At 36.3% G+C, this 288358-nt stretch overlaps 1 protein-coding gene and 1 long non-coding RNA gene across 4 annotated transcripts; one reads left to right on the top strand and one right to left on the bottom strand.

Moving 5' to 3' along the window:
- The first annotated feature begins 57873 nt into the window (after nt 1-57873).
- LOC129533522 (uncharacterized) lies at nt 57874-63100 on the top strand. The gene is made up of 3 exons (XR_008679804.2): nt 57874-58291; nt 59384-60244; nt 63057-63100. It is a non-coding gene; the product is annotated as an uncharacterized lncRNA (long non-coding RNA).
- Nucleotides 63101-180064: 116964 nt separating this feature from the next.
- On the bottom strand, nt 180065-274282 carry GABRG2 (gamma-aminobutyric acid type A receptor subunit gamma2). 3 transcript variants are annotated; one of them, XM_055386523.2, is made up of 10 exons: nt 273802-274282; nt 241723-241874; nt 240106-240173; nt 237803-238023; nt 234339-234421; nt 231622-231759; nt 193313-193465; nt 186307-186512; nt 183834-183857; nt 180065-182494 (listed from the first exon to the last, which is right to left on the bottom strand). In XM_055386523.2, the coding sequence occupies exons 3-10, from the start codon at nt 240145-240147 to the stop codon at nt 182219-182221; spliced, it is 1143 nt and encodes a 380-aa protein (XP_055242498.1). In that variant the 5' UTR covers nt 240148-240173; nt 241723-241874; nt 273802-274282; the 3' UTR covers nt 180065-182218. The 3 variants fall into 3 exon arrangements, with proteins under 3 accessions (XP_055242498.1, XP_004042997.1, XP_004042996.1); XM_004042949.5 differs by lacking the exon at nt 273802-274282 and adding an exon at nt 267639-268259; XM_004042948.5 differs by lacking the exons at nt 183834-183857; nt 273802-274282 and adding an exon at nt 267639-268259.
- Nucleotides 274283-288358: the final 14076 nt, after the last annotated feature.

The following is a 288358-nucleotide window of genomic DNA, read 5'->3' as shown; positions in this document are numbered from 1 at the left end:
GCCACCGCGCCCGGCCTAGTTTTTACTTTTTAGATGGCTCAGATTACATTTAGATTGGTTCATTGGGACTTAAGACAAACTTCTCCGTGTACATTAGATTCTGCCATTCTCCTATGTCACTTAAATATGAATAAACTAAAAAGTGAATAAAAGTTGGTTGATTAAAATGTCAAATGAGAATCATTTATTTGTAACACAGTTGAGACTTTTAAACAAATATTAAGAATCTAGTCTGTAGTTGAAATTGGGTTGCATTTACACCTGGCACTTCTTTGATCTCCAACACAATAATAAAATCCATGGTAAGCATTGAATTCATGTCTATTGTATGAATAAATTGATTTTATACAACATGTCCATATTCTGAAGATTATTATGTTCAAAATGAACCAATACATTTTGTAAGTTCCAGAATCTTTAGCAAGATTAGTTCCCAAGTGAAAAGAAGAGACAAATATGTATATATACCATGTCTATAAGTATTGAGTTTGAAATTAGTAAAAGAGAATAAAATAAAAAAAGAAAAACTTCAATGTGTAAGAAGTCAAAATGAATAGAGGAAAATGAAATGGGGACACTTGAAATATTAAATGTTTTGTTTAGATAAGGATAAAACATAATAAACATTTACATCTGCTTTTCTGGTTTTGAAAGTGCTGCACAGTGAAATTCTCTTAATACTTTATTGTGAACAATTCTGTAGTCTTATGCTTATGATATTCTGAACATCATTTTCCACTGAATATAATACTAGGTATAATAGGTAGAGAGAAAGATTCATATAGTTTAGAACACAGAAAAGGATGTTAGGAAAGTTGCACTGTGTTAGTTATGCATATATAGTTTTGTTAGCCATACTATACTCACTTTTAATCTTGTGTTTGACTTTTCTCTAAAAGTAGACTGCCAAAAGATCAATTTTTCTTGTCAAATTTGCAATCTCTTTCATTTTCTGTGACTCAGGTTTTACTGAATATTAATAGCAAATAAGATATTTTTAGAAATCTATTTTTCACTTTATTCAAGTGTACCTCATACATTTATTCTTATAATTCAGGAAGGAGAAAAATAAATCTTTTATTCATTATGCAAAGTCACAAGGCATAATTAATACCATAGTTGGCAATATCAGCATTCAAAAGATTTCAAATATCGCGAAGAAAAATACTGAACATCTTTCTCCACCACTCCCCCCGCACCCGACCACATGCACACAAAGGAATGTTAAACCTACAAACATATATTAGATAGAAGAAATTTGGCTTGACAGAAATCCGTATCAACAAAGGACAAGCTTTCAGATGATGACAAGCTCAGTAAATATCAACAGTGTGAAATGATTCCAAAGACTCCTAATAAAAGATTAGGAAGAATAAACAGAGCAAGGGAGAGGATTATCCCACTGTGCTTTCTACTGAGAAATCTGCCTCCGGGATGCAGTACCTAATTCTCTTAAGGGCTCTTTGAAAAGCATAGTATTCAACCAAATTTCTGAGAAAACTGGAGATATCCTAATGAAGAATAAAATCTTTTTGAGAAAGGGGATATTTAATGGCTGAACACTCTCCTCAAATCAATGATGTGTGTATGAGAAATACAATTATGTATTATAAAACAAAATGATGGGAGATAATAAATTTGGAAAAACTAAGAACTTTATCTTATTTTGTTAGTCTTAGGATGGTATAGTGCACCATACAAATTAAGGAGATCCTTCACTTAAAGCAGACTCACTGTTACAAATGTTTTAGAGGTTATTTTTACACCAAACAACCCCATATCAACCAGAGACCTCAAGGCCGATTCTTGGCCTCCTCCTAAGATTGCTTCTATTATCCATGCTCTGATGAATGTATTCCTGAATGACCTAATTCCTTTGCAATAGTAAACCATTCAATTTATGAGCTCCTGATGTTTTATCTTGTTTTGGTAGATCAATTGGCTGGCTAAAACTGGCACCTAATTAATTGAAAAGACAATATATGGATGCCAGGACTAGATTCTAAAACCAATGGTAGTGCTAATATACTCAACAAAGTAAGTAGATTTTAGATACTAATTACAAGCAGAAGTCATGATATATCCATTCACTTCCTGCCAATTGTCTAAGCCAGCAATTGAAAGAAAAAATTATTTTGCCCAGTCTTCTTAATAAAAGTATGCTGGTGGTCAAATGATCTTTTATTTCATTTAAAACACTACCTCCAATTGCTGTATCCAGCCATTATGAATATTAAATGTTGCTCTACATGTAATTTTTCCCAAAGCTTCTAATTTTCACCATTTCATTATTGTCCATATTAAGTGCCTTATTGTACCTAACAGCAAAGTACAAGGATGGCACTAATCAGAGCATTACTTTACAGGTAGAAACAAGGAAGGAAATGACTATAATATTAGACACAGAATACATTTGGGAACAGAAGGTCATTTCATATTTCTAAGAAATGCTCTTACTTCTGAATTTCTTAATGTAAGTGAACATTCTTTTGAAAGTTGTTGTTACACTGGAAAAAAAAAAAAAGAAGTACTAAAATCAACCTGAATGTTACTCAGGAAACTTATACTTGCCTATGGAAACAGATGGCTCTTCATCTGCACTGTTTTACACGTCAATACAACCACAGCATCCCTGTATATATATTTATAAGCCATCTATATGTCAAAAAAGTATCCCACAAAAATAATACTAAAATAAGTAATTAATTATATTAAAACCAAGACTATAGAGATGTGAAAGTGAGGACTGAAAAGAAAAATATGTTCAGGGAAAATATGGGGACAAGCAGTTCTAAAAACGGAAATCTGGAAATTACTTCCTTTGGGAAAACGACTTAGCACCTTTTGCAAAGTACAAATAATTCTCCAACTTTTTAATCATAAGAATTCTCTCTTTTAGCTGACAAATAAGTGAGGAACACTATTTCCAGTTTCTAACCAAGACAGGGTGAATTTAATGAGTCTCATTCCTATGTTAGTGTGATTCTTTTTTCCTCTGAGATAAATTGAAACTCTAGGTGTTAACAGATCATCAGATCTGCCTAGTAGGGAAGTAGGTACAAGCTTCAGCTATGCAATAAATGGTTACCATATTCAATTAATTCTTAGGAAATAAAAAAGACCTTTCAGATAGAGATGGCCACCTCACATGATGGCAATATCATGCGTATAGGACTATTCGCATGAAAAATGATATTCACAACGTAAGGGAAAGGAAAGGTTTTTCTTCTTACTGCATTGGAGAAAAGTCTGAAATTTCTATCTTTTGTCTGTTATCGGGAAATAAACACTCAGCAGTTTGCTCTTTAACTCCTGTTAACATAAGAATTAAATGGTACGGTAGAAAAAATACAGCCCAAATAGTTTGTGGCTTCTGCAATGAAGAGGTGGAGTCTATTTCCCCACCACTTCAATCCAGGCTGGCCTTGTTATTTGCTTTGACCATTAGTAGGTGGAAAAAATGGCATTGTGTAGGTTCTAGAGCCTCGGCCTGAAGATGCCTTGTGGCTTTCACTCTCACCCTCATGAATTATTGCTCTGAGGCTACCATACAAAGTTGGTCTAGAATATTGGAGGTTGAGAATCATGTAGAGGAGAAAAGTTGCCCTTATTGTCAGCTAGCATTAATGCCAGACAAGTCATCAATACCATCTTGGGTTTTCCAGCCCAGCCAATGCTCCAGTTTATGTAGACTCATGTATGAGCTCAGGCAAAATCAGCAGAGAGGTCGCTAAGATAACAACTATAAAATAATGTAAAGTAATACAGTGTTGTTTTAAGCAACAACGTTGTTATGTAGCAATAGGTAACTGAAACACAAAATTTATTGGATTACATTAGAGGTCATCTATCAGTATTCTTAGAAATGGTATATTAGACAATTTTAACAATATCAATAATAATTTCTTCTTTTTTAGTAAATGTGTATTATATTACAAGCACAAGGCTAGATAGTGTGTTGTTTCCTGAACACACTCAGAATGTACGGGCTTGGTGATGCTAACAAACTAATGACAATAAGAACCACTCTTTTTCATTTATTTGCTTTTATTTTATAAATTATCAATAATTTTATAAGTAAAATTATTATATAAATTATTACAGCAGAGCTGAGTATTTTTTGTTGTGCAATTCCACTCATTTTAATACATTGACAGAGTAATGCAACAACCACCACAATCAGGATACAGCTTCATTACCCCCAAACTGTTCTTTATGCTATCCGTTTATACTAACAACCCCATTCCTATTTCCTGGAAATTACTGATCTGTTTTCAATCACTGTAAATTTGGGTTTTCAAGAATATCATATAAATGTAATTATGCAGTAAGCAATCTTGAAACTTATTTCTTTTACATTCTGCATACTGCCTTTAAATGGCTCTGAGTTTCTATGTGTATCAATAGTCTGTTAGTTGTTGAGGAACATTACATTGTACGTATGGACCACAATTTCTTTATCCTTTCACTTGTTCATGACATTAGGGTTATTCCAATTTTTGATGAGTATGAAACAACAGCTATAAACATTTGTGCATAAGATGTTAAGTGACCATGAGTTTTTATTTCTCTATGATAAATACTCCAAGAGTGAGATCGCTAAGTCACATGGTGTTTACTTAACTTTATAAGTAACTTTCAAATTATTTTCCAAATTAACTGTGCCATTTTACATTCATGCCAGCAATGTATGAGAATTCGCATTGATCCACATCCTTGCCAGGATATGGTACAGTCAATATTATTTTTATATAATGTCCCTCCTTTTAAATGATTTTCAATATTTTCAGAGCAGTTTTAGGTTCACAGAAATATTGACAGAAAGTAAAAAGGATTCCCAAATACTCCCCACCCCACGCATGCATAGCTTCTCCCCTTATCAACATTCCTCACCAGAATGGTGCATTTGCTACAATTAATAAACCTACATTGACAGGTCATTATCACCCAAAGCCCACAGTTTACATTAGTGTTCAATCTAGGTGCTGTACATTCTATGGGTTTGAACAAATGTATAATAGTATGTATCTACCATATTAGCGTCATATACAGTCATCCCTCGGTATCCATGGAGGATTGGTTCCAGCACTCTGGCATATACCAAAATCTGCACACACTTAAGTCCCATAGCCAACAATGTGGAATCCACATATCTGAAAAATCAGCCCTCTGTATAAGCAGGTTGCCCATTCTATGAATATCGTACTTTTTATTCACCTTTGGTCTCTGAAATTTATGTGTACGTGTGGACCTGAACAGTTCAAGTGTCAACTGTAGTTTCACTACTCTAAAAATCCTCTGTACTGTGCCTATTCTCTTTTCCCTCCCCCTAAACCCCTGGCTACCCCTGATCTATTTACTGTCTCCATAGAATTATCTTTTCCAGAATATCATATAGTCAGAATAATACAGTATGTTTCTTTTTCATATTAGCTTTTTTTCACTTAGTAATATGGATTTACGTTTTCTCCATGTCACTCTATGTCTCTTCATGTCTTAACAGCTTATTTCTCTTTACCACTGAATAATATTTCATTGTCTGGATGTGCCACACTTTATCCACATAGATAATGATATCACGGTTGATTCTAAGTTTTGGCAATTAGGAGTAAAGCTAACATAACCATCTGAGTGCAGGTTTTCATGTAAACATAAAATTTCAACTCATCTTTGGTTTTGTAAGAAACTGCCAAACTGTCTTCCAAAGTGTCTGTACCATTTTACATTCTCACTGGCAATGAATGGGAATTCTTCTTGATCCACATGCTCACCAGCATTTGGTGTTGTCAGTTTTCTGCATTTTGGTCCTTTTAATAGATGTATAGTGGTAACTCATCACTTTAATTTACATTTCCCTGATAACTTATAATATAGGGCAACTTTTCCTTTTTTTTTTTTTTTTTTTTACTTTAAGCTCAGAGATACATGTATACATGTGCAGAATGTGGTTTGTTACATAGGTATACGTGTGACATGGTGGCTTGCTGCACCTAACAATCCATCACCTAGGTTTTTTTTGAGACAGAGTCTCGCTCTGTCACCTAGGCTGGAGTGCAGTGGCGCGATCTCTACTCACTGCAACCTCCACCTCCCAGGTTCAAGCATTTCTCCTGCCTCAGCCGACTGGGTAGCTAGGATTACAGGCTAAGTTTTGTATTTTTAGTAGAGATGGGGTTTTGCTATGTTGGCCAGGCTGGTCTCAAACTCCTGACCTGCCTCGGCCTCCCAAAGTGCTGGGATTACAGGTGTGAGCCACTGTGCCTGGTCTTTCACTGAGGTTTTAAGCCCTGCATGCATTAGCTATTTTTTCTGATGCTCTACCTCCCCTCGTACCACCCTCAACAGGCCCCAGTGTGTGCCCTTCTTGAGTCCATGTGTTCTCATTGTTCAACTCCCACTTGTGAGTGAGAACATGTGGGGTCTGGTTTTCTGTTCCTGTGTTATTTTGCTGAAGATGATGGCTTCCAGCTTCATCCATGTCCCTGCAAAGGACATGATCTCATTCCTTTTTGTTGCTGCATAGTATTCCATGATGTATATGTACCACATTTTCTTTATACAGTCTATCTTTGATGGCATTTGGGTTGGTTCCATGTCTTTGGTATTGTGAATAGGGCTGCAATAAGCTATGCGTGCAGGTATCATTATAAAAGAATGATCTATATACCTTTGGGTGTATACCCAGTAATGGGATTGCTGGGTCAAATGATATTTCTGGTTCTAGATCCTTGAGGAATCTCCACACTGTCTTCCACAATGGTTGAACTAATTTACATTCCCACCAACAGTATAAAAGTGTCCCTATTTCTCCACAGCCTTGCCAGCATCTGTTGTTTCTTGACTTTTTAATAATTGCCATTCTGACTGGCATGAGAAGGTATCTCAATGTGGTTTGGATTTGCATTTCTCTAATAATCAGTGATGTTGAGCTTTTCTTCATGTTTGTTGGCCAAATAAATGTCTTCTTTGGAGAAGTGTCTGTAAATACCCTTTGTCCACTTTTTGAGGGGACTGTTTGTTGTTTATTGTAAATTTGTTTAAGTTCCTTACAAATACTGGATATTAGACCCTTGTCAGATGGGTAGATTTCAACCTCCCATTCTGCAGGTTGCCTGTTTGCTCTGATGATAGTTTATTTTGCTGTGCAAAAGCTCTTTAATTTAATTAAATCCCACTTTTCATTTTAACTTTTGTTACAATTGCTTTTGGCGATTTCATCAGAAAATCTTTGCCAGTGCTTATGTCTTGAATGGTATTACCTAGGTTTTCTTCTAGGGTTTTTGTGGTTTTGGGTTTTACATTTAAGTATTTAATCCATCTTGAGTTAATTTTGTATAAGGTGTAAAGGAGGAGTCCAGTTTAAGTTTTCTGCATATGGCTAGCCAGTTAAATCCTTTCCCCATTTCTTGTTTTTGTCAGGTTTGTCAAAGATCAGATGGCTGTATATGTGTGATGTTATTTCTGAGGCCTCCATTCTGTTCCATTGGTCTATGTGTCTGTTTTGGTACCAATACCGTGCTGTTCTGGTTACTGTTCCCTTGTAGTATAGTTTGAAGTCAGGTAGCGTGATGCCTCCAGCTTTGTTCTTTATGTTTAGGATTGTCTTGCCTATGTGGGCCCTTTTTTAGTTCCATATGAATTTTAAAGTAGATTTTTCTAATTCTGTGAAGAATGTCAATGGTAATTTGATGGGAATAGCATTGAATCTATAAATTACTTTGGGCAGTATAGCCATTTTCACAATATAGATTCTTTCTATCCAAGAGGATGGAATGTTTTTCCATTTTTGTGTGTGTCCTCTCTTATTTCTGAAGGAATGGTACCAGCTCCTCTTTTACCTCTGTTAGAATTCAGCTGTTAATCCATCTGATCCTGGGCTTTTTTTGGTTGGTAAGCTATTTATTACTGCCTCAATTTCAGAACTAGTTATTGGTCTATTCAGGGATTTGACTTCTTCCTGGTTTAGTCTTGGGAGAGAGTATGTGTCCAGGAATTTTTCCATTTCTTCTAGATTTTCTAGTTTATTTGCATAGAGGTGTTCATAGTATTCTCTGATGGTAGTTTGTATTTCTGTGGGGTCAGTGGTGATATCCTCTCATCATTTTTTATTGTGTCTATTTGATTCTTCTCTCATTTCTTCTTCATTATTCTAGCTAGCAGTCTATTTTATTAATTTTTCCAGTAAACCAGCTCCTGGATTTTGATTTTTTGAAGGGTTTATTGTGTATGTATCTCCAGTTTTGCTCTGATCTTACTTATTTCTTGTCTTCTGCTAGCTTTTGGATTTGTTTGCTCTTGCTTCTCTAGTTCTTTTAATTGTGATGTTAGGGTGTCAAATTGAGATCTTTCTAGCTGTTTGATGTGGGCATTCAGTGCTATAAATTTCCCTCTTATCATTGCTTTAGCTGCGTCCCAGAGATTCTGGTACATTGTGTCTTTTTTCTCATTGGTTTCAAAGAAGTTCTTGATTTCTGCCTTAATTTCATTATTTACCCAGGAGTCATTCAGGAGCAGGTTGTTCAATTTCCATGTAGTTGTGTGGTTTTGAGTGAGTTTCTTAATCTTCAGTTCTAATTTGATTGTACTATGTTCTAAGAAAGTCTTTGTTATGATTTCAGTTCTTCTGCATTTGCTAAGGAGTATTTTACTTCCAATTATGTGGTCAGTTTTAGAGTGAGTGCCATGTGGCACTGAGAAGAATGTATATTCTGTTGTTTTGAGGTGGAGAGTTCTGTAAATATATATTAGGTTCACCTGATCCGAGAGTTGAGTTCAAGTCCTGAATATCCTTGTTAATTTTCTGTCTCACTGATCTGTCTAATGTTGACAGTGGGGTGTTAAAATCCCCTACTATTGTTGTGTGGGATTCTAAGCCTCTTTATAGGTCTCCAAAGATTTGTTTTATAAACCTCAGTGCTCCTGCATTGAGTGCATATATATTTAGGATAGTTAGCTCTTCTTGTTGAATTGATTCCTTTATCCTTATGTAATGCCCTTCTTTGTCTTTTTTGATCTTTGTTGCCTTAAAGTCTGTTTTGTCAGAGTCTAGGCAACTTCTTTTTTTCTTTCCATTTGCTTGGTAAATTTTTCTCCATCTCTTTATTTTGAGCCTAGTTGTGTCTTTGCACATGAAATGGGTCTCTTGAATAGAGCACACAGACGGTTCTTGACTCTTTATCCAATTTGCCAGTCTGTGTCTTTTAATTTGGGCACTTAGTCCATTTAAATTTAAGGTTAATATTGTTATGTGTGAATTTGATCCTGTTATCAGGATGCTAGCTGGCTATTTTGCACACTAGTTCGTCATAGTTTCATTGGTCTTTATATTTTGCAGTGGCTGGTACCAGTTTTTCCTTTCCATATTTAGTGCTTCCTTGAGGAGCTTTTGCAAGGCAGGCCTGGTGGTGACAAATTCCCTCAGCATCTGCTTGTCTGAAAAGAATTTAATTTCTCCTTCACTTATGAAGCTTACTTTGGCTAGATATGAAACTCTAGGTTGAAAATTCTTTTTTTAAAGAATGTTGAATATTGGTCCACATTCTCTTCTGGCTTGCAGGGTTTCTGCTGAGAGATCCACTGTTAGTCTGTTGGACTTCCCTTTATAGGTGACCTGCCCCTCTCTCTGGCTTCCCTTAACATTGTTTTCCTTCATTTTGACCTTGGAGAATCTAATGATTATGTGTCTTGGGGTTGATCTTCTCTTGGAGTATCTTAACGGTGTTTTATATTTCCTGAATTTGAATGTTGGCTTATCTTGCTAGGTTGGGGAAATTTTCTGGATAATATCCTGGAGTGTGTTTTCCAACTTGATTCCATTCTTCCCGTCTTTTTCAGTTACTCCGATCCATCATAGGTTCAGTCTTTTTACATAGTCCCATGTTTCTAGGAGGTTTTGTTCATTCCTTTTCATTCTTTTTTCTCTAATCTTGTCTGCCTGCCTTATTTCAGCAAGATAGACTTCCATCTCTGATATTCTTTCTTTTGCTTGATCAATTTGGCTACTCATACTTGTATATGCTTCACAAAGTTCTTGCGCTGTGCTTTTCAGCTCCATCAGGTAATTTATGTTCTGCTCTAAACTGGTTATTCTAATTAGAAGCTCCTCTAACGTTTTACGGTTCTTAGCTTCTTTGTATTGGGTTAGAACATGCTCCTTTACCTCAGTGAAGTTTGTTATTACCCACCTTCTGAAGCCTACTTCTGTCAATTTGTTCATCTCATCCTCCGTCCAGTTCTGTGCCCTTGCTGGAGAGGTGCTGCAATCATTTGGAGAAGAAGAGGCACTCTGGCCTTTTGGGTTTTCAGTGTTTTTCCATTGATTCTTTCTCATCTTCATAAGTTTGTCTAGTTTTGATCTTTGAGGTTGCTGACCCTTGGATGAGATTTTTGTGGGAACTTTTTTGTTGATACTGTTTTTGTTGCTTTCCATTTGTTTGTTTTTCTTTAAATAGTCAGGTCCCTCTTCTGTAGGGCTGCTACAGTTTGCTTGGGGTTCACTTCATCCCTATTCATCTGGTTTGCTCCTGCACCTGGAGATGTCACTTGAGGAGCCTGAAGAACAGCAAAGATGGGTGCCTGCTCCTTCCTCTAGGATCTCTGACCTTGAGGGATACCAATCTGATGCCAGTAGGAATGCTCCTGTATAGGATGTCTGACAATCCCTGTTGGGGGGGTCTCATCCAGTTGTGTGGCATGGGAAGCAGGAACCATTTAATGAGGCACTTTGGCTGTCCCTTGGTGGAGGGGGTGTGCCCTTCTGGGGGGAAACCCACTTGTCTGGGCTATCCGGGTTCCTTGGCTGGGGGTGGGGGCTCCCCTGTCCCGTGTGGTTCTCGGGTGGGCCGCCACACTACACTGCTCTTCCTTCCTCTCTGTGATCACACCAGCTGCCTAGTCAGTCCTAATGACAGAACCTGAATACCTCAGTTGCTGGTGCAGGATTCGCACACTGTTTTGGATCTTTTCCATGGGAGCCTCCTCCACTCGCTACTGCTTCTAGTCAGCCATCTTGGCCCCCCAAGGCAACTTTTCATAAGCTTATCTGCCATCTGTACATTTTATTTGGTTAGTTGTCTGTTAATGTCTTTGGTCCATTGATAAATTTGCTTGTTTGTTTTCTTATTGTTGAGTTTTAAGAATATTACATATATTTTGGAAAACTACTTTTTCAGATATGTCTTCTGCAAATATTTCTTCTTAGTCTGTGGCTTGTCTTTTCATTCTCTTGACAGTGTCTTTTGCAAAGGAGAAACTTTTAGTCTTAATGAAGTTGTGCCTATCAATTCTTTCTTTCATGGAGTGTGCTTTTGGTGTCATACCAAAAAAATCATTGCTGTGTCCAAGGTCATCTAGATTTTCACCTATGTTATCTTCTATGAGTCTTATCATTTTGCATTTTACATTTAGGGCTGTTATCCATTTTGAATTAATTTCTGTAAAGGATGTAAGGTTGTGTTTAGATTTATTTATTTATTGCAAGTGGATGTCCAGTTATTGCACCATCATTTGCTAAAAAGCTTATCAGGAAAGATCTATACCAGCAATTTTATTATTAAGGATACAAATCAGGATCAGCCAAATAAAGAGAAACATAGGGTGACATCTGGAAGACTCCCCAGCATACAGCTTCTGCATTCTAGTCCCATGGAATCAAAGGCACATCAATGTGCTTCCCCACCAGGAATCTCCACTGAGCTTCAATGTCTGGAGTTTTTACTGAGGTTTTGTTACAGAGGCTTGATTAAATCATCGGCAATGTGGTTGAACTCAATATTTAAACCTTTCCCCTCCCAGAGTTCAGATTGGCTCATGGACTCAACCCTTTAACCACATGGTTGTCTTTGTGGCATTACGGGTCCAATCTTAGAACTATTCAGGAACCTACCATGATTCTCCTCATTAGTCTAAACTGTCAGGTATTATCCAAAGGAGCTCATGAATGACACAGACACTCCTGCTACTCAGAAAATTATAATGCCAGGAACTCAGCCAAAAAAAAAAAAAAAAAGCAGATAAATACAACAACAATCTTAAATTTTGTTAGTTGACATAACCACCAAATATATTGTACAAATCACAAGAGAAGAAAAATAAGGTAATACAGTTACCCAAATATTTACCATTTTTGTTTCTTTTTCTTTATGTCTGATTTTCCTGGTCCCATTTCACTTGTGTTTAAGACTGTCCTTTAATGATGTGTTACAGCAGTTTCATTGGAAACAAATTATATTGGATTTTATTCTCCTGTGGTATATTTATTTTTACTTTTAATTGTAGAAGATTCTTTTTCTAGATGTAGAATTCTGTATTTATACTTTCTGTCAGCACTTTAAAAAGGCTGTGCCACTTCCTTCTGAACTCTGTGGTTGCTGAAGAGAAATCTGTCCTTCAAATTACTGTTCTCCTATATATAATATGTCTGTTCTCTCTGTCTCTCCTCAAGTATTGCTTTTCATCTTTAGTTATATGTTAACCTGTTTTGAATTCTCTGTGCTTCTTTGAATCTGTAGGCTTATGTCTCTCACTGCTGGAAGGAAGGTTGTTTAATGTTATTTTCAGTACCACACATTTGTCTCTATTTATCCGGAACTTTGATAACACACATTTTACATTTCTTTATTGTCCAGTCAGTCCTCCTTAATTTTTGTTTTTAATTTTAATTTTTTGTCTATTGCCCAGAAAATAATTTAATAACATTGAATAATTGCTATTGCTCTAGCTTCAAGTCCAGTGAATCTTTCCACTGTGGTCTTTGTCTTACTCAGAGCTGGGGTCTGACTCACTGGCAACAAATATTTATAGAATAGAGTTCATGTGATAGACTCTATGCTAAGTAATTTATATAGATTATCTCTTTTTCTCTGATTATAGGCTACTGAGCTTAGTTCAGTTGTACAGATGAAGAAATTGATTATTTGAAAGGCTAAAACTTGCTTATGGTCACACTGCTACCAAGAGGTCTCTGTGCTCAAAGACTTCAGGCCTATTGAGTTGTAGAGCATGAAGCAGTTTCCTGGAATAGCTTGAGCTAGGGGCAATCACCCAAATTGAGAACGAGATTGTGGATATAGAGAAATTTCTGTGAAAGCTCTGAGTAGCAAAACCTGAAGCAAATTACGTAAGTAATGCTGAAGACCAATTTGCATCTTTCATTATTTTATTTGCCTCTGGTCCTGCTGCCAAAGTCTTTCCAAGGTCAGAACTAAGTTTTCCTTGCTGTGAGAAAATGTTCTTGAAAGCTTCTTAAAGCTCTAGGAGTCTAAGAGCAAAAAAACCTTCAACAGGTTTTGAAAATAGAGAAAACAATGTGACGAAAGACAGTAAACAGACTTCCCTGATAACCCTCTGGCTTTGTCCAGTGGCAACTTAGCCTTTTGGAGTAGCTACAAATTTGAGCTTGAAGAAATGCTATTGGCATTTTAGTAGCCAAGAATTTTATTTTAGCACACATACAATGTTTAAAAGTTGATACAAGTTTCTTATTGAATTAATAAAAGCTTATCATCTGAAATTATATTAAATTATCTAAGATTCCCCCCAAGTTTTATCATGTGAATGCCTAAGGGAGACCCCTAAAATTAATGGTTAGCATAAATTAAAAGATAGTTACAAAGTGAATAAACTTTAAGATAATCTGATCTTGATTCAGAACCTGAAACCTGTCATTATTTGACCTCATGAAATAATAAAACTTTGTATAGAATTCTGTGATGTTATTTATTCAGTGCAGTGTTTTTTTTTTCTTTTTAAGGAAAAATTGAAAGTTTTGCCTGCAAAAATATGTAAAACAACATAAAAAGTAAAGCAAAGGGAAGAAATGCCCCAGATTCAGTGACTGTGTGGTAGGAATTTGTTAAAAAGAAACAAGTTTACAACCTAATTCTAACCCATTCTACTAGACTGTACAATTATATATAGTATTTTTGGAGTCCACTTGTTTGCTCTGTTTAATTGGCTGGCTAAACTATGTTGCTGGAAGTAGGATGTAGTCTGTGATAGAGACCATGGGCACACATCAAAAATGAATTATCTCAGGCTGTTTGGAAACAGCTAATCTCCTAAATTAAAGCTTCCCAAAGCAAGCTCTTTTGGCATGGGGGCTGGTGAGGGAGTGGTGTAATGGAAAGATCATCGTAACTCATAAATCATAAATCAACATCCATGCTTTCTAAGTCAGGGATGACTGAATCACTTAATTGCACTCAGCTTTTTTATAACTATTGATACATATTTATAAAAAATTGTGATTGTATTAGTTTGCTAGGATTATCATAACAAAGTTCTATAGACTAAGTAGCTCAAAAAACAGAAATTTATTTTCTCAAAAATCTGAAAGCTAGAAGTCCAAGATCAAAGTATAGACAAGGTTTTCAATTTAACCTTGGCTTGTAGATGGACATCTTCTCGCTCTGTCCTCAAATGGTTTTCCCTCTGTGTCTGTGCCCTCATCTTTTCTTTAAAACACTGGTCATACTGGATTAAGGTTCACTCCAGTGACCTCATTTTAACTGAATTACCTCTGTAAAGACCCTATCTCCAAATTCAGTCATATTCTGAAATACCAGGGTTAGGAGTTCAACCTATGAATTTTTGGGGGACACAATTCAGCCCATAACCATGAAACTTAGATTTTATAATCTATGACGTATACATAGGATAAGCATATGTATGTGTTTATATATTTATGTTTTTAACTAGGAAGAAAAACCATCATACACAATTGTTTCCTTTTAAAATCAGATCTAATTACACTTGACCTGCATTTACAAAAGGGAAAAATTGGTTAGGCATTTTTACTTAGTCGTTAAACTTCTACCCCTAGCTCTAACAAGTTGGTCTCAACCAGCAATGGCATTTAGAAAAGCAGTCAGAGAAGCCAGTGGCTCTGTCGTGCCTAAGGCCATGTGCTTTTGTGTCAGCACAATCCTCACCCAAATCACTTTAGTTGTTTATGTTTCCTGCCTGGCCTAAGGCATTTAAGTTTATAACAAATGTTCCCACCACATACAGACCACGTGAATCATGCCAACTGGCCTGGTTTCAGATATTCTCTTCCTGGAGGGAATGGATGGTGGTTTTGATTTATTATCTAACAGAAGTTTCTGAGAGGCATGGCTTAGTTAAGATTTAAAGCTCAACATCAAGGAAAAGCAATTTAATATTTTTGATGTTTGTTTGTTTTTGCTGTAAGTATACATTCAAATGAGACTGGAGCTGTACGTTTGATGAGCTGTATCAATTACATTGTCAGTTAAATTGTCTGTAAAGAAATTGGAAAAGTTAAGTTTTCAGTCAAACTCTTACAGTTTTGTAATGTATATTATGCTGTATAATTAGTTATTTCATCTTTTAATATATTGACTAAGATTGTGTGTATAAGCTATCTTTTTACAAATAAATGAAAAATAGTAAAAGCAGTTTGTGCGTGTATATGTGCTGTATAAATTTGAAACAGCCATTTAGATGGTTGATTATTTTTTCACTCCTCACTGGCTTCATATCCTGGGATAAACATGACCACAAATACTAATGCAGTGTATGTTCTACACTATATACACAAATACTAATGCAGTGACAACTAGAAATTCGAGAGTTCTATGACCAATTATGAACAGAAACAGATTATCATAAAAAGAAGATGCTTTCCAAATCTAACTCATATCCACTGTCAAGAAAATGACATTAAATAAACCTCATATTATAATCTCACCAAGTATTTATGGTGTGTCTAATTTCATGGAATTCTAGATTTGATCTGCCTTGAATAAGTTTATGAAGAGATTTTATTCTTCAAGTGATTCACATAACAGATACATTATCCTCAGGTTCTTCATGTAGCAAACTACTTATGCCTTTAAACAGTCAAATTGCACATTGTCAAGGTGCCCTCAAAGTTGGTGAAAAGTAAATATGCTAATCCAGATGTTTTTCCTTATCTGCCATATTTCCTTTTCCATTTAAAGCTATTACTATTACTTTATGATCATCTATTTTTGGCAATACTAGATGATGAATCACATGCCTGTTTTCCCTTTCACTTATCAGCTATACACCTGCAAAGTTGCTAATTGAACAAGAGCTGCATTCTGACAGAAAAACCTAGGAGAAAATCAAGTAGGGAGTCTATTTATCCTAAGCTATGACCTGCATTTTACCAGCATCCACCACTACATTTGTTTTAAATTTTTTTCACTCTAGTCTTGCAGATTTGCCTTAGCAAATTATGAGGTATAGCCAAGCCAGGCAGCAAAGCAAAGCCTTTGATCAAGGCTTCCTGCTCACATTGTACCTTGGTCCAGCAGCATCTAAAGGAGATGCTCTAACGATGCTAGCTGAATTCTGCAATGACCCACGCGTTTGTCTTATCTGAGGATTCACATGATTTAAAACTTCATATGATGTTGGGATAACAGGAATGATTACCAGGCCTAGTATACCCCCATCTTATGCCCGCACATCATGGGAACAGTAAAGAGTCAATGCAGCGTTTTCTGTATTGTGTCACTGAACAGGAAGCTGCCAGCTTGATCATGCAACAATGACTGATAGAAGCTGAGGGCAAGCCAATTTTGTGGAAGATGACAGTGGGAGACGGAGCAAAGAGTAAGAAACAACTCTTGGATGACAGAGAGATCTTCTTCTTGTTCCTGACATGGGCTCAGAGGCTCTGGTAGAAAACACATGTGTGACCTTCAGGATTTGCTAAGCAGGCTGGCACCTGTATTGACCTACTCTGGAGAAATGCCCTGGAGAGGTGCGAAATCTGAACTCCCTTCACAGGACTAGCTGGAAATGGAAGCCTTTGTAAATGACTTTCTGCTAGGTGGTCACCCCATTTTATTTTTGCTGATTAATTAACATTCAACTTAATTGCCAACTCGCTGAACCTAAATATGCTTACTGCCTAATATTGTTTGATTTCTCTTCCAATCCTCCAGAGTTTTAACCTCCCACCAGTTTCTACTCAGCTGACAGTTGTTTTTCTCCCTAATTCTTGCATTTTTTGTGAAGCTGTTGGTTTGAAATGCAAGGTGATCTTGCAGGAAAAAAAAAAAGACAAACTTCTTTATAGTCTCAGCAGCACCTCCAGTCAGCTCTTCAGTTCTGATTCAAGGTGACTGCTTTTTGTGTTACATTTCTTATCTTAACATTCTGTTTCAGGAGCTGCCAGAACATTCATTTCATTTTTTTAAATGAATGCAAAAATCCACAAAGCCTCCACAGGACCATTGAGGTTTACTAATTAGATTCGTTAAACAGCAATCAAAAGCAAAGAGAATTTGTCTCTTATTCTGTTTATTTCTTTTTTTCTTCAAGACTCCCTCTGCACACTGCTTTATTAAATAATATTCTGTGTGCCATAATTATGGTCACTCTTGCTAAAACATTGGGTCACAAAGTGTTAGTTCATTAGACTTTTTGTCAGTGCAACATAGTGTCAGTTTTCCCCTCCTATGACTGACTGTATCTGGTGTTCTGGTATTCAGGGTGTTATGAAGTAGTAAAAAAACTATGATTGGCATGATGTCTAATTTTGGAGCTATAAATATGCTAGAGAAAATGCATAGAAAACCTTCTGAGTATACATTTTTTACTTTAAATAAAAAAGGTTTTATTACAACATAAACTTTAAACATTTACAAAAAGTATTTCTTTAATTGCACATTTCTGAGTTTTAAAACATCTACAGATTTATGTAACAACCAGCACAATTGGAATGCATAATAATTATAACACCCCAAAGAACTCTCTTGTGCTGCCACTTGGTGGCCAAACCCCCCTCCCACCCCATCCCTGGCAACCAATAACCTGCTCTCCATTCAAATTGTTTTGTTGTTTTCCAATATATTTATTTTTAAAATAATTTAGAAGGTACCTTTGAGACTGGCTATTTTCACTTGTCATACTGTCTTTAGAATTCATTCATGTTTTTGTATATACTAGTTGCTCATTTATTTTATTGTTGAGAAGTATTACATTGTACATTTGTACCAGAATTTATCCATTTCCTTACTAAAAGTAATTTGGGTTGTTTCCAGTTTTTGGTGATTGCACATTGATTGCTGTAAATCTTCATATGTAGGCTTTGTGGGATGGATGGGTCATATGGTAAGGGCAAATTTAACATTAAACAAAACAACTGGACTTCCAGTTTCCAGTCCAGCATATAAGAAACTTAGAAGTAGCCACTCTGTTCTAACAATAAGTAAAAAGATGAACAAACTGAAAAATCAACAACTTCTCTGATATCTATCGGAGAAATGAGGCCACAGAGAAAACCACTGCCCCCACAAATTGGAGAGACAGGTAGATAAGTGCAGAGAATCACAGTTTACCAGGGCAGAAAACCCTGAGAAGGAACCAGTACTAGGGTAAGAAAATCCTAAACTATAACTGATGAATTGCTAGAGGCTCAACGTGGACAAGTGTGAGAGTTACAAACTTCAGGGGTACCCAGTCATAGGCGGACCCTCACATTTTTGTTAGTTTTACTTCTAGGAACTCTGACCGGTTCTCACAGAAAATATCACAGAGATGGCTGGGCACAGTGGCTCACGCCTATAATCCTAGCCTTTTGGAAGGCCAAGGAGGGAGAATAACTTGAACTAGGAGTTCAAGACCAGCCTGGCCAACATGGCTGCATTAATCCATTTTCATGCTGCTGATAAAGACATAACCAGGACTAGGAAATTTACAAAAGAAAGAGGTTTAATGGACTTACAGTTCCATGTGGCTGGGGAGGCCTCAGAATCATTGCAGAAGTGAAAAGCATGTCTCACGTGGCAGCAGATAAAAGAAGAGAGAACTTGTGGAGGGGAACTCCTCTTATAAAACCATGAGATCTCATGAGACCTATTTATTATCAAGGGAACAGCATGGGATAGACTTGCCCCCATGATTCAATTACCTCTCACCTGGTCCCTCACACAACAGGTGGGAATTCAAGATGAGATTCGGGTGGAGACACAGCCAAACTATGTCATGCTATGGCCCCTCCCAAATCTCATGTCCTCATATTTCAAAACCAATCATGCCTTCCCAACAGTCCCCCAAAGTCTTAACTCATTTAAGCATTAACTCAGAAGTCCACAGTCAAAAGTCTCATTTGAGACAAGGCAAGTCTCTTCTGCCTATTAGCCTATAAAATCAAAAGCAAGTTAGCTACTTCTAGATACAATGGGGGTACAGGCATTGGGTAAATACAACCATTCCAAATGGCAGAAATTGGCCAAAACAAAGTGGCTATAGGCCCCATGCAATTCTGAAATCCAGCAGGGCAGTCAAATCTTAAAGCTCCAAAATGATCCTTTGACTCCATGTCTCATATCCATGTCATGCTGGTGCAAGGGGTGGGTTCCCTTGGTCTTGGACAGCTCTGCCCCTATGGCTTTGCAGGGTACAGCCTCCATCCTGGCTGCTTTTGTGGGGTGGCATTGAGTGAGTGGCTTTTCCAGGTGCATGGTGCAAACTGTCAGTGTATCTACCAGTCCAGGGTCTGGAGAATGGTGGACTTCTCACAGCTCCACTAGACAGTGCCCCAGTAGAGACTCTGTGTGTGGGCTTTAACTTTGCATATCCCTTCCACACTGCCCTAGCAGAAGTTCTCCTTGAGGGCTTTGCCCTGCAGCAAACTCCTGCCTGGATATCCATACATTTTCATATAACCTCTGAAATCTAGGCAGAGGTTCCCAAACCTCAATTCTTGACTTCTGTCCACCTGCAGACTCAACACCATGTGGAAGCTGCCAATGCTTGGGCTTCCATTCTCTGAAGCCACAGCCTGAGTTGTACCTTGGCCCTTTTCAGCTATGGCTGGAGTGCCTAGGATGCAGGACACTAAGTCCCTAGGCTTCACGCAGCAAGGGAGTCCTAGACCCAGCCCAGGAAATCATTATTTCCTCCCAGGCTTCTGAGCCTGGGCCTGTGATGGAAGGGTTGCTATGAAGTCCTCTGACATGCCCTGGAGACATTGGCCCCATTGTCTTGGTGATTAACATTCAGCTCCTCGTTACTCATACAAATTTCTGCAACCACCTTGAATTTTTCCTCAGAAAATGAAATTTTCTTTTCTATTGCATTGTCAGGCTGCAAACTTTCCAAACCTTTATGCTTATGCTCTGCTTCCCTTATAAAACTGGATGCCTTTAACAGCACCCAAGTCACCTCTTGAATGCTTTGCTGCTTAGAAATTTCTTCCACCAGATACCCTAAATCATCTCTCTCAAGTTCAAAGTTCCACAAATCTCTAGGACAGGGGCAAAATGCCACCAGTCTTGTTGCTGAAATATACCAAGAATCACCTTTACTCCAGTTCCCAACAAGCTCCTTACCTCCATCTGAGACCACTTCAGCCTAGATTTCATTGTCCATAACACTATCAGCATTTTGTTCAAAACCATTCAACAAGTCTTTGGGAATTCCAAAGTTTCCCACATTTTCCTGTCTTCTTCTGAGCCCTCCAAACTATTTCAACCTCTGCCTGTTACCCAGTTCCAAAGTCGATTCAACATTTTTAGGTATCTTTTCAGCAGCACCCCACTCCCAATACCAATTTATTGTATTAGTCCATCTTCACACTCCTGATAAAGACATACCTGAGGCTGAGCAATTTACAAAAGAAAGAGGTTTAATGAACTTACAGTTCCATGTGGCTGGGGAGGCCTCACAATCATGGTGAAGGTGAAAGGCATGTCTTACATGGTGGCAGACAAAAGAACAGAAAACTTGTGCAGGGGAACTCCTTTTATAAAACCATCAGATCTCATGAGACTCATTCACTATCACGAGAACAGCACCATGGGAAAGATCTGCCTCCACAATTCAATTACCTTGCACCGGGTCCCTCCCACAACACATGGAAATTCAAGATGAGATTTGGATGGGGACACAGTCAAACAATATCAGTGGCAAAACCTGTCTCTACCAAAAATACGAAAAATTATCTGGGTGTGGTGGTGCATGCCTGTAGTCCCAGCTACTCAGGAGGCTGAGGTGGGAGGATCGTTTGAGCCCAGGAGGCAGACGTTGCAGTGAGCTGAGATTGCACCACTGCACGCCAGCCTGGGTAACCAATTGAGATTCCATCTCAAAAAAGAATATAAATATATATAAATATATATATATATCTCACAGAGAAAATCTCTTTATCTGCCAAGCAGAGAGAGGGGAAAAGGAATCATTTTGACACATGCTAGAGCCATCTGTTCCTGACAAGTTCTGTCCTCTGGAGAAACCAGTTAACCAGAATCTAACTTGCTGGAGTATGAGCTTAACTGACCTGTTAGAAAGGTAATGCCTAACTCCATTCTCCTCTAGCTGTCCTGTTTGATTTAAGGGAGATGGGAGACCTAGAAACAATGGTGAAATTCACAGTCCAGGGCTACTAAAAGATTAAAACCTAATCGCAGGATGATAGAATGCTTTCCCTCCTTCCACACCTTACAACTACATTTACTTCAGTTAACTTTTAACCTGTACAACATGCCCACTTTTCAGCACAACATTACAAGGCATACTAAATTAAAAAAGCAAAAAAATGCAGTTCCAAGAGACTGTATTTTTGCTTTTTTTTTTGTCTCTTAACTAGCATCAGAACTACATACAGCAGGAATGTTGGAATTATAAGAATTTTTTTCAACTATGATTAATATACTAAAAGCTTTAATGGAAAAAGCAAACAACATGCAAAAACAGATGAATAATGTAGAGAGATTAAAATTCTAAGAAATAATTTTAAAAATTGGTAGTCACCAAAAACCCCGAACAGAAATAAAGAATGAATTTGATAAACTCATTAGTAGATGGGACACAGCTGAATAAAGAATCTGCAATTGAGGATACAACAACAGAAAACATTGAAATTGAATAGCAAAGAGAGAAATGACTAAAGATAAAAAAAGAACAAAATATTCAACAATGTTAGGCAACTACAAAAGGTATAAACACACAATGGGAAAACAAGGAGAAGAGAGAGAGAGAGACAGAGAGACAGAGAGAGAGAGAGAGAGAGAGAGAGACAGAAGTAATATTTGAAACAGTAATGACTGAGAATTTTTTGAAATCAATGTCAAACATCAAACCAGTGACCCAGAAAGATCAAAGAACACAACGCATGATAAATACAGACACAATCACATCCAGGTATACCATTTTCAAACTTCAAAAAATCAAAGATGAAGAAAAAAATCTTGTAAGAAGACAGAAAAATCACCAGACCTATAGAGAAGCAAAGACAGCAATTAAAATTGTCCCCATATTCATTCAAAGGAGGATTGTTTACAGGAACCCTCGCAGATACTAAAATCTGAGAATGCTCAATTTCCTTCTATAAAATCGCATATCATTTACATATAAACTGCATACATCTTCTGCATACTTGAAATCAACTCTAGATTACTTTTAATAGCTAATAAAATGCAAATGTTATGTAAATAGTTGTTATGCTGTATTGCTGTTCATTTGCATTTTTATATTGTTATTTATTTTTTTTCCTAAAGAGGTTTGACCTACGACACTTGAATCCCCATATGCAGATCCCGCAAATATGGAGAGCTGAATATATCCAAGTTCTCAGAAACCATGCAAGCAAGAAGAGAGTGGAGTGAAATATTTAGCATTGAGAGAAATGAGCAAACTATTTTCTTGAGTGGCTGTACCATTTTGCAGTCCCACCTGTAATCAATATCCAGTTGTTCCATGTAGTAGTCAGAATTTGGTATTATCAGTGTTTTTCATTATAGTCATTCTAATAAGTGTATATTAGTATAGCCTAGCATTTTGGTTTCAATTTGCATTTCAATAATGACTAATAAGGTTGAGCAGCTTTTCATATGCTTAGTTGCCATCCATATGACTTCTGTGTTACAGTAAATATTCAATTTTTTTGCCCATATTTTGATTAAATTGTTTGTTTTCTTACTCTTGATTTAAGACTTAGTTATATATTCTGTATATCAAGTTCTTTGCTGGATATGTGACTTGAAATATGTTTTAGAAGTCTTTGGATAACTCAAGGAGACATAGATCTTTCCCTAAGTTTTCCTCTAAAAATTTTAGAGTTTGGCATTTTACAATTTACTGTATAATCCATTTTGAGTACATTTTCTATAAGGCAAATCTTCTGGTACCTTTTTTCATTGGTAAGTGAATGTCCAAATGTTTAATCACCCATTGTTAGAAAGATCATCCTTACTCCATCAACTAGACTTTCTCATTTTCTTAAAAATCCATGCATTATAATTATGTTTTTATTGTTCTCTGTTTCATTGAGCTATGTATCTCTCTTTGTCAATGACATACTGTCTTATCTGTAATAGTTTCATAACAATTATGTTGATTATGTCTTTTAATATAAAGATTATAATTAATTTGTATATTTCTATTAAAAATCCTACAGAAGTTTTATTGGGATTGGTATCTTAATTATATTGGCTCTTCCTTTCAATGAACACCAGATATTTCTTCATGTACTGTGTCTTACTTGATATCTTTCATTAGTATTTTGTAGATTCAACATTTACTAAGCATTTGTTGGTAACTTTATGCCTAACTAATTCATTATTTGAAACTCCTGTAAATGGTGCTTTGTCTATGTTCACATGTTGATTAATAGTATATAAAAGCAATATTGACATTAGTATCTTCATATCATATTCTGCAACCTCAATAAACTCAATTATAAGTCCTAGGAGCTCTTCTGTACATTATTTGAAACTTTCTATATGGAAAATCTTATCTCCTAGATTAGGGACACTTTCATTTCTTCCTTTTCAATTTCAATATGTGTTGTTTCCTTTCCTTGCATCATTGAAATTGTAAAGATTTTTGCACAATATTAAATAGGGCTGGTGAGACTGAACATCTTTGCCTTGGTCATGATCTTAATGAGAAGTATTCTGTTTTTCAATATTAAACATGACGTTAGATGTGGGTTTTATGTAGCCGCCATTTATCACATAAAAGACTTTTTTTTATTTATAAGTTTGCGGAAGTATTTTTTTTAAATCATGAATGGTGGTTGTCTTTGCTAACTGCTTTTGTTATCTACTCATATGATCATGGGTTTTTTATTTGTATGCCTGTTGATATGATGGAGTATGTTGATTGATTTTCTGATATTGGTTTTTAATATTTCATTTCCTGAGACTAACTTTATTTGATGATGGTTTATTCTTTGTATTTATTGGTAGATTCAATGTGCTAATACTTTGTTGAGGATTTTGGCATCTATATTTGTGATTGCTCTTTCTTTGGTTTTCTTTTCCTGTACTGTCTTTATCTGGGTTTGGTATTAGGACAATCCTGGCATAACAAAATAAATTGATAAATATTCCCTTTTCTTCCACTTTTAGGAAGAGATTTTTATAATATTTGTGTTATTTCTTCTTTAAACATACAGTAGAATTTACCAGTGAAACCATTCAGGTTTGACAATTCTTTAAAAAGGGTTTAACTATGAATTCAATTTTATTATTAGATTCATGACTACTTAGATTATCTGTCTTCTTAAGAAAGTTTTCTTAGTTCATCTTTTTCAAGAAAATGTTTTACTTCCTTCAAGTACAAGTTATGTTGATAGTGTTTGATTATTTTTCATTGATATATAATAGTGATACATATTTTGGGGGTACATGTGATATTTTGATACCTGTATACAATGTATAATGACCAAATCAGGATAACTGGTCTATCCTTCACCTCTGACGTGTACTTTTATTTCTATTGGGAATATTCTAATTCTTTTTTTCTAGCTATTTCAAAATATATACTAAATTATTTTTAACTGTAGTCTTCCTACTGCATTATCAATTACTATCACTTATTTATTCTATCTAACTGTAATTTTGTACCCATTAAAGAAGTTCTCTTCATTTTTCCCCTCCCCATAGTGTTTTTTTTGCAGGATTCCTTTATTACATTTTTAGCGCCTATGGAGTTTATAAAGCCATTTCCTCTTTCATTCTTGACACAAGAACCCTGTCTTTACTCATTTCCTAGTCAAATTGGCTACCATTTAATCGATTTTATTGATGTTTACAAATAACCACCTTTTTATTTTTTTCAATTGTTTCTGTTTTAATCTGTTTTTGCTATCAGCTTGTATTTTTAGTTCCTTTTTCTGTATTATTTAGGTTTAAATTTCTCTTCTTTTTCTAGATCCTTCAGGTGGAAGTGTGAAGTAGTAATTTTAGAACTTTACTTTTAATAAATGTATTTAATGCTATAAATGTTTTTAATTTGTATTTTTGATGTATTCCACAAATATTGATATAATTTTGTTTTCATTCAGTTCAAAATATTTCTGAATTTATCTTGAGACTTCCTCTTTGACCTAGTGATTATCTAAAAATGTGTAGCTTAATTTTTATGTATATAGGGATTTTCCAGGTAGCTTTCTGTTATTTATTTCTATTCAGATCTCATTGTAGTGACAAGATAACATCTACAAAATTTAATTTTTTGGTTAAACTGTCAATATATTTTTCTGTGATGCAGAATATGCTCAGTTGTGGCAATTGTTTCATATGCATATAAAAATGTATTCACAGGCTTTTGGGTGAAGGGTTCTATATATGTCAACTATGTCAAGGTATTTGTGGGTATTATTCAAGTTTTTTATTTTCTTATTGATTTTCTGTCTACTTCTATCAATCACATTGAGGGAGTGTTTATGTCTCTAACTCTCTTAGTTCATTTGGGTTGCTACAAAAAATATCATAAACTGGGTAGCTTATAAGCAATAAAAATTTATTTCTCACAGGTATGGAGGCTGAGAAGTCTAAGATCTGAAAGTCTTAGAATTTCTCTAAAAAGAAGAGAAAGTCTGAAAATCTCTGAAAGTCTCAACCTTCTAATAATATTAGTGATTATGTTTTAACATACAAATTTAGGGGGAACACAAACATTCATGATGATGCATGTGTACACACACACACATGAACACATATTTCAAAGTTATTTTGTTAAGTGCATGTAACTTATGATTATTATATGTTCTGATGAAATGTTTTTTATCAGTATATAATGTTCTTTTTATCCCTGAAAGTTTTCTTTGTTTTTTATTAGTATAACTTTTGTCCACTTTATAAATGCTTAATTTATAGATATTCAAACTGAGTTCTCATAAACAGCATGTATTTGGGTGTCTTTGTAACTCAATCTCTTTACCTTTGTCTTTAAATCGGTTGTCTTAGATTATTTACATTCAATGTTTTATTAATATGTTTGGATTTAGGCTACTCTTTTATTACATGTTTTCATTTTGTTTCTTCTGTTCTGTCTTCCTCTTTTCTCTGCTCCCTGTTTGATAATATGAATAATTTTTAAAATTGCATTTTAATTTATCTATTAATTTTACTACATCTTTTAAAATGTTTATTTTAGTGGTTTGTATTGAACTTATGATATGTACATATGACTTTTCAACTTCACATCAAGTTGATATTTTATCTTTTCAAGTGATATATGGGGCCCTTACAACCTTTAAAGTTCCTTTATCTCCCCTCCTTATTCAGTAATTGCAACATTATGTATTATATATGGAAAAATTGAAAACCCACCAGTCAATTTTAAATATGTGCTTTTAACTGTCACACACATTTTAAATACCGTACGAGGAGCAAAATAATCTATTATATTTACCCATGTATTTACCATTTCTGTTGCTATTTTGTTATTCCTGATTTTTCAACTTTTCTTCTGACATTTTTTTTTGCCTAAAATATAATCTTATTTCTTTTGAAGCAGTGCTTCTATAGTCAAATTATCTTAGTTTTACTTTGTTAGAAAATACTTTTATTTCACCATGATTCCTGGAGAACATGTTTGCTTGAAGTAGAATTCCTGGTTGACAATTGTGTGCTTTCAGTATTTAAAAAAATGTATCCAACTTTGCTCACCCTCATGGTTTATGATGAGAAAGCCACAATGATTAGAACTGCTGTTTCCATATTGTTGCATGTCATTTGTCTGACTGTTTTCAAGTTTTGTTTCATTTTTCCTTTTTCTTTGTAAGCAGTTTAATTAGGATATGTACAGATGTGTTTTTCTATGAGCTTATACTCTTTGTTGTTTATAGAGTTTCCTAAATCTGCACACTTTTTTTCTTTCACCAAATTTGGGGAGTTTTCAGATATTATTTCTTCATTTTAAAGGAATGAGGGAACACAAACTTTTTGCTATCTTCACGAGACTACAATGACACAAATATTAGAACTTTTGGTATTATTTTTCATAGGTTTCTGAGGTTTTTTTTATTTTTAATATTTTCTCTTCTTATTCTGATTGTTTCTGTTAATTTACATTAAAGGCTTATACCTGTAATCCCAGCATGTTGGGAGATGGGAAGATAGCTTGGGCACAGGAGTTTGAGGTTGCAGTGAGTTATGATCATGCCACTGTACTTCAGCCTAGGTGACTGAGAACCTGCCTCTAAATACACATACACACACACACACACACACACACACACGGAAACACACACATATATATATATATTCAATTTCACTAAATCTTTCCCTCTATAATTTTCAATCAGCTTTTGAGCCATTCAGGCAGTTTTTAGGGTTTTTGATGTATTTCAGTTTTAAAATATCTACCTTTCAAATAATTTATTTTTTTCTTCTGAAATTTTTAATCTTTCAATTTGTTTCAAGAGTTCTCACACTTAGTTTATAGAGCTAGGTTATAACTGATTGAAAATTTGTGTCTGGTCATTGTGTGTCTGGCAACTGTTTTCTTCTTCTTGAAAGTTGTTGAAAATTTTCTGTTTCTTTATATGTTGCATAATTTTCTATTGTGTCCCGGGTATTCAAACTACTATGTTATCAGTCTCAGGTTCCTGTTAAAATCTTCTGGATAATATTGACTCTTTCCTTTCTTTGTTTGTTTAAACAAATAATCAACCTTCTTTGGTTTCGGCTTCAAGTCCTCTTCTGTTTAATGCGACCTGTGGTTCTGGTGTTAGTTCAGCTTTTAAAGCTTCTGCTTTGTTATTTGGATCTAACTGCTTATATGCCACCCAGGGAACTATCTGAGACATAGAGGTTGATATGCCTATTGGTCAGTTCTCCAAGTGGTTGGCTTTTGCATCATTTTCACACATGCACAGCTAGGACCTCACACACAGTTCTTCTTCTTGATCCTCTTAACAATTCTCTCCTCTTCATAATCTCCCAACTTTACTTTGTCTCAGAGCATATTCTTCCTTTTCCCTGGCCAGAAAGCCAGGATTTTAAAGTTCTGACACTGTTGCATATCTCCTGTAAGTGTATTTTCCTCTAGGGCAAATTAGTAAACCTGACAACTGCTACCTATTCAACACCATAGGATTTGAAGCTTGAGGACCTCCAGGGCAGGTAGAGTTGGGAGTGAAAAAGAAACAGAAATGTCTACCACCCTTTCTGTTTCCAAGGTTCCCTTTATTACTCCTCCGACCAGAGAAAGAGGGTTTTCCATGGCAACACATTTTGTGCAGTTGCAAATTTAGACTTCTCTGAGGCTAAGAAGGACGTGCAGTTGGGAGTGAGTGACAGAGAGGAAGATAACTACTGTGTTAGTCTTTCATCAAGTTTTTCGTCCCAAATCTATCTGCTATATTTACATTTTAGTCCTTGAATAATGTTTTATGTACATTACATAGAATTTTTAGTTGTAATGAATGGAAGAGGCTAGAAGTGTATTTCATCTTAACCATACCAGAATCGTGATGCACTGGCTATATATATATATATATATATATATATATATATATAGATATAGATATATATATAGATATATAGATATATATATATGAATTTCAAATTTGAATTTGAAAATGAATTCTAAACTACAGAAATAAGCAGAAACAGAGAATTCTTACCTCTTTTACCACATTTATGAAGATAAGCTGAATTTATTGATATCTGACCTTTTAGCTCTCACATTGCATTTCAGATTATTGCTAAATGAGATAAAGAATCACGGAATAATTTCCAGACAAAACTAACTAAAGTGCCACTACCTGGATTTCAAAGATGGTCTTTTACCACCATCACAGCCTGGCCTCCTCAAACAGAGTACCTTTCCAATAAAGTGGGAAAAAATTCAAACTGGATACTTCCGTGTCAAATTCTGAAAAAGAACATCCAGTTTCATTATTTTGCAAGCATAAATGCTTATCTTCATAGCAGCAAAACCAATAGATTCTGGTTTTTACCATTTCCTGCATCTTTCAGATGAGACTGCGTGGTACATTGCCAGTTCCCAACCTAGATTACATCCTTTGATGGTTTAACATTTGAGGGAGCTACAGGAGGCCACCATCAATCTAGTGTTTTATTAAGAAGACAACATATGTGAATTGCTATGTAGCAGATGCTGGTATATATGAGGTTCAAATTGTAGAACATTTCTACACTTTTGTTAAACGGGTAAAAAATGAATAAGATAAAGCACAAAAAGTCTAACAATTGTTAAACTGAGCTCTAAAAGTAGCAACCCAGTTTATTCTTCAAAAGCTTCCAGATGCCTTTAATTGGAAAATATCACCGAAAAATCTTATCCAGACAGCTTTTCCCCTTGTAGTGTAATATCTATCCTAATCATGTGAATAAAAAAAATTCTTGTTATTAATCTATATAAATGATACATTTTCAGTTACAGACCTCAAATGACTTCCCACAAAATTGCGGGAAGTATGATCCAAAAGACTTTGTTTTAGAGCTGAAAGCAACCTTAACACTGTCTCATATGTCATGTTATATATTTCCTCTTTCTGATACTCACAGAATGGCATGACTTGACATTCAGATTATTAGCATATTGATGTTATCATTCCAGTTAATAGTAGCATTCATGGAGCATTTACTACATGTGGGAAGTGACCTAAACCCTTTGCATACATTATTTCATTTAATTGTCACATTAACGAGATGCAGTAGGTACTATCATTCTTCCAACTTTTGAGATAAATTAAGCTTGTGTAAGTTCAGTACATTGCCCTAAAACTCTCAGATAAAAAGTAGCAAAACTAGGATGTCCCTATGCTATCTGTAGGTCTCCAATGCGCATACTCTTAACCACTAAAGCATACTGCCTTTGAATTATTGCAAAGACATTATGGGCTAATAATAAATGTAACTATTGTCCCACTAATAAAATGTATGAACTTAAACCAAACTATCAGTGGTGAGCCCTAGAAGGCCTGGTCAATCAGTAGAATTTCAAGCAGGTTGGTACATGATATAAATTGAGTTAGGATATCTTTTGATACCCTTTGCACCATAAATATCTGGCAGTTACAAATTACACATAAAGACAGATGCCATCTTGGCACAAGTATTATGTCAAAACTCAAAAACTGTGTGACATTGTAAAAGGAATCTGCCTCAAATCAGCATTGTTTTCTTTTCTATGAAGAAAAATCAGACATACTTGTGTGATTGGCATGATACACATTTAGTTCGGTATTTATCAAAGAAGTGTGAATTATGACTTACCAATGTGTTCAATAAATACAGTTTAGCTGATGATGTCAACATTAAGTAGGAAAAGAAAGAGAAATAAAATAATAATAGAATAAAAATTATCAATGTTCATCATCAGAGAGTTATTTCATAAAATATTTTGTGTTGAATATACTGGTGTTCGGTCAGTACACACTAAAATGGGCTGAACCAGTTGCTACAATAATGAAGTATTTGTTTAACAGTAAAAAGTCAGGGATTCCCTGGCGCCCAATGGCTTCTCTCCCCTGAACACAGCAACTCCCTTGAGTCCTATAACAAGACCTATCCAGAGCCTACCAGCTAAGGAAGATTTCCTGGTGCAGCAGAGGCCTCTAGCTCTACCACCAGTGACTATTTCGATTGATCAAATGATCAGGCCAAAATAATTGTTAAATATTTTTATATATCCTCATTTACATATATATATTTGGATCCTAAATTGGATATCTTACTAAGGAACATGGAACAACAGCAATAAAAACAGCATTTAAATCTCTCAAATTTGTCAATATAGTCTACTTCAGAGATTCTCAACCAGGAATAGTTTGCCCCTTTGGGGAATATTTGACATATCTGGAGACATTTTTAGTTATCACAGTTGGGATGGGAGAGTGGAAGAAGGGGTGTTACTGGCATCCAGTGGTTAAAGGGTAATGGATGCTGCTCAATATCCTACAATGCAACAGGCAGCATCCTCATTACAAAGAATTCTCTGACCCAAAATGTCAATAGTGCCAAGATTGGGAGACCCTGGTTTATACATAGCAGCAAGCATCCATTTTTTTTCAATTACATATGTTTAAGGTGTAGAATGTAATGTTTAGATATGTATGCTGATTTACACATCCATCACCTCACAGTTACTTTTTTTTGCATGTATAGTGAGAACACTTATAATGTAGTCTCTCTTTGTGTGTGTGTGTGTGTGTGTGTGTGTGTTTATTATCTTTAAGTTCTGGGATACATGTGCAGAACGTGCAGGTTTGTTCCATAGGTATACATGTGCCATGGTGGTTTGCTGTACCCAACAACCCATCATCTACATTAGGTATTTCTAATAATGCTATCCTTCCCCTAGACCCCCCACCCCCCAGTAGGCCTTAGTGTGTGATGTTCCCCTCCCTGTGTCCATGTGTTCTCATTGTTCAACTCCCACTTATGGGTGAGAACATGCGGTGTTTGCTTTTCTGTTCCTGTGTTAGTTTGCTGAGAATGATGGTTTCCAGATTCATCCATGTCCCTCAAAAGGACAAGAACTCATCTTTTTTATGGCTGCATAGTATTCCATTGTGTATATGTGCCACATTTTCTTTATCTAGTCTATCATTGATGGGCATTTGGGTTGGTTCCAAGTCTTTGCTATTGTGAATAGTGCTGCAATAAACATACATGTGTGTTTACTGCTATTGTGAATAGTGCTGCAATAAACATAGATTTGTGTTTATATAGTATGTGCAATAAACATACTATAAAGCCACATGTGTGCATGTGCACTTACAGTAGAATGATTTATAATCCTTTGGGTAGATATCTAGTAATGGGATTGCTGGGTCAAATGGTATTTCTTGTTCTAGATCCTTGAGGAATCACCACACTATCTTCCACAATGGTTGAACTAATTCATACTCCCACCAACAAGATAAAAGCATTCCTATTTCTCTACATTTTCTCTAGCATCTGTTGTTTCTTGACTTTTCAGTGATCACCATTCTAATGAGTATGAGATGGTATCTCATTGTGGTTTTGATTTGCATTTCTCTAATGATCAGTGATAATAAGCTTTTTTTCATACGTTTGTTGGCTGCATAAATGTCTTCTTTTGAGAAGTTTCTGTTCATATCCTTTGCCCAATTTTGATGGGTTATTTTTTTCTTGTAAATTTATTTAAGTTCCTTGTAGATTCTGGATATTAGCCTTTTGTCAGATGGATAGATTGCAAAAATTTTCTCCCATTTTGTAGGTTGTCTGTTCACTCTCATGATAGTTTCTTTTGCATTGCAGAAACTCTTCAGTTTAATTAGATCCCATTTGTCAATTCTGGCTTTTATTGCAATTGCTTTTGGTGTGTTAGTCATGAAGTTTTTGCCCATGCCTGTGTCCTAAATGGTGTTGCCTAGGTTTTCTAGGGTTTTTATGGTTTTAGGTCTCACATTTAAGTCTTTAATCCATCTTGATTTGATTTTTGTATAAGGTGTATGGAAGGGGTCCAGTTTTATATTTCTGCATATGGCTAGCTGGTTTTCCCAACACTACTTATTTAATAGGGAATCCTTTCCCCATTGCTGTTTTTGCCAGGTTTGTCAAAGATCAGAGAGTGTAGGTTTGTGATGTTATCTCTGAGGCCTCTGTTCTCTTCCATTGGTCTATATATCTGTTTTGGCACCAGTACCATGCTGTTTTGGTTACTGTAGCCTTGTAGTATAGCTTGAAGTCAGGTAGCATGATGCCTCTAGCTTTGTTCTTTTTCATTAGGATTGTTTTGGCTATACAGGCTCTTTTTTGGTTCCATAAGAAATTTTAAGTATTTTTTCTAATTCAGTGAAGAAAGTCAATGGTAACTTGATGGGAATAGCATTGAATCTGTAAATTACTTTGGGCAGTGTGCCATTTTCATGATATTGATTATTCTTATCCATGAGCATGGAATGATTTTTCATTTCTTTGTGTCCTCTCTTATTTCCTTGAGCAGTGGTTTGTAGTTCTCCTTGAAGACGTCCTTCCCATCCCTTGTAAGTTGTATTCCTAGGTATTTTATTCTATTTGTATGAATGGGAGTTCACTCATGATTTGGCTGTTTGTCTATTATTGGTGTACAGGAATGCTTGTGATTTTTGCACATTGATTTTGTATCCTGAGACTTTACTGAAGTTGCTTACCAGCTTAAAAAGATTTTGGGCTGAGACGATGGGGATTTCTAAATATACAATTATGCATCTGCAAACAGAGACAATTTGACTTCCTCTCTTCCTATTTGAATATGCTTTATTTCTTTCTCTTGCCTGATTGCCCTGGCCAGAACTTTCCATACTATGTTGAATAGGAGTGGTGAGAGAATGCATCCTTGTCTTGTGTCAGTTTTCAAAGGGAATGCTTCCAGTTTTGCCCATTTGGTGTGATATTGGCTTTGGGTTTGTCATAAATAGATCTTACTATTTTGAGATACATTCCATCAATACCTGGTTTATTGAGAGGTTTTACCATGAAGAGGTATTGAATTTTATCGAAGGCCTTTTCTGCTTTGATTGAGATAATCATGTGGTTTTTGTCATTGGTTCTGTTTATTGATTTGCATATGTTGAACCAGCCTTGCATCCCACGGATGAAGCCAACTTGATCATGCTGGATAAGCTTTTTGATGTGCTGCTGGATTCAGTTTGCCAGTATTTTATTGAGAATTTTCACATCGATGTTCGTCAGGGGTATTGGCCTGAAATTTTCTTTTTTGGTTGTGTCTCTGCCAGGTTTTGGTATCAGGATGATGCTGGCTTCATAAAATGAATTAGGGAGGAGTCCCTCTTTTTCTATTGTTGGGAATTGTTTCAGCAGGAATGGTACCAGCTCCTCTTTGTCCCTCTAGTAGAAATCAGCCGTGAATCCATCTGGTCCTGGGCTTTTTTTTGGTTGGTAGGTTACTGCCTCAATTTCAGAATTTGTTATTGGTCTAGTCAAGGATTCGACTTCTTCCTGGTTTAGTCTTGAGAGGGTGTATGTGTCCAGGAATTTATCCATTTTTTTCTAGATTTTCTAATTTATCTGCATAGAGGTGTTTATAGTATTCTCTGATGGTAGTTTGTATTTCTGTAGGATCAGTGGTGACATCCCCTTTATCATTTTTTAGTGTGTCAGTTTGACTCTTCTCTCTTTTCTTCTTTATTAATATAGCTAGTGGTCTATTCTGTTAATCTTTTCAAAAAACCAGCTCCTCGATTCACTGATTTTTTTTTTTGGAAGGGCTTTTTTGTGTCTCTATCTCCTTCACTTCTGCTCTGATCTTAGTTATTTCTTGTCTTCTGCTAGCTTTTGAATTTGTTTGTTCTTGCTTCTCTAGTTCTTTTAATTGTGATGTTATGGTTTCGATTTTAGATCTTTCCCACTTTCTCCTGTGGGCATTTAGTGCTATAAATTTCCCTCTAAACACCATTTTTTTATATATAACATCCTAGGATTATGATTCTAAACCCATCATCACAAATGGATTTTTAAATTTTCTACATGTTCTAAATTATTTCACTTGATCAAGCTGTTTACTCAATGTAGACAATTCTGTTTTGCAGCTCTGGTTTTTAATTTTATTTTTCTGATCGTGAAAGGCCTTTCTTCTTGTTTCACTTTTGATAAGCAGGATAGTTCCCACAATATTATAGTTATCATAATATCATTGATTTCAAAGGAATGTTCATCATCACCTGGATGAGGATTGAATTTGTTTTCTTGATAAGAACAGTGAATAACCATGTCAAGATCAACCTTCTACATGCTGCTGTGTTTACAGGCTATGAATTATTGGGCGAACATTAGAAAATTGCCAGTAGATAACTCCTTTATGTCATATACATAGTGATATTAATTTTAACATAAACACTGCAAGGCTGTTTTATTGAATTGTACAATATCCATTTAAATGTGTTTTGTAATATATTTCTTCTGCAAAGAATTGAGATGAGCAGCAAATTTCAAAAGGTATATTAGTTTCTCGTATTTGACAGCTCTGTTGTTTTTGACTTTGTTCTTGTTATCAATGTTTCTTTTGACTTAAAAAAAATATATACCACAAATGTGTGTGGTGAAAATATAAAATACTTTTTAAAAGTTGAAGAATTTCATTTTCTTTACAAAAATAGGCTTATACTATTAAAATGCATTTTGAATCTTACTTTTTGACTTAATAAATTCTGGAGATTTTTTGAAATCAGCATGTATACTTCTATCTTACTTTCAAAAGTGACTATGTTATAATTTAGCCATGAGCTAACCACCGTATCACTGTACTATAATTTTTCATAATTTAATAATCCATATATTTTACTGATGGATATTTGGCTCTCTTAATATCTGTCTCCCCTATTGTAAACAATGCTTCATTGAACATAATTTTAGATTTATGTTTCTATATTTTTTCTGGATACCTATAAATTTCTAATAATAAAATCAATATGCCAAATTGCATGTGCACTTTAAATTTTGATAGAAATTGGCAAATATGATTTTTGACATCAACTTTCATCAAAATTAATAATACTAGAGAAAGAACATGTTTTTGGGGTCAAGTTAAAGAAAAGATTAAGAATAGGTTGCTTTCCCCAGGGGCTTTCATTATGGTTTGAATGTATCTCTCAAAATGCATGTGTTGCAAATAATCTCCAATGCAAGCCTGAGGCTCAGTTCATACTCTTTCTTGCCCCTCTTACCCTTCTGCCTTCTGCCATTAAAGACTAATACCAGATGCTAGCACCATGCTCTCAGATTTCCCAGCCTCCAGAACCAGGAAACAAATAAATTTTGATTTACTGTAAATTAACCAATCTCAGCTTTTTTGCTATAGTAGCACCAAACAGACTAAGACAGCCTAGAAAAAAAGCTTAAGAATAGGTGGGGTAAATTATAATAGTCAAAGAAGATAAAAATTATCCTTGGGAACTTCTTAATGGATATAAATTTTATAATTTTATGATCTGGTGTATCTGTTTTCTACTTTGTTTGCACTTCTTTACATACTGAGATGAACTATACCTTCTTTTTAAATAGGACATATTTTTGTTCATTATTTTGTTATTAATAAATAGCATTAAACAGAAGGACCATTTACTATAATCACATGCTACAAGGTAAGATTCACTTATTTGAGTATGATTTCCATTTATAATATAAACCATTAAACCATAACCTGGACACCAATATTCTCTATTTGGCAGCTTAACCAAACTACACCAATAATATGCAGGAAGAAATGAACAGGCTCAAATATGCCAGCCTATTAAGTGATAACAAACAGTAATCAGTAATTAAATATTTTCTTTTCAAACTTCAGTGATAACCTAACAATTCACTTTTAATTTTATTAAATATCGATTATTATAAGGTTTGTTTTTATAAAAATAGTTTTTTTCAGTTTGGCATGTAAGAGACATGTGTATTGGAAACTACAAGAAGAAGAAAATAAGAGTGCTGTTTTTTTCCCCTCTTCTTTGACTCAGTTGACAATGTTTTGGTGACTATGTTTAATCCTAATTTGTTACAATACTATAAATCTCTTGACAAAGTTAGCAGTCCAAATCAAATATAGCAAGACAATTACGGACCAAGGTCTGAGAGTTACATCTTTTCTAAACATTAATGAAAGCTACAAATATATTGAGACTTAAGGAGAGAACATTTTTCTATCAAAAGCAACGGGACTACAGAATGACTCCCTGAGTGATGTTGATGAAGATATATTTTATTTTTTTTATTTGATGTCGCAGAACCAATTTGTTTTTGCAACATTTATGAATAAGGCTTGTATTGTCCTTGAATTGTTCTATTTCTTTCTTAAACCTGTTTTCTTCTTCTCTTGCATTCTAATTTAAGCACTGTGTTTTCAGGGTTTGATTGTTGTTCCTTAGCAGCTCTTTAAAACTGTATATATTTGTTGCAGCAGTCCAGAGTTAGTCCTCACTGTCTTCTAATACTTTTTTAATGACGTATTTTCTACTGAAATCTTTCAGATGGCAGCAGCTTTGTTACTCTAAATTTTATGCTCTGTGTCTAGTCTTGTATCTTTTGCCAGGTGGCAACTTACCAACTATAGCTCCACTGAGCATTACAAACTGTTCACATTTCTAGACTATAAGAACAAATTATGAGGTATGACTTATAAAATTTTTGTTGTAAGTTGGCATCTTGATGATTCTGAAAATAGAGATCAAGTTAAAATCATATTAAATGTCATTTTTTTTTAGGATAGTGTAATTTTGTTAAGGTTAAAATTACAAGTTGAATTATAATAATGTTATATGCCATTAAAATAATAACTGTTACAAATATCTTAGACTGTGCAATTTTGGTTAAAGAAGAAAGCTTTTCTATAAAGTGGAAAAGGAATGGAATAAGATATATTAGAAATATAAATTAAAATTAAGATGTTTGCTAGAAGATGCAATTACTTTTGTTCTTTTTTTGCTAGTATTATTGAAATATTCTTAATAAAAATATATGTTCTGTAATAAAACAGTACTGTTTAATATGAACTGGGAAATTTGTAACATTTTAGCAAACATGGAGTCAATTTATAATAAAAAACAGATTGATAACTGAGGGTAAAAGGTGCTTTTATGTGAGAATTTACAAATAGAATGTTCCTGAAATTTGTCAAAGGTGAGTGAATAAATATGAGAAAAAGAAATATGTATAATATAACATACTTAATGTTTGGGGCACACTGTTTTTATTTTGACAAAAAGTGTCTTTTAAGAATTATACAAAGTATTTGGAGCCAAGATGGCCAAAAATATGCATCCAGGAAGAACGTCTCCCACTGAGAGAGAAGCACATCAGGAAGTTTGGTATATTCCAAGAAGATCCTTGCAGGAAGCCATTGAGAGTAGATAGGGGGAGGATTTAGATACTGGGCTGAAGTGGGAGGAAGCTGCGGGCCCTGCACATGGCTACCATGCACAGGGACTTGTTCCTAGCCCCCCAGTGGCTCCTGGGGTAGGGGTAAGTTCAACAGGCAAGAAGTGGCCTGCTTTCAACACAGACCTCCAGAATCCTAGCTGCAGGAAACCCCACAATCCATACAGACACTTGGGGTGGCAGAGAGAGCAGCTTGGAGAGTAGCAGGGGCAGGACTCTAACTTGTGAGAGACCAGAGGGTTTGGTGTGGGAAAGGCTACAGTTGAGACTGACCTTGAACGTTCATCCCTCAAAGTTTACCACAGTCCTCTAGACATGTTTGTCTTTTGTTGACTATCAGTCCTGGACAAAGCAGGGTGGCCTTCCCCATGACACAGGAGCAGTTCAATCTTAGTGCCCCCCTGCCTGCTGAGCACTCCTCGGGCCCCATTCTGGCTGCACTTGCTTGCAGCACAGCCTTGGAAGCCCAACCATGGTGCTTCCTGAGGACCATTATCATAGCTCCTTTGCCAGGAGGACATGCCTAACTATTGGAGAGCTCCAGCAGATCAACATCTGTTGATGTGTGCCCACCCATCCACAGCCTCCCCCACCGCAGAGTCCCCACACTGCTTTGGCAGCACTCACTTACCCATGGCCTCCCTGCTACAGCTTTGCTGGCATGCACACATGAGTGGGCTTTGCCTCCTCTCTCCTTCTGGTATGCACAAGTGTGCACCCCACCACCCCACCACCATTGGTGTGAGGGCATGAACAGACACTGCTGCCCTGACTCTGTTGGCACCCCAACCCCACTAACATGCAGGGACCCCAACAAATAGCTGTTGCTGCTGGCACATGCAATTGAGCACATATCCTGCTGCCACAAACCCACTGAAGTGCTTTGGCTGGCACCCCCCATCAGAGTGTTGTTACCAGCAGACTAGAAACACTTTGGCCCCTCAAGGTTCCTAACCTTGAGGATCCAGAGAACAATACCAGAGGCCCGATACCAGACCCCAGGGCTGGAACACATAACCCAGGAGTGCTGAGTTGAGGCTTGGCTCCTCAAAAAATTCCAGAAAGCAAGCCCATTTACTGAACACATCTTATGCCACAATCAAACTCAAGGGCATCAAAGAACATAAAAGCAAAAAACTACATCCAAAGGACAGAAACTTCAAAGATTAGAGGAACATCAGCCCACACAGGTGAGAAAAAACCAGTGCAATAACTCTGGCAACTTGAAAAGCCACAGTGTCTTCTTACCTCCAAATGATCACACTAGTTCTCCAGCAATGATCCTTAACCAGGATGAAATGGCTGAAATGATAGGTGTAGAATTCAGAATCTAGATAAGATCAAAGATAATTGAAAGGAGAAAGTTGAAAATCAATCCACGGAATCTAAGGAATCCAGTAAAATGATACAGGAGCTGAAAGATGAAATAACCATTTTAAGAAAGAACCAAAATGATCTCATAGAGCTGAAAAGCTCACTACAAGAATTTCAGAATAAAGTCATAAGTATTAACAACAGAATAGACCAAGCTGACGAAAGAATCTCAGAACCTGAAGACCAGTTCTTCAAATCAACTCAGTCAGACAAAAACAGAGAAAATGTAATAAGAAAAAATAAACAAAACCTTTGAGAAATATGGGATTACATAAAGAGACCATATGTATGACTTGCTGGTGTCCTTGAAAAAGAGAGAGAGAAAGCAAGTGACTTGGAAAACATATTTGAGGATGCAGTCCATGAAAATTTCTCCAACCTCACTAGAGAGTCAACACTTAAATTCAGGAAATGAAGAGAACCTCTGAGAACCCATAGCATGACCATTCCCAAGAAACATAGTCATCAGATTCTCCAAGGTCAATTTTAAGTCAGCTAGAGAGAAGGAGCAGGTCACCTAAAAAGGAAACCCCAGATCTTTCAGCTGGAAACTCTATAAGCCAGAAGAAACTTGAATCCTATACTAAGCATTCTTAAAGAAAAGAAATTTCAACCAAGAATTTCATATCCAGCTAAACTAAGTTTCATAAGTGAAGGAGAAATAAGATCCTTTTCAGACAAGTAAATGCTAAGGGAATTTATTACCACCAAACTTGCTTTATAAAAGGTACTTAAGGAGTGCTAAATATGGAAACAAAAGAGTTATTGGCCACCACAAAAACACACTTAAGTGCATAAACCAATGACGCTATAAAACAACTATACAATCAAGCTAACAACATAAGGATAGGATCAAATCCACACATATCAATGTTAATGTTGAATGCAAACGGGCTATATGCCCCAATTAAAAGGCGCAGAGCGGCAAGCTGGATAAAAAACCAAGACTGAACTGTACACTGTCTTCAAGAGACCCATCTCACATGCAATGACACCTGTAGGTGAAAAGTAAAGGGATGGAGAAAAATCTAAGCAAATGAAAAACAAAAAAGCAAAGGTTACTATTCTAATTCCAGACAAAACTGATTGAAAACCAACAATGACTTTTTAAAAGACAAAACAGGGCATTATCTGATGGACAAGGGTTCCATTCAGCAAGAGGACTTAACTATTCTAAGTATACATGCACCCAACACAGGAGCACCCAGATTCATAAAACAAGCTCTTAGAGACCTATGAAGAGACTTAGATAACCACACAATAATAGTGGGAGAACCTTTACTTACACCATAAATAAAAATCAACACAAGATGGATTAAGACTTAAATGTAACATCTAAAACTATAAAAACCATGGAACATAATCTAGAAAACAGAATTCTGATCATAGGACCTGGCAAAGATTTCAGGATAAAAATGCCAAAAGCAATTGCAACAGAAAGAACAATTGACAAACAGGACCTAATTTACCTAAACAGCTTCTGCACAGCAAAATGAACTGTCAATAAACAGACAACCTACAGAACGGGAGAAAATATTTTGAAATTATACATCCAAGAAAGGTCTAATACCCAGAATCTGTAAGAAACTTAAAAAATTTGCAAGCAAAAGTCAAACAACCTCATTAAAAAGTGGGCAAAGTACATGAACAGACACTTTTCAAAGGAGGACATACACACAGCCAACTTGTATAGAAAGAAAATGCTCAACATCACTAATAATTAGAGAAATGCAAATCAAAACTATAATGAGATACTATCTCACACCGTCAGAATGACTATCATTAAAAAGTCAGAAAATAAAAGATGCTGGTGAGATCGTCAGGAAAAAGAAACACTTAGTCACAGCTGGTAGAAATGTAAATTTGTTCATCCATTGTGGAAAACGGTATGGCAATTTCTCAAATAAGTTAAAACAGAATTACCACGTGACCCAGCAATCCCATTTTTGGGTATATACCCAAAGGAATATAAATAATTTTACCCTAAAGACACATGCAAGCATATGTTCATCACAGCACTATCCGCAAAAGCAAATACATGGAATCAACCTAAATATCTATCAACAGTAGACTGGGTTAAAAAAGTGGTACATACACACTACAGAATACTATGCAGCCATAAAAAAGAATAAGATCATGTCCTTTGCAGCAACATGGATGGAGCTAGAGCCCATTATGCTAAGCAAAGTCACACAGGAACAGAGAACCAAATACTACATGTTCTCACTTATAAGTGGGAGGTAAAGTTTGAGTACATATGAACACCAAGAAGGGAACAACAAACTGGAGCCTACTTGAGGGTGAGGATCAAAAACAAATTGGGTACTATGCTTATTACCTGCATGAGAAAATAATCTATACACCAAACCCCATGACATGCAACTTATCTATATAACAAATGTGTACAGGTGCCCCTGAACCTAAAATGATAGCTAAATAAATAAAAATTTAAAAATAATGTGAAGCAAATGATAAAAATAATAAAATGTGAATAAAATGATAAAACAAATGTAGATAATGATCCTCCTGGCCCCTGGGGTGAAGCAATCAGTGAAGGTGCCCAGGGTGTTCATTCTGTAGTATTTGAACTTACAACCTTTGTTTTGTATATATTTGCCTATTATAGATTTACTGTACCTTTCTAAATGTTTGAAACCTAACATATTTGACATGAAGAAATCTCTTATCTCTAACGGGCTTTAAAAATATAAAAAGAAAAAAATGTGTTCCATATACACCAAGAAATACTCTGCAGGTATAAAAAAAAGAATAAGATCATGTCCTTTGCAGCAACACGGATGGAACTGGAGACCTTACCCTAAGTGAACTAATGCAGGAACAGAAAATGAAATACTGGATGTTCTCAGAAGTGGGAGATAAACATTGAGCACACATGGACACGAAGAAGAGAACAATAGATACTAGGGCTTATTGAGTGTGGAGGGTGGGAGGAGAGTAAGGATCAAAAAACTACCTATTGGGTGCTATGCTTACTACCTGGGTGATGAAATAATTTGACATCAAGCTCCCGTGACATGAAATTTACCTATATATCAAACCTGCCCATGTACCCATGAACCTAAACTAAAACAAAAGTGTCTTGCAAATTATAAAATAAATCTATATAATAAATAAAAAGAAGCCAAATTAAATAGAGCAACCAAGAGTAGTGAATATCAGTTTTATGGCCAGCTACCTGGAACCTAGAATTGCTAAAAGTTAGATAGGAGATTGAAGGAATGAATAAGCAGAGCAGGAAGAACAACAATAAACACTCATACCTAGATTTTAGGTTCCCCTGCTATTCCAAGAGCATTTTGCCTATAAGCAGATACTGAGCTGATTCAGGCAATAACCCTAGAAATAAGGCATTTCTTTTAAGTTTTATAATTAATCAACCTACCAGTCTGTCATTCTGTATCAGAACAAACAAATACCAAGACCTGTGTGTGTCATGGGTCTGCTACTTACCTGTAACCTAAACTCTTTAACTTCCAATTTACTCATCTACAAAATGGGAGTCCTGATAATAGGTTAACTACTTGAAGTTTTATGAAAATTAAATGACATGATATCTGCAAAGACTTTATTTAGCTTTTTATTTAACAGTTAAGAAGCACTTAGTAAATATGAGCTAATACTTGCAGTCTACTATATGCTGAACCATGACCCAGGTTCTTAGTGCTATGAGCAGGAGGAAGGCAGTAAATGCAAAATGAATTTATTAATTTATGAATCAATTAACTTTACTTTCTGACTAACTTCATACTCTATTCTGGTCTGAGTATACAAGGCTAGTAAGAATGAAACACTACTCCAGCCCCTAAATATCTTAATGAAGGTAGGTTTCCACTTTTATTCATTCCCCTTTGAACTATATCTTTCTGTAATCATAACAGTTAAGACTTTTAAAATAGCTACCTTCTCTGCTGCTAACATCTAATACCAGGTTATGAACTGTCTTAGTGTCTTTGCCACCAGGAACAGGAGCTTAATATTAGACTTTATTAGAATGAACTCCTGTAAGCTCTAGGACGTTTATAACCATGTGCCGTGGAATCAATTATTCAGCCTCCAAAGAACTGTGCTTGATATCATTGACCTGATACTTTATTGTTAGCAAGATTCGTGATAAGGGATCTTCCTGTCTTCAAACTGAGACCTTTCTTCTCAAGTAGATAGCTTCAAAGACTGCCCCTTCTCAAGGAACATCTTGGTTTAGATGCTTAATACAGTTATCCCTTATTTACTTTCTCTGAGTGTCATAATCATTGGCACCCTCTAACTTTAATTCCTTCAGTTTCTTACTGGTAAGTATATAACATAATTACAAAACAAATCTTGAGTTCAAAATATGCCTTCAGTAAGTACGGTTACAAACTCACTCAATGTATCATTCTACAAATGTACTCAATTCATGGTTCTTACTCACAAAATCCTAGGCTAATTTTGTGTTTCTTGTAGTGTCTTTCTGTGCTTAGCTTTTTTAGCCCCTGCATTTAGTTAAAAACTCATCATGCTTCTAGAACAGTCATGTTACTGATTCCAACCAGGAAAAGACAAAGTTGGTCCTGCATAATATTTACCTAGGAATAATGTAATATCCTTGTCTCTGAAACCTAAAACTGTTGGTGAATGGTGGCATATCAGATGAGTTAATTTGCAGTGGCTTGTGAACTATAATAGTAATAGTGCCAATGATGCTCCCAAAAGATAAGGGACAGACAAGGGTTTCGAGGATGCAGAGTGTTCAAAGGAGGGAAAAACTTCTCATTTAATGAAATAAGAAATTTCAGCTGTAATTTGTATTTTTAATCAAAATATAAATATCATGTGAGAAAAAGGTGCTTTGGGGAAGTAAACAAGAGCATGCCAAGATGATGAAGATCCAAATTAAATATTAAGTGTGATGGTTTGATTTGAGTCCCTCCTTCCCTCCATCCCTTCCTTCCTTCCTCCATTCCTCCTTCCTTCTGTGCTCTGGAGATGTGTGACATTTCAAGTGCTGTATAGAAAGACGGGGGAAAATAAAATCTTAAAAAAATTTTCTACCAGATGTGGCTCATGCCTGAAATCCCAGCACTTTGGGAGGCCAAGGTGGGCATATCACCTGAGGTCAACGGTTCAAGTTCAGCCTGGCCAACATGGTGAAACCCCATCTCTACTAAAAATGCAAAAAAATTAGCCAAGTGTGGTGGCATGTGCCTGTAATCCCAGCTACTCAGGAGGCTGAGGCACGAGAATATCACTTGAAACCAGCAGGCTGAGGTTGCAGTGAGCCAAGATCGTGCCACTGCACTCTAGTCTGGACGACAGAGTGAGACTCTGTCCCCCCTCCCAAAAAAAAAAAAAATATTTACACTTGGGGGAAAATAACCCTGAGGATCTTAAGAAGTTATTTATGGTAAAATTATTATGTGCAATTTCTCATTATTGCCAATGTACCTGATGGTTATGTTTCTTTAGAAATACCAACTACATTTGGTACAGGGCAGGAAACCCCAAAGTAGGGCTTAGCCTTTGAGGGTTGTTGGCCTTACCTAGGAATTTCAAATTCAAGGGTGAGCTGGTGGTAGGACAGAAGAAAACAGCTTTGTTGAAGCAGCAGTGTTACAGTACCTGTAGTTTTACAGCTTCGTGACTGCTTCTGCAGAGCAGGGCTACTCCATGAGCAGTGCGCTGGGAGTAGCAGCTCAGGGCAGTTTTAGCCATATTTCTACCTACTTTTAATTACATGTAGATTAATGGGCGGTTTATGTGGAAATTTTTAGGAGAAGGGTAGTAACATGTGGATCCTAGGGTCATCACCATGGGAAGGGGTGGTAACACCTAGGTGTTGCCATGGCAATGGTAAACTGACATGGCCCACTGGTGGGTGGGTTTTATGGGAAGTAACTTCTGCTCCATGCTCCACTCTTATTTTAGCTAGTCCTCAATTCGGTCCTATCCTAGCCCTGCCTCTGCAGTTGGGTCCCACCTCCTACCTGACATTTATCATTTCAGGAACTAAACTTTTCCCTCTTTCAACTCATACATTGTAAACAATTTAATTTGTTTTCCTAACCAAATATGCCTGAACTTCTAATTTGTATTTTTAGTATCTGGAGGCAAATCTACAAATATCTGAGATATATGTTTGCTGAGAATAATTATTAGTTTACTTTTTATTAGTAGGGAATGGATAAGAAATCAACAAGTATAGGAAAATTATCCAAAATTGAAAATAAATAACATGTTGATTTTTGTGACTTCAATATTTTGCTAGATTATTTTTTAATAAGCACACCTGAGAGATATTTGAGGGTCGCACAAAATGTAACTTCTTTCACACTACATTTCTAAAATCCTTTCCAAAACATCATTTGCATGTTGCTTATTCTCTCATTAATGACTCTAATAAGGCTGGTTCAATATACGCAAATCAATAAATGTAATCCAGCATATAAACAGAACCAAAGACAAAAACCACATGATTATCTCAATAGATGCAGAAAAGGCTTTTGACAAAATTCAACAACCCTTCATGATAAAAACTCTCAATAAATTTGGTATTGATGGGACGTATCTCAAAATAATAAGAGCTATCTATGACAAACCCACAGCCAATATCATACTGAATGGGCAAAAACTGGAAGCATTCCCTTTGAAAACTGGCACAAGACAGGGATGCCCTCTCTCACCACTCCTATTCAACATAGTGTTGGAAGTTCTGGCCAGGGCAATTAGGCAGGAGAAGGAAATAAAGGGTATTCAATTAGGAAAAGAGGAAGTCAAATTGTCCCTGTTTGCAGACGACATGATTGTATATCTGGAAAACCCCATGGTCTCAGACCAAAATCTCCTTAAGCTGATAAGCAACTTCGGCAAAGTCTCAGGATACAAAATCAATGTACAAAAATCACAAGCGTCCGGGCGCGGTGGCTCACGCCTGTAATCCCAGCACTTTGGGAGGCCAAGGTGGGCGGATCACGAGGTCAGGAGATCGAGACCACGGTGAAACCCCATCTCTACTAAAAATACAAAAAAATTAGCCGGGCGCAGTGGCAGGCACCTGTAGTCCCAGCTACTCGGGAGGCTGAGGCAGGAGAATGGCGTGAACCCGGGAGGCGGAGCTTGCAGTGAGCCGAGATTGCACCACTGCACTCCAGCCTGGGCGACAGAGCGAGACTCCGTCTCAAAAAAAAAAAAAAAAAAAAAAAAAAAAATCACAAGCATTCTTATACACCAATAACACACAAACAGAGAGCCAAATCATGAGTGAACTCCCATTCACAATTGCTTCAAAGAGAATAAAATACCTAGGAATCCAACTTACAAGGGACGTGAAGGACCTCTTCAAGGAGAACTACAAATCACTGCTCAATGAAATAAAAGAGGATACAAACAAATGGAAGAACATTCTATGCTCATGGGTAGGAAGAATCAATATCGTGAAAATGGCCACACTGCCCAAGGTAATTTATAGATTCAATGCCATCCCCATCAAGCTACCAATGACTTTCTTCACAGAATTGGAAAATACTACTTTAAAGTTCATATGGAATCAAAAAAGAGCCCGCATCGCCAAGTCAACCCTAAGCCAAAAGAACAAAGCTGGAGGCATCACACTACCTGACTTCAAACTATACTACAAGGCTAGAGTAACCAAAACAGCATGGTACTGGTACCAAAACAGAGATATAGATCAATGGAACAGAACAGAGCCCTCAGAAATAACGCCACATATCTACAAATATCTGATCTTTGACAAACCTGACAAAAACAAGAAATGGGGAAAGGATTCCCTATTTAATAAATGGTGCTGGGAAAACTGGCTAGCCATATATAGAAAGCTGAAACTGGATCCCTTCCTTACACCTTATACAAAAATCAATTCAAGATGGATTAAAGACTTAAACGTTAGACCTAAAACCATAAAAACCCTAGAAGAAAACCTAGGCATTACCATCCAGGACATAGGCATGGGCAAGGACTTCATGTCTAAAACACCAAAAGCAATGGCAACAAAAGCCAAAATTGACAAATGGGATCTAATTAAACTAAAGAGCTTCTGCACAGCAAAAGAAACTACCATCGGAGTGAACAGGCAACCCACAAAATGGGAGAAAATTTTTGCAACCTACTCATCTGACAAAGGGCTAATATCCAGATTCTACAATGAACTCAAACAAATTTACAAGAAAAAAACAAACAACCCCATCAAAAAGCAGGCAAAGGACATGAACAGACACTTCTCAAAAGAAGACATTTATGCAGCCAAAAAACACATGAAAAAATGCTCACCATCACTGGCTATCAGAGAAATGCAAATCAAAACCACAATGAGATACCATCTCACACCAGTTAGAATGGCAATCATTAAAAAGTCAGGAAACAACAGGTGCTGGAGAGGATGTGGAGAAATAGGAACACTTTTACACTGTTGGTGGGACTGTAAACTAGTTCAACCATTGTGGAAGTCAGTGTGGCGATTCCTCAGGGATCTAGAACTAGAAATACCATTTGACCCAGCCATCCCATTACTGGGTATATACCCAAAGGACTATAAATCATGCTGCTATAAAGACACACGCACACGTATGTTTATTGCGGCACTATTCACAATAGCAAAGACTTGGAACCAACCCAAATGTCCAACAATGATAGACTGGATTAAGAAAATGTGGCACATATACACCATGGAATACTATGCAGCCATAAAAAATGATGAGTTCATGTCCTTTGTAGGGACATGGATGAAATTGGAAATCATCATTCTCAGTAAACTATTGCGAGAACAGAAAACCAAACACCGCATATTCTCACTCATAGGTGGGAACTGAACAATGAGAACACATGGACACAGGAAGGGGAACATCACACTCTGCGGACTGTTGTGGGGTGGAGGGAGGCGGGAGGGATAGCATTAGGAGATACACCTAATGCTAGTGACGAGTTAGTGGGTGCAGCGCACCAGCATGTCACATGTATACATATGTAACTAACCTGCACATTGTGCACATGTACCCTAAAACTTAAAGTAGAATAAAAAAAAAAAAAAAGAACCAATAAAAAACAAACAAACAAACTTTGGCACATATTTATTTTCTATTTGCGTAACACTTATGTGTTTAACAATTTGAAAATTGTCCTTTCCTGTCTTAAATATTTAAATGTTCTGGGTGAGTACACAAAGTTTTTAGAGAAAATAGCTGGTTCACATAAACAACAAAATCTGCATTTTCATAATTTCACATTCATTTGGAGAAACAGAGGAGTTAAGCTATGATTTTTTTAAAGTGTTTTTGAATATGAATTTAGTATATTGGGATCTATTTTTTCAAATCTTTGGTCTTATTTAGGTAATCGAGATTAAAATTCTCCTGCTTCTAGATCACTTTGGATCGCACAGCAGCATATAATGACACACACACATCTAACACCCGTTGGCATCTATCTGGTACATAGCAGATATATTGCAAATATTAGGTTTAAAAATTATTAGATAGAGGTAAAAATAACTAAAGATTAAAACATTATTAAATAGTGGTAAAAATAATTAGGAATTTTTATTCCACCACCTTTTATAGGGAACTTGGTTGAGGAATGTTGGTTGAGAGAAGCAGTTCCTCCAGTTTCCTCCCACGGTAAAATCTGCCATGTATTGTTAATTACTCAATGCCTCCCTAATTTGAAGAACATGTAAGTCTCAGTCCTGAGAGACTGGCTGAGTCAAAGGTGTTGGGCAACCACAAATCACCACAGTGTTGGACTCCCTACAACCACAGGGGCCACCCTAAGTCAATTCTGAATTATGGGAAAATGAGTTCATTAATCATGATTACACTTTCTGTGGAAAGAATCTGTGGATAAGGAACATTCCTGCCTGAGCTAACTCAATCGTCATTATAAATATAGGGTCCCTGACTGCAGCAACTATATCTTGGGACAGGGGAATCAACTAAAGAAACACAAAAGGCGAAGCCGTGATAGCATAGCCAGGAAGAGGAAAATTATGAAATCAAGTGGCCAGTGAAGAGAGGAATATTGTCACTTACCTCCAGTCAATTTCACAGTTATTTGAGAAGTTGAGGGCTTTAACCTCTATCCCTTTGCTTACATGCATTTTAATGTTTTCTTTACTGCATTTAATTAGCAGTGTTTCAATGTCAAGTTACAGTAATTTACTTCAAAACACTTTGAAACAAAAAGGGAGTTTGTGTGCCCGTTTCACAGACTATCAAAGGAAAGCTCATCAAACACACTTGAATTCATGAGTTTGAACGGTGTTAACTTGTCTTTCTTTCCATAGACAAGAGACTGTTTACAGACACAAGAGACTCAGTCTCTCGTGACTGAGAGACAGGAGGGCAGGAGAAGCTCAGACAGAAACATTTGCTTCTAAGGCTGCTTCAATTTAGGGTATGTTTTGCTGAGCCCCAACACTGTCACACATCACTACTAGAAAAGTAGTACTGTCCATGGCTCCCTGAGGAGAGAACAACTGGAAGATCTCTCTGCATTTGGGACTTTCTTGGATTCTGCCCTATGTTACTTTTCTCTTAGCTGATTTTAATCTGTGCCGTTTAGCTGTGATAACCCTTTAGTGTGAATGAACAGCTTTCAGTGAGTTCAGTAAGGCTTTCTTGCTAATTATTGAACTTATGAGTGGTTTGAGGGAACTCCAAACTTGCAAATAATGTCAGAAATGACAACAGTCTTGTAAACTGTGCTCCAACTTCTCAGGTTTTTACTTAGAAAATGGCACCACAGTGAATTACATTTTGTTTGCTCCAATTCTTCTCCTTCTCATCTCCTATCACTCCCCTTGCTCTAAACTTTACACATATACAAACCTATATATCATTCCCCTATATATCATACCCCTATATATCATTCCCCTTGCTCTAAACTTTACATATATACAAACCTATATATGTTTCTTATGAGTTAGCTTAATGCTAGTTTTTGTTATAAATAAACCCCAAAACTGAATAATGGTTCAAACACGGTAGGAGTTTGCTTCTTGTTTTTACAAATGTTCCAGATGAGATAATTGACATGAGTTGTTTCCGTCTTCAACTTGTGGTTTTCAAGAGCCATGTGCCCATTTATCCAGTCAGGAGAAAGCACAAAGGACAGCACATGGGAAACGTTGAGTGGTGTGGGCCTGAAAGGGGCTTCATCTCTTCTGATTGCATTGCATTGCATTGCATTGAGTAGAGCTTAGGTCTGTGCCTACACCTAACAGGAAGTGAGTCTGGGGCATTTGTGCCCAGGAAGAAAAGGAAGTGGATATGGGAAACAGCTAGCCACTGTCTGCCATACACATTCATATTTTGTCTTTTCTAATTCCCTCAGGTCCCTTAAGCTATCAGTAGCTAATATGATAAATGGATTAATGATTGTGTGTTAATGGGTGATTATGTCTTAATCCTATATTATACATTTGTAATTTCATAATGTCTTAACTCATTCAAATGAATAGCTTTAGAAAAGCAGTTACTATCACGGAGAACTTTGGAGGCTTCAACATCCAATTCTCCCGCACTATTGACTGATGTCTCCAAGATCAGTGTTTGACCTCCCAAATTCTGTAATCACTCTGTCTTCAAGTTAGGAACAACCCCTTCACTCTGCTCATAAGAATGAAGGCTTAAATGTAAATAGACTAGTAATAACAAATTTATTGATTGCCTGCTATGGGAAAAACACTGTTTGAAATGCTTTGCACATATTATTTTATTAATATTACAATACTTTTCAATAGGAAGGAAGTGCTGGTGCTGGAATGCCAATCTATGTAGTTTGGCTCAAGAACCTAACCACTATGCTGTCCTATTTCTAATTCTGTTAAGCGACCTATGGGAACTTGGCAACTCTAACTTATACCCAATTACAGAAGTTCTGTATTTTTGTTAAAAAAATGTGTTAGGTATTGTATCCAGCTGCCTCCTTAGCTTCCATTTTTCTGTTGTTGTTTTTCTTTCTCGCATATCCTACATCCTTTCAATTCCCCTGCTTCAAGTGCCACCTGCTCTCCTGCAAAAGAGATGTTGCATTTACCATTTATATTGCTGTGCTCAGCAGTGTTCTGGAAAATACATAAACATATAAATGACAGCTCCACTCTATACTTTATCTCTGGGTTTCACACATTTGTTTTCCTTTGCAAATATGAGGAAAATTCAGAATTTTAGTGAGAAAAATTATTGATGGAAAATATTGCTTCCATTTTTGGGCCTTTAGAAGAATCCTAAAGTACCTATTTTTCAAACAATAATGAGAGAATTCCAAATGCAAACTAAAGCAACCATGCAGGCCTCTAGAGAGAAAGGGGAATATTATTATGTATAGTCTATCATCATTATCATCACCAAATAGTCTTTGTTAAAGTCTTCAGGATCACAAGGCAGTGGAGTGGTTAAATTGGCATTTCTTTCTCTTCCCAAGAGCTTGTAGTTTAAATAGAAACAGAGCAGCAAAGACAAACACATACAAGGTCAGGCTGACACCAACACTAAACACTAACATACTAATTAAAATAGAATACATCTCATTACAGTTCAATAAGAATGGGAGGCAGGAAGATGTAACATAAAAAAGTGCTAAATTAGAGAGTCAAAAGACTTTGCAGCATGCTGGGTGTACTGCTTTGAGCAAGTCACTCCTAAGGTTAAAACACTTGGTAAGACTTGGAGGAGGTAGTATGGAATAGTGAACCAAAGACAGAATCTGGAATCAGGAAACCACTCAACTTCTGTAACCATGGTGAGGTGATATAAGATCTCTGGATCAATTATTCCTCCTTTGTAAAATAAAAGGCTTGAAAGTTCCTTCAAGAATCGAAATTCTAGTAATTCTGTAAAAATGTCTTTAAATGTGTACAGCATGTAGTTTAAAATGTCCTCACATATACATTTTATCCATTTTAATTTTAATCCTTCTAGATAGTATCTTCTGGTAATAATAGATAGTCCTCTCTGTTTCTAAAAATAAAGAAACTGAGGTTTAGGAAAGGCAAGTGCTAGCTCATCCATTATTTGATTGGAAGACGGGGAACACCAGACAAAATTAAGAGCAGAGAGAAATATTAATGAATGGAATTACAAGAAGTTGACCTCAGGGAAATCGGAAGGTAAGCAGACTCCTCTTCCTATGTCTTTATTCCTCAGGCTATATGATCTTTTGGCTCATGCATTTTTAACAGATTTAACAAACATTTACTGAGAGCCTACTATATGTTGAGCACAGTTATGTGTCCTGGAGATCCCATACTGTACATGAGCAATAATGTTTCTCTTTTCATGGAGATGCTATTCTAGGAGACAAGGAGAAACAGTAAAACAAGTGAACAAACAAGAAAATTTCTTAGCTAAAAGAGTGTCAATGAGATTATTAAATCAGGATTAGGTTATAATGGGTTACTAGACAATTCCCTCTATTTGAGAGTCAAGAACCTCCTCTTTCAGAATTTGATATTTATGTTAAGAGTTAAATAGAGGAGAGAGAAGCCGAAGATACAGAAGAAATACAAGTGAGTCAGAAATACAATCCCTGAGATGAGGAGATAGAACTTCTTCTAATCAATAATCTCCTGAATGTCTCTTAGTCTCTATCCCAGTGCACTAGGGCACCTGATTAGGTCATCTTTAAGGTCACTTAAAAAAAAAAAGGGAAGGAAGGAAGGAAGAAAGGAAGGAAGAAAGGAAGGAAGGAAGGAAGGAAAGAAGAAAGAAAAAAGAAAGAAAGAGAAAGAGAGGATCTGGTTAGTCCATGTTAGCTCAAATATACCAGGGTTTTCACACTAACGTAAATGTGCAAAGGACAAAGAACATGTGGCTTCTTACTGTCCCTCTGTAACTCACTGGTACTGCATCTCAAGCACCCACCTCTTTGTGAGGGGCAGAGAACAACCAGAAGACAGCAATGTTCACATGACCAGTATCCTCTGCCTGGTAAAATATTTGGTACACAGTATTTTAAAGAAAACAGGGCTGGGCGCAGTGGCTCAAGCCTGTAATCCCAGCACTTTGGGAGGCTAAGGCGGGTGGATCACAAGGTCAGGAGATCGAGACCATCCTGGCTAACATGGTGAAACCCTGTCTCTACAAAAAAAAAAAAATACAAAAATTAGCCAGGTGTGGTGGCAGGTGCCTGTAATCCCAGCTACTCAGGAGGCTAAGGCAGGAGAATGGCACGAACTGGGAGGCAGAGCTTGCAGTGAGCCGAGATGGTGCCACTGCACTCCAGCCTGTGCAACAGAGCGAGACTCCTTCTTAAAAAAAAAAAAGAAAACAAGGATCAGTCTTGGAACAAGGCCCAATTCAGGTAAGACACTGGCCAGAATAATTACAAAATACATTCGTCATTAATTTGTAAATTTCCCTTTTCCTGACTCCCTGAACAAATAATATAACTAATATAAATATGCGCAAATAAAATGGATTTTTTGTGATTTTGTTCAGCTCTTAAACATGTTGAAATGTTCTGAAGTTATGAATTTTCAGTTATTTCACTTGCTCCTCAATCCCATGAGGTCCTACCTGTGCTATTCAAAAGCCATCCCTCCATGGCAATCACTACCAATGCTTTTACATTCTCAGCTCACTGTGAAGATCAACATGGTCTTTTTAAGATAACTATGGCCTATAATCAGAAACACTGTCTCTAAGAAACAGTAGACCCAAGACTTCATTTGTCTTCTCTCATTCCAAAAACATCTGGTCCTCCAGGATGATGTAGTAATACCAGGACAGGTATTAATAATGACCAGTCCTCTCATAGCAAGATTTTGTGAGAAGAAGACTCAGATTCTCTTCCCTTCCTCCAGTTTTAACACCCAGAGCCTCCATGACCCAATCACCTCTTAAAGGTCCAATCTGTCTATGCTGCCACACTGGGGAGTAAATGTCAATGTGAGTTTTGGCAGGGGACAAAGAGTAAACCACAGCATTGGGTAATTTATAAAAAAACAAGAATGTATTTCTTATAGTTCTAAATCTGGGAAGTCCAAGATCAAGGTATTGGCATTCGGTGTCTGGGGAAAACAGAAAGGGACCTTGCTAGTTTCCTCCAGCCCTTTTATAAGGTTACTAATCCTATTCATGACAGCAGAACTCTCGTGGCCTGATCACTTTCTTAAAGTCCCACCTCTTAATATTTTTGCATCGGGGATCAAGTTTCAATATGAATTTTGGAGCAGACAAAAACGTTCAAACCATAGCAATAAGGAAACCCATGATACCTAAAACCCAGTGTCTCCAGATGAGACCTCTTGGGTTTCTCCTTTATGGTAGCCACTATTGGAGGCCTGCCTAATGTCCTAACTCCTCCTCTCTTTTCTCAAAACAACCTTAATATTTTGGAGAGCAGAGAGCACCTGGGGAAGGAGCAAACAAACAAGCCCCTAAATTTTCCAGCTGTCTTGCAGTCTCTTTTGGGTTTAAATCAGCTCCTCTGACCCTGCTCATGCTGCATTTGAAATAATGGTTGCCTGGAATTGCTAAATTCTGCAGTGTGCCATATAGAGTCCCAAACTGGATGAAAGTAAACGCTTCCTAGACTTATTTCTCTGTGCTTATCCAATATACATTCTCTTCACACACTAAAGCCTGTTGCCTAGAGATTAGAACCCATGAGTCTTTTTTCTCTCACTCTTGCCTAGCAATGTTTACTCTCCCTGTCATCCTACTGCCCAGAAGGGATAGGCTTCAAGAATTTCTCTCCTTCGTATTCTTCTCCTACCTTTCAATAGCAACACAATCCAGTAATCATAGACAAAAGAGTATCTTCATTCTACTAAGAAATAAACTCTTATTGGATATCTACTCATTCTTTGATATGCTCAAACGAACTAGAAAATTATCTTCTTACTCAGAATCCAAGCTTTTGGTTTTGCTGCGAAATCATATTTTAGTGTCAGAAGAAAAACATTAACTATTTCTCTTTTTACTATTGTGAATATTAATATGACAATTTAATTCCCAAACCTCAACTCAACCCTACTCTGGGCTCACCAGGGAGGGTATCATGTCCATGGAAAGAAATGTGAAAGCAAAATTCACAACGATGTATTTTAAAATATCACCCTGACTACATAGAAGATTCTTCCTGCTTCCATCAAGAATGTCCTGAGAGACCAGGTGCGGTGGCTCATGCCTATAATCTCAACACACTTTGGGAGACCAAGGCGGGTAGATTACTTGAGGTCAGGGGTTCGAGACCAGTCTGGCCAACATGGTGGAACCACATCTCTATTAAAAATTAAAAAAAAAAAAAATTAGCCAGGCGTGGTGGCAAGCCCCTGTAATCCCAGCTACTCTAGAGGCTGAGGCAGGAGAATTACTTGAACCCAGGAGGCAGAGATTGCAGTGAGCCGAGATCAGGCTGCTGCAGTCCAACCTGGGCGACAGAGTGAGACTCTGTCTCAAAAAAAGAATGTCCTGAGAATAGGAGAATTTATTATGTAAAGTTACTCTTTCCAGGCAGTATATAGGCAGATCTTTAAAAAGGAGATACAGGTGGGGAGAATATGATGGGCATATGAAGTTTACTATGTATGTTTTTAATGTGACCTAAAGTAGACAAGGGAGTAGAGAATCCATAAACCCAGAAGTGTTCACATTGTGTGCAAGATTTTTGTGGTTATGATTTGAATTCTCACCAGAGCATGTCAAACTATGAGAAGCCTGGAATTTATTCATATATATACATGTATATACATCTATTTGAGAGTTGGTAATTAATCAAGGGGTCTCTAGGGCAAGGTCAGTGTAGAGGTGAGAGATTGTATTGGAAGGGGTCAGGATATCCCTGAGGAGGACTGAAGCAGAACAGCTGACATTCAGGCAGTTAAAAGACTTTGCTTACTTCGCAATAGGAAACTGAGCCAACTCCGCACCAAACTCTGGGATTCTGTGCAGTAACCTTCCTTGTGGGGTGAGAATGTTATCAGCATCAAGATTCTTTCCCCAAAGAAATTGGAGCCAAGGGACAATCTGATAAGAAATGAAGAATGCAAGCCCCTTGGGATGGCAGGAGCAGAAAATTAGCATCTAATTTTCTACCAGAGCTAATTAAGCCCTCTCACTTGCTGCATTTCTCTTCAGCGCCCTTCTTTCTCAGAACTATGGTGCCTGTTGAGCCTGAAGCTTGAAGGTTGTGCATCTTTATAGAGGAGTCCCTTTCCCCCTTGAAGTTAATGGAGTAAGTTAGGTTCCAATAGTACTAGGAATTTGTATGTGAGAGATTCCATTTCCAAGGGTGAAGCTTCTCTCCAAGATACAGCTATTTTAAGGAGTATGTGGCAAGAATACATATTAAAGGCAAATTTTATGCATAACTAAGGTTTATTGAATGCTTATTAAATATATGCTATTTCATGCATAAAATGGGAATAAAACTTAAAATGTATACGTAATAAACACTGTACTAAGAGTTTCACAATCATTATTTTATTTAACCCTCATGACCATCCCATGATATAGGAATTTTCACTGCTTAACATTGTAGGAACAAGTTCGGTTAGGAATTTGCATCTTGAATTCAAACCCAAATCAGGGTGAGCTCAGAGGCAGTGCTGTATCCACTACACTATTTATTCTTGGAATAATTTTATGTTAAACTCCCTTTCTCTGTGTTCTCTTTAATCTTAGATGGAGTGTCTGCTTCTCCCTTTCATTTTCCAGCTTATGATAAATAGGGGTACAGGAATTAGTAAATCTACTCTATCAAGCCCCATTGAAATATATGCATATGTATATTACATATATAATATATAACACAATAGTTATATATAATAGTTATATATATGTATATACATATAACGATTACAATTTTAGGAGCAAGAAGTGAGAAAAATCACAGCTACAACAACAAACACTATTTTATTTCTTCAGTATGATCCAACTCATTCATTATCGTGATGCTAAGGCCTTCCCAGATATTTAATCATCAATGATTATATTAGATTCCTCAGAACTTAAGTATGATAAGACAATTATGATTGTCAATCATAATTATTGGAAGATTTTTATAATTATCTCTTTAATATCCATATAATCTAATTATCATACTCCATTTCTAAACCATACCAGAAAATTAAAGTCTTACTGTATATGATTTGAACAATATGCTTAAAAGTCTTTCCTGTTTCTTCAACTAAAATAGCTATGTAGTACACGGAAACAAGTACATGTGTGGAGATATAGATATGTATGTGTGTGTGTGTGTGTGTGTGTGTGTAATAATGATCAATTCCAGCTATAGAGTCCTTCATATCTGTCAGGCCTCTGAGCCCAAGCTAAGCCATCATATCCCCTGTGACCTGCAGGTACACATCCAGATGGCCGGTTCCTGCCTTAACTGATGACATTCCACCACAAAAGAAGTGAAAATGGCCTGTTCCTGCCTTAACTGATGACATTGTCTTGTGAAATTCCTTCTCCTGGCTCATCCTGGCTCAAAAGCTCCCCTGCTGAGCACCTTGTGACCCCCACTCCAGCCCGCCAGAGAACAACCCCCTTTGACAGTAATTTTCCTTTATCCACCCAAATCCTATAAAATGGCGCCACCCCTATCTCCTTTCACTGACTCTCTTTTCGGACTCAGCCCGCCTGCACCCAGGTGAAATAAACAGCCATGTTGCTCACACAAAGCCTGTTTGGTGGTCTCTTCACACAGACGTGCATGAAATTTGGTGCAGTGACTCGGATCAGGGGACCTCCCTTGGGAGATCAATCCCCTGTCCTCCTGCTCTTTGCTCGGTGAGAAAGATCCACCTACGACCTCAGGCCCCCAGACTGACCAGCCCAAGAAACATCTCACCAATTTCAAATCCGGTAAGCGGCCTCTTTTTACTCTCTTCTCCAACCTCCCTCACTATCCCTCAATCTCTTTCTCCTTTCAATCTTGGCACCACACTTCAATCTCTTCCTTCTTTTAATTTCAATTCCTTTCATTTTCTGGTAGAGATAAAGGAGACACGTTTTATCTGTGGACCCAAAACTCCGGTGCCGGTCACGGACTAGGGAAGGCAGCCTTCCCTTGGTGTTTAATCATTACAGGGACGCCTCTCTGATTCTTCACCCAGGTTTCAGAGGTGTCAGAGCACGCAGGGATGCCTGCCTTGGTCCTTCACCCTTAGTGGCAAGTCCTGCTTTTCTGGGGAAGGGGCAAGTACCCCAACCGCTTCTCTCCATGTCTCTACCCCTTTTCCACCTTTCTGGGGGGCAAGAAACCCCCAATCACTTCTCCTTCACCCTTAGTGGCAAGTCCCGCTTTTCTGGGGGAGGGGTAAGTACCCCAACCTCGTATCTCTGTGCCCCAATCCCTTATTTCCGTGCCCCAACCTCTTATATCTCTGCGCCCCAATCCCTTATTTCCGTGCCCCAACCTCTATCTCTGCACCCCGATCCCTTATTTCTGTGCCCCAACCTCGTATCTCTGCACCCCAACCCCTTCTCTGTTTTTCTGGAGGGCAAGAACCCCTCACCCCTTCTCCGTGTCTCTACTCTTTTCTCTGGGTTTGCCTCCTTCACTATGGACAAGCTTCCACCTTCCATTCCTCCTCCTTCTCCCTTAGCCTGTGTTCTTAAGAACTTAAAACCTCTTCAACTCTCACCTGACCTAAAATCTAAGCATCTTATTTTCTTCTGCAATGCCACTTGACCCCGATACAAACTTGACAGTAGTTCCAAATAGCCGGAAAATGGCACTTTCAATTTTTCCATGCTACAAGATCTAAATAATTCTTGTCGTAAAATGGGCAAATGGTCTGAGACGCCTGACGTCCAGGCATTCTTTTACACATCAGTCCCTCTCTAGTCTCTGTTCCCAATGCAACTCATCCCAAATCTTTCTTTCCCTCCCTCCTGTCCCCTCAGTCCCAAACCCAAGCGTTGCTGAGTCTTTCTAATCTTCCTTTTCTACAGACGCATCTGACCTCTCCCCTCCTCCCCGGGCTGCTCCTCGCCAGGCTGAGCTAGGTCCCAATTCTTCCTCAGCCTCTGCTACTCCACCCTATAATCTTTTTATCGCCTCCCCTCCTCACACCTGGTCCGGCTTACAGTTTCGTTCCATGACTAGCCCTCCCACACCTGCCCAGCAATTTACTCTTAAAAAGGTGGCTGGAGCTAAAGGCATAGTCAAGGTTAACACTCCTTTTTCTTTATCCCAAATCAGATAGCGTTTAGGCTCTTTTTCATCAAATATAAAAATCCAGCCCAGTTCATGACTCATTTGGCAGCAACACTGAGACACTTTACAGCCCTAGACCCTAAAAGGTCAAAAGGCCGTCTTATTCTCAAAATACATTTTATTACCAATCTGCTCCCTACATTAAATAAAACTACAAAAATTAAATTCCGGCCCTCAAACCCCACAACAGGATTTAATTAACCTCGCCTTCAAGGTGTACAATAATAGAAAAAAGTTGCAATTCCTTGCCTCCACTGTGAGACAAACCCCAGCCACATCTCCAGCACATAAGAACTTCCAAATGCCTGAACCGCAGGGGCCAGGCGTTCCTCCAGAACCTCCTCCCCCAGAAGCTTGCTACAAGTGCCAGAAATCTGACCACCAGGCCAAGGAATGCCTGCAGCCCAGGATTCCCCCATCTGTGCGGGACCCCACTGGAAATCGGACTGTTCAACTCACCTGGCAGCCACTCTCAGAGCCCCTGGAACTCTGGCCCAAGCCTCTCTCACTGACTCCTTCTCAGCTTAGCGGCTGAAGACTGACGCTGCCCGATCGCCTCGGAAGCCCCGTAGACCATCACGAACGCCGAGCTTCAGGTAACTCTCACAGTGGAGGGTAAGTCCGTCCCCTTCTTAATACGGAGGCTACCCACTCCACATTACCTTCTTTTCAAGGGCCTGTTTCCCTTGCCTCCATAACTGTTGTGGGTATTGACGGCCAGGCTTCTAAACCTCTTAAAACTCCCCAACTCTGGTGCCAACTTAGACAATACTCTTTTAAGCACTCCTTTTTAGTTATCCCCACCTGCCCAGTTCCCTTATTAGGCCGAGACACTTTAACTAAATTATCTGCTTCCCTGACTATTCCTGGGCTACAGCTGCATCTCATTGCTGCCCTTCTTCCCAATCCAAAGCCTCCTTTGTGTCCTCCTCTTGTATCCCCCCACCTTAACCCACAAATATAAGATACCTCTACTCCCTCCTTGGCAACCAATCACGCACCCCTTACCATCTCATTAAAACCTAATCACCCTTACCCCACTCAATGCCAATATCCCATCCTACAGCATGCTTTGAAAGGATTAAAGCCTGTTATCACTCGCCTGCTACAGCATGGCCTTTTAAAGCCTATAAACTCTCCTTACAATTCCCCCATTTTACCTGTCCTAAAACCAGACAAGCCTTACAAGTTAGTTCAGGATCTATGCCTTATCAACCAAATTGTTTTGCCTATCCACCCCATGGTGTCAAACCCATATACTCTCCTATCCTCAATACCTCCCTCCACAATCCATTATTCTGTTCTGGATCTCAAACATGCTTTACTATTCCTTTGCACCCCTCATCCCAGCCTCTCTTCGCTTTCACTTGGACTGACCCTGACACCCATCAGGCTCAGCAAATTACCTGGGCTGTACTGCCCCAAAGCTTCACAGACAGCCCCCATTACTTCAGTCAAGCCCAAATTTCTTCCTTAACTGTTACCTATCTCAGCATAATTCTCATAAAAACACACGTGCTCTCCCTGCTGATCGTGTCCGATTAATCTCCCAAACCTCAATCCCTTACAAACCAACAACTCCTTTCCTTCCTAGGCATCGTTAGTGTGGTCAGAATTCTTACACAAGAGCCAGGACCGCACCCTGTAGGCTTTCTGTTCAAACAACTTGACCTTACTGTTTTAGCCTAGCCATCATGTCTCTGTGCAGTGGCTGCTGCCGCCCTAATACTTTTAGAGGCCCTCAAAATCACAAACTATGCTCAACTCACTCTCTACATTTCTCATAACTTCCAAAATCTATTTTCTTCCTCCCACCTGACGCATATACTTTCTGCTCCCCGGCTCCTTCAGCTGTACTCACTCTTTGTTAAGTCCCACAATTACCATTGTTCCCGGCCCGGACTTCAATCTGGCCTCCCACATTATTCCTGATACCACACCTGACCCCCATGACTGTATCTCTCTGATCCACCTGACATTCACCCCATTTCCCCATATTTCCTTCTTTCCTGTTCCTCACCCTGATCACGCTTGATTTATTGATGGCAGCTCCACCAGGCCTAATCGCCACACACCAGCAAAGGCAGGCTATGCCATAGTACAAGCCACTAGCCCGCCTCTTAGAACCTCTCATTTTCTTTCCATCGTGGAAATCTATCCTCAAGGAAATAACTTCTCAGTGTTCCATCTGCTATTCTACTACTCCTCAGGGATTATTCAGGCCCCCTCCCTTCCCTACACATTAAGCTCGAGGATTTGCCCCCACCCAGGACTGGCAAATTAGCTTTACTCAACATGCCCCGAGTCAGATAACTAAAATACCTCTTAGTCTAGGTAGACACTTTCACTGGATAGGTACAGGCCTTTCCTACAGGGTCTGAGAAGGCCACTGAAGTCATTTCTTCCCTTCTGTCAGACATAATTCCTCAGTTTAGCCTTCCCACCTCTATACAGTCTGATAACAGAGCAGCCTTTATTAGTCAAATCAGCCAAGCACTTTTTCAGGCTCTTAGTATTCAGTGAAACCTTTATATCCCTTATGGTCCTCCATCTTCGGGAAAAGTAGAACAGACTAAAGGTCCTTTAAAAACACACCTCACCAAGCTCAGCCACCAACTTAACAAGGACTGGACAATACTTTTACCACTTTCCCTTCTCAGAAGTCAGACCTGTCCTCAGAATGCTACAGGGTACAGCCCATTTGAGCTCCTGTATAGATGCTCCTTTTTATTAGGCCCCAGTCTCATTCCAGACACCAGACCAACTTAGACTGTACCCCCAAAAAACTTGTCATCCCTACTATCTTCTGTCTAGTCATACTCCTATTCACCGTTCTCAACTACTCATACATGCCCTGCTTTTGTTTACACTGCCGGTTTACACTGTTTCTCCAAGCCATCACAGCTGATATCTCCTGGTGCTATCCCCAAACTGCCACTCTTAACTCTCAAAGTAAATAAATAATCTTTGCTGGCAGGACTATGCTGAATCTCCTTAGGCACTCTCTAATCAGATGTCCTGGGTCCTCCCAGTTCTTAGACCTTTAATACCTGTTTTTCTCCTTCTCGTATTCCGTTTAGTTTTTCAATTCATACAAAACCATATCCAGGCCATCACCAATAATTCTAAATGACAAATGTTTCTTCTAACAGTCCCACAATATCACCCCTTACCACAAAATCTTCCTTCAGCTTAATCTCTCCCACTCTAGGTTCCCACGCTGCCCCTAATCCCCCTCGAAGCAGCCCTGGGAAACATCGCCCATTATCTCTCCATGCCACCCCCCAAAATTTTCACCATCTCAACACTTTACCACTATTTCATTTTATTTTTCTTATTAATATAAGAAGACAGGAATGTCAGGCCTCTGAGCCCAAGCTAAGCCATCATATCCCCTGTGACCTGCAGGTACACATCCAGATGGCTGGTTCCTGCCTTAACTGATGACATTCCACCACAAAAGAAGTGAAAATGGCCTGTTCCTGCCTTAACTGATGACATTGTCTTGTGAAATTCCTTCTGGCTCATCCTGGCTCGAAAGCTCCCCTGCTGAGCACCTTGTGACCCCCACTCCAGCCCACCAGAGAACAACCCCCTTTGACAGTAATTTTCCTTTATTCACCCAAATCCTATAAAATGGCCCCACCCTTATCTCCCTTGGCTGACTCTCTTTTCGGACTCAGCCCGCCTGCACCCAGGTGAAATAAACAGCCATGTTGCTCACACAAAGCCTGTTTGGTGGTCTCTTCACATGGATGTGAGTGAAAATATCTCAGCATAAATTTCACATCTACTACTCACTTGCTGTGTAAACTTTAAAAAATTACTTACTCTCTAAGCCTCACTTTCCTAACGCTGTCAGAGTTGCCAGAAAAATCAAATAAAATAACTGCATGAAAAGCACTAATCATAATGCCCAAGTCATGATAAGCAAACCCTGAATAGTTGCTGTTATTAATTATGATTATGTCCCTGGATTCACAGTTTGCTCAACTTATCCATCTTATTCCCATTATAAGAAGCTAGAAAGAAGTACGAACAATTCTGAACTTTTTGTTTGTTCACGGTTGGTCGTATATCCCCTCATTTCCTTTATTCATGATTACTTTTGGTACTGAGGGTTTAAAAAATTAAGTATGAGTGTATTCACCTTGTTATTTATTTTCTGTATTTTGACCTTTTGACATTTGGGGCCTTTCTATTCCAGCCCCTCCTGTAGTTTCTCTAGTTCCTAATTCCTAAAGAGAGTAAACAACACCACCAAGAGTGAGCTTTTCAAATGCAAACCAACCAATCCAGAGTTCACACTTCAACAAATTCCCTTACTGGGCTCTCACACTCTGGGCCACTATCCCACTCTCTGCTTGGCTAATCACTCCAGGGCCAGGTGCCAGACAATTAGGGATAGCTCCTCTGGGCCCCAGAGCCCATGGCAATTAAATCTACTTACCAGCCTTCCCAGGGTCCTTCTTCTGGGAATCACTGTTAAGGCTCTTGCCCACACTTTCTACCCTCATCCCCACCCCCTGATAGACCCCAGTGCTGCCATGTGTGACCACTCTCAGTGTGAGTCTATTTCTTGGGATCTGTGAATAAAACCTGTGAGCCTATTTCTTGGAATCTGTGAATAAAACTAACTACCATTTCAACGGCAATTGCCTCTTAATCTGTTGGCCTTGCCGTACCTGACTAATAATAAAATCTATATTTTGAAACACAAGTAATTCCAGAATAAATATAACTATAGCTCTATAACTATCTCCTCCATTTGTAGAGTTCTTGAGAACAGATTTGTCTGCACTAACCAATTGATTCTAAGTAAATATTTTTGAATGAATGAATTTATTGCATATCTAAAATGCACAGACATAACTTTATTTGGGAGAAATATCTGCAGTTTTAAAAGTTAATGAATATATACTCATGAATGTCTAATCAGACTGTTCATATATATTTAAACAACCAAGCAAATTCCTATTAGGGAACATACAATATGACTCTTCATTTTCTTGTGAGAACTCCCATGTAGATGGGAAATTTCTCCTCTGCCTTCTTAGGGTCTCCAGCTGGGCCTAAGACTTAAACTGAAATAATTCAGACGAATATGAGAAAAGTATGCAAGTTTTATTAGGATAGTGCATGTATATGGGAGTCACAAGAAAATGAAGACCCAGAGAAGTGACAAGAGCAGAAAGTTTATATACCTTTTAGAAAAATAATTGATAAATTTGTGAAGAAATGGCTTGAAGAAGGGGTTTGGGCTAGGGGCAAAAAAAAAATGTAGGTGAGTCACTAAGAGATAGGTGCAGAAAACTAATGGAAAATATGGCTTTCTCACGAAATTTGTACAGATTCATTTCGGCATTCATTTTAATCTCTGATGATAAGGATGTTTCTCTCTCCCTGGTACTAGGAAGGCACTTTTCTCACGGGATGTGTTATGGCCTGTTTTTAAGTAGAAAGGGGAGGTCAAAAGGCCCTTCCTGCATTTGCTGTTTCTCATGTGCCTTCAGCTCAACATAATCAATATAGCAAAGTGGCATATTTTGGGATGGCATGTCCTAAACTTCCACACCAGCGGAGAAACCGTTTCCCAGAGGGCACAGTACTGGAACTCTGCAACACTGACAATGTAGGATAAAGAAAGGGCTCCAGGTTAGGTGTCCTGAAAGTTTTGATGGAGGACAGAAGACACATTATATTCTGTCAGCCCCCTAAGGCTGCTGGGAAGCTTTGTGAGTCTTGTTTCATACTAATGTGTGATTTTTAAAAAGTTTTTGGCTCAAACAATTTCCTTGTTATTAGAGAGCCTCTTTAACAAGAGAGAAGTATTTCAAATGAGTGCTTGGCTCATGAGTACCAAGGAATTAGGCAGAGGATGGATGTTACCTACCTTGTTGGAGTGTTAAGCAGTATGAAATAGCCTTCAGACCTACTTTTAGAGATTACTGAAACAGGGAACCCTTTAAAATACTAGAGAATAAATCCAATAGATCTTTCTGCTGTAACTAGCATCTGCTCTGGCAGGCTAAGAAATAATATAAAATAAACTTATTTTGCCCAGGTTAATTCTGTTTCTGCTCAGAAGTGCATTATTTACAACCTATACTCAATAAATGTATGTTTAGCACATTAATCAATGTTTAGATGCAATTCTTCCAGCAAAGTCACCTAGACAATACTTGATTCATTAAGCTTTTCTTCCTATGAAATCAAAATGCTTTTGAAGAAGCCAAACCTACATTAGATACATTATTTTTTTAAAAGCTCCCATATACATTAGAATGTTTTCATAATACTATAAAGTTCAATTAAAACAAGACTCTAGTATAGGAAAAAAATGTGAAGGGCTTTAAAATGGACCAAAAAGATTACTGAGTGTTCTGTCTAGTACTGTCTCCAGGTTATGCTTGCTTTTCAGTGTTTTTGAACTATTTTATAACCCTATAAATTATAGAAAACTAATAATTATATAAAAAGTCAATTTTATAACAATGAAAATAGTGTGCAATTGATTACTGCTCTGTGGAGACTGACCAGTTTTGCCAGTTTCGCATCTATTTAGCAAATTACTTCAGCATTCCTGAGGTAGCATTCCTACAGTCACCTTCCCTTTAGTCTTCCTTTGAGAATCTAAGGAAACATCTTACTGGTTTTCTTCTTGACTGAGTTGAATACAACTTTTGACATGTGGTCATTTTGTATCTATATGATTATACCCTCTTTTTTAAAAAAAATAAAAGTTTTTTTTTTTAACACTATTACTATAATAAACAAAGCAACCCAAAATCTCTTGAGAAACTTAGATAAATTAGAGAGCCAAATCCTACAGTACTCTTGCTTATCTAAATGGCTAATTTGTTGGAGGCATGATCTCTCCAAGAACTAACTCAGGAGTGTTTTCTACTAGTAAATAATGAAGGTTTTCTTTTTTTTTTCTTTTTCTTTTAATTCTTCCAAGAGAAGTTAATTGTTTCCTCAATAGTTTGTTTCTAAATGACTCTGAAAGTGAGTTCCTACAGCATCCCTCCCAGGCTGCTAGTAGCTTCTTTAGTGCTGCTTGAATCACTTCCTTCCAACCATTTGAACAATTTCTGCATTTACCTTGCAGTTATTTTAGAGAATCCAACTTAAAAAAAATACACTGCATGACATTGTTGTGTGCAGTATGGCCTTTTCTACTTAAAAACAGGCCATAACATATCCCAAGAAAAAGGTTCCCTCCTAGTACCAAGGAGAGAGAAACCCATCTTTATCATCAGAGATGGGAATGGATGCTAAAATGAATCTGTACACATTTCCTGAGATAGCCATATTTTCCGTTAGTTTTCTGCATCCATCTCTTAGTGACGCACCCACAATTTTTTTGCCCCTAGCCCAAACCCCTTCTTCATGCCATTTCTTCACATATTTATCAATTATTTTTCTAAAAGGCATATAAGCTTTCTGCTGTGGTCACTTCTCTGAGTCTTCATTTTCTTGTGAGGACTCCCATGTATATGCACTATCCTAATAAAACTTGTATACTTTTCTCATGTTCATCCGAATTATTTTCAGTTTAAGTCTTAGGCCCAGCTGGAGACCCTAAGAGGGTAGAGGAGAAACTTCCCATCTACATGGGAGTTCTCACAAGAAAATGAAGAGTCATATTGTATGTCCCCTAGATTGTTCCCTAATAGGAATTTGCTTGGTTGTTTAAATATATCTAAAGCTTTACAGGTAAGACAAGAATTGCTAAATCAATTCCTTCAGTATGTTAGCTTTAGAGATGAAACATAGTTGTTTTTGTTTCTGCTTTTTATGGAGTTTTAAAATTGCTATTGTATTCCACTCAATTGTGCTTGTTCAGAGTGACTATGATGATCATTAATGCTTTATTAAGTGGTACATTATTTGTTCAATGAAATTCCAAATCTCTTCCAAACAACTTCAAATCAGAGGTGCCTGACTATCTGGAACACTAACAAATATCCCTGCCCTTGGCTAGTTAAATGTGTAATGAATGAGACTGCCACCTCTTGGCAGAATACACTACATTTTCCTAAAATAAGATGAGTTTTTGCCTTAAATAGGCTCAAGTAATTGAAGATTTAAAACTGACAAGATTAAATGGGAGAAATAACAATGACTGCTGAAATGATACCCTAAAATAATGTAACTTATTTATTAGGTTGGTGTGAAAGTAACTGAGGCTTTTGCCACCACTTTAACGGCAAAACCGCAATTACTCTTGCACCAACCTAATATTATATTTTGGTTGAGAGGTAGTAGACTTTGGCATCAGATAACCTTATACACCCTCCACGTATCACCTCTATTGGTACAGACAAGTTTCCTAACAACTTTAAACATCAGATTCTTCATGTGTAAAATTAAGATTACAATATTAAATTAATGATGTTTTATGAGGTTTAATTTATAAGCCCTGAAACTACTTTTTTGATATAGTAATTAAAAATTCAGAGTTTGAAGTCTCTTATTAGCTGTCTTATTTATTCCATTGATTTCCAGTACCCAGTTTAATGTCTTGTTCATAGTAGACAATGAATAGTATTTCTTGGCTGAATGATCTATTTTATTCCTGAAATTTTGTAAGAGGGCTAAGCACAATGTCATAATGACTGTGACATTGAAAGAGAGAAGAGTGCAAATAAGACAAAGTACATGTGAGAGAAGCAAACCAATAGGTGGAAATGGGGGGTTAATTTTCCTCAGTTACCATCACGGTAATTTTATGCATCAGGAGGAGTATTTTCAGAGAGCAGATATCAACAAGGGTAAGAAGTAGGTGAAAGAGAAAGGAGGGAATGAAACACAAAGCATTTCTATTTTCTGGGTGAAATATTGAAATAGGCAGAAAACAAGTAATTAATAAATGCTTATAGACTGCAAGTGGAACAACCTTTGTGATGTCTAAATACATTCATTGGGTAAATCAGCCATACTCATTAGAGCTGACAGAGTTAACAACTACCTGAAAAGCCTTCTCCTGGGTTGGTCTCATAGTCATAAACTGACCAGAACACAGGTAGGATTTTAAATAAAGTGTTAACAAATTAAAAGACAAAAAATGAAAAGGACTTAGAACATGGGAATAAAAACTATGTGTTTTAAGAGAAAGTTGATTAAATGACAGATATTTAGCTTGAAAAAGAAAAGACCTGGGAAGATACAAGATAGATATCTCTAAATGCTTGAAGTTCTTGATGAATAAAAATTGAATATACTTATTCAATGAAACTCTTGAGGGTTAATTGTGAATCATGGATTCAAATTACAAACAGGTGAATTTTTAAGAAAAAACATTATCCGACACTGTAATAAACCACCTCAGGGCTCAGTGAGTTTCTTCTCATCAGAATGACTTAAAGCAGAGACTGGACAATCATATTTTAGGGATATCAGAGAGCTGGAATGAATACATTTCAAATTCATTTCCAATTCCAAGTTTTCATGTTCTATTATTCCTTAGTTCCAGCCAGTGTTGTAATTTGGCAAATTTTCAGAGCTCCAGGATGGTTCTGCATGCATCAGAAACCTCTGAGACACACTTATTAGGTCAGAATTTCCTCTACTTATTTCATGAAACAACAGAATTAAGTGGCCCCAAACTATATGGCTCCCACTTGCTTCGCTCTTTGTGGCAAAAATCAAATTGTGTGTTAACAATGCTGCCTGGATCCTCACTAAGATCCTACTGTCATCGTTTCAAAATAGATAAAGTCTTACCTTAACATGAAAAAGTAAGTTTTCCTTTCTCAGTCCACCCAGACCACAACCATTTTGTTTCTGTAGTTATTATTGGTTCTCCCAGAATCACTCAGCACATGGCTTAACTGCTTCTTGCCTGTTCCATATATATGATATTGTGTCCAGAGTTTCTTCCTTCCGGTGGGTTCGCGGTCGTGCTGACTTCAGGAATGAAACCGGTGATCTTCACTGTGAGTGTTACAGCTCTTAAGGATGGTGTGTCCGGAGTTTCTTCTTTCCGGTGGTTTTGTGGTCTCTCTCACTTCAAGAAGGAAGTTGCAGACCTTCGCAGTGAGCGTTACAGCTCTTAAAGGTGTTGTGGACCCAAAGAGTGAGCAGCAGCAAGATTTATTGTTAAGAGCAAAAGAACAAAAGCGTGGAAGGAGACCCACAGGTTGCCCCTGCTGGCTGGGGTGTCCAGCTTTTATTCGCTTATTTGACCCTGCCCACATCCTGCTGATTGGTCCATTTTACAGAGTGCTGATTGGTCCATTTTACACAGCACTGATTTGTCCATTTTACAAACCTCTAACTAGCCACAGAGCGCTGATTGGTGCGTTTTACAATCCTAGCTACAGAGTGCTGACTGGTGCATTTTACAACCCTCTTGTAAGACGGAAAACTTCTCCAAGTCCCCACTGGACCCAGGAAGTCCAGCTGGCTTCACCTCCCAATATTTTTCAATTTTTACATTTAAACACAGACCAGGCTACATCATAAAAGTTTCTGAGGTCCAGTAACAATGAAACATTACCAGATATTAACTGCTGGTGAATAATATGAAACAAATTTGTGGCAGTTGATAATATTTGTAATGACAGGTGCAAGAGAGAACTCTGACCCTAGATATTTGAAGAAACTTAGGGTCAGACATTTCAATTTTCTAAACCTTAGCTTGTTTCTCTGTACTTCGGTATTGTCCCGGCTTTGCTTTTCATCGTGGGTAATTTTGATGTTTAAATGAGCCAGTGTATTTGAAATCTTCCTTTAAAGTATCAATTATTGCCAAAACATGAAGGATGTGGAAGATGATGATCTGGAATAGCAAGAAAGTTTACAAATGCATTTTGTAAAGTGTATATACAATTTAACTCAACAATATGTATACGTTTAATATTATTGTTGCTTCTTTTGAGTTGGGCTTGTTGACGGGTTTACATTAGGAGAATTACACGCCAATCCTAGGCCAACATCACAAATTCACTTTTCTTAGATTTCTCGCCTGTATCAAGGAGAAATTTGACGTTACCTTACACAATTTTTATAAAAGTTAAGAAAGTCAATGTGAAAGCATATAAGAAGCACCCAGAAAATGATTGTAAAACTTGAATCTGAAGATTTAGCAGCAATAGATATTATTTGCAGCGGTAGTTGCGTTAAGTTCTTTAAAAACCCAAAGGTTTTTCACTTGATTGGAGGCAAGATAAATTCATGTTACCTTAACTATTCTTCTCTGACATCACTAGGATCCTAAGGTTTCTGCTACTGATGTTTCATTTAGCTGGATAAATGACGAGATGACTTCTTAGAAGCACAATTAGCTTACTAGGTAGTTTATTGTGTCAGCAGCTTTCAGAAGACAAAGAAACTGTGTCTTACACATAGCCTCTTGTAGACACAATACTATAACTCGTAACGTAAATCACTCTGCTCCTTCTCTCCCACTTCTACCTTTCAATGCACATTGATTTCAGAGAAGTCTCTGTCAAGCATCAGGCTTCAGAAAGAAAAGGTAAAAGGCCATGTTAACAATGAAAATATTGGCAGGATGTAAGACTACACCCTATTGTACAGGTAGAGAGGGTGGCTGACCTCTTGCTCCCTCTGCTTTACTTCTGTAAAGACTACCACAGGTTGGCATGGGGAGAACTTTCAGTGCTAATAATAACTTAAGTATTATTCCCTGAAATGTGTAGGTCCCTTGGATTTCTTCTTTTCTATGGGACAGGTCGCCTAGTTGGGTCTCCATTATATTTCCATTGCGTGTGTCTGGGCCCTAGTAGGAATGTAATTTTTATCGAATAAGTGAATGAATGAATGAAATGACAGTGTTTTGTTTCAAAACAGATACTGCAAGAAGAAGAAAACCTGTTCCAAATGGGCTCCAATAGCCACTGTCTACCATCAAATCAATGTTATTGAGTGGAGCTCTCTGTCAAATTAAAGTACAAAGGAAAAGCATAGGACCTAAGCAAAATATGTATTACAGCCCACAAAAAGAGAAATATCCCAAATAATCAGATAAAACTTTGTACCTGAAAAATAGTTTGTGTAAGAACAAAAGGGGATGATACATGTCTGATTTATGAAATTGAAGTAAGCAGATGTGAAGTGCATGAAATCTATAATTGAAAAATACATTTGATGAATAACATAATTACTAAATTAAAAATCAAGAAGAGAAATCCAAGTAAATATAGAAGACAAAATTGATATATTCACTGAGATCTCAGAAGATAAAAGTAAAGTGTTATAATACAGTAGTTGGAAGACATTAATAGATACCGGAATTCTAGTTTCTCTGTATGAAGAATTGCCTGGTTTGATGGGGGGCTGGGGGGAAGAATAGTTACTGAAATCACAGAGCACACTTAAAATTTTCCTGATAGGAAGATTTAAATATGCAGATCAAAAAGGCTCACACAGGTAAAAAAATAATCAAAGCTAGGTATGTTGTTTTAATTTTATTTTAAATTCAAGAATAAGGAAAATTTAACAGGATTTTGAGAAATAAAAACAGTTATCTATGTAGAAGAAAAAGCTCTCTTAGCCTTTTCCTATACAGCATGAAACACCAGAAGGCAAGGCAATGATATTGACAGTCTTGAGAAAAAAGAACTATAAATAACCCAAGAAGTCTATATTGATATAAATTGTCAACTATACGCAAATGTGCATGTGTGTGTGTTTTCAGAAATCCTGGGGGAAAACAAACCAGAAAAAAACAGTATCTTTAACAAATACTTTGTGATGGAAATGCACACACACATGGAAACACGCACACGCAGAAATGTCTAAAAATGAATTTAAAAATTCAAGATTAGGAAAGCAATGGTATAAAACAATTGATAATCCTCAATTAAGCCAATTAATCAAAATGCAGTGATACACAACTAAATCTTGAGAAGTAACTGTTTAAAATTCAGGAGGTGAATGGAGAAGGAAGTCTCATTTCAACTTCAAGCTTAAACCATCTTCATCACCATTATCAGAAGCCCTGCAATGAGTGAGACAGACAGTACTCGTCCAGATTAATAAAGTAACTCTATTTTACATTTGGATTTTCGTCCTTAATTATATGTTCACCTAACTTTACAATCCCACAGAGCAGGAGGATTGAGTGGTGGCTCCCTTAGCCAATTAAAATGGGACTGTTTTCTTGGAAACATAAATACACTGTCATTATTGAGACAAACTCTTCTCTATTTCATTCCAGTGTTAATAGAAAAGCATCAATATTTTTTTCTAAAACAGAGTTTTAAACAATGTGTTTTCAAAATGTAGCCCTCTCAGCCTCCCTGAACCTAGGAGTCTTGCTGAGAGAAGGGTAATTTTGAAGGGTTGGAGACATTGAAAATACTACATTGGTCCTGCCCTCAGAAGAGCTGGTTCACTAGAGGTTATAAAACTTAGCCCATCAACTTTTCCAAATGTTTTGCATTCACGGCAACACCTTTCTAGGCTATAGATTGTGAGATTTGAATCTTCTTTGGTTGTGTTAAGAAATCTCTTATTGTTTTCAAACAGCTAAATAAATAGGGAGAGATACACTAATTTCAGAATCCCAAGAAAGCAATTACTGCAAGGCTTCTGGCTTTTAACAGAATTGTTTTTTGTGTGGAAAAGAGAGATGGAGGCAGGGGAGAGAGAGAGAGGTGCTGGGTAAAGAATGACAAGTCTTATTGGTAAAAGTGTGTATATATACATATATATGTATATATTTTTAATTTACTATTAGACTATGCTCAGCAACAGTCCAAAATAAATATTTTATTAAAATCTTTTTCCAAAGGTAACCTTATGTTTTATTTTTAAATTCGTTTTATTTTTAATATTTAATTTTTATGGGTATGTAAGTATATATATTTATGGGGTACAGTGGATATTTTGATACAGGCATTAATGTGTAACGATTATATTAGGGTAAACAGGGTATCCATCACCTCAAGCATTTACTCTTTCTGTTACATTCCAATTATATTGTTTGTTATTATATTTTTAAATGCACTGTATATATTAAATTTAAATGTATTTAAATTATTGTTGGCTACAATCACCCTATTATGCTATCAAATACTAGATCTTATTCATTCTGTTTTTGTACCTATTAACCGTCCTCACTCTCCCACCCCATTACCCTTCCCAGCCTCTGGTAACCATCATTCTACTATCTCCATGAGTACAATCATTTTAACTTTTATCTCCCACAAATGAATGAGAACATATGAAGTTTATCTTTCTGTGTCTGGCTTATTTCACTTAACATAATGTCCTCCAGTTCAATCCATGTTGTTGCAAAGACAGGATCTCATTTTTTTTTATGGCTGAATACTACGACATTGTGTGTATACAAATGTGTTTTTTTCCATTAATCTATTGATGAAAATTTAAATTGCTTCCAAATCTTGGTAGTCGGGAGTAGTGCTGCAATAAACATGGGAGTGCAGATATCTCTTTAATATTCTGATTTATTTGGGGCACATACATAGCAGTGGGATTGCTGGATCTATTGCTGTAATTCTACTTTTAGTTTCTTGAGGAACCTCCACATTGTTCTCCATAGTGGCTAGAATAATGTACATTTCCAACAAAAGTGTATGAGTATTTCCTTTTCTCCACATCCTTACCAGCACCTGTTATTGCCTGTCTTTTGGATAAAAGCCATTTAACTGGGATGAAATGATATCTCTTTGTAGTTTTGATTTGCATTTCTCTGATGATCTATCATGTTGAGCATCTTTTCATATATCTGTTCAATATTTGTATGTCTTCTTTTGAGAAATATCTCCTCAGATCTTTTGCCCATTTCTAATCAGACTACTAGATTTTTTGGAGTTGTTTAAGCTCCTTATATATTCAAATTAGTAGTCCCTTGTTAGATATATAGTTTGCAAAATATTCTCCCATTCCATGAGCTATCTTTTTACTTTGTTGATTGTTACCCTGCAGTGCAGAAGCTTTTTAACTTGATGTGATCCCATTTGTCCATTTTTGCTTTGGTTGCTTGTGCTTATGAGGATTATTCAAGAACTCTTTTCCCAGATCAATGTCCTTGAGGGTTTCTCTAAAATTTTCTTTTATTAATTTCATAGTTTCAGGTCTTAAACCTAAGTCTTTAATCCATTTTGTGTCAACTTTTATGTATGGTGAGAGATATGGTCTAGTTTGGTTCTTCTGCATATGAATATCTAGTTTTCCCAGCATCATTTATTAAAGAGACTGTCCTTTCCCAATGTATGTTCTTGACATCTTTGTGGAAAACAAGTTCACTGTAAATGTATGGATTTGCTTCTGGGTTCTCTATTCTGTTTCATTGGTCTATGTGTCTATTTTTATGCCAATGTCATGCTGATTTGATTACTATAGCTCTGTAATGTAATTTGAAGTTAGGTAATGTGATTCCTCCAGTTTTATTCTTTTTGCTCAGGATGTGTTGGCTCTTCCAGGTCTTTCGTGCTCTGTATACATTTTAAGATTTTTTGTTTTCATTTCTGTGAAGAATGTCATTGGGATTTTAAGTGGTATTGCATTGAATCTGTAGATTGCTTTGGGTAGTATGGACATTTTAACAACATTTATTCTTTGAATCCATGTACATGGAATACGTTTCCATTTTTTGTGTGTCCTCTTCAATTTCTTGCACCAATATTTTATAGTTTTCATTGTAGAGATTTTTCACTTTGATTAAGTTTATTCCTAGGTATTTTATTTTATTTGTAACTATCATAAATATGATTGCTTTGTTGATTTCTTCTTTAGATTGTTCATTGTTGTCATATAGAAATGCTACTGATTTTTGCATGTTTATTTTAATATCCTGCCATTTTACTGAATTTATCAGTTCTATTAGTTTTTTGGCAGGGTTTTTAGGATTTTTCAAATATAAGATTATATCATCTGCAAACAAAGATAATTTGACTTTTTCTTTTCCAATTTGTATGCCCTTTATTTATTTTTCTTGTCAGTTTGCTCTGTCTAGGACTTCCAGTACTATGTTGAGTAACAGTGGTAAAAGTAGGTATTCTTGACTTGTTCCAAATCTTAGAGAAAAAGCTTTACGTTTTTCTCCATTCACTATGACATTAGCTGTAGTTTTGTCCTATATCACTATTGTGTTGAGATATGTACCATCTACATCCAGGTTTTTTGAGGGTTTTTATCATGAAGAGATGTAGATTTTTATCAAATGATTTTTGTGCATCAATTTAAATGATCATATGGGTTTTTTTCTTCATTCTGTTGATATGATGCATTACATTAATTAATTTGCATATTTTGAACTATCCTTGCATCCCTGGGATAAATCCACTTGATCATAATGAATGATCTTTGTAATGTGTTGTCGAACTCAGTTTGCTAGTATTTTGTTGAGAATTTTTGCTTCAATGTTCATCAGGGATATTGGCCTATAGTTTTCTATTTTTGGTGTGGCTTTTTCTGGTTTTGGTCTATCTCCCTGCTGAGCTACCTGGAGCTGGGGGAGAAGTGACACAAGAACCCATATGGCCACTGTGCTGGGTCAGACTTGAAGTCAGCACAGCTCTGGGTCTTGCTGAAGGCCCGTGGTGGCCACTGCCTGACTACTGCTGATGTTCACTCAAGGCCCAAAGGCTCTACATCCAGCAAGTGGCAAATCCAGCCAGGCTTTGTCCTTCCCATCAGGGTAACAAGCTCCTCACTCCGTCCCCCTAGACCAGAGCATGTCCATAAATGTCTGACAGTTGAATTCTTTCCACCATGCGTTTCTTTCTGCTGGGACAGGCAGCACTGAGTTCCAATTCAAAGCCCCAGTCACCACGTTCACCCTCCCTGAAGCACGCAGATTCTCTCTTTGCATCAGAGTGCCACTGCCATGGGATGAGGGAGGGGTGGTGTTGACAATATAAGAATGTCTTTCCTTACCCTCTTCAATTCCTCTTTTCCTGCGAGAGTGTTAAAACCTTGTGCTATGATTACTTACTTGATTTTTAGTTAGTTCTTAAGAGTGTGCTTTCTTTGGTGGATAGTTATTAAATTTGGTGGATAGTTATTAAATTTGGTATTGGGTGAGGGTAGGGGGGACAATTGTTACAGGGTTCTATTTGGACATCTTGCTCTGCCTCCTCTTCCACAAACTTGTCTATGGTTTGTTTTTGTTGCTGTTCTTCAGTAGAAGCTTGAATTCATTTTTGATACTCACATTTAAGTCAAAGATCCACTTTTAAATTTATTTTTAAATTGACAACTAAAATCTATATGTATTTGTTTTGTGTAATGTTCTCTTTAAAAATATGTACACATTGTGGAAAGGCTAAATTAAGCTAGCTAACATATGTGTCACCTCACATACATATCAATTTTTTTGTACTGAGAAAACTTAAAATCTACTCTATTAGCTGTTTTCAAGTATACAATATATTGTCATTAACTATACTCACCATGTTGTACAATAGATCCTTTGAACTTATTCCTGCTGTCTAACTGAAATGTTGTACCTTTTGACCAACATCTCTTCAATCCCCAATTTAGTCCCTAGTAGGAACCAGTGTACTCTCTGGTTCTGAGTTTGACTTTATTTAGGTTCCACATATAAATGAGTTCATATGGTGTTTGTCTTTCTGTGTCTGGCTTATTTTACTCAACATAATGTCCTCCAGGTTCATCTATGTTATTCCAAATGGTAAGATTTCCCAAAATTTTAAAGGCCGAATAATATTTTATTGTTTATATATACTTCATTTTCTTTATACATTGATCTATTATGGACACTTAGATTGATTTCATAGTTTGGCTATTGTAAATAATGCTGCAATGAACACGATAATATAGATATCTCTTTGACTTACTGATTTTATTTCCTTTGGATATGTACCCAGTAGTGGGATTGCTGTATTATATAGTAGTTCTATTTTAATTTTTGGAGAAACCTCCATACTGTTTTCCATAAAGCTGGGTTTCATTTAACACTATGGCAACCAAAATTTACTTAAGAGAATACACTTGTACGTGTGCATCCACGCGTGTGCGCGCGCACACACACACACAAACCTGAATGAAGAATAATTACACTGCATTTCATGTACTTAATCCTGTTAGTTTTAAATGTGGACTTTGAAAATTTTTTATAAGTCTTCTCGTAAACTAGAAGGCTACAGCCATTCAATTCTGTCTGTTAGCATCTGCTAGATTTAGTATAGCCAAGAAATGCTGAGCTCCATGGCAAATGATATTGAAATTCCTCAACCTTTGAGACAACTGGCAGAAGAGCTCAACTTCTTTAATGTGATGAGGGCTTATCACCATACTCTGAGAGAGGAGACCATTCTTCCTTCCATAAGCTCAAACTAGATCTGTCTTTTAAGGTCCATATCATGTGCATCTTCCTTATGAAGCTCTCTCCTGCTCCTCCATCACACATGGATTTCTGCATTCTTTTATCACTTAGTTGCAGGTATTATTAGACTGATATACTTTAACAAGCAACTGAACTCCCATTAACTCACAAGGGTTAGCCTGGTACCCTAGATTTGAATTTAATTTCTCCCATTTTTTATTTGTGATCTTGGGCAAACAACTAAGGATTTCTTTCTTTTCTTTTCCTTTTTTTTTCTTATTTCAGTGTTCTTCTTAGAAATATATATGTATTTATATGTATAAATTGCATTGAGCCCAGTGTCTGCTCAAGAGAGTGCAGGCTCCCATCTCCTTTTTCTATTCTTCTTTATCTTTCCTTTATCCTCAATAAAATGATAATAATTTATATATTTTAGTGCTGGGTGAATTGGGTTATTGATAGATATTTAAAATATATTTGCAGATTAAAATCTGAATGAATAAAAGATAAATGGCATTTTTAGAACAGTGAATCTTTCAAAAAAGGAACTAAGAAAGAATAATTGCAGTATTTTCACAATAGTTTTTGTAAAATAGAAAAAAGAATAGAAAAATGAATGGTTTTTTCTGAAGTAGTATTGTAACAATTGTGCCAAGAAGGAAATATAGAAAACTGTAGCTTCTTTTCTCACTCTGCCAAGCTAATGCCATGTATTAAATGCATGACTACAATCTAATTTAAACTTGTGGTCAAGGGAAATCAATAGAGCTAAGAGTACACTTTGCAATTTTAAAGAATTAAGGTACCTCTAGAGCTTTTTAGTACGATTTCTCCCTTTTATAAATTGCCATGTTTATATAAAACCTGAAATGGAGACTTCTCTTAGAACTAGAATCCTATCTCCCCCTATAGAGCACCTTGTTTTTGGTTTCTTTTGTTTGTTTGTTTGTTTGTTTTTGAGACAGAGTCTCTTTCTGTCATCCAGTCTGGAGTGCAGTGTCCCTATCACAGCTCACTGTAATCTCTGCCTTCTGGGTTCTAGTAATTTCCCCACCTCAGGCTCCCAAGTAGCTGGGATGACAGATGCACACCACCACGCCCAGCTAATTTTGTGTGTGTGTGTGTGTTTGGAGACAGGGTTTTGCCACGTTGACCAGGCTGGTTTCGAACTCCTGACCTCAGGTAATTCACCTGCCTCAGCCTCCCAAAGTTCTGGGGTTCCAGGCATAAGCTACCATGTCTGGCCAGAGTACCCTGCTTTTAGGGAACAAATAATTTGCTAAATGTTTCTAGTGAGAGGAGAGACCCCGAAGGAGTTTGCTCAAATAATGATGGATGGTTACTGAACTGCCTGTTTAAGGAGGTGACTGGTTAACTATAGGGCTTTAGCCTTGCTGAGCTGGGTATGCCATCAGCGACCAGAGCAGACTTGCTTGAAGCAATAAAGGAAGTTTATTGGCTATATGGGAGAAGAGCCAGCATGGAAAGTAAACAATTGTGGCTGTGGACAAAAATATTATAGAGTGAACACACATATCAGATCTGTATTTTTAGTAGGTGGTCAGAAACATAACATATGAGTCTCTTAGGTACCTCTATATTAACAAAGCTTGGTTTGGCCTCTGTTGGGCAGTCAGTCATGAAGGGTTTTGATACTTATATCCAAAGTTGTCCCCTGATATAGGAGAATTATGACCGTTGCAGTCTCCTTTATGTCTCTGTTTTTCAGGGATATGACAAAATGCTACTACCTCAAGGTCAGTGCAGGCAAAAGCAGAAGCTGGCAACGAGAGGATACCCAATGCTAACAACAATGTGTCCAGGTCCACAGAAAAAATATAACACAGAAAACTCTATATAGAGTATCTTCTAATGATAATCCTCCTGATACTCTTAGCTGCTTTTCTGTCTTTTTTTCCTTGTAGGAGATATATCTTCCTTATATTATTACACTACAACTAAGGAAGCTATTGATGATTATTACAATTGCTGTTATAAAACTATTACTTACCGTTTTCTGGATACTGTTCTAAATATTCTCCATGTGTTCGGATGGTTAATCCCTACCATTCTTTATGCCATTCAGAGCATCCTCACATGGGGTTTGGTGTTACACTAGGACGTTTTCTTTACTCCTTCCCTTACCAGAAAATCTATGGAACAAAAACAAGAGTAACCCAGGAATACATTTCCTAAAGATAGAGTTATTCACTCAGGAGTAATAACCCACAGAAGGGTTCAGCAGAAACATCTGAGTGAGGCTTCGCATCTCAGGTCCTGCAGACTTAGCTGTTGAGATGGTAAGCAGACTTCCTTAACACTACTGAGGAAATTTATAACCAGAAACTTAGTGTTTCCAATGGAAATGTTAGACAACAGAAAATAAACTATAAAACCAAGCCTTTGTTTTATATTTATAGCTGTGGCATAACTATAATTCTACAAAGAGACAGCAAGTAAAATTATAAAAAACAAATGTAACACACGAATGAGAACATTCTCGACTTCAAAATTTGGTCCATAATTTTTCCATGTTCGAGGCTTCTTAATTATTCCTTCTTTGAGTATTTTCTAAAACTTTTCAATACACTCAAAACAAAATAGTTGAAAGTGTTCTAGGGGAAAGGGGTAGCCAAATAGAATCTGACTCTGTTTGAATTTCCTGAAAGATGTAGTGGTTTTAAACAAAATGAAAAGAACATCTCTGCCCTAGGATAAGCTTTACTTAATTTGTCCTGGTAGAAAGAAGCAAGACATTGTAAAGATGTAAGAACACAGGATGAAAAGGATATATATAGAGAAGGAATAATTTAAAACTAGCTATGTAATAACAATAAATATTATTTGTTTTGTATTTATTACATGACAGGGACAATACACTGAATCAGCTTATGGTCTGAATGGAAACAAATTCCTCAGTGTAGGCCATAGGAAACATTGTTCATCTCCTATAAGTCAGAAGAGCCCTTCAAAGTTAATTCATGTGGTTAGTATTTTCCAGACTCAAAGGGAGAGCATCTGACCTATTTTTGGAAATATATCATTGGTCATCTAATATAAAACTGGCAATATCCACCTTAAAATTCTACTAAAAACCAATGGATAAGAATCACATTTAGGAACTCATGATTATTCAATAGAAAATTGTCTCTGCCTCCAGTTCTAGTATTTTTGTTGGCATCGATTATCCTTCAATCATTGAGTGTCATCATTTAAAAGAGCCTGGTTTCCTTGCTCAAACATATTGTGAATATATAATATCTAGAGGTAATACTAACTTTACTAGGTCAGTTTTATAGAGCTATACGATATCTCCTGATGGTTAATTTTATTGCTTGGTGAGGTCTATGGTTTACTCTAACATGATAATCCTACAGAAAATGTTATTAAAATTGACCCAGCTCATCCAATGATATTCTTGGTGACGATAAATAGGTCAGCTAAGATGCCTGCAATACAGTTCAGGAGATTTAAGAAGGCATAATAGAATCACCCCACCACTACCATACACACATACACACACACACATAAGAAGCAGTCTTCAATAATTGCATTTTTTTCCATAAGACTATTTTGTAAATAATTTTAAAATTTTTAAAGTGCAGTTTTAAAGGATGGGAAACAATTAAGTACATTCATATGAATTGGTCCCCTTTTTGATTCATGAATTAAACTGTTAGATAGCTTTTTTATGCCCTCCAGATCATCTTTTCTTATTAAATAGACTTCTCTCGGTCTCCAAAAGCCTGACCTTTATGGATCCCTTGCTTCTTTCACTGGGTTGACAACTGGAAAGAGAGAAAGAGAGAGAGGATGTTCAAGGTATTTATTCTCCCAGCTCTGGTTTCTCCTTGGCCTGGCTGCATTCCTCAACAAAAGGTCAAATCTCCTCTCCGGGTGGCAGTCTCCATATGACTGTCTTAAGGAATTTTTATAATTGCTGTGTCTCCTCTCCAGGTGGCAGTCTCCATATGACTGTCTTAAGGAATTTTTATAATTGCTGTGTCCACTCACCCCTTCAGGAGTGCAAACAGTCCTGGAGATCACCCTTCCACATCTTTGCCGAGTCCCTTTATTTAACTCCCTTGAGTTATCCTAATTGGAAAGTGCCATCTGTTTCCTGCTGACATCCTGACTAACATGCACATGATCAGATCTCAAAAATGAGTAGCACCATGTCACTCCTGATGATCGAATAGCTTGGTTTGAACAGTTCAGAAATTAATTGCAAGAGGCTCCTGCTATTGACAAGTCACAGCCAGTGCAGCAAAGCTCTTCTAGGGTGGATTGATCTTCCAGTTTGATACTATCACCATGTTTCCTTTATTCTGGTTTTCTAAAAGAAGCCAGTCAGCTTCCATTTGAGATAATCATTGCAGCTAAAAAGTAGAACAAACTGTGCTTCTTTTAGATATTCAATAATTAGAGATTGTGTGAGGCAAAGATGACCAGATAGGACAAGGGAAAAATTGAAGAAAAAGCTTCAGCAGCAGCTTCGGTCCATAGAAAAGTACTAAACAGCTGGTCAACCAATCTAACTAAAAATATCAGGATGTGTCCTACTTTAATTGATATCCTTCCTTTAAAACAAAAAGAATTGGGAAGCTCTACTTCATGCCTTCTTAGAACATCCGCCGGCCTAAAACATGAACACTCACAATTTAACTTAGCTTCTTTCTTCAGGATTCAGTTTTTATGTCTCTATTTTTGAAAAACTAAGGCAGACTGTCACAATATTGGGACATGTGCTATTTTCTGTGTTGCTTTAATATCTTGCTTTTATTCCAATGTATCATGCATTTAAAATTCTCTAAATATTTCCAATGTAAACAAAAGTTAGAAAATTTTTGTAATTTTTTAGTGTTCTCTAAGACAGAAGATTTTATAATAATGCTACATTAGAATTTACATTTAGTTAGTATGAAGGCCTTTTATAGGTACCCCACAGAGAAAAAAATACAGTTTTATCATTAAAGTAGAATAATTGTATCTGAAATGACAACATCTTAATAAATACTAGCTCATTGAATGATTAAAATATAAATAAATATCATTATTAAACTAAACTTTACCAATCACATCTATAGGCCTAACTTTATACATATGTTTGTTTCATTTGACTTATAGAACTTTTCAAAATAAGCATTATTATTTCAGTTTTGCTGATTAGGAATTTAATATTAACAAGGTTAATAATTCTATTCAAGGCACAATATTGGCAGTCATAGTACCAAGGTTTGAAACTATTGTCTACCTAAGTTCAGAACCTGTGCTCTTCCTGCTATTCACACTGCCCTTAGAGCACTAGAAATGGGTCATAAACTGGAGAGGTCCTGGTATCTAACATAAACAATAGATGCAAGTAAATGTTTTCCAAAGGACAGATTTCTTACTACTTAATAATCTGGTGAATTAAGAGGTCAGGACTCAGAGGTATAGAAACAAGAATAATAATAAAAAACAGCTAACTGCCTCTCATCACCTTACCATTTCAATAGGCTCTTTTTTGGAATTCAGCTTGGTCACAGGTAGAAAAAAATTAATAGAACTAATGGCAATGATCAATTCTACCTATATTCTTTTAGTTGAGTATAGTGTAGAAGACTGAGGTCTAAAGAAAAAAAGTTGGATTAATCTTAATGTGTCTTCACTCACCTGAGCAGAAACATCTTTTTTCCATAATCCAGAGTATGGAAGAAGCCATCCATTTGGGTGATGTTCTAGTGCAATTGGAGTTATTTCATAAGATGGGAAATGAGTGACAGCAAGAAAGGGTTTCTGCAAGGCCCTAAGCTGACACTATTCAGCTGGAAAATCTGCAGAAGAGGTTGTGTTAAATTTGTTTCTGAAAGCAGTTAAACAGGTTATAAGACAGAATACTGCAATCACCTTTGAAGTAAATGAGCCCAAACTTTCTAAATATCCATGATGTCTGAGTTGGTCCTAGATACAGCTGGTTAGAAAATGTCTTAGTAATCTTCAGTTGGTTGCCCAGAAGGAGTTAAGGAACTAGAAATTATTGCTGAAGTAGAACAGCATTTGTGTATCTGCTGAAAAAATATAGCACTAAGAAGAACCAGCAATAGAAGCTAAATTTATTTTAGAGGTATACCTTCCGGCTGAGACTAACTCTTGCAATAGACAGAGATCAAAAGACGATGCAATAAAAGATGTGGCAAAGAAACTGTAGACAGAAAAATTGATTAAACAGTGTGGCTTATATAACTTGAAGATGATAGCAAATATAAATGCTGATTTTATTTTATTAGAAATTGTCTTTTCAAGTGACAGATGCATGTCAATTTTATGCTAGGTAAACCTTTTTTGCCATTACATTTGTCTTTTGAAAAGGCTTTAAGGTCAGCAATTACTGGATTTGAAGATGCCCTCGTGTTTCTTGAAAATATAACACAGTGCATGATTTGCAGGGATTTTGTATTACTTATTTATTCAAGATAGTTAATTTAATAAATTTCCTGGAAACCATCACACTCTGTGAGCTCTGCAAGGTAAAGAATCATGTATCACTAGCCTCTCCTCAAAGCTTGACACAATGTTGAACATGTAGAAAGTTTGCTTAACTATAGAACACAGGATTAAAATGCCTAATATATCGCAGAAACAGGGTGTGTTGATTATTTCTTTTTTGACTTTTAGCTAGTCCCAGGGCTAAAGTTCTTAAGGACCCATTCATCAGCAATGTCAAAAGACATGGAGGAAAATACATTACTTCTCTTAAACTTCATTTGTTTCTGTACAACCTTCATTTTTTTTTGTACAGGTCATCAATACTGCAACTAGTCAACACTAGTTGACTTAAAATGCAGTGCTTACAATATTCTAGTCACTGTTTTGAGTGTTTATTTATATTATGAAATTTAATCCTCCTATAATCCTGTGGGTAAATATCATGTTTATCTGGTCTATATAGTGGAGTTAAGAAGTTAAGAAACTTGTTTAAGTGGTAGAGTCAGAATTTATACTGGATTCTTACTAGAGTTTAAGATCTTAAATATTACATAATACTACTTCTCAATGTTGTCAAATTTTATATTTTTCTTAAACTCACTATGCACATATTTTTTTCCAGAAAAACTTCATTCACTATGCTTATATATATACTAGTTACACATTTTCTTATTATTTCTTAAAGTAAAATAGTTATTAAAGCACATTTTAATATATATACTAGTTACACATTTTCTTATTATTTCTTAAAGTAAAATAGTTATTAAAGCACATTTTAATATATATACTAGTTACACATTTTCTTATTCTTAAAGTAAAATATTTATTAAAGCACATTTTAAAAATTCTGTCTAAAAATAAACTCACATAGAACTAATGAAACATGTACCATATTTTAGAGTCATTTGCTTGGTAGAAAACATGGATTTCTGAATCACAAGAGCTTTTTATTCTAGACCAGGGATCACAAGCCCAGGGACATGCATCAGAGAGCGGGTTGCTCATTCCTTAAAATGCCATTGGCAGACACCAAGCAATCCTCTATAGTTCTCCTTCCCACTGAACACAGGTGAGGCTGCAGATTATTTCTTAATTCATAATTCTGGGAAATTATCACACACACAAGAAAATTCATATGAAAGGTGAAACAAAATTATCCGTATTTTAGATCCAGTTCTGTTATAAGTCATTATGTTACTTGAAGCTAGATTTTCAATTCTAATATGCGTCAGTTTCTCCTGCTGTATAACTAGAGGTTTGGTTAGGTTTATGATCAATTCGAGTTGTAGAAATTTGTTCTGTGACATTTTAGTTAATGCTCAGTCAAGTGCGGCCATAAGAGTAAACAAAGAAGAGACTCAGAAAAATAAAGTTTATTATGTAACCACAGGTCCTAGAGAGACAGAGTCACTACACACCAAGAAAAAGCCATAAGAGGAACACCTATGGAGTTGGTTCAACTAAGCAAGTAGAGAGCCTAAAGAGATAGAGGACCTGTGAGCAGTTGCCATTATTAGGGGTCAGTGTGGAGGACATATGAAAAGGCATGAGACTTCATTGGGCTTTTGAACATTACTAGATCATAACCACTGAAGGGCAGGAAGGGAAACTTGTGGCAGGAACCACCATTATCACAGTGGGGAAGGGTGTTCCCAGCCTGTTTGTGTAGATGTTGAGGCTATAGAAAAGAAAAATGAATATGAACTTCAAAAAAATTTATAATATAAATCCATAATGTTATCACTTTATTTCTCTGCCCCTTCTGTGTACTTATTTCCAATTTTCACCACAAATTCTTTATTTTTATTTTTATTTTTATTTTACTTTAAGTTCTGGGATACATGTGCAGAACATGCAGGTTTGTTACATAGGTATACCTGTGCCACGGTGGTTTGTTGCACCTATCAACACATCATCTAGGTTTTAAGCCCCGCATGCATTAGGTATTTGTCCTAATGCTCTCCCTCTCCTTTTCCCCCATCCCCAACAGGCCCCGGTGTGTGATGTTCCCCTCCCTGTGTCCATGTATGCTTATTGTTCAGCTCCCACTTATGAGTAAGAACGTGGTTTCACCGCAAATTCTTAAAAGAAGTTGGATGTCATAAACAAACGGACCTAACAGACATAAATTGAACACCCCAACCAGTGACAGCAGAATACACATTTTTCTCGAGTGTACATGGAACATTCTTCAGGAGACATCACATATTATGTCATAAAATAAGTCCTGATAGATTTTAAAAGATGGAAAATTATACAAAGTATCTTTTCTGTTTGCAAAAGAATGAAACTAGAGATCAATAACAGAGAAAAAATTTTAAAATACAGAAATATGTGAAAATGAAAAAACACACTTTTAAAGAACCATTGCGTCAAAGAAGAGATCACAAGGGAAATTAGAAGATATCTTCAGACAAATGAAAATGAAAACATCATTTTCTAAAATTTATGAGATGCAGCAAATTTATAGCTATAAAATCTTACATTAAAAAAGGAAATATTTCATATCTACTTTAAGAAACTACAAAATGTTTACAGCTTAAGGAACTAGAAAAGAACAAACTGCACCCAGAGACAGTAGAAAGACAGAAATAAGGATGAGAGCAGAGATAAACAAAATAGAGAAAAAACCAAACAGAGAAAATCGATGAAACCAAGAGTCAGTTCTTTGGGTGGCTAAACAAAATTGACAAAACTTTTATCTAGGTTAACTTAAAAATTTAAAAAGAGAGAGAGAGAGAAAAGATTAACATAACTAAAGTCTGAAAGAAAAAGGGGAGATAACTATAGATTTTACAGGCAAACTTGGGTTTTACGACCCAACTTTGTCTATTTGCAATTGGTGGTGCTTCCTTTCTCAGCATTCTAGAAAGGAATGTCATCCATTTAAAAAATTTCTGAGAAAGCAGTAACTTTCCCAAAATAGTTACCTATGAATGTCCTGAAGAATCACTTTATCTTGTTTATGTAAATATTATAAAAATTATCTGGGGTTTTAGGCTGAACACCTGTTCCATTCAAGAGAAAAAATAATCTGATATCTCCAGACATGTGTCAGTCATAGCCCTTGACACTGTTTCTCCTGTTTAGAAACTTTAAATTAAACAAACAAAACAAAACAAAGTCATAAGTATAATTCGATAGATCATACTGTATGATGCATTCATGATGCATACAGTATGCATCATGACGACACATACTGAGCTACCTATAGCTGAGTTAATGTGGTTGATGGAGTTTTGACTAACACGTTAGAAAGTTTCATTTATCATCCTGCTATAAACTGTGAAATAGTTTTCAGAATTTGGTGAATCCAGCTTTATGGTTTATAATTTATTACCATAATATTGGGGGGGGGACACTACATTAAGCCATTTGAGTCCCTAGAAAATGTCCCTTAAGCAAAACAAAACAAAAACAAAAACAAAAAGAACAAAACAAAACAAAAAAAAGAACCCGATGATTTCAGTGACTGTAATTTGCATAGGCCAAAAATATGTCTGTTTAAAACTCAGAAACGAAGGAATTATTGAACACTTTCATGTCTACATTTTGTTACCTTTACATTTTGACCATTTGTGCATTAAAATGTTCCTTAATCAGTGGTGTTCATATCTATAGAAGGAGACGAAAGGGGAAAATGTATTTGCACTTGCAGTTTGCAGCCCCACAGTTAAAATAAGCTATCTATTAGAATTACTTCTTTGACAGCTGAGAATAATTACAATTGCATGAGTTTTTATCTATGAAATATTTGCTAGTGAAACATTGTATAATATTTACAATGCATAAATTTTCTTACAGTTAATACTTGTTTTGGTTAACATTGCCTAATGCCAGCACCAGGGAAGAGCAATTAGCAAACTTCCTTTAGGGTTCAGTTTTCCTTTCTGGTGAAAAATAAGTTTTTAAATATATTACATCTATTTATTGATCAGTTATGATGGTTTGTACCTGTAGTATTATTTTAGTAGTAAAGATCCAGATTCAGGCTGTGTTTCTCATGCTGATGCCTACAATGCAGGGTAGGGCTTGGCTTATTATATTCACTCTTCATACAGGGAGAAAATCAGATAGTGCTAGATTTGAATTCTCACTCAGGTACTTAATAACTGTACAATCTTGGTCCAGTCACTTAAACTGTCTGTCTTCATCCATAAGATGAGAATAATAAAGCCCACTTTATAAGATTGTTATAAAGACTAAATAACAACATATGTATAATGTTTATAGCATAGTGTCTGACACATTACTAGTGTTCACTAAAATATGACTGCTACTATCATTGTCATTTTTTTAACCACAGAGGCATAAATAACTTAATAGATAAAGTCACTAATAGTCACAATTTTGGATATCACCTACAGAATGAATATTATATCCCTCTGTTGATGAATTCTATAAAGAACGTCACTGGAAAGAAAACATAATAGAAGATTTCTGAGCCTCAGATTCTTCAATATGCTGCTCTGATTTGAATAGCAGTAGGCATTGGTTCCTCACAGCATGTCACATTGTATCATTATATGCTCATGAAAAAAACGATATACTTCATAAAGTCCACTTTGAAGAAGGAAAAAATTAAGAAATCAAATGGCTCTTTGCTGTCCCTACAATTTTAATGTGACAAAAGAAAGATGCTACTGAGGAACATGACTAACTTCAAAAATACAAATTAGCGTACAACTAATCTTATTGCTTTAATTATTAATTCCTTTTGAAATAAATGCTTTTGTTACATATTTTTAAGTTTTATTACATCTTTTATGTTGGGTTACTTTATGTTGTATTTTTAGTTGGCATAATGAAACATCCTGTCATAATACAGCATAAGGAAAAGTGACATTTTTGTGGGTGTTTCAGAAGTAAATCATAAATGATTGAAGTGAACATCTTGGTAGTTCACTATATCAATCAATGGAGGTATCCAAAATTATCTTATATTTTCTTTATTTGAAAACATATGAATGTAAACAGTTTTGTCAAGAACTATTTATGAATGTCAATAAATACAAAAACTCTGTCCAAAGATCTTCATTCACCTTAAGACTTAAGAAATTATTTCAGATATTTTTGACTGAAAAAGAAATGAAAAATGAAAGTATGGATTTTGAGAAATTTTTTTGATATTTCTTTTTTTCTTTGGAAAAAAATGTTATCATTAACAGCATGTTCTATCAACTCTTTCTAAAAGCTCCTTGGAAATATTGTAGCTTGGGAATTATAAATATGAGGCCTCACTACTCACATAAAGTAAAATTGTTTTTTATTAATACTAACAGTTTTATTTACTTGGAAAGACTTGTAGAAATTTTACAGAAGAGAAAATTAGAGAAAAATATGGGTAGCTAAGAAGTATATTTAAAAATGTATAATGAACTACTTAAAAATGAGACTTTATGTCAGAAAATACATGATTTTCTTTAGAATAAATTAGCTTTTCTTAGAGGTATGACTCGGAGGTGTAAGAAAAATAATAAAAATACGAGCTTAATAGTAAATATCTACTTTTCACTGGGATGTACAAAGCTGTAAGAGACTATCGGCTCCACTTTAATATAAAGAGCAAGCTAAAGAAGCTACAAAGTCAACATTAAAACAAACAAAGAAAGCAAATAAAACAAAACATCAGAGAGCTGAAGATGAAAACAAAACAACATCAAAAGTGTATGAACTCCACTTCAGAAAGTGATGGACCCTTTCAAAGGCAGAAGAGCCTCCCAGCTGCTTTGATTTCTGGTGAAGAGAGAGGAGGATAAGACATCTTCCTGAGAAAGGCAGAAGGAGGAATCAGCTGAACATTTAATACAGTTTTAATGGACATTTGTGGGCTGGTTTGATAGATTAGAATACTGAGGAAACCCAGTCACAAATTCAGTTGCATTCTTCTACTAATATTTTTTCTACTAGTCTTTCCTTAATCAAAAGCTGAGATAGGACAGGAGAATTAAGGGGAATCCCATCCCTGAGGTGCTGTCCCCATTGCAAGGCAGTGGCTTACTTTAGCTGAGCAGGGCAGGAGAGCCAGAGAACAACTACCTGAGACACAACGGGTCGTTGTCAAATGCAGGTAACCGCTGTCAGCGATGGTGAGAAGGACAGGAAAGCTGAGATAAATCCTCCTAAGCCACTCTTCACCGTCTCTGTGTGTATTGCGGAAACCCTCCAAAGGCCGCACCGGTGAGGTAGGAACTCTGAGAAAGAGAAATCCTTCTCGGGCACCCCTGGTGTTCACTGAAAGCATTGCAGCTCTGTTTCAAAGGGTCGAATGGAGACCAGCTGAGGGAGGGAGATTCCCAGAAACCTTCCCAAGGGTTAACCTAGACATGAGAGAGGATTTCTCAGTGGCCCAAAGGCCTGGTGCCGAGCTTAAATTAGAAAGTGACTTCCCACAGCTTGAAAGCTGGCATCCGGAAAGGCACACGAAAATTATTGACATTTTGCTGATGTTCAAGTCCCAAGCTTGGATGAAGAAAATGTCGTTCTTTTCACCAAATAGTGGAAGCCAATGGTGAACCAAAGGAATAAAGCTGCAACGAAGTCCAGACCCAGGTAAAATATGGCTATACTCAGCCTCAATAGTAGAGACCTTACAGAAATAAGGGTGTACCATTTTCTAGGCTAAATATTGTTTTGCAAATGTACTAGATACTTTTATATTCAATATCTGATGTACGGTAAAAATTACTAAACATGTAGAAACAAGAAACTGTGGTCCATAGTCAAGGCAGGAAACAGGCTGGGCGTTGTGTCTCACGCCTGTAATCCCAACACGTTGGGAGGCCTCCCAACACGTTGGGATGCCTCCCAACACGTTGTTAGGCCGGGGCGGGTGGATCACCTGAAGTCAGGAGTTTGAGACCAGTCTGGCCAACATGGTGAAACTGTGTCTCTACTAAAAGCACGAAAAATTAGCTGGGCGTGGTGGCGTGTGCCTGTAGTCCCAGCTATTTGAGAGGCTGAGGCAGGAGAATTGCTTGAACTTGGGAGGCAGAGGTTGCAGTGAGTTGACATTGCAACATTGCACTCCAGCCTGTGCGACACAGTGAGACTCCATCACACACAAAAAAGAGAGGAAACAGAAAATTCAAACAGATACAGAGATAGCCTAGATTTGAAAAATGTATGCATGGATTTAGTTGAAAAAAATTGTGTAACATTTAATAATAAACGGGATATTTCATCACAGGGATAAAAACTATAAAAATAAACCAAATGAATTCAATTGACAGATTTAGCAGCATGCTAGCAACTAAAAAGGAAAGTGTCAGTGAACTTGAAGTCAATTCTATAGGAATTATCAAATTGAAACACAAAGTATAAAAAACTTTTAATAAAAAAATAGTTAGAAAAACTGGTTATTTGAATGGAAAAAATAATCTCAACCCCTTTCTCTGTAAGTATACGAAGAAGATATAAAAGCTAAAAAAAAGTGATCCTCAAGTAAAATATGGAGAAGTTAAAGGATGCATAGAAAGATTCAGAAGCAGAAATTTCACTAACTATGTGTGCTGGCTCTATTCAATTTTTGTTCTGTCAGTAAAATTGATAATTGCACACTTTGAAAAAGTCCTTTATTCACTTGCATTGTGTTATTATATTAGTATAGTACTTTGTACTGAATGAGCCCTAAGAATGAGGATACTAGTTGTCCAATATTGTTGACAAAATTTTATATTGTAATATTTCTATTAGCTATTCCAGCATTTATGGAATTATATCTTTTTGTAGCTTTAATTTGTATTTCCCTAATGACTAATAATTTGAGTACTTTTACATGCTTATTGATCATTAATTTATCTTTCTTTAGATGTATCCAAGTCTTTTATCCATTTTTAATTGGGTTGCTTGCCTATAGAAGTTTGTTATATAAGTTTTCTGTGTATTATAAATTTGAGCTTTTGCCAAACGTATGTATTACAAATAGTTCTTTTCTCAGAGTGTGGCTTGTCAACTTATTTTCTTACTAATGTCTTTGATGGGCAGATGTTTTTAATCTTGATGAATATGACATCATTTTTTCTTGTATAGTTAGTATATTTTGGTCAAATCTAAGAAATACATGTGTACTCCAAGATTATGAAGATATTTGCTCAAATTTTCATTTAAAGTCTTTACTCTGACATTTATATTTATGTCTACGATAAATATAAAGATAAATGAATGATCAAAAAAGGTACTAAAAATCATTAGTTATTAGGAGAATAAAAATTAAAGCTACAAAATGATATAATTCCACAAAAAATGCTGGAATAGCTAATAGAAATACTACAATATAAAATTTTGGCAAGAATGTTGGACAAGTAGTATCTTCATTCTTACTCAGGGTTCATTCAGTACAAAGCACTATATTAACAAAGTAATACAATACAAATGAATAAGGGGTTTTTCCGAAGTGTACAATAAGCAATTTAAATGATAGAATAAAAATGAAATTCAGCCAGCACACATAGTGACTGAAATTTCTGCCTCTGAATCTTTCTATGCACCCTTTAAATTCTCCATATTTTACTTGAGGATGAGATTTTCTTTTGTTTTCTTTTTCTTTTTTCTTTTTTTTTTTTTTTGGTTTCATGTCTTCTTTGTACCTCTAAAAGTGCTATTTATTCTTGGCATTATTCTGAACAAGGAACAGATTCTGGCCTGTATCGTTCACTATGTTTTTGTTTAAGCTCATATCATCATTTAATTTTCCTGGTCTTCTCATGTCCAATTTGAAACACTCAGAATCTCTTCTCTGCTCAATTGTGGCCACAGGGATAAAATATATATTAAACACAGCACCTAGCCTCATATCCTCATCTGGCAAATGGCAATTTCAAAGATGGGAGCATGAGCTACGCAAGAAACCCTGAATGTATTTATTACAAAATTTAACCTCATAAGGTTTCCATGTAGAATCAATGAGAAAATGCATATAAAACACAAAGTAGAGTACCTTGCACACAGTAAGAAAATAATAGATCTTTTACTATTATCAAAACAAATCTTATAACAAAAAATTATAATTACATGCATCTTATGAATATATTATTATAGATCTTTTATTATTATTATTTGAAAATGTACCAGGACACATAGCATGCTGTGAACACTTTAGTAAGTACTTAAGACTTTTTTTTTTTCAGTAAAGGGATATGCAACGCAAAGGAAATTAAATTTACTAATCACTATATCTTTATGTCAACTTGACCTTTATATTTTTGTAACACCATTTAAATGGTGAAAAATTTCAAAGTAGAGTTATGTCATTTATTCTAAATATTCTTAGTCATGTCAAATATATTGTTTATATAATAGAGCAATTAATCTAGAATAAACTGAAAGTGCTTGAATCTCCAAAAATATATAGTTCTGGTCTGTGTTATCATCATGAGATTGATTTACATAAAATTTATTCCAGGATTTATAAAATAGCATTAATGAATAGCAAATTCATATCTGTGCAGAAGATGGTTTCTAGCTGAGCTACAGAAAATATTTTGATTATTAGATAACAATTTTCTTGAGGGCTGGAAATACACTTGATCATAACTTTATCTCACTATTTATCAAAGTGCCTAGTATAGAGTAGGTATCACTAACTATATCATCGTCACATAATCTTCAGATAGTGCATTTTCTTTTGGTGTACTTCACCTGTTCTATGTGTTCGGTATTTTAGTGATACCTCATAATACAGAAAATATGATTTTGAGAAACATGAGATGACTTAACCCCTATTTTCTTGTACATATACAAATAATTTAATGTATTTTATTCAATGTTAATCTACTAGTAAATGGAAAACCTGAGATTAGAAACAGATCTGACTGCATACTAAATTTGCATTCCAAAGTGATATATATATATATATATATATAGAAGCATGAACATCAATTAAAATAGTTCAGTTTTTTCTAAAAAGAAATGTCTCCATTTAAATTTAACTAACTTCCCAAGATACCCCATAAAGTTACATTAATTTTAAGGAAACATGCTGAAATAGAAATTCTTAATTTGAAAACTCCCTTATTAATATTAAGTGTGCTCACCAAAGGACTCAGTCACAGCATGTAGCACTTTAGAATAGCCAGATTAAATTTACTGAGCTGTAGGTTTATTGCTTTGATAAGTACAGTGTATATTTACTATTTCTGTCATATATTTTCTGTAATTAGTGCAACTGTTATCTCATTTGACAAATAGCAGACAAAATGTTCTTCAAAAAAGGGTTTTCACTGAATCCCTTTTTTTTTCTCAGAAGCGTTCAGTAATACACTGTGCTTAAAAGCCTAGCTGCTTAGCAAATCAAATCATCTCATGTTTTATGCCCAGCATTCGATGTCTTTCTTCAGTTACCCTCTAATTCTCAACCTGTCTATTCTCGCTTTGTAAAACCTCCTTTATCAAGTCAAACCTTCTCTACTTTTGACTATATTTTGTACATGTTTTATTCTTCCTCTACTCCATTTCATGCACACTATTTTGACGCTCAGATGAAAAGTTACCCAATTTGAGATTAATTTCCTTATTATTTCCATAGCTTTGAATTTTCTTACCTTCTTCGAAAAATCCATATTCTGATTGCCAATATGGCAAGAACTGAGCTCCTTCCTACTCTTGATCCACATATTTCTAGGGAATCTGGTGACATTGGATGAGGCAATCTAGAAGAAATCCTGGAAGAGGAAATATTTGGTCTGAGACCTGAATGATGAGAAGGACTAGTTCTATGGAAATCTGAGGAGAGCATTCCATGCAGAGAAAAGAGAAGGGCAAGAGTTGGGGGTAGAAACCGACTTTGCTTTTTTATCAACTGAAAGAAGACATAGTAGCTAAAGTATAATGAACAATGGGGACAGGAGTAAGAGAAGAGATTGAAGGAGTTTCCAGGATGAGATCCTAATAGGGCCTTATATGCATAGAAAGAGTTTGGATTTTATGTTAAATATGCAGAAAGCTATTGGAATATTTTAACAAGAAAGCTCATATGTTCTGACACATATTTAAAAAAAATCATTTTGTCTATTAAGGGGAAAATGAACTAAGGGTGTTACAGAGTAAGTCTCCTCTGTGGCCATGGGAAAATCCGATATGGACTTCTTCAGCTGTCAAATGGGGATAATAGCTTCACAGAATGATGACAAAGTATGCTTCTTCATGAGAAAAATTTAGACAGAGGTATGATGAAAATAAAGATATTAGAAAATATCTTCAAAAAGGAACATAGTCTATTCGAGAAATCAGAAAAGTGGAGAATAACAGCAATAAGTTACGCAAGTAACTAAAGGAGAAAAAGAAAATGTAGTCTCCACCGAGCCACCTTCCTGACTCATTGGTTTTATTGTCCTTGTTTTTTTCATTTGCTGACTTCACTGGTTAGCTTAGGCCCTCTTCTACTCTCAATGTAACTTTCATTATTTATTAAATATGTTGGGAGACAAGTATAGTGAAAGTGAGGAGTCGAATACAAAAGAAGAGGGCTCAAAACAAGTGCAATGATGAAGAAAATACTTGTAGCAGCTGTTTCCAAGCTGCTTGAGACATTCATCTAGCTATTTCATGAAATCTGTCTAATTTTCCGTTTTCTACTCACGTCCAGGAATAGTCAATGGAATGTGCAGGGCAAAGAACAAAGAATGATGCTGCTGAATTGTTCCACGTATCCACAACTGTGTCTGTGAATTAACATTGAGATCTTAATCCAGGCTTTCTTTAACACTAGAAACAAGTGATGCACAAATTATTTTAATAATTGATACTAACTTTGCTTATTTTCTCTACTGTTGGAGTCACTATGTGTGACAGTATTAGAGCATTCACATCAGAAGGAACAATAAACACATCACTTATCTTAACACATCCCTTATCCAAACACATCCCTTATATCCTATCTCTGTGTCTGAGGAAGCAAAGGCTTTGTTTATCTACTTAAGGGAGCATTCTTGTTTCTTCATGATCATTAATATGGGAAACTTGTGAACTTTTCTGTTTGTTATTTTGGCAAGTTATTTTCAATCCACCTTAACATGCAAAATGTGCAGTGTTGCATAATGCTAGTTTGGATGCAAAAATAAAGTCATTTCTTTGACTTCAGGTAATTCATTGCTCATCCAAAAAAGTTCCATTTTGTATTAATATTTTATTGTGCAAACAATAGATAGATACAGTCTCTTTATAGGAATTTTAACTTGCTTATAAGGCTGCAGTCCACTTTCCTCATTGCCCAGAAATATTAGGCACCTCTCTTTTCATTGTGAGGTAACTACCCTTCAATTTGTGAAAACTTCCATCCATCTTTACTTATATTTACATTCATGCAGTATATTCATGGATACAAAAATAAAATCACAAAATATCTAATATTTTTCAAATAAATGTTATCAATCCTACATGTTTTCCTGAACTTTTTAAAAAATTTAACACGGTGTCTTGAAAATAATCCCGTATTTCTATAGATTATTTTTAGCCATTGTGTAGTATATTGTTAATTTTTTTTTGTAAATGAGAAGAACCTAAATGCTATGACTAGGAAAAAAATTAATATTTTCTATCCATTTTTAAATCAATACTGAGGCATCTCTCTTCTTTTTATGTGGAATCTCTGGCAATAGCTCAAGTTTCTAGAAATAACAAAAAAATCAAATGTAATGATTTACTTTCCAGTGATGTATGCCCAGTGATAATGGAATAATACTGGGCTCTAATTTAGTGTTTTAAAAATGTATCACCAATAATCTAGTCATGAGAGTTACAAAAGAAATTCAGTGAATTTTGCAGAAACTTTGTCTCCTCATCTGTAGAATGAACGGTTGTGCTATAGGATCTGCTGCCTTTGGTACAGGAGAGGGGGCAGGGAAGTGATGGGTAGAGAAAGGCAGGGTCCCTGGCGAGGGCTCCACCTTTGCACCTGTGCCCACGGACCTAGGTGAGGACAGGAACTCCTGTTTTCATGCCTAAATATTGCATTTTTCAAGGCCACCCTGGCCCTCCACACCCTCCATCCGATGCCTATAAAAACCCTGAGACCCTAGGGGGCACACACACATGCCTCTGTACATTGAGAGAAACACACCAGCAGAAGAACACACAGGTAGCTGGACGTTGAGAGGAGCAGAGAAGCAGAAGAGCACACTGACAGGCACCAGCAGATGCCAGTAGGCTATCAAAATGAGACCACGTGGAATTCGGTGTGAGGCAGGGGTTGGAGGAGATTCTGGCCACTGGATGGCCTGATTCTGGGGAAGCCCACCTTCCCACTCCATCCGGCTTCTGGCTCCCCATTCATCTATTGAGAGCTACTTCAACCATTCAATAAAACCTTACACTCATTCTCCAAGCCCACGTGTGATCCAATTTTGCTGGTGCACCAAGGCAAGAACACTGGAGTACAGAAAGCCATCTGTCCTTGCAGTAAAGCAGAGGATCTAATTGAGCCGATTAACACAAGCCACCTACAGATGGCAAAACTAAAAGAGTGCACTGTAACCCCTGCCCACTGGGGCTTCAGGAGCTGTAAGTATTCACCTCTAGACACTGCTGTGGGGTCAGAGCCCTACAACCTGCCCATCTGCATGCTCCCCTAGAGGTATGAGCAGCAGGGCACCAAAGAAGCAAGCCACACTCTCATCACAAGCCCTGTGAGGGAGATAAGGAAACTTTCCCATTTCACTTTCATGGCAGTATTGTGAAGATGACTTGGAGTAAGTAATAGATGTGAAATCATTTGGGTGCTTTCTAGGGATTTATTAAAATGGCTAGCAGACGTACATCGTTTGCTTCTTATTCTCTATCAATTGATATTATGTTATTGCTACATAACAAACAACCTCCAAACTCAGTGGCTTAAAATACATTTATTATTTCTATGCATTTGCAATTTGCTTGGGTTTAGGCAGAGCTATGATGGACTCTGCTGAGGTGACTCTCTCCTATGTGTCTCTCAATCTCCTTAGACTATCAAGCTAGTTAATATGTGTTCTTCTCATGTTGATGCAAAGGTGCAAAGGAAACAAGTGGAAACATTCAAGGCCTCTTAAGTTCTAGATTCAGCACCAGCACACTGTCACTTCTCATCTTCTATTAGACAAATAAATTACATTACCAAAATGACTTCAAGGGTCAGAGAAATGTTCATCACCCATTTAGGGAAAGAATTTGCAAAATCACATGGAAAGAGTGTACATACAGGGAAAGCTGAATAATAGGGGCTATAGGTGCAACCCACAACATCAAATTGGTTTTTCTTTCCAACTTAGTGATTCCAAATTCCAATCACATCTTAATACCCTTATGAGTGTCTCCATATCTCTATAGGTAGCTATGCCATTACATAATTAATAGTTTAATCTATTTTGAACAAAACTTCAAATAACTATTGCAAAAATAACCATAAAATAAATATATACTTATAAACATTTAAAATGTTATTACAAACAACACCTGTTATCATTTTGCATAGCAGCAGCAGTGTACTACACCGTGAGAAACCCCTAGTATATCCAAACATCATAAAGAGTGGTCAATCTTCATGTTAAGTGCTGTATTTGCTGCATTACTTTCATAACTAATTCTTGGCCACAATTCAACATCATCATGCTGGGCTACAGCTTAGATGATCTTGCTGTAGAAGAAATAATTAATTCAGTTATTATACTATCTGTCTCAAATGCTAGATTGTCATTAATTCATTGTTGAATTATTTGAGGACTCCAGAACTTCTCTTCAAATAAATTGTATCTCTAGATGGAAAAAAAATATTCCTGTCAGCAAAGTTTCCTTGTGAAAAGACCAACAAATGAAGAACATGGTAAAAAAAAACCTTGGTTTAAAATGTGTCTCCTTGAGTGACAGCAGGATAGGGGACTGTTTTCAGATAGCAAAATGATTACAATAGTCTCTCTCCCTCTCCCTCTTTCTCTGTCTCCCTCTCTCTTTTTCTCTCAAAACACGTTATAATTAAAAGGGCTGAAAATATTTTCCTTTTTATAAGAATAAGAAGATAAAACAAGGAACTTTTATAGTATCCTTTTCAACAGATTTCTCTACTACCTTTCTGTGTTTAGGTAAAATACACTGATATCTAACATGCTACGTGTTCATGATCATGATTCTTAGAAATAACCCACGGAATATGACTGTTCTGTTCAGAAGCTTGAGACTGAAACATTCTGTTTCCAGATTACGCTTAGCATTTGGTCCCACTGGACACATTCTGGGCATGGGGCTGTGAGCCTTTCAAAGAAAACCTGTGTGAGTCAGGAAAGGTTTCAGGAGTGGTTTCCCTAGGACCTGAACCAATTTTCTTAGTGGCGGGAATACTGGTGCCCTGGTGACCTTATAGCTTATAGGCCACACAGTCAAGGCTCATGTGATGTAAGCCTTACCAGAATGCCTTGTGGTCCTCCAGGAACAGGAAGGTGGGCAGTCTTTGAGGAACTGCTGCAAGGCAATGTCTCACCTACTGCCTTACCTTGAGAGAGACTTTCACAGGCAGCTCCTCATCTGCCTCTCTAATTCCCAGAGGGGTGTTTTCTGCCTTGTTTCCTCTTAGGGTACAGCTGCAGACTATAAAACTGCTTAGCTGCTGTGTGGAATTGGCTCCACAGAACATAGTGCCTCGTAACTTATTTGCATGTCATTTTGCCCCTTTTGTTTGAGTGTCAACCTGTGGGACAAGGAACATGGGACGTGGAGCACTGCCATCATTGTTGACCTTGTTTGGCTGACAATGTAAGTGAAAAACTATGACTTTATCTGGGTTCATATTTTATTTACCAACTGAATCATTCAGCCTTCTTGACAAATTTGGCTCCCAACTTTGGGCTATTGAGATCACAATGCTTTTTTGGAAGAATGACAACAGGAGTCTGGTGGGCTGGGTGGTCAGATAAAGTACAGCTTGTTGGTGAGTGGAAGCAAACTTGGTTGCTAAAGTGTTCGGTAACAATAGAGGTAACTGTTTCTGGGCCATGATGTCTAAGATGATTGATGAGTTACCTTGGTGGTTAGAATTAGAGGTAGAACCTACGAAACCAAGAAAGTATACTGTGGTTGTTACTCACCATTTGGCGCCACTGGGAAGGTGAGCCCACTTTCCTCGGACCTGGTTCCTGACAATCAACAGTAAATAGTTACCCATAAAAATACTGAGGTTTTCCCTTACAATAACCCCAAACAAGAAAAATTGGATATCAATTTGGGCAAAAGCCTTATGGTATTATAAACATGTGACTCATCTGATTCGCAGATTAGGGCACTACGCAAGTGTTGCTAGATAAAAAGAAATGGAATTATTTTAGTCACTTAATAATTGGCCCTGTGCTCCAAGACAGTCTGGCCACAGCCACCTTATGCAATGCCATGGGCAAGGAAGAAGAACACCTAAAGACAGACTGAGACTTACTGCAATTGTCCAGTGATATAGTTATGCTTGGTGTCCCCACCCAAACCTCATCTTGAATTGTAATCCTCACAATCCCCATAGTCCCCACATGTGAACAGAGAGACCAGATGGAGGTAAATCAATTGTGAGGGTGATTTCTGCCATGCTGTTCTTGTAATAATGAGTGACTTCTTATGAGATCTGATAATTTTATAAGGGCCTCTTTCCCCTTTGCTCAGCACTTCTCCTTCCTGCTGCCTCATGAAGAAGGTGCCTTGCCTCCCCTTTGCCTTCCATCATGATTGTAAGTTTCCTGAGGCCTCCCCAGCCATGTTGAACTGTGAGTCAATTAAACCTCTTTTCTTTATAAATGACCCCGTCTTGGATATTTTCTTATAGAAGTATGAAAATAGACTAATATAATAAATTTGTACCACAGAGGGTGGGGTGTGGCTATAAAGTTACCTGACGATATGGAAGTGTCTTTGGAACTGGGTAGCAAGCAGAAGTCAAAGGACTCAGAAGAAAACAGAAAGATGTGGGAATGTTTGTAACTTCCTAGAGACTTGTTAAATGGTTTTGACCAAAATGCCAATAGTGATGTGGAGAATGAAGTCCACGCTGAGGTGGTCTCAGGTGCAGATGAGGAACTCGTTCAGAATTGGAGTAAATGTTACTTGGTATGCAAAGAGACTGGCAACATTTTGCCCCTGCCCTAGAGATATGTGGAACTTTGAACTTGAAAGAGTTGATTTAGGGTATCTAGCAGAAGAAATTTCTAAGCAGCAAAGCATTCAAGAAGTGACTTGGGTTTTGTTAAAAGCACTCAGTTTTATGCATTTACAAAGAGATGTTTTGGAATTGGAGCTTATGCTTAAAAGGGAATAGAGCATAAAAGTTTAGAAAATTTGCAGCCTGACAATGTGATAGAAAGAAATACCCATTTTCTGAGGAGAAATTCAATCCAGCTGCAGAAATCTGCATAAATAACAAGAAGTCCAATGTTAATCACCAAGACAATGAGGAAAATGTCTCTGGGGCATACCAGAGGTCTTCATAGCAGCCCCTCCCATCACAGAACTGGAGGCCTAGGAGGAAAATATGGTTTTGTGGGCCAGGCCCAGGGCCTTGCTGCTTTGTGCAGTCTCAGAACTTGGTTCTATGTGTCTCAGCTGTGGGTAAAAGGGGCCAAGGCACAGCTCAGGCTGTTATGGGTACACAGAAGTCAAGAATCTAGGTTGGGGAACCCCTTCCTAGATTTCAGAGGATGTATAGAAATGCCTGGATGTCCAGGCAGAAGTTTGCTGCAGGGGTGGAGTCCTCATGGAGAACCTCTGCTAGGGCAGTGTGGAAGGAAAATGTGGGGTCAGAGCCCCCACAGAGTTTCCACTGGGCACTGCCTAGTGGAGCTGTGGGAAGAGGGCCACCATCCTCCAGACGCTAGAATGGTAGATCTACTGACAGCTGGCACCATGTGCCTAGAAAAGCAGTAGACAATGACAGCCCATAAAAGCAGCCAGAAGGGTGACTGTGCCCTGCAAAGCCACAGGGGCAGAGCAGCCCAAGACCATGGGGGCCCACATCTTGCATTAGCATGACCTAGATGCGAGGTATGGTGTCAAATGAGATCATTTTGGAGTTTTAAGATTTAACAGCCCCACTGGACTTTGGATTTGCATAAGGCCTGTAACCTGTTTGTTTTGGCCAATTTATTCCATTTCAAATGGGTGTATTTATCCAATGCCTGTACCCCCATTGTGTCTAGGAAGTAACTAACTTGCTTTTGATGTTACAGGCTCATAGGCAAAACGGATTTTCCTTGTCTCAGATGAGACTTTGGATTTGGACTTTTGGGTTAATGCTGAAATGAATTAAGACTTTGTGAGGCTGTTGGGAAGGCATGATTGGTTTTAAAATGTAAAAGGGACATGATTTGGGAGGGGCCAGGGGTGGAATGATATGGTTAGGCTCTTTGTCCCTACCCAACTCTCATCTTGAATTGTAATCCCCATAATCCCCACATGTCAAGGGAGAGACCAGGTGGAAGTAATTGAATTATGGGAGTGGTTTCCACCATGCTGTTCTCATGATAGTGAGTGAGTTCTCACAATATGATGGTTTTATAAGGGGCTCTTCCCCCTTTGCTTGGAAATTCTCCTTCCTGCCACCTTGTGAAGAAGGTGCCTTACTTCCCCTTTGCCTTACCCTATGATTGTAAGTTTTCTGGGGCCTCCTCAGCTATGCTTAACTCTGAGTCAATTAAACCTCTTTCCCTTATAAATTACCCAGTCTTGGGTATCTCCTTATAGCAGTGTGAAAATAAACTAATACACTCAGAATGAGTTTCCATCCTCTGATAAGCACCCAAGGAAGTCTGTTGGAGAAGTTCTAACTTCCCTTAGAACTTCTTTAACCCCCACCCTGGATTGAAAAGGATATCATGAGCACCCAGATAATGAAATAGTCACCTGGGTCTGATTTACTGATTTGTTCAATCAGCACCACTACCCTATTGGGATACCGTGGGATAAGCTCTACTGGAAACAAACTACTTGGGAAAGTTTTGGCAAATGTCAGGGAAAGTGACCTTAGACCTACAGTGTAAGGAAGGATAAATAAAACCAATTAAAATGCAAACACTAGAACCATGTGGATCTGGCTATTATATCAGGAAGTCCCCAAGGAGATTAGTGGTTTCCCCTCAGAAGATATTATCCCTCATTATCAAACCTTTAAAGGGACACAAACTTTGAAGATCTGGACAGTAGCAGAGGAAATCCCCCACTACCTTTACCTTTAGTATGACCAACAGGAGGCAAGGAAGGAGGATCTCAGCACCCTTGCTGAGGTTTGTGCTGTTTGGACTTGTGTTGATTCAACACCTTGGATACCACTTCTCTGTCCTTATTTTGCCCTCTTCAAGAACAAACAGACAAGAGTAGAGACTAAAGTTGCCTAAAGGGGACTGGAGACCTTATTTACTCATAAAGGTGTACAGAGGATTTTACAGAAACCAGGTTGGCCAAACCTTTTCAGCCCTGTGGTGCTGGAAAGCACCTAAGAGTGGGGCCAAAAAAAATTTTAACTGGATTTGCAAAAATTCTCAAATTAGACAATAAACTGATCGACTTGTGAGTAGGTCCTTTTGGAGCAGTGCACAACAGTATTGATAATGCTGAATACATTGTGGGGTTAGAAGTGTTGAGTGTGTAATCCACTCTTGATTCTAAGGAATGTTCTCAAAGGGGAGATACCCTGATTAGAACAGTGGTAGTAGGAAGATTACATAACTGGAGCGCATTAGCCTTACTTTGCCTAATCACGTAACTACTATGAAGCAGTATAAGATACTGGAGGGGCAACGGTAGGAAGAAATCATGACATTGTTCAAGGTGATAGTGGAGGCAGAGTTACTTCATGTTATCCCCTTGTGATAGCATTATGTGGCCAGTGAAGAAGTCCCACAGTACTTGACACGTCTCTGTGGACTATTTCCGGGTCAACGTTGCAGTAGCTCCCTTTGCCCTTGCAGTTCCAGATAACAGAATCTATTGCATAGACTGAAGGTGCTTGGTACATAGGGGTGGGCATTACTAATGCTTCTCAAGCACTCCATTGCATCCAGATGATCAAAATCAATTTGTATTTTCATGTCTGTATCACAATATATTTTTACTTTTCTGTCTAAAGGCTGTCTAAACTTCCCCATGATTTGTCTCTAGCAATTAAGCAGAGACCTGGAAAAGACTAAGATCCTACCATAGGTGACATGGTACCATTATATTGATGAATTATTCTTATTGGAGGGGCAAAAAAACAGAGTACAGGCTGACTTAGGAGAAAATGTCTCAATATCTGAGTAGCCAGGACCAGAATTAACCCTGAGAAGTTAGAGGGGCTAGTCACCTGTATTAGTCCATTTTTGTGCTCCTGATAAGGACATACCGAAGACTAGACAATTTACAAAAGAAAGATCTTTAATGGACTTACAGTTACACGTGGCTGGGGAGGCCTCACAAACATGGTGGAAAACAAGGAGGAGCAAATTACATCTTACATGGATGGTGGCAGGAAAAAAAAGAGCATGTGCAGGGAAACTCCCATTTTTAAAATCATCAGATCTCATGACTGATTCACTATCATGAGCATAATTCAGTGACCTCTCACCTGGTTCCGCCCGTGACACATGGCAATTGTGAGAGTTACAATTCAAGATGAGATTTGAGTAGGAACACAGCCAAACCATATCATCACCCAAGCAAAAATCTGAACACTATGTAAAATCATGTCCCAAGGATAAACTATGAATCTACTAAAGAAGAATGGGTAGCCTTAAAAATTCCAGGCTGGGCATGGTGGTTCATGCCTGTAATCCCAGAACTTTGGGAGGCCAAAGCAGGTGGATCATGAGGTTAGGAGTTCAAGACCAGCCTGGCCAAGATGGTGAAACCCTGTTTCTACTAAAAATACAAAAAAAAAAATTAGCTGGGTGTGGTTGCAGGTGCCTGTAATCTTAGCTAATCAGGAGGTTGAGGCAGACAATTGCTTGAACCCGGGAGGCAGAGGTTGCAGTGAGCCGAGATTGTGCCACTGCATTCCAGCATGGGCGACAGAAGCAAGACTTTGTCTAAAAAAAAAAAAAAAAAAAAAATCTGGCAAACAAAAAGAAGGCAAGCATCTGATTGGCCTGATTAGGTATTGTAGTTAGTTCATATGTTGTATAAGGATTCTACGTAGAGGTTTATATAAGAACACTGAAAAGACAGCAACTTTTCAGTGAATCTGTGGGAAAAAAAAAAAAAAAAAGCCATAGAATCCACTCACTAAGGTGTATAGACTAATAATTTTTTGAGCTGCAAACACCAGTGACTGATAATAATGTAAACTGGAGCCAATGGTAAAAAGATATCACAACTAAAGCAATAATATACCCCGGGGTTTTTGGACACGCTGCTTTGGACATAGGCCTTACTTCCCTCCCTGGTAATACCTCATTTGGTGGCTATTACTATTTTGTTATTGGTTGTTGATGGATACTGTGAGACTAACTACAACGGCAACAGCATATTCATCCGCTATATCCCAAGCTGGGATGAGTAAAAATGAAAGCATTAACAAAATGAGTACTGACCAAGAGGCATCTGTTATCAAAGAAAATGATATATCCTCGGAAAGAAGTAAACTGATGATTAAGGGAGTTTTGCAGCTACACAAGAAAGTAGTTAGTTACTCCCTAGATGTGAATATCTCAAATTTGGGTTCTGTAGAGTACCTAGGACTCTTGAGGGGATCTAGAATACCAACATTCCTGGACATTTGCCCTGAGGCTGCATCAGTGCCAAAGTCTCTTTAGTCATGTGGACCAGGCCTATCTGTTGTTCAGTGAGCCAATCTTGAAAGTGGAACTGCAGTTGTTTTTAAATCTCCTCCCTGACAGCAAATTCTCTGGGAACTTCAGAAACTATTACGTAGGACTAGGGGGCCAGGCTGACCTGGGGAAGATTGAGAGCTGAAGGACTAAGGGCTTCCTGAGATTTGTGGACCACGGAAGTAAGTAACACATTTTTCAGTTGTTTCTGCCATAATTTCTGGGTCAGGCAGGGAAGTTCAGATTCCAGTTATTTTTAATTTTTTTTTATTTTTTTGAGATGGAGTCTTGCTCTGTCACCCAGGCTGGAGTGCAGTGGCACTATCTCGGCTCACTGCAACCTCTGCCTCCCGGGTTCAAGCAATTCCTTGCCTCAGCCTCCTGAGTAGCTGGGATTACAGGTGCTCGCCACCACGCTCGGCTAATTTTTGTATTTTTAGTAGGACGGGGTTTCACCATCTTGGCCAGGCTGGTCTTAAACTCCTGACCTTGTAATCCACCCACCTTGGCCTCCCAAAGTGCTGGGATTACAGGCGTGAGCCACCGCTTCTGGCCAAGATTTCAATTATTTTGGAGAGATTGTCACTTTCTGGGCCCAGATAACTAGGCAGCGAGCATGCATGCCCTGGCTTATATCTCCAGGCTTGCATCATGAAACCTTGGGCTTGTTTCCTTTATATACTGTTTATTGCCTTTGTCTACTACCTGAAAGATGCCCTCTGCCTCTCTCATGCAATCTACTGAGATAGCAAAGATTCTGTCTTTTACTAGAATAATTTCCTATGCTTTATGTTGATTTTATCATGTTCTTGATTATTTAAGAAAACAAAGTTTTCTCGCTTAGGAAAGAACCAAGATTATTTACAATCATGTTATCTTATATATTTACTTTTAAATATTTATTCTCATTTTATATAGAAAAACTAAGAATTGTTTTTCAGGCAACCATGACCATAATCCTATCTTATCTGTTCAAATACCATGGCAATTTTTGAATTTTGCTTTAACATCAGATTTTAAATATAAAAATAAATTTAAAATGTTAGGACATCTTTAACATATAAAAATATGTTTGATATTTGACAAAGGGCTCCTGGAAAATCACAGAGTTTTGTTTCTTCACCTTATAAAAAAGTATTAGAAGGAAGAGGACAGAGTCTGACATGTTTTCATCAAACACAGCTGGAGGAAGCACCAAGTTTACCTTGCCCAAGAGGGCAACATCATGTTGAACAATATCCATGCAGATATTATCAAAGATACATCCCATGTGCTCTTCCACAGAGAGGCCACCAATGTGGTCTGTAGCCACAAGCCCTGAGCAGTCACAAGAAGGTGAGACTTGGGTTTGCTGTGTATGTATTAGAGAAAAATATGTGAGCATCATGTTTAGGAGTACTGGGGTCTTCCCATTCCTTCATATCAAATGGTTAATCTTTCCTTTTTCATCCTTTTTTTTTCCTGTGTCCCTATGCAGTCTACCACCAAGTCAACCTGTTCCCCACTCCCTGTCCCATTTTAAACTAGGAATTGTGTGGTTGCACAGGTTATCTGCTCCCTGTGCCTTGCAATGAAGTCATCAAGTTAGCAACCTCACAGAGACTCTCCATGCGGAGGGCCTTTCCTTCCATGAGGCTCCAAGCCAATGGGGAGCTGGCATTTCCAAGTTCATGTTTGTTCCAGATAGATTAATACCAGAGACTTTGACAATTCTTAAGCTGCATCTCTGCTGTTTCTATGCTACCCCACCATCCCGTTGCTTACTACAGCAATATTTCCCAAACATATACCACCCACTGCAACCCAACATCTACCCAGTTCTGTGTCTTCTGGACACTGGTTAATTTTTCAAAAATGCAGCAGTCTCTGCAAGCTGAGTTATCTCGTGGAAAGTATGGAAAGCTGGCATTGGTCAGAGCTTAATTTTCATGTCTCTGTATGTGAAATCATTTCATATGCTTTGCCTGGAGCATGGCCTGAAATCTATTTGAACATATTTTAGGAAAAAAATAGCTGTGCTTCTGCTGAAAACTGTATTTTTTCTATAGCACACCTTTCAGAGTTTTCAGAATTTGATTCTATGGCATCTAGAATCACTGTAAAACACTGTAAAACACTGTAAAAGTTGTAGATAATTGACAGCAATGCAAAGTAATTACTGTCAATAAATACTGACAGAAAAAATTATCCTTGAACTCAAAAGACCTTTTTTCTATTGTACATATAGGTAGGACCACAGAAGAAAAGGTTGAAGAACCAAAGATTAACCAGTTGGTATGAAGAAATGGGAAGTTCCCAGCCTCCCTAATCATGATGCTAGCACCTTTTCCCCTGATACATACACAGCAAACCCAGGTCTCATCTTCTAATAATTTCTCAGGGCTTATGGCTTTAGAGCACATTGGTGGCCTTTCTGTGGAAGAACACATGAGATTTATCTTTGACAGTATCTGATAATATCTGCATGGATATTACTCAACCTGGCGTTGCCCTCTTGGGCAAGGTGAAGTTGGTGTTTCCTCCAGCTGTGCTTGATGACAACATGTAATTCTCCTTTTAAATTCTGCTCGTATCTCACTATGAGTATGTTGAAAGCTTTAACATAGATATTATACCTATATTAGAATCATACTTTTACCCTCCCTTTTTTGATAATTGCTTGTAACAATGTGAAGATATTTCTTGCACAGGCTGCTAAATAATGTATCCTTCTCAACCTCCAAGCTTTTCTGACATTTTCCTCAGCCCTCCCTTTTCCTAGGCTTCCTATTTGATATGGTTAGGCTTTGTGTCCCCACCCAAATCTCATATTGAATTGTAAACCCCAGGTGTTGAGGGAGGAACCTGGTGGTAGGTGATTGAATCATAGGGGCGGTTTTCCCCATGCTGTTCTGGTGGTAGTGAGTGAGTTCTCATGAGATCTGATGGTTTTATAAGTATCTGGCATTTCACTTGCTTGCTCTTCTCTCTCTTATCCCCATGTGAAATAGGTCCTTTTCCCCTTTACCTTCTGCTATGATTTTATGTTCCTGAGGCCACCCTAGCCATGTGGGACTGTGAGTCAATTAAATCCCTTTCCTTTATAAGTTACCCAGTATCTGGTATTTCTTTATAGTAGTGTGAGAACGAACTAATGCGCTATTGTTTGGTGGGGAGAGCAGATACACAAACAATAATTTGACTTACTATATTCAGCACCCAGGATCCCAAATGTCCTGCTGTCAACAGCTAAAAATCTCCAAACACAAGCTGTTAGCGCCCTCTCTGGGGATAAGCTAGGGAAGGCAAGTAAGAGAGTGACATATCTCCTTTCAGGTAGAGCAGTACAAAATTCCTGCTCATGTGCACACACAGCAATTCCCTGCCCAGGAATACTCTATAGCTTAGGTATAAGAAGAGAAAGAGATGGACTTCTTTGCATCTTCATTAAGACTAAGCTAAGAGTTTGGGGTGGCAGTGCTCACTTCCCAACTCTTTTTTGTTTTGTTTTGTTTCGTTTTTTGTTTTTGTTTTGAAACATATTCTCCCTCTGTTACCAGGCTGGAGTGCAGTGGCGTGACCTTGGCTCACTGCAACCTCTGCCTCCTGGATTCAAGCGATTCTCCTGCCTCAGCTTCCTAAGTAGCTGGGACTACAGGTGTGCACCACCGCGCCCAGCTAATTTTTGGGTGAAAACCCAACAGAGTTTCACCATGTTGGCCAGGATGGTCTCCATCTCTTGACCCCGTGATCCACCCACCTTGGCCTCCCAAAATGCTGGGATTACAGGCGTAAGCCACTGAGCCCATCCCCCAACTCTTTACTGGGGAAAAAACAAAGGGTCATAGTGCAAATTGCAGCTATTTCCAGCAAAAGAATCAGAGATAGAGATTTCCCCCAACTTCAGAGCTCAGGGCTTAGCCAACCGTCAGACTTCCAATTTTCCCATGTGTGATAGAGGAAGTTACTAGTCTCTTATCTCCCTGTAAAGACTGTCAGAGAATGGCATCTCTTCTTAGGGCAGTTTATTCACATCTACCCCATAGTAGCAGAGTTCACAGACTTCAGGACAGTGGGGGCAGGCATAAATGCTTGAGCCAGAACCTGAAATTGGGCCTGCAGTACACTTTTTAAAAGTAGATTTCAAAAGACCCTGAAGGGTTTTATAGTATTTTTTTCTAGTGTACATATTTTTTCCTTATGACAATATTATGAAAATACTATGTGTTTTAAAAACGGGATATCTGGCCAGGTGTAGTAGCTCACATTTCAGTAATCCCAGCACTTTGGGAGGTTGAGGCAGGAGGATTGCTTGAGCCCAGGAGTTCAAGAGTAGCCTGGGTAACACAGAGAGACCCTGATCCCACAAGAAAAAAAATAATAAAAGCCAGGCGAGGTAGCTTGTGCCTGTAGTCCCAACTGCTTGTGTGGCTGAGGCAGGAGCATCACCTGAACCCAGGAGGTAAAGGCTACAGTAAGCCAAGATTGCACCACTGCATTTCAGCCTGGGAAACAAAGTGAGACTGTCTCATAAATAAATAAATAAATAAATAAATAAATAAATAAATAAAATAAATGGCAATAGGATATCTGAGGAGGTGCAAATAAAATAAGCCAAGGATGGTAGTAGTGTCAACACCACTGCCATCCTCCATCCATGAACAAGGTCTTCTTTAGAAGCTGAAGCAGTCACTCAATAAGAGCTGAGTTTAACTCCTTGGTTCCTTTCAGCCCAAATACTCTAATTTAGCTACTGAAATACACTAAAGTTTGGCAGAAGGCATGGCAGAGAAGGATGACATCACACTCGTATTAGAAGAAACAAATATAATTGGAAAAGAAAAACGAACTTTTTAAAAGTCATTTAAGAATGATTCTAATAGAGGTATAATATCCATGTTAAAACTTTCAACATACTCATAGTGAGGTATGAGTGGAATTTAAAAGGAGAATTACATGTTGTCATCAAGCACATGTGAAAACACAGTAAAAACAGACACCACTATTTACAGAATTTCCCAATGTAACATCTTTTATTTTTATGACTGAATTTTTTTTTTGAAATATATTTTCACTTTTAAAAGAGATGGAGGAGGACTTTCAGGCAGGTTAGAAGTGACAAAGAGCAAAAGTCACAGCCAGGGCAATGGCACACGCCATCCGATCAACCTGGCATCCTGGACACTGCGTGGTCCTGCCTGGGACACAGGCTAACTGGGAGGCATGGAATGAGGATGCCTAGGACACAATTGTTTTTGTTTGCTTATTTGTTTTTAACAGACTTTATTTTCTATAGTATTTTTACATTTATAGAAAAATTGTAAAGACAGTAGAAGATATTACATAGTTCCTATATACCCTGAACACAGTTTCCCCTCTTATTAGAAGCTTACAAGGCTGGGAGCGGTGGCTCACTCCTGTAATCCCAGCACTTTGGAAGGCCATGGCGGGCGGATCATGAGGTCAGGAGACCGTGACCATCCTGCCTAACACGGTGAAATCCCGTCTCTACTAAAAATAAAAAAAAAATTAGCCGGGCATGGTGGCGGGCACCTCTAGTCCCAGCTACTGAGGAGTCTGAGGCAGGAAAATGGTGTGAACCCAGGAGGCAGAGGTTGCAGTGAGCCGAGATTGCAACACTGCACTCCAGCCTCGGTGACAGAGCGAGACTCCGTCTCCAAAAAAAAAAAAAAAAAAGAAGAAGCAAAGAAGCTTACATTAGAATAGTATATTTGACAATTAAAGAACCAACATTTTAAAATTATTCGATATAATTAATTTAAATCCGCAATTAGCTTTTACCTATTGTCCTCGTTTTATTCCGGGATCTCACCCAGTATACCCCATTACAGTTGTCAAAATGTCTTCATAGGCTCCTTTGGATGTGACAGTTTGACTCTCCTAGTTTTTGATGATCTTGACAGTTTTGGGGAGTATTGGTCAAGTATTTTGTAGAATGTCCCTCAGCTGGTGTTTGTCTGATGTTTTCTTATGATTAGACTTGAGTTATGAGCCGTTGTCACAAAATCCATAGTGGTAAAGTGCCATTTCCATCACATTATATCAACCTTTCATACCGTCAACATGACTTATCGCTGTTGATATTGACCTCAGTCAGCAGGCTCAAGTAAGGCTTGTCAGGTTTCTCCACTGTAAAGTTACTTTTTTCTTCCCTGCTTTTCATACTTCCCATTCCTTCTTTGAAAGGATGACACTGTTCAGCCCACGCCTTATGAATGGGCAGTAAGGCACCACCTCTTGAGAGAGGAATATCTGCAAAAATTATCTGAAATTCTTCTACATTGGAGAGTTGTTTCTTCTTTCATTTATTGATTTATGTATCCAATCACTTATTTATATCAGCATAGACTCATACACAATAACTCTATGGTTCTAATCTAATTCTACTTTTGTTATTCAAATTGGTATAGTCTTGGCCATAGGAGCTCTTTTGATTGCCTTCTGCTTCCCTTGACATACCCTCATTCCTGTGGGTAGTGGTTTTTGATTTTTATTAGTTTTGAGTACTTTTTACTTTCTGGAACTACAAGATGACTCATTTTTTATATTTTCTGCCCCAGCCATTTCTCTAAATGGCTCCTTTTATAAGACAATGGTATTAGAAATCAAGGTCTAGGAGCTAGATGTGTTCATTCCTGCAGGACTGTTTTTATTTATATGCCCTCTCAGCTGACAGAGCAAGGACATATGTGTGCAGAAGAACATATATATATGCACATATTTTTAAATGTTTCCATATCTAAACATCTGTATTTATATTAAGCTAAATATGAGTTCACACACAGTCTTCAACTCCAGTCTATTATCACATGAATTATTCTGGTATCCTGCCATTATTTGTAAAATCCCATTCCAATGATGAGAAAACTGACTCCATCATCTACCATTTGTTTTCTTAATTGTTCAAGTCCAGTGTAGAGTCACACATTGCATAACAATGTTTCAGCCAACAATATGCTGTATATACAATGTAGATCCCGTAAGATTAGGATACCATATTTTAATTGCACCTTTTCTATGTTTAGATGTGTTTAAATACACAAGTACTTACCATTATGTTACAGCACAGAATTCAATACAGTAACATGCTATCCAGGTTTGTAGCCTAGGGGCAATAGGCTATAACATATAGCCTAGGTGCGTGTAGGCTATACTATCTAGGCTGGCGTAAGCACTCTATGATGTTTACATAATGATGAAATTGACTAATGAAGCAGTTCTCAACATGTATCTCTGTTGTTAAGCAACAAATGACTATATATATGAAACATCAGAATTTTTAACTTGTATCTCCATGGGAAATAACTTTATCAACCAAAGTATAGTGCTATGTACAGTTTCTTTCGCTTCAGTTTTAAAGGGTCCATAGGTTTCCAGTTACTTAGGTCAGCACCTTTTTATCATTCTTTCAATGAGGTTGTTTTAGATATTTGTAATAGAGTTAGCCTTTTTTGTCACATACTATGTCTCATGCTGGAATACCCCAATCTCCTAAATGGTAGATATTTTAATTTACATACTTTAAGACTCTCTCTTTGCACTGTACATTTCTGATTTTGGGCAATTATATAGTGTCATGTATTAATAATTACAATATCATATAAAATAGTTTCAATACCTTAAAAACTCCCCCATGTTTACCTATTCATCCCTTTCTTCTTCCATCCCCCAATTTTCCAGAAACCATTTCAATAATTTTGCCTTTTCCAAAATGTTATTGAAGAGAAATCACAGTGTAGAGCCATTTCACACTAACTCCTTTTACTTAGCAATATGCATATAAAAATTTTTTGTATGGCAAAAGTATTTTTAAAATTTTCAAATTTTAAATTCCAACTGCTAATTGCTGGTATGTAGGAAATCAGTTAACTTTTTTATATTAAACTGGTATCTGAATCTTTCTATATTTGCTTAGTTTCAGGAGATTTTTGGTTGACTTTTTCTGATTTTCTAAATACATTAACAATCATGTTATCTGTGAAAAAAGACAATTATACTCCTTTCTTTTTAACATATATATGTTTATTTCCTTTTCTTTGTTATATTGCATTAGCTAGTCCTTCTAATAAGATGTTGTGTCTGAGTGATTAAACTGGGCGTATCTTTTTACTGATATAATTTCTCACCATTAAATACGATAGATATTTGCTGTAGGGTTTCTGTGCATGTTCTTTAAGTTTAGAAAGTCTTCTGTATTTCTAGTCTGCTGAAAGTTTTTATTATGACTAGGTGTTGGATTTTGTAAAATGCTCTTTCTGTATCTAATAATATGATCATATGGTTTATCTTCTTTAGCTTGTTGATGTGATGGTTACATTAGATTTTCAAATACTGAATTAGCTTTGCATATCTGAAATAAATCCCATTTGCTCATGGTGTATAATTTTCTTTGCCAACTCTTTTCCTGTAGAGCAAATACACATTTTGATTGCTTCAAACAAGTCTGCTCTGCCCCCTCATGGCACACCCTGCTCAGCAAAGCTGAAGCCCTGTAGTTAAACAGTCACCCCCTTAAACAGACAGTTCAGTGACAATCCATTATTAGTTGAGCAAAACCCTTCAGGGCCTTTCCTCTCACTACAAGCATTTTAGCAAATTCTTTGTCCCCTAAAAGCAGATTGCTCTATGAAAGAGATACGAGAAGGGGATTCTAGTGCCAAGAGGAAAAGAGTCTATATTTCAGATTTTACATAAATGTGACAATGTATTCAAGGAAACAGTAATATTTGAATAGTCTAGAAGTACTTTAATTCTTTAAAACTCCAAAGTGTATTTTTAGCTAAATTGATTTCCCTTGACCACAGGTTTAAATTAGGCTGTTGCGGTGTGCTTAGTATATGGACTTAGCTTGGCAGAATGAGAAAAAAAAATAAGCCAAAGTTTTAAAAATATACCTTTTTGACACAACAGTTATAATACTAATTCAAGATAACCATTAATTTTTCTGTATTTTTCCACATTAATAGAAACTATGGTGAAAACAGAATAATTCATTTTTTCAATTTCCTGTTTTTTAAGTCAATGGTTCTAGAGAAAACACCATTTCTTATTTTCATTCAGCTTTTAATCTGAAAATATATCGTGTTTGTCAATAACTCAATGCACCTGTTATTGAAATAAATGAACTAGCATCTTCTTCAATTGAGGGCAAAGAAAAAAACAAATGGGAACTAGCATTTTTTTAACAGGAACTAGGCTTAATGCGATATATAAATATAAATGCATATGTGTTTTAAAACAGAACAGTGAGATAAGAAATAATAGAAAAGGCAATGAAGGATCATTTAGATTAAGTAGTTTTCCCAAAGCCATGAAACTGGAGAGTGGTAGAGATTCAAGTTCAAGTCAAGGTACAGATAACCCTCATAAATTAGTATAGCTGAAACCACATGCCTCCAGCGCTGCTTTTTGGAAGTAATTTCATAATATCCAGAATTTTTTTCTGATCTACATGATTCCCCTCATTAAATTCAGGTCTTCAGAACATGCTTGAATCCTGCAGGTTTAGCCTTTATTTCTCTGCTTTGCACAAGGAAGAAGGCAGCCCAGTAATTACAGACATGTTTAGTTAGCTATGTGATCTGTAAAGTACCTCTCTGAGTTGACTGTCTTCCCTGCATGAAGTCCATGCCTTAGACCCAGTGCACGCTGTGGGATCAGGTCCATGACTGACATTGATCTTGACTTTCAATATCTTCAGTATCCCCAGATCGGTTTGGTTGGAATAGGCCTGAACTCTGCTCAGATAGTGACATTGATGTATTTTGTTTCAGGGGAGCTTACTGACTTTTTCATTTTTTTCCTGGGGCTAATTCACCCTAGTTAATGATGTGTTCTTTATCTGACTTTACTTTTTTGAGGAGCCCAATCCTTTTAGGAAAGGAACTGAGGACATTTTGCTCAACAGAATGAATATCTGTTTGACTTCCTGTCCCTGGCCAAGTTGCTTGTCTTTCCTCTGGTGTGTAAAGTTCCCCAACCTTGGATCCCTTTCTATAATATATCCTTCCTGAATAGATTGTCTCTCAAGGCCTTTTTCTTTTTGGAGGGTCTAAATTAATGCACTGTCTTTTTTTTTTGGACATGAAAGCAAAAGGATGCTTGTTCCCGCTGACCCAGTGTGCACCCCCTGTCCTCCAGCTCTCTAGTTCAGTCTCGTTGTGCCTGGTTTTGTCTTTGATGTGGGGCATGAGGGGTTGGTCCCTGGAAATTAATGTTTGATATCAAAGTGGGACCATCTCAAGTCTTTCTTGTCTTCCTCATCTATAGGGGAAAGTTCAAATAAAACATTGTCAAGAGTAGATAAGAACATTTTTTGTGGCCAGGCGCAGTGGCTCATGCTTGTAATCCCAGCACGTTGGGAGGCCGAGGTAGGCAGATCACAAGGTCAGGAGTTCGAGACCAGCCTGACCAACATGGTGAAACCCCATCTCTACTAAAAATACAAACATTATCTGGGCATGGTGGCGTGCCTATAATCCCAGCTACTCAGGAGGCTGAGGCAGGAGAATCACTTGAACCCGGGAGGTGGAGGTTGCAGTGAGCCGAGACTGTGCCACTACACTCCAGCCTGGGTGACAGAGCGAGACTCCATCTCAAAAAAAAAAAAAAAAAAAAAAAAAGCAATTTTTTTTGTAATCACCTGTTCTCCGTGAAATGCTTGACATTTTCCTATTAGAAGCTGAGAAACCATGGCTATGGAGTCTGCCCCTAAACCAAGCATGTCCAGTATGCCCTTCCCCAAGAAATAGACCAGGTTTGGGCTTTTCTCACCTGATACAGTTTTCTGGATTCAAGGACCTTGAGAGTTAGGCCTCACCTCTGCCAACCACAAAATTATATCAAGTAGGTTTCTAGCACCTGTTGAGTCCTGAGATCAAGGAATGAAAGCTCCAAGAGGTATTGAGATGATGTTATTGACCCAATAAAATAGCACATTTTTGATTCCACATGTATATGAGACTTCTTATGAAGGGAGAAGATAGAGAGGGATGCTATCCATGAAGAATGTATACCCTCATTGACATGCTCTGTCTTTCTGACCAAGGTTATGTTCTGGATGTTTTCTGGATGATTTCCTCTGGTTCTCCCTTAAATCATGAAAATAAGTCATTCATTGAGTGAGTCACTAAGTCACTTTTTACCTCCTTCTCAGCATTAGCTCCCTGACTCTTTATTAGGTATATTTCCAAGAGCCTTGAGAGGTTATACTTTGGACTTCTTAGGATATATGCCAGGTCCTTAAGTCATTCTTTAGGCAGGTGTTTCTGGGCCTTCTCCCCTAGAAGCTTCTTGGATGCATCAACCCAGTCCTTCGAATCTTACTGCTTTGGCCTTAAACACAGAGGGCCATGAGAGGCCACGTTTCCTTTTTGATTTAGAGATCTCTGGTCATTTGCTATAAGGCTGCATGAATGCCAGATTTTCTGCAATTGTGCAGGCCAGGCCTATTTTGAATGTGATGCTAGGATTGTTACCATATATTCTTGCTGACAGCAAGATTTTAAGGAATGCTAGACCCCATCACATAGAACAGAGAGGCCAGGCCATCCTGGGGAAGGCTGTGAGCTGGAAGACTAAGGCTTCCTGAGATCTCTGGACCTCCTAGGATAAACTCCTGAACTTTTCCAGTTGCTTCCACCATAAGCACCATTTTTCTTTTCCAATAGTAATCATCATAAGAGACTGTGCTTCTTTCTGGATTCTAGCGAGCAATACTCCACAGACTCTAACATGTTGGAGAGGATGTTAGTAGAATTGGGAGATAGGTTTGAAGTGGGCCTGTGGCTATAACAGAGACAAATGTCTGGGCTGTAACTGAGATGAAGAGGAGGCCACAGCTGGAGAAGCAGTGGGGATTCTTGATACATGTGAGGCCCAGGGTTGGGCCTGGATATTACTCTGAATAAGACAAAGGTAGCCGTGAGAGGAAAACAGCTACCAGAGATCAACACAGTGGCCACCAGCGACTTGCTTTGTCTGAAGAGGAATTTTTAGAAGAACAGAATCCATTTCTGTTGCAAATTTTCTCTAGAGCTTTTCAGATTTGGTAGACAGTAGGAACTATGCAGCTACTCTAATTACCCCGCAGTAGTTCAGGAGTGTTGGGGTAGGTGTATTTCTGCACCTCAAGTTATGCTAAGATATTAAGAGTATTCAGTTTATAGCTTGGTCTCAATTGTTTTAGAAATTAGACCTTTTGTTTTCCTCCAACCCTATCTGGAAGTTCACCTTCTTCAGGACTCAAATCTTTAGGTTATCATGGATATTGTGTCTACACAGCGAGAGGCTTCCATCTTCTATATTGCTGGTTGCAGAATTTTCACAGAGTCAAGTCTTGATATATGGAGAGAAAGATGGCCTTGTAAAGAACACAGTGCGGAAATGTTGAAAAGGACAAGTCTTTTGCACATATCTGCCACAAGAATGCTGAAATGGGCAGTTGTGAGTAGTCTGTGGTTGATAATATCAGAATAGCGGAGGCCAACAAATCTAGACATTCTGGAGATAAGCTCTTTAAGACATTGTTCAATAGAACAAGAATCATATAACTTTGGGTCAGACTTCATATGGTATATGGTAGTTGTGGTAGGCATAGTAATGAACCCCAAAGATGTCCGTTTCTTAATTCCTGGAACCAGTGAATATGTTATCTTCCACGGAAAAAGAACTAAAGGTATAAGATGGAATTAGGTTTGCTAATCAACTGACCTTAAAATATAGAGATCAACCTCAATTATTTAGTTGGGACCAATGTAGTCACAGGGCTCTTAAATGGGGAAGATGGAGGCAGAAGAGTCAGGATTAGAAATATGTGATTTTAGAAAGACTCAAATGTCCATTGCTGGCTTTGAAGATGGAAAGGGACAACAAACCAAGAATGCAGGAAGCTTCTAGAAGCTGGGAAGGGCAAGAAAGCAAACTGTCCCTTAGGACCTCCAAAAATGAGGCTGCCCTGCTGATACATAAATTGTAGCCTATTGAGAACCATTTCATCTTTCTGTAAGATACCAAATCTGTGTCATTTTGTGCCATTATGTTTGTGGTAATTTGTTACAGCAGCCATAGAAACACAGTATTAGTGAAAGAGAGAGGGTTGGTGGTGGAGGAAGACAGGCAAGTGAATCAGCTGGATTCTTGGGGTGGTTGAGACTATGATAAATTAATATCCTTAGAGAATGTGGGATCAGCTGAGGACTTTCTATCTTGCTTCTGTGTGAAACAAGAAGGCAACAAAAGTGGAACCAAACTGTCACTCTTCTCTCCCTAGGCAAGCTACAGAGCTTTATTACCTATGAATTATATGACTTTCTACATTGGGTTCATGGACTCTGTGTTTCTTTTCTGTTATTTATTTGTAAAGGTAGTAAACACACTTTATATTGCACTTTCTTTGTAAAACTCAAATAAAGAAGTGCTTTATGCACATGGTTCTCTATTGAGATTCCAGTCAGAAGCCCTCTGCTGAGGACAGCTGCAGAATCAATGACCTGCATAGGTGTGTGTGTGCTCTGTCAGGTAGGATTCTGCTCCCTGAGGTCAGAGTTCAGTATTTAGCATCTGATCGGAGGCTTTCAGACACTCAGTCTTTATCTCCACGTCATCACAAAGACAGAGGCCAGGTCCAGAGGTGCCTCACGTAGAAAACAGAGTGCTGAACAATTGTATGATTCTGCTTCCCCACAAGTATGCTGCACTCTCTTAACAATCCACTCCACAGACACTGTATCACAGTGTTTCAACCTCATCTTGGAATTTTTTACAACACCAAGATAGAATTGCCCGTGAGCTTTTAGATAGAAGATTTGGTAATCACTTTAATCACTGTCTTGTCCAGCCTGTTCTCCTAGTAGAAAATATTTCCTATTTATACTGAGATGTTCCATCTCACATGTCTGTTGATTTAGTAGAACTGGAAGAAAAACATGAAAATAAAAGCAAGAACAATAAAATACAGCCAACCTTCATTGGTGGGCAAATCCAGAATTTTTAAAAAATCTTATTTCTGTCCCCTTTTTCTAAAAATTGATTCATCTGGAGGGAGTACATAAAACAGAAAAGAGTCTCACACTCCACAAAAAGAAAAAAGAAACAGGAAATGTCCTAGGAGGTTGAGTTTGAACTCATCCATGGGTACTACAGCTGTTCGAGACATGAAAGTTTTCTCTATTTTATACAGCACACTGCTATCTCAGGCCACTGGGCCCTGAGCATGTGCTCTATGGCCTACAGAGCTATGAGGGCCTTGAGTGTAAAGAGGGTGAAGAGGGGAGAAAAAGAAGGTGCATCCCCAATCCCATCCACACCATTCAACCAAGCAGATCCAGCCACTTATCCTGGGCTACCATATTTCTCCATCCTTCTCTTGGCCTTGCTAATTTCCAACCCTAACCATTTAGAAATGTCATGTATACTTCAGTACATTTTTTATATTTTTGTCAAATAAAACCAGATATTAACTTGGTCTAACTTTACTCCTTTGAGTTCTCAGCTTTGAAATGACCAATTTCACAACCTTGAAAGCCTGGAGTTTTCCCAGAAATGTTTGCTTATTCTCTGATCATTATACTTTTAGGATCTTCCCTATTATTAACTCCAGCTTCACAATATAAATGGGTCCTGCCTTTGATCAACCCTGACACAGAACTAAGAAACTTTTCAAGTTTACCTAGAACAATCTGCTTAAACCAAAAAGCATGAGTGAGCAATATAGCCTCTATTAAATATCTTGCAAGAGTGCAAAATTATTGATAAAAATGTTAGCATACTCTATGGCAAATAATTTGATCACCTCTCTTAATCATTAGTCATCTTTGTCTCTTGTAGGCTACTATGCCTCTGAGGTCTATCGTGTCTCTTCTTGAAGGTAAACTTCCCAACCTGCTGGTCCTTCACTTTCAGGTCTCCTAACATTTTAATTTTTCCCCTGTTCTCACACTGAGCAATTCAATTCTCACATATAGAATTGGCATCACATCCCTATGCCAAGCTGCATACCTAAACCCATCTTGATGTAGAGAGTGGGTGAGAACCTCTCCTTAGCAAAATTCAGTCTCTAATGGGTGCACGTGAAGTTACATAGAGCAGGATGTATGGTAGTGTTGAATCACATCAAAGTTTATTCCTCTGTGAATGGTTTCACTATTTTTCTCTTCTATTCTCTAAACTTTTAGTTTAACTCAAACCACTATTGGTGGTTTTAAAAATATCTAATATTTTAAAACATAATTAATGAGGAGATTTACTTGATGGTATATATTGATATAGATGTAGGCAGGTAGGTGAGTAAGCATATTCCCATGAGTATTTCTCCCTGTGTGATGTATGCCTATGACAGTTATAATAGGGACAGCTTCATCACTGAGATTAGAAATTGCTGAAGTCAAGCACTACATGATTTACTTGCTTTGATTTCTTCAATTCTCTTCTGATTCTAAAGGAACAGTCTTCGCCCAGAAAATCAAACCTTTCTCATTCATATTACAGAGATTTAGCAGACTTGGCAGCTTTTTTCTTTTCCTAGCTTCTTCTGTAACAACAACTTCTCCTTTGTCAGGTAACCCCTAAAAACCTGGAATTTAAGTCATGCCCCCTTCCGTTATTCACTCTGCCTTCAATGCAGAGAGTCCTTCTGTGTGGAAAATTTTCTCTGAACATCCTGGCATGTCTTGTATTGCCATATCTTTAATGTCATTTATGATTCTGGCCCTGGCTGGCTCTAAAGGCCTCAGCACTTCTATATGTAAAAATACTCTTTACAGTTTGAACAAAGGTATGCTTCAAACACACACTATCAAGGTGATATAAGGGGCTATAAAAGTAGTCCACCAACTTTATTCTTCAAAAATGTCAATATCGTAAAAGGCAAAGAAAGCCTGGGGAACCTTTACAAATTAAAGGAGTCTAGAGGCATATGATAGCTAAATATATTATGTGACCATAGACCAGAATCTATGACTATAGACTATAATTCATAGCCAATAAAATATGTAGTAGAAGAAATTCAATGCTGTAAAGGATACTCCAGGATGAATTGAAATGTGACTGGCAGATTTGATAAAATTCTGTACAAATATTCAATATAAAAAACTTGATAATTGTACTATGGGTACAAGTCTGTATTTTAGAAAACATCCTCTAAAATATTTAATGGTGAAGGGCGATGATGTACTCAACTTACTCTCAAATGTTCAGGAAAATCTATAACGTATATTATATAAAGAGAGCAGAGAACAAAAATATTATAATTAGGTAAATCTGGGTAAAGGTATAGAGGACAATCCTAACTATTCTTGTAACTTTCTGTAAGTTCGAAATAACTTATAATTTTAAAAATTTGTATATTTGATTTTGCCTCTATTTTGAGATTCTTTTAGTTTATCACGAAGTCTCCAGTGCCGACAATTCCCAGAATTGTGCTATTCCAACTTTAAATCAGTTGTATCAGATCCTGTCCCAGGAAAAAATTGTATATATTTATGAAAACTGAGGTTTTAACATTTCAACTAGGTTATTCAAAAATACTAAAAAAGAGCAAAAATCAATACATACAACTTACAAGAATACAAAATAAATAGAAACGTAAAAAGAATCATGTTTCTAGCCTATAGGGTTCAAATCCAAAGATTCTAAGTGTAGATTTGGTGTCCAACACAACTAAGTCCAAATCTTTGTTTTGATATTTACAAGCCTTGCGACTTGAACATTTTAGTTCTTTAATATTTGGTTTCCTTATCTGTAATGCAATGATAAAAGTCCCTAGTATATGAAAAAAATATATATGCAGGCAGATGATGAAGAGTTATGATAAAAAGAAAATAAGGAGGAAAAACCAGCATTATCAGAAAAGAAAACGTAATATCCAGCCACCATGGTTAAAGCAACGTGGTACCAATACAGCACTAAACCAAAAAATAAATAGAAACAGAATAGAGTTCCCAAATTCATCCCGATAACCAGATAATTTTATCTTTGATACAGGAAGCCATTTACATAATTAGGAAAGAGATTGATTCAACACATTCTATTGAGATAAATGAATAGCTGAGGAGAAATGAATTTTCAGAATGATGGAAAACTAGTTGCTGAGATGCTGACCAGAAGCACCAGGGTACTGACCTGAACTTTCCCCCATAGGGAACTGGATGCTTCTGTCATTTCCGTACATTTGTCTGAATGAATGACAAAAACAGCAAGTATAAAATATGAAACAACTCAGTTTCCATATCCAGGAGATGAGGTCATCATTCAAGACTGAACATCAAGTGAATAACCTGTGAGAAGCTTTTTGTCTCCTTATGAACCGAGTGGCCACCTCTTTTGAAAATATTGTTTTTGTGTTTCTGTTTATGTGCTGTTTCTTCTCCTTAATCTGTAGGCCACTCAAGAACCTGTAGAAGACATGAAAATATCAGTCAACTCAAAGATTTAAATGTGGACAAGGAATGCCATAAAAAAGCCACCAGGGAATATTTTACTATATTTCCTTTCCCTCCCTCCCTCCCTCCCTCCCTTCCTTCCTTCCTTCCTCTCCCTCCCTTTTTCTTTTCTTTTCTTCTTTTAAAGATACAGGGTTTCTCTCTGTCACCCAGGTTGCAGTCAGTTGGCGTGATCACAGCTCACTTTAGCCTCAATCTCCTGGGTTTAAGCAATCCTCCCACATCATCCTGAGTAGCTGGGACCACAGGTGCCCACCACCACACTTGGCTAAGAGTTTTGTTTTTTTAAGTAGTAGACACAGGGTCTTGCTTTGTTGCCCAGGCTGATCTGAAACTCCTGGCTTCAAGTGATCCTACTGCTTTGCCCTCCCAAAATGTTGGAATTACGGATGTTGAGCCATTGACCCTAGGCTTCTTTTTCCTTAATAACCTCAGAATGGGAAAGTCTGTCCAAGTATTTTCCCAAAGCTATTATTGAAGTGACTGATAAATGCAGGAAAAAACACACCCATTTCTCCCATCTCTGACCCCTGGCCACCCAGTCCCTCTACTCAAAGACCACCAACTGTCCTGATGTTTGAATACAATTCGAAGTTGTCTATGCATGTAGAATAACAGAGGGACATGGAGCACTTAACATTTAACATAAATGTTAACAGATTACAAATTGTTCTTCTTCTTACTTTTTTTAAAAAAAAGATATTCAAAGTTCTATATCAATAAAATAAAATTACCTAGTTCTTTATATATCATAGTTTTCCGTTGTATTACTCTGCATAACTTACTTAACCAGGAATGATTGATGTGTATTTTTCTTCTTTTCAGTGTTTTGCTATCACTAAGATGCTTTGATGACATTCTTCAATTCATATCAGTGAGTATATATTTTGAGTAAATCTTTAGAAACTTTGTAAACATTCTAGTTTTTAAAATTACTGAAAAATTTATCTTAAGGACATTGAAATCATGTATCCTCCACACCAATCAAAGGTGAGTGTTCCTGCTTCCCCAATACCCCGAGGAAGCTGTAGATTTACTGAACGACTTTTTTATCTTTACCAATCAGGCAGTTGAAATGGCAGTTTGTGGCTTTAAATGGTATTTTAAAAAATATTTTAAGTCAGATTGAATATTTTTTCAAAAATTTTAAAATTACTTTCCTTTTAACTATGTTTGGTTGTTACTCATATTTATTCTACCTGAATTTTAATATTTTTTGTCTTAGAACAGCCATTTGTATATTAAAAATATAAGCCATTTGTCTATAGTGTTAGATAGAAAATACTTTTTCCTAACCTAATTTCTTTACCATCTTCAGTCATATTTATTGGGTTTATGGGTGTGTGCACATATGTGCACATGCTTGTAAGCATAAGTGTATTTATCGCTCTCCTTAAAAGTTTTTTTTTTTTTTTTGAGGTGCTGCTTCTTTTTTTTTTTTTTTAATTTGAGACGAAGTCTCACTCTGTTGCCCAGGTTGGAGTGCAGTGATGCAGTCTTGGCTGGCTGCAACCTCCGCCTCCTGGGTTGAAGCAATTCTTCTGTCTCAGCCTCCCAAGTAGCTGAGATTACAGTCATGTGCCTCCATGTTCTGCTAATTTTGTATTTTTACTAGAGATGGGGTTTCACCGTATTGGCCAGGCTGGTTTCAAACTCCTGACCTCAAGCGATCCATCCACCTCGGTCTCCCAAAGTGCTGGGATTACAGGTGTGAGATACCATGCCTGGCTAAGGTGCTACTTCTTAAATTGTTTAATTAATGACAAATCAGAAAATCCGACCGTTCAAAACAATTCTCTTTGCTTTGCTTTGCTTTGCTTTTACTTTTTAGCTGCAGGGTTTTGCTCTGTTGCTTAGGCTGGAGTGCACTGGTGCCATAATAGCTAACCATAGCCTGGAACTCAAGGGCTCAAAAGCCCTTCTCAGCCTTTCAAATAGCTAAGACTACAGGTGAGTGTCACCTCACCCAGCTAATTTAATTAATTAATTAATTAATTTTTTGTATTGGCAGGATCTCCCCATGTTAATTAGGATGGTCTCAAACTCCTGGCCTCAAACGATTCTACCGACTTGGCTTCCCAAAGGGCTGGGGTTAAAGGCACGAGCCACCATCTTTAGTCCAGAACAGTTTTCAAGTTCACATGGAACAAAACTTCAGTTTTCTTTGTTTTTTTTTTTTTGGTAAATAAAAGGATAACCAAAGCAAAACTATATTTTATTTTATTTATTTATTTATTTTGGAGACAGGGTCTCCCTCGCTGCCCAGGCTGGAATGCAGCAGAGCGATCATAGCTCACTGTAGACTTTAAGTCCTGGGCTCGAGCAATCCTTCTGCCTCAGCCTCCCAAGTAGCTAGGACAACAGGCGTGCACCACCACCCCAGGGTAATTTTAAATTTTTTTGTAGAGACAGGGTCTCACCATGTTGCTTACTCTAGTTTTGAACTTTTGACCTTAAGCAATCCTCTCTACTCAGCCTCCCAAAGTGCTGGGAATACAGACATGAGTCACAGTGCCCAGCCTATATTCTCTTTCATACTGAACATACTGTACTGATGTTTTGTTAAGATTTGTTTTTCATTAGGAAAATGCTTAGATTCTATCAATGCTGTTAACTTCTGAATCGTGTTTCCACCCAAGGAAGGAAAGATTAATTGGAGTTTTATATTCTATAATTTCCACCATTTGTATTAGAAAAAGGTACAAAGAACAAATGTAACTTAATCAGAAATATTCAAAACTGTCTACTTATTTTAATATTTTATTTAATATTTTAATTCGCTCACTTTGTAAAAATATTGGCTACTTCAGACACAAAATATTCTTGTAGGGATGTAATTAAATTTTAGTGCTGCTCATTTTTATTCATTAGCAAAGAGGACTTCATTTGAATTTTTATTGGTGAGTTAACTGAGTTAGTCTATGGCATATCCAGCAGCCAGACCAACATCATCATTTAAACATGCCTGTATATATGTTTATTTACAGTGCAGGTTCTGTTACTTGAAGTATATTCAAAGACAGAATTATTGTTTGAAGAAAGTGTTAAGGACACTGATTTATTTAGTAACCAGCTCTATACCAAAAGCTTTGCAAATGCTCTCTCCTTCTGTACATCTCTCTGACACTCTCTCCTCTTTTATCTTTTGCTTTCTCTGTATATTCTCTTTTCTGTGGGAGGAATTACAAGAGAATTAAACAGAATTTACTATTGGAAGAAGGTGAGAAAATATAAATTTAGTTTTTATTTTTTATACTATCATGCTATTTACATTTTTCTTCATAAATATATATTCTTTTCATTTATTTCTAGAAAATATGTTAACAGTGGGTTTCCCAGCAAGGAGATTATCCATCCCCTCCTTGATTTTTATTCTATAGTAGGGAGAACACAACAACAGAAAATATGTATTCTTGCAAAAATATTTAAAATCCTGGATCCTATGCCATCATGGTCCGTATGGACATTTGCAGACACGGAGACAAGGTTCAAGGAAAGTGGTTTATTTGGGAGGTGATCCCAGAGGCACTGGCAGAGGAGCAGGGGAGTGAGACAGAGAAGGAAAGTGCATTGTTTCTCCAATTCACTGGATTTTCATCCCCACTAGGATGAAGCTGTAAGTCAGTGTGGCACATGTGCCTCAGAGTCATCCCATAGGAGGGTACACTGGAGAGGGGTGTGGGGCAGGGAGCTGCTCCCAAGGAGTGTTAACTCTCTGGCCCTTCAAACCTGCCAGAGGTTTGGGGAGAGCAGGCTCTGGCAGCCAGAGAGAATCCTCAGGGAGCAGAAAGCCAGTTGTGCGTGACAGTCATAATGCCCTAGTGGGTACAGGCAGGAAGCTTCAAATCAGCCTCGCATTTTCTGACATGTACCCAGAGCAATGAACGCTCCATCATAGCTTCCTGTGGTCTGAGGTTTTCAGTGAGTCTTCTCTCTCTACTGCCCTCATCTGGCCACTACTGACGGTTAGGGGCTGCTCAGGACTTACAGACAGATCCTCCGGAAAAGAGTAACTCCTCTGATGCCAGCTTGCAGGGCAGATGAACCTCACTTCACCTATGTAGCATTCATTTGTGTTTGCCTACACAGAGGAGTCCGGCTTCTAAAAAACCCCTCAGTTTTCACTGGGAGATGTTCCTCCCTCATGCAAACAGTCTCAGTTTTTATGTGAATCAGGATGGACACATGCAGATTTAAATCAGTACAGTTTAAATAACGGCAGGTAAGTTCTAAGGTCTTTGTTAAGAATACCAGAAAAGGGGTCCACGTCTTTGTTCTTGAGCTGAAGTTGGAAAGATTTTGCCTTTGGTGTCTCTGTTTGCCATTGGGTGACCACAGGGAGAGACTCTCTGAGTGTGGGTTAGCACAGTAAAAGAGAGCTGAGTTCGAGAGAGAGGTAAGGTCCTGAGCCATCATTTGGGGGGTGTCATCTTTATTCCAGGATTGCTTAAATGCCACACCTACCCCTGGGTTTCTTTAACCTCAGTAGATAAATCAGTTTAAGTAATGCATTTTGTTCATTTGTGTAGATGAGTTTCTAAAATGCAGCATTAGGTGATCAGATCATTTCTGAATAAGGGTAATGAGATATGGGAAAGACTGAAAACAGTATCAACACAATAATGACTGTGTTGAGAAACAGCACTCCTGGATTTGCCAAGGAATTAGAGACGGGACAAGTCAAGTCCTCATTTCTGAAAGATCTGGAAAACACAAGAGGGGACCAAGGAATGCAGGGTTTCTGCTTCAGGAAATAAGCCTGTCGGTTACTTACAACACAGGGCCCTCAAGAGAAGAAATCCTACAAAAACTGAGCTACTAAAACCAAGGATGTTGGCAACATAGATCTTCCTTTCTATTGAGCCTCTCTTTCCGGTTTTCTTGTCATCCTTCTCCCCTTTTCTGTTCTCCAGAACATTATTTGTACCAGGCTATGGGGATGGGCAGAATGCACGTAGTTCATCAATATTATTCTTGAATTCTGTATTTATGAATTCATCTACTCTCCAAAATTGATATGTAATCCCCAAATTGATACAGCACTTTTACAGTCACTGGAGATGTGAAAAGTGCAGTGAAAAATTTGTTACCAGAAGTTCATATTCCCAAATGAGATTGAAATCTTCTATTCTGTTTCAGCTCTCATTCTGTAAACAAGTTTTCTTTTAGTGGTCAATTTAGGGCCACATTTTTCCCATTTTTGACTTTCTGTTGATGATTTTGTCATTTAAAATGGCCCCCAATCAGAGTGCTAAAGTGCTGTGTAGTGTTCCTAAGAGTAAGAAGGCTGTGATGTGTCTTAGGGGGAAAATGTGTGTATGATAAGGGAGAAAATGTGTGTATAGATGCAAGCTATAGTGCTATTGGCCATAAGCTCAGTGTTAATGCATCAATGGTGTATTACATGAGTTTTCTGTAAATAGAAGCATGTAAAACAAGGTTATATATTTATCAGTTGAAAATGTCGGCCAGGCATGGTGGCTCACACCTGTAATCCCAGCACTTTGGGAGGCCAAGGCAGGTGAATCACCTGAGGTCAGGAGTTCGAGACCATCCTGGCCAACATGGCGGAACCCCATCTCTACTAAAAATACAAAAATTAGCCAGGCCTGGTGGCATGTGCCTGTAATCCCAGCTACTGGGGAGGCTGAGGCAGGAGAATCACTTGAACCAAGGAGGTAAATGTTGCAGTGAGCTGAGATTGTGCCATTGCACTCCATCCTGGGCAACAAGAGTGAAACACTGCCCCCCACCCCCCACCCCCCCCAAAAAAAAGAAAAAGAAAATGTTGTGACCAGAGGTTTGTAGAAATTTCACCCTCCATTTCCCCCAGAAGCAATGGTTCAGTCCTTGCTAATTACATTTTTTAGAATGACTTTATATAGCATAACTACCACAAATAAGGAGAATCAATGGTGTCTTTGCTCCTTTATTGATTTAACCTAAGTGTCATTGTTCAAAGTGCACTTGTCTGGATTTAGGCCAACCTGCATCCTCGTATGCATCTGCTCATATGTTACTCTATGCACCTCAGTTTCCTACAAATATGAATAATGATACCAACCTGATAGATTTGTTTCGGAGATTAATGTTAGTTAACATAAAGTGCTTATTTCAGTGCCTTGCAATATAAAAAATGCTCAATAACATTATTTTCAGGTGATGCCTTTTTAATTCTAGCACACAAGTGTAAGTGCTCATTATATTTTTGCTTAAACAGATTTCAGGTAGATCAACCTAGAAGTGGTGCCCCAAGGCGGCTGCTGTTCCTCATATCTCTTTCGGTTTCTTAAAGGGAAGCTATTTTTTTAATGGAGAAGTTGGGTTCCCTTCTCCTGCATCATGACTATTTTATACCTTTATCAGGTTTCTCAACTTCTTCTGACAGATTTAACTTGACACCGCTCCCCTTACCTCCCTGCTCAGAGCTGTGGGCTATCACGACTGTCATCACTTGGCAGCTTAGCTTGCTGTCCTGGACTGTTCTTTAAGGAATAGTTCAATGAGACTGCAGTGAACTTTTCAGTTTTAGAAAAATCATTAAGTTTTCTTACATGGCAAAAGTAATTTTTTTAAATAAAATGTTTAGTAGTCACCTAACAAATCCTAAACAAAATCAGGGTGGCATAAACATCTGCCTATTTATTTTGTTTGGAAACTGCTTCAGGAAGTTTTCAGTCTCTCAGACTTTAATTTTAAAGAGGCCTCTGGCCATATCTCAGGCTGTCTGTGGGTAGAACATTCTCTTTAACCAACAATACCGAGTGTCAAATTATTATGCTTCTCTCATCCCCCCTTAGAGGCAGGGCCTCTAAGATGGGCAAAAACTTGAGGTTTTGTGACCCCTTTGCGTGTTAATGCCTATTTTGCTTTTTATTTGAAGGAGGACAAAGACAAACGGGCTTGGATTTTGCATCCCATGTGTTTTCTGAAAACAGCTTGATTGGAAGTGAGGTGAAGTTTGTCTTGGGGGAGAAATCATTTTTTCTTCTCTATGCGTTCCTCCTCCATTTCTGTGGCTCCTCTCCTGTATCCCTCCCTGCTGAGAAATTTGGAAGCATCCTTGTCTCAGGTTTACCTGTAGGTCAGTGTCTTTCCCTGACACTCCTATCACCCCTACTGAAGAGAAGCTGTCTCCTCTGTTCTATGACCTTAGGGTCCTGTTTCCCATCCCCCCATTTTTCATAATCTTTTTGTTCAGCTTTATTGAGATATAACTGAAGACAATAAAAATTGCATGTATTTAAAGTATACAAGGTGATGTCTTGATATATGTATACATTGTGAAATGATTGCCATAATCAAGCTAATTAACATAACCATCACTTTGTATAGATGCCATTTGTGTGTGCCTGTGTGTGGGTGTGTGTGTGTGTGTGTGTGTGTGTGTGTGGTAAGAACACTTAAGATCTACTCTCTTAGCAAATTTCAAGTATACAATACATTTTACCAGCTATGGTCACCATGCTGTACGTTAGATCTCTAAAACTTATTCATCCTGTATAACTAATAGTTTCTTTTCTTTGATCACCATGTTGGATCTCCGCAATCCCCCACCCTACCCTGGCAGCCACTATTTTACTCTTGCTTCTATGAATTTGACTTACCACATATAAATGATACAATGCAGTATTTAACTTTCTGTGCCTGGCTTATTTCATTTAATATAAGGAACTCAAGTTTGGTCCATTTTGGTGAAAGTAACAGGATTTCTTTCTTTCTTGAGGTTGAATAATATTTCATTGTGTGGGTAAGGGTGTGTGTGTGTCTGTGTGTGTGTACATATGCATGTATATACATGTACATGTATATACATATGTACATGTATATACATGTACACATCGACATTTACATGAATATATATATTTACATATACACACACAAAATATATACATGTGTCTAATAAATATTATCTATATATCAGTCCATGAACATTTATGTTGTTTTCATACCTTGGCTACTGTGAAAAATGCTATAATGAACATGGAAGTGCAGGTATCTCTTCCACACACTGATTTCATTTCTTTTGGATATATACTCAGGAGTGGGATTGCTAGTAGTTCATTTTTAATTTTGTGAGGAATTTTTCATAATGACTATACTAATTTACATTCCAACCTACAATGCACAAGGGATCCCTTTCCTCCACATCCCTAATAACATTGGTTTTCTTTTGACTTTTTGGTAATAGCCACCCTAACTTGTATGTGATGATATCTCACTGTGGTTTCAGTTTGCATTTTTAGGGTCCTGCTCTTGCTGCCTAATGAGTCCACTTAATTCATGCCAGTTTTCATGGTAATGGGCATGAACAGGTTTAATATGTTATCCCATCTGTCAACTTTGCATCTCATTAGGGCCTTTAAGGCTAAACTAATGTGATTAACTAAGTGGTAAATTTTAGAACTATTTACAAAATAGTAAAGGAAATGTTTTTGCCCTGTCTGGAGAAGGGTGGTTCCCTCCCCATCCCATACCAGGTTTCTGGTACACAACAAAATGTATAGTAACAATGATATGGTTTTGCTGTGTCCCCACCCAAATCTCATCTTGAATTGTAGCTCCCATAATTCTCATGTGTCATGGGAGAGATGTGGTGGGAAGTAATTGAATCATGGGGGGTGGGTCTTTCCTGTGCTGTTCTCATGATAGTGAATAAGTCGCATGAGAGCTGATGATCTTATAAAGGGCAGTTCCCCTACCCACGCTCTCTTGCCTGCCACCATGTAAGATGCTCCTCATTCTCCTTCAGCCGTGATCGTTATGCCTCCCTAACCATGTGGAACTGTGAGTCAATTAAACCTCTTTCTTTTATAAATTACCCAGTCTCAGGTATGAATTTATTAGCAGAGTGAGAACAGAGTAATATAAGCAGAATGAGAAGGCCATCGAGTTCATGATCCCCAGCCTGGAAACTCTGGAGCAGAATGCAATTCCTTCTCTCCAAATTTTATTCAGAAGGGAAAGAAGAATATGATTTGAAAAGGCAGATTCAATAAAATAATTGCTTTGATTTGCTTTTAGAAATAGTATTTATGTATTCAATAATATATATTTTTTATTATTCTAAAAAAGCCGGGGGAGGGGGTGATGGCATGTGTTGCAAAATAAAAACAACAAACAAAGCAAAATAAACAAACAAAAACCCGAAGATAGTCTTGACTAGCCAGGGCAACTGTGAGAAGAATTGCCACTGCACCATAGTCATGGGGCTAAATTTTTTGATTAGGGAGCCCTGCAGCCTCCCAGACCCATCTCTTCTCTCTCACACTAGCAAGCATAAGACCCTCAGAAATAACTAAGAAAGAAAGAACTGAAGAATAAAGGGTACAAATGCCTTGTGAACAGTGCAATTTAAAACAAGTAGTAGACTCAGCCAGGAAAGCAGAGCTAGATCTCTGGTCAGCCCTTATTAGATCTTCAGATACTGTTTACAACATTTGCACCTCAAGGAGTCCTTCTATGACTACAACTCTAGGACAGACCCTGTCTGTTACCATCTCATACCAGCTTTCATTTTCCTTCATAAGGCTTCCATTATTTGTATTCAGATATATAATTGTCTGTCTTCCTCAGTTGAGTGTAGGCTCTTTGAAGATAGGAACCAAGTTTTGTAGACCTAGCAAAATGCCGGAAAATACAGTCAGTATTTATTCAATAAATAGATGTTAAATGATGTAATGGAAGCCAGGTCACCAGATTTCTGCCCTCATTGGTGCTACTTGGAATAAAGAGAAGATCATTTAGATTATTGGTGGGGTCTTTTCATCATTTGCTACTTAACACGTAAATCAGTGGTAGCCAACTTGGAGCAATTTTGCCCCTTTCCATGGGGAACTTTCTGGAATATCTGAAAAATCTTTGGCTGTCACGATTCAGAGGGTTGGAGAGTCTTATTAAAGATGTGTGAAATGCACAGGAGGGCCCCTCACAGCAAAGAATTATCCAGCCCCAAATATCAGGGCCAGTGTTAACAAACCTTGACCTAAAAGTGCTGTCTGCTTTTTCTCTTGAGTTCTTGTTCTCCAATTCCATTCATTACTCTCCCTGTAAACTCTCCCAGGTGAGTTTTAATTATGTTATTGAGAAGTACTCAGGGCCATACCTACAGCTCTTAGAATGCATTCATACAAAAAGGGCCAGATTTGAGAATTGGTTTTCTTAAACCCAGATAGAGATAATAAATTGTTCACGTCTTTAAAAAATCTGTCAGGAAGCATGTAAAAGGATGAGACAGTTATGGGGCCAGACCTTTATTTAGAGTCCCAAGCCATTTGAAACTGTCAATGAGGTTAAAAAAAAGTGGAAGCCTAGAAATTACATAAAAAAGGAAGCTTAGCTTCTGCCAATGATTAAGAAATTTATAGCCTCTTTGTAAGCTTGATCTTAACACTGCCAAGCAGTATAAATGTCTCCACCTCACAGATTGGGGTTTCTATTAACCAACAGTAAATCTAACATGTCTTCCTCTTAGAAAGAATATCACATATTTTTACAGGCAGTTCTCAAGGAAATTTGAATAACTTCCAGCCCATCTCATTAGCTCACATGCAAAGAAATGAAGCTAAATATGAAAGCTTGTGTGTATGGCTTCACTACACTGAGAGTTGCTCAACATCTGACATCATCATGTATACATGTATGCATGCACACATACACACACTGCAATTCACAGTGAATATGTATAATAGTCCAAAATGTAGAATGGGGAAAAATCATACCACAGTTGACCCTTGAACAACATGAGTGTAAGCCATGCTGGTCCACTTATATATGGATTTTTTTCAATAAACCTAGAAAAATTTTTGGAGATTGTGACAATTTAAATAAACTTGCAGACAAACTGTGTAGCCTAGAAATATTGAAAAAAATCAGAAAAACTTAGAGATGTCATGAATATATAAGATATATGCATAAGACACTAGTCTATTTTGTCATTTACTGTCATTAAATATACACAAATCTATTATATAAAGTTAAAATTTATCAAACTTATACACACACAAACCATTCATGGCACCATTCTCCATCAAGAAAAAATGTAAACAAACTTAAAAGTGCAATATTAAATCATCACTGTATAAAATTAACTGTAGTACATACTGTACTATTAGAACAATTTCTCTTTTTGTTGCTATTGCAGTGAGCTCAGAGTTGTGAGTATACACTTAAAACGCCATATGATGCTAATCATCTCTGTGTGAGCAACCCTTCTCTCTAGTAAATTGAGCATTTCAGTAAAAGGTGATCTCTCATGGTTCTCGCATTTTTTTTATTGTGTTTAGTACACTATCATAAACGTTGAATAACACCGTGGGACTCATACAAAATGCCACTAGTGATGATGGAAGTGCTCCCAAGAAGCAGAGAAAAGTCATGACATTACACGAACAAGCTGAATTGCTTGCTATTCACCACAGATTGAGGTCTGCAGCTGTGGTTGCCCACCATGTCAGACAGATGATTTATCTTGTAAACAGATGACTTAAACTTATGGTATCAATAAACACAGTACAGTACTATAAATGTATTTTCTCTTCCTTATGGGTTTCTTAATAACAAATTATTTTCTCTAGTTTACTATATTGTAAAATAAACTACATAATACTATAACATACAAAGTATGTTAATCAGTTTATGTTATTGGTAAGGCTTCTAGTCAATTGTAGGCTGTTAGTAGTTAAGTTTTGGGGGGATCTAAAGTTACATGTGGATTTTTTACTGTGTGGAAGGAGGGGGGTTGTCACCCTTAACCCTGGAGTTGTCCAAGGATCAAGTGCACTCATCTGTAAGACTCATAGTGAGTATTACATAAACGCAGTCTAAAGAACTGCACAGTTGCATACCCACCATATCATTCCAGCGATTGGCATCACGTGGACAAAGCCTCCTAATGAGAGCAGGCCTTAATTATGCTTCAAGATGAAGCATTTATCACTATTTACCAAGTAGAAGGTTACTATGTACATTCTATGAAAGCTGTTTAGTTACCGGATTTACCATAGTAATTTTAGTAGCTATAGATCAAACAGTAGTATGATTATCACAATGTCTAAGGGAGCCACTGGATGAAACTTTACCTGAAGAAAAGGTAGTCACTAACAGCAACTCATCTTATTGAATATTTATTGTGTGTGTCACAAGTTGAGTTCCCAGGAAGCAACAACTCTGAGAAAAAGATTAGTATGCAAGACATCAACTAGGATCAATACTTATGAAAAGAAAGGAGTTTTGATCAGAGGAAGAAGTTGAGCTGTGATGCAGTCTCAGTAGATGCCTCAGCCGACCCCAAGAAGCTGCTCTAGAGCTGGGATGGCCCTTTGGAGTCTTCACAAGTTAGAGCAAGGGAATGAGCCTATATATCCTGTGATCAGTCACTGATGCAGGTTGTCCTTGGAAGAAGGCATGATTTTGGGAGAGGAAGTTGGCCTCCTCTTAGGAGGCCATCTCCTAAGAGAGACAAAATAATTGTTAGCGCTCTTCAGCCAGCAGCCGAGGGAATATATCCATGGTTTCTTCTTGAAGATGCTCCTCAGAGAATCTACCATTATGTTCCAGGAACTGGGATGAAAAAAAAGCGTGTGTGTGTGTGTGTGTGTGTGTGTGTGTGTGTATGCATATATGTGTGTATATATAAGCGTATGTGTGTGTATATATATATATATTTATATTTCTATAAAACCTAACTCAATTATTAATTATGTAAATAATCATTTGGAATAAAATGTATGTAGAGGATTGAGTCGAATCAAATTAGTGCTTTCAGGGCTTGGATATATATTCTTGTTTATTAAGACAATCCCCGTGTAGTAGTTATTACTAGTATTGCCTTCACTTTCAAAAGTGTCCCAGTTTAGATAATAAAATGAAAAACTACCCTCGATAGGGCCAGCGTTGAGGCTGGCCACTGTCAGTGCACACAAGCTGAATATCAAGTTGGGAAAGCCAAGGCCAGAGGAGGACTCAAGAAGCATAGAAACAAACAGAACAATCTAGGGGTTCTCAAAGTCAGATCTCCAGAGAAGCAATGCCAGCACCATCTGGAAATTTGTTAAAAAATGCAAATTATTGGGCCCCACTGAAGAGCTGTTGAATCCAACAGTTTTTGGGGAAGGGGGTCAGGATTCTGTGTTTTAAAGAATCTTCAGATAATTTCAATACTTTCTCAAGTTTGAGAATCACTGGGATAATTCATAGACTGACTTGGAGAACATGTTTCTAACTAATTTGTTTGTCCTTGGCTATGCTTTTGACTGTAGTCAAGAAGGACTGGTTTCCCAGCAAATGGAGGAGAAATTCCAGGGTGAAATGCAGGTTTTAAGGCTCAAAATTTTCCACAGTACTGTGACTCATCATACCTAAAAAGTCTTCACAGTTTTCTCCTTCTTGTTTGTATTAACTTGGAGAGTCAGCTGTGCCACCTCAAAATCCTATTTTCTGATATGGGTTCTGTCAGAGGCCTGCTGTGTGATGATACTTGTTATTAACCTCAGTCTTCTATATTCTTCTCTCTCTTTCTCTCTCTCTCTTTCCCTTCCCCTCCCCCATCTCTCCACTAATTTATTCTAAACCATATTTAAGGTGGAAGTTATATGACTTTATCCAAGATACCAAACATCTGTATGTCTCTATTTATATGTACAATGGAGGGATTAAACCTATCCCAAAGATTTTTCATGAAGATTAAATAAAATAGCATATGAAGAGTTATTTATAAACTGTGCAGTCCTGTGCAATCATAAGATGAGAATGTAATAGTATAATTATTACTAGTTTTTTTAGCTTCCAGGAAACACAGTTTTTGCTTGATTAATTTATGTGTCATTTTTATAAAGCGACCTTATTAAAATAATAGCTTCTGTGAATGTTTGGGGTCAGGGAAGAGAAAGAAGAGTGAGAACAGCATAGTGCTTCAAAAAGGCATTGCTTTTCATGTTTGATAAATATAGTTTTCCCTCTGTCTGTGAGAAGGGGAGGTAAAACTTTAACAAATATTTAACCTGAAAAGATGTCTTCTGGTTTTTGTTTCCCTGTGGAATTTAAGAAGAAAACCAGTCTGGACAGGCAAGGATAGACCAATAAAGGACTGAAAAACAATTTCATCATGTTTTTGGAATTGCATGAGTGTTAGTGAAACCATCCAAGAAAATGAAACTGATCTCTGTGGACTCCTAAATCGATCTCAGTACTCACCAGCGCATCCACTGAGGCTTACATAGCAGCTTCACAGCATTAACTGAGTACAAATACAACAGATTCTGTCCCAGTGATGGAATAGGTAAGGGACAGTTCCTTACTGCTGGAAGCCAGAACTATAATCCCAACTTTCCCCCCATATTGAGCCATCTGTGAAGATTTTACAAATATGTCTACTAGGGCACCATGGCTGATGCCTACAATCCCAGCATTTTATAGGCTGATGCCGGGGAATCACTTAAGCCTAGGAATTTGAGAGCAGACTGGGCAACATAGTGAGACCCAGTCTCTATCAAAAATAAAAAGAAATAAAACAAATTTTTTTTAATGTCAGCAAATTCTTTGAAACTCCTTTCTTGAACAGGGCTAGACCTATTGTTTTATTTCTAACAAAATGGGATTAATGATGTGTGACTGAGACAGGGCATAGAAATGTTGAGACGTCAGTGTGCTCTCTCTCTCTCAATACTGTCTCTGGGTGAAGTAGCTGCCATGTGGGAAGCAGGCCTGTGGAAAGGCACATGTGGCAGGGAACTGAAGCTTCTGGCCAACAACTGGTCTAACCTTGAGATGACTGCAGCCCCTGCCCAGTTTTGACGGCAACCATGAACCAGAACCATCCACGTAAGCTGCTGGATTTCTGACTCTCCAAAACTGTGTGAGATTTTTAAGTTTGTTGCTTTAAGCTATTAAGTTTTGTGGAAATGTGTTATATGGAAACAGAAAGCTAGCACAAGGTATCTTGTCACAACGAATGATTATTTATGTTAAAGTCCGTTGTCTTCAACTGAGCCGTAGAAGACCAGAGGGGTATTACACGAAGACAATAGAGATGGGCACTTGTTTGTACCCAGTTTAAAGTTTTGTGTCTATCCAAAGTGTGGCTATTTGGCTATTTGAATCTTTAAAGCTAGCTTTTTTACTAACTGAGACCTGAAAAAAAAAAAAAGATTCTTCTAAGTCACGTGTCACAGCCAAAACTTGGGCCTGAAGTTCATGGTTGCATTGCTTCAGCCAAGGTTTTAATTTTCTCTTTATATCCTATTATATGGGGGGCATGGTGCTGGGCACTCAGGATCAGGCTGTGAACAAAACAGCTTCTCTCAGCCATTCTATGTAGGCCATGATGTCTGATTTTCTACTTACTCACTGAATTCTTAGAAATTCTAAAATTATTTGACATAGAATCTGTATCACATGTCACCCCCATTTTCTCTAACCCTACCTTCTAAGAAAATAGTCTGCAAGAGAAGAGAGAGGCCATATTTGTGTTAGCTAGAGAAAATGAAAGTCAGATGATAATGGAAAATGCAAGATTGGATTCAAGTAAAATGTCTTTTTACTGAATAGAGATGAAATAACTTTTACTTGCTTATTTTGTTACAAAAGCAATGTATATTCATCTTAAAAACATAAATTCAAAATAAAATGTCACATGTAATCACACCGAAAATGGTAATAATTACAAGCTTTATTCTTATTAGTCTCTCTCTCTTTCTGTATCTTCCTCCCTCTCTCACTGTGTATTTCTGTATAGTATATGACACACACATTGAGAAGAAGAGGAAGATACAGACAGACGGATAAATAGGTGAGAATTATTTATTATACACACACACCTATTTACTTTAGATAAAATATTCTGGTGAATCTTTGTATTCATATAATGCTTTATATTTTCAATTGCTCAATAAACAGATGAACTATTAAACCTTTAGAGACAGTGACCACATCTTATAAGTTTAAATGTTTACCACAGTAACCAACATGTAGCATGGATCTAATAAATGCGGAGAGCATTCTTTCTATTTTATATGGAGTAAAATAATTCAAAGAGAAAGAAAAAGGCTTATTCAAGTCATGCAGTTGGTTCTCAATAGGTTTGGAATTGAAATCTGCTGTAATCCTAGTATGGCTTCCTCTTCTCTAAGAAGGCACATCACTCTTATCTAAGAAGACACCTCACCGTCCTCTGAGAAGGCAAACTGCCATCTAGGAAAATGGATTGGTGAAGAGAACGACCACTCTGAAGATCAGGGTGTAGTTACCTTTGAGCTCAGCTTTCTCTTGCAGTATTGAAAACCACCCGACTGTTTTACCCACAGACGGTCAAAGACCAAGTCCAGTCATAAGTTAAAGGTGGTAGGAGAGAGACCACACCAGTGGAGTCTGCAAAATGTGTGGCTTCTGGAAACTGTGGTGGTTTTCTTTACCAAGGTGTTGTCTGCAGATGGTATACAGCAGAAAAACTTTGACTCTTTAATGTTTCCTTGACAAAAAAGCAATTTCAGAAATCATCTCAGACATTCATCCACACCAGGCAGAAATTCTGTCAGAACTTGTCACTTTTATTTGAGCAAGGCCCTGACATTGAGCAGCTTTATTCTAATCATGCTCACATTTGATTTGACAGTTTCAGAATATTTTGTGTGTCCATTGTACATGCTCAGATAGATAATTTATCACCAAGCATTTCTCTTTTGGCAACTGTGATAGATTCTCACCTTCTTTTAGCCCAATTTCTGGGAAGCAAAAAAGCCTATATTAGAAATATCACAGTTTTTTAGTTCTCTGAAGATAGTGTGAGAAAACATATTACAGAAACAAACACAATTTATTATTAGGAGGGAGAAAAGTCAATGAAAAATATCATAAAAAGATGAAGAGCCCACAGAGAATTGAATCCTGGACTTTTAAATTTTCTCTTTAAATCTTATTTTCCCAAATAGATTATATTAACTCAGCTGGTTTTCTTGTAGTTTACACAAACATCCTAACATGTAAATTTAAAATTATATTAATAATGATCTGCAAACTGAACCTTTTAAACACATCAAGTGTATCTTAAAAAGACTAAAATTTATAGAACATTACTGAATAATCTGTTTTAATTGGTGATGCACAAAAACATTGCAATAATATTACCGCAACTATTTTTCTATTTCTTTAACATGTATTATGGCTCAAACATTCTACTTGCTTTATGTACGTTATTTCATATAATACTTTCATCTACTATGTGAGGCATTGTTATCTCTATTTTGCAGCAAAGGAGAATGAACCTCAGAGCAGTCAAGCTTCTCATTTAAAGTTATTGTAAAGAAAGTTCATCTCAGAAAGATGGCCAACTATGAATTTTCAATGTAGATAATTAGGTAACTCTACAGCTATTTTTGGAGGTGGAGAGGCACAAATGTGTGTCTCCTTATGGCCTGGAAGACTGACCAGGACAAATGATACAACTGGACTTTAACCAGAAGCCTTCTCACAAGTTCCAACCAGCAACACACTTCAATAGATAAGGAAAGCTACAAATGGGCAGTGCCTCAGCTATGGCAACACCCACTTTGCACAGGTTGTTGAAATTAGAGTCCTCTGGCTTTTACATATATCTCTGGAATCTCTGGAGAGATTAAGTGTATTCAGTCATATACCTGTCTAAAAAAATATGAGGAAGAGGTCATTTATTCTCACAAAATATCCATGTCCTCCTCTCTGTTCATATTCTCCTTTGCAGTTGATTAGCATTGTGTAATGTGTTCTGGTCAATGACTCTGCGAAGTGCTTTGTTTCACTTCCAGGCTAAGGCAGTCAGAGAAAAAAGACATTAGTGAACAAATAGACAAAATTCTAATAAGACCTGTAGTTTAGTTAGTCATTTTTTACCAGTGTAATTTATTGGTTTTAATAATTGTACTATAGGAGATGTTACCATTAAGGGAAGCTGTACAGAACCCTCTGTACTATTTTTATAGGGAACCCTCTGTACTATTTTTATAACTTCGTTGTAAGTCTGAAATTGGTTCAAAACGAAAAGGTTAAAAACAAGTAGTGTGTTTTCTCTGTCTTTTTCTTCTCCTGTTTTTAAGCTCCTGAAATTACAAGATGGAGAAAAATCCCACTGCCCATGTGAGAATTTAAGTGAAGAATAAATAGCACTTTTATGATGCTAAGTCTCTGAGATTTGGGAGTTTGCTGTGGCAACAAATGATAATTAGATACTAGAGATGATACTATTGGTTCCTTACCCCAGTGCCCTTCCTAAAAGGACCACAACTGTGTTCAGGTTTCCATTCCCAATGTCTATGTGACTGATGGGTTCCGTCATGTATATGTGATCCAATCCTTAAGCATGAGGAAAGACTCATGCAGAACTTCTGGGAATAAAGTTGCTGTCTTCTCTTCCTTTTCCTCTTTCTCTGGGAATAAAGGTGGTTCTCAACTGATGGCAATTTTGACCCGTCTTCCCACCAAAGGCCATTTATCACTGTCTAGAGACATTTTGGGCTTCATAACCAGGGGATAATTTGGAAAGGGGCTAATGAATTCTACTGATAGACATCAGGGATGCTGCTACATATACTACCATGTACAGGACAGGCCCCATGACAAAGAATTATGCAGAATATTGATAGTTCTCAGGTTGAGAAACCTTGCTCTTAATGTTGATGCACCAGGATAGGAAATACAGATCTTCTGCTTCCTATGACAAACAGTTCAAGAATAAAACCAAGATTAAGAATGGCAGAGAGATAAGATAGAGGTCTTGGCTCTTGAAGGCAAAACCAAGTAGTTGAATGAACCAGGCTAGAAATCTGTTCTACCTTTAGCTATCCTGATGTTTGCAGTAATCAATTTCCTTATTGTTTAAACCTGTGTTTAAACAATAGAGTTTTTCATATTTGCAGCAGAATGTGTCTTAATAAAATAATATAATCAGGTAAATCAGTATTTATTTAACTAAATATGTATGTCTCATGACTTTTATCACAGACCTCAATTTTTAGCTCTTATAGTTGGTGATATAATCACAAAACTAGTAGATAGAAAGGTTGAAACCCAATGTTTACTTACTCTATAGCCTTCACAAATAACCATCACACTTAATTTTATTTCAAATTTAAAATGCAGCATGCCTGATAGTATTAGAATAATAGCAGTAATTAGTATTGATGGTATTGGCAGCAGCAACATCAGAATTTACTGTTTCAGACACTGCCAAGCATGACCCAAAAATTCTATTTTTAAATTCTAGCTTTAATCTTTTGAGGAAATGTAACTTTTAACAAGCAAGAAATTGCTTCTTAATTGTTCATGGTATAGAAACATTCTCAGTGGACCTACTTGGTTCTCTAAAAAAGATCACCACCAGATTTGGCTGGCACTGATATTCTTGGAGTTCATATAAACAATGCAATTATAGCATTGTACCTCTTTTTTGATTTCTGGAACTTGCTGGTTTGGATAAGACTCATCTTTCTCATTTGTGAAATGAGGGAGTTAGATAATATGTACAGTTCCCTTCAGAACTGGGTTATGTAAGAGTAATATTATACTGACCCGTAAGTAATGATTGCTTTTCCTCTGTGTGTTCATGAGTATAAATGAGAGCTAGACTGATGGGCACAATCCCTTCCATATTAGGGGTTTACAACTACAAACCTAGACAGTGGCAGTCGGTCAAGATTTCATATGCGAGTTCGCAAAAATAATGACACAGAATAATAATACATACTCTGCCATGTTAGAATGGACCCAAGGAAGCTGAAGTTCTATGAAGACTTTGATGATTTCCTGATCATACTGAAGTGAAAATCAAAAACGTTGATAAAATCAGTTTCTTGGCCGGGCATGGTGACTCACGCCTGTAATCTCAACACTTTGGGAGGCCGAGGCAGGTGGATCATTGAGGTCAGGAGTTCGAGACTAATCTGGCTAACATGGTGAAACTTCGTCTCTAATAAAAATACAAAAATTAGCTTGGTGTGGTGGCGTGAGGCTGTAATCCCAGATACTTCAGAGGCTGATGCACAAGAATCATTTGAACCTGGGGTCGGAGTCTGCAGTGGGCTGAGATTGCACCACTGCACTCCAGCCTGGGCAACAGACCAAGCCTCTGTCTCAAAAAAAAAAAAAAAAAAAAAAAGAAAAAAAAGAAAGGTTTCTTGACTAAGAATTATATCTTATATCTTGCTTCATAGTCCTACATTCAGCAACATGTGACTCCTCTGAATTTATGGGGCCTGGGAGTAAGGACTCAGGAAGAGATAGGAAGGGAATTCTGAACATCCACAGCCTGAGATAACATATATGTGAACGCCATTTTCTGTGGTCTATTTATTCTTATTTTTAGGCCTTTTGACCTTAGGATTAACCCTTACCTATTGAGCAGAGTGTCATGGAACAAACCTTGTAGATTGTGCTCTGCCAAATGTATAGAATTCCTTGTGGAATGAAGAGTCTTAGGCCATTTTTTATGTTGATTGTTGACAGCCTTTAAGTCTCACCATTCCGCTTCCTTTCTGTGCAATGCCTGAGAAAGCTCATAAGAAAGGCTGGGTATTTTCTTCTTTGACACCATCAGAATGTTCAAGCCGTGGAATCTCTAGACTGTGCATTGGAAAACATGACCCAACCTAAGCAACTAACCACCTTTAAAACCAAGCATTTCGCTACTCTTTCAAGCCATTTCTGGACCAGCTGGAGAGCTAACCCCCCTCCTAGAATGTCTTATTATGCAGGTAATAGCCATTTTCATGCCCTCTTGGTGTATGTGTAGGTAGAATTATCAGTCTCAACATCCAAATCAAATTTCAGGTGAGGGATTCATCCCATCTCTATGGGGTAACCAAAACATCATCTATGTTTTCTCTTATAAAATAGGGGTAATAACTTCATCTTTGAAAGTTTGTTAAGAAGGTAAACAGTAATTTAGAAGAAGCTAATGCATTTGCTGTAAGTTACATTTCTTACTGCAAAGGGACATAGGCATATTCAAGATCCCTGGGCTTCTAGATAATACTCTCCTAAAAATAAATTATAAGTAAATTTAAAAAGGACATTGAATATTTAGAAAAAGATTGGCAGGAGGAGATGAACAGCACATAGTAGGAGTCAACAATTAGAGACTTTTTATTTCATTTAAAACCATAGAATAGAAGAATAGTAAGAATAATAGGCAAGCTTCCAAATTATGTCTGCATATTGGCCTTTGATGAAGTCTTTAACATAAAATTAATTTTCCAAATCCAGTGGTTGATTTTTACTTTCCATTACACGTTAAATACATATGTAACATCGTGTTTTTCCATTAATTTTGTTATAAGTCTACACAAAACTCTCTTCCTAAGAAAAGCACTAGAATGAACCAAAGGAAAAACAGCAAAACCTGATTCCACACAGCTGGAAAGCTCAAACCTCTTTCTTAACACCCTTGGGAAAATTATTATAAGGAACTAATTACACAATGACTTTTCACAATTATCTTTTTGGAAATATTGTATTAGTGGTGCAAAATATGTTATCGTTAAATAAGTGAGGAAATTTACAACAATCTACTTGAAAAGTGGGCAGTGTGTATTGCAATTCTACAAGGAACCGTTTGGAATTCTTCAAAATTTCACCCAATGGATCACGCTGTTATTGCATAATTTATGATGCTAAGTAATGTCATGCTTTGTAGCTCTAAAAAGCTAGGAAAATAGCCAAATAAGCAGGGAAACTATTATAAGAAATGCAATATTCTTAAGCTTATTTATCTAATTCAATTAATATACTCTGGTTTATGTGTAACAAAGATAAACAAAATGATTGAATATATGGTTAAACTAAAAAACAAGAACATTGACTGTGATCCAATCAATCAAAATGTAGGTACTATGTTTTCTCTAACTCCTATCTGAAATTACTTTTCTCAATAGAATTACATTTAATCAACCAATTTGAGGAATTTTACTCTCTAGTGTGGCATTACTTGTGAAGAAATGAATGCAATTGTCTTCTAAAAACATAACCTTTGGTACTATACTTCTAAAAATAAAGCATAGTCCTCTAAAGTAGATGTTTTCATGCAGGTGGTATGCAAAATTTTAAAGTAACCATGGCGGGACTAGATTGCAACTCTTACTCAGACAGACAGAGCAGTGTGTGGAGGCTCTCTCCATGAATTATTATTCCAGAACAACTACAGGAATAAATGAAGAAACCTGAGAGGACCCACAGGCCCCTTTAAGAAAGCGGATTGATCCTGCAGGACCCAGGAGACACCCCAAATACTGTGAGTGTCCAAACCGTGGAAGTGGGAAACATCCACCCCTGAACATCCGCCACCCTCACTGAGGAAACTGAAGGCCTAGATTATGACAGAAGATTTTGAACTTACCTAGAGCTGAGTCAATTTAAAGAGCAAAGCAAAATACAGGGGTAGAGGAAGCAGTGGGAAAAGCCCTAGGATCTTGTAGGGTCCACTATCAAGCTGTTTTTGCCCGGCCATACAGGAGTTCTTTAGGAGGGTGGCCAGTGGTGCTGGGAAAAGGCCACAGGGAGAGGGAAATCTCCAGCTGAACTTTATATCAATTTGAACTGTTTGAGAAGTCTCCTGGTCAGAACTCGGGGAAAGACATGAATCCGGTGTCCAGACTTCACAGGCGGGGAAAGAAGGAAAGCCATATATGCTTTTGCTGCTGGTAGGCAGGTAGTCTGGGGTAAGTTCTCAGCCCTGCTTGCCCACTGCCTGGAAACAGACTCGGTGCTGTTTCAGGAGGTGTGGTGGGAGTAAGACTGGTGCCTTGGATTGAGTGGGAACTGGGTGAGGCCTGTGACTACCGACTTTCCCCCACTTCCCTGACAACCTAAATGACACAGTAGAAACAGTCATAATCCTCCTAGGTACCCAGTTCCATTGACCTGGGAATCTCATCCCTATCCCCCACAGCAGCTGCAGCGAAACCCACCCAATGAGTCAGCTCAGACACGCCTAGCCCTGCCACAACCCAATGGTCCTTCCCTACCAACCCTGGTAACTGAAGACAAAGGGCATATACTCTTGGGAGTTCTAGGGCTCTGCCCACCACTTGTTCCTCCACACACTACTGATGCTCTCTGGAAAGCACCACCTCCTGGTAGGAGGCCAACCAGCACAAAAATAGCACATTAAACCACCAAAGCTAAGAGCCCTCACAGAGTCCATTTCACCCACCTGCCACCTTCACCAGAAAAGGTGCTGATATCTATGGCTGAGAGAACCACAGAGAGTTCACATTACAGGACTCTGGGCAGACTACCCCCAGTACCACCCCGGAGCCTGGTAGAATTGCAGAGTGGCTAGATCCAGAAGAGAGATAACAATCGTTACAGCTCGGCTCTCAGGAAGCCACATCCATAGGAAAAGGGGTAGAGTACTACATTAAGGGAACACCCTGTGGGACAAAAGAATCTGAACAACAGCTTTCAGCCCTAGACCTTCCCTCCGACAGAACCTACCCAAATGAGAAGGAATGAGAAAACCAGCTCTGGTAATATGACAAAACAGGGTTCTTTAACGCCCCCAATAAATCACACTAGCTCACAAGCAATAGACCCAAACCAAGAAGAAATCCCTGATTTACCTGAAAAAGAATTCAAGAAGTTAGTTATTAAGCTAATCAGGGAGGCACCAGAGAAAGGCAAAGCCCAATGTAAGGAAATCCAAAATATGATACAAGAAGTGAGGGGATAAATATTCAAGGAAATAGATAGCATAAATAAAAAACAATCAAAACTTCAGGAAACATTGGACACACTAATAGAAATGCAAATTGCTCTGAAAAGTCTCAGCAATAGAATTAAACAAGTAGAAGAAAGAAATTCAGAGCTTGAAGACAAGGTCTTCGAATTAACCCAATCTAACAAAGACAAAGAAAAAAGAATAAAGAAATATGAACAAAGCCTCCAAGATGTCAGGATTATGTTAAATGACCAAACCTAAGAATAATTGGTGTTCCTGAGGAAGAAAAGCAATATAAAAGTCTGGAAAATATATTTGTGGGAATAATTGAGGAAAACTTCTCTGGCCTTGCTAGAGACCCAGACCTCCAAATAGAAGAAGCACAAAGAACACCTGGGAAATTCATCGCAAAAAGATATCGCCTAGGCACATTGTCATCAGGTTATCTACAGTTAAGACGAACAAAAGAATCTTAAGAGCTGTGACAAAAGCACCAGGTAACCTGTAAAGGAAAACCTATCAGATTAACAGAAGATTTCTCAGCAGAAACCCTACAGGCTAGAAGGGATTGGGGCCCTATCTTCAGCCACCTCAAGCAAAACAATTGTTAGCCAAGAATTTTGTATCCACCGAAACTAAGCTTCATATATGAATGAAAGATAGTTTTCTTCAGAAAAACAAATGCTGAAAGAATTCACCATTACCAAGCCACCACTACAAGAACTGCTAACAGGAGCTCTAAATATTGAAACAAATCCTGGAAACACATCAAAACAGAACCTCTTTAAAGCATGAATTTCACAGGACCTATAAAACAAAAATACAATAAAAAAAAAACTAAAACAAAGAACAAAAAGCCAAGGCATACAGGCAACAAAGAGCATGATTAATGGAATGGTACCTCACATCTCAACATTAACAATGAATGTAAATGGCCTAAATGCTCCACTTAAAAGATACAGAATTGCTGAATGAATATGAATTTACGAACGAACTATCTACTGCCTTCAAGAGACTCACCTAACACATAGGGACTCACATAAACTTAAGGTAAAGGGGTGGAAAAAGGCATTTCATGTAAATGGACACCAAAAACGAGCAGGAGTAGCTATTCTTATATTAGATAAAATGAACTTTAAAGCAACAGCAATTAACAAAAAAGACAAAGAGGGACATTATATAATAATAAAAGGCCTTGTCCAACAGGAAACTATCACAATCCTAAACATATGCTCCTAACACTGGAGTTCCCAAATTTATAAAATAATTACTAATATACCTAAAAAATGAGACAGACCATGGCATAATAATAGTGGGGGACTTCAATACTCCACTGACAGCACTAGACAGGTTATCAAGACAGAAATTCAGCAAAAAAAAAACAATGGATTTAAACTATACCCTAAAAACAAATGGACTTAACAGATACAAACAGAACTATACCCTGGAACAAATGGACTTAACAGATACAAACAGAACATTCCATCAAACAACTGCAGAATATACATTCTATTCAACAGCACATGGAACTTTCTCCAAGATAGATTATATGTTAGGCCACAAAATGACCCTCATAAATTTAAGAAAATTGAAATTATATTAGGTACTCTCTCAGACCACAGTGGAATAAAACTGGAAATCAACTCCAAAAGGAATCTTCAAGGCCATGCAAATACATGAAAATCAAATAACCCGCTCCTGAAGGAGCATTGGGTTAAAAATGAAATCAAGATGCAAATTACAAAAATTTTTGAACTGAATAACAACAGTGTCACAACCTATCAAAACCTCTGGGACACAGCAAAGGTGGTGATAAGAGGAGTGTTCATAGCCCTAAACACCTACATCAAAAAGTCTGACACAGCATAGATAATCTAAGGTCCCACCTGAAGGAACTAGAGAGACAGGAACAAACCAAAACCAAACCCAGCAGAAGAAAGGAAATAACCAAGATCAGAACAGAACTAAATGAAATTGAAACAAAAAAAAACTCACAAAAGAGAAATGAAACAAAAAGCTGATTCTTTGAAAATATAAATAAAATTGACGGACCATTAGCAAGAAGAGAAAAAATCCAAATAAGCTCAATAAGAAATGAACTGAAAGATATTACAACTAACACCATAGAAATACAAAAGATAATTCAAGGCTACTATGAACACCTTTATGTGCATGAACAAGAAAACCTAGAAGAGATGGATAAATTCCTGGAGAAATACAACCCTGCTAGCTTAAGTCAGGAAGAATTAGATACCTTGAACAGTCCAATAATAACCAATGAGATTAAAATGGTAATTAAAAAATTACCAACAAAAAAAAGTCCAGGACCAGACAGATTCACAGCAGATTTTTAGCAGACATTCAAAGAAGAATTGGTACCAATCCGGTTGACACTATTCCACAATATAGAGAAAGAAGGAACCCTCCCTAAATCATTCTATGAAGCTAGTATTATCCTAATATCAAAACCAGGAAAGGACATAAGCAAAAAAGAAAACTATAGTCCAATATCCCTGATGAATATAGATGCTAAAATCCTAAACAAAATACTAGCTAACTGAATCCAACAACATATCAAAAACGTAATCCACCATGATCAAGAGGGTTTCATACCAAGGATGCAGGGGTGGTTTAATATACATGTCAATGAATGTGATACACCACATACACAGAATTAAAAACAAAAATCACATGATCATCTCAATAGATGCAGAAAAAGCATTTGATAAAATCCAGCATTCCTTTATGATTAAAACTCTCAGAAAATTTTGCATAAAGGGATATACCTCAAGAAAATAAAAGCCTTCTATGAGAAAACCACTGCCAACATAATACTGAAAAGGGGAAAAGTTGAAAGCATTCTTTCTGAGAACTGGAACAAGAAAAGAAGTCCCACTCTCACCACTCCTATTCAACATAGTACTGGAAGTCCTAGCCAGAGCAGAGAAGAGAAAGAAAGGGCAACCAAATCGGTAAAGAGTAAGTCAAACTGTTGCTGTTTGCTGATAATATAATTGTTTACCTAGAAAACCCTAAAGACTCCTCCAGAAAGCTCATATAACTGATAAAAGAATTCAGCAAGGTCTCTGGATAAAAAATTAATGTACACAATGTAGCACTTCCTTACACCAACAGCGACAAAGCTGAGAATCAAATCAAGAACCCAACCCTTTTTACAATAGCTGAAAAAAAAAAAAAACTTAGGAATATACCTAACCAAGGATGTAAAAGACCTCTACAAGGAAAACTACAAAACACTGCTGAAAGGAATAATACATGACACAAACAGATGGAAACACATCCCATGCCCATAGATGGGTAGAATCAATGTTTTGAAAATGACCACATTACAATCTAAAAATTGAATGCAATTTTCATAAAAATACCACCATCATTCTTCACAGAATTAGAAAAAAAAATTGTAAAATTCATATGGAACCAAAAAAGAGCCCACATAGCCAAAGCAAGACTAAGTAAAAAACAAACAAACAAACAAACAAAAACAAAAACAAAAAACAAATCTGGAGGCATCACATTGCCTGATTTCAAAATACACTATAAGATATAGTCACCAAAACAGCATGGTATTGGTATAAAAATAGGCACACAGACCAATGGAACAGAATAGATAACTCAGAAATAAAGTCAAATACTTACAGACAGCTGATCTTTGACAAAGCAAACAAAAACATAAAGTGGGGAAAGGACACCCTGTTCAACAAATAGTGCTTGGATAATTGGCAAGCCACATGTAGGAGAATGAAACTGGATCCTCAGCTCTTGCCTTGCACAAAAATCAACTCAAGATGGATTAAGGACTTAAATCTAAGACCTGAAACTTTAACATTATAGAAGACAACATTGGAAAAACCCTTCAAGACATTGGCTTGGGGGAGAAGAACCCAAAACAGATGCAAGAAAAACAAAGATAAATTGCTGGGACTTAAACTAAAGAGGGTTTGTACGTTAAAAGTAACAATCAGTGTAGTAAACAGACAACCCACAGAGTGGGAGAAAAACCTCACAATCTACACATCTGATGAAGGACTAATATCCAGAATCTATAATGAACTCAAACAAATCAACAAGAATAAAGCAAACTATCCTATCAAAAAGTGGGCTAAGGACATGAATAGACAATTCTCAAAAGAAGATATACAAATGGCCAACAACCATATAAAAAAAAGTCTCATCGTTCCTAATGATCAGTGTAATTCAAATCAAAACCACAATGTGATAATACCTTACTCCTGCAAGAATGGCCATAATCAAAAAATCAAAAAATAGTAGATGTTCGTGTGGACACAGTGAACAGGGAACACTTCTACACTGCTAGTGGGAAGGTAAGCTAGTACAACCACTATGGAAAACAGTGTGGAGATTCCCTAAAAAACTAAAAGTAGAACTATCATTTGATCTAGCAATCCCACTACTGGGTATCTACCCAGAGGAAAAGAAGTCATTATACGAAAATGATACTTCCACAGGCATGTTTAGAGCAGCACAATTTGCAATGGCAAAAATATGGAACCAGCCGAAATGCCCATCAATCAACTAGTGGATAAAGAAACTGTGATTGACATACACACACACACACACACACACACACACACACGCACATATATATATGATGGAATACTACCCAGCCATAAAAGTGAATGAATTGATGACAATCAAAGTGATGTGGATGAGATTGGAGACCATTTTTCTAAGTGAAGTAACTCAGGAATGAAAAACCAAGCATAGTATGTTTTCACTCATAAATGGGAGCTAAGTTATGAGGCCGCAAAGGCATACGAATTACACAACGGACTTTGGGGACTCACTGGGAAAGGGCAGGAAGGGGGTGAGGGATAAAAGATTACAAATAGGGTACAGTATATACTGCTCAGGTGATGGGTACACCAAAATCTCACAAATCACCACTAAAGAACTTATTCATGTAACCAAACACCACCTGTTCCCCAAAAAACTATGGAAATTAAAAAAAAATTTAAAGCCAATAAATCTGAAGGAAAAAGTAGAGAAATTAAAATCAGCTGGATATTTTAACATTTTTTCTATTATCAGTTGATAGCACCCCCCCCAAAAAAAAAACCCTGAATTCAGTAGGCTACAGAAGTGAACAATACTATTAATCAATTTGCTCTAAGTGACATGTACAGAACACTATACTCAACAGTAGAATGTACATTTTTATAAGTGCACAAGGAATATTGACCAAGATAGATCACACCTTGGGTTATAAAATAAATTTCTGTACAACTCTAAAGAATAAATCTTACAGAATATGTAATCTGACCACAAAGGAGTTAAACTAAAAGTAAAACACAGCTAGAAAAAAAAAATCATGCCATATTTCCCTGTTTCAATTTCACTTAAGTCGTTTTAGAAAAATAGGTAAATAAGTAAATAAGCCAAACACCCACGAGAAGGACTAAAATCTTGAAAAATGACAACTAATATTTAATGGATGTAAAGCAACTGTAACTATCATATATTTTTGATGAGACTGTAAAATATTGCAATGTATTTAGAAAAAGTTCTGGTGGTTTCTTATAAAATTAAACCTATATCTACCCTATGAAGCAGCAATTCCGTTATTAGTTTTTTACCCAAGATACATGAAACCATATGCTTAAAGGGATTTGAAAGTGGTGTTGTGCACCTGAAGTCTCACCTACTCACGAGGATGAGGCAAGAAGATCCCTTGAAACCAGAAGTTAGAGTTCAGCCTGGTAAACATAGCGAGCCCTCATCTCTTAAAAAATTGGAAAAATAATATTCCCAGTGGCTTTATTTATAATAGTCTTAAAATAGATAAAAATTCATTTTCCATGAAAGAAGCATGGTTAAAATAAAACTCTGATATATTTATATGATAGTATATGACTCAGAGAAGAACAACTACTCATAATGTGCAATAATGTGGAAAAAGTCTCAAAAACATCATCCTGTGTGAAAGAATCCATACACCAAAGAATACATATGGTTTGTTTCCATTTGTATAACATATAGAACAGGTAAAACCCACCTATAGTGAAAAAAATAAACAACAACAATGATTGCCTTTTGGGAGTTGACAGTAGGAATCTCCTGGGAAGGGGTAGAAGAAAATTCTCTGGGGATAATGGTAATGTTATATCTTGAAATTTATTTGCATTACACAGGTGTATGCATTTGTCAACAGTCAGATAATGGTACATTTGGGATTTGTGCATTTCACTCTATAGACATTTTACTCTTAAAAATGAAAATGAATTAAAAGAATGATGGATAGGTTAATAAATATGTGATAAAACACATACAGCAAAATTAAAAATGTACCTAACTTATGACTGTATTGGTCCATTTTCATACCACTATAAGGAAATACCTGAGACTGGGTAATTTATAAAGAAAAGAGATCTAATGGACTCACAGATCCACATGGCTGGGGATGTCTCACAATCATGGCAGAAGGCAAAGAAGGAGCAAAGGCACGTCTGACATGGCAGCATGCAAGGGAGTGTGTGCAGGGGAATTGCCCTTTATGAAATCATCAGATCACGTGAGACTTGTTCACTTTCATGACAACAGCAAGGGAAAAACCTGCCCCATGATTTAATTACCTTCCACTGGGTCCCTCCTATGACATATGGGGATTATGGGAGCTAAAATTAAAGATATAATCTGGGTGTGGACACAGTCAAATTATATCAATTATATATTAATGAAGAAAATGACAAATGGTTTTTAACATGGAATTAAGTAGAGTTATTACTAAAAATTGTCTTTTGTGATTTTAGTATCATTTTTCAAATTAAAATTAAAGCCTAGTAATTTATAGTTATATTCTTTATTGAAAGCATAGGCCTGTGTTTGAAATGAGGATTTTGAACCACTAACTTCATTTTATTTAGATATATTTTTAAGAGATGGGAGTCTCACTATGTTGTTCAAAATGGACTCAAACTCCTGGGCTCAAGTGATCCTCCTGCCTCAGCCTCCTGAGTATCTTAGATTAAAGGCATGCTGCGCATCTCCTGGCTTGAAAGTTTAGCTTTAAACCAGCTCTAAGTAAATAAATGAATAAATAAATAAATAAATTAGAATAAAATTCTGATATTTCTAAAGATTTTGATGAGATTCACCCTCATAAAGAAAAGTTGAGAACAAAGGATACTGTAATAGCATTACATCAATCATGGCAAGATAATTTGTCTTTGTTTTAATAGCACCAGTTTGAAAAAAAAAGAAAGTAAAAGAAGACCTTGCATTTAAATGCTTATTTAAAACTGAAAATGAGCCTACATTTTCATGTATCTTGTACATGAGAACATACCATTCATCAATTGTACAAGCTCATTTAACTTCTGATTCTGACACAGTTCTAGCTACAAACATCTTGAAATTCTGAATAACACAAATTAAAATTATCCTGTGGACAAACTTAGGCTTACAAAAGAAAGGAAATCCACAGGTGCTAGAAATAAAGATTAAACAACATCCAAGCAGCAAGAGGGGAGTGTAAAAATATCCACCATTTTAATCTAGCAGTTAAGGTTTTAACAATGACCCAAGAATAAGAGACAAATGTTACTGTATATAGGAATTAAGCTTCCTGCTTAAAGCCATGTCACACAATGAATTATTTTATTGGCTGCTTGGAAATCTATATGTAAATTGTGTTAGTCCCTGCGTGATCTCAGGCATCTTATCTTTCTCATCTAATTCTTGCCTTGCTTATTTACAAAATGGAAATTATAGCTACCAACTCTTGGATAGTTTTTTACCAAAAGAAAAATCTATTATATTGGAGAATGGAAATACACCGGGTTTTTTTCTTTATTATACTTTAAGTTCTAGGGTACATGTGCACAATGTGCAGGTTTGTTACACATGTATACATGTGCCATGTTGGTGTGCTGCACCCGTTAACTCCTTATTTACATTAGGTATATCTCCTAATGCTATCCCTCCCCCCTCCCCCTACCCCACAACAGGCCCCGGTGTGTGATGTTCCCCATCCTGTGTCCAAGTGTTCTTGTTGTTCAATTCCCACCTATGAGTGAGAACGTGTGGGAAATACACCAGGTTTAATGGGAAGATATAGAATGACAAATCAGTAAATTTGAGATATATATGTATATATATATATATAAATATACACACATACATATATATGTTTATATTCACATAATTACTTTAATATATATTTAAATATATATTTTAAATGTGTATGTGTATATATATTTTAGCATATACATTGTATTTAAGCTTATGCTTTATATATAAATATTATAGCCATACTTTAAATATATGTATTTGAGCGTATGTATATTTCAGCCTATCTCCATGCTTAAATGAACACCATTACTTTAGCTGTTGGATATAGAGCACTGCATAGATTAGCCATACTTATAATAATCAATCCCTTCTTAATGTCTGTTCTGAACTTTACATTATTAACAAAATCGTAGCAATGCATTTTTTTTTTTACCTTTCCTTCAAGAACTTATGTGGACATTGTGTTATACTGAAGTAGACCAATAAATCAATGAATTTGAACGGAAATTTTGGAAAGATACTTTTAGATGTATGCAAAATCATTAAATGAGGGAGGTTGCATACACTTTAAAGGGGAAAATGATTAATGAATAATTTTTGCTGGATTAAACAATTGTACATATGGAATAAGTTAAATTAGGTCCTACTTATAAAAATATAAAAATACGTACATAAGTCAGTAGCTCTGCTACACACGAACAATGACCAAGCTGAGAATCAAATCAGGAACTCAACCCTCTTCACAATAGCTGCCAAAAAATAAAAATAAATAAAAAACATAAACAAAAATAAATAAAATAAAAACTTAGGAATATACCTAACCAAGGACATGAAAAACCTCTATAAGGAAAACTACAAAACACTGCTGAAAGAAATAATAAATGACATAAACAGATGGAAACACTTCCCGTGCTCATGGATGGGAAGAACCAATGTTATGAAAATGACCATACTGCCAAAAGCAATTTATAAATTCAATGCAATTTTCATCAAAATACCACCATCATTCTTCACAGAATTAGAAAAAAAGAATCCTAAAATTCACATGGAACCAAAAAGAACCCACATAGCCAAAGCAAGGCTAAGCAAAAAGAACAAATCTGGAGGCATCACGTTACCCAACTTTATACTACAAGGCCATAGTCACCAAAACAGCATGGTACTGGTATAAAAATAGGCACATAGACCAATGGAACAGAATAGAGAACCCAGAAATAAAGCCAAATACTTACAGTCAACTGATTTTCAACAAAGCAAATAAAAACATAAAGTGAGGAAAGGACACCCTATTCAACAAATGGTGCTGAAATAATTAGCAAGCCATATGTAGAAGAATGAAACTGGATCCTCAGTTCTTGCCTTATACTAAAATAAGCTCAAGGTGGATCAAAGATTTAAGTCTAAGACCTGATACTTTAAAATTCTAGAAGATAACATTGGAAAAACCTTCTAGACATTGGTTTAGGTGAAAGAACCCAAAAGTAAATGCAACTAAAACAAAGATAAATAGATGGGACTTAATTAGACTAAAAAGCTTCTGCACAGCAAAAGAAATAATCAGCAGAGTTAACAGACAACCCACAGAGTTTGAGAAAATCACAATCTACATCTGACAATGGGCTAATATTCAGAATCTACAAGAAACCCAAACAAATCAACAACAACAACAAAACAATCCCATCAAAAAGTGGGCTAACACTTTTGATGACTTAGACTATTCTCAAAAGAAGATATACAAATGGCCAACAAGCACATGGAAAAATGCTCAACATCACTAATGATCGTGGAAGTGTAAATCAAAACAACAATGCGATACCACCTCACTCCTACAAAGATGATCATAATCAAAAAATCAAAAAATAATTCATGCTTGTTTGGATGCCATGATATGGGTACACCTTTTACACTGTTCATGGGAATGTAAACTAGTACAGGCACTATGGAAAACAGTGTGTAGATTCCTTAAGGAACTAAAAGTAGATCTACCATTTGATCCAGCAATCCCACTACTAGGTATCTACCCAGAGGAAAAGAAGTCGTTACATAAAAAAGATACTTGTATGCACATATTTATAACAGCACAAATTGCAATTGCAAAAATATGGAACCAGCCCCAATGCCCATCAATCAACAAGTGGATAAAGAAAATGTTTTTTACATATATATACACACATATATATACACACATATATATACATATATACATATATACGTGTATATATATATACACACGTATGTATATATATAACATTTTCTATGGTATTATATGGTGTATATATATACCATAGAATACTTCTCAGCTGTAAAAAGGATGAAATAATGGCATTTGCAGTGACCTGGATGGAATTGGAGACTATTATTGTAAATGAAGTAACTCAGGAATGGAAACCCAAACATCATATGTTCTCACTCACATGTGGGAGCTAAACTATGAGGACACAACGGCATAAGAATGATACATTAGACTTTGGGAACTTAGGGGAAAGGATGGGGTGTGGTATGAGAATAAAGTCCACACATTGGGTACAGCGTACGCTGCTTGGGAGATGGATGCATCCAAATCTCAGAAATCACCATTAAAGAACTTACTCATGTAACCAAACACCACCTGTTCCACAAACCTATTGAAATAAAAAAATCAATAACTTGTAAGAATGCAAAAAATATATATACAAATTAATTATATCTGGAATAATTACCTTAATATTAAAATGATGAAAACTACAAAAGTGTTACAATAAAATACATAAATAGAGTTTTATGTGTGGGGAAGACTTTCTGAAGGAAAAGCATGTAAGTTCAACTACAATGAATTAAAAAATTCTGTATGCCATAGAAATCATAAAGTTTAAAAAACAACTGGGTAGACTAAGAGAAGATATTTAAAACATCTATATATCTCCAATACAAGTAAAATATGCAAAACATAAAACAAACACTATCAGTGAATAGGACAAAAAAAAAAGAAGAAAGAAATAAAAAACAACCAATGGTATGGACAATCAATTCAAAGAAATCTGAATGATCACAAACATAAGAAAGGATTTTGAATCTCATAAATTTGTAAAAATGCAACTTAAAACAAAGCAGCATAATTCAAATCCTATGAATCAGAAAGAACATTAAAAAGTTTTAAATAGTATTCATCAGCAGGAGTATGAGAAACATTATTCCCTTATATTTTTTTTGGTGGGATTCTAAACTGATGCGACTACTTTGTAGAGAAATGTCAGTGGATAGGAAAACTGATGAAGGCGACCACTCAGCATGTCTTTCAAACTATACAGACTGTGGGTTCTCCTTTGATCTGAGTTGAAAACATAATGCACATAAATTCAGAGGATTACAGAATCCCTGAAACCTATCCATGAGTATTCTAGAGTGTCCATTAACTTCTGCACCAGCGATCCTTTGTGTATAATTATGTTGTTTGTAAACTAAATCATATAATACATATCTAATGACTAGTAGAGATCTCATAGGAGCTGAGAACAACTTAGACATCTCAAAACTACCTGTAGAGCAAGGAATGGACCTTTCCCTGTTATAAATTTTTCCCTTGGTAGAATTCAGGCTGAGAGGCAAATCAATGACAATAATATTAATAGTTTTGGTATTGATTTGACTTAGTAAATTTATAGATTGAGAGCTGTCTAAAATGTCAATTAAGAAAATAAAACCTAATTCCAGGAAATTTTATATTTTGTGTGTGTGTGTGTATATATAAAATTATATATTATTATTAATAATTATAACATATTATAATAATATATAATATAGTATGATAATTATATATAATTATATTAACTATTATATATTATAAAATATAGTATGTTATATTATTATCATGAATAATTAATATATATGATAATAATGTGTAGTATATATTATACATTAATTATTATTAATAATTATTACATGTTATATAAATATATTATACAATATATTATATATTATATAATATGTAGTAATATGCCATATATTATATGTGATATATAATATATATACAACACACAATATACAATTTCCTTGAATTAGGTTTTATTTCCTTAATTGACATTTTATATATATATTACAAATATATATGTAAATTATATAGAATAAGTTATTTATTAAGCCAACCAGGATGGCATACAAAAGGCATGTGCTGCATTAGGCATATGTAATACCAAGCCCACATCCTTGACTCCCTGTCATTTCCCATGCAATGCCAATCTCTCGGGTCACTTTATTAATTCAACTATCTCTCTATCCCTACTGTTCAAAACGCATTAACCCGCCCCATAATCACTGCAGCAACTTCCTAACTGGTGTCTCTGTTCCAGTTCATGACCCTTCCAAACCATTTTTCACAGTGCATCCTGAGTGATTTTCTCAAGTTAAATCTGGTCATGTCCCTTTCTTGCTTACTTAAAGCCTGTCAATGTCATTCCACTGCCTTCAGGATAAGATTCAAACTCCTTAGTAAGGCATGCAAGGTCATTCATGACCCAGCATTTGCCTAAATCTGTGGCTTCTTCTATCCGAACTACTCATTTCATTCTAAGTTCCAACCATTGGACACTATTTGTAGATCTCCAAGCAGGCTGCACTTTATTTCACCTTTAAAATTTACAAAAAGGTTCTTTTCTACTGCCTAACAACGTGACCTTCTCTCTCATTCAGTAGGCTAACTGCACATCATCCTTCGTGATTCAGCTTAGATGTTAACTTCCTCTTGTAAGCCTTCTCTCCCTCCCCAAGGTCTCCATATGATCTCCCAGAGGATATAATCATTACCCTGATCATAGAATTTATCTATATTATAGATATGTATTATATATAGATTATAATATATATTATAATATATATAGATTATAATATATATATGTTTTTAATCATATGTACAGGTATATATATCCCCTTTCCACAGTGTCCTCTGTTATCTCATGCATGGGTGCTGTGGACAGCAAACACACTATTTAATCATTCTCCTAATCACTCCTAATCAATCCACATTAGGAGACAGGAATGTTGCAACTTTCTTTCATCAGCCTCACAGCAGAATAGCTGTGACTAATTGGAGGAGGGCCACCATGACCCAGTTTTGGAGCCCTGGCACTTCTGCAACGTTTAAAATATCACTGTGGGATGGTGGAACATATTGACCAATGCCACCTGACCTCCTCCAATAATGGAAATGTAGAGACAACTCCAGTCTCTAGAGCTATTTCTCTCTTGCTTCTCATGAGCACTTTCTGTATTTTTCAGGAAAAAAAAAAAAAAGGAACTAAAAGCGGAGGTGTGGGTGTGGGAGGGGCTGAGCCTTCAAATAGCTCCCTGAAATGCCATCTGAAACAGGAAGGGTTTGGAGGAAAGGACAAAGGGAATGTGTTTAAACAACAACGGAAAGTAAATGCACTCAACTTCTGGTTTTTAGAACATTTGACATTTTAAAAAAATTTTATTTTTTTTTTTGTTGAATTGTATACGTAGCACTGCGGCCTACTTTGCTGGTAGTGACTTTTTTGTATAATTTTTTTCTTTATTTTTTTTTATTATACTTTAAGTTCTAGGGTACATGTGCACAACGTGCAGGTTTGTTTTTTGTATAATTTTTGATTTGCTGAGAACAATCTTTCCCACACTGACCACATATATTTTTAAAAATCCAGATTTTTATCATAGTCATTTTATAATTTAAGAATATATCCATTTTCTGCTTATAAAATTAATTCGTGTGCACAATTAAAGATTTTAGAAAACTCGGAGGGATATTTTTAAAAATAAAAATCACCAATGGTCTCTAATGTTCCAAACAGCATAAATATTATTAGTATCTTTTTTTCTGTCAATCTGGCTATCTATCATCTCTCTATCTAATCTATCCACAAAATTTGATTTTCTGATTGAAAATATGCTATGTGGTGTACTCAAAATTTACTTCGGGGACCCACAGTTAGGTTCCCAGAGAAGTTGCAAATAATGATTTGTTTTGAACACGAGTGATTTTTTTGTAGTTCATTCTCGGATGGTAAAGGCTTGATGTTTTCCTTGCAGAACTCTCTTTGGGAGTTGACCTTCAAAATAGCTAAGATCTAGGCACAGTTTAGCAAGCTATATGACTCTGGTCAGGAAAGACAGGCTTACCATTCATAAAACAGCGATTTCAGGTCATCTGTCACAAATATAACCAGTTTTTATGTGCCTAATTCTTGATTGGCCAGTGAATATTACACAGATGAGTGTAAATAGCATGAAAGATTTTCTCATTTGGTAAGAGTTAATGATTCTCCATGGATATACATATAGGCATAATTTTCACAGCATTTGAATTATTCTGTTCATACAACTTTTCCAACTACTGAAATGATAATGCAATTTATTTGACTTCTAGTTATATTGTTAAAACATGTGGTCAACTTATAACATGCATTTTGTAAAGTGAACGAGCATAAATCTAAATAAACATAACAATGATCTACTGATACTCTAGAAACTGCGTTCATTATCTTTACCCTCTTTCAAAGGCAGTATCAATACCTGGGAGATTGATATGAAATTTCACATATAGCTTATGGAATATAAGGAACAAAAGTTAAAATTGGAGTTAATATAGTTCAAGCCCCTCATGAGAAAACTCTGGATATGCTATACTTTTTCCTGAGGTCACAATGCTTTTTTGTTGAAAAACCAATATTTAAAATAAAACTAATCTGATTTTCTTTAAGATCCCTTATATTATGCCTCATGGCTTCACAACTAAGGTATGTACTTTAATTTATTATAGATGTATATTGTTTGTTGATAGATATAAAGAAATATATAATATGTATATATGCAAACATACACCTTTATGCATTTTTTTTCAGGCAGAATCTCACTCTGTTGCCCAGGCTGCAGTGCAGTGGTGTGATCTCAGCTCACTGCAACCTCTGCCTCCCAGGTTCAAATGATTCTTCTGCTTCAGCCTCCCGAGTAGTTGGGATTACAAGTCCCTCCCACCACACCTGGCTAACTTTTGTATTTTTTTTTTTTTTTGTTACTGGAGATGGGATTTCACCATGTTGGCTAGGCTGGTCTCAAACTCCTGACGTCAGGTGATGCACCCTCCTCGCTCTCCCAAAATTCTGGGATTACAGGAGTGAGCCACCGTGCCCAGCCACCTTTATGTATTTTTGAAGTTTCTATTGAAATATGTATATGTATTGATTTTTTGTTCTTGCAATAGTTTACTGAGAATTATGATTTCCAGCTTCATCCATGTCCCTACAAAGGACATGAACTCATCATTTTTTATGGCTGCATAGTATTGCATGGTGTATATGTGCCACATTTTCTTAATCCAGTCTATCATTGTTGGACCTTTGGGTTGAAAAGGGTACTTATCATATATTTTTCACAAAATAGGTGCAACCTATCCACCTATGCAGAACCCAGATCAAGAAAGAGTTTAATGGTGTTATCAACATCCCAAAGTCCTTCTCATGCTCAGCCCTTCCCTCCCTGCTCTCCTCCACAACACACACACACAAGAATTCTCCTCACATCTACAGGTCTTTCTCTGTCACCTGATCTGGAGCAGTGACATGATCATAGCTCACTGGAGCCTCCTGGGCTCAAATGGTTCTCTTCCCTTTGCCTCCTGAGTAGCTGGGAATATAGGCACACACCTCCAAGACTTTGCTAATTTTTTTTTTTTTTTTTTTTTTAAGTAGAGACAGGGCCTCACAATTTTGCCCAGGTGGTCTTAAACTCCTTGCCTCAAGTGATCCTCCTACTTCAGCCTCCCAAAGTGCTGAGATTACAGGCGTGAGCCACCATGCCTGGCTCTTTCTCAGTTTTATATGAATGGAATCTTAGTGTCTTAGATCAGGTTGTTATAACAAAATATAGCCTGGGTGATAATGATAGGAATACATTTCTAATAGTTCTGAAGAATGGAATTCTGAGATCTCGGCACTAGGATAGTCAGGTTCTGATGAACACCCTCTCTGGATTGCAGATTGCCAATTTCTCATTGTATCCTATGTGAAAGAAGGAGAACAACCTGGCTTTCTAGCCTTATAAAAGCACTAATCCCATTCATGAAAGCTTCACCCTCATTACTTACTTCCCAAAGGCCCCAACTCCTAATATTATCACATTGAGATTAAGGTTTCGACTTATGAATTTTGGGGGCACACAAATATTTAGTGTAGTGCAAATACGATGTTCATTTTGCTCTACATTACAGATGTGAGATTCACGCATATTTTAGCTGCTTGCTGTACATTCTATAGTACAGAATGTTATTATAAGAATACGCCACAGCTTTTTTATCCACTCTGTATTTGATAGGCATTTTAGTGTTTTTGGTATTTGAGTAATTACAAAAAAAGTATTCCTTGTCTTGAATGTACAAGCTGATAAAAATTGTGCTCTGATGAATATTTTTGTGACCATATTTTCGGTGAATATGTTTATGCTTTCATTAGGGGAATTTCTAGGTCATTGGATATGAATAGTTTAGTCAATTTTTCCAACACTCTTCAAAAATATTGTGCAATTTACATTTCCACAAGTAGAGTTTGAGGATTTATATTACTTCACGTGTTTGCAACACTTGAAATTTTTTCTTTTTCAAACTGGTTTCAGTAGTTGTACATTGATTTGGCATTACAGTTTTAATATGCATTCATGATAGTTAAATAGATTAGTTGGTATCTCATGTGTAAAGAACTCACTTAATATTTGCCTATTTTTTATTGGGTTTTATTATTATTATTTATTTGTAGGAGTTCATCATACAATTTTAGTGAGACCTTTTCCTACATATGTATCAAAAATAACTCCTAGATCCTCTGTGTGTTGCTTTCTTTAATGTGTCTTTTGAAGAAAATAAATAATCCAATTTATCACTTGTTAACATTATGTTTAGCATTTTTTGTGGTATGTCTTGAGTAAGAACTCTTTTCTCCTTCAAGTACTTCTTACATTTTTTAAGTTTTTATAAGTTATATAACAACATAGCTTTGAAAGAAAAAAATGTGTTGGGAGAAAAATTGAATAATCTTGAAATATGGCAAATATCTAAAATATCAATGTCCACAAAATAAAATTTATTGGAAAAATGTGTATAAACATATAGAGAAACATCTTTTCTTTTTTATTTTCAACTTTTAAGTTTAGGAGTACATGTGTGGGATGTGCAGGTTTGTTACATAGGTAAACGTGTGCTATGGTTGTTTGCTGCACAGGTTATCCCAACATGCAGGTATTAAGCCCAGAATCCACTAGCTGTTCTTCTTCATCCTCTCCCTCCTCCCATCCCCACCCTTTGATAGGCCTCAGTATGTGTTGTTACCTTCCCTGAGTCCATGTATTCTCATTGTTCAGCTCCCACTTATGAGCAAGAACATATGGTGTTTGGTTTTCTGTTTCTGAGCTAGTTTGCTAAGTAAGGATAATGGCCTCCAGCTCCATTCATGCCCCTGCAAAGAACATGATCTCATTCCTTTTTATGGCTATGTAGTATTCCGTGGTGTGTATGTACCACATTTTCTTTATCCAGCCCATCACTGATGGGCATTTAGGTTGATTCCATGTTTTGGCTATTGTGAAAAGTGCTGCAATGAACATACATGTGAACATGTGCATTTTTGTCATAAAATGATTTCTATTCCTTTAGGTATATATCCAGTAATGAGATCGCTGGGTCACATGATAAGTTTGCCTCTAGGTCTTTGAGGAATCACCACACTGTCTTACACAATGGTTGAACTAATTTACACTTCAACCAACAGTGTAAAAGTGTTCCTTTTGCTGCACAACCTCACCAGCATCTGTTATTTTTTCACTTTCTGATAATAGCCATTCTGACTGGTGTGAGATGGTATCTAATTGTGGTTTTGCGTTTCTCTTATGATCAGTGATGTTGAGCTTTTTTACATGTTTGTTGACCTCATGTACGTCTTCTTTTGAGAAGTGACTGTTCATGTACTTTGCTCACTTTTTAATAAGGTTGTTTTTTTTCTTGTAAATTTGTTTAAGTTCCTTATAGATGCTGGATATTAGACCTTTGTCAGATGCATAGTTTGCAAAAATTTTCTTCCATTCTGTAGGTTGTCTATGTATTCTGTTGATCGTTTCTTTTGCTGTGCAAAAGCTCTTTAGTTTAATTAGATCTCATTTGTCAATTTTTGCTTTTGTTGCAATTGCTTTTGGCATCTTCATCATGAAATCTTTGCCCATGCCTGTGTCCTGAATGGTATTGCCTAAGTTTTCTTCTATGGTTTTTATAGTTTGGGGTTTTACCTTTATGTCTTTAATCCATCTTGAGTTGATTTTTGTATATTATGTAAGGAAGGGGTCCAGTTTTAATTTTTGGCATATGGCTAGCTGGTTCTCCCAGAACCATTTATTAAATAGGAAATCCTTTCCCTATTGCTTGTTTTTGTTACCTTTATTGAAAATCAGATGGTTGTAGTTGTGCAGCTTTATTTCTGGGCTCTTTATTCTGTTCCATTGGTCTATGTGTCTGTTTTAGTACCAGTACAGTGGTGTTTTGGTTACTATAGCCCTGTAGTACAGTTTGAAGTCAGGTAGCGTGATGCCTCTAGCTTTATTATTTTTGCTTAGGATTGCCTTGGCTAGTTGGCTCTTTGTTGATTCTTGTACCAGTACAGTGGTGATGGGGTTACTGTAGCCCTATAGTACAGTTTAAAGTCAGGTCGCACGATGTCTCCAGCTTTGTTCTTTGTGCTTAGGATTGTATTGGCTATTTGGGCTCTTTTTTGATTCCATATGAATTGTAACTTTTTTCTAATTCTGTGAAGAATGTCGATGATAGTTTAATGGGAATAGCATTGAATCTTTAAGTTGATTTGGGTAGTATGGCCATTTTTCATATTGATTCTTCCTATCTGTGAGCATGGAATGTTTTTCCGTTTGTTTGTATCATCTCTAAATTTCTTTCAGCCATGGTTTGTAGTTCTTGAAAAGGTCTTTAACTTCCCTTCTTAGCTGTCTTCCTAGGTGTTTTATACTTTTTGTGGCAACTGTAAATGGGAGTTCATTCCTGATTTGGTTCTTGGCTTGCCTTTTGGTGGATATGCTAGTGATTTTTTCATATTGATTTTGTATCCTGAGATTTTGTTGGAGTTGCTTATCAGCATAAGAAGCTTTTAGGTTTAGTTAATAGGGTTTTCTAGATACAGGGTTATGTCATCTTCAAACAAAGATAGTTTGACTTCCTCTCTTCCTATTTGAATGCGCTTCGTTTTTTTATCTTGCCTGGTTGCCTTTGCCAGAACTTCCAATACTATACTGAATAAGAGTGATGAGAGAGGGCATCCTTGTCTTGTGCTGCTTTTCAAGGGAAATGCTTCCAGCTTTTGCCCATTCAGTTTGATCCTGGCTGTGGGTTTGTCATAAATGGTTCTTATTTTGAGTTACTTTCCTTCAATATCTAGTTTATTGAGAGCTTTTAACATAAAGTGATGTTGAATTTATCAAAGGCCTTTTTTGAATCTATTGAGATAATAATGTGCTTTTTGTCGTTTGTTTTCTTTATGTAATGAATCACGTTTATTGATTTGCAGCTGTTGAACAAACCTTTCATTCTGGGGATGATGCCTACTTGATTGTGGTGGATGAGCTTTTTGATGTTTTGCTGGATTTGATTTGCCTATATTTTGCTGAGGGTTTTTGCATTGATGTTCATCAAGAATATTGACCTGAAGATTTCTTTTATTGTTGTATCTCTGCCAGGTTTTGGTGTCAGGATGATGCTTCCCTCATAGAATGAGTTAGGGAGGAGTCCTTCCTTTTCCATTGTTGGGAATAGTTTCAGTAGGAATAGTACCAACTCTTCTTTGTAACTCTGGTAGAATTCACCGGTGAATTTTCTGGTCCTGTGCTTTTTTTTTTTTTTTTTTCAGTTTGAAGGCTATTTATTCCTGCCTCAAATTCCAAACTTGTTGTTGGTCTATTCAGGGATTCAATATTTTTCTGGTTCAGTCTTAGTAGGGTGTTTGTGTCCAGGAATTTGTCCATTTATTCTAGATTTTTTTCTAGTTTATGTGCATAGAGGTGTTTATAATATTCTTTGATGATTGTTTCTATTTCTGTGAGGTCAGTAGTAATATTGCCCTTATCATTTCTGATTATGTTTATTTGAATCTTCTCTCTTCTTTATTAACCTAGTTAGCAGTCTATCTATTTTATTAATTTTTTTCGAAAAATCAGCTCCGTGAGTTATTGATCTTTTGAAGGGTTGTTTTGTGTCTCTATCTCCTTCAGTTCAACCATGACCTTGGTTATTTCTGGTCTTTTGCTAACTTTAGGGATTGTTTGCTCTTGTTTCTCTAGTTCTTTTAGTTGTGATATTAGGTTGTTGACTTGAGAAGTTTTTAGCTTTTCGATATGGGAATTTAGTGTTATAAATGTGTCCCTCTTTTTTTTTTTTTTTTTTTGAGACAGAGTCTCACTTTGTTGCCAGGCTGGAGTGCAGCGGCATGATCTCCGCTCACTGCAACCTCCACCTCCCTGGTTCAAGCGGTTCTCCTGTCTCAGCCTCCCGAGTAGCTGGGACTACAGGCATGTGCCAGCACACCCAGCTAATTTTTGTATTTTTAGTAGAGACGGGTTTCACCATGTTGGCAAGGATGGTCTCAATCTCTTGACCTCATAAGATGCCCACCTCAGCCTCCCAAAGTGCTGGGATTACAGGCATGAGCCACTGCTCCTGGCCTAAATTTCTCTCTTAACACTGCTTTAGCTGCATCCCAGAGATTGTGGTACATTATCTTTTTGTTCTCATTAGTTTCAAAGAACTTCTTGATATCTTCCTTAATTTTATCATTTACCTAAAAGTCATTCAGGAGCAGGTTGTTCAATTTCTATGTAGTTGTATGGTTTTGAGTGAATTTCTCAATCTTGAATTTAATTTGATTTTTCTGTGGTCTGAGAGACTGTTTGTTATGATTTCAGTTATTTTGCATTTGCTGCAGAGTGTTTTACTTTCAATTATGTGATAAATTTTAGAATAAGTGATGTGGTGATGAGAAGAATGTATATTCTGTTGTTTTAGGGGAGAGAGTTCTATAGATATCTATCTGCTGTGTTTGATTCAGAGCTGAGTTCAGATTCTGAATATCTTTGTTAATTTTCTGTCCTGATGATCTGTCTAATATTGTCAGTGGGGTGTTAAAGTCTCCCACTATTACTGTGTGGGAGTCTAAGTCTCTTTGAAGGTCTTTAAGAACTTGCTTTCTGAATCTGGATGGTCCTGTATTGGGTGCATATATATTTAGGATAATTATCCCCTCTTGTTGAATTGAACACTTTACCATTATGTAATACCATTCTTTGTCTTTATTGATCTTTGTTGGTTTAAAGTTTGTTTTGTCAGAAACTCGGACTGCAACCCCTGCTTTTTTCTGTTTTCCTTTTGCTTGGCAAATTTTCTCCATCCCTTTATTTTGAACCTATGTATGTCTTCACATGTGAGATGGGTCTCTTGAAGACAGCATACCAATGGGTCTTGGTTATTTATCCAGCTTGCCACTTTATGCCTGCTAATTGGGGCATTTAGCCCATTTACTCAGAAATTCTTCCCTCCAATTTGTCCATTCTGCTATTAATACTTATGAATGCATTGTGAAATTCTTGTAGTGTGTTTTTAGCTCTATCAAATCAGTTATGTTCCTCTCTACACTGGATATTTTGGCTGTCAGCTCCTGCATTGTTTTATCATGGTTCTTAGCTTCCTTGCATTTGGTTACAAAGTGCTCCTTGAGCTCAATGATGCTTGCTTTTAGACACATTCTAAAGCCCACTTCTGTCATTTCAGCCATCTCAGCCACAGCTCAGTTATGAACCTTTGCTGGAGATGTGTTGTGTTCATTTGAAAGAAAGGGGGCACTCTGGCTCTTTGAGTTTATAGAATTTTTGTAATAATTCTTTCTCATCTTTGTGGGCTTATCTGCCTTCTATCTTTGAGGTTGCTGACCTTCAGATGGGGTTTGTGTGTGTGTGTTTTTTTTGTTGTTGTTGTTGTCATTGTTGTTTTGTTTGTTTTTCTTTTAAGAGTCTGGCCACTGTTCTGTAAGGCTGCTATGGTTTGCTGGGGGTTTGCTCCAGACCTGAGTTGTCTTGGTTCTTCCAGTATCTGGAGGTATCACCAGTGAAGGCTGTGAAACAGCAAAGATGGTAGTCTGCCCCTTCATCTTGGAACTTCACCCCAGGAAGGGACTGATCCGTTGTTGGCTTGAACACACCTATAGGAGGTGGCTGGAGACCCCAGGTTGGAGGTCTCCCCAGTCAGGAGGAATGGGATCAGGGACCTGCTTAAAGAAGTAGTCTGGCTACATTTTGGTAGAGCAGCTGTGCTGTGTAGGAAATCTCTTCAGCCCCTGATCAGTCTGGGCTCTCCAAGGCCCAAAGGCTGGACAGGCTGATATGCCCAAACAGCAAAGGTGGTGGCCCACTTTAGGCCCTCTGTCCCAGAGAGAAATTAGAACTCTGCTTGCCATAGAACACAGGCAGGGATTGCCAGAGGCCCCAGGTAGGAGGACCTGCCCAGTGAGGAGGAATGGATCAGGGTCTCATTTAAAAAAGTAGTCTGGCCATGCCTTGACAAAACAGCCATGCCATGCTGGGGAACAGCCTCTGACAAAGTCAGCTTGGACTCTCCAAAGCCTGCAGAATGGAATGATGGAGTCGTCCAAACAGCAAAGTCACAGCCTGCCCCTTCCCCAGGGTACTCTATCCCAAGTAGAGATCAGAGCTCTGTCCATAGAATACAGGAGAGGGGGAGGGTGCGGCTGGAGGCCCCAGCGGGGAGGTCCCACCCAGAGGAGGGAAGAATTGGGATCCCACTTAAAGTAGCAGTCTAGCCATGTTTTGGTAAAGCAGCTGTGCTGTGCAGAGGTGGCCAGGGGGTCCCTTCCTTGTCTAAACTGTTTGGACTCACCAAAGCCCAGAGACTGGAACGACTGAGTCACCCAAACAACAAAGCTGGTGGCCTGCCTCTCCTCTGGCTCTCCATCCCAGGGAGAGTTCAGAGCTCTGTCTGTAGAATACAGGCAGGCAGGGTTGGCTGGAGGCCCTGTCTAGGAGGTGCATCACAGTGAGGAATGGATCAGGGTCCTGCTTAAAGGAGCAGTCTGTCGACATTTTGGTAAAGAGGCTGTGCTACACTGGGGAGTTCCTTCCTTGTCAGGATCGTTTGGACTCTCCAAAGCTTGCAGACTGGAATGGCTGAGTCGTGCAAACAGCAAAGACGGTGGCCCACCCCTCCCCTTGGGGGCTCTGTCCCATCTCAGGTCTCAGGCAGGTTCTACCCTGTTGCCAGTGGCTGACTGGAATTTCAAGATAATGGGTCTTATCTTGTGTGGTGCCATGGAAATGGGGCCTGCAGACCAATCCTGCCCAGGCCCTGGATTCAGCCCCCTTCCTAGGAGTACGTACAGATGACACAAGACCTAGAAATGATTTAGGCAGATAGCAAGGGTAAGAGAGTCCTCAGCAAGGTTTCTTTTTAATAAAAACAGCCCCCAAATCATTTCTTTTCTAACAAGAAGCCGCCTGAAAAATCAGGCTGCAAGCATGGATAAGCAAGCCAAAATCTTGCATAGGTAAATGCTAGCAGCTGTGGCAATAGAAAAGGGATACCTGGAAGCCAGGTATATTCAATATGGAGGTTTTCTCTTCTGTTTTCTTTGTTGCTGTGTGTGCAGTAAAAAAGCAGGCAACATGACACCAGCCAGGTAGAGACCCCCTCTGCATAATAAAACATTGGGGTAAAATGGACAGCTTCTTCACGTGTGATGCAAATGGTACACCTGGTCTGACCAATTTCTTGTACCCTATGTAAATCAGACACTGCCTCTTCAAGCTCAACTATAAAACCCTCTGCATTTCACCACGGAGCCAGAAGACCCACTCGAAATCTCCTCTCTGTCTGCAGGAGCGAGAGCTTTTCTCTTTTTCTTTCGCCTATGAAACTTCTGCTCTTATACTCACTCCCTGTGTTTTTCTACATCCTTCATTTCCTTGGCATGAGGGAAGTAACCTCGAGTATTACCCCAAACAAATGACTCCGCTTCACACACCTCCTGCCTTGCCTGAGTTGCAGTCACCTTTGTCGGAACCCTAGGGCCAGAGTATGTGCATGCCTGATTAGCTGCTCTGCTGAGACTCCTCCCAGCTTTGTGTGTCGGACCCAAGGCCCTGGTGGAATGGCACATGAGGTGATCTCCTGATCTGAGGGTTGCAAAGATCCATGAGAGAAGTGTGGTTTTCCAGGGTTGCACATTCACTCACCGCTTCTCTTGACAGGAGGTAGGGGTTCACTTGACTCCATGTTGCTCCCAGGTAGGCCATTATCCTGCCCTGCTTTTCATCATTCTCCATGGGTTGAGTTGTTTACCCTATCAGTCCCAATAAGAGTACCTGGATATTTCAGTTGAAGGTGCTGTATTTTCTTGGCCCTTTCTTTCCCCTCCATGAGAGCCATGCACTGTAGCTGCTTCTAATCAGTCATCTTGGTCCCCCCGCCACATCTTTCTTAGCATATAATTTTGCCATTATTGTAATTAAAGCAGATATTTATTGAGTACCAGTGATGAGCAGCATGTTGTGATTAAACTTTGTCATAAACAACAGAACATTTGGAAAATTATAAATAGTATTTTCTATTCAATATACAAATATAAATATAAGTGCTCAAAGTGTTACTAGTGATAATATGAAGACTAATGTAACTTTTGCAAATAAGAATGTCATATCCCAATATGAAGAAATTATTACATTTGGAATTGTAGTTAAATTATTTCTAATAGTAATGAATTAATGGTCAGAGAAGTGTAAATTCCTATATCCTTTCCCCACTGTGTTATTTATTCCTCATTATCTCATCTTGCTCTTGGCCTGGGTCTTGCTCTTACTCTCACCCACTCTAAACATGTAAAGATGACCTATTTCTTTCATTTTATATAATGTATATAAAACCATCAAAATAAGTTTTTGAAGGATGTAGACATTAAACAGAATAACCAGAAAATTATCATCCTTTTATTTTTCTACCTTGGATTAAGTATTAAGACATTATGCAAAAAATTACAATAAACTTTCCAAATTGGGTTCAGTGAGGGCTTAAAGAAGTTAAGACAATTACGAATAATTGCTAACTTGTTGTATTAGTCCATTTTGTGTTGCTATAAAGGAATACCTGAGGCTGGGTAATATATGAAGGAAAAGAGTTTAATTGGCTCATGGTTCTGCAGGCTATACAGGAAGCATGGTGCTGATATCTGCTTGGCTTCTGGTGAGGCCTCAGGGAGCTTTCACTCACAGAAGAAGGTGAAGCAGGAGCAGCACGCCACATGATGAGACAGGGAGCAAGATACAGAAGGAGGAAGTCCCAGAATCTTTACAACAACCAGATATTTTGTGAAGTAGCTGAGCGAGAACTCACTCACCATTAGGAGGATGGTGCTAAAGCATTCATGAGACATTTGCCTTATGATCCAATAGTCTCCCACCAGGCCCCATATCCAACACTGGGGTTCACATTTCCACATGAGATTTGTAGAGAACAAACATCCAAACCATATTATTTATCAAGAAAGAAAGTAATTTTAGTCTTGACCCTTGTTAGAATTTTACCTGGCAAAATCTCATTTAAGGAAATGTGTTTCTTGTTTCTCCCCAAAACTAATTGAGTTGATTGGTTACCATTGATAGTTAATTGCTAAATAACAAATCTCAGTAAGTTGTCTTAAATTTCATGGGGATTTTCAGTAGATACTGCCTTTGATGATACTCTCACATTAACATCTGAGGATTACTTTTGATTATGTTCATCAAGTTAATGGTACTCTTCTGGGGGAAGATTTGTGAAAGGATGCTTTAGAATGTTGTGATTATGCACACACACACACATATATATACACACACACATATATGTATATATATTTATATATATATATTCCTCCTTAAAAATAAAAAAAATAGAATGGGTATTTTAAATAAAAACTTTACAAATAATAGTCCAGCAGCATCCGTTTGACAAACTGTATTTTAAAAACTTCATCTCTCAAGTGGCTATTATGGGTCAGGCACTGTGTTAGGCAATAAAGATTTAGAAGTGTAAACTTTGGCCCTCACTTTGAGAAGCTATAGCTTTACAAGAAATGTTGCATCAAGTATATATATTGCAAATGTATGGATAATGGATATGCATTACACACACACACATATATATATACATATATGTGTATATATAATATATATATTCCTCCTTAAAAATAAAAAAAAGAACGGGTATTTTGAATAAAAACTTCACAAATAATAGTCCAGTAGCATCTGTTTGACAGACTGTATTTTAAAAACTTCATTTCTCAAGTGGCTGTTATGGGTCAGGCACTGTGTTAGGCAATAAAGATTTAGAAGTGTACACCTTGGCCCTCACTTTGAGAAGCTATAGCTTTACAAGAAATGTTGCATCAAGTATGTATATTGCAAATGCATGTCTATGCATGGTGCATGTATATTAGCTTAAAATGTACAATTATTGCTTATCATAGATCAATACAAGTTTGAAAGCCCCAACTTTCATGGTAGCAGCAAGAATTTATTACTTTAATAATTGGTACTAATTCCACAATGCCAAACTAGGGAAGTCAACTATTTAATATAAAACACCATTGAGAGCACTTTAAGATTCTCTATCGTTTAGTCCCTTGGTAAAAGATCACTATGCCTGAAAACCATTGTGTTTTCAAAAGAAATACATGTTGCCTGTGTAATTTCATATACATACCTGAAAAGACATTTATAATGAAAAAAAACCTGATTCAATCCTCTAGCAGATACTAGCAATTTTTAAAAATGAAAAAAGTATTATCCTAAAGAAACCCCACGATCCACTACTTTATAGGTTTATTTTCTATATCTAAGAAATAAATCTATTAATATTAATTGAAGAATACCAGCTTAAGCCTACCCCATACATTTATATATACAGAATTTGGGGAAGGGTGAGGCTTTTGTGATCAGATGTTTACCTCTGCATTAATAATACTAACCACCCACTGAATTTCACATTTCTCACCTCTTTTTGCATTATATTGTAAATTCTGTAAGGATAGGGCCTGAGCCAATAATTTTTACCAAGATATCTCCAATGCATAGGGCAGTTCTTGGCATATGGTAGGCACTCAACATAGTTATTGAATTGAATCACATCTTCATTGCCTCACAATGACATCAAGTCTTTTTGAAGAAAAAAAAAGAGATTGAAAGAATGAAAGGGGAGATACAGAATCAATGGAGGTTTAGAAGAGAATAGCTAAATTTAAGTGCCATGTAAAATTGTCCTTCTTTTTTGTTCAACGGGGTTCACAATCTAGCCCTAATAAGGACTCAGTTTCCCCCATGACTTTAAGAGGATGGGAAGGCTGTCATTGAGAAAGTCATAGTCTTGTACACTATAAGAGGCTATGTTCAGAGTGTCAGTACTAAGCTAGTCTGTTTTCCAAATGGTTTGCTTTAGTCACTTTAGTTTAAGTTGTCCAAATTAAGTTGTAATTGTCCTTACAGTCATTGTGTTTACAGAAATAGATCTGTGGTTTTGCAATTTTCAGCCTTGAACCCAGTATAGAATTGTACCCTTGGGCTCTCAGTGACTCAGAAGCCCTGTCCCTTTTTAACTTCTGCAATAACAGATGAGAAATATTGGCTCAGAAGGTCCACCCTTTGTGAAAATAGCTTGAGGGTGCTGTGGCCTGCAAATCACTGACTGAATTGGCACCCTTGCCACAGGACTCACCAGAAGGGCATGTCTATTAACCCACATTAACTCCCAGAAAGTGTTGTATAAAGGCATTTGCTTTATAGTTTTAAAGCCTATTGAAAAGTTGTTCAGGTTGAACAGATTACCCAATATAAAATATATGGATCTGCAATATTCCAGTGTAATAACTTTTAAAGACTACTTTTTCCATGGCATAGAAATCTATCTGAAAACCCTAAATTTCTTCTTTATTTCAGAAATTTATGTTAAGTAGGGTACAAGTAAAGAAGCTTTCTTTTGTACCACTTATGCTGATTTTTGGAGAGGTTTTCTGGATAATTTCCAGTCATTTCTCTGGATCCATTCTTCAGAGTTCTTCACCACATGGTGTGCCCCATAAGGCTGACCTCTGGCCCACCCTATCTGCATTTCCCTGTCCACTAGTTTCCATTTGCTTTGACCAATTAGATATACTTTAGGTAGGAGAAGAGAGAATTCTGATTATTTATTCCTACTCTCCCTCCTTGACTGGCCGCTGTTGGGCAGTGGTTGTATTAAAGTCACGGCTCCTGTTCTATAGCTCTTTCTAGGTCCTGTAACTGTCCCTTCCTTTTGTGCTTTAATGACTAGGGTAGTGTGGTAGGCAAAATAATAGGTCCCCAAAAATGTCCTTGTTCGAATCCCTGCAAACTGTACATATGATATCTTACGTGGTAAAAGGGAGTTTGCAGGCATGGTTAAGGATCTGAAGACAAGATCATCTTGGATTATTTGGGTGGGTCCAATGTAATCTCAAGGGTCTTTGTAAGTAGGAGGCTTGAGGTCAGAGCCAGAGGAAAGATGAAGGAAAGGGACTGAGTGATGCAGTTGCTTGCTTTAAAGGTGAAGATGAGCCACAAGCCAAGGAATTCAAGAGGCCTCTAGAACATGGAAAAGTCAAGAAATTAATTCTCCCCTAGATCCTTCAGAAGGAATGCAGCCTTGCTCACATCTTGACTTCAGCCACTGAAATTTCTCACCTTCTGAAATTAATTATGATAATGAATTTGTGTTGTTCTAAGTCACTGAGTTCATTGAAATTTGTACAACGGATACAGGTAACTAGTTCAGTTGATAACTGCTAGACCTGTTGTACTAAACCATCCTATAATTGGTAGACTTTAACCTTGCCTAATCTTTGTAAGTAACCCTTCATTAATTTTTCTTCAATTACTCCTTGGAGTATACCATTTGTTTTCTGCCAGGACTCTAATTGTTAAATGCTTATACATTTTAATTCAGCAAAGCTCATGTTTTAGGGATATATTCTATGAAAATAGAGGAATATATATATATATATGCCTGTGACAAAAATATTTTGGTAATATTATAGCAACAAAAACAGTTTGGTAATATTACTTACAGCAACAAAAATAAGAAATAATGCAAATTTTCAGAAATAAAGGATTGACTAAATAAATTATGACACAGTCCTGTGATATAATAATAGAAAGCCAGACAATGTTATGTTAAATATACTCACACACACATATATAATAGTGTGGAAAAATCAGACTTCAAAACAGATGTATGTCCATATCTATACTTCCATTCATCTGTCTAATCCGTGTGTTTAAATATATGTGGGGAAAAAACCCTCAGCTGTAAATACATATGGAGGAAAACACAAATAGAAAGATAAATACTATTTTAGCGATTAACTCTTGCTAATGGATTAAGAACAATATTGTTATGTACATGTACATAGTTTTCAAATAGTCTATAGGATTTTTATTAGTAATTATAGAAAGGGGGATTTTGAGCAGTGATGGGACCTCCTTACATGTAGAGGAATGCTTTTAATACAGGAAAACCATTTTCTGACTTCACTCACAGTTAGAATATGACTTATTCTATCTACAACTACTTGTGCGCAGCTCCATTAGAGTTATTTGTATTCTTTTCTGACTCCTCTATCATATTATGGACATTTCAGGGCAAAGCATACCGGAAATTTACCTCTTCCTGCACTCACAGGGCCCTATATTAGGCCCATGGCATGAATTTACTGAAAACTTTATATTAAGCTGAATGTATAGATGCTTAATTAAAACCTATTTGATGAGGAACTTAATTCCACACCCATAAAACACACAAGTCTCAGAAAAAAAAAACTGTGAGGCAAATTTATAGAGCATGGAGATAGAAGATAAACAACCTGATTTAAGATGCCAACTGATAGTGAATTATTTATAATATATTCTTGTCACAGCATTGTACCTTTAATGTTTGTTTACAAAGAGGATTGGATGAATGTAAGTGTTTAGCTAAGATAAACATTAGGATTCGGCCATTCAAAAGTCACATCAAGAACTGGAAGAGATAAAAGAAAATAGCATATTGAACTTTAGTGAAACTGGGAAGATCTTACAGACCAGGTAGAGTCTTTAATTAGAGACTGTTGAATCTGTTGAGCAGAGGACGACATTCTAGGAAAATTGTGCTTTTTAAGAGAAGTCTCAGGGTGGAAATAAGATAAATGAGCCAAGATACCTGTATGGAGATAAGACAGAGTTTAATAGAGTCAGAATGTTAGATGGTAATCAATCACATCAGGCCATAGCAAATAGCAGAGAAGTGATTGAATAAAAGTCTGCTGGAGAAAAAGGGGCCAAATTCCCTTGTTTACATAAGAAACTGAATATCATCAAGATAGGAATATTTGGAAATCCCCAGATGTTAAATGAAATTTCTATCCCTGGTCCAGTGACTTTTTTTTTTATGAGAAAAGAGAGTCCTCACAAATGATGATCAATATTTTTAAGCAAAGTAGATATGGTTCTTGTACCCTGTATTTTCTGAAACTTTATATCCTTACTGAGGAAAATTACTAGCACCCAGTAATTCTTTGGTATCAACTAAGTTTCTCCTTATAATAAAGTCTGAGATACACGCCAGTATTATCTCCATTTTTCAGGTGAGAAAACTAAGGCAGACAAAAGTTGACAGGGCTGATATTTGAACCTAGTTAATCTGGAGCAAGAGCCTCTGCTTTTCCAATTAGTTACACAAACCATAATTAGAGGGAACTATTTCTTTATTATCCAAAATGTGGCAAAAGAAAGTTACAACTGGATTTTGCAATTGGCTTATAATCTGTAACCTTAGAAAGAATCATAATAGTTAGGTCATTCCCCACCACTTTGCTTAAATAGTAGAAAGAATGAGCCTGCAGATCCTAGCCATGGAAACTTTTTGGTTGTCTACTGCCACATACCCCAGAGGACAAAGGCTAACTCTAGGTCTGGAGTTGTTTAGATGTTTCTTTGAAACAGCGTTCTGAAAGCAGTATGAGTAATATTAAATATCAATTGGTCATTTTACATGAGAAGGAATAAAATAAATACAAAACCCATTGACTTCCCTCTGTTACTAGGTATTCTCAAATTCCTGTCTCATTGCAATAAAATGAATTAAAGTGAAGCTTAGATCAAAGAAGGAAAGCATCCTGCAGTTTGGCAGATCCTAAAATATTAACAGAAAGATAAAGTATTCCAGAATTTTACTTCTAAATTCTGAAATACTGTGAGACACAGTGGAAAGAGCAATGCTTAGATGACCCCCTGATCTGTCATTAACTAGCTGTGTGACCTTTGGCAGTTCACTGAGCACTGGAAAACATAGCCGAGCTCTTGGTCTACGTCATTCCCCCATATTCTACACCTTTGACAAAGATTCATAGTGACAAAGCATAGAGATAGCAATTTTTGACATAATCCCTGAAGACCACATCATTTGGTTAACTTAATTTGACCTTCATTGCTGACAAAAATTTTTGCTACTAGTCAGAATAATATTGAGACTTAATGCAAGGAATGAAGGCCATATAAAGATATGAACTCAGCTAAAGTTCAGGGCATTGAGTTAGACAGCAGACAACATCTAAGTGAAAACTATATTTTTATAGGTTTGGAAGGTGAGAAATAGATGATTAAATTAGATGCAGGAAGATATGAGGGGCCAAGAGAATGGGGCCGAGGATGGTTAGGGCAGCTGTGTTGTGAAGATAATATTATATTCCTGGGAGAATTTCAAAAGAGTTCAAGAAAACATGACATTGTCTCTGGAGTAGGGCTAATCAACTTCGTATGTTTGTAAATTTTGAGGATACAAATAGCAGTTCTTTGGCCTTAAAAATAACTAATGTAATCTGTAAGTTTTTTTCCAATGAGACAGAAATTTCCCACATATAGTTTAAAAGACTTGCAATGCAAATATTTCCTAAAAATAAAAATAGAGCGATGTAGAGTCACTTAAAGGCTTATATGCCTAATGCTGGATTCTATTAGGGAAGCTAGTTTGATAGGATGAAGGGAGCATGACAGCAGTGCATGGAAGGCGTCGGAAGTGAGGGAGAGAGCTTTTGACCATTTGTTGAGTGTCACTACATAGGTTAGCATTGGTATATCTAATTTATAGCTGCTAAAATGGAGACTTCTAGCTGGGCATGGTGGCATGCATCTGTAGTTCCAGCTATTCAGGAGGCTGAGGCAGGAGGAATGCTTTAGCTCAGAAGTTTGAGGCTTCAGTGAGCTATGACTGTGCCACTATACTTCAGACTGAGTGACAGAGGGAGACCCCATCTCTAAACAAATAAACAAATACATAAATTATTTTTAATGGAGGATTCTAAAGTCTGAATTGACAATTGTCTAACAACTGGTAAATAGTAAAGCTGGGATCCCAACTTTGTCTGGCACTGGAATTAATGTTAACCACACCGAAATTCTTGAGGTAGAGAAGACTTGAATTTTTACTTACTTTATTACATGTCTGCCTTTCTTCTTCACTCTACAACCCACATGCCTCTCTTAATTTTTTTGAGGTGAAGAGTACCACCATGCAAAACACAGTCACACAGCTCACAGATAAAGCTCACTGAGAGGGGATTTGGGGAAATGAGACAGGAAAGAGAGGTCACAATCTCTAAGACAAACAGTTCCACCAGACTACTGAGATGCCACCATGGATTAGAATGCAGCATTTTTATTGTAAAAGTCCACATGTTAGGCAATTCCCTTTGTGAAAAGGTTTCCAAATACATAGACAGGGAGCAGCTTATAATAAGTATTAGATTATATATAATATATATTCATATTGCCAATACTATGCACACATTGGAAAGCTAGCTTTTTGTAGTGTCCCCATTACAGAACACATTTCAAGTTGACAATAATGTTTCTCACCATTGAAACTTGCCAACAACTCTCCCAAAGAGTCAACATTTAATATATTGACAATTCAAAACAAGAAAATAATTCATTCTATTTACATTTGCTTGAGGTTATATACTGGAGCACTGATATATTAAAGGTTTGTAAAACTGGCAGCTAAATGTGTTTCAAGATTCATCCAGATGACTTGATGATGACTTTACATGGTTTTATATCGACAAAGCCGCTCTCTCTTCTTTTCTATTCTTTTTAGGTTATCTGTAAAGTTATACTAGCTATGATTTAATTATGACAGAGTAATAATTTCCATAAAAATAATTAACAAAGGGTGCTATTTTAGAAAAATAAGGATTCAGGATGAGTACATGAAGATAGAGCTCAACTCATCATGTTTTAAGTCTGGAGAAATTGCTTTGTTTAACTACAATGTAATCTAATGAGGCCACAGTCATTGGCTCAACCTCTATGTGAGTCATTCATTTTTTTTTCAGTTTTTAACAGCTAATCTTCAATACTTTTTCGCAGAATGCTACATTCTGAACACTAGTCAGGTATGAATTTTGCTTATTCCTGTTATAAGTTCACAAACAAAATTGTGGATGGGCAAGGACTGACTCATCCCCAAACCTGGAAAAATAATACACAAACTCTAATTATGCCCTAGTAGAGTCATTTCTATACACAAACATAGGACATAAATATTATTTTAAAAGGAGTATGGACTTTGCCTAAAATAATTTTTTGAAGATGAACATAAATAGCTAAAGTTCTTTGGATCCTACTGGTTATTTTTACAAAATCAAATATCACTTGACAACACCTATGTGAGAAGATGAATCACTGGTTTCAGGCCAGCACAGAGATTTGCCAGAAGCATGTGAGGGCAATTCACTTCAAACCATATTTATTGAGCACCAACTATGTGCCAGGCACTATGCAAGGTGCTACGGACCCAAAGAGGAAATGACAAGGATTCTGCCCACAAGGCACTCACAATCACTAGAAGCAGATCTTGAGATGGAGAATAAGTTCTGTTATGATCTATCATCCTAAAAGGAAGAAAAAAATAGCGGCAAGCACATACAATTACTTTATACTCTAGTTATGAAATTGGGCATATTTAGAGGTGGCAAATGTTGATTATCCAGTCTATATTTTACTTAAAGTGTTGTAATATGTCATACAAGGAAAAAATAAGCTGTTCGAATCTTCATGCATGAGGGAGAAGGCAATGAAAATTCCTCCCTCCATTTCCAAACCCAAATCCTTATAATTACATTCAGGATTCTTTTGTAGCCCAAGGACACAAAATAAAAGACAATAGGATGATAACTTCAATCCATTTATTTTGGATCTAAAGAGATGCATGCACTAAACTTGAAGCATTCTAAGTTATTGAAATATTTACATCATTGTACATGAATGTGGAGGAAATTTTCTTCCTATCTTGAGATAAAGGTGTAATAGATTTCTGGACTAGGCTTTCATATTTAAAGTGAGTTATGATTTTTCTTAAATGAGGGAGGTATTCTATTGGGATCAAATTTATCACAACTTGACCCGGAGTGAACATAGGGTACAGTTTTGGACCTTTTCTATCTAATTGCATTATGAATCTAGTAAGGATACCACTACTGTAAATAGTCAGGGCTTTCACTGTTTCATTTGCTGTAGCTGAAAAATATCTTATTTGGTTTGAATGTTCTTGCTCTAATTTTACTTTGCCTTGCAGGTTTGAAACACAGCAAACATCGAAGTTCAAAGTACACTAACCAAAGGAGGGCTGGGCACAAACAATATGACATTATAAAATTTACCAGGTTTGGACATAGAAACAGATTCAGATCATTATCAACCACATAGAGGATTATTTAAGTGGACTTAGAACAGACATCTCTCCATGAGACTCAGTGAATAAGACCCATATCAGTAAAACCCATACCTCCTCACAGGTAGAGGTAGGAGACCCAATAGACCAGATTAAACAGGCAGAAGGCAGTGGGGAAGAAGATCCGAGCATAGGAGTCCATTTTGGCAATGCGGATATGTATCCTCCCATGTCTCCAAGCTCCTGTTCGACAATCTTCAAAACAGCAGAAAAAACTGGCACAGTCCTTGCCGTCCAGACACTCATAGCCGTACTCTTCATCTCTCTCTTGAAGGTGTGTAGCATTATTCATTTGAATGGTTGCTGATCTTGGGCGGATATCAATGGTAGGGGCCTGGGACGAGGGTAGGGAAGGAGAGGGATCAGTTAGTTGTTCTCGAGAGATCCTAGGCTGTTTTTCCACAATGTCACCAATGTGATGATGAATCTGAAAATGGGTACTCAGGAAATTGCTATGACATCATGATCTACAATGGTAAAATTGAACTTAGAAAGATAGCACATTTGCAGATTTCAAATTTTGAGCTTAAGCAGTGCAGCTGAAAATAACATCATCAAGCTAATAGCTATAGCAAGGAGATTGAACACCAAAAGAACTCAAAGTTAAATATTTAAATCAAATTACATGGAATCTTATTCTAGTAAGTATTAGATGTGACGTTGGTTACATGAAGGCATTTGATGGTGCTGCATGTGAGTGGAACAGAGAAATAAAAATGCATCAATTCTGAAATCAAATATTGTGTCATGCTTAGTTATAGGCAAATAGAAAACCCATTACACTGAGCAAATGTATTAAATGTTAATAGAAAATGTTAAAATATATATAAATACAGAATTTTCCTGATTGTATACCACAATGGTATGGCTTATGTTTTAAAGGACTATGATTCTTTTTCTAATATTCACCATCTATAAGCTTAAGAATGTCAACAATGTTTACCTACATGTGAATGGAAATTGAGAAAAGAAGGTTACTACTTGTCAAATTTCCTGCTAGACCAGTTGGTAAATTTCTATACAACTAAATGATATATTTAATGTTAATTTGGATGATTTCATTTTAGGATAATCTAAACAGAAATTCTAACGTCTCAGAATCAGCTATTATATTTGAATAGAAATCTCATTGCAACACATTATAGTAGAGCCAACAGGCTCAGGGATCACTCTGGAAATAAGGAATGGATATTTTAACTCAAAGCCTTTCAAAAAGAATATTGTTCTTACAGAACTTACAGGTAGTGTTCAGAAAAACAGAAATCATTAAGTTTACAAACAATAATGAACCAATACATTTTGAATTAAGATTTACAGAGTTAAATTTTAGTTTTAAAAGAGTACAGACTTGGTAGGCATAATCAGTAAGACTCAATCCAATTTTCATCTGAAAAGAGGAAGCTCATTTTGGCTTTGATGGATAAAGCAGCCTTCTTTACCTATGACATCTCACAGGTATTATAGCTTTTGAGCTTGGTGTAAGATTAAAACCTATGTGAATTAGTGTATAGTTGCTGAATCAACTCTAGAAGTCTGTAGAACTTTCTCCAACACATTATCTCTAGTAGAATGCTTAAATGTCTACTCATAAAACAAAATAAAACACCATGTAAGCATTAATAGTTAAATTCAGCAGTTGCATGCAGTGAATTTCCATTCCAAAAACATTATACCTTGAAGGAAAACATCCGAAGAAGCTTTGGGTTTGTAGACAGAAAAGAGAATTGCATTTGTTTTTAATAAAAAGGAGAAAAAAGAAAAGAAAAAAAAAGAGAGACAAGATAAATTAAAAATATATTTTGAAAACACAGTAAGTGAAATGAACTGAAATTATAAACACAGAAGGAGAGTTCTGAGCTTGGGATAAAGTATTTGCTTAAAGTTAAGTGTAATTTTGTAATTACTAGTGAAATTTTTAATAAATTAATCTACAATTATTTGACTGAAGAAGCCAGAGTTGTTCAATTGCGAGGAAGTTTTCTATTGCCTGGTTCCCCTATTTAAAAATACCATGATTCTATTTTCTAATTATCATCAAGAATAACTTAATAGGTGAGTCTTGACACAATTATCCAAAAGGCATATTAAACAGGAAAATAAACTTTCAGCTTCTCATTCCTAGTTTATTTTCTTGCTAGTTCTGATAAATCATCTAATTGCCTAAAAAGAAGTGCATGAAATTCTCAGGTAATTTCATTTTCTCAAATTTTTATCCTGTTCTCTGCCTCTTCTTCTTCTGCCATTTCCATGACCCTGAATAAGGGAATCTGCCTCTATGTTTGCAACAAAATCTACTCTGCAATGGCGTAGCTGACAGAGAGGGCCAAGGGGCTTTTTCCAAAGGACTCATCAGAACTTGTTTGAAAGCCAGTCCTCATGTCCTTGTTATAGCTGGCAGATAATATGCCAACTCTCAATAGAACCACCTTCTTGAGGGAGAGTGAAATGGAAAGTGAACAAGAGGGAGCAAAGAAAAACAACACAACAAGGAAAATAAAACAAGGATAGAGAAAACGGAAAGTCAGAGAGAGGCAAAACAGACAGGGAAGGGAAGGACTGCATAAAGCATTGTAAATATTTGAGCAATTAAAGAAAGCATTTTTTAAAATCAAGAATAATGATGTTTCTTTCTTTCCATGTTCCAAAGTCTTACATTCAAATAAACACATTACTCTTGTAGTATTTCACTTGGGTTTCTGCAGCTGCATCAGAATACAACCTACAATCAGCTAAATTCCTTCCTTACAATTCAACCTCCAAAGTCTCTGGGTTGGATAGGTAGAGCATATTATGGCTCTCAAAGCAGAAGGCCATGATCCAGGATTGTCAGGTGATTCTCTTTGCCCATATCTTGGAAGGGAATGGACCTTAACTTTCATGGGGATTTCTATGAGCCAGCCACTTTGTTCAGGTGTGTAAATAGGTAACTATGTGCTCTCCTCAACACTCACAATAAAAAACAGTTGCTTTAGGCATTTGTGTTTATACCTCATCCTCACTATTTAAAGTTTGTTTGCAAGTAGAAGTCATCCTCCCTGTTTTCAAATTGTGGCACTGAAGTCAATCCAGGCTGGAAACTGTATAAATCATCAAAATCAACTATCATCACCAACTACTAATGTTAAGTACATTCATGTGTAGAGTACTATGTAATATTTTGGGATTTTTTGTTTTGCCCTTCATTGCCACATTTATTTCTCATAGGAGCCCCATAAGACAAGTGTTTTTAAATAATACACTATATATATATATATATATATATATACACACACACATATATATATGTATATATATAACACAAGGAGGCTAACTAACTTGCCCATATAATAGTAAATCATTTGTTTTAAAAACAAAAAGATACATTTCGAGAATGAAATCAATAGAAATTATCTGGTGACAATACCCACACTCCACCTCCATACACACACTAAATCATTTGCAAAAATGTAGTCAGCCTTGAAACTTCAAGGACCTTATAGCTTCCTAGTGGAATGCCTTAGATGGAAGTTTTAATTTAAAACATCAGTGATTTAATAATATTATCATGACCAGGCGCAGTGGCTCACGCATCTAATCCCAGCACTTTGGGAGGCCGAGACAGGTGGATCACCTGAGGTCAGGAGTTCGAGACCAGCCTGACCAATATGGTGAAACCCCGTCTGTACTAAAAATACAAAAATTAACCAGGCATGGTGGTGTGTGCCTATAGTCCCAGCTACTCAGGGGACTGAGGCAGGAGAATTGCTTGAACCCAGGAGGCGGAGGTTGCAGTAAGCCGAGATCCCGCCACTGCACTCCAGCCTGAGCAACAGAGTGACACTCCATCTCAAAAAATCAGTGAAACCTGGAATAATAGCAACAAGAAGAAGGTCGCATTTCTCAAAAATGGCTTTAGTCTCCACAAAATAAAGAGAGCAAGTAATTATATTTGCATAAGAACTCTGACACAGAAAATAGAAACAGACTTGAGTCTCTCTCAAGTAACTAATGACCGTAAATGAATCGTTATGGCCTGGCTAAACTCATACATGCTGTTTTCATCTTGGAGCCCAAACTGCTGAGCCTTAGCCTGCAGATAGGCTAATGGAAACAAACTAAACCAAAATCATAAAAATTTCAATGGTGCCAATGGAAAATGATACATACAGGGTTTTTCTTCTTTTTATCTTTGTCCTTGCTTGGTTTCCGGTTGCTGACAAAATAATGCAAGGTGCCATACTCCACCAGAGCAGAGAAGACAAAGATGAAACAAACAGATACAAAGAGATCCATCGCTGTGACATAGGAGACCTTGGGGAGCGATTTCCGGGCAATGGTGCTGAGGGTGGTCATTGTCAGGACAGTGGTGATACCTGAAGAGAGGTGTAATAATACAGGTCATGTGATTGCATAAGCAAGTTGGGTAACTGAGTCACTCGTGAGACTACATTGTTTCATGACTTCTGATGGGCAGTTTCAGCAATGGGAAAGGAGGTATAAGTGGATTCAATTCACTCTATTTACAAATATTTATTGCCTGTCTACTACGTATCAGTTGAAATGACAAACACTGATGAATAGATTTGGTCTGGCCTTTGTGTACCTTATATTTTAGTGAGAGAGATATACTGTGAATCATGTCAGCAGAGAAAAGTATAATGTTACATTATGGTATGTGCCATGGAGAATACAGGGATGGTGAGAAGCTAGTTAGATGGAATGCTCAGAGAAGACCTTTTTGAGGAGTTGATGTTTAAAGTAAAGCTTAAAATGTAAGAAGAAACTAACCTTTTGATCATTATTAAATTAAGGGAGGGTTCTGAGAAAGAGAAATCTTGTCTGTTATTTAAATTTTTAGAAGACCTGGCACCTGGGAAGGGACAAGGGGATTAAAATTATTTTGATATAAAGGAAGTTATAAAATGTGGCACATGCAGTTTACATTTTATTCCAATTGCAGGGAGAAATTATTCAAAGATGCTAAATAGAGGAGGTGGGTTATGTGTAAGTGACATGCTCTGATTGATGGATTCTTTTTAGATTATTATAGGATTAAAATAAGTATCTCAGAAGTAACATAATAGGTAATATTTACTGAAAACTTCCTTCTGCCAAGGGCAATGATAAGCGCTTCATATACATTGTTTCTTTGAATCTTCACAGCAGGTATTTTCATTCTGAATTTATAGATCAGAAGAACAAGGCTAAAGGACCAGTACCACATCCAATAGTTGGTAAGTAGCAGACAGAATTGAACACAGAAATTACATGAGTGATTTCAAAGCTCATACTTTACTAATTATACAAAAGCACCTATCCAAACCTGCCTCTCCAGTGGTTGTTTAGTGACAGGGAACAATGTCAAGACAACCTATATATATCAACCAGAGAAGGATGAGGAGCTCTCTTATGTAAAAGTTGTGTAATTTATACTAAAGGCAAAATGGATTCAGTATTCAAATAGGTTCTAGCTCTTGCTATAGGAACTTAAGTTATTTTAACACTCTAGGCCTCAGTTTTCTCATCTGTGGGACTAACTCTTTGAAGGTCCACCTATCTTACCATTCTACGATTCTAGTTTGGCATTTCTAATCCTGAGTGGAGGCATCTTTCTGTACTCTAAAAGCAATAATCCCAACTTTTACCAGGTTTTGTTATTTATATTTCTTACGGGGGACAGAAAAGAAAAATAAAGTTTGCATCATTTAATGATGTGCAATTCTGACTATTACTGCTAACCAAGAGACTTCTAGGGGACAGCCAGATTCTCCTCTGTCAAAAGGAAGGGCTAGGGAAACTTCGAAACAGGTCGGGCCAGGCATGGTGGCTCACACCTGAAATCCCAGTACTTTGGGAGGCCGAGGTGGGTGGATCAGGAGGTCAGGAATTTGAGACCAGCCTGACCAACATGGTGAAACCTTGTCTCTACTAAAAATACAAAAAATTAGCTGGGCTTGGTGGTGGGTGCCTGTAATCCCAGCTACTCGAGGGGCTGAGGCAGGAGAATCACTTGAACCCGGGAGGCGGGGGTTGCAATGAGCTGAAATCGTGGCATTGCACTCCAGCCTGGGTGACAAGAGTAAAAATTCTATCAAAAAGAAAGACAGACAGACAGAAAGAGAGAGAGAGGAAGGAAGGAGGGAAGGAAAGGAAGGAAGGAAGGAAGGAAAAAGAAAGAAAGAAAGGAGAAAGAAAAAGAAAAAAGAAAGAATGAAAGAAATAAAGAGAAAGAAAGAAGAAAGAAAGAGAAAGAAAGAAGGAAGAAAGAAAGAGAAAGAGAGGTAGAGAGACTTGGAGGGCAAGAGAAGAGGAAGATACTGAGAAAAGCACCAGTGTCATACAGGAAAAGATGTAAAGCTCTTATTCTTTCATAAGTAGGTAACTGGTAGAACATGCTTAGAAGAAAATTGAGAAAAGCAAAAACACTCTTGAATAAAGGATAAGTAAGAGGAAATAAAATTACTGTTATCTTCCTAATCAGTTCAAGTCTTTGTCTGAGCCATTTTTGAAGAGTTCAGCTACATTTCCAAGAACCATGTGGTTCTCTTGGGTCATTTAGTTGTAGCTTAGTATGAAAGTTTCCTAAATACATACTTGTTATGAAATTTCAGACAGTGGAAAGACTGGTGTTGGTTTAAATAGCTATAGAGGAAGGGTAGCCTTTAATACAGGAAAGAGATGATCAAGGGAACTATGTTTATAAATACCATCGGCCCTTTCCTATACTATTCCTGATTATGTAATAACCAATCTCCCTTTCTAGTCTATATACTCTATGAAAACAGAATCTGTCTAAAAGACTACTATAACCCCACAGTGGAGCATCATGCTGGGACTCAATAAATGTTTGTTCAATGAATGTGTGAAACAATGAGTCAATGCATAGTATATACACGAAAGATCAAAGATGCTCAATCTACATTTGAGAATAGGAATCCATAATTATGACTTTTGGGAGATATTTTTAATTGCAAATAAAGTAGTTAAGATTTATTGATCTTTTTCTTTGACCCGATACTGTGCCAAGCACTTTCTATTATCTCACAAGATCCTCATAATGCTTCTATAATGTAAGTATTATTATTACTATTATTATTATTTTTACAGGTGACAAACACTGAGCATTGGAGGAATAAAAACTTGTTCAAGATAGTAAGTGGTAGAGATGAGATACAAACCTAGGCAGCCCGACTTCAAATGCTGTGCTCTGAACCACAGTATTTTAGCTCCATAAATACATGAAAAATACATGGCATGAAGTGCCAGACAGATGGGACCTATTGTAGATTCCTGACTGGGGAGGTGATATGGGTCTGGCATCTTCCATATTATCATGGTAGAACCTCAGGAAGGTTTGAGATCCTCATCTACAAACTGGGAGTGGTGGTGGTAATGATGGGGAACCTTATAAGTCTCCAGTGAAGATTAAATTGAAAAATGTGCATAGGGTACCAATACCTAGTAAAATCCTAATAAATATTAGGTATTGATAGTTTTTATTTTAGAAAAGAAAGTTCTATTTCTTAACTAAAAAACATTTTATTAGGTTGTCTATGCATTAATTCACGTAAGTTTCTCATTGTACCTAATCACAACTGATATTTTTGCAGAGGACTGCAAAACTAAATTGGCACTGTGGCCTTCATTTTACAATCAGGCCTGAGGCTGTACTTGACCCTCGACAAGTGAAAATGTCAGTATTTATGGTAGGTACTGTAGATGAGTTAATTTTTTAAAAATGTGGCATGCGATAATTTGGGAGAAACAAATTTTGACATGCAAGTTAAATACTGTTCCAGCAAATTGGGAAAATGTTATTTAGGCTACATAGGCATTCACCAAAGCCATGTAGAAGTAGATTCTTGAAGAATTGCCTCATGATATTTTCAGGGCTCTGCCTGGAGCCACAGGAAAGAGACTGCAATGACATCCATAGTGAGAGGCAGAGTAGGGATGGTTTATATTGTCTCCTCAACCAACAATAAGACAGCTTCCATTTTGATAAGTAAATAAGTTAGACTTATCTTACCTGGGTAGATGAAATATATCCATAGCTTTTACCAGTTCCTCCAGTCTTGGCATGAAGTAAGCTCTTCAGGGATGTTACCTCACCTCAAAGCAGTTAGGTGAAAAGTACCAAATGGTATTTTCATTTCATTCATTGTCACTACACCAGAAATAAGCCTCACCAACTACCAACTAGGCACCAAACTACATTCACTTTTATATGCTCCAAGATGGTGGCTGCCCATACTCTAGGACTCTGTGCTCAGAAAACAGCCAGTATCTCTGAGTCAACGTGGATAAATTTATCTTGCTCATCAAACAACATGGCCTAACTGTTCTGTGGAAAGAAGCTTAAGGTCTGCGTGTGCTTAAGGTCCTCTCATTTAACTCTGGATTGTAAACATTGGGAAAAGTAATGGGACTCAATGAAGTCTAGAGCAGGGTTCTAAAAGGTGACTGCACATTTGAATCACCTGTGGATTTTTTGTTTGTTTGTTTTTCAATCCTAACACCTAAGTCACGTTCTAGACACATTAGATAAGCCTTTCTTGGGGTTGAACTAAGGAATCTGCACTTCAAAACGTCCTCTAGTGACTTAAATGTTCAATTAAATTTAAGGAGCACTGATCTAGAAAAGTGAGACAGCAAAGTTAAAATAGAGAAACTGGCTCAGCTCCGCTTCTCACCTGTACCTACAATTGGTCTTCACCAAGGCCTCCTATCCAGAGCAAACCTATGTCTCATCAGCTGAGGTGCAGATCTACTACCTCCTTATGCTGTGACTTTGTATATGTCATCTAACCTTGCAGCACCTCTACTTCCTTAGCTCAGCTCTAAAAATTGTGATAATAATGATCATTACAGCAACTTCTACATGCAGGTGTTGTGAAGAATAGAAAAGACATAGAGACCATATTGAGCATTCCTGACTTACAAATTACAAACAAGTAGAAGCACCTATCTGCTATTTGCTCAAGGGCCTCTTGCTCATTCCAAAACTCACTCACTTTGATCCCTTCTTCCTTTGCCACTTTGATTCCTTTGCCAGTGAATACTTATTTACTGAGTGGGTTAAATGAGTTACCCAAGAAGTCATGAGAGAGATTTTGGCCAGCAAGAATTCAGGCTTCAAGAGGAGAGACTGATTGGAAATCTCTTCCTTAAAATGTTTTTGGGAAGAGGGTGGATTAGAATACATCAGTGTATTTGCTCCAGCCATACGTAAGTGTATACATCAGTTGAACAATTATTTGAGGTACCAGCCATGTTCCAGGCACTGTACTAGAGATGTACAAGACTGACATTCTGATGACAGACATAGAAGCTTGTAATGCAGTATGTATCTGTTCATAGTGACAAGTAATAGTCCTAAAGTAATAGGCTCAACATAGTTGGGGTTTGTTTCAGCGTGTAGCATTAGACAAGATATTTTAATTTTTGAGAAGGACTTGTAACACAAAGTACCACATATAACAGGAAAAATCAAAATAACTTTCTTTTGAAACAGATGGGAAACTAAATTAGGTTTGGAAGAGGACAGATATGCAAATGATGTCTTTTCCCCCAGTAATCACTTCTGCCCTCAGCTTAATAACTTAGTACAGACCATTTTGTCAGAAAATGACTATAGTAGCCAACGTCTCTGAGGCTTTACTATTTATGTGCAATTTGCATCGAATACTTTATTTAACCCTGGTAGAACCCAATAAGTTAGGTACAGGAAATTATACATGTTTTATATATGAGGAAACTGTGAATTAGAGATTAAACAACATTCTAATGTTATCCTAAATGTGTGATGTCAAACCCATATTTGTGGGACTCCAAAACCCAATTTCCTAGCTATTACACCCTACTGACTCTTTAGACAGTTAGCAAGGGATGTGGTTCTAGGTTTTACATAGCTGATGAAAGGGTGTTGAATTTTGTTCACGTCTCACTAGCTTTATTTTTAGTTAAGGTTTTAAACAGTTTCATGTGTTGGGCTTTGTTTTAGTCTGTGTGAGTCTTCTTCCCCATGTGAAGAAACAGATGTGAAAATTCAAGACAAAGATCACCATATATATTAGATTGAGCAAATTGCAAATAATCTTAAGAGTCGCTTTTCCCCAAAAAATTTCACAGGTAAATATGTTTTCTCAAAAATAATTTTTTCCATGGCTGTTCTGTAAAGAGCCGATTACTTCAAATGTTATCCCAATAATTACTCATGTGGGGAATAGCCAACAGCCAATGGCGTGCTGGTGAATGTGTAACAATTAACTCTAGAAAAAAGAAGGCCCTGACTTTTGTTTCCACGTTGTTAATATTTCCTCCTTGGGTGATTTCACATTAACAATGTGGCATCACTGAATACCAAGTTGGGAAGAGATAAACACAATCAACTTTCACAAGCTGGTGCAAGCAGCTTCAGCATATTACCCAGAGAACTAAACAAACACATCTGTTAATATTAAAACGGTTTTTAAAAAATAGTTAACTAAAATTTCTTAAGAAAAGTTACTCAAGAAAACCTATCAAGGTAACTAAGGAGAACCCAACTATAGAAGTAAAAAAATCTTTTTTTTTTTTTTTTTTTTTTTTACTATGCTTTAAGTTTTAGGGTATATGTGCACAACGTGCAGGTTTGTTACATATGTATACATGTACCATGTTGGTGTGCTGCACCCATTAACTCGTCATTTAACATTAGGTATATCTCCTAATGCTTTTCCTCCCCACTCCCTCCACCCCACAACAGGCCCCAGTGTGTGATGTTCCCCTTCCTATGTGCATGTGTTCTCATTGTTCAATTCCCACCTATGAGTGAGAACATGCAGTGTTTGGTTTTTTGTCCTTGCGATAGTTTGCTGAGAATGATGGTTTCCAGCTTCATCCATGTCCCTACAAAGGACATGAACTCATCATTTTTTATGGCTGCATAGTATTCCATGGTGTATATGTGCCACATTTTCTTAATCCAGTCTATCATTGATGGGCATTTGGGTTGGTTCCAAGTCTTTGCTATTGTGAATTAAAAATGCCAATTCTCTTGAATATGAAACAAATGGTATTTCTATGCAATTGCAGGCTAAATTTAAAGCAGATCAACATAGAAATGGACATAAAAATTACTTGTATTTGGTACTTATCTTGAGAAACTGCAACATAAACAAAGGTGTCTCACCTAAAGATGTTCTGGCTGGAACAGCATCCTTATTGATCCAGAAAGACACCCAGGATAGGACGACAATGAGTGTGCAGGGGATATAGGTCTGGATGGTAAAGTATCCCATTCTTCTGCTCAGATCAAAGTAGACAGACATGACCACATAATCTCCTGGAACAGAGCAAAGATAACACCATACAACCCTTTATCAATCACTGGAAAGCATTAAAACTAAGCATGTATTTAATGGTCATGCACACACATTTAAATTAAGAGTTTTCTACAAGTGGTATGTTGAAAACTATTTTTGCCCGCTTGGGTTAAAAAACAAAAATGAAACACAACCTGAACTGAATCCCAACTCTTTTAGAAGCAATTTGTCTGCTAGATGGAAGGAAACATTTTTAGCACACTGATCATATTTTCTTCTTTCTGTGCTTTCTGACGTCCTCTCTTCCTACTTCACAAACATTATAAAAATGTTTGGTGAGGAGGGTAGGGAACAGTATTTCTACATTGTGCGTATCTTGTCTGCAATTCATTCTAGGTTTTGTAACAATTTCCTCTCATTTCTTAGGAATAAATCTTTATCTATAAAAAACATACAAGGATATCCTGGTGCTTGACACTAATAAATGAATATTTTACTCAGAATTTATAACTAAATTCCTATGATGAGACACTTTTTCACATGTTCATTGAATCACATGGTTTTCCTTTATGGCAGTTACTTTAAATTTTAAGTGTATATTCATTTGTGTGGTGATTTTTGCAGTATCTTTCCCCCTACTGGACTTTATCTGCATGAGTCTACAAACAGTTCCCATTTAAGCTCACCATTGCAAACTAGTACTTAGCATTCTGCATGACTCCAAACAGGCATTCAGTAACATTTGTCAAGTAATTGTGCAAATGAATTAATGCCTTTATAAATCGTACACATAAAATTCTCTAAAAATCAAGAAGATATATATTATGGAACATTTGAATTAAAAAGCAAAATTTGGCTGGGCGCGGTGGCTTATGCCTGTAATCCCAGCACTTTGGGAGGCCGAGGCGGGCGGATCATGAGGTCAGGAAATCGAGACCATCCTGGCTAACACGGTGAAACCCCGTCTCTACTAAAAAATACAAAAAATTAGCCTGGTGGTGTGGCGGGCGCCTGTAGTCCCAGCTACTCGGGAGGCTGAGGCAGGAGAATGGCGTGAACCCGGGAGGCGGAGCTTGCAGTGAGCCGAGATGGCGCCACTGCACTACAGCCTGGGAAACACAGCGAGACTCCTTCTAAAAAAAGAAAAGAAACAAACAAAAAAAAGAAGCAAAATTTATGTAAATAATCCAGAGAATATATTAAGAAAAACTACTAAAAGAATAAAGGAATAACCATGTAGCGATGCATGAGAACAATTTATTGTGACACAATTTGAAGTCTCTTTTTAAAGTCATGATGCATAAGTTGCTCTTAAAATTTCACGTCATTCATTTTGAATCATCCCAAGTAAAATTTTAAAGCATTTTAGTTTTTAAAATCAGAAAATATATTACAGAAACACATTCCAGTTACTACATCTTTTTAAAATATTCTTAGAGAATATCAGTTTCAAATACTGTATCTGCACTCACAATGTGAGATGAATAAATGAGATAGCTTTTCAAATGTTGCTTCTTTTTTCTTTGCTAAATTATATTTTGCTCTAAAATACATAGATAATTAAATTCAAATCATATCTTTTAGCTTGATTAGTTGGCTTTGTGCCTACGTTTCCCTACTTACTTGGCTGATTTAATCTGATTTGAAAATAAGGTGCCCTAGAAGCCTCATGCAGAGAAGATTGAATTAGCAGGGTGAGTTATTACTACTCAGTCTAGTTTTTCTTTCCCACTCTCAAGCTTCACTCCATACCCCTCAAAGCTGCTGAAATAGAAAGGCCTTTATTGGCTGCTCTTTGAGGGAGTAGACTGTCCCCTAACCTTGCAATATTTCCTAAGTGGGGTTTTGAATGCCTCTTAACACTGCCTTTTGTTAGATTGGCATACAGTTACTTGTTTAAGTCAGACCTGGCTGAGGTAGTGATCATGACCTAGCACTGATCAGGGAATTAGGCTTCCAATGGGACATCAGTTTCCTCCCAGAGATCAATAAGTAGCAATTATCTAGCAACTGTGCCTAAAGACTTGAAGGTAGAAATTTTTTATCAATGATAATAGATTTTACCTAATTCCCACAGCATATGCTTCTCTGTGTTAATTTATTGAACATAAGCTATTTAAAGCCATAGCATTTCATAAATTAGTTTGGTCCCTGCTTTTGTCCTAATTTAGAATATAACAGGCACAGGCTATGACTGAAGAGTAAAAAGATTTAATTTGAGATGACCTCTATTAACATCCATCTTTTTCTTTCTTATTTCTTTGATCAGAATACTAAAGGCAAATGCATCCTCTCTTATTCCAGATAGGAAAAGCAAAGTAATAAAGGAAGGTTTTTCATTTAAATAATAATATTCAGGGGTACCTTTTCTCCTATTTTCCCAGTCCTTGAGCTTTCTGCACATTTTAAATGTGTTTAAATAAAAAACATTACGAATTATCATGTTTTAAATAAAGCTAGACAATTTTAGTAACTTCTTTTTACCTTATCATGTAAGTGAATGAAGATCTGCACTTTGGTATTAATGATCTGGCACTTTTAAAGGTGAACTTTAATTTTGTCCAAAGTTAACAAGATAATTACCTCAATTCAATTCTCCACTTCCCTTTAGGTCAGAGTCTAAATTTCCATGGTCCACTTATCTACCAATTTCTATTATAAGGTAATGGCTTCTGAGCATCTCTCATCTTTGCCAGCAAGTCTACAGCTTTTCTACCAGTGGATTATGGATTCAAATTTGAGAACAAGCCATTAAAAGCAAAGCAGCTTCACAGTGACAGCCTGATGCCTGTCATATCTCCAAGGCCACGTCGCTTTTTGTATTCCTGAAAACTCTTGGGCTAAAGAGCCTATAAAATCAAATCCCCTTAAAGTGCCACATCAGTGGATTTCCCAAGCCCAAAAGGTTTAAATGCCAAGCAAGTCAAAGGTGGTTACTTCTGCCACTTCAGATTTATTCCTCCTATTGATTTATCCTAACATATGACATTAAAGTTACAGTATTTTATGTATGAGTTTCATTCCTGCTTTGGTCTTAATTTAGAGTTTATAGATGAAGGCTATGATTGAAGAGCGGAGACATATAATTTGAAACAACATCCATTAATGTTTATCTTTTTTGTGTGTGAGATTCTTATGTCTAGTTTTAGGAAAAGACCATCAATGGCAGGTTTTTTTTTTTAAGTTGTAGTGGTAAATAACCATACGATAGTTTTAAAATTTAATATTTAGTGGTGCGTTTAGGTTCTCATTTTCCACATGAAACTATCTCATCTTAAAAACTTGAAGATTCCATGGTAAAGAAGTCTTTCCCTCTATTGAACCCCTGAAATAATAGAAAATAATTTTCAAGTTACCAGTCATGAAGGCCTACTATGTGTAGACACTGGGCTGAATGGTTTGCATATATTATCTGTAAATATCCTAAATGCTTTATCAGGATGGTGAAAAAATGAAGTATCAAATATATCTTCACTTTGTGCCTCTCTCGTCACTCTTATTCAACTAAAAGATAGTTGAATAAAGTGTATCTTATTCTACTAGGTTAACTTTGAAGGCATAAATAGTGTTGTACTCTTCTTTACATTCCTTTTTCTAGATCCTTTTTTAAGTCCACAGATATTTTGAATCACTGCTATGCATAGAGCAGTGTATTAGGTAATGCGGAGATTAAGACATAGGGGGCCTCATAACTGATTCTAAATTAAATGTGTTAAAAGGACATAAGATTATTCTTTTTCTACAACCCAGATAGACAGAGAGATGTTCTGGGACAACGCATTCTATCTAGCTTTTGCATCCCTCATTAAACACTTGAATTGGGGACATAATTCCATGAGGCTGATTTTGAACAAAGGCTTGCAGGACAGTTGATTGAGTTTTCATTTGGGAAAATTGTTTTCTGAAATTAGATCTGTACCTCACTCTAATACACAAAATAAATTTAAGATGGAACAAAGATCCAAATTTATGAGCGAATATAAATACTACAGAATGAAAACTATAGAATATCTATATAATCTTAGTGTGGAAAAAGCTTTGTCAAGTATAACATAAAATTTAAAAGGCATAAAGGAAAAAAGTTATGGGGTTGACTGTGTAAAATGTAAGACTTCTGTGTTATCAAGACTGCAGTGAGGGCACGGTGGCTAGCACTTGTAATCCCCTCACTTGGGGAGCACAAGGCACATGGATTGCTTGAGTCCAGGAGTTCAACACCAGCCTGGGCAACATAGTGAAAATCTATCACTACAAAAAAAAAAAAATACCAAAAATTAGCCGGGCGTGGTGGCATGTACCTGTAGTCCCAGCTACTCCAGGGACTGAGGTGGGAGGATCCCTTGAGCCTGGGACGTGGAGGTTGCAGGTTGCAGTGGGTGGGTGGAGATCTTTCTACTTCACCTCAGACTCCTGCACTCCAGTGTGGGTGACAGAGTGAGACTTTGTTTCAAAAAAAAGAAAGAAAGAAAAGAAAAGAAAAAGAAAGAGTGCTCTAACTAGTTTTAAAGGGCAAAACACCACATTTGAGTGTGGTGAGATATTTCCAAAATAAATAAGAATTCAAAGGCTAATATCACCAGTACATAAAGAATTCCCATTTGTCATTGAGAAAAAAAACCCTAAGTTTTTAACTAAGCTAAAAAAAGGAATGAAGAACTTATAAATACAAAATATTTGAAAAATCAACTTCAGAAGGGATCAGTGAAATCCAAAGTCAAATAATAGTATTTCATTTTTAGCCTGGCAGATTGAGGAAAAAATAAATTCCTTGGTAATGTTTGGTCCCGAAAAGATGTGGACAGGGATCAGAGGTACACACTGTTGGTGGGGATACACAATGATGTGAACCTTTAGGAAGATAATCTGAAAGTATATAAAAAGCATATTTTATTTTAAAATTTCTTGGATAAACACTACAGAAACAAAAAGTTTTCAAATATTTCCATGCAATTGGCACCAAAATTTTCTCATGGTTTGTTATGTGCCTAGAAGTCTAGGTAGAATACTCAGTCTTTCGGCAGAATCCCAATCCCTGAGCTTAAGGGATCCAGAACATTTTTGTGGATAAAAGATTTCCAAATTAATCATTTGCAAACTTCTATAAAGGCTACTCTCAAGCAGTTTCTGCATTCATCACCTGCCCACCATTCTCGGGGTTGTTTATTCTCTCATTAACTCTTCTGGAGTACATTCAATATCTCCTGCCAACCAGGTCCTGTGAGGTCAAGAGAGGGAAAAAATATATAGCTAAGCTCTAGCTTTTGCCATCAAGGAGTTGTCAGGCCAAGAAAGTCACTGCTGCGTAATGGCACAAGAGTTCTCATATAACAGATACATGCTAATTTATCTTACACACCACAATTAAACTTTCTGACAGGCACATTTTTGAAAATTCTGAGTAAAGAAACCTATGTTCACTAAACTTAAATAGGTCCACGCTCCTCTTCAGAGAAAGCCCAGGCTTCTAAACCTGGCATCAAGGCTATGGGTAATCTAAATTTAACCTAGGTCTTTCTCTCTTATTATTCTATTTGTGTCCTCTGAGCCCTAGACAAATAAATTAAATGTTTTTATTTCTTGCCTCTATGATTTTTCCATCTTTATTCTTCCTGCCATCATCTCTCTCCTAGATTGCTGAATAATCTCTTTACCCCTTTTCTTCATTCCAACTTTCTGACCACCTATGCCACCACCACCACCACCACCACCCCACACACATATATTCCACAATGCGACTACACCTGTCCTATCTAAAATGGTAGCCATATTAAACATACTTTAAAAAATTAAATTTACTTTCTTAGTTACACAAACCACATTTCAAGTGCGCGAGAGCTACATGTAGCTAGTGACTAGTGTATTGGACGGTACAGATTATAGAGCAGTTCCTTCATCATGGAACATTCAATTGGACAGTGCTAAACCAAGCTTTTCTTTCTAGAGTACATATTTGTTCAGGTCATTCCCCTTGAGCACCTCAGTATAAAATTTGCACTGCTTAACATGTGATTCTGGCCCAGTTTGCTTGATCCATCCTGAACCATCCCAGCTTTATAATCTCCCCACTTTTAGCTCAGCCATATGATTTATTTTCTGCTTTTCCAAGGGGGAAACTTCTCATTATTTTGGCCTTGTTTGCAATATGTTGCTCTCAACTTCTGAAATGTTCTCTACCCTCTGATCATGCCTATACATATAAATACCTCCAGACTCTTCAATAATTGCCCATTGATATCAGGACACACTAAAATTCTTTAACTTGTTCTCTAGGGCTTCATATGTTGTTTTGTTTTGTTTTGTTTTTCCCTCACTATATTCCCGGACTCATATTAAATAGTGATTCTTCACTGATTGGGGTTCTTGTAGTTCTTTACATGCCTTCTTCACCCTGCTTCCTCTTCCCACAGGGTTCTTTCACCTGCTGCCTCCTCTGGCCTCAACTCCAATATCCCATCTTTCTTTACTCACTTAACTCCATTTATTTTTCAAACGTCAATTAATGTATCTCATCATGAAAGAAGCTCTTATTACATCAAATGTCCTCAGTAAGACATCATAGTAAGAGCTCCGTAAGATCACAATAAAAATATATCACAGTGAATACTGGATTGTACTCTAGATTATAATTATTTTATGAGCTCTATAAGGGATGTAGCTCTAGCTATTTTGCTCACTATTTTATTCTGAGCATCTAGCACAGTGCCTGGGACATAGAGGGAATTCCACAATTATTTGTTACATAAATAAATGCTTTAGCTCTGTATGACATGAAGAAAATTCTAGATGAGCTATACACCAAAAGTCTTTAAGACCAAAGTGGAGATCAACATTGGCTTTTAAGATATTAAACTTTTACATTACAAATTATTGCTTCTGGAAAAATTTTTGCTGAGCTTAATGTCAATGGATCTAAGGTCACAGTGAGCTGTTAGCAATCCTAACTGCTTGCCAAGAAAAAAAAAAAGAGAGAAGGGAAATCAGCTTTATCAGAGTGGCTGCATTATGTTTAGTAAAGTATTATTTAGTGAGTTGAGATTCTCAGCCGGATCCAATTAGTGAAAGAAGAGAACGAATGGGTTTGGCTGCTGAAACACAAGCACCACAGTGTGCCAAGTCTACTAGGTGTGTTTTTGTTTAAAAACTTTGCCGTTCTGATTTCATCTATTAAGTTCGTGAAGAACAAAACAGCAATTGAGGGAAATATAATTTTAAAAAGTGCATTCACATAATTTTTCTGGTTTAAATTTATCCTTTAAAGACTCCATCTGAATATCCACCGAGGGCAGGAGTGGAGAACTATACTGAAGAATGGGAACTGGTTTGAATCATTTTCCCTAGAAGGAGAGCAGTAATTTGTCCCCTGCAGGCTGCTGAGGAGGGATGGTCTTAGTCTCTTAGCTGAGATGGCTTTATTTTGGCCAATGGTATTTCTCTAGAAAAAGTGGCAAGTAGTGACCTGTCAGCAGCCAACCCCTAAGCATCTGAGAGATGGGGGTGTGAGTTCAAGGAAGGTGATAGGGTGGCAGGGGCATCAACAGTGTCCACTGCAAGGGCAAATATCAGATTAACCGGGTTCAAAATTCGAATCCTGTCACTAACTGGTTGTGTGATTTCAGGCAACTTTTCTATGTCTCTGAGTCTCAACTTCTTTATCTGTAAAGTAAGAATAATAATAGAATCCACTTCACAGTGATATTGTGAACATAAAAAGAGTTAATATACATACCATTCTTGGTACAATTCCTGGCACATAGGATGGTACGTTAATGTCAGTTATGTCAAAGCAGAGTAATCTATGAAATATGATTAAACACTGTTCTGACCCATAATAAACATAGGAGAAACTTACTAAATATCCAAAAAAGAGAGTTAGAAAATGTCTTAGAATAAATCTATACCAACCAATTCTATCCTCTTAAAGATTTAAGCAGTTGACGTTCATCAAAAAAGAATGCTTTATCCAAAGAGACAGAGCTACCTACTGGCAGGCCCAAGAATCCTGCCTTATAAACCCATACTCCTTCTGTAGAAAATAGCCTCTGCGTTCTAAATCAGTGGTTAGGACTATGACGATAAATCCAAAAAAACAAACAAAAACAATGTGGAAAGCTGACTAATTGTTGAATGTCAAGAATGTGGTTAATATAGAAAGCTGGTTTGGATAACTGGGGCCCTCAATGACAAACAGAGCCTTCATTTACTCTTGAACATTATATAATGCACATATTAGCTTTAGGAAGCTGAAAACTCATTTGTCTGGAATACCAGCCTGCCTCTGACTCAACAAAAGCAGACATTTTCTCTTGGCGGATAGCTTTAGATGAAAGAAAGCTCAGTATTTGCAAAGCCTCCAAATGTAGTGGTTTTCTCTAGGTTCACGGAGCTAGGTCTTCGCTAATATCCCAGTTTTCTGCCTTCCGTTACTAGAAAATTCTCTTTATGCAAGAGGTTCCCTTTCTCACCCTCCAAAAAAGCTACCACAGATGCCTAGCCCAATGTGGAATTTTGTAATGCTATTCATTTGTCTGAGTCCATAATCAAGTTCAAAAAAATGCAGCAAATATGTTCACCTTGGGATATACATAAATAAAACAACTCCAGCTCAGAAATCTAAAACTACAGCTACAAATGAATACATTTGCTACTTTGATCCATCAAAAGAGACAGCAATTTCCCCGGTATAATTAACTGTAACTCCTGCAAACATCTAACTAGATATTAAAACATGTTTTACATAAACGCAGGGCAATTCACAGTAGCAGATCTAGTCCCAGGATTAAAGCACATGCAGTCATGATAATAAGGTACAGAAATGCGAGTAAGTTGTTTAAATTCTCCCACTAAAGTAGGAATAAACAAACTTATTGCTAAGGCTATTGTGAGAAACACATTTGCTAATAGTAGGGAAAGTGTTTTGTCATCTTTCGAACACAGAGTATAGAAAAAGTGGTACATAGAGCTTTTTGAGGACAGTCGATTTGCAGAATAACTTCTGTGACATTGGTAGGTAATATTCCTGTTGAGTGATTTTTTATTTCCTTTGTTAAAAGGCTACCTTCAGCCTTCAGGAGTAATAGTAAAGTAGCCAATCTTATGCTTGTTTCCACTAATATTAATGCATCCATGAAAGCCAGTAATACACTATTAGAGTCACACACTGTTAGAGCCAGTAATACATTATTAGAGCTCACATATTTGCATTAGTAAAATTATGCTGTTTTGTTCAACTCAGATTCTGAGGAACAGACTAATTACATACCAACAGGTTTTGTCAGAAGGTAACAAAATATTCTTTTATATGTAGTTAATGTTTGTATAGAGTATGGTTGTGACACTAACAGATCTAATTTACCTTTTGCCGAAGTCCCATTTCAGGAGAAATTTTAAAATGTGAATTCATATTCCATTCTTAGCTCTCATGGTTCAATGGAAATAGTTTCAGCACTTCAGAAGAGAGGTGCCAATAAGAAGCAGATATAATAGTCTAGTTGCATCTATTAACTTTGATGAGAAAATTAGCTTTAATAGAGAAAATGGGATCTACAGAGGTGTCAGTGAAGACCTGATAAATTCTGAGAAATGTTGCAGTCATTTACTTCTACTCAACCATATATAGTTAGGTAAGTGCTAGATATGCTCCTTTGAGTAAGAGATTATAATTGATTTGTCAGAGTTGTAATCCCAGAGCCACAGAGTTGGGGTTGATATGTTACATTTTGCCCTTCTGACAAAGAAATGATGAGACTGCATTTCACAGAGAAAATGAGTAGAAATTCTATTTGTGATGTGTTGAGAGAACAAAGAATTCTCAACAGAAAAATGCCTGGTCCACAGGTCTGTCCTGAAAAACAGATGCCTTATCCACGGGGAACAACTTTTTCCATCTACTCTGGAGATAGAATCTTGTTCTCCTTAAAAATTGCTTGGTATCCATCAATTTATAAAAACAGGACAGTATATTTAGTAAGAACCAAGTTCATGTCCCAAATTGGTCAAAAACTAATTTGTGATATTAAGAGGTTATTTTAAGTAACCAATCTGAGACTCAGTTTCCTATTTTGTAAAATAGAGATGACAAAATTCTCCATAGCAACCTGACAGAGTTCTTGCAATACCTGTTGCAATAACTGGTTGTAATTAATCAATACTTGTTGTAATTACCACCATTTTTTATTTTCTCCTAGGTGCTGAAGGCTCTACTAGTAACTCTGAATGCCACCCAAAACCTAAGTTTTACTATTAGAAATATTTCACTGACTAGTATACACAGATTCAAATTTGTGGTAACTTCCTTATAGCTACTAATATTGGAGTAGGTGTCTCACCACATTTTGACCCTAAATCCAAGGCTTACCAATTATTTTTCAATAATTCTAACAAGTTAACAGCTGCAAAGTTTGGAAGGGCATTACGAACACTGTGGGACATTTGAATCATGGCACGTGGATTCAGATTATATTTAGATGGATGCTATCTTGTGGATTGATAGTATGCATGTTAAAAGTCTTTATAAATATTTATTCTATATAAGTTTAGTCTTTATAAATAATTTGTATTCTTTAATAATTATAAATCTTGCAAATTTTTGTTCTTTCAGCTCATAGCTTATTTCATTCCTTGTTTAATATTCCTACCAAAGTTTGAGAACCACCAGAATTTAAAATATTACAAAAAAGAAAGAAGAGAATACAGTGGAGGAGAAAGAAGAAGAGTATAGTTGGGAATACTCTTAAAGTGATGTTTCTAAGAAATATTTTTTATTGAACATTGGTTTCATAATATGCTAAAAATAATGACTTCTTCAATCAGGAACATTTGATTTTTGTGGAACAGCGTGCGATACCACTGGAGGTTCACCATGCACATTAGCACATATGTGCTTCTGCACTAGAAGATGTTTGCCTTTAACTTAGCATTTTCCAAAGATATATTATCACGAAACTCGGCTTTTAGGAAACATTTACTATAGTCTATAGTACACATATTCAGCTGGACTTGCTGTGGGGGACACTCCTCTTTAGGAGTCATAATGTCCTTTGTCTTCCCTCATTTTTTCCTGACCTGTGAACAGAAATATACACACTTTTAGAAGTATTGGAAAGAAAAGATTCCACTGCTTCTTCTCTCACTTTACTCATTTTGGTTATCTAATTGGTGAAATTAAGACACTTCATCACTTAGGTGTTTTCTTATTGAATGGATCTCATAATTCCTTGCTCTTGTCCTTCATTTGATAAGCTCTCTTGAATCAAGGCATGGATTACTGTTTAGATGATGACCTCATGGTCTCTCTCCATGCCTTCTATGGGGACTCAGTGGGTGTCAGCCAGCTATTCCAAGCAAGCTGGAATGTGGTAGGATGCCCTACCACATCCACATCTCTCTTGAGCTGGTTAATACCAAATACTAGCCTTGGAGGAGAAAAAGTAAGAATCCCAGCTGTAAATAAAAACGAATCCTACAAACCAAGGTTACCTGCAATCAAGATGATATTTGAATACTATCTCTTCAATTTACAATTCTATCTCACAAATGGGTCAAAATCAAGAGATAAAGAGAGAAATGTCATTAATAAATATAACCCCAAACCCAGAAACCTATTTTGGAGAAATAAGCGTATTAGTAGAAGCGCTTTATTTTTCTTGTCATTTTCACCCTTCTGATGAGCCTGGGTAACTTTGCATTTGAAGCCGGACCTGATTAATCTAACCCAGGCACTGACATTTTCTTAAACAAAAGGCTCCACAGAGGCAGAGAAACCTAATGTTATCAGAATACCAAGCTTTCTAAAACGGCTTTGAAAGCAGCTAGAAAAAAAATAATTGTTCAAATTCAGGCAACTGCAGGCAGTGGTTGCAAAAGGTCAAATCACAAAATGTTCCCCAAGATGTCATATCACTCCTGGGAATATTCTGCAAAATTATAGGTTTAAAAACGTGACCTTACTTGCTCTTTATTCTCAAGCACTCGATTTTAAACTATCACACCCCTGCCCCCATGGAATTCTTTCACCCAGGAAGTTTTTCATTTTGTGAAATTCAAGGATATTTTTAAGATATCTGTTAAAAATCATTGCCAATATATATTTTAAAACCTCTGTACATTTTACCATACTATATAGAGTTGGTTCGAAAAAGCTCAACTTCTCTGAAAAAGGAAACTTTCTGTGTTGGTGGGCAAACTACTAGATTCAAAGTCAGCAGACCTAGCTTCCAATTCCTGCCTATATGTGACTTTGTGTGATCTTGGGTGAATCCGATCTCTTCTCTAATTCTCTTTCTCTTCCCTATAAATTATAACAAATTCAATTAAATAATAGATCTCTGAAAACCCTATGTAAACATTAAATATAATTTTAATATTTAAAAATTCATAGTGTTGTTATTTAAATTTACATATGTAATATATGTGTCAAATTTTAACAGTGGAAGCTCTAAAATTTATTTTTGAAATTTAAGGAATACAACATTTGATGAAAAATTTAAAAAAAACCTGTTATTTCTCAGTTTGACCTTTATTTGCTTTATAATGTTGAGCAAGAAATGTTACTTTACTTGTCCGGTCTGTTTTTTTCGCAGATGAAAATGGAAAAAATTATCATCTGTACCTCATAGATTTGTTGAATGGATTAAATAAATGATTCCTATGGTGTTTTAGCACAAGGACTCAGACCGGGTGCTTAACAAATGTTATTGAATGTTACTATCATTTTTTTTTCACTTTTTAAATGTTTTCACATAACTCATAGGGTCTTATAATCTTGAGAATCTAGTTGTGTATTACAGTTCTTTGTTTGGGTTTGCATTTTAATCTTTTTCACGTTAGGAAAGATACCCTTAGTGATGTTTTAAGAACAAGGAGAAAAACAAACTCTCCCTTTTCTTGTTTGCCATGTATCAACTTTTGCGGAAAATCTGTAACCTTACCCAATGTCAAATTCACCAAGATTTCATGTAGCTTATCTTCTGTAGAAAGGCAAAGAAAATTCTGGTGACATAAACATTGATCACAAACTTTCTTGCTTTCCTATGCCAGTTTGGCTATTGTTCTTGTTAAGAAAATACACCGATCAACAACTAATAAAATTTGAAAAGGCTTCCTGTGTTTTTAGTTCTAAAATTATTTCTCTAAAATATTATCACTTTAAAGTAAATAAAAGATATGCCAACTGGAAAAAAGAAAGTATATAATAGACTATTTGCAGTTAGAAAGAATATCAAGGATCACCTAATCCAGCTGTAACTGCGACTCAGAGAGTTGAAATTACATACCCAGGGTCACATAATTAGTACCAGATCTAGACATAGAATTTTAGTTGCTTGATTCTTAATTTAAAAATTTCTCACAATGGCATTCCATTAAAAGACTTGCACAGAGATTTCGGTCCATGATACTGAAATAATAACAGGATAACCATGACCACAGAATTATGCACATTTAGATACCAACTTCTTCAATTCTTCCATCTTAGAAATGATGAAACTGAAGCCCCTTGCTTTTCATCCTGCCTCCTCAAAAAGTCGAAGTACAGTATCAGAGCTTCACTGTCATAGATAACCATATGATAGAAGAGGGAGAGGAGAGGAGAGGAAGGAGCTCAGCATGGAGGAATATTTATTATCTGCCTGCTGAAAGCTGAGTTTGGAGCAACAGCATTTTGCAAATGCTCATGTTTCCCTCCTACATGTCAGGAGAAGGGAAGCCAGGGGCATTTCCAGCATTGTTCCTTGAAGAGCTGTGGCATGCTGTTATGTAAAACAAACCCAGACAAGGGAAGGGATGCCAGCAAACAGTCTTACCACACTTAGTCAACTGTCCTCCAGGGAGAGACTGACAGTGTCTCTCTGCCTCCAGCAGTGAAAGAATGCCACTTGCTGAATGCGGGTTGAATGACCCAGATGAGAATCTGAGCTGAAATCAATACACCTCCTCACTGTATCTCAGCCAGAAAAGAGGACTGGGGACAACTTAAGCAGAAGAGATGTCTGGCTTGGCGTGCAGCCACCTTCTGTGATCTCCAGGAAAGGGAGGGTATTCAGGAAATTGGGCCAGCAGGTAAAAGAAAAGAGGAGATTCCCTTCTTCTGAATAATTTGAAATAAAAGCATGATAAATACTGAATTTATATATCACACATGCTTTCCATTTCTCTGGGAAATGGTCTCTTGATACTCTCTGTCCCATGTGACCACAGGCTTGCTTTCCACCTCCTGCATAACTTCACACAGGGCACCTGCCAGACCATTTACCCTGAGCAGCACTCTGTGCTCTCACTACGTCCATGTGGTTTTCAGAACAAATCTGGATTCACACCCTGACTCTGGTTCTTACTAAGTGTATGACTTTAAGTTACTGAAATCCTTGGATCGTCAGTTTCCTCAAGTCTATGCTCAAATCTTTTTGTGTTGCATTCCCTCCCTTTGATTGATCTGATAGAAAGCATAATATACTAGCTGTCTAATGATTACCTTTCTTGGGCATTTGCGTTGTGGAGGGAATTCCTGAAGACAAAATACTGTGAATTCAGGAGACAACATATTTAATAATGGGGTTTTGGTATCATGGTGCATAGGAGGATAGGATCATATCCAGAGCCCTCAAATTCATTGTCATTCATTCATTCATTGACAAAACAGAATCTCTAATCTGCCCTAAATACCCTATCTCAATGTTGCTCACATATGGACATATGAGCTTCCAGTGATGGTTGAACTATGATACAAATATAGATACCCCAAATTTTATAATCTTACATAAATCTTAGATTTAGTCATATACTAGAGCATACCATATAGGCGATTAGATGAAGAAAACAAACTAGAACAACCCAATATAAACCTAGAATGATCTTAGTTTTTTTCTAGCATACTTTTAATTTTGGGGAAAGGCCATTAGCCACAAATATCTAAAGTACAGGCATTAGTGAAAAGATGATTTTCATGAAAAAAACTACATTTATATTCAAAACACATAGGTTTTCCACTGTGCAGAGATTTGATAACTTTGCTTTAAAAATTCTTAACAAGAGTTATGAGCTTCCGGCAATCCTGCTATCTTAATCTCCATTATTTACGTGTCTGTACTTAAGACTTTTATTATCTTTCTTTTCATCCTTAAGAGTGCCACGGTTGAATTCTAATGATGGTAGGTTTGCAGAGGTAATGGTGCCTGGAAATTACATCTGGGATTTTCTAATTGTAAATTTAAAAATGTTCAGGATGATTAATTACTATGGGAAATTAAATGAACTTATAACAACCAGAGTTTGTTGATCACCTGCTATAAGCCACTCCCAGTGGTAGGAAATGTAGATACAGGATAAATAAGAGAGTTCCAGATTGCAAAGTGCCTTGTGTGTACAATGAGAGACTTCAAGGACAAACAGGAGTTTTCAAGTGAAGAAAGTTTCAGGGAGAGGAAACAAGTGAAAAGCCCCTCGGGCATGTGGAAGCCTGAGTTATTTGAAAAACTACAAACAGTTCATGTGGCTATAATGTTGACTGCCTGAATTAGGTGAAGGGGAAGGTGGAGAAAGATGGGCTCAGAGAATTGAGTGTGAAGTGTCATGTATGTCATGCTAAGGTATTTGGAATTACTCCTGGGGACGATGTGAAGCATTTCTTAGGCCATCTACCACCTTTGGTGTGCAGAGGGAAACCTCATGCTGGGATAACATCTGCCTTTCCCAAAGTTTTAACTCTATCTAAAGATGTCAAGTGGAGTCTCACACTTAATATAATTCCATCCCCCCACAATAGAGGTCAAAAGTGAGTTCACACACTACTCTAGGACAGTGATTTCCATAGGCTTTTCCATTTATCAGGGACCCACTGGTGGGTGGAGCACTGGATTGCACACTGTGATAAACATCCGATCCTCTAGAATGCCTTTCCTCATCTGTAGGGGTGAAGACGAAATCACAAGTATGACTTCTTCAGTCATACTCGCAATAGCTGCACCAACACTAGCTGACTTGAATCTACCATGTCTAATCTTAATATGAAATGTCATTACCCCCTCATTTCTTGAAGATTTTAACTATTGGCTCACTATCACATACTCCACATCTTTCATATTAATTCTTGAGGTTTCAAAAATATGACCCACAAATCTCTGTCTTCTAAGTTTCTTAAATTTCTCTAGATGGATGGTGTATGAAGTTGACCTCGATACTATTTCATTCACCCTCTTCAATGGCATACTCAAGACATTACTATTTTTAAATTAATGACTGTAACCTTTCCATAATGTCTATTTCATGAATCTTACTATGGAACAACATCTCTTATTTGTTTCCAGTTAAGCCCCTCTTATACTCTTATACTCTAGCATTCCAAATCTTTTTACTTTATGGAGACCTTTGTCTATTGATTCTATGACCTTATAACCTTCCCTCATCCCCTCAGTGGTCTCTCCTTCCTTACTCTGTGTAAGTTTTTTGGTTGGTCATTACAACCACTCCCTCAATTCTCTTGCCTTTCATTACGTTCATCTGACAAACCACCACTTTGATTAAACCAAAATTTTCTTCTGCTTGATGCCTACTCTCAACCAACCTGAACTTCTTGCTGTTCTTTGGACAACTGACGTGTCTTCTTGCCTTAATAACTTTTCAGCAATTAACAAGTAGTGTTTAAAAACTGGGAATCCTAACTATCAAAAATGGCACAAGACCTCAAACCTTATGCATCATGCCTTAAAGTGAAGCTGCTATCTACATTTGCGTTGAGACCTCAATGATTATATCATCCAAAATCTTGGTGGGAAATGACTTAGCCACTAGAATCCAGACACTCTTTGATTATATTTCATGATAAAATTTTAAAACGTATATTAAAATCAGACACTACAGAAAGGATAGATGAGCAAGCAACAGGGTAAAAATGAATATCCAGAAGATTAAAAAGAACACTCGCACCAAATAGAGTTTGCTCAATGATTCAACTGGAAATAAATATATATTAATGTTGGAAATTAAGAGAAAAAAATAGGCAATAGATTTATCTAGTTGTTTCTCTACCAGAAAGTGAAAGTTTCTGTTTTCTCAGAATATAGCATATTTGTCCCAGGGTTTTATTTTTTCCGACATAATTATATGAACTATTGAAGACAGTTGAGGTATGGTCAAAGAGACAACATCTAAGCTGAGAAACCTTTCATTCTATTCTGTTTTTGATATGCTTAGTTGCAAATACACACACACACACACACACACACAATCTCTTTATACCAGAAAGAACAGCAAAAACTGCATCTTATTTATTTTGAGACTGCTCTTATGTGTAGGTAATGCCCTTTCTTGGTGACTTATGAGATTCCTTGCATCATTTTGCAGAAGCGTATTTCAATTCTTCTATTTATTAGCTATTAGGAATATTTAGAAAGAGCTAGGTATAAAGGACTGGATCTCTAGCACTGTGTGTCATGCGGCGCATTAAGAAATAGTGCTTTTTTGAGATTCTAAATGCAGATTTTCAAGTCTGGCCTAGGTGGAGGGATGCTTTTTCTTCACTCCTCATGTTTCCTTCCCTGTGAAGGAACTTCATTAGAATAACACTACCAGCCTCTCTCTGTCCTTTAACTCCACCCTGGAGGAAAACAAACAAACAAACAAACAAAATCAAAAAAACAAAACAAAACAAAACAAAACAAAAGTGAATGTGCATTGCCGCATTCCTTCCTATTCCTTTTTCTCGGGAGGACCTCTCTAAAGGGCATACCTATTCTATGCTGTTTTTCTAGGGGTGAGTAACTCTGATTCTGCTAGATAGGTAATTCTAGTTCTGGAGTTTAATATTATAAGGCAATTTCTCTCATAGGTATATGCAAAATGTTTCAATATCAGGAATATCAGTAAAAAAGATGATGCTTTGGTCACTTTCTACTCACTTTATTTGTTGTATTTTTCTATTGTTTTAGAACATGGGAGGCAAGAAGATGGTGTTGCCAATTGGACTCTTAAACAAAAACATTCACAATCACTTGAAAACACTTGGTCATTCCACCATATAGCCTTTATTTATACTACTATCCTGGCCTAAATGCCCCTTTTTTCTCTTTAGCTATTTGAAATCTCATGATAAGACCCAGCTCAAACACTTTCTCTCTGGGGAAGCTTCTTCATTTCCTCATGCCTCTCAGGCCCTCTACTGAGCATTGCTTTAACCCTAGTTATTCCTCACCTTGATTCATCATTCATTGCTGCATTTTGCTTATATGGATAAAAGAGAATCACTTTTCTTCCAGATTTCCTGATGACCAGTCATTTGAAGATGTTGCTTCTATAGTTATAATTATTTTAAATGCTTCACACACCAACAAAAACATTAACACAGTGGTTGTGGACACATTCTTTGGAGGTAGACAGGCCCATTTACAAGTCTTGGCTTTGCTACACACTATGTGACCCACTGGTACATTTCTTAACTTCTCTAAATCTGCTTCTCTCCTATAGAATAATAATAACACAAGTCCTCATAGCTACTACAATGATCAATAGAGTAATGCCATAAAACACTTAGCTCAGATCCTGACACATAGTAAATACCCAATGAAAAGAAGCTACTGTCAGTCTTTATAAATATACATGTGATTATATGTAAACAGACACACACTTACACAAGTATGTTACTTTTTTCTTTTTGCTGTAACTCCCAAGACAGGTTGAGCTCAACTAAATTTTTTTATTTGTTTTGAGAATGCATAATTATTTTTTATTGGTTAATGCTTATCAAGTTCCGTATGAAAATTTGTTTAAATATAGATGTGTGGTATGACAATACCATCATCATGCAAAAATAATTAGATAAATAATAATCATTAGATAAATAAAGGTTTCATATGCCTAGAACATTATTAGAGTCCAATAAAGATGATCATATCTTATCCATGACTAATTCCAAACAAATGCATCTTTGACTTTTAATGTTTGAAGTGTGAAGAAACAGAAATTAGAAAAAAATAATATCAGGAGGATGATTTTCAGATTTTATTGATAGAAAACAAATAATATATATCCCTTCTTTTTTCTCAGATATGATTAGTTAACTCTTTATAGAATATTAAAACATTCAGTCATCTTTTAATTATCATTAAACACTTTGTTTTCAAATATACAATGATTTTCATGTTGAATATATTCTAAGCTGTTTTCATATTGGTACTTTCTTGACTGTGCCAGAAGCTACTCCCAGATATATAGTGCAAGATATTATAGCATTTATTCTTAAATGTCTAAATTTTAGAGATATTAAAATGAAAAATAAGCATAAACTTAAGAATCAACAAAATAAGGTAATTTTAATGTTTTCTTTTCTTTCTTTTCCTTCCTTTTTTTTAATTTTCTTATTTGCTTTACAAAGTCTTTGACTATTATGTTAGGTTTTAATGGGCTCAAAATTCATGCTCTATCTTTTCCATTCTCAAGTAGTTTGTATAAGAATAATATTTTTCTTTAATGTTTAAATATATTTACTGATGAAGCCATTTATCTAGAGATATCTTTGTGAAAGTCTTTCTTTTTTGCTTTATTTGATCTTTCATCTTTTCTCTCTTTTTAAAATTATATTTCAAGACAATTGAAATATAATGGGTGGTCTGTCATGAAGATAAAAAACATTAAATAATCTGAAGTATAAGACAGACTATTCCTGAATGTCTCAATACTAGTGATGGAACCCTTCAATAATATGTGTAACAAATGGTTTATATAGATTATCTATTCTTTTAATATACTCAGTGGAAGTAAATTCTATAATCATTTAATTTTTTAAATGTATTCAGTTATTTTCGTCTGTTTTAAAATTTGTGTATGTGTGTTTTCATTTGTCCAGTTTGTTTATTTTTGGCTTGTTTTGATTTGCTTTTAATAGGTGCAACACCGCAGCAGAGGCCTAACTCATAGTTTTTAGGATATAGGTTCTATGAATTGCGTTTAAGTATTCAACTTCCTCCGTAAGTTTAGCCAATGCAACCTTTATTTTGGTTCTAAATAATTTAAAATTAGTTCAAGTTACATAAATATATATCTTGTCAAATTTTAAAGTAAGCATTTATTTTTATGTGTTTGTGTGTATTCTAGAGGAATTAAGAAATATATATCTGAAACTCTTCCAATTTCACAAATTTTCTTATGCTTCTTATGTAATTTAAAGTTAAGAATGTTTTTAAACCTGACTTTTGCCTTCAGTGACACTAAGACATTGGAAAGTTAATGACAGCACTGATTTATTTATGCATGCATAGTTTCTATATGACCCTTTGACTGCTAGCTATTCTACATTTTATAGATATAGAAATTCAAATGCCTTCAATTACATTAAATGATAATCCCTTGATCTTAAGAGGACACATTGATGCTCTTTCTGTTCTGTCCACAACACTATCAAACCCAATTTCTCCCTATTTGCAAGATTCATTTCAAATGCTTCCACTTCATGATCTTTCTTCTAGTTACCTCCTTCAACTCCAGCATGTCTTTAAAAAGCACCTACTATGTGCCAGGCACTAAGCTAGTTGCTAAGGAGATAAACATAAAATTGGATGTTCATGGCATTATATCTACAGTCAGTCTTATAAAGGAGAAACCTTCTTATCAAATACAAAAAGAGCTTGTATTAGGTCAGTTGGTGAAAAGGAGTCTTTTATAAGTTATTAATGAATATAATTTATACAATGTTTCAAAATGCATTTTAACTAAAAATCTACAAAATGCACACTTTGTCCACCATTTAAAAAAAATAGATCCAAAGCTCCTTTGCTTTGAACTAGAGTCTGACAACTGGTTATCCAAGTGTCATCATTCATATACAAATCACACTCAAATTCATAAATTTTAAAAAGATCAAGTGTAAACATTCTTTCTAATATGCACTGTTTTATAAGCATTTACAAGTAATTAGCTCACACCTAATTATATGGCCTTATGTAATATTTAAATTGTATCATTGAAATAATAGTTCAACATTCATTAACAGGTTTGGACAGAAACACAACTGACTCTAGATGAATATTAAACTCAGCAGAAGTATGTGGACATGCAATGGAATGACTCACGAGCATCTACTGTTCAAATTGCCACAGACATTGGTCCATACTTTTGACAGAGGGAGGTTTCAGTAAAAAGCGTAGAGCTTCTACAGTTTATAATGATTCCCATGAATAAGTAAGAATTTAAGCTTATTAACACTGGAATCCTTGCCTTGTTTAACTTTGAACCTGATATCCCTTGATACAGTCTTTTATATACAATATGTGCTCAGCAAATACTAAACAAATAATGAACAAACTATCTAATTGAATAATATCTTGGTTAAAGAAAGCAATGCTGGCTTTTACTACCAGGTTTTAATGGGAATTCTTAATCTAAACTGGCTAGTTCTCTTCTTGTATAATGCAGTTTAAATGGTCCTGTAAAGTTATATAGTGCTTTGCAATTGCAGAGCCATTTTCATATACTTTAATCTCATTTAATAATTGCAAGGATCCTATATGGTCAGAGAAATTGAATACTTATTTTCTATTTATAGGCATGTAAACTGTGGCTAAGGTAGATTAGAAACTGCCTGAGTTCATGCAGCTTGCAGAGGTGGCATGAGAGCTCACATGCCATCTCTATTATCTGATGCTGCATCCAGAATCCTCCCAAGTCTACATCTTATGTTGAAAGATGAATAGTCAAGAAAAAGCTATAGTTCTTGAGTCCTAACTGCAACTCTCTAATATCTCCATTGTACAGAGAATTCAAGTAGGCATAACCTCAGGTTTAGACATGAAACTTCAATGCTAGAGTAATAATCTCAAAAAGAGCTTAATATTCCCTTTGAGTGTGATCTATTACATTATATTCTCCTAGGCCTCAGAAAGAACCCCTGAGAGAATGAGGGAAGATGGAATTGTTGGACACAACATCAAATGACTATCATATCTAGAATTACAGACAGATGACAGATGTATGGGTGCAAAGGTTGTGCCTGGTACTTCCATGGGCCAAAAATTGAATGTAAAAGACAGGGAAAGGCAAGTATAAAACATATAACACCTGATTTAATGTTAAGTTGGCACAGCTATGGAAACACCACCTTTACCACTGTCTGAGGTTTCAGCAAAGGCTGCTCAAGTAAACCCCAGTTATTTCAGCATGGAGCTGGCAGATGGATGCTGCAGATACATTTCTCCCACCAGCCTCTGTCTGAGAGGCACTAGGCATGGCAAGCATGGGGGCGATCATTCCAAATGCCAGGAAGAGGAGTGGGTGGAAGTAGGCAACTTGCTAAAGTAAGCCCCTGAAACCGTCACAATTAAGAACTACAATAGCTCTTAAACAGCATTATGACTGTACCAATACCTTCAAATTATATTCCAAACATATCCTAAGGTATTTTGAGAAGTTAAGGTATATTTAGGACAATGATTTCTTCATTGAGAAAAAAATAAAAATGGGAATGACATGCTATTGAAGCACGTAGGCATTGATGTGCTCCGTTGTAGTAAAAAGCATAGACTTTGGTGTAAGGTAGGTGCTTCATCAGTCTCAGCACATAGAGATTCATATAAAATTATTTAAAGTTCAGTTACATCTCGATCATTGTCATTTCATTGGACTGTGGGCTGCTCAAGGAAAATTTACCTTCTTGAACCCTGTTTGGGAACATGGGAGGCCCAGAATAAATAATCAAGAAACTTATCTCTAAAAGGAGGGTAGTGATCATATATCTACTTCAAAGTTCTTAAGAGAATTATGATATACTGTAAATGAATTGCTATGGGTAGTTTGCTGCACACAGTAGTTTTCAACAAATAAAATATGTTAATAATTATTACAACATTGGGTAACTATGAACTCTTGAAGTAAACAGAAATTATCTGGAGAGAAATTTGGAAAGTTGAAAATAGGTTATCAGTTTTCAGGAGGAAATAAGCATTTGTTTCTCTCAGCCCCAGACAGAATAGAGACTAGAGGTAATGCAGAGTTTTGTAATTCTCCTTGCATCCCTACATACAGACAAGAGAATGCACTGAATGTTTTAATATGAAAGGATAATTCTCTTAAATATTTCTCTATATCTCTGTGTGGAGTCTAATTTCAAATTGTATTTCATCCTATATTTCTTATCTGAAAGTTTAATTTTCAATTCCCAAATGACTTAAAGGACTGCATTTAACTGGGTCCAGCATTCTCAAATGCCCCTGGGGACTTCAAAACGGTCCAACGCTACAAGTCCCTTTTTCACTTTACGTTACAATGCATTAATCCTAGGGGCCATCCCAATACCACCTTCCTCTGTCTTCCTCTGAGTATAGCATTCTTTATCCTTTCCTTTCCACATTTAGCCTTCATCTTTTAGTAGCAATTTTCCACCAAAGTTGCAGAAAAGTCAGAATTTTGCCTTTTGTGTCGCTTTAATAATACCCTAGATTGTTATCAGCTTGTCATCCTTCTTAAGTCCCGATGACAAAATCTGATCACAGGAACCCAGGAGTGAGAAGTAGGAACTTGAGTCACAATCTCAGCCTTGTTCCTTGTGGAGTTGGGAGAAATGATTCATTTATTTCATGTGTCAATTTGCTTACTGGCATAGATATAGATATAGATATAGATATAGATATAGATATAGATATAGATATATAGAAAAAGTTTTGCTCAAATATATTCACATGTTTATAAGTTTACCTGGGACTTAAAGCCAGATCTTTTTGCTTCTAGCCTAGTTTTGCTATTACAGCACCTATGTAATTATACCCAGAGTTTTCCTTTGAGACAGAGATAATATGTCCAGTTATGGGAAGGATTTTAAATGTCCTTGATCAAGATACACCTGTTACCGCCTCATTCTTGTTTCTATAAAAAGAAAACTAGACATATTAGGTTACAGTTAATTATCAAAACTCTTGCCATTAACTGCAATCAATAAAACCTATCAGGCTGTTACAGTATATAATTGGCATGAGTACCTTGAAAATATGTGTTTTTATTATGTTTATTACAGACACACACACACACACACACACACCCCATCAGAACCTCTATGAACATCAATAGTTTGGGTTTTTTTTCCTTGATAAAACTACTATGGATGACAGAAAAAGAGTTGAGGAGAAAAAATAAACAAAACTGCTATACCAAATCACCACTACCTACAAATAAGACTCAACAAAAATTCTGGGGCTGAGTCTAAAACCAAATACTGGCTCAGGATTTGAATCCATAATTCAAAAACCTGCAAAAATTTGTCACAAGTTTACAGTTCTAGTGAAGCGCGTAACACGGTGTCTTTCATATGTGAAATGCTCAGCAAAGTTGGCTTTAGCATCTGCATCATCATCATCATCATTATCATCACCATATCATTACCAACACTACTTATCTGTGCATATATTAACAGTGGCAGATTTTTAGGACCAAAATATCTATTAGTACTCAATTATTCAATGTCAACCAATGAAATGGCAATTCTGTTTTGTACTAATTCAGTCTTGGGTAGAGGAGAGAACAGTTGCTTGGGGTCCCCTACACTTGTTAATTAGCTTTAATTCTACTCATAACTAGCCATATGGCAATGTTTTAAATTATTGTTAGCACTATGCTTCATGTACTTTATCTATAAAACAGAGGAACAAAATTAAGAATGCTTCATTAAAGAAAAGGTTAAATCATAGCTCAATTGTTAAGATTAAATACAGGAAAAGATTTTAAAAGTTGCTTGAAACTACTCTTTTTGACAATATCTTCCTCTTACACAGGACTGTTGGAGACATTAAGGATTTTTTTTTCCATGCAAAGAATAATAACAATCAAGACAATCTGACCTTTACATTATTTTGTAGCCATTCTTTATTAAATCATTTTCAATTACTTCCTCCTACTGACAAGCAGATGATTCTGGTTTATTGCTTCTTAGAAGTTAACACCGACTAATAACTGTAAAATTGAATTTAGTACAGGACCAATATTTTGGACTTGTAGTTAATAAAGCTGTCCCAGCAGTACAACAAAGAAAATTTTGCTTATGTTTATAAAATGTGACAGTTCCCATCACCCTACAATCATTTTCATGTTAGTGTCATGTGTTCTCACCTGCTCTTCTGAAACCAATTTTACATAAATTAGAAATCATGCTATAGGTCACTGACAGAGTGAGACAGTCTTGACCCAAAACAATCTCTTTTTGAGAGGATAATTCTCAGACAGACATTTTCGTGCTTGGGCAATATTTTCTCTGAGAGTATGGTATTCCTTTCTCTTTTTAAAAGTAACTTATCCTGGCACATGATCTTGGGATCTGAAAACCAACAGAAACTAAAACTGGCAAGTCACAAGCCTGGGACTCTATTCCCCATTCACGTGATTAGGAATTCCTTTCAACCTCCCTAAGAAGATGGGATCTTTGTCAAAGTTATGGTCCCATACTGCAGAATTAAATGTCACAGAGTATTGCCTGCCCCACTACTTCTAGAGAAGAGTCCATGAGATCTGGTGACTGGGCCCCTCCGACATGGCCAGGTAGGTGAGTCATGTATAGTATAAAGGATTATACTATTGTTAATTGTTGGTGACAGTTTTGTAATCCAGATATTTGCTTCCCCTGCCTATAAAGTCCATCCCTATAGAGGCCTTCCCTGGTGCCCCTTTGTGTGAAAGCATTGTGCATCTTATTCCATGGACATCAGGCTTGTTCTTGGAATTTGCTTTGGTCAGTAGAATGTGAGTCAAAATTACTTAAGACCCGCAAAGCAGAGGTTTTAAGGACAATTTTACTCTTCTATTATTTCCCCTTTTGGCTATGAGAATGATATACCACAGAATAAAGAAACACTGGAGGTAGAACAATTGAGATTGTTCTTACTTTAATCCACTGAGATTTTGAGGGTTATTTGTTACCATAGCATTGTCTAGATTAAGCTGACCAATACAGACTGATTCTACCATACTTATATGCAATCAGCTTAAGATAAATAGATAAAGGATAGATTAGATAGATAGATAGATTGGTAGATGGATAGATGCCAAAACAATAACAGGAACATAAATTACACACTAGATAAAGAAATAGGGCCAAGAGTAAGCCTTTCTGGAAACACACACACACACACACACACACACACACACACACACGCACGCACGCACACCCCTTGGTGTTTAATTCATAATTGGAATCAGACTGTCAGTCAGGAAAGATGAGTGTCTATTCAGTAACTTACACCATGATATTGCACAAGGTTCTTACCCTCTCTGTCAACTTTTCTACAAGGTTGTTTGTACCTGGAAATTTCATCTGGAAAATGAGCATCATATTATGGAATGGCTGTGAAAAATGAATGAGCTGATGTATAGAAAGTGCTTCACAATGTTAGCACATATTGTTATTATTATCATTATTATTATTATTTTAGAGGTAGTGGTGTCATTATTATTTTGACTGCCGACTCACAGGACTATACAAGTTCAGCCAATTTATACAATTAAGATATTAAAAACAAAATAATAGGCTAATAAATTAAGGTCCTTTTATGCACTCTTGATTGCAAATCTTCTTCCTGTTTGAAGACCTGAGTATCTTTTCCTTCCTCTCTGAAAGCCATGTCACAGCCACTGTCCTACCTTCACCCCATCCCCAATTTCTCATTCACAGTAAATTCAGTTAGCATCCACCCTTGCTCCTCCCACTCGTGGCAGGTCTATGTTTTCATGCTGAATTCATTTTATCAGACCTTAGCTAACTTATCAACCATCTCTATGGCAACACCCTGGTCCCCTTCCCTCACCTAAGATCTCCACACGGGACAGACAAAGTAAATCTGTTAATTTCTGAATGTGACATAATAAGAAAACATGATAAAAGTTTTGTTAGGAATTCTAGGGGACATAGAGAACGCAAATACCCACCATATGTTTGCTTCATAACAGAGATGTTAAATACCAGGAAATATGACACAGTGTTTTAGGGTTGAAGTAAACCTTCAAAATCAGTCTAGTCTGATTTTTATTTGTTTTGAGATGAAGAAATTGCAGGTTCAAAGAGAAAATGACTTCCTTAAGGTCATTCAGCTACATGATACCACAACCAAAATGGGAACCTTTAAATAGGAATCATAGGGTATGCAGAGCTCTATACACAGCTGCCTCATTTTATCAAAGTAAGTAAAGAATAGGATTTTACTGCAGAACATTAACTATGTAGATCTTCAGAAAACTACAAAGGGACAAAGTATCAGTTTGATTGACAATGCAAGACTGCTAATGTGCAAGAAAATGGCAACAAAGCAAAATGACAACAAAGCAAAACGACAACAAAGCAAAATGGCAACAAACCAAAAAGGGCAACAAAGCTTTTAGCTGCTTACATGTGAGTTGGAAAAGAAACTAAAAGACAGTGAAGACTGCAGGCACAGATGTCCATATATAGAACTTTGCAATTTTATTTTTATTCAAAATCCATCTTCCATGAAAGTGGACAGTAGAGATAAACTGAATGAACTTAACATTGCTTATGTTAGATATTTATGATACATAAGCCCAGTTGCAGAATGTCAAAAGGTGAGATCTAGATTGACAAAATTCTGGCACTTCTTTGCAATTCACCTAATCTTTATTTTCAGGCAAACTTTGGTCGAGTCATGGTTTTAGCATTCATTTTTTAGAGTGTCATTTTGTGATAGGAAAATCCTCTTTGCCCTTTTTTTATCTTATTTATTTATTTATTTTTGAGACGGAATTTCGCTCTTGTTGCCTAGGCTGGGGTACAAATGGCGCTATCTCGGCTCACCACAACCTCTGCCTCCTGGGTTCAAGTCATTCTCCTGCCTCAGCCTCCCGTTATCTTTTATTTTAAAAGATAAAATAATATTTTTCATCTCTACGGCTACATATGCTATCTCATATTAATTATCTCTAATTTTCCCCATTTTTATGGCGATACACCTACACATTGCTTTCCAAAATATGAAAACAGTAACTCAAGAAAACATAACTCCAAAAATAGGAAATAGGACAGGGAGTAGTAGAGACTTTGGTAAACTGGAGATTGTATTACCCACATGTTGAGACAGGTGATAATTCAGCTCTACATAAATATTTTTACATGGGAATGAGGGCTTTCTCAGATGTTTAGGATATAAGAATCTTTTAAATTTCCCATGAAAATTATCAGTTGTTTAATATTAGTTGAGAAATAAAATGAAATTTAACTCTGTCCATCCTAAAGACCCTGCTATAGGCAGGAGTCGAATAATGGGCTGTCAATTCAGAAGCTCTGACTTTACCTCTTTGGAGTAATTTCCCTGTAAGTGAAATTACAACTGGGCTTGGTCTTTAAGATTTAGCCCTAAAATTTTATTTTTATACCAATCCTACTTCACTCTTAGTCACTAATACTGGTAACAGGAAACCACCCATAAGGAAATGTGATCAGTAGGCGATTACAATTGGTGTCCATGATTGCATTACCTCTTTAACAAGGAACCGTTACACAGTTTGTGAATTACACATTGTCTTTGATACTACATAGCTCTTCACCACTTAGCAATGAACAATAGATGTAATGATGAAAGTACATCATTGGTACACGGTGCTATTGGTCATGTGAGTATAGGCAGATTACAAATTATGTTTGGAAACTAATCCAGTAAACTCACTTGTCTAAACTGAAGCTTTCATCTTTGAGTCTTGTTGGCAATGTAATTTATTTATTGTACTCCAGTGTTTCTAAAGAAAGATATCATCTTATAAAGCTGCTAGTGAAGTGCTTATGGGCAAAACAATTAGGTTTGTAGTGGGCATGGAAGAAGAACTAATTTTAAGAGAATAGAACTTTTTAGTATATCTTCTTGTCATCATTGTGGAACATGGTGTACTGCAAAGAGTAGTTAATTTTGGAGTGGATAAATTGGAAAACAGAGAAATGTGAAAAATTAGACATCTATGATGTGTTTTTCTATGTTAACTGTAAAGCACTGTCAATTTCTTGAACAGCAGAGATACCCTTATACAAAAACAAACCAGGCTGGGCATGGTGGCTCATGTCTGTAACCCCAGAACTTTGGGAGGCCTAGGCAGATGGATCACCTGAGGTCGGGAGCTTGAGACCAAACTGGCCAACATGGTGAAACCCTGTCTCTATTAAAAATACAAAAATTAGCCGGGCATAGTGGCGTGCGCGTGCAATCCCAGCTACTTGGGAGGCTGAGGCACGAACTGGGAGGTGGAGGTTGCATGAGTCGAGATCTCACCACTGCACTCCGGCCTGGGTAACAGAGCGAGACTCTGTCTCAAAATAATAATAATAATAAAATAAAATAAAAAACAAAAGCAAACAAAAAAGTGACATTGTAAACCATGTTCAACATATTGGTCAATCCTTTTTCCTTAGGGTTTTACTATCTGTTTCTGTTTTGCTGGATGTACTACTAAAATTAGATGTTCTTGATCTCTTAAATGAAATATATTACATGAATGGCAGGTGAAAATGGTAAATAAACTCTAGTCAGCCCCTAATCTGTATGCCCAGCAAATTCTTTTCTAGAATGTTGTGCAACACAATGTTGTGGCCTTCATAAAAATCTCCTTTTAAAGAAAAGAAGGTAAAATATTTTAAAAAGAATACATTTTCCTCATTGCTATTTGCTGCCCATTTCCAGTCTGTGATATGCTTAAAAGTGCGTATCTGCAATGCTGAATAGCATTATTTTCTGAAACTGCAAGAATAAGATGAAGGAATCATTCGCTTACATCAAATAGGGTAAAAGTAATCTTCAATTAGTTTATGTGTAGAGTATCATCTCTGAAGGCTCAGTCTTCATTCTCTCACATTTTTGCATTTTCAAAAAAAAAATGTCTTTCAAATTTATTTTGGGGCAGTAGCTGTTTAGTAGAGATCTATTAGTTGTATCAGTCACACTGATGTAAATGTCTCTTAAATGTAGCAAAATAGGATTTCCAGCTAGGTTAGAAAATACCAACAACTTGGATTAAAAAAAATAATGCTTTTTTGATCTGGTTGGTTTTGATAGACTGCCAAAAATATTAATCTTAAAATTTATCGTAAATAGTAGTCATGCAAACCTTTCATTATATATTCTCTCAAATTGATTTTTTTCAAAGAACAAGTTTTCACAAATACACTGGATTCAGCAATTTTTGAATTACAGTCAGATTTGAATGGTCATGTGCAGATCCACTTAACTTGTGAGTAGTAATGACCACTTAACTAGTAAATAATACTATCTCATAAGCAGTAAATAACTTTTATGAAAAATGAAACGATATAATTGCTAAATTAAGTTTCTCACTTTATACTTTTGCTGTATCTAAATATAATTGGTATTCCTACAGGTTAACATATTGTTGATTCATATATATGGCTACCATATTAAGTGCTAATACTTCATTGTTGCATGTCTCTGTAAAAATAGCTATAATCAAGCTTAGGAATAGTTTTTATTTTAATTCATTTCTTTATGGAGTAAAAATTGTGGATCCGAATAAATAACTCTACCCATTGAATATCCTTGAACAAATAACTTAGCCCATCTAAACTTTAGTTTCCTCATCTATCAAATGGAAAAAGAATATCTTTCTCAGAAGCTTCTTGTGAGAAATAAAATACCATTGTGTATATTGCATAGATGCTAGAAAGTCATAAAATCCATTGTCCTTTCCTAACTCAAAATTGAGCTACATTTCCCAACCTCAGTTCATCTCTATGGGAATATGCAACTAGTTCTCGCCAATGGAACGTAAGCAGAAATGACATGCGTCACCTTGAAACCAGACAATTTTCCTTTGATTTCACAGAACTTCTCTATGCCATCTCCTTCCGCCCCTTAAAAACTATCTCCCTGCTAGATAGTGTGAACACAACCTTGGAATTTAAAATCCAAATGTGTGATTTTTAACACAGCATACGAATGTTCCAGAATCACAATGGAAAGAAAATAGGTTATCATTTTTGGTTAACATTTTTGTTTAATGTGTATAATAACATATCACTAAGAACAAAATAGATAGGGGGGAAAACTGCTTCCTCTAAATTAAAAACCTAAACCCCAAGCAGTATGTTTTTGTATTTGTTTTGAAATTTTATTGAAAACTTGATCAAGGAAAAACATTCTAGAAAAATATTCATTTATAAAGAAAGTGGCTCTTAGATTAGGACATTGACAGTGTAACCTTGGTTATATCAGGGATTATGAATAAATACTGAGGACGAGGACTTTAGAGAAGCATCTAATCAAATGTACTCCTTTTATAGATAAGGAACTTTCATCCCAAGGAGGGAAAGTGACTTCCCCATGGCTGCTCTAGGCCCAGCTCTATTTACATAATTCATACACTTTTCTCTCCTGAGACCAAAGCTAACATTCTAAATTGAAGCTTAAAAATAAAATTAAAATCTATTACTGTGCAATCAGCCACTGGTTTATTTTAAGATATTACGCTGCTTCAAGTAGTTGAAAAATTTAGTATTGACTAAAATAGGCTCACAACTCACTGAGACTCAGGAGTAACAAGAGACTGTAGGATTGGTGCTGTAGTTGTTTATTTCTCTTTTTTCATTTAGGTTTTATTTTCATTTAGTTTTTGTTGTTATTGTTTCCCTTCCAACCTCTTCAATTTAAAAAGTACCATTAACTTGTAGTTTTTTAACTTTCCTTTTTTTCTGCCAAAATAGATAATCTAAATGATGAGTCAAGTTTTACGCATGTCTCCTTAGTTTACCAAGGACATTTAAATTAAAACAGCCTAAAAGGTGGAAGCTATTGTTCTCTATTTCAGGAAGCATTTTATTCATATGTAAACATTGATGTAGACAGAGAAGGTTGGACTTGAACTTGGTATTAAATAATAAAATAAATAGGAGCAGAGACTTTGGGATAGGTGAAACATAGTAAGAAAATCTCAGGGAAGGGAACAGTATGATGGGAGAATGATGCCCAACACTTAAAGATATAGCATATGGATATTTTAGAAATCAGGCAACAAGCATAAACTTCATCCATGGAGCTGATGTTTCAAAATTGTGATCTGCATGTCACTGGTGGAAAGGAAGATAAATTTAGTGGTACACAGATTTTTGATTTTCCTAGTTATATATTCCTTGTGATAAAAATCAGGAAAATATAACTAGAACATGGAATCTAAGAAGAAATTGGGATTAAAAACAACAAAAACAGAAAATAATTTACATGGTTATGCCAAAAATAATTATGAAGATGTTTCATGAAACCTTGGTGTTTTGGATGCATTGCTAAAGACAATATGACAGATTTAATGGTATTCTGATTTGGGAGAAATGTGGTATATTTCCTTGTGATTCATTATGATGGCAGGAGGATCCCACCAATGTAAGTTTCCCATAAGAAACCCATTTGTCCACTTTTCTAGCCCACATCTCAGGATGACAACAGAGAAGAAAAAAGAGTCAAAAATTATGGATAGAATTTGATGAGCTGGCCGTGGCAACATGACAAAAAGAATAATCTCTTCTAGCTTAGAGTACACAATGAGCAATGGAAAATATATATAATAGCATTCCACATTACGTATTTCATTGATGAATGATATACTGTTGTATCAATGTAATTGTCACAAGTGATTAATACCACCATTATCTATAATCACCTTTAAGTCAGCCACCAGGTTAATAGTCCATGATGACTATTAGTCTGGTAACTGGCTTAGAGATGATTAAAAGAAGGTTTCTGTTGTGAAGCTTATGTAGTGGAGTAAGGGGTCAGTGACTGAGGAGTAAAGCAAGTGCCCAAGTAACACAAGGCAGAAATCATGTTTTCATTTTATATAAATATACATATATATATATAATTATACTTTAAGTTCTAGGGTACATGTGCACAACGTGCAGGTTTGTTACGTATGTATACATGTGTCACGTTGGTGTGCTGCACCCATTAACTTGTCATTTACATTAGGTATATTTCCTAATGCTATCCCTCTCCCCTCCCCCCACCCCACGACAGGCCCCAGTGTGTGACGTTCCCCTTCCTGTGTCCAAGTGTTCTCATTTTTCAATTCCCACCTATGAGGGAGAACATGCGGTGTTTGATTTTTTGTCCTTGTGATAGTTTGCTGAGAATGATGGTTTCCAGCTTCATCCATGTCCCTACAAAGGACATAAACCCATCATTTTTTATGGCTGCATAGTATTCCGTGGTGTATATGTGCCCAGCCATCCCATTACTGGGTATATACCCAAAGGAATATAAATCATGTTGCTATAAAGACACATGCACATGTATGTTTATTGTGGCACTACTCACAATAGCAAAGACTTGGAACCAACCCAAATGTCCAACAACGATAGACTGGATTAAGAAAATGTGGCAGATAGAAATCATGTTTTCTTAAAGTGGATGAAAATCCTCTTGGAGGAGTTAATGGAATAATAATGATAGTGATAATAATAGTAATATTGTTGCCTTCCATTTGCCAAGTCCTTCCCACTTGTCAGGCAGATTTTTAATGCGGTATGTTTCTTAATCCTTGGAGCAACCCTGTTGATACTGGTGATATTGGGCTCGGATATATTAAATGATTTATATAAAGTCACACCACTAGTAAATGCCAAAGCTGGTGTTAAAACCTGAGCTGTCTGACTCCCGTGGTGAACATTCTTAAAAATCACTTCAAGTTGTTTTGGTATTAAGATCAGCAAAGGCACTGTTGAAGAGATGTCACTGATTTAAGCCTTAAAGTCATAGAGATGAGATGGTAGTGATGCATTAAGAAGTCATTCAAAACAGAAAGAGATTGAGATTCAATGTGAGTGTAAGACTGGTTAGTTAAACACAGAAACATATTAATAGTTCAGTTCTTTCACAAGCTGGGAAATTGTAGAAAACAAGACTGGAAAGTTCCTGAGACCAGATTCTTATATACTAGAAACAATAGCTTGTGCTCAATTGAACCTACTGAATTATTGAGACATGATGAAGGGATATATCAGAAGCTCACTGGGCCATGATGGGAGTCAAATAGTGTTGTGATTAAGAGTATGAATGTCAGAGCAGACCACTTGAGTTTCTGTCCCAGTGCTTGCCCTTGATTTCTGCAGGAAAATGAACCCCTCAAAGTCTCAATTTTCTCATCTGCAGTGATACCATCTGTGTTAATAGTAAATGTTAACTATGGTTATGAGAAAGCAGATCATTTACACATAGTGCTTGCTATGGTGCATGTAGTTAGTGCTTAGTAAGTGCTAGCTTTTATAATTAAGGTGAAAAGCATAGACTGGAGATGAGAGAGAAATAGACAGCAGGCACATAACTTAATAAGCTACTGACACATTCCAGATGAGAACAGACAAAATCATGAACTAGGACAGTGGCAATGGCAACTGAAAAGAGGACAGTTACACAAGATATTTCAGAAGCATAAGTGCCTTCATGATTCATTAGATGTGGGAGGCAGAGACATGACTCTGAGTGTTCATGCCTGGCTCACTGGGGCAATGGTTGTTCTTCTACCAGATATAGAACAATCAGGAAGGAATTATAGTTTGAAGAAGAAATCATGGATCCAGAATCTGTTCTAACATATTGACAATGAATTAAAAATATTCTTCAAATCTTATCGACCCACCACAGGGGAAATATTTTTCTCAGCTGTAGTACAAATAAAGTAGTAATAAAGGAGATGATTCGGGTGGTGGATGCAAGGACTCTCACATAGCATTAAATTTCCTGGTGAGCAAATTCTCTCATATGAAATGCTTCTATTCTTCTGTTTATATCAAAGAGAATGTCTGGATTTGGTACTAATTGCTCTTTACTCAAGCTCTAATATCCTTTTCTCTCTCTCTCTTTTTCAACATATTCAAAGTCTAGGGAACACAAATATATGCACTTAAAGTGTAAGAGTATTCACTTGTTTTTTAATCATATTTTTATATCACTTTTCTGTTAAATGTCCTGGTTTTCCAATTATGGTCCTTATATTAACTTTCCTTTAAAAAATTAACTTCATTAAAAAACCAGGTATCAAGGAATACTATGCAGCCACACAAAATCAGAACATGTTCTTTGCAAGAACATGGATGGAGTTGGAAGCCACTATCCCTATCAAGCTGACACAGGACAAGAAAACCAAATACTGCATGTTCTCACTTGTAAGTGGGGGCTAAATGATGATAACACATGGACATATAGAAGGGAACGACAGACACCGAGGTCTTTGGGAAGGTAGAGGTTGGGAGGAAGGAGAGGATCAGGAAAAATAACTAATAGGTACTCGGCTCAATACCTGGGTGACAAAATAATACATACAACAACCCCCGCCATGACACAAGTTTGCCTGTATAACAAACCTGTACATGTACCCCCAAACTGAAAAGTTAAAACAAAATAATAAAATTCATTACGCATTCAAGAAAAAAAACCCACATGAATCAATTTAAAGAAAAAAATTAGGAATCAGAAGTACAGTCACTACTTGGATATAACAAAGCTTGAAGGAAAAAAGGTTGGAAAATCCTTCACTAAGCTATGTCGCAATTTGGCAATATTCTCCCCCAGTTACAAAAGAGGCATCTTAAAGGGAGATACATTTACCACAAGTCTAAAAGAAAGTCACATTATAATTGGCTAAGATTGAGCTCCTGATAATTTCCCAAGAAAGTTGTAAACATAACTTCCTTGTAGACATTCATTAGTTACACAGCTATGCTTTGAAGATAAGAATAGCATCAAAAATCAAGCAAATATCGAGCAAAAACTTCCAATCATTAAAAAATCAGCTGTCACAGAAATCAGGCTGCCTTTCGTTATCAACACTAATGTTCAATTCAGCCCTTTCTCGTCACCGAGCCCGTTGAAATAGTACTACACACAAAATACAAACCAGCAGGGTGAGGAGTGGGAGAGAAGGCCAACTGTGAAGGCTATTCACAATATTAGGACGCACAAAGGAGTTGATGAGATCAGTTACATGATGGTACTCAGTGTGAAATATAGTATCTTTTCAATACTGTTTTGCTGTGATTTCCATAGGAAGATTAATAGGCTTGTGAGACCTTGTTAATTATTTTTGCTATGCTTAAAGTAAGTAGATAATTTTCTCCCACTAGTGTCTCCTAATAGATAGTAAATTCCCTAGATCATCCTCCACACGAGACATTGGGGAGGTGGTAATGTTAGGCTCTGTGATGTAAAATCAACCCTTCTGTCTCCACCATTAGTTCTTCATACCACTCTTGGGCTCAAAACAACTAAACAAGACATCTTCTAGTCACGAGTTTGTGGGTTCTGTTTTAGAGTGCTGGAATAATTATAGAAATATGAATATACAACAGAACTTAATGCCCAATTTCTCATTCTGGAAGCATGGAGAACTGGAGATTAATTTTACATGGTGTGTGTGTGTGTGTATGTGTTTTCTTTCACCGATGGAAGACTTCAGTTCTAAGGCAATCCTGAACTTTTCCTTTTTGAACCAGATGAAAGATTGTTCTAGGCCGGGCGCGGTGGCTCTTGCCTGTAATCCCAGCAGTTTAAGAGGCCGAGGCAGGCGGATCACAAGGTCAGGAGATCGAGACCATCCTGGCTAACAAGGTGAAACCCCGTCTCTACTAAAAAATACAAAAAATTAGCCAGGCGTGGTGGCGCGGGCCTGTAGTCCCAGCTACTGGGGAGGCTGAGGCAGGAGAATGGCATGAACTCGGGAGGCAGAGATTGCAGTGAGCAGAGATCTCGCCACTGCACTCCAGCCTGGGAGACAGAGCGAGACTCCTTCTCAAAAAAAAAAAAAAAAAAAAAAAAAGAAGATTGTTCTACTAATACTTGATGGTCAGGTTTCTTGCGAATAATGGAACAGAAGGCCATTTTAAAATAATATACTCAAGCATTACTATGACCTTCTTTCAGATTCTTTTTCCAAATAAAAGAACCTTTAGGAGACAGTTGCAAATGCTCAAAACAATGTTACAGCCAGATAATTCTTTGATTTGAAGGATGGTACTTTTGAAAGTAGAATCGAATCATAAATTTCCATCTTTGTGTAGGTCCTTTATTTGCTTCTCTCTGTAAAGTAGATGAAGGCCTGATTCCAAATTATTCCACATGCAAAAAATATTTCCTATGAATTCTAGAAAATAATCAGGTGTTTGTGGCTAAATCAACAGCAAACAGCTCAACTCTTGGAAATATGTTTCAAATGACATCTTAATAGATGGTAAGCTGAGAACACAATGTTTGTATTTGAAATTCGAACATATGTAAATTAACATAATTTTAAAAGGAGTAGTTGGATTAATCTACATAGAGGATATAAGCAACATTGCTGAGAGTTCAAACTGGCCACCCATGAGACAGATCTGGTCTGGAAACATATCTAACTTGCCCGACAGAGGGTTTTAAATCAATAATTGATACTATTACAAATCATGAGATTTAATATAAAAATATTTACTTTTAGCTTGTCTTAAAATAAATCTCAATTCCTGACCATATTATCATGCACATCTGATAATCATAATTAATGTTAGTAAGAGCTACTATTGACCAAGTGCTCACTATGTGCCAGCTATCATTCTAAGCATTTCATTTCATTTATATTTTGCATACACACTGTCTTCCTGTGATGCAATTTTTTTTTTAATGCACATTAGGTATCTGGAAAAGCTGATCTCAGAGATTCAATACATTTGCCCAATGTCTATAGCTTATAACTGATGCAATTGGAATTTGAACCCAATCCTGTCTGATACTCAAGGCTTGTCCTATTATCCACTGATGGATAAGTTTAAAATATTAAACTACTGAATGGAGAATGGGTCCATATCCACTATGCTTACTTTTCTGCATTTGTAAAAAATTCACTCTTCCTGTGTGAAATGTGGCGATTTCACTACATTATGAAACATACTTTCTAAAACAGGTACATCTAATAAATATTTTATTTTTTCATAATTATATTCATTTTTCCTTAAATAAATTAGGGAATAATTTACTAATCCAATTTGAATCCAATTTCCCCAAATTGGTAGAATATATTTATATTTATCTATTCTACTTGAATTTCAATTATAATTTTCTCTAGAAAGTTAAAACACTTCATTTAATTTTCTGATTATCATTCATTGAGAGGTATTGAAAAACCTTCTAATTCATATATATCAAAATTTCAACTCTGGAAGGGTCACTTGAAATTCTTTGCAAGTGCATCTTACCGGAGGTTGTCTTCACTACTTCGGTGGTATTTCTTAGACCAACAAATGAGAATTGATAAAGCCTCCAGGATCTTGTGTCGCCCACTTCAACAGAACTTCGCTTCCATTGATAAACAATTTCTTCACGTGGATAGCCATCTGCCGTGAGATAGGAAAGCTCACATTAAAAATGATTATAAATTAGCATATGTAGCAACCATCTTCTATGAACATGACACTGAGGTAAAGACTGAGAAAGATAGTTACAAGCTAAATGAGGATCTTGGACCAAAGGGCATTGCAATGAGGCATAAATTACAATGACATTGCATCCTAATGGGAAGTTAGATTCAAAAATCCAAAGGTCAAATTTACTCTTGAAAATAATTTAAATGACATAGAAGGTATACTACATGTGATTTTATATATGCCATATGCATACTTTACATCATCTGGAATAGTGCATACCGAGTGACCAGTCTATAATAAATAGTAGAAATACAAAGTCTTGTATCACAGTGAAAGGCAGTTAACAGAGCAAGATTTTGAGTCACACAGAAACAGAAAATAATAAGACAGTACAGACTCAAAACTTCTCCAAAGAATGCATTTGAAGTGGAAGATAGTTGGAAAAAATAACCTAAATTATTTATTATCTTTCTTTCTCAATTTGTTGGGACTCCATTTTAATATACACAGAAATACACAATTCAAAGCAGTAGTAAGTAGAAATGCTAAGAGGAAGATATCAATGAGCTTGTACTAATAGAACAGAGAGTATTCATTGAAGACATCACACTGGGGAGGTGAGATAAAGTAGTGGTTATGAGTACCATTTCCCAGCCATTCTACCCTGGACAAGTGTATATTTTTCCTCCTAAATTGTTTGTCCTCTTATAGGGAGGATAATAGTACTTATCTCACGGAATTGATGGTCAGTGTATATTTGTTGAATGGATAAACATTATTATGAAGTCAACTGCAGAATTAACTTTTTCAAGAAAATAAATAAAAATCAGAAATCATCTTAACAGTTTGTCTGCTAATAATACTAATTATTATGTGATAATAAATAATAATGCCATGTAAAGATTAGTTTGATTATGAACACTGATTGAGTACTTGGAATAAAATCCCACATAGTTCCACCTTTCTGTTCCTTTTGATGCAGCTTTATCTATTATATGTTTACATTAATTAAAGAGGGAGGAAAAAAAAGAGAGAGTCCCTAGAAGGGATGGAGGGGATGGAGAGAGATATGATAGTATGTGATGAAAATTGAGGAAAACAGTGATAATATCCAGCTTGGGCAACATGGCGACGCCCCATCTCTACAAAAAATACAGAAATTAGCTGGGTATGGTGGTGCGTGCCTGAAATCCCAGCTACTCTGGAGGCCGAGGTGGGAGGATCAGTTGAGCCCCAGAAGCGAAGGCTGTAGTGAGCCGAGATCACACCACTGCACATTCCAGCCTGGGCAACAGAACGAGACCCTGTCCAAAACAAAACAAAACAAAACAAAACAACAACAACAACAAAAACAATGATGATATGAGGCAGAGAATGTGCTGGTGACTGAATTATTCTGATAGCAATGAGTAATATTAAATTGTGTTTGGGTTCAGAGGACCATTTTCAACTGGCCACCTGATGGCAGAGAAATCAACAGTTCTTGAATTTTAGCTGACGCAAGAAAGAAGTAGTCCCAAGTGGAATATTAAAAGAAAGGAAGGCTTATCTCTCTAAAGCACAGGAAAGCTTTAACTTTATAATTAAATATATTTCATTCTTGGATTCAGGAAAACATGAAATAAGTTTTATAATGAGAATTTTTCTAGGTAAATATTATGTCCAGTGATATTTTTCCTCTGGTTTCCTCTGGTATTGATGAAGTGATAAACAGGTGATTACTTCTCTGATCATCAATGTTTTTCAAACTGTGATTACTATGACTTGGTGGACTCCCTGGTTGAGAAATTACATTTCTACAAACATACTTTTAAAATCTATAATCAGATTTTTATTCTGTCCAATATGTACAACTGGCAGACAAAAAATGTAAAAGAAGCAATTGACCTTTCGTGGATGCTGAACAAATAGTAAGGAAAATGTTTTGGGAAATTTAGGTTTGCTTGGCTTTGATTCAGGCAGGAAATATTTGTAAAGGTTACTAAAGCACAATCTGTGTTAGATCATCATGGATCCTCTTGCTATATTCTATTATCTATCTGATAAAAATAATAAATGTAAAAATAATGGTTTTATATTTGATCTTATGTGTGTCAAGTAGTAGTTCACATATATTTTATCAATGAAATAATTGTCCTGTGGGGCAGGCCTTAACTAGCAATGTGCTGCTATAGTCCCTTCCTAGGTCCATAGAAGAGAAAGGAAAAGGATATATAATTAAAGATTGCACCTTTTCTATTGAGTCCAGGGTTGGCTTTACAATCCCTTACAAAAAAAAAAAAAAAAGGCTCTATGCAACCAATATATTAAAAGTTTGCAACTCAAGGAAACCTATTGTAATTCTTAATAAAATCAGCCCTTCTTTTGCAGGAATCACCCTAATTGGAGCAAGCTGGGATTAAGATGAAAGAGATGGTCAAAATCATCGAAGTCAGTAACATAACTTAATACAACTTTGAAATTTGTTATGCTTCTTTCAATTAATTAACATGGCAATCAGAAAGACTGTAGGTGAGGGAGGATACACATGGAGAAGGAATATTACTTACAACTGGAGAACTCCAAGGGGCAGGAGTGTTCATCCATTGGAAAGTTGTGCAATTGTAATTGGCACTCAGCATCAATTGTCAACCTAAGTAGAAAGATATTAAACATAAGATGGATTTTAGACATAATTTTAAATTGTAAATTTGCACAATTTTAAATGATTTTTTTTCTAGAGAATATCTCACATTCTGATTGAAAACACAGAGTGATCCCCAATGAAGAAATCCACCAAGTCCAGGAAAAAATTACATAAGACTTAATGTAGTCTGTTCATTTTCACAGACCAAATAATAGCACTTCACTTACCTCAACTATATTTATTGAAAATTTATGATCACTTAAGTTTTTGGTTTTGGTTTTTCTCTTTGCAAATTAATTGCTCAAGTGAAACCGCTCAGTGAATATATTTAACAGAGCCAACTGTTTTAAGAACTTAAGCTCGTTTACTGTTTGCATGTAAACGAATGTTGATAATTCTAAGATCTTAACTGCTAATTAAAGCAGGACCTTCTGTTTGTAAGAACTTGTTAGCTGTTAGCTTTAATTGCTAAAGGTGAGTGTAAAAATACCTGTGTTGCACAATGGTGTGGCATTAATTCTACAGGACACTGTCACTAAATAGGATCTTCCAGAGGATGTCATTAAATAGGATATTATAGAGTAGAAGAATATCTAATGGAAAACAAGAAATGTTAAAAGCACATACACAGACATATTTGAAAAATGTTTGCCAGTAAATCTTAATTAGTTTATGTCTTATTAGTTAGTTCTTATTAAAGCATACAGATTTTCTCAGTCTCAAGTCCTGGGCTGGAACTCCAGGAGGGAGAAGATTTGAAAGTCAAATGTCTTGACCACCTTTGGGTAAATATGAATATAATCTCAAAATTGTAATGGTAATGGGTTGATGATTTTTAAAATTTCATATTTTTAGCTATATTTCTTACATTGTACAGATATTGTTGATGTAATGAAAGTATTATTTTAGGAAAATTTATTTTTAAGAGATTTTCTAATTAGTATAATTTTTAATGGAACAGAATTAAGAATCTATCATTCTATGATATAACGGAGCAATTACTGATGTTAAAATATATCTAATAATTATTGAGCCCTTAATTAACTATGAAGCACTGGGTAGAGTGAATTGTTTCCTCATTTAATAAGTATTATTATGCATTTATTGTACCTGAACTTGTCCAAAGTCACATAACAAGAGGCACAGTTGAAATTTGGACCCAGGATTATCTACCTTCAAAGCCGGAGGTTTTAATCATTGTTACTATATATTTATATGCTCTTCAAAGGGAAGAATAGTTTTATTCATAAAGGAAGCTACAATTAAACTTGATATTTTATTAGTATTATTACTCCAAACTAAACTGGAATTATTAAAATTGAAAATAATATAATTGCAGATACAAACATAGATACAGATCTAAATGTCTTTGGGCATGCACAAAAACACACAAACACACTCATAGCTCATTTTAGATAGCCAGAACAAAATCATCTCTCTATGTAGACTGGTAACCATTCAAGCTTTGAATCTCCATTAGTGACACTTTTGAGGTGGCTTTCATAATTAACTAATGTAATGATTCCATAAATTAAGTCCCAAAATGACTACAATGTTATAAGAACAATAAAGACACTTGAGATAGTATGACTGGCTTCGTATTTCAAAAGCTGGACTGAGCTCTGATGTATCAGGCGAATTTTGTACCCACTAGATTCTACATTCAGGCATTGGCCAGATGCCATGGCTGGCGCCTATAATCCCCAGACTTTGGGAGGCTGAGTTGCGGACCGCTTGAACCTAGGAGTTCAAGACCACATGGGCAACATAGTAAGACTATCTCTACAAAAAAAATACAAAAAAATTCTTAGCAGGGTGTAGTGGTACATGTCTGTGGTCCCAGCTACTCGGGAGGCTGAGGTGGGAACATCACTTGAACCTCTGGGAGGTAGAGGTTGCAGTGAGCCCAGATCATGCCACTGCACTCCAGCGGGTGACAGAGTGAGACCCTGTCTCAAAATAAATAAATAAATAAATAAAAATAAATTCAGTTATTACTATATCTCTAAGTTTACAAAAGCCATGATAAATATAAAATGCCTGGAATGAATTTATTTTGGAATTGTGGCTTTTTCTAATAACTGATATAATTAATAAGGATTTTGGAGCCTATTCAAGTATTATATTTTGTATGTTGAGCAAGCACATTTAACATGAATCATTTGATATGAAGATTTAGAATTGCATTATTCTTATTTTGATTGAAAATGTATAAATAATTTTAATATTTTCTATATTTACTATGTATCAGGCTGTATGTTAATCACTTTACTTATCACCCTATTTTGTCCTTATAGCAACTCCGTAAGGTCAGAAGAACTATATCTGTTTTATAGAAATTAAAGAAACGAAAGGTAAAAGAGTTTGCTCAGTTGTGATGTCAAGGTGGGGGAAGAGGCAGTACAGGGTGGGGCAGCATGGTTGTGCTTTCTTTCCCAATAATTTCCATCAGTTCTCACTTAATTTTTCTAAATAAAAACATAACCATGAAAAAACATCATGCTTACTATACAAACAAAGCTTCTAACACTAAAAGTCCTGCTACCAGATAGCTGCCCCTAAGTCCCTTTATATAGAAATGCTGGAGTGTTGCCCTAGTTCCTACAGATAGTAAGAGAGAGAGCTAAGAACCAAAGTCAGATGTCTGATTCGTAAGACTATGTACTTATCTATTATTCTGTCTAATAATGTACTCCCACCAATGAGAAACTTCAATGTAAAAATGTTTTAAATGCAAAGTATGAAGTACTAAGATAATGGCATAAAATAATTATTTTATTAAGGTAGCATTTTACTCTAATTTCACAATTTAATTTCAGAATTTAATTTCAGAGGCTGAACCATAGCTCCTTCAACTTTCTCCCATGTCTATTCCCAAGATAGACAATAAATTAATTTAAATACCCTATTAACATAATGGGAAGTGGGGTGCCAGGAGATGAAAGATAATAGATTCTAGGTGCCTGCTATTGTGAAGCTAAAAAGAGAAGGATGTATGGAGACATACACCTCAAAAATTCTCTTTTAGCAACTATTTCCTTGGAAATGAAGATATTTCCAAGCATAAGAGTGCAAAGCGTAGGTGCAAAGGTCAGATGATCTTGCAAGACATAGGAAATTTCAGGTCAGTTGTGACAAAAAATAGTTTTCACAGCAGTTGTGGAAAATAAGCTTTGTCTATAATTGGTGCTTTGAAAAATCTCATTGATAACAAAAAGAAAAAACTAATGTTTTGATGTCATATACTAATTGATAGCATGCCAACCCTGATGTAGTCTTGAAATTTATTTCCTTTTTTTTTTTTTTTCTTTTAGAGACTTATGGTTGATTTTTGTGTGTGTTTGTTTTCTTCCTAACAATTACTCCTTTCCTTTTGCAAAAGAATACCTTAGGGTGTAGAGCACTCGACCATCATTCCAAATTCTCAGCATCCTGTTGGGGGTGGTGATCCAGTGTGCATCAGCTTTTTTGGAATTTCTGAAGAAAGTGTCTGGAATCCAGATTTTCCCCACCATGTTGCTGTTCAATCGGAGGACTTTAATGGTGCTGTTAAATTTCAAACGTCTGTCATACCATGTTTGCGCAAAAAATATATCAATAGTGTATTCCTGTTTTCATAAAATGATAAACAGAAAATTTGTACACAGTTAAGATTATCTTTTTAAATATTGGTATATTTCATTCCTGTTTTCTTTGCCAGTATGAAGCAAAGCTATCTTGGCTTTGAATAGTCCAAAAGAAAGCTAGAGTTTTGCTGAGGAGGTTACTGTCTCACCCATCTTTTGTAGCTATGTTTGACACTTTTATGAAAAAGTAGATCTGTCTAAGTGAGTTCTGGCAAAAGAGCATAGCCTTGATACAATCCTTTACTTTCCATGTCTATAGAGCAGAGCATTATGTTGTTTTGAGCCAGCTAGTTTCTTGCCATGAGGGCTGTCCTGGGCATTGTGGGATGTTTAGAACCATCCCTGGCCTCTACTCATTAGATGACAGTAGCAAACCCCAAACCCATACTCAATCCTGCCAAGTAATGACAACTAAAATTGCCTCCAGACACAGTCAAACATCCCCTGAGAGGAAAAAAGAAGTCCAGATTCAGAACCACCACTGTAGAGTGAAACAAAGTACAGAATATGCAAAAAAGTCATAAGCAGGAGATCTGGAAAGTCAGTTGGCCTATATTAAAATAGGGATCATGAAGAATCTAACTGGGTAGGCCGTGTTAGGATAGAAAAGGGCAATCAACAAAAGGTGCCTTGCATCATGCCTGGCAGAGAACAAACCCCCAAGAAGAGGGTTTTTTTCACTATTTACTTACACTATTTACTTGTTCTTTTCTCTAAACAAGATGAAATTAACAATTAAAAATAATTTATAATAATCTGCTAATCTCTATCATAAAATGCATTCTTAAATGCTATAGTGACAAATTACTGTAATTATTTCCATCAAGTATACATATCACTAAACTGGAGAGTGATTGACTTCAGTAAAAAAAAAGCAGATATGGTGTGAAATTCAGACCATTAGGCCTGAGTCTTTTGCCTCAATCACATTGTTCTGTTTTCTTTCCTTGCACCACCTCCCACTGGGTGTCACAGTGATTAGCTACATTTCTACCCTGTAAGTCATTCCACCCTTGTTCACCATTTAGTTTCATTTTTACAGTCTATAAGTAATGAGAAAAGAACCTGTTTTATGAAATCCTTTGTCAACCAATTAGTGATGTGCCAGTAGAAAGAAAAATTAATTAATTTATATTCTACATTTTGGCAAGAAAAGCCATGAATAAAAAACTTTGATTCTTAAAACTATTATTTCACAAACTTTGATCCTAGAACAGTTCTGGGGACTGTTATTCCTAAAACAAGAAAGTTCTGCATTTAAATAAACTATCTATATACCCTCTACTTCTTAGATATTTAGAATTTATTTCAGAACTCTAAATATTCTGAGAGTTATGGTTATAAAGAAGTTAGAATTTGTTTAATGACTAAACAAGCAAACTTATTAGCTTGGAGTATGCAGGTGATGATATATCATCTCAATTGGCACATCGATCTCTTTCTCACTTAGCAGAGCATCTTTATTGCTAGCTTGGTAAACATGATTTTAAACTTATAGTTTTACTATATTATATCATATATAATATTGTATAATATAGAATACTATATTACCTTATGTTATGTTGTACTCCATTCTGCTCTACTCTATTTTACATTCTCTATTATATCATATTTTGGACTCCAGTCTAGTTTTGTATTTCACATTTGGGTAGAAAGTGTTACATAAGAACAGAATTACATTTATTATTACATCTGACACACTATTTTATCTGAGAAACATTTCTGATTTGAACCAAACTATCAATGTTCTAATAAGTAGTTGAGTACTATATCCTATTTTGTAGTAAGTAGCACTTGGCAAGTAAACACCGATTGTTGAATTTCAACAGCATAGCATATTTACACAAATTAATTATATATATGGTCCTATTTAATTCTCATAAAAATACTTAACATTTAATTATCTTTATATTACAAGAAAAAAAGGATCTGGAAGACTATCTTTCACTTCTAAAGTTTTAAACTTAAATTTTTTGCTGGCACGTCTTTTGCTATTTCCATGACATCACATTTTCTCTCAAACATGCTAATAAAATAGACAAAGAATTTTATTTGGAAACTCACCATATTGATAGCATTCACTGGACCAATGCTATTCACATACATGTCTGTGTGAATTAATGTTGGCTTCACTGTAAAGAGAAACATAGAAATGTGTGCACATAGAGAGGTGCAAGATTTTAATGTTTTAATCTTTGTTTTCTAGAATAGATTTATTTAGCTACATTAGAAGTAATTTATTCACAACTAATTTGGTACCAGTTACTAATTCACCACATTTGAATAACTATTTTGTTTTCAAAGAAATATCTTTTTTAAGCATGCACATGCACCAAGCATGCATAGTAGAGTTTTGAAACCAATTATCCTTTTAAAACTAACATAAAAATGAATAAATTAGAAAATGCTGCTCTTAGCTTTTCTCCATCTTTCTCTCAGATATCTTGAATTTTACCATGTTTCCTTCAAGCTCTGAAATTGACTTGAGCATGTCCCTGACTGGACCCATATAGAAAAATAATTGCTTAATAACTCAGAAAAAAATATGCATTCAGAACATGAAGTGGACATAAACAGCAAACTGGTAATATAAATTGGTTTTGGATCACAGTTCCCTGTTGATTCCTTTAATGACCACATTATCCTCACACACCTCTCACCAACACAAAATTAATCTTCCCTGATGATTTATTGTACCCTGTGATACCACAGATAATATGAGAAAACCATATGGAAACCCATTATGTACCTATTTTTCAGAGAAGACTGATATTAAAAATCTGTAGTATAATATCCATGACCAAATGCATGGTCTCCATCTTTATTTAACTCTTAATGAACAACAAGAGCATTAGTCTTTTCTTTATTAGGAAATAATAAAGTTATTTTAGGAAATATACTTGAGTTAGGAAAGTGTCATGTCCTAACTCACTGTGGTGGACTGAATTCTCTATAACCGGCATTCACATCCTTGCCTTCTCCTGGATAAGGCTATTCCTCTGCCTCTTGACTTTGGGCTGGATCATCTGATTGGCTTCGGCTAATAATATATATACAAAAGCGAGTGTGCCAGTGCTAGGCCTAAGCATTCAGCCTCATGAGCTTCTACTTACTCTCTGGCTGTTTTCTACCACTGTGAGAAGGGTTGTCCTAGCTACCTGCTGGTCCCAAGAGTAGAACGAGGAACACGTAAAGTACAGTTGCCCTAAATAAGCAGTTCCAGCTTGCTTTAGCCTAGATTAGTATATCTCTGAGGGGAGTATTATATACATGTTTATTGTCATATGTCATTGAGATTTTCTGGTTGTTTGTTACACAAAAACAGGCAAACAATATATCCTCTCTTTACTATTATTGTCTTGTTTGATTTGTTTATGTTGCTTCAAAAAGGGGTCATTGTTTTTTTTTTTTCCTACAGCTTCTATCTGAGATATCTAGCAATATGTGAATTTCTAACTCTAGCTCTCAAGCTTCACTTGAAAATAATATTTCTTCATTTTGAATGTATTGACACCTCTCCCACTCATAGGCCTGAATGCTATTTAAACACTACTTTTACAACATATAAAAAAGTATAATTTAAATCTTCCTTGCTCTTGAACTACATTGATGTTTTATCTAATAAAGTAGACATGTTTATGTGCTCCTATCTATAGCACAACACAAAAGACTTTAACAAACCTCCTATATCAGGCCGAAGTTTATTGTCATATCCTTCCAGCAGGTTGTTTAAGATGACAGTGACATCACCCTCAGGAACTTTTGGAGTCAAGACCCATGTTTTGTTAGAAGCATAATCTTCATAGTCATCATCAGATTTCTGGCTAGTGAAGCTAAGAAAAAACATATTGGTCAAAAAACACATAGATTACACACAAGTTGACTTTTATCCACAGACCACCAGTGGAAAAGAAGAAATAAAACAGGATAAAAGCAATGTTTAAACTGAAAAGTCTCCCTTGAGGGTTGTTCTAATTAAACTGCATAGATGGAGACTAACTGTATTCAAGTGTATGCTTCAGGTTTTCAGAATTCTTTGCCCTCCCATGGACAAATAAACCATGTTTTGCCAGTTATTTTTACTTTTCCCATATTTGATGTTCTTTCTGCCTACTTCCCAGTCTCCTGAAGGAATTATAAGAAAACTATTTGTGTGAAAATGGCGGTTAAAGGATCATATGTAGTCTAAGAATTCAGGTATAATGTCTGCTCTTTCCTTCTTTGAGGAGTTCACTTGCCCCAACTTATTAATGAAAGTAAGAGACTGATAATTAGATTCCTTCCCATGAACTGCCAGACATGCGTCTCCCCGCTAACTTGAACACTAAGGAGAGAGCTCAATCTCCTTGCTTTTGCTTCCCCCAGGTTGTGTTTATGTGTATTTTTTCCCCTCACTTGCACTGAAGGCAAAGGTGGATCATTTATCTTTGGTTGTTAAGAACCTGGTACTATGAAGAAAAACGTTACAGACTTTAAACCACCCTTTATCATGGCAAATGCAGTGGTTAATGTGCTATAATCATAGAAATGAAATGACTTGTTATAACGGATCAAAAAGCCACATAACATTCTTTCATTATATTCGCTATGCCCAAACCTATCAGAAACCCTTTCAGCAATTGAGCTGGAAGCCACCTGAGAATGACTCTGGAAGGGGACTGGAATTCCTGTAGCTTACCTCTCCCCCTAACCCAAGTCCCAAGGCAACCCCGCCAAGATGATGATATTTTCCAGATCCAGGGGCAACACACACACCCGTGCAAAAGCTGCCATTTCCATTTTTATCAGCACTGAATGAATATTGGTTACTTTTGTAGTTTAGAGTAAAATTTTTTAAAAATACAAACTTAAAATATAACATTTCCCACCCCTGCCCCCATCTTTACCTTATTTTTCTAAACATATAGTATAGAATGAATTTTGTCAGCTATGACATAATTGCCACACTTACCTTGAATAAATAAATGTATATACTCATATATTCTCAAGTCAGATTTATCACCTTTCTTCAATCATACTCGGCCATCAAGTATACATACATGTACAATGTAGTTAACTATACATACCTGTGTGTGTATGTATGTGTGTACACATGAATGCACATATGTTTTATGTGCATCATATATATAGATCCTGATGACTAAATATTGCAGAAGATGATTATGTAATTAATCTGGTTTGAGAATAAGGATAGAGGATGAAGTCTTAAGAGTAATTATTGTCATGGGTCAACTTAATGATTACAGTAACCTCTTTTTTCATTCCTTTAAAGCTTTATGACTAGGAAACATCATAAAAATACATCTGCAAAAGGCCTAACATACCCAGTGTCTCACATCTTGCACTTTAGTGAGCATAGGAAGTTTAAAGGAGCATTAATTTCACAGAGTGCCCATAGTGGGTATAATGGGCTGGGCAATGCTTCTGTCAGCTCTCAGAGAGAAAAGCCTCCATGCAAGCAGAGGCCAGTGTGCTGCCAGAAAAAAAATCCCTCTTGGGCTTCAATTCATCATTTCTCCAGAGCACTGCTAAACTCTGCCTAATAGAGCTTTAATCCTCTGACCCAAATCTTACTGGTTTAGGGAAAGAAAATAAAAAAAGCTCTCTGGTAAAGTAATTTTCAAATCCCTCCAATAACTCTGAGAAAAGGTTATGGTAGGTTCGTCAGATGCCATAATAGAATATATTACGGTTTAGATTGTTCTTGCAAAAGTGCCTTTTCAAAAAATCTCTCTCTCTCTCTTTCTCTTTCTCTCTCAAGACACATGCACCCTATTAAATTTTCTTCAAGAAAAGGGAATATGTACTAAATTGCTTAGTTTGTTTGTTTATGGCACCTCCTTATGCCAACAAATAAATGAGTCAAGTATAATGGTGCTGTATTACTGTTATCACTATTATCTGGCAGACCAGGAGGGAAAATACATAAAGTGAAAAGATAAGGGATACTTTTTTAGAAGTAAGACTAATTTCCAGAATTGCTCCAACAATACCCTCAGAGTCATCACCTAGTTTTTTTTTCACACTTCAGGAGTCTACTTAGCCATCCAGAGGTAAAATAGAGTACTTAAGAGTACCTGTTTGGGAATCAGGAAATGCTAGTTCTGCTTTCTGGATTTGTGGCTTGCCTGGAACTTACTGTTGAAAACTTTGAGGAAGTTATTTAACCCTGATAAGCCTCAATGTTTTCATCTTATAATAGGCTTAATATTAGTTCTCATATTACATTCCCGTGTAAGGTTAAGACAATGCTTAAGTGCTTACCGCAGTGCCTAACACACAGTACTGAAAATAAGTCCATGACAATTATTATATTGTTAATTAATCAATAGCAAAATTCCTTAATAATGGAACAAATATTATTATAAATATTATGTTAATCATTTTATAAAGTGACCACTGATAGATTTATAACACCAGCTTCAAACATGTAACAAAAACCTACATCTATGTATGCTGCTTCAAGACTTTTAATGTAATATGGGCTGAGGAGAACTAAAAACAAATATTTTTCAGGAAGAAAAATAATGGCCATCTACATTATAAATAAATGAACTTTTTCTTTTCCTCAGCTTTTCTAGCTGAGGTCTAAATTAAAGGAGCTGATGCATAACCTGGGACTGTTTCCAGATTTGTCTTTAAAAAAGGGAACTTGTTTTATTAAAGCTATGCTGTTTCTTTCTCTAGAGTGCTTTGGACATAAAAACCTCTGCATTCACAGGTAGGCTATCTAGGAATAATGAAGTCTCACCATTAGATGAGACATTCTATGGAACTGTAGACTCCATAAGAATGTCTGGGCAGAAACAGATTGATAATGATTTGAGGAATTCACTCAACATTTGAGTGGATAGAGAGCAAACATATTTGAACTTCTGGCTAAAGGTACCTATCTACGTGGAATGGCCTTTAGAAGTTATTACTCCTCCTGGTACCATATAATTAAAAATACTTTCTTACAGAGGAAAATAACTGAAATTAAACTTATCCTTCAATTAACTAACCATAATAAAAACATTTTTGTCATCTGAGTGATAGTTTCTGAGTGATAGTGTCAGAAAAGAATGTGAAGTTTTCGTCTTTGTAAATATTCATGGTTAGAAATCACCTTAGTGAGAGCCTGGGGCCACAGCAGCAACATCACATGGGAGCTTGCCAGAAATGCAGAGCTCTGGGACCCACCCAGACCCCGGAATCAGAATTGCTACTTTAACAAGTTTCACAAATGATTCATATACATATTAATATTTGAGGATCTCAGTTATAGAGTGGTTAGACCAGTGGCACATATTCCTGGTCCTGTATGTATGTGTATGTGTATGTGTATGTGTATGTGTATGGTATGTGTACGTGTACGTGTACGTGTACGTGTACGTGTACGTGTACGTGTACGTGTACGTGTACGTGTATGTGTATGTGTTGGGATGGGTTTTTTGAAAATAAAAATTCTCACGTTCCTGCTTTAGATCTAAATCTGAATCTCCATGTTGTATATTAGATTATTCACTTTTATTCTCATCATTACAGTTTTATGCATAATTTGAATTTAGGCATGATTACAAACAGGAATTCATACTTGTAATTAGAAGTAAAAATCAATCTTATTTAGAAGAATAAAAGTGGCTTATAAAACACAACAAATACTGAATAGAGACTGTTCAATGAGAGGTTGCTCACAATTTTAACAAGATTCTAGACATTTTACTTTTGGTACATATTCTGGATATTTGCCACTGTGAAGATTAGTCATGCAGTTTCTGGAATTTTAAATTTCCACCTAGGTATTTCAGATTTCGATATATTTAATAAAGCTCTAAGTTTAGGGGTAGAGGAGGAAAATCTAGTCATTGCCCAGGATAGTAGAACAGCAAATATTTGGATGAGAAATAAAGGCATTTGTCTGTTTGTTCAGGTGTCATTAAATCTATTGATGTTTGACATAATAAAGACTGCATATATATTTATCCTTCTCTAACGCAGGTAAGTAGTTGGATTTTAAAAATTAATTATTTGTATTTTTAAACTATTTTTATATTTTTAATGTTTCCTTTCATAACATTGGTGTCACTAATATTTTCTTGGTACAATTTTTGGTTTACTTTTTTATAAGTGCAATGAGTTCATATGCAAAGTATTTTATAGGTCAAAATAAATCTATCAAGACATACATGCGGGAAAATGATATCTTTGACCTTTTCTAATAAAAATTCCCATGCATTGGATTTTCTGCTCCACTGTCACCTCTAAATTGTGAATATCCACTACTTATATCTCATAAATATTCCTTCCTTTACCACATGCACAGGGACTCACTGCTACTCTAGATTCTCACAAGGCTGTAGGGTCCACTGGGAATCCCATGCCCCAAAAGTATCATTAATACAGGAATTTCTTGTTCCGTACATCATCATGTTACCCGAGAATTAATTAAGTTCTGGAAATCAGGCCAAACTCCAGAACCTTTGCAGGTAACTGTCCTTTCTGCCTTCAACCTTTCCTCTGCTCCACTCCTCAATCTACTAATTAGCATGTTTCAATACAAACATCCCATCATAGAGACCATTTCTGACTATCTTATCTACATTTGTTGCCCACTCACCCATCACATGTTCTACCAAGAGATTGTTTCATAGAATTTATCACAGTATGCATTTGTTGACTTCTCTATTGTCTGTCTTCATTACTAAACTATAAATTTCATGAGTATGTGCTCAATGAAGATTTGTGGGAATAATTTTTTGCTCACCAGTTTTCCTCGGAGAAGTCATAATATTAAAAATATTCGCTATGTTCTAGGTATAACTTTAAAGATTTCACATACATTCTCTCACTTAATCCACAAAACACTGATTTTCCCATAATTATTCCTGTTTTACAGATAAAGAAGCACTGTTACAATCATAATAGTCACTTTAGTTGGCCAAAACTAAACATTTAACCATTATTCTTCATGGCTTTGAGAAAGAAATTAGGACCAAAGAATCTACAGCTATACATGCATTAAACAATAAGATCATCCAAAATAAATGATTGTTCCAGCTCATTTTCCCTTAGGACAATAAATTAATTTATGCCTGAGTCCAATAAAAGACATGATGCCTTTAGCACAAGGTTAATAACATTCAGGTTTCATAAACTTGCCACTGCAGATACAAATGATTTGATCTCCCCACACTGAGGAATAAAAGGAAAGCTTGCAATTTAACGTAATGGATGTGATCATCTGCCTCATTTAAACTCTTTCCTCTGTTTGGACAGCAATGTATATAACAGAGACAAGGCACACATATAAGCTAGTTCAATTTAAAGGATGTCCTTCAGCCACTGCAAAAGGTGGGCTTTGGTAAACAGTGTAGGAACAGGCAGAGTAGGTGAGTGTACATCCTCAGAAGGCAAAGGGAACTCAGTATATGATCAAGGGAAGGGGGACTCCACTCAGTACTATCCAGGAGGACTGGCTACTCTTTAGAGACATAGTAGTGTTCAATGGATGGGGTCATTGGGGCGCTAGTTGCTCCTTCATATAGGTCCTTCAATGGCCTGTGGGATTTTATTCCTCCCAGTAAGGACATGCAAATTCTCTATGCAGAACCTGTTCAGAGGGTGCTCTATGCATGAGTGTGTACATATGAGTGTATACATGCAAAGAGGATAGAATTAGAGCAGGAAAGTAAACCATTCTGCTAACAAATTGTCCTACTTAAAATTACTTTCTCACCTCACATCCTGTTTAATTTTTTTTGATATTAGGCTAACAGCTGTTGGCGTGTTTGGCTGAATCAATTAACAGACACTTAGTTTGCAATATATAAAATGCAAATTGTTTACTTTATTAACAGCCACAAATGATGCATATCAAATAAATGTCTGTGGGATTTTATTAGCTAAGATGAATTCAATTGTAAGTATCACAACATTCAAACTAAATTGGGAGACACTGACAGTTATAATTTAAGGTAAGATGAGCTTCTGGGAGTTTCGACTCAGTTCCTTAACTATGTATTCAAAACCTTAGAATTTTTTCTATCTCTCTCTTCTATCCTCCATGGCATTGACTTCAACCCAAAGAAGTATCTATGTGGTCACAAGATTCTGGCAACAACTTTTCACTTCTATGCTTCTTTGTATGTATCCACAAAAACACAAAGATAAACTCTTCCAAAAGCTCTCTCTAAAAGAGGAAAATAGCCACTTTTCTAAAAGCCCCCCAAAAGCCTCCTGTTTTCTAATATCACTAGCCTAAATGAGATCAGCCACATGAAACTGATATCAGTGGCTAGAGAATGAGAAAATGATAAATATTTAACCTTCATTATATAAACCTACCACTAGCATAAAATATGAAAACAGCTTCCCCAAAAGCACATGAGCTTCACAGATACCAAATAAAATTATGGTAGTTCAGAAGGTGAGGAGGGAAAACGTGGAGAGGCAGTGACTATGCTCATGGTGGGGAACAGAACAGAAAAAAATAATCAATGTCAGGTTATGTTCTGAAATTATCATTAGAGTCCATTTTCTCTGGATTACACCTCCCTATCATAGTTTATTGTTTTTATTCTTTGCTTCAACCCTTCTTAAATAAAAGGGAAAAGAAGTAGAGAAACTAGGACTCTATACTGCTGGAGGGAAAATATTTTGGCATTATCTGCTAATAATGAACATTTTCTGTACTCTATAACCCAGAAATTTAATCTATTGATTATTTCCAGAAGGAAATGCATTCATACGTCTACTTAAAGACATGTACAAGAAAGTACACAGTTGCATTATTTGTCACATACAGGAAAAAATAGAACTCAAGTCAACAGTAAAATTGATAAATAAAATATGGCTTATGCACATAATGAAATATTGTACAACAGTTCAAATTTGTGAAATATTGCTACATGCAGCAAAATAAATTTGAAAAATAAAAATCTGAGCAAAAGATGTCTAGACATTATATACATGGACAAATATGTAACACTTCTGTTACATAAAATTTAATGACAAGAAAAATTATCTGTAGTGCTCAAAGTTAGGACAGCAGTTATTTGAGGTAAGAGAAAGAGGACAGAAACTAGGAAGGAAAGAAGACGTTTTCTGGGACATTGGCAATATTTTATTTTCAGACACATTTTGCAATTACATGGGTTTTTATTTCAATTTTTGATAATGCATTGCGTTATATTTTAATCTTATAAGCTTTTTATAACATTAATACTTCATAAGAAAACAAACTAATCAAGTTTAGCTATGGAGGTTAAAAGCAGAGCATTAAGCACCTAAGGACAAGAACTGCTTCTGTCTTCAAAGGTGTTGTTTTCTAAAACTTTGTAAGTGTTGGGCATTTGGCAAGACACCCAGTGAATAGTTTTCAAAACATGAGTATGAATTTTTTAAAAGAAGATTCAATATTTGTGGAAATTAACTTGGTAAGTGGCTCACTCTCTTTATATATGTGCCCATGTAACAATTACAGTTAATACTAAAAGGAGCTGCCTATGTAACATGCTATTGTATGGTTGCCATTGCTCTCTTCAAGTGCTGATGATTCTCTGCATGGGAAAATTCAAATGACATGTACTTAAAATATTTTTTAGACCATAATGAAACAAAGCATGCACGAGTATGTTTATTGTAGCAATATTCACAATGGCAAAGACATGGAATCAACCTAAATGCCCATCAGTGTTAGACCGGATTAAAAAAAAAATGTGGTACGTATACACCATGGAATAGTATGCAGCCATAAAAAACAATGAGATCATGTCCTTTGCAGGGACATGAATGGAGCTGGAGACCACTATCCTTATTAAACTAACACAGGAACAGAAAACCAAATACCGCATATTCTTACTTATAAGTCGGAGCTAAACAATGAGGACACATGAACAAATAGAGAGAAGCAACACACACTGGGGCCTTTCAGAGAGTGAAGGGTAGGAGGAGGGAGAGGATCAGGAAAAATAACTGATGGGCACCAGGCTTAATACCTGTGTGATGAAATAATCTGTACAACAAACCCCCATAACACAAGTTTACCTATATGAGAAACCTGCATTTGTATCACTGAACTCAAAATAAATGTAAAAAAAAAAGTAAAAAAAAAAAAGAAGAAAAAAAAGTACTAAAAAAAAAGAAACAAAGCAAGCCAAGGTTAACACAAGAACAAATCCTAAAGTCATGTCAACTGTCCATGGCTGCTGGGTAGGACAGAAAGAAAAATGTGCATGTTAAGTTGTGGTTAGAAAGAAATGTTAACAAATGATTATTAAACTGGAATATTTCTCATTTATCTCTTTATAAAGCACTTCAGTAGAATTATTTACAACATGTTAAAAATAGTATTTTCACTTTCTCATTTGTGTATACCTTGCTACAGAATAAAAGCTATGATGACCTCGTTCCACTTAATATATGTACAAGGAAGCTCACAGTTGCATTATTTGTCACACACAGAAATAAATAAAACTCAAATCAACAGTAAAATGGGTAAATAAAATATGGCATGTACATATAATGAAATATCATACAACAATGCAAATTTGTGAAATATCACTACATACAATATTGACGGCCTCATAACCTGCATGACCTTGGGAAAACTGGGACAGCTTGTCTTGCACACTACACACTAACACAGAAGTTTTAAAGGCAGTAACCTGAAGTGGGTTCATAAATACGTTAGTCTCATGCAGCATTTTTTTTTTATCAAATGGTAGAACTTATACACTATATTTGTTATTGGACTGTAATGATAACATGGTGACAAAGTCAGTGTAATAAAGAAGGCTTCCTCTCCTTCACTCCAGAAACACACATGGACTGCATTTCTTGCCATGTTCTATGAAAATCCAAGACCAATTTTAACCAGAGAAGATATGCAAACCATAAAAGAGAAGGACGTAATTATTTACCATCAAGAAATGGATCAAGTAGGAAATACTTTGTATTTCTTCATTTATATGATGACTAACATATTACAAATATGCAAGGTGCAGCATATACTGAGTTTTCAAAATAAGACATAGGCTAGTCATTCTTATCCCTGGCTGTATGTTAATATTAAGTGGAGGGCTTTAAAGAAATGCCAGTCTGAAATCCTACCTCTTATACTGATTTAATTGGTCTCTATGAGACCAAGACTTTGGTATTCAGCTAATTCTAAGGTGCAGCCGTAATTAAGAGCTACTGCAAGAGAGTATGATAGAACCACCTGGACTTTCTTTTCTTAGAGTAAATACTTTGGTAACTGCTTTTAGGTAAGTCAGATGTCACTTGCTATAGTGTTTCATGGTAAACTGAAAATTCAAAATAGCATCATCTTCAATATTTTTGTGATATTAAGATAGCCCCGTATTAGCATTTCCTAAAGCTTGGGACATCTGCTCTAGTACACAGACAATTTTAATTAAGTGTCACATAGGTACGGCATTAAAAGACATTGAAACATATAATTAGAAAGTTTTTCCCTTTTTAATTTTCCTTCAGCATATCTAATTATATTGAGGGCAAAGTCTCAGTTTATTTCTAATTTGTCTTTAGCCACTCTTTTCAATTTGCTAATCTGCCTTCTGAAGACAGCAAGAGCAAGCTTGGCATATCTGGGAGACAAAATACGTAATTAAAATTTGATTACATTGTTCTGGTACCATTGAATTTATTTGCAGTTGTCTTCTAATATGAAAAGTGACACTGATTTCAAGTTTGTATTGTTTTTATTAAATGCATTAAATAAAATAATTTTACTGAAAAAATACTTTGTTTTATGAAAAAAGTTCAGTCATAAATGACCACGTATTACTTAGATGTGGCAAAAAACGTTGAATTTGGGAAACAGTGACTTACAGATTTAGATTTCTTGATCCTTCATTAAACAGCTTATATTTGAGACTCTTTTTTGAAAACAGTGCAGATGGAAAGAAGTACAAAGTATAATGCTGATATCAAAACACTCCTCATCTATTTAAGGAGACAAATACCTGAACAGCTAGGAAAAAAACAACGCTTAAATAACAATGCAAGACAATACCAAAAACGTTCTCACAATGTAGAACATGACTTAGCTCTGTCAGGATCTCCAACTTGATATTGAGGTTATTTCTATCAATGTTTTTCTTCATTCATTTTCAAATCTCAATTTATGTGGGTAAGAAGAAAGTTTTCTTCTAGAATACAAAATATTTTGAGGAACCGATAAAACTTTTGATTTTTTCTGTAGCAAAAACGTTCATATATACAAACATGCATAATTTTTTAAATATTTGCAAGGAGTCCACAGATGGATAGGAGATTTTCTGTGCACTTTGACATGACACATGAACAAAAGATTAAACTGTCTCAGATTTAGAATCATTTAAAGGTCACTGAGAACAAGTGTATGAAAATGAAGGCTGGTTCCATATTTAGGCAGATATTCAAATGTATTGAATGTATTTGAAGATTCATATTGCTCTATGGTGACAGGAAATGAAATATTCCAATTTTATTTTCATGTTTAGATATTTGAAATGGTGGAGCAAAATTTTTCAGATAGTTGATTAAATTTTCATTTTCATACACTAGTTTTAACAACATGTGTACATACATCTGAATGACCACAATTCCGGAAATTTTTCTAGTTTGTCTTTTTTTATACTTTTCTGTTTGTTTCTTTCTTTTCTAAAATTGTGCTAAAAATTCATCTTTAGATTCAAGGTAAACAAATGCCAAATCTGCCCTCGTGGTCATGGCCAATTCTAGAAGATACTACTAAGTTTTCATCGACTCTTTATAGATAAAATATTTTCTGAAAATCAAGGTTTTATTGTTTGCTTTAAAAGTTAATCAAGTCTTTTCTTATTTTTTCTTCTTGTTGTTAGTACTGTTCTTGTTCCTCCTTCCTCCTACTCTCGTTATATAAATAGCTTATTTTTATCTCTATATAATATGAATTTACATAACTAGGAATTATGAATACTCCAGATTATAGAAATTTGTGTTCATTCACTCATTTGTGTTTATTCACAGACATCTCTTATGAGCTAAGCACTATTCTTAGCACTTAGAATTATTACTTTTTTTAAAAAGTTCCATAATGAGAGTGAACAAATTAGTTCTTCATGAACCCATTTTGGAAAGTCCAAAATTACATTTGTTCCTGGAATTCTGGAACAATATAAAAAATCCCCAATGAAATTTGAAAACATTCTAACTTCACACCAATTTTAAGCATGTGTTACGTCAAAAAGGTTTATATAATAGAAGAGGGCTGTTTGTGTAATTTACAGATTTACAAGTTTAGATCTTTCAACACACAATAAGGCTAAAAGCCTTAAATTATTATGAATTCATATTACAAAATGAGAGTGCCTTAATGAAATAACAAGATAAAGTACTGTCTTTTCTGGCAGTATATTTTCATCTCTTACAAATGGCTGCAACACTAATGTGCATATTGTAAAATTAGGCTCTTATAGAATCCATGCTTCTTCCCCCATCTTCCCTATTATTACTTTCTCTAGTCTTTCTAATATCCATTGGGCACATAATCACCAGTAGTATCAAGGCAGAACACATAAGCACTGAAAAGCTCATAATTAATTCAATCAAGTAGGTACTCTCAAGGGGAAAAAAACTCCATTTTGTCTAGAAAACTGAATGTGATCATTTTTTACATAAGCGTTTCTGGAAAAAAACTTAGCTAGATAGTCACTGTGTTTTAAAATCTGTTATTCTGTAAGATAAGTTTTTAATTATCCCATGTAAATATTTAGGCATGGAATTACTGTGTAATATGTTAGGTGTATGTTTAACCTTATAAGAAAATCCTAAACTGTTTTCCTGAGTAGCTATACCATTTTCATTCACACTAGCTATGTAGTTCGAGTTGCTTCACATCCTCACCACACTTGGTCTTGCTAGACTGGTTTTTATTTTGCCCATTCTAATAGATGTGTAGTGATATCATATTATGATTTTAATTTGCATTTGCCTAATGGGTAATGGCTAATGATGTTGAACCTCTTTTCGTGGGCTTATTTGACACATCAACAACTTAGATGAATCTCAAAAGTATTATGCTAAATGAACTGTATGTGTCTCTAATTATATTCTTGAAAGAAAAATCTTCAATGATGAGTAACAGATCAGTTTTAAGGAGTAAAGGATTTTGTAGTTGTTGTTGTTGTTTGCTTTTGTTTTGTTCTTGTGAGTACCATAAGTACCACTCAAACCAAGAATACTGATTTGGGCTGTGCTTATGGTACTCAAGAGAACTAATATATGTGTTAAAATGTATGTAAGTATACACTAAGAGGTCAATTATGCTGTACGATAACTTAAAAATACAACTATTATTCTGTAACCTAATCATTAAACTTTAAAAAATATTCTCTGCCATTAGATATTTGTGGAAATTTCCTAATAATAAAGTATGAGATAATTGGGCTTAAAATTTTAAAAATTTTTTTGGGAGAAATAAAATTTCATTAATGAACTAGTACTCTGGTTTCCTATTAATTTTGTATACAATTTTTAATCTCTTTTTTACTATTTTCCTGGATTTATACACAGATTAAGTTCAATAACAAATTTTATCAGTAGGAAATAAGTATACTTTTGTCAATGGTCTCTATGAGAATCCCTTAAAATTTTAAACATTCGATTAATGCACAAATCGTAATAATTAAGCTGGAATTTAGCAATAGTCTTTGCCATTTATTAGATGCAAAGTATTTAGCTCTGTAAAAACAAATCTACTTACACACATTAGTTAAATTTAATGCAATTATTTCATTACAATGCCATAAAATAAGTATGTTTTAAATCATTGACATAATAGTAAAATCAATAACTGGTTCTTGGTCTCGCTAAGATTTTGCAGTAGGATGTAGAACAACACATTATATAACTCTGATGAAGCTAAAAGTCAGCACTTGAGTTAATTGCCAAGCAACTGAAAACTGGTAGGTAAAATGCAACCCTCACCATTCCCCAGATCATATAGGTACACTTTTCCATAAGAATGAAACTGATGGTATTAGTATATGAAGTCTTACCCCTCATCCAAACTCCTTACCTAGAATGCAATTCAAATTACTTACAGTGGTTTTGAGACCATACATTAGGAAATAGCTTTCTGCCTCCCAAGTTCTTCCTCCGGACTTTTTCATTCTCAATCAATCTTCCAGTCACCTGGACCTTCCTTTCATTCTTAAATTACACCAAGTGCTTATTTCTTTGGGGATCCTTGTACCTGCTGTTACCTATGATGATAATGGTCTTCCCTTCAACATTTTCATGCTGGGCTCCTTTCCTTCTCTCATAGTCTCAACTTCTTATCCATTATTCATAATTGCCTTCCCTGGCCAGTATATGAAAAGTAAAATTTATTTGATTATTTTCAACACACCACACTTGTAAGTTATTTCCTCAACACTATCACAATTTGAAGCTTATTTAGTTGGTTTGTTTACTGTCTGCTTTCCCCCAGACATCAAGGTCTATTTCCTAGTACAGTGGCATGCAAGTATTAGAAACTCAATAAACATTTCTTGAAGACAGGAAGACAGGAAGCAGGCGGGAAGGAATTTGTCCACCTTGCATTTATATTCATTCTACATTTAACACAGTACTTCAGAGCTCAACAAGGGCCAAATGGTATCTTATGTTAGCTTATTTCAGGGGAAAAATGAACAGAATCATGTGCGTTTATGGGTTTAAAAATGCAAAAATTAGCTGAGCATGGTGGTGCACCCCTGTAATCTCAGCTACTCAGGAGGCTGAGGTGGGAGAATTGCTTGAACCCAGGAGACAGAGGCTGCAGTGAGCTATCGCACCACTGCACTCCAGCCTGGGTGACAGAGTGAGACCCTGTCTCAATAAAAATAAGTAAATAAAATAAAAATAAATAATGTTTGAGTATAAGATATATATCTGGGTACACAATTACCTTGTATCAGAATCAATAAGGGAAGTAAATAAATATATAGGTATGACATTGTCTACAAGTAAATTTATAAAAGCAGTGTTATATATTATCACATTATATATAAAATATTATTTTTTTAAATTATGTCCTTCTCCTAGAATATAGGCTTTACAAGAGCAAGGATTACGTTTGCCTTGTTCAGCACTATATCTTCAGCAGCTGGCAGGGTGCTAGCAACATAGTGGGTAGGAATTAATAAAATGTGATTAACAAAATCAATAGGAATTCAGGAGAGTATAATATAGTGTAGGTCACCTGAATCAGAGTATAAACTACAATCTCTAATTTTGCGCTTTACGTGCATGTGCACTTTTCTGATATATTTTATTGAAACAACTGCTAAGAATCTGCTTGGTATATATCACTTACAACCTGAAGTAAAGGAGACTAAAATTGAATCAAGAAATCTCTCCATCCTCATATGAGTTTCTAGAATTTACTGTGATGCTTGGTCATCAGAGAAATTGAGCTGCACGTGCAAAGGGAAGTCAGTCTCCCAAGAGGACTTCCATCATGGACCATGGAAACTGTAAATGGCCTGTTGACCACAAGAGTACCTGGAAAATTACAATCAACTGTAATAGATGCTTTGAGGAGTATGTGAGTACTCACATATTTTTGTTTTTATGACACTGAGTTCATTTTATTTCATTTTAAATTATTAATTATATAATATTAATCTATTTAATTTAAACAAATTTAATTTAATTCTTAATATATAAAAGATTTTTTTTATGAAGTGACATGCAATGTGACTGAAAGGTTGTAGACTTTTGTTTATCTAGACAAAGTCGTTTTTATTATTTCAGGCTTTAAAATACAATAATTCACTTAGTTAAATATCATTCCATGTATGACCTCACTTTTTAAACTTTAAATGGAAAATGTCTATAACAAAATTATATCTCAAATCCTGAGCCATCACACTGATGAAAATTCTGTATTGAAGATGACATGCTTAAAAAATAATAGGTCAGGGGTGGCCGGGCGCGGTGGCTCATACCTGTAATCACAGCATTTTGGGAGGCCAAGGTGGGCGGATCATGAGGTCAGGAGATTGAGACCATCCTGGCTAACATGGTGAAACCTCGTCTCTACTAAAAATATAAAAAATTATCCGGGCATGGTGGCAGGCACCTGTAGTCCCAGATACTCAGGAGGCTGAAGTGGGAGAATGCGTGAATCTGGGAGGCGCAGCTTGCAGTGAGCGGAGATCAAGCCACTGCACTCCAGCCTGGGCAATAGAGCGAGACTCTGTCTCAAAAAAAAAAAAATATATATATATATATACACATATATATATGTATATATATATACATATATATACGTATATATATATACATATATATACGTATATATATGTATATATATGTATATGGTAAGATGCTCTGAAAGTAATGCCTGTAAAGGTGACAGGAAAATAAACCCAGTGTTTAAAGGGATCTGATTAAGTTTAATGTGGCATAACACTATTTGTGAGGATACAATGAGAAGAGCAATTTGCAAACCAGAAGAAGGCCCTCACCAGAACCCAGCCATGGTGGCATCCTGATCTCAGACTTCCAGCCTCTAGAACGGTGAGAAACACATTTCTGTTGTTTATAAGCCATGTATTCTATGGTGTTTTGTTTTAGTAGCAGAAGCTACTTCCTACTAAGTAGGAATCAGCTTCATGTAGATCCCTCCCATTATGCAACAGGATAGGTCTGTATCACCAACAGCATATGACAGAAGCGATGGTGTATAATTTTTGACACTTTCTTGTAAAGACTATGGCTTTCATCTTGAAAGCCCTCTCTCCCACTCCCTTCCTCCCTCCTTCTTTCCTCCCCCAATCCTCTCTGTCTCCTCTCTCCAACTCTCCAACCCCATGTAGAGCTCAAAAGACAAGAAACGGGAACTTCCTTTTAATAGCCACATTGGAGTGAGCATGAAAGTTGATTTTCTAGCACCTTAAGATGGCCAGGACCCTGCTAAACAACTTGACTGCAATCTTATGAGAGATCCTAAACTGCAATTACCAAGCTACCCATTATTGGATTCCTGCTCCTCAGACACTGCAAAATAAGTCGTGTTTCTTATTTTAAACTGCTAACTTTTGGATAACTGGTAATGTAGACATAGATAACTAATGCAAAGACAGATGATATCTAAGGTTGCAATGACTTAAAGTAACTTAAACTGTCATACACTGAAATAGTGTTTTGCTAAGTTTCTTATAATAAAATACATCTATGCTACATCCTAGACATTTCATCAAGAATAATAACAGATGCCTACAGCAACACTTGTACAATAACATTCATGACAGTTTGTTTTCAATTAGCCTCAAACTAGAAGCATCAAGGGGATACTGGGTAAATGCACTGTAATTCATACCATGGAATTCATAATAATATAAAAGAACTCATATGCATAAGTATTATATCTCAGAAATATTATGTTGAGCAAAAGAAGCTGGGTTAAAAAGGTAAAGCACCTTGTTAATTTCATTATTATGAAGTTGTGCAACAGAAAAATATAATCTATGGTGAAAGAAATTGGAAAAGAGGCTACCAGGGGCAAGCAGGGATTGGAGAGAAGAAGAATGATGATTATTAAAGAAGCACAATAAAACATACTGATATGATAGAAACATCACACACACACACACACACACACGGGGTAGTTGTTATAATACTGCATACAATTGGAAAACACTTCATCTAACTGTATATTAAATTCTGAATAATTTATTGAATCTATATTATGTCTTTATTTAAAAATAGTTGCAGGGGAAAAGTCTATTATGTGGTGAGTGAATTGGAAGGTAGCAAAAACATATTCAGAAAGGTATTTTGGGCAGTGTTGTAGTGACCCAGGTGACAGATGATGTTGAATTTTGTTATATGATCAGATGTATGAGCACAAAGAAAAATGAAAAGTTAGTCATGACCCTGAATAGCAAAATACCAGCTTAGATTGTTTCCTTCCTCATTACTCTCCAGATTCCATAACCACTGCTTCCACTTCATGCTGTCCAGTATAGACCTGACCATCAAGAGTGGCAACCTGAGTTTGCTCTGAATAATGAGTTGAATAAATTTGCCTAGCAACTCAGGGATAATGTTTTACAATGTCTTTGGGAAAATATCCTTCTTTATATACAGTGACAAAATTATCTTCAGGAAGGAGTCTTGTATGACAGGATGTATTTTCTCATTTAAATAGAAGCTATTTCACATTGTTAGAGATATCATTAAGCTCAATGTTTATACAGGCATCCTCAAAATTCAGGGACCTCTACCCAATTTGCTTATCTCATGCAAGTCAAAGCAAGAAACTGAAGAATTAGAAAAGTTGTATTTAAAAAAATCCCTCTTCTACACTCCCACAAAATTCAGAGTTTAGCAGGGATGGGGAGCCTACTTGTGCCTCTGGTGATATATCAGGGGATAAATAATGTCCTGTATTAATAACAAAAACAACAATAACAATAAGAGTAACAAAAATAACACCATGTAAAGGTCACTAACTATGTGCCCCTTAATATGTATTATATCAATTCCTACTCAAAATAAACTTAAGAAAAATTATTATCTTCCTTTTTATTTGAGACGGGGTCTCACTCTGTCACCCAGGCTTGAGTACAGTGGTGCAAACATGGCTCACTGCAGCCTTGAATTCCTGGGCTGAAGTGATCCTCCTGAATTAGCCTCCCAAGAAGCTAGGACCACAGGCGTGCACTACCATACCCAGTTATTTTTTTTTTTTTTCCTTGAAATATGGTCACACCATGTTGCCCAGGCCAGTTTGGAATGCCTGGGCACAAGCGATCCTCCTGCCTCAGCTTCCCAAATCTTCCTTTTTTAATATGAAAAGACAGAGTGAAACTGGTTGACTGAGGGTCATCAAACTGAACCCTGATCAAGTGTGTCTGAAGAGCTTATGCTATTAACAAGTATACTATGCTGTGGAAATGGTTTGTTTGTTCATTTTCTTTTATTTTTTTTTCCTGACAGCCATATATGCTGACTTACAGTGAGATACTGTAAAAAAAAGTTGAAAATATTTCCTTTTCAGGAAAAGAATAAAATTTGGGGGAAAATGAGTGCAATTTTTATTACTTAATTAAGCATATAATTATTGAACATCTGTTAGAGGCTAGGCATGCTATGAAAGGTGATTTGTATCAATGGCATCTCTTCTGTTGTGGGTCCTGGCTTCTAGCTGAGAGATATAGAAAATAAAAAAGTAAAAAGAATAAACCAATAAATAACATTTTTTTTCTGATTAATTACTAAAGGCTATAAGTAAGTACTAGGGCAAAGTAAAGCAGAGAGGATTAGAGGACTTAGGAGTACAGGGTGGAGTGGAGTTTGCAATATTACACTGAGTGGTAGGTGCAGGCTTTATTGAGAAGGTGAGATCTGAGCAAAAACTTCAAAAAGGTGAGTTAATCAGTGGATATGTGAAACACATTGCACAGGGAACACAATATTATACAAATTTTTCCCTATGTTATCATGACTAATTTCCCGATACTGACAAAAGATGACAAACATCATATTCTCATTTAATATAGATGTGGTACACTGCTAAGAAGGAATAGAACTTTCTATAAAAGACTAGTAAAACAGCCCTCAGTGCCTTTTCTTTCCTTCCCCCTCCTCGCAGCTAGGTGATAGAAGTTTAAGGATTAAATGACAGAGGAGTACTTGTGGAAGAGGGTTATTTGCTTAGCAATAGAAGGAACTGTTCAATTACTTATCTCCTACCATAGTGGGAGGTAGCTCCACTTCTGCCTACGGAAATCAGGTAATTCACTCTTAAATGTCCACCATAAAAAAAAGACTAAGAGGCCAATTCTTATCTCTACTACAAACACAAAAACTTTTACAACCTCTTAGCATTCTCTAAACAAGAGTGGTTAGAAAATACCTGGGGAAATTTGGCCTGTATTCTCTATAATGCAAAAATCCCAGAACTGGCTCAAATGATATTCGTTTCATAAATTAATTAAGAAATTATACATTAATTTCTACTTTTATGTTTAGAGTTGCTTTCCTCAATTATGTATCTCAAGTGTGTTTTCAAAAGCAATTTATAAAAAAGAACTGATAACCAACAAAAAAAGAACACATGAAAGCATCAATCATTTTATCCTATCAAGATTATAATGACATATTATATTCAGCTTGTTTTTGCCATTTTATTTATATAAATATACAGTAAGTTCTGCAATTTCTTTAGATGTATTTAAGCAAATACACACTGTATATTTGTCTTACTAGGTAGACTTTGGCTTTACAGCAACACTTGGGTTCATGGCAGGGTTTCAATTATAACAAAGGATCTTTGCTTTAAAACAACCCTTGTTTTCTCCAGGATTATGTTGTTTGGTACTTACATGGTTTTCTTTATGAATGGGTGGAGAGTGTTGTATCAGTGCTACTTATTTAGCATTTACATGGTATTTTATCTATGCAGAGTTATACAATGATTTTTATAATAATATAGAATTATTGCCATAGTTTGTGCTCTTATATCATAATACTGTAGGGATTAATATGATTTAGAGTTGTTTTATTTTTACCCTAAACCACTCATGTGTAACTTAAAAGGAGCTTTTTATTTCCTTTTTTAAAGGAAATTTATTCTCTAGTATGGGGGACAAATGAATGGGAAATAACCCTCCCCAGTAATGCAGGTTAGAGAGGACTTTTACATCTCTAAACAACCAAAGTATTTTCTTACATTTAGATAAAAAAAGCCGGGGGGTGACTATACTTGTGCAATGTGATGTATTGCGCTATGAATTCAAGGAGGGGGTCTTAACTCTGTTCTACAGCCAATAGTAAAGGATCCTTGAAGAAGTCCCTTAATCTCTCAATATCTCATTTTCTACAGTTGTCAGAAGAAAATATTATCTTTTTCATCTAATTCATGAGTCTACTGAGAGAATAAAACTGTGAATGCAAACGTTTCTGTAAAACTGTAAAATCCCTATTACTTTCTAGAAATTATAGCTTCTTATTACTCTAGAAATTAAAACATATGAGCTTTTCTGTTGTCACCACATAGTAACATTAATTAACCAGTTGCTAGTATGATTGGGGTGATTAAAAATAGTTATCTTTGAATATCTATATATTAAAACTATACATATCCAAATATGAAGTTGTAATATTATTTCTACTTTAATATTGAGTATCATTGCTTCACTTTTGTCTTCCACTTTTCTAAGAATTTTTGTAAGAAAACTGGAGGACAACATTGAGCAAGTTTCCTATAGATTTGCTCAATAAAAAGCAAGATCTCCTCTTTAAAAATGGAATGACATGCTATAGTTAAGTTTCTGGATGAATAATTAAGTGCAGATTAAACTATGCTTTACTTACATAGACACAAAACAATGACGAAATATATATTCTAAACATAATATTTGTTCAGCTCTAAATAATTCCATTTAATATGCTCTTAAATTAAAAAAAACTAATTTCAGACTGCTGCTAAGCATTTCTGTCTAGACCTTTCAATCAAAACAATAAAACATAATGTAATAGTGATGTTATTGGTGGAGACTGAGTATCTTAAACCATGTCCTTCTATAGATTCGACATTTTGATTTACTCAGTGGGCTGAATGGATGTAAAGTATCTGTTATAGATTCTATTAACTGAAGACAGAATGAGAGAATCATGAATATTAAAACTAGTAAATAACTTATAGATAATCCAGTCCACCTATTACACTTCTAGGAACACTATTGATGGATTGAGACCCCAAACTGATTAAAAAAACACATAAGATAATATTGACAGATCTAAAAACCCAAGTTATTATGATTCATATGTATACACATATATAAACATCATTATATATGTATCCATGTTTACTTATATCCACATTCATACTTATTATAGTATGTTGCTTCTAATTATCTATTGTGTTTAAGTAAGTCATTTAATCTATCTATAATCTTGGTTTCCTAGTCTCTCAAATGTGGTTGATGATAAATACTTTGCGGAGTCACAGTGAGGATTGTGTCTGTGTATGTGTGTTTGTGTGTGTGTGTATTATTTGATTCAGTGTGTATGTATAACATGACACAAGCAGGGCATAAAATTGATATTATCTTATGGCTATTTGGTTTCTGGCTTTGAAGAGGTCACATAGGTGTCTGATCCTCTGGCAGCAGAAAGACGCATTGTCTTCTGCATGTCTACCTGAATAAAGTATCGCATCTGGAATATTCATCTCAATTGAAATCATGAATCTTTAAGCATTTGAATTGTGCCGACACCCATAGTGGTCAAATAATCTCCAAACTACTTTGATTATAACTTTTAATTATAATTCAATCTTCTATAATCAGCCAATTTGGCAGAAGTGTTTGGAGAACGATAAGTATGTATAATTCCAGTAAAGCCTACTTGTACCTAAACTGAAAAGCCTGTCTTGGAATGGCTGGGAAATTGTAGTAGAGAGGTAGCCAGGACCCTAGTAACATAATATTTATAGCAAAGAGATACAGTATCTAAAATTAGTCTTAACTTCCTTCCAATTTGAACGGAAATCCTTGGAATGAAACAATTTTTTGAAGTATAGAACAGAGACCTCTATCATTAAAATATATATGTTTTCAATCAATTATTTTGAGGAAATTACCTGATCTAAATGAATCTAGGACATGAAAGAGACATTTATATAACTCATTATTTAAATTACAAGCCAATTTTCAACTTCTGCCTACAATTCAGGTGTTTTGTTTAGGTAGTAGTGGGCGACTGGGTTCTGGGAAATACTGAGTGATGAGTATTTACGTTCTGTTTTTCTTTATTTTTTTTTTTCAGGTTAATGGCCTCAGGGTAACCTTTTGAATTTGAAAGGTAGAGTCCCTACCATTCAAATAGTCTACCCAGTCTACCTCAGGATAGACTATTCGAAGTGTTTTGTCTACAACTAAAGCAATTTAGTACGCTGAGGAAATACATATTTTTCTGGTGGATACCAGATGGGGCATTTAGAAAGATAGGGAATAACAAGCTTGTCTGTAGAGATTAATTCTGTAAACAAATTAAGGGTATATTGAAGAATCAAAATATTTTTTTCTACATGCGTAGTCCTAGCCAGTTAAAGAAACATGTAAAATAAAATTATGGAATACAAACACTTTAGCAGCTCATAAGAAACATCATCAAAAGCATCTTTGTTTAGGCAACAGATAAAAATAGAAAATATGTATAAACCATTAACTGCATTTTCTTTTTAAAAATTCAGAATGAGCACTTAAAAGTAAAGTTTAGACAGAGCATCAAAAATTCAGTCCATTTTATTTCTGCTCAATTTATCCTTGAAAAATAATTATTTGTCACTCTAAGTATATCACAAAATCTTGTTTTATTCTAATAAAATAAAAACATTTTATGTTTCAGTTATTCTTATTTACTCTAAATTATTTTTTATGTTTTTCTATATATTTTTTTCCCTTTAGGGTATTTTTACTCTGAGATGGAATAAAATTACACTGAAAAAGTTTATAAAGTTATAAGATTTGTTTTAAAATCTCTATGCATATATATGTGGTATATATATAGTTTTTCAATATAATCACATACACATTTATATATGTATATATGTTTTATTTTTTTGGAGCCAATATCTTCTTATAACTAATGTTGGTGTATTCTTTATACTATTCCTTATGCTTTGTTATATATATAATATTCTCAATGATTTACATACAAATAAAAGATTATTGATGTTAAATTGATTCATTCTGCCCAACTGAATAATAAAGTATGAATAATCAAAACACCTTTAAATATTAAATGATGATAAACTTTTGGAAATCAGCAAAGTATAGACCACTTTTCTTCAAAGTGAGGTCTAGGGTACTTGTTGAAAATATTCCCGTTGAATATTCCTTTTCTCCCCAGACATAATGATTCAAAAGCATTCAGTGTATAGTGTAGGAATCTCCATTTTAGTAAGTTCCCCAGGTTATTTTTTATGACAGCACAAGCTATGTGAATGTTTCAAAAATTTTGGGTTTCAGAAATTAACTATTTCACTTATAAGAAGAGATATTAGTTATTAATATTCTCACTACAATGTTTTATTTTTCTCTTTGTTTCACTTTTGTAAAGACATAGACTAATAAATTTTGTCACTTAATGAGGGCAAAAACAATCTTTTGAGTTACATAAATAAAAAACCATTTTTTTTAATTTATCTTTAACTTTCTAGGTGGTTCTGCTACTACTGTCTACCACAAAAGTATTATTTCATAAGTACCATTTCCTATGGGCTCCTCATGTCTCAAATATTTCCCAGTTATTTATTGTCCTTCCTCAGGATCAACTTTATAAATCAAAGCTTCTATTTACCTCCAGTCCTACTCAACGATTCAAATGACTTTTTTAATGGGATTGCAGCAGACTGAAACTCTGATCACATTCTCTGCACCAAACAGCAATGACTCCATTCTCTGTCACTACGAGAGAATGTAAAAATTACCACTTTTGGGAGTTTCCATTACAGATAGCTCATATTTTTAGAGGTCTTTTAAAAAACTCATCTAAGATAGTCTGGTACAAATTGAAAATTAAAATGTATCATCAAATTTACTTTGTATAAGACATTGAAATGGAAAAGGTGGGGCTGTGGCAAAAAGACATCTTAAATACTATTTTCTTATAAACTATAGTAAAGTTAAACATGTTCAGGTTAAAATAGGGTTACTGGAGAGAAAAATACACAATATTTTATCTATTAAGTTAGACAACTGTTTACTAAGATGGAGATGAGTCAAAAAGAAAGACATTCCCTTGTGTCTTGTCTAGATTTTAATCCACAGGTTTCATTAATGGTAGAAATAGGGGAAAGATATTTTCTTTTAGTGAGTAACTGTTTTCTAATTTCTGAAACAAATTAATAGTGATCCACAACCTTAAGTATAAAAATGAGTTCAAATTTTGAATAAAAAAATTACTTTTTTCAGGATTTCACCAAATTGTATTACATATAAGACTGTTTCCAGTAAAAGACCCTCTCATATTCTGAGAAAGCTACTGAAATGTTATAATCCTAATGAAAATACATTCTATTTTTATAGTAAATTAGGAAGGTACAAAAAGTGCTGGAAGAGTTAAGCAGACCCTCTCTCTGTTTAGAAACTCCAAAGTGAGGCTTTCACTCTTTGTTTTGCCTGGGTCTCTTTATCATAAATCTATCTGTCTTATTACCCATCTTACAGAAGAAGGTGCCAGAGAAGTTGCCTAGTTTCAATAATTTTTTTAAAAAACTAGTTTCACCTCCATCCCTTTCAGCTGCTTTTGTTACAACTACCATGTAAGATTGTCGACCCACAAAAAAATGTTAGTGCACTGTCTTGATATTTTCTATAGCTAGTTTTTGTTTGTGTCTTTCTTTATATTGGTAGGATATGAGAAGTATATTTATAGAACTTTATTTCAAAATGAAAGTATAGAAGAATGCAAGTAATGTAAATAGTGGACCACTAACATGCCTTTGGTCCTAGTTAGAAAGCCTGGAGAGCGGGGGAGGTGCTTAGGTAGGTAGACGAATAGTCAGCTAGGCTGCATGGATGGTTGCTCCTCTAATACTCTTAGCTCAGGAAAGTTCAAGTAAATTTAAATGCCAGGCACTTCAGGGCATACACATTCTCAGGGTTTTCAGGAGTCCAGTCTCCAGTCTTACCTTTTTTTTCTATTCAGTGCAGCAAGGTTTTAAAACATTAATGTGTACTTCACGATTTTGGCATCACATTCACCTGGTTCAGCATATTTCCCAACACTGCAGCAAGGCCAACTCTTTTCCAGACGTATATTCCCCTATGCAATCATTTAACTACGTTCTCCACCCTATGCCCAATAGTCCCCTTCCCATATCAAGGAGGGAGTAGAGGTAATCAGATCAGGATCTCTATATTTCATTAGTGCCCCGTGGCTTCATTGGCCTTCTCTCTGACTCTGTGGATGCCCTGAGTATATTTAGAGACGTTCTATCAGGTTAGACAAGCCTCTATCTCTTTGGCCCTCACCAGGACTGCTGTCCCTGGTGCTGAACCATGTTTGCACACGGGGAGTTGGCTGTTGGGTCAATAGGACTGGATGCAAAACCTGGCTGACTGACCTTAAGAATGCCAGGTGCAGAAGCATGCGATGCCTTAGTACACAGGAACAGGGCCGCCCGCCGCCCCTCCCCCCAACTCCCTCACACATATCTCTCCGGTGTGCGCCAGGACCCATTTGTAAATTTCTCCATCAGACCCCCACCCAAAATGCTTGCAACACGGCCTCAAATGCCGGCGTGTATCAGCACAGCCCACTCCGACATCAGATTGCAATAATGTCAAAATGCTACTCCCTAAATATTTAGTCTTTATGAGGTTACCTTTTCCACTCTAAAACCAAACAAAAAATAAAATAAAATCCAATAAATGAATACATTAACGAAAGTGACCTTCCACTTTCCTCCCTCCAGTCCCCGCCCCATATATTCGCTCTCCCCTAAATTGTAAAGCCTCACATCCTAGGAGAGTGTTTTAAATCTGGGTGGTCTCCCGAGTTACCCCTCCCCACACCTTCCCCCCACCTCTTCAGAACAAAACGACGCCAAAAAGGGCACATCTTACCCAGGGTAGAGCGACAGCAGGAGCAGAATCCACACCGTCATTTTCTGTGAAAATACAGGAGTCGAGTAGACTGAGCTTCCTGTGCTCCATATATTTGGCGAACTCATCGCTTTTTTTTTTTTTTCCTTCTCTCGCCTCTTGCCTCTTGGTTGCAGAAGAATCCCTCCCCTTTGTATTATTCTTATGCTTATGATCTGATGGTGGCTCCCCCCACCTGCTTCTAGTAGGTCCTTCACTGGGGAGATGGATTGCTACCAGATTAGGGAATTAATATTCAGGGGGCAGAGATAAGATCAGCACAAACGCTTGCAGATACCATCAAAGCGTCACTCTGGCAGCGGCTTCCAAGTCTGGGGGAGTAATATCATCGAGGCAGGGGGAGGGTACAAGAAGAGACTCACACGGAGACAAAAAAGGGAGAGGGAAAGACACGCACACTCGTGTATACTCATGCCCCTCACACTTACGCGTTCTCCCCTGGGTCCATCTCTTTGGGGTTATTTATTTGTTTGTTTTGATTTTTTTTTCTTTTACAGGGGGCAGAGCCCTGTGGGTGTGTGTATTTAAAATAAATAGGAAAAAAATCACTGGAGACTCTGCGTGATTAACTATCACGCAGATTAACTATGAGGTCAAAGTGGAAGTGATGCACGCTGCTGCAGCACGAATTAACACATGCGTGGTGTCTTTCCAAAGCTTTTTAACCCTTTACTGCACACACCAGCATGCAAGGACTGGCATTCACGGGGACAAGAGATGCTTTAGCAAGCCCAGAAACTACATCATCAATGACAGAAGGTTTGTGGTCGTCAGATCTGCCAAGAATCCTTATTTTAAACTCGTACAGTCTTAGAAATCATGGTTGCATTGTTAGAGCTGGGGGAGCAGACAGTGGGGGAGGTGTGAGTGTCTCAGTAAGTCATCCTGTAGGCAGACAGATTTGGTGAATTCAATTTGAATGAGAGAAGAAAACATTGATAGAATTAAAGGACATGGAGAAATTCTGTGCTACTCAGGATTCATTCCTCCCTTGTCAGTTCTCCAACCCCAGTGAAAATGCACAGACACAAAACTGCTTGAAGTTTGACAAATGTAATTGCGTGGGGATAGCTGCTTGAATAAAGATTACACATCACAAAATAGGAGGGCTGTTTTTTGAAGGAAGGGTGGGCAGAGGGGTATAATCAGGAGGTCATTTAACAATGCAAAGGGATTTCTGTTTGTCATGTGGGGGGATGATTTTTTGTTCTTGTTATTATCCTGAAAGTTTTTAGGTTGGATGAGTGGTATTAGTATGCTTCTTTCTTGCCTAGAATGTTACTATAGATACTAATATGTAGAAGATACCCCCTTTATGCCAAACCAGTTCATCCACCACAGAGGAAATCCCTTTCATTAATCATGAAAAATAAAGTGGGGAAGTGTTTCATGGTTCTTTAAAGTCAAGATACCACATTGAAAGTATGCAGGAAGCAGTAGTAGTGATGAGGAACAATCTTAGCCCTTTGTGGAAAGTGACAAGGAGTTGTTTCAAAATAAGTGCCTTTTTTGCAAGAAAAAAGTCTTCCAGGAACGGAACTTGGGTAAGGAGTCCAGGAGACATAGGAACAGAACATGAGAAAATCAGGTCCACACTCCATCACTAACACTAAAGTATATCCAAGGAAAGCAGAAAGAATTACCAGTGGCTGCTGCCCATCACATGGGCTGAGGAGATGCATCCTGACAATGAAGCAAAAAAGGCCTGACAGACCCACCCGGAATCCTGCATGGCTTCATAATTCTGCCTTAGGCAGACTTATTCTTAAGGCATTTAGACAAAAATCCAATGAAAACCACATTCAAATGCAGTTTTGACTTCTTTCCATTGTGACTAAAATGGAGGCAGAGCAAACATAATCCCCTTTTTATATAATGCTCTTGTTCTTTGCTGCACTGTGAAGGTATTTTCCCCTTCTTTGATTTTTACTTATTTGTTTATTTATTTAATTTAGTGACAAGGTCTTGCTCTGTTACCCAGCCTGGAGTACAGTGGGACAATCATAGCTCACTGCAGCCTCGAACTCGTGGGCTGAAGCAATCCTCCTACTTCAACCTCCTAAGTAGCTGGGACTATAGGACTACATCACTATGCCTGTCTAATGTCATGCCCCTTCTTATGTTCACAATTTTTATTCCAAAGAGCCTAGTTTGTTTATAGCTGTATATATTTTCTTAGTGAAATTATTCAATCACACTTTTGTAGGCTAAGATGTGTGTGTGTGTGTGTGTCTGTGTGTGTGTGTATGTGTGTATTTACTTAAATGCCTACAAAATCCAAGCAAGTGAGATAAATGGAAGACATTGGCAGTTTATGAATCAGTAAAGTGGTGGAAACCATGCACACTGAAGTGCCAATACTCCATCCAAATGGAGCTGCCGCTGTTCAGTTCCAGTCAGAATTGCCAGAAGAAATGGAAATAAGAATTGCAGAATAAAATGTTCTAATTTTTAAAATGCAAAGGAGGCCAAACCAAGTAGGCATGCAGGCCACAAGGTTGCAATTTTTGCAGACTATATAAAATATCTACCATACATGACATTTCCAATTTTTTTGTGTTAAGTTTCTCAAGTGAGTTTATTTATTGTCAAGCATAACGAAGCTGTGAAAATGAGTGCTGTCACATTCACAAAGAACTGATTCATATACTAATCCCTTATCAGTCTTATAATGGCCCCTATAAATTAGAAGCTATTGAATGATGGAATTTTGCCCAGCATATTAAGAGAAACCATAGAGGTAATTTTACTATTTATAGTATCTGAGTACAAATTTAATTGTGCCATTCATAGCTAGTAGGTGTCAGTATGCCTCTGTGGATCTTTCTTATTTGCTGACTGCTGTCTGAAAAAAAAGTATTTTAATATATTTCCTAAGATTTTACAACATGTGTTATATTCAATGGTGTTTATAAGAGATCTAGTAATTACTTTTGTTATCAACTTTGAGGTATACTCTTGCCCCTTTTTAAGATTATACTTATAATCAATAAAGTAACCTTTATTTGATAAACATGATGCTACCTTCTCATTGCACATAGTATATATGTATATATTATAGAGGAAATATATATTTTCCTATCCGATACAAATTTTATGTCTGAGATCCCTATAACAAATGACAGATTAACAATAGAAAGGCATAAATATTTACTTCATACAAATTTTATGTGACATGGGAGCCTTTAGAAATGAAAGCTCAAAAGAAACAGGGAAAATTATATATTTTACGCTAAATCAAATAAAGAAGTGGATAGTTGTGCAGAAACATTATTGGACAAAAACAGATATGATCTAAAGGGCATAAATGGGGGAACTCAGAGAGGCCTGCTAGTTCAGATTCTTCTCCATGTCTCTGTGTCTTCAGAGATAAAGACATTGTTTTTCTCCAGGCACAGGGAGGACATCCCTTGGTTGAGGGCCTTATGACCTATTTTCAGTGGAAGGTCAACTAGGTTTTATGGCCCACTGCAGGGGAAAAGGAGCGAAGGAAATTCTCTATAGTTTCCATGGCCTGATTCAGGAGAGAAGGGGTGCAGAAGAAGGTCAGAAAGACCTTCTTGCTTCTGTGGTCTTCTCAATTTCCTTCAGTTTAAAATCCTCAGTATGCCAAGTTGCTGCATATATGTGTATATGTGTGTGTATTTATTTAATTATACTAACATTTGAAAAACATTGGAAAGTAAAAGAAGAAAACTACCACCCAAATCCACTCATCCAAACAGGCCTTGCCAATATGTTGGAAAATTGTTTTACAAGTTAATTCTCTATGAATAAAGTTTTTTTTTTTGCTTATAATTTGACATTGTATTATTACTACTATTTTTGTGATAGTTACTACACCCAGAAGTGAATTATGAGGTTATAAGTTGGACAAGTTTGGTTGTTGATATCAAATCTCTCATTACTTGGAAAAGTAAAATATATTATTTATATTCTACTTCTGGTAGTGACAAAGTTGACCATTTTCTAGGTAATAATTATTACTATAGGACAAAATATTAAATAAGCAAATATGGGAAGTAGTAGGATGCTACCGAAAGGAGGCAGAAAGTGTGACGATATGGCCAATAAGAGATGAAATTGAGGCTGGGTGAGGTGGCTCACGCCTGTAATCCCAGCACTTTGGGAGGCCGAGGTGGGCGAATACCCTGAGGTTCAAGACCAGCCTGGCCAACATGGTGAAACCCCATCTCTCGTAAAAATACAAAAAATTAGCTGGGCGTAGTGGTGCGTGCCTGTAGTCCCAGCTACTTGGGAGGCTGAGGCAAGAGCAACGCTTGAACCTGGGATGGCGAGATTGTAGTGAGCTGAGATCATGCCATTGCACTCCAGCCTGGGTGACAATAGCAAAACTCTGTCTAAATAAATAAATAAATAAATAAATTGAATTGGATGAGATCTAAGATTTTGTGGCTTTTCCCCTGTGGAAACTTCCTTGTTTTTAGCACAGAAAGTCCAACATCCAGGAAGTCCTTCCATCCCAAAAATGCAGGATGGTTAGAATCAGCAGAAGGCAGCAATCTTATTGGCTTGAGGTTTAAGAGGAAACTTTGGGGCTACCAGAGCTGCTCACTTGAGCAGGAAAATCACAGACAGAAGTATAAGACTTCACATCTGTATGTAAACTTCCCTTAAATTTTGTTTGCTTTTGTGTGGAAAAGGAGAAAAGACTTCAAGAAGCCCAGATGAAAGCAAAAATTGAGAGACTTAAAAAGTTGAGCAAATATTTCAGCTGCCACTCACTGCAGGAGACACAGAGTTCGAAGTTTGAATTCCAATAAGTGAGGGGGTCTTCATAAACCTCTCTGACATTCCTTCAAAACCCTAGAAGGACCATAACTTTTCTCTGTTCTATAACAATGGATTTACTCTAAGGATGAAAATGAGATTGACCAACCTGAAAAGAGTATAAAATAATTCCTCCCCAAGATTAATTTATCGATAATTTAACTCATAATATTGATAATAAAAATCAACAGGAATCAATCAGAGGAATATAACAAATCAGAATGTCATTGATATACAAAATGTCTTGTACATTGTTTAAAAAAGTCACAAAACAGTATAAGATAATAGGATAAATATATACACATATACATATATATTTGCATATGTGGGTATGTATTTTTTTAATACAGTCAGTAGAAACAGGCAAAACCTGAGAAGTTCCAGATACTGCAGTTGGCAGATAAGGATATTCAAGCAGCCACTATAAAGTAGTTAAAGAACTTAAAGAAAAATTTGGTAATGATGTTTTTATGGTCAAATAAGTTGGCAGTAGTGAATCTCAGCAGATAAATGGAAATTATTATTATTATTATTGTTATTATTATTACAGAGTCTTTCTGTGTCACCCAAACTGGAGTGCAGTGGCATGATCTTGGCTCACTGTAACCTTCTCCTTCCAAGTTCAAGTGATTCTCCTGTCTCTGCCTCCCAAGCATCTGGGACTATTAGTGCATGCCACCATGCCCAGCTAATTTTTGTATTTTTAGTAGACACGGGATTTCATCATCTTGGCCAGGCTGGTCTTGAACCCCTGACCTCAGGTGATCTGCTGGCCTTAGCCTCCCAAAGTGCTGGGATTATAGGATTGAGCCACTGAGACTAGCTGGAATGTTTTTTGTTTTTTTTTTTAAGCAAAATAGAAATTACAGAACTGAAATTTATAAGGCCTGAAAGGAACAAGTCACTGCATAAGTTTTCATAGCAGGATGGCAATTACAGAATAGCAGTTGAAGAAAGATCAGCAAAACTTGAAGACAGATTAATAAAAATTATCCAATTAAAGAATACGAAAAACAAAAATAAAAGAGATACTGGCTGTGAGATAGCATCAAACATCCTAATAAAGTTGTGTAGAGGGAGAAGAAAGGAAGAATTAAGCAGAAAAATATTCAATGTAATAATGGGCAAAATTTTCCCCAAATTGCTGGAAAATATTAACATATAGATCCAAGAAGCTTAGTAGACCCAAAGCAGAGTAAACACTGTAAAATCAACATGTAGGGACTTTATAGTCACACATCCAGAAACTAAAGATACATTGAAATTTTGGAAAGTACCCAGAGAAACATGAACCATTACAGTGGCTAGAGAGGCCAATAATATAGTGACTTACCAAAACAAGTGAGCCCTGGAAATAGTGGATGACAACTTCTTTTTTCTTTTTTTTCTTTTCTTTTCTTTTCTTTCTCATCTTTCTTTTCTTTTCTTTTCTTTCTTTTCTCTTCTCTTCTCTTCTCTTCTCTTCTCTTCTTTCTCTCTCTCTCTCTCTCTCTCTCTCTCTCTCTCTCTCTTTCTTTCTTTCTTTCTTTTTCTTTCTTTCTCTTTCTTTTTTTGTCTTGCTATGTTTTCCAGCCTGGAGCACAGTGGCTATTCTTAGGCACAATCATTGCCCACTACAGCTTGGAACTCCAGGGCTCAAGCGATTGTGCCTCAGCTTCCCGAGTAGTAGTGATGACAGGCATGCACCACCATTCCGGCTTTTTGGATGACAACATCTTTAAAGTGCTGAAATAAAATGTATACATAGAATTCTATATCTAGTAAATAAATCCTTCAAAAATAAAAGCAAAATAAAGACATTTTCAAATAAATGAAGGCTGAGAGAATTTGTCACCAGTGAAACTGAACTAAAAATAATGCTACAGAAATTCTTTATGCTGAAAGTGAGACCAGATGGAAACCCAGATCTAGAAAAAGGAGTGAGGAGCACTGAAAATGGTTAATATGTGAGAAAACAGAAAAAGAGGATATATTTTATCTTGATATCTTTAAAAGGCACCTGACTTTTTAATGCAAAAACCGTAACAGTGCATTTTTGAGTTTATAACACATATAAAATATATGTTAACAATAGCACAAAGTAGTGCCACAGGATGAAATTACAACGAATTTAAAGATGTCAATTGGTTTTATTGTGATTCTAGAATTAGGCAATGCTTCATTTCATGAAGTAGAATCTGTTCCAATGAGAAGAGATTGGTTTCATAGAGAGGGGCTGAAGGAAGCAGAAGTGAACAATGAGTCTGTAGTCCTTTCAAAATTTACTTTTCTTGTAAGGTGGGGACAGGGGGAAGAACAATAGAAAAATAACATTATTTAACATCAGATTACTTGAAGCTAACTCTTTTGTTTTGTTTTATTTTTTAGAGACAAGGTCTAACTTTATTGTCCAGGCTGCAGTGTAGTGGTATAATCATAACTCACTGCAGCCTAGAACTCCTGGGCTCAGTTGATCCTCCCACTTCAGCCTCCCAAGTAGCTGGGACTACAGGTATGCACCACCACACCTGGCTAATTTTTATTTTTCTTTAAAGAGATGCAGCCTCACTATGCTGCCTAGGCTGGTGTCATACTCCTGGCCTCAAGCAATTCTTTTGCCTAAGCCTCCCAAAGTGTGGAATTACAGACATGAGCCAGTACACCCTGCCTTGGTTACCTTTTTGTGTGTGTAAAGATTAAAGTAGAGAAAATGTCATTATCTTGTCACCTGAAGATTTCAATTGGCCTCTTTGAGAAGTTGGCTGTTATCTGCCTCTTCTCATTTCTCTAAAGGTCAGATAACAACTTAGTTTAGGTTTGGTAATCTGGAACTTTAGCATAAATTACTCCAATTTGATTTTTATTCTGGTCTGTTAGGGCCTAGTGTAAGAGCTTAGTCCAAAATAATAGCCTCCTATAATTTGTACTTAACATTTTCTGGAGTTGGAGATAAATAAAATTCTACTGTTATAAGTTTCTTGCTTATCTCATGAAGTGATATAATAGTAACTATAAATAGACTTTGATACATTAAATATGAAAATGGCAATCCTGAAAGTACCAATAAAAATAATACAAAAAAGATATATTTAAAAACACAGAAATTAAAATATAAAAACTAAAAAATAATTTAATATATGAAAAAGAAGGCAGAAAGTACAGAGCAGAGGAGGAAAATAATGGGACAAACAAAATCCAAATAGCAAAATTGTGGCTGAAAGTAGATATGAATCTAAGGGGTATTATGAAAGATAATGAGAGGTTTATTATAATGATAAGAAGATTAACTCACCAAGGAGACATACAAATTATAAGAAATTATATGTCTGATCATAGAGCTTCAAAGTAAATGTAGTAAAAGCAGTGAGAGCAGGAGAAATAGGCAAATCCCATGATCATACTTGGAATTATTAACAGAAGTTTTCTGACTTGACATGTATAGAATACTACATCCAACAATTGCAGAGTAAACTATAAAATGTGCATTATTTTCAACTTCTTACAAAATAAGCCTCATGATTTGGCTCTCTATTTGTCTGTTATTGGTGTATAGGAATGCTTGTGATTTTTGCACATTGATTTTGTATCCTGAGACCTTGCTGAAGTTGCTTATCAGCTTAAGAAGATTTTGGGCTGAGACGATGGGATTTTTTAAATATAAAATCACGTCATCTGCAAACAGAGACAATTTGACTTCCTCTCTTCCTATTTGAATACAATTTATTTCTTTCTCTTGCCTGATTGCCCTGGCCAGAACTTCCAATACTATGTTGAATAAGAGTGGTGAGAGAGGGCATCCTTGTCTTGTGCCGGTTTTCAAAGGGAATGCTTTCAGTTTTTGCTTTTTGTACTCTCTATAATAGTCACAATGAACAAAACTGGTAATACCAATTTTATTTTGAGGATATAGAGTAACAAAAACTGAAACACTTCTGGTGAAAATGTAAAATGGTACAACAAATTGCAAAATATGTTGGAGCTTCTAGCAATGTTAATCACTCATTTATCATAAAACTAAGTGATTCTACTTCAAGATATTTATTTTTTAAGTCAAAATACATATCTCTAATAAAGCCCTTCTAATAAAGATTTGTATAGATATATTCAAACTGGAAATGTCATCAACACGAAACCAAATAATCAGATTCCAGGATACGTATATAATGGAATACCATTCAGCAATAACCTTATGAAAAACTCATTAATATTACACATTCAATCACATTGTTCAATATCAAAAATATTATGTTAAACAAAGAACAAAAACAGTACATATTGCCTAATTCCATCTATATAATCTTCAAGAGTAGCAAAATAAGTCTATGTGATTAAAATCAGCACAAAAGTTGCCTATAATAGGTAGCAATTCACTGGTTGAGGCACAGGAGAAATTTGTTGAGTGAAGTAATATTCCACATTTTTGTAGCAAGTTATAAATAGGTTTAAATACTTATAAACTAATTGAATTATACACTTAAGATCTAAGCATTTTCACTATGTGTCAATTTAGTCTTGATTACAAAATTTGATTAATAAACATTATCTTAATCATTAAGCATTTTTTCTATGCCAGGCTGAGTGCTAGGTGACAGACCTTATTTGATCCTTATTTAAAAATTCCTACAAAGCAGATACTATTATTATTAAAGGTTACTATACAGAAGATTAAAGTTTATGAAGGTTAAATTGCTTGCCCATAGAATTCATATAGTTCATGGTAGAGCAAGTTTTAAACCTGGAAAATCTGATTTTAAAATTTGCACACTTAAGCATAAATGTATACAGTGTTTTAATAATATGATTGTAATAAATAGCATTTTTATCAATTCACTTCTCTAATCATTAGCTATAACAAAACTTTAGTGAAAAGATGCTATGATACAGAAAGTATGTAATTCAGAGTCAGGAATCTTGATTCTGTCATTAACTCTGTGACTTTGAAAAAATTACTGCATTTTTCAGATATGATTTTCTCATCAGTACAATGAGGGGATGGTATAGGAGACAGACACAAACCTTAAAGTTATAGCATTCACTGACCATGAGACAAAATATCTATAACTCCTCCAGATAAATTAGCTCATTTAATTAGACCATGACATTAATGGGGTCAATGTCCATGTTATTTCACTAAAAGAAAAACTGGAAAAAATGCTTTGCTTACTCATCTTAAGCTTAGGTTCTTAAATTTCATAGGAGAGTCAAAGTACTTCCCCACGGCTCAGGAGAATACTAGATGAGCCAGATTGAGAGGTCGACTCATTTTTTCCATGCTTTGAGCTTGGGCTGCCCTCACGATTTGCTTTGTTCAAGAGAATATACAGATATGTAAGTTCTGAAGTCTGGGCCTCCAAGGGCATTGCCTCTTCCATCTTTGTTCTCACGCTCCTGCCATCATGTGAGAATGTTAGTCTTCTGTGACAACAGGGGCTTTCCTTGTCTTCAATGCAGCACCTACAGCAGGGCCTGGCACAAACTGCATATGCTCACTGAATATCTGTCGAGGTCTAAAAGTTGACCCATAAAATATACTCCAGAAATATTGTCCATATACATTTGAAACAAATGTGTGAATGCCAGTTTGACCATTCTTTTGAAATCACCAGGTTTATCATTTTTTAAAATGCCAAAAATATAGTCTGAAAACTCCTAGCCACTCTCAATATTTTACTTGGTATGGCACACAATGTAAAAACTTGATCAATGCTGTGAATTACCTTGTAATGATTCTAAGATGTTCTGGGCAATCACTACACACTTAAGCAAATTTTTCCCAGGCTATCATCTTATTGCTAATGATATTCCTCCTAAGGACTTCCTTATAGACATTTGAGTCACAGAAGTGCCTGTGGGACAGACAGGCACTGGAATTGTAGTGTGAATTACCTTTCTAATGGCTTCCCAATCTCCTCAGGTATCCCTACAAGAGGATTTTAAACTACAGGGACAAATAAGGGGCAAGCAGAAATGACAGTACACAACCATAGTGATCATTTATGGCATTCTTGGAATATACTTTAATTAATTTCCTTTCTTTTTTCAGACAAAAGGTGAATTTTTTTAATTGATACATAATATTTTACACGTGTTTATGGGACATGTGTGATATTCTGGTACATTCATACAATATGTAATGATCAAGCAGGGTATTTAGAATATCCATCATCTTGGACACTTATACTTTTTGTTTTGAGAGCATTTCAAATCTTCTCTTCTAGTTATTTAAAAATATGCAATAAATTATTGTGATTTATAGTCACCATATTGTGCTATTGAGCACTAGAACGTATCCCTCTTATCTAGTTCTGGGTTTGCATTCCTTCACCAACCTCTCCCTGTCCTCCTTTCTTCTCTACCCTTCCCAGCCTCTAATAACCATAATTCTACCATTTACTGCTGAGTACAACATTTTTAGCTTTCACATGTGAGTAAGAACGTGCACTATGTATCTTTCTATGGTTGACTTACTTCACTTAACATAACTTTGTCCAGGCTCATCCCTGTTGCCATGAATGATAAGCTTTCATTTTTTAAATGGCTGAAGTAGTATTTCATTTGCATATATACAACACATTTTCTTTATCTATTCATCTGTTGATGAACATTTAGGTTGATTCCATGTCTTGGCTACCGTGAATAGTGCTGCAATAAACAACAGGAGTGCAAATATGGCTTTGATATACTAATTTCCTTTCCTTTGGATAAATACAGCAGTGAAATTGCTGGATCACATGGTAGTTCTATTTTTAGCGTTTTGAGAAACCTCCATACTGTTTTTCATAGTGGCTGTACTAATTTACATTCCCACCAACAGTGTGTGAGTTCCCTTTTCTCTGCATCTTCACAAGAATGGCTACAATCTAGCCATTGGCTAGCCTCACATAGAATGGCCACAATAACCTATATTCTAAAGGCACAAATTACCTTATTTTTGTCGTTTTGATCATAGCTGTTCTAACTGTGGTGAAATTATATCTCATTGTGGTTATGATTTACATTGGAAACGTGAATCATTTCTTAAATGATGGATTTAATTTAAAACATGTTTAATTTTTGTAAAAACATGATTATAAATAAAAGCCTTATTGCAACCATCACGATTTATTTGATACAGTTTGCATCAGCAGAAAACAAGCATGAAAAGTTAGAAAATACATTATGAATATATCAAATTGTAGGGAGACTTTCAGCTTAAGAACATCAGCCTGTTTTATTAAGGAAACTAATTTTAGCCCCTCAAATTAATATTTTAAAGCATGGCTCCTTTAAACTTAGAGAAAATATCTTAAAATATTAACTGCCAAATATTACTGCCAAATGTTAATACTAATGTCAAAAAGTGAAAGGTTTCAGCAAGGCGAATTAATATATATTTTAAGTCTTATCAGAAATGTTAGTATCTTTTCTAGGTTACAACTTATTAAGAATTTTTACATTTGTCTTTTCTGCATAGGAGTCCATAATAATACTAAGGTCATGGCACTTCATGGATTAAAAAATTAACATGTGTAAACAATTTATACAATTCTTGGCCTATATTATATATTCAATAAATATTATCTTTTAAAATAATTATGACTTTTTTATTATTCTGCAATATGTGTCAAAATTTATTAGTACCTACTAATTACCAGGCATTAATCTAGTCATTATTTAAGCAAAGTTGCATTGAACAAATTTCTTGCCCTTGAGGAGATTATAGTTTAGTGATTATTGTTTTCTACCATTCTCACTCCTACTGCAACACTAAGTAAGCACTTTGTTCTTCTGTGCTTTGTAAACAAATAACCTCTCCGTCATAGATCTATTCTCTTGGGAGTCTCCCACAGCAACAAACTCGGTACACCTAAAACTTAGATTCTTATAAAATCTTTCCCAAAAAACTTCATTTCCACTTTCTCTGTGGACAAATTCTTCCTGTGTCCACATGAAATCCTGGACATATCTCTCACAGTTTTTCTGGCCGTGTCAGCTATTAATGAATGGGTATTTAGGAGGCATTAAGAAGTGCAATTCAATTTACCACAAAACTCGAAATGCTTCCCAATTGAAAACATGTCTTGCTGCAATGGAAAGGTTTACCCCAGGAGAAGAAAGCTGAGCAGAGGAGAGAGAATTAATCAACACTTCTGCTTTGTCTTGGTATATCTTCCTCCATTCCATCCCTGAGAAGTACACACACCCCACATGTGCAAGCACACACGTGCACACTCTGAAGCTGCTTTTTAACAAGAAAGCAGAAAAGATTTCACTTAATAAATACATTATAATCTGGTGTCAGGACCTTGGATACACAATTACTGTCTCTTTTATAAAACGCTTTTGAGAGTTCATTGGCTATCTCCACCAAGAACCATTAAAAGATTTCTGTTGCAGAGCGTGTATCTGGGTGGTGACGATGATCTCTCTCAGTTTGAGATCTCAGTCTCTCCACTGATCAGAAGTCCTTTACAGTGACCCACAGCCAACTTCTTTCCTGGAAATCACATCTAACTCAGAAAACACGTAACTATGTTGTCATTCTCTGAAAGCGCAGGATATTTCACATGCACTCTGTGTCTTCCTCTCTTACCGGAAAGCTCTAGTCCTAGTCTCTTGCCTTCAGACTGTTCCAGTTCTCAATCATGCACATATCATATGTCCTGCAAACTTTCCAAGGAACCGATTACTCTTTTGAACTCCAAACACAGCTTAAAATGAGAAGAAGCAGTCCCCTTCCTGGCTTCCTTCCCATAGTTGTAGTTTTCTAAACAGATCTAACCGCACACTGAAAATTCCTCAGTGAAATTCTCTCTGCTTGCTGTTTAATATTTGTTAATGAATTTATCATTTTCATTTTCATGCCCTGGGGTTAGGTGGTCAATATGGATATGGTTCTCAACTGTATCAAACCTAATCACTTTTTTTGTTAACTAATTTTTTTTATTCATCCATGGACTATCTTATAATACAATTCAAAACCACCCCAACCTAGCCAATAATTTAAAAATACTTTCCTAAGAGTAATATAATGTAAAATAAAAGTAAAGTAATATATAACACAAATATATTTCCAACTTATAAACACCAAGGCATGACTATCATAAAAGATATAAAGAAATCAATATTTTTTTAAAATAATAGGTTTATGCTTTACAGCAGTCTTTTGTTCACCGTAAAATTGACCAGCAAGTAAATAGTTCCCACATACCCCTTTTTCTTTCTTTCTCTTTCACAGGTAGCCTCCTCAACCACCAAGAGTCTGCACCGGTGTGATACATTTGTTACAACTGAGGAACCAACATTGACATATTATTTATTTATTTAGAGACAGAGTCTCGCTCTGCCACCCAGGCTGGAGGGGAGTGGTGCAATCTCTGCTCACTACAACCTCTACCTCCTGGGTTTGAGCGATTCTCCTGCCTCAGCCTCCCAAGTAGCTAGGATTACAGGTGCCTGCCACCACACCCAACAATTGTTTGTATTTTTAGAGAAACAGCGTTTCACCATGTTGGCTAGGCTGGTCTCAAACTCCTGACCTCAAGTGATTTGCCCCCCTTAGCCTCGCAAAATGTTGGGATTACAGGAGTGAGTCACTATGCCCAGCCGACGTATTATTATTATTATTATTATTATTTGAGACTGAGTCTCGCTCCGTTTCCTAGGACGGAGTGTGGTGGCTGAAATCGGCTCACTGCAACCTCTGTCGCCAGGCTAATTTTTATATTTTCAGTAGAGATGGGGTTTCACCGTGTTGTCCAGGTTGGTCTTGAACTTTTGACCTCAGGTGATCCGCCCGCCTCAGCCTCCCAAAGTGCCGGGATTACAGGTGTGAGCCACTGTGCCAAGCCCATATCATTATTAACCAAAGTCGATAGTTTACATTAGGGTTCACTCTTTGTGTTGTATGTTCTATGGATTTTGACAAATGTATAATGGCATATAGTCACGATTACAGTATCATAAGAGGTGTTTCACTGTCATAAAAATCCCCTGTGCTCTACTTATTCATTCCTTTCTCCCCCCAAAACTCCCGCAGTCCCTGATCTTTCACTGTCTCTGTAGTTTTGCCTTTTCCAGAAAGTCATATAGTTGGAATCCTACAGATGGGCGTCTTTTTCTTAGCAAAATGTGTTTCCTCCATGCCTTTTTGCTGCATGATAGCTCATTTCTTTTTAGCACTGAATACTATTTCATCATATGGATGTACTGCAGGTTACTTATCCACTCACATACTGAAGAATATTTTGTTTTTTCCAAGTTTTGGCAATTATGAATAAAGTTAGTTTAAAAATGATGTGCAGGTTTGTGTGGACATAAACTTCAACTCATTTGGGTAAATGCTGAGGAACACAGTTTCTGGATGATATACTAATAGTACGTTTTGTTGTATAAGAATCTGTCAAACTCTCTTCCAAAGTCTCTGTGCCAGTTTTCATTCCCACCAGCAAAGAATGTGAATTCTTGCAGCTCCACATCCTTACCAGCCTTTCTTCGTGTTGTCAGGGTTTTGGATTTGGATTTTCACCATTCTAATAGGAATGACAGTATCTTATTGTGTTTTTAGTTTGCACATTCCTAATGGCGTTGAGCATCTTTTTAAATGTTTGCTTGGAATTTGTACACACTCACTGGCGAGGTGTCTGTTAAGATTTTTTGCCCATTTTTTTCCAGTCTGATTGAAAAGAAGGGAAAAGAGAAAGGAAAAGAACAGAAAAGACAAGACTGACAAGAAAAGAACTCAAGACGCTATATAAGAATTGTGTGGAAGACAGTGTGGCAATTCCTCAAGGATCTAGAACTAGAAATACCATTTGACCCAGCCATCCCATTACTGGGTATATACCCAAAGGACTATAAATCATGCTGCTATAAAGACACATGCACACGTATGTTTGTTGCAGCACTATTCACAATAACAAAGACTTGGAACCACCCCAAATGTCCATCAATGATAGACTGGATTAAGAAAATGTGGCACATATACAACATGGAATGCTATGCAGCCATGAAAAACGATGAGTTAATGTCCTTTGTAGGGACATGGATGAAGCTGGAAACCATCATTCTCAGCAAGCTATCGCAAGGACAAAAAAAACAAACACCGCACGTTCTCACTCATAGGTGGGAATTGAACAATGAGAACACTTGGACACAGGAAGGGGAACATCACACACCGGGGCCTGTTTTGGGGTGGGGGGAGGGGGGAGGGATAGCATTAGGAGATATACCTAATGTAAATGATGAGTTAATGGGTGCAGCACACCAACATGACACATGTATACATATGTAACAAACCTGCATGTTGTGCACATGTACCCTAGAACTTAAAGTATAATTAAAAAAGAAAGAAACATAAAACACACACACACACACAAAAAAAAAGAATTGTGTCAGTGGGGATAGGAGCAGGTAAGACTAAAAGTAAGCAAAAACCAACAATAAAATTATATTTAAATAGAATTTTAGCATGTAACTTTAGTGATGCATATCTTTTGTTTTTGGGGGGTCCACAAAAATTGACTGTGTGAGAAAGTATAAAACAATTTTAAGACAAAAAATATTGCTAAAATCTAATAAGATCGAAATGTTGTATTTGTCACTACTAATTTAATAATTGGATCTAATTTTCTTTTAGGTGATCTATGTCATATTTGCAACGATGCAATTAGTTTTCTTTTTCAGTTATTGCACTATTATGCTGCAATATTGCCAAGTAAATATGGAGTTAGAAATGTTATATTGTAAATTGTCTTCAGCATTAAGAATATGCCCCATGAACAAATTTTCTACATCACATCTTCTTTCCATTAAGTTTCCATCTCAATAATTTTTTTTGTTGTTTGTTTGTTTAATAGCTAGCTTTTCATGTGACCTAAAAGATTATAGTTTTTTGATTTTTTAGAGATGAGGTCTCTGTTGCCCAGGCTGTAGCTGGAGTGCAGTGGTGCGATCATGGTTCACTGCAGCCTTGACATCCCGGGCTCAAACAATCCTCCCTCCTGACCTCCCAAGTAGCTAGGACTACAGGCATGTGCCACCACACTGTGCTAATTTTTAAATTTTTTTCTGGAGAGGAGGTCTCCCTATGTTGCCCAGGCTGTTCTCAAACTTCTGGTCTCAAGTGATCCTCTCATCTTGCTCTCCCAACGTTCTAGGATCACAAACATGAGCCACCATGCCCAGATGAGATTCTAGTATTAACATTAAGAAATATGATTTATATTGTTAAAGCAAAGTAAACATGGCCTGAGAAGGACTCCATACTTCCATATTTGAGTCCTTGTGGATGAACTGTGTAACCTAGTTTAATAGTCAGATAAAATTGAAAACCTAACTTAATAGTGTGCACCTATAACAATAGTCGAGTGTTGGGCAATCCCAGCAGCCATACTTCAACCACTCATAGTCTTCTGAGCGTTCAGACTGCATTCAAATACGGCAAACACTGAGCTGTAACCAGTCTCGCTGTTTCTGTACCTCATGTTGATTCCTGTACGTCACTTTACCTTTTTTGTCTATAAATACGTTCTGACCACGAGGCACCCCTGGAGTCTCTGTGAATCTGCTGTGATTCTGGGGGCTGCCGGATTCACAAATCATTCATTCCTCCTTTAAACTCCTTTAAACTTAATTCGACTGAAGTTTTTCTTTTATCAATATATATAGTAGTTTAGTTTTGTGGGATGAAGAATGACTCTTCATAAGGTTGTATCATTTAGCACACAGCAGCATATGTAGAGGCATTCAAATGGTTGTAATAGCCAGAATCATCCCACACATTTCCAAAATTGCCCCTTTGAAAAATACTCGCTGAGGATTATAGTATCAGTTTTACTCCCCCCCTTTTTTTTTCAGTATACTCTGCAAAGGAGGTCTGAAACTCTTTGTATTTTATCAGCTTTGGGACCTCAGCCAGTTTCAAGGCAGATGATTGCTCATATAATATTAACTAGCAAATCAAGGCATAAACCTGGAGTCATCTTTCATAACTCTTTCCTTCATCCTTCACATTCAAACACAGTCTTCTCAATTATTGTTTTTAAATTTAACTTTAATCCATACTACTCTCCTTCCCTCTGCAAATCCCCTAATATGGATCCTCGTCATTTTTCACCTATTGTTGTTCAATATCCTTATATATTGACCACATATTCATTGCTGCTCTTAGAATACTTAGTGTGATCTTGTAAAAACACAAATTGTATGAAATCACATACTTAGCTAAGATAATTTAATACATCTCCTCTGCCATAGTAAGATAAAATTAAGGACTCTTAACATGCCCAAGTCCTGAATGAGCTAAACCTACCCATCTGTCTATTTTTAGACCTCTTTTGTAATGGCTTTCTCAGACCCATTTTGTAATGGCTTTCTAACCACACTGATACTTTACAGTGCAAAAGGCTTTTCTAGGCCCTGGACCTTGGCTCATGCTGTTGTCTCTGCATTATAATGTTTTCCTATTTGCCTGGTTGTTTCCTACACACTATGCAGATGTCATCTGAAACATATTTTCTTCAGTGCAGCCTTCCCTCACCCACAAATTAGGTTACATCTCCATTAAACATGCTTCATATCATCCTGGATTTATCATCATTTCAAATATAAATGATTATAATTCCATACTTAATTAAATGTTTATTTAATGCTTGTCTCTCCAGTTAAACCATACATCCTGCAAAAGATGGTCTAGTAGCGTTTCCTTGGTGGCCTAATAGTTAAATGACTGCGTGACTCATGTCCAAATCTCACTGCTTGTGTTTTCCCCAATTTCTTGATTTTCTGCTCTTATTTGCACATTAAGTAAGTTTCAAGTTGATCTCATTTAAAAGATAATGGCAAAATATTGTACAATTTATGTGTAGTTATATCAAATAATCTTAACACATGGAACATTTTAAACCAAGGAACATTATATATCATAGGGTTATTATAAGTTTTGTAACAAAATAGTAGAAACTATTTTAATATTCAATTTCTAATAGAAAAATTTTTCAAACCTAGTTCTCCAAAAACCTGGGCAAACCAGTGTGCTTTCAAGTCAGGTTATCATTCATTCATTCATTCATTTATTCATTTTTATTCATTCATTTAACAAATACTGTTAATTGTCATTAAGGTGTCAGACACTGCCAGGTGCTGGAGAATGCAGAGGTGAGTAAGTCATGACATTTGCCCTCAAGTCCCTTATAATTACATGAGAAAAGCAGTGTGGTGACAAATTTTTTAGGGTACTGCATTTTATAAAAATGATTTAAGAAGATGAAATATTTATTGGCATTCTAAGAGATTATTCATGGCAGATTGTGGGGATTAGATATTAAATAGAATTGCAACTAAAACTTTAAAAAAAAATTCTGGAGTCCATCAATACAATTCCTATAGAATTTGATAGTTTATCAACTTTCTTACTTTCCGCTCATTTTCCTTAATCAATATCAAATGGATTACTCAGTGTGAAAGTTATCAAATGTAATTCCAGACCTGAATGTGACCTTAGGAAAATGCCTGACCAAAGTTTCTCTGTGAATAAAAAATATATAAATTTGGCCCAGAGAGGATAAATGACTGGTTGAAAATTACCCAGATGACTAATAACAGAATTAAGATAGGAAATGCAAATTCACTACCAGGCCTCATTTTGTCTTCACATCCATGTAAACAACTTCAATTTATAGTTTAAGACAAAGGTGAATATTATGGCCATAAAGTATTTGTGATTCAATTCTTCTTATTAAATACTCTGAAATACATAAAATTGTTTCTTGTTTATTTAATTCAGTCTTTAAAGGATGATATGCTTTTAGTTAAGTCATGATACTTAATTATTCAATGTAACAATATTCCATTTATCATTTTACAGTATTGGGGATGAAGAACAAAGGATTGCTTATTAGTGCAATGCATAGGGTGGGGCTTTCAGTTTGGGAGTTTTGCTTGGCTAAGAATTAAGTTTAATGATGGAATTGGTTTGAACCATTGAGCTGGTGGCATTCTTTTACTCGTCTCTTCAGAAAGATAGCCTTCATTTTATTTTCCTTTCTTGGAATGTTGATTGCATTTCTTGGAATCTTACTCAAGTGACAACCATTTTATTTTAGCCAAATTTTAAACAGTACTTTATATACCTGAAGTGTACGAAAATATAAGTGGTGATTATATAAGTTTTATTTTCATTTGAGAAAAATATGCTTGTTTCAACTAGGCTGGCATAAAGCATTTAGTATGAGCAAAAAAAAAAAACTAAAAAAAAAAAGAAAGAAAAACAAAATGTTCCCTTTCAACAGAAAAAATCATTTTTCCAAACATTTTTCATTTTCATTTAGACCATATTAGCCTTGTCATCTCCAGTTGCCTTACAGAGAACCCACTTAGTCATTTAGCATTTTATTTTAGACTTTTGGCTTCAGACTTTAAATGAATAAAAAATTGCTGGAGAATTCAAACTCCAATGTGATACATAGCTAATTGAATAGACTTTTTGAATAATAATTAGCTCATGAGTACATAATTAAATTCAGGGACACATCTGACTTATTTTATGAAATATTCTCGAGTAAAATGCCATTTTTCTAGGGTATTTTTAGGAAGCTAAAAGCTTAAGTTGTGTTAAGATATAGATTAAGTAGCAAGGAAATAAAGATCTTTTTTTAAAGAAGGAGGTAGATAGTGTTAAAAACAGAGGGAAATATATGTGTCATTAAGACAATATTAAAATACTTAATGATGTAAAATATGTTGATAGTATATTGCTAAATAAGTAGCAGGATTTAGAAGATATACCTTACATGATTTTAATTAAGTTACAGATTATAGATAGATGGACTGATGCAGACATAAAGAACAGATGGATGGATGGGCGGATGGATAGATGGATGGATGGTAGACAGACTGACACTTAGAATAAATTGTAGCTGCTAGAATTACAC

Source organism: Gorilla gorilla, chromosome 4 (assembly GCF_029281585.2).
Source record: "Gorilla gorilla gorilla isolate KB3781 chromosome 4, NHGRI_mGorGor1-v2.1_pri, whole genome shotgun sequence".
In the NCBI taxonomy this organism is placed as follows: Eukaryota; Metazoa; Chordata; class Mammalia; order Primates; family Hominidae; genus Gorilla; species Gorilla gorilla.
This window is presented reverse-complemented; position numbering and strand designations above follow the sequence as displayed.

Coding starts and splice junctions, on each gene's coding strand:
- GABRG2 (XM_004042949.5), bottom strand. CDS start 267,745: ATGAGTTCGCCAAATATATGGAGCACAGGAAGCTCAGTCTACTCGACT. Junction 234,422..237,802: donor CGAGTGCTCTACACCCTAAG/GTATTCTTTTGC, acceptor CTTTCTACTTAG/GTTGACAATTGATGCTGAGT. Junction 183,858..186,306: donor ATAAAAAGAAGAAAAACCCT/GTATGTATCATT, acceptor ACAAACCCAAAG/CTTCTTCGGATGTTTTCCTT.